The sequence below is a fragment of the Hippoglossus stenolepis genome, chromosome 3, assembly GCF_022539355.2.
Source record: "Hippoglossus stenolepis isolate QCI-W04-F060 chromosome 3, HSTE1.2, whole genome shotgun sequence".
NCBI lineage: Eukaryota > Metazoa > Chordata > Actinopteri > Pleuronectiformes > Pleuronectidae > Hippoglossus > Hippoglossus stenolepis.
This window is the reverse complement of record NC_061485.1, coordinates 14,238,896-14,467,163: the sequence shown is the minus strand read 5'-3', so window position 1 is coordinate 14,467,163 and position 228,268 is coordinate 14,238,896. Positions and strand designations below refer to the sequence as shown.

Sequence of the window (228,268 nt, the reverse complement as noted above, 5' to 3'; positions counted from 1 at the left end):
GGGACTTTTTAGTGATCATGTGCAATATATGGAAAGCATTTGAGTGCATTAGTTTATGTTGTGTTAGTACACTGGTCTTTGTCATGTATTCTGTTGACTATGCATCACTGATGCACAATTTGCTTCAGGCACATATATACATAAACAAGTCATGTATTCAAAATTGTAAATATGCAAGTAAAAGTATATAAGTATATCTATAGCACCAATAGTAAAAGCACTCATGGCGTCACTCATGGCGTCACTCGTCACTTATTAGCCTCTTAACACTGGCTCCCAGTATGTTTTAGGGCTGATTTTAAGATTTTATTGATTACTTATAAACCTCTTCATGGCTTTTATCTCCCTCTTATATATCTGACCTTTTAGAACCCTAATCACTGGCTCATACATTGACATCCTCGGGCAGAGGCCTGCTATCTGTCCCAGACTCCCAGCTGAAAACTGACAGTGACAGAGTCTTTTTGCGGTCCAGGCGCCGAGGCTCTGGAACGATCTGCCTGAGGAAATCAGGTCAGGTGACTCAGTAATTTCTTTCAAGTCTCTTCTTAAGGCCTTAATTGCTATTTACGGTTTTAATTTAATTAAAATTTAGTTTGGACGGTCTTTTAAATTTATAGCCAATCTATTCCCTTTAATTATAATTATTTTACGAGTTATTTGTTTTAGTTGTTGCCTTGTGAAGCACTTTGTAATTTGAATTAACAAAAGTGATAAAAATAAAGATTATTTTTAATGTTATAAAGGTGGGACTTTAGCACACTATATTTACTACATTGTAGAGGAATCTTCCATATTCATTAAATATCAGAAAATATTGTGATGTGTGGAGCTGTGTTCTGCTAATATTTGCAAAGACAAGTGATACTGTGGGCTAAGCCTCTTTGTCCTTATATGCTGTGTGTTCTGTCTGTTTCTCGCTCCATAACTACTCTTGCACATCTAATCCAGTTAATTCTTATTGGCTGAGAGGAAACAGAATTACCCCAACACTGCTGGCATGAAATCGCATCAAGTGAGCAGGAGTAGATGATTTAGGAGCTCGTGGCACGAAACAGTTGACCTGCATATTCCACAGTTAACTGTTGTCAGCCATGATGAGCAGAATCTCTTTGTATGTCGGGTTTATTTCAGATGAGTGTTGGGATTAAGGATAAACAAAAGACAAATTTTGGAAAATGCACTTGTTTGCTCTCTTGCTGAGAGTTCGATGAGTTGATCGATACCACCCTAAGGACTGCAGGAGGAATATGAAACGAGCAAGTTTTATGTACCACACTGTTTCTTAGCTGGGCGAAGTTACTTCCTGGCGTGTCAGATGTTGCTTAGAAACCCCACAATGATGAACAGACTCCAGGAAGTAACTTCACCCATGCAGCCAAGAAATAGTATGGCACATTAGCTCCTGTGAAATTACAATGTTCCATTTTTACACTTTGGGTTTTCCATGGGTTAAACAAATATATAGAATAATATATTAATGGGTTTAGATGGTTAGATATGTTGCTTAGTAACCTTGCGATGATGAAAAGACTCATGGCAGTAACTTCATATACCCTAGAGATGTGAGAGTGGTTTGAACAAAGCGCACAAGCATATTTCCAAAACCGTCCTCCAACCTGTAGGACTTCAGAACAGTCTCTGGTCTTAAATCAAACAGTCTGGTGTCAGGTACTCAACCCACAAAGCAGCAACACATAGTGGAGTCTTTTATAAAAAATGACTCCTCTCCAGAAGTGTATTCAGGCTGCCAGCTCTACAAATAAGATTAGCCTGAGGGAAAGCAGGGATCCAGAGAACAGGTCTGACAGAGGAACTTCTGTTGCAGCATGAATCAATCTAATGTGACGACATCACACGCTGTGACTTCACCATGAGGTGAGTGCGTCCTTCAGAGATGTTCAAACACACAGGCCCTGCAGGCTTCTCTGAAACAGAACAACGTCCCCCTGGCTCCTGTCTCCCTTCTCTCCTCTCTCTGCCTTCAGCCTTTTGGAATTACAGGGACTTTCCTCTGTTTTTTTTTTGGGGGGGGGGGCTTTGCGAAAAACTGACGCTTAGTGCATTTGACAGGGCCCAAAGGAGAGGAATCAGCATTTCTGTGCACACAGACTATCTCTGTCCCCCTCTTTCTTTCTGTCTCATCCACACATACAAGGTGAACAGGGGTGGGGGGGAATGGCTACAATTAGAAGCTCTTCTGATTTATACCTCTGTGTCCATTAGATCCCAGGAACCTGCAGGCTGTGATAGATTTTGACCTGTAAAATGGTTCTGTGTGACCGTGCACACTTGTTGTCAAAGTCAAAATGCTGCCCGTCTCTTCTGATTTGTCCGAATCAACCTCTGAATGAATACAAATTATGTTTTAAGGGAGAGGAAAGTCTACGCTACGAAATCAGAAAAAAATCTGAATTCAAAACCATTGTTCGGCTCGGCATCACTGTTAGTGCACGCAAACAAACATCCTACACTATATCATGTTCTGCACCACAAATTTTCCTTTAGAACAACAAATTGAAAGAAATTTCAACAGGGTCCCTGCACTGATTGGTGCTCGGGCACAAAATATTTTTTTAAGAAGGAAACATTTGATATATGTCATATCTACAATGCATCCAATGGTAAATGGACTGTATTTCTACATACGATTTTTCCAGTTTTCAAGTAACATGCAACCATTCATGCATACATTCATACAGCGCTGCTATATACATACATTTCCCTATTTCCATGGGTAGCAGTAGGTCAACTCTGACAATTTATTATTTTATTAGTGTTGAAATGTCCATCACTCCTCTCAGCTCCTATATGTGAATTGGTTTTTCACAGTTAACTGATTGTAATCATTGTGCTGTTAATATGGCTGCTGCAGCAAGCTGATGAGTTGGCTCACCTCAGAGTGAGTTTTGATTTTTAACAAAGAAACTCTCCAGTAACTCAGTTCTACAAACACTGACTGCTGGGTTATAATCCAAGCTCATAACTCAGCCTATAGCTGCTGTAGTTCACCAGCTATACGGGCACCATTCAGCTCCCATAAATCAAACAAGAGGATAAGTTAGTTTCTGTGTCTGAGTGCTGTTTACTCACAGCAGCAGCCTCGAGTTGGCGAAAATCACATCAATGTTGATGCTTGATTTAACAGCAGCAAAGTGTATGAATCCGGAGGCAGTTTATGACAAAACATCATCACTAAAATAAAAGTGGCTTTATGAGACAGATGTAACATGAAATGTAAGAAACGCCATTTAATAAAGATAAAACATTAAATGAATATACAGAAATAATAACATTTTCATCTGCAGACCTTGCAGGGGTGAAGAAGCTTTCAATTTCCTATATGAGCATGAGAGGATAAGAAAAAATAAGAAGAAGTTAAATCCTGTTTGAAACCTTCCACTTCCCAAGTTAATGAGAAAGCACAAACTCTCCTCTGACGCCCAGAGAATAGGGTTATTTTTCTTTTTCCGAGACACTACAGTCATTTCAGCTGAGTGATCTTTAGGTGAGACAGACGCGGTCCACAAACAAACCTTTCAGAAAGCGTAAAGGCCTGGAAGAAGGATGGTTTCATTATTAAAGGCTTGTGTATTGATCATGCAGCCTGTGTAGGACTTGCGAGCAAACAGATTAAGACTGTGAGTGACAGGTGAGGGAGGAGAACCTAAGCAGCCACTTTCCCCCCTCAGTCCATTCATTTGTCATTTGACTCAGCAGCCTGATGGATGTCAACTGATGGAGGCTGTGGGTGTGCTTTCTGCTGACCTCTGGTGGTGAGGTTAAACACAACAGAGTCGTGTTAATCTTTCCAGCCTTTGAACTACTTTTCCACATCAGAGAAATCAGTGAGTCAGTTCACTTCTGGTCATGTGCGAAAAAGCAGTCTGACGGTAGCAATGACAAATTTAATAATTTATAGGATGAGTGCTCCTTCCTTCTGGTCATTCTCCGCTGCCTCACGTCCTCCACCTCTCTCTTCCCGTCTCCTGAGGATGAGTCACAAACTGCTTCTCTGAGGTCATTGCCGAGAAAAAATAAACCTCAGGCCCAGGCTCCCATTATGCCTTTCAGAAAATAGATGAATGACAGAACCCCAATCACATTTGAATGACTTAGCTTCATACCCTTAAAGGGATAGTTCACCCAAAAATGAAAATGATAATTATCTACTCACCACTATGCCGATGGAGGGGTGGGTGAAGTGTTTGAGTCCACAAAACACTTTTGGAGTTTCAGGGGGATAACAGCGTTGCAGACAAATCCAATACAATTGAAGTAAATGGTGACCGATTCTTCAAACTTAAAGAAGTGTTTTCCATTTACTTCAATTGTATTGGATTTGGCTGCAAAGCTGGTTTCCCCCTGAAACTCCAAAAGTGTTTTGTGGACTCAAACACTTCACCCACCCCTACATCGATGTAGTGGTGAGTAGATAATGAGTGAATTTCCATTTTTGGGTGAACTATCCTTTTAATGTAAGGAACGTAAAATAATAACAACTCATAAATCAACCTGATGAATACAAGCGTCCACCTGCTCTGCAGTGGCGGACAAGAGGAGAAGCCTCTATGACCAACAGCAAAAGGATAAAAATGTCTATTAATTACTATAGAGTATGAGTAGGGGCATCAGTTTTATATGTATCATTATAATGTTAAATGTGCTCCGCCAGACGAGCCTGGAGTTAAAAAGATTGGACACCAGGGCTGTGGAGTTGGCTGCTGTGTTGGCCGAGCAGTAATAAATCTTTGTTAGAGTAAAGACGGAGCACTTAAGACTTCACGACCCTCTCACTGACGGGTCACATCAGTTAATGGAAACAGTTTCGTGATGTTTTAACCTTTGTGGAGTTATGATTCGTTCGGCTTCATGAAGACAGTTATGACACGAAGCAGATGTATGAATTGTTCTCTCAAGAAGGACTTAACTCACTTCAGATTCTGGATTAGCATCAGTGACACAGCAAACTGGTTGTATCACAAAAAGCTATTTTCTTTGTTTACCATCACCCCCAACTCAACTCGTCTTCCATAATGAATTTGATTGTCTGTCAGCCAATCCGCTTCCAGAGATGTTTAATGCAGTCTGAGATGCATTCTATTCTTTTATTTTAGTTTTATTCCTATTCAACCAAATAGATGGGAACACACACACAAACGTGTCACCATGTCTTCAGAGGACATTACACTTACTATAACCATATAATTACTACTTGCCTAACCTTTAAGCCAAACCTAACTTTAACTTCAACTTAAAATATGTCTTCAATTTAAGATTTTTGATCAACATTATGGCGACTTGATTTTTGTCTTGATTCTTTAAAGTGTAATCACATTTAGGTCACTATAACATAAATAATACCTGCACCACACACACACACACACACGTTTGTACTTCTATCTTAGTGAGGGCATTGACATAATGCATCCCCTAGCTCCTAACCTTAACCATCCAAACTAAATGCCTAACCCCAGACCTAACCCTAAGCCTAAGCCTAACCTAAACCTCATTCTAACCCTAGCCCTAAAACCAAGTCTCAACCCACAGCCCATTCAAAAAGTGAGGACCAGTCAAATGTCCTCACTTTCCAAAAATGCCATTACTCTGTACCATCTAAGTTTAATGGTCCTCACAAGGTATACGTACAGGAACACACACACACACTCACACACACACACACCACACACACACACACACACACACACACACACACACACACACACACACACACACACACACACACACACACACACACACACACACACACACACACACACATCTCCATTTCTTCCTCCCACTACTGTAACTGATTCTAACTGTGACAGTAACAATGTTATGTGTAACACTACATGTTCAATAGAAAATTGGCTTTTTTCAAGTCAATGTTTTTTTATTTACTCAAATTTAAAACTTTATGTGGTCCACCTTGCTTTCAGTTCTGTACCTAACCAGATGGGGGCAGTCAGGATCTTCTGCTGGGATCATTGATGCATAACTATTGTGGGAAAGGGGAGCAGCTGCTCAATGGCTCAGGATTTCTTTGTAACCTGACGGCCCATTCAACTTTGTTACGCTAGAGGAGTTCTTCACTGTGCTCATAAAAGCACAACAACAACACAACAGTCTGCTGGTCAGTTAGGACCAGAGCTGCACTGCAGAGTCAGTCCACCACAAGATCTCTTCAAAAAAGAAGTGGTAAGTCAATGGATCCTGGAGATTTTGACGATAAGCAAAGACAAAATAGACTGACGCACAAAACTGACTTGAGGAAAAAGCATATCTGTATACACAATAAAACAAAAGTGCCTGGGTCAACATAGAAGCTGAGTCAGTTCCTCAGGTCCTGACTCAGCAGTCATGTGGCACACATCTTAGATTGGTCGAAGAGAATACAACAATCTCAACCTTCATTTAAACTTTTACGCAGGCCACAAAGTAAAGCCGTCACGACACTTCAACTAGGACACACACTACACTACAAAACCTGACCACATCCAATGGCAAAAGTCTTCATACCTGTTCTTGAACGACAAGACGTGATAGCTGCACGTTAAAACAAAACTGTGTTTATAAATTGGAGATGCAATGAATAACAAATGGTGTGGTGCTACACTGAAAGGGGCCCTTCATTGATTTTACACATCAAAGTCTGGAGAGTACGACTGCACATGTCTATAAAGTCTTCAGAGGCTCCAGAGGGTGATGAGTCAAGTCGGATGAATTGCCGCAAACGATGTCACTGGAGTCAGCGTTGGTTGGGGCTGAAGACCACAAGGTAGAGTTCTTCCTTTAGAGGTTTTAGGAAAAACACAGGAATAAAAAGATATGTCTGGTTCTAGATCAGTGAAACACCGTTTTAAAGACATTTGTGTTTTGTCGCATGGTTGTAGACATGAAATTTGAGGATAGTGTGTGAAGAATGAAAAAAGAGTAGCGCTTTTCTAGTCTTGATGACCACTGTCTGTCTGAGTGTTTTTCCATTCACCCATTCACCCATTCGCACACACACACTCACCCAGGGCATCTATCTGCACCACTTTCTCCATGATACATCACTCACACACTGCCAGCACAGCCGTCAGGGGGAATTTGGTGATCAGTATTTTGCCCAAGGACACTTCGGCACGTGGAACGGGTGAGACTGAACCGGCAACCTTCTGGTTAGTGGACAACCCACTCTACCTCCTGAGTCACAGCTGCCCCCCCAATTGCAGAAAGGACCTGTTCGGAGAGGACTGTAAACCTGTGTGGATCATTGAATCCTGGGTTTTCCCACCAGTTGAAGCCTACCTGGATAAAGCATCTGTAAGATTCATCACTTTGTTATTTCGTATTCACTGACTTTGGGCTTTTCTCTTCTGTCAGATGAAGTTAAGCTGTATTTATAAAAATGTGGCAGCAGATAAATACTAAATAGCATTAAGAATTTTGAAAATAGAGAGATAAAGGGATCTTATATTTTCTAAACCTGACACACACATACACACCTCACACTCACACCTCCATCTCTCCCTAAGCATTGGCAAAACACACTCCTCTCACTGTTCCTGCCTCCGTACCACCCACGCTGGGATAAGTCATCGCCGCTTCAGCGCGTAAAGCCAGGTTTTATCTGAACAGCCGTGTTGCCTTCAAGGCCTTATTCTTGATCTCTCCTTTGTCTGCGGCAAAGCTACTACACTGCGATCGTTCCGATCAGCATTGCAAAGCAAATAGGTGACACACACATTCAAAAAGACAATCACCGCAATATATTCATTTTCTTTTTATTCTTTTCTCTGTTTGGAAATTGCAGGGTCAATATTTTTCATTAATCACATTACTTGACATGATGCACCAAAATTTACTCTGTTTACAGGAATACACTGAATAGAACACAAGGTTTCACAATGGATACACGACTGACATTTTGCCCATTGCACTTACAACAGTGAATGACATTTTCCAGATTTTTTTTTTTGTGTCTTTTTTTGCCAGCTTCTTCCCATGATCCTCATCACCTCGCAGATCACACCCATCAAATCAAAGACCTCCTTATAGTCTGACAAAGGCATTGTACTCTGCAGATGCCATGGAGGTTTTCTTTTTTGTCTTGTTTTACAATACACATTATGTATAGAAACTCTACACAGACCGGATGTTTCGGAATACGTGTTTTTGTTCCACTGTTGTAAACAGTCAATATGAGTCAGCCACATACACTATGCTTATGCAATAATAGTAATAATCATCATCATTAGCTTTATCATCATCATCATTATCGTGGTAATAAATATTATTTTTATACACAAAAGTTGGCAGCAAATACGGCATGGGGATGCACATGACGGCCGTACTCAGAACTCAAAAGCTGTACAGTAGAATGAGTTTGTATTTACAGTAAGAATGTGTGTCTGTCTGCCTTTCTGACAATCCGGACGGCTGCACTAAAGGATGTTTTGTCTCGTGCACCTCATATCGACCAGCTAGCACCTTCACCTCTCGTTCTGACGCAGTTCTCACACTGTTCAGCTGGAGGCACTGTTACGCAAACAAACCTCCATATTTATGGGTTTTTGTCGAGAAGCAAGTGCCACCAGTCAGGCCTGTGCTTTCCAAATGGCATGCCCTGATTTGTGAAAGGCTGGCTGAACATTTTACTCATCAATATTCTCTTTGTTGGCCCGTGAAAGTCAAGGTTTAAAAAACCTTAGTGAAATCATGCCTTACCTTTTTTTTCTCTTTTTTTTTTATTCAGGTACAAATTCCAAGCATATAAGATCAAATCATGCACCTTTCCAATGGCTTGGCTGCTTCTGAGTGTTTTAATCAAGAAAGAGATATCTGATAGTAGCATTCCATTGACCCCACAGGTTATACTGACACCCATTATGTACATTGACACGTATTAATGAGAAGTGCTGACCATCTGAATCACAGGTTTACAGCCGCATGGACAGTCACTGCAAGCCAAACACTGAGGAGCCCGGGTCAGCCAAAACGCACAAGAACTGAATGAGGGCTTACGAACAGCCAGACAAAGCCAAGCAAACCCATGCTTCAAAGCAACATGATGATGGACATTCAAAACCAACAGTCTACACAGTTTACCCTTTGGCAACAAGTCCCCAGTGTGGGGTGTGAGGGGTGAGTATACATGCCACAAAAATAAAAACAATTCTAGTTCAATATTCAAATTCATACAGACAAGTTGCTAAGTAAAAACATTTTCATGACTTTTTTTTTTTTTTTTTTACTGTTTTAGCTCATAATTTTGTTGTTTTCTTGTGAATACAATGATGATAATAAACTGTTTTCGGCTGATTCACTTCCAGGTTCAAAATGAGTCATTGCATAGAACATTTAAATTGATAATTGCTTTCATCCTCTTCTTTATCTGTATGTATTTGTGTGTCAGTGTGTGTGCATGTGTATGTGTGTGTACGCGTGTCTTTGCACAAATGGAGGCAGTGGGCCCAGCTTGTTAGTGAGATCATCTCGTTGGTGAATTGGTAACCACATCGATCTGCAGGAGGTTAACAGGTCTGTTCGGTGGAGAACTCGATTAACCTTGGCTTTGAGGTGTAACTATAGGATGCAAAGACCGTAACGTGTACAGTATGTGTGTGTGTGTGTGTGTGTGTGTGAGAGTGTGTGAGTGTGTGTGTGCATATGTGTTTGCAAGAGACACAGAGAGAGAGAGAGAGTCTGTGTGATCGTACCTGTCTTGCATGCTCTAATGCATCTGCACAAAACATGCATGTCTGGACATGGTACTGTGGTTGTAAACCCTCTGACAAATTGTATTACGGCTATTTATCGACACAAGTGTTTGATAAGTTCCCTTCGCTAATTGAAACAATATTTATACCATTGTGCTATATACCATTTTCTGCATGCTATTGCTTTTAAAAACAAACAAGCAAATAATTTGATGCAAGAAAACAGATTCAAACAAATCAAAAGTGAAAAATATAAAGTTTTACCAAAAAAAAAACACAGAACAGCAAAAAAAAAGAAAGAAAAGAAAGTCACTAGAAAGTGATTCCATAAATACACAAAGGACAAATTTACATCGTTAGATCTTTGATTTGTTTTATGTACATACAATATACAATTGTGTAAAAAGAAATGCATGGTGATATGGACAATTTAAAACATATGAGGTATACAGGTAAAAAGATGTACCGAATAAGGCTCTTCCATTCAATAAATATCAGGCAAAAATGAAAAACAAAAAGATGAGACAAACAATAAAACGGATAAAGTCCCAGAAGTCTCCGGGGCTGACGGTAACGATGGCTTTGCGATGGCTAATAAAGAGCCGTGGCCACTCTTTCATTTGGTCCTCTCATCTGTGTGAATCTCACACATTTGTGGGCACACTGGTAGTAAATCCCTTCCCCTAAAACTAAAGCTAATGACTAGTGGCATCTCATAGGTGGTGAAAAAAAATGGGCTTCTTCTTTTTTTTTTTTTAGTTTTTCAAATATTTGTGCGTGCATTCTGGTGTCCACATTTACACAACGCATTCTGTAGACATCAAAAACGAAAAGAGGACAAAATAAAAACACATTCAAAGAAAGGGTAAAATTCCCTATACTGGAATGTACTGCAGAGACCAGAGAAAACCAAACATTCAAGGGTTGTAGTGGAGTCATAAGGTTGGTTGTTGTTGCCGTGATACACATTGTCTTCTTCAGGTATGCGACATTCCTGTGGGTTAAGATTGGTATTTTTGGTGCAAGCAAAACCTATGGAAAATCTTCTTTCTTTTTATATATTTTTTGTATGAAAAGGCTCTGAGGGGATCAACGTAGAATCAAACATCCTCGCCAGGAGTCCTCAAACATGAGCTGTGTTCCATCGAAATCCCTGTAGAGGGCACTGCAAGGCTTCCTATGTTGAGTTGATTTAAAGAGGGGCATGCACAGCAGAGCAGAATTTCTTCTATGATATCCAGGTGCCTCTCTCATCAGGCCTTTTACTGTCATATAGATCCCAGGAGACTTTTTTCTAGAAGAGGAGGGGGAAGCAAATTCAAGTCCTCCTCCCCCCACTCTCCTCCGCTTCACTGCATCCTCATTATCGACCGTTGTTGTCCTCCTGTAATACAAACAGTGAAGATGTGAATGTTGGCAGAATAAAATGAATTGTTAATGCATGATATCAAATTTACAAGTCCTAATGCAAATACAAGATATAATGCTGCAACATAGACTAAACCAATACAAAATATATTTTTAAATGATCTGGGCCTCTACTGCAGGGATTGTTACACAGCACATTGACACAGGCCAACGCCTTCATCTGCGTGCATGTTACAGCTCCTCCAGCCTACTCACAGCCTCCCTGCTATCGGCAGTAATCCACTAGGCTGAGCAGGATGGCCTGCTGCTCAAAGAAGCATTGAGTCGGGTTTATGTCCACATTCCCCCCCAGAATCCTCAGACTGGTCAGGACACATAGAAGACTGACGCGGCTACTGATATTTATCCAAGTGTCAACTTAGACATAACAGTAGAATGAAATTCCTTCATTCAAATGTGCCATTACTTCGTCCTGTGCAAGGCACAACATGTGTGTTTTGTCAGAAGCTAAACAAAGTGAAATCTGCTTTATTTTCGCTTCTGTAGTTCTGCTCCATTGAGCAGAATTAGTTGATTAGTTCATTCTTCCATGTAACGAGCGAGTCTTACCATGAGTCATGTTTCTGTGTGCCTGCATGTGCTCTTGTCCCTGTGTGTCTGTGCGTGAGCGACATTAAAGCCAAGCCTCAGTTAGCCATCTCAGGCTAATTATAGCCCAGTGTGCTTGGCCCAGATTATTACAAGTGTGTGGAGTCAGAGGGTAAAGCGTACTAGTGCTGACCTCCCATATTCTTGGCTTTGGCCTCTCACCTCTCCAACACAGAGTTCAGGCTGCCTGTTGCCCGGCACAGCGATCAACCAATGATAGAAAAGGATGAAGAAAAAAAACAAAAAAAACAACAAATAAGAAACAGATGATATAATGTTCAGTTACTTACCACTGAAGCATCGAGAAGTCTCCACGGTAATCATTCTGGGACTATTGTCATGCAAAGGCATCCATTTACTTCCAGGCGTCCTGCAGGCCTCCGCTCATGTCTTGTAACATCGTGCTGACGAAGCGATTGCCCTCATTTAATTCAACTCAATCGTGTGCTCATGTCTGGGGATTCAGTGCTGACAAGGCATCCTTTGTTTCCAGCTCTGTTCAGTAATTTGGGGTAAGGGAAAGGTACAGAGGATCAGTCCAAATATACCCTCAGAGCATTAAAAGAGTCATCCCTTCACTTGAGTCTTCTCTTTATGCAAACATGGCCTATGCTAATCTATGTAAATATCCAGCTGATATAACATTTAATCAATTAATCAAAGTGTGACAGCATTCTATGTTTACAGCTTGGAGTCTTGAGTCTTGGAGTTCATGAAATAATGAGGTAACATGGCAAGTATCATCAGCTATCAACAGCTCAACAAGTCACTGCATTGTATCATAGGGAACAAGTGTTGCAGAAGGGAATAAACACATTCTTTAAATTAAATTGTAAATATAAAATGAAGACAAGTTATAGAGATACTCACTGATGCACTCAGATTTCTCCTCTATTTCCTGTTATGTGAAATGTATTTAATGCAGTGTCATAGGTTTTTCAAGAGCAAATGTACCAATCCATCTAATTTCATCTCGGCATACCCTGAAAAAACCACAAATGATTCAAAGATTATCAAGTGATAGGAAAAAATTCTTAACTTCTGATGATAAGCAGACTGCCAAGATTGAAAATCTAAATCAGATCGAGTTGCTAAAGCCTTTAACTTTCATTAAAAAGTTGAATTAACTTACCCTCCACTAATCACTTCACCACAATGAAGTGAACTTCTTTCCAAGTCCAGACAAAGCTGTGAGTGACAAAGATAGGCAATTAGAGAAATTAGCCAACAACCTGATCAAAAAAGTGAATTTCACATTCAAACAATTCCAGTATCTTAATTTTATCTTCATATACAGATTCTACTTCGAAAACTAAGACATTAAACATTTGCTATGCTAAATTATAAACTGTAAGGAAAGTTCTTAAACATTTATTTATATATGAACACACCATCTCCAAGTTTTCCCGCCTGCTCTGCGGCACCTCCCTGCAGTATTTTGGTCAGAACATTTTCCCCCTCAGCAGGTGGCTGTCCTGGTGCAGCGATGCCTATACCTGCGGGTTTGCTACCAATCCCAACAGGCGTGGCCTTGGAGCCTGCAAAAAACAAAAAAAATGTAATCCTCACATATGTCATAATTTTCCTGGGGTCATTGTGTGGTGTATGGCAGAGCTGGCACTTACCAATGCCCGTCAGAGGAGGTGTAGCTATTTTTGTAGGCTGAGGTGCTGTTGGAACTCCTGCTGTAGGTTTCATTCCAGTAGCTGCAGGTGCAGGTGCAGGTGCAGGTGTAGTATCCATCTTTGCCTGCAGAAAGATCAGCACAAAGATTTCTTTAATCTAACATCAAATTATATACTTTGTTTATTTCAGTGTTATTCTTTATTTACCCTCCCTACTTTTGACTGTGTGCCGTATAGTGTATATAATGCCAACATTGACTCTAAGTAAACTAATAAGATTGTTCTTTGACTCTATAAACCAAACGCATTGAACAAACAATTGTGTCATCTGTTTAAGATGGTTCAATAAGGCAAAAATAATGGCATCAGATTAGAAAATACCACAACACAAGATTTCCAAATATCACCTCATTGAAAACATAATGTTGTTATTGCTCATATAGATAACTTAAACTAGGCTTAATGTCACTCACTGCTGTGGTAGCTGGCGGCCCAGTTGCAGACCCGACTCCGGGCTGGCGTCCCTGAGGTAGGGTTTGGCCAGATTTAGGCTGCTGTTGTGCTGGTCCAGCTCCTGCAGCAGTTGTGTTGGGCTGGCTGGTCGGAGCGGTCTGGTTGTGTTGCAGTGGTGGTTGTTGCTGTTGTTGTTGTTGTTGTTGTTGTTGTTGTTGTTGTTGTGCACCCTGTTGTTGTGCACCCTGTTGTTGTGGACCCTGTTGCTGGGCTGGTTGGGTGCCATTAAGTGGTTCAGAGCCTGGATGTTTCCCAGACTGACCCTGACCGCCTGACCGTTGCTGACCAGCATGGCCCGGAGCGGGCTGCTGCTGTGGTTTAAACCCTGCTGCAGAGGGATCCTGCCTCTTGGAGGTTGTGCGATCTCCTTGCGGTCTCTGGCTCCTTCCTCCAGTACCGTGGTGATGTCCAGAGGCTGTATCACGAGAGAAGTCACCTGAATTCCGGGGGCTTCCCTGGGCAGAACGGGAGTCTGGACCACTCCTCCTTTGTGCAGACGAAGAGCCTCTGCCGTCAGTGCGAACAGAAGGGTCTTTGGGGTGTGTCCTAGAAGAGCGGGAGGACCTTGGGTCCTCCGCGGAGTGGCGAGAAGAGTTATGTCTGCCAGAGCTGCTGCCGTGGTGACGGTTGTCCCGTGACGACGTGGAGGTGGAGTGGCGCTGTTGACTGTAGTCATCCTGAGGACAGTATTCCTCTGGAGGTTCATCATAATCATGGTAGGTGTGTTTACTACGCCTACCTGTGGATGAGTGACTTCCACCTCCGTGATGTCTTGAGCGATCAGAACGGGCCTCCCGTGGCTTCTCAAACCAGTCAGTTTCTTCTTGGCCCAGGTGATAGGCTTTTTAAAACCAAAACAAACATCATCAGTCAACTGTTTCACATGTTGCGAGGAGAAGCATGCAGAGCGAAGCCATGCAAAATAACTTGGAATACATGCTCCACATTCCAGAGCCATGCACATATTTGAGGTATCCAGCAACGAAAAAAAGAAAAAAACAGAGGACATCACAACACTGAAAAAATATTTATGCAAAACATGAATGAAAAACAGGCATATTTGGCTCCATGTATGAAACGAAACAGTCCATAAAAAAAGAAGCACAAAAAATAATGGCGCTCTTCTCAAACTTCCACACTCAGCATGCAGGCTCTTAATGGATAGAAAAAAATAATTCAATACAAGTTATTCAGCACCAGTTACCTTCACTGTCAGAAACAGCACAGTGCATGTCATCTACAAGGTAAGGGTCATCTGGTTTATAGACATGACTCCTGGGCAGGTCCTTCTTGTGGTGGTCCTGAACGTCTGGCAATGAATGGCTGGAGCCATACTGATTCCTCACATCGTGGGCTTCCGGTATGTCAGCGGTTCTTTCCATGCCTACAGGCTTCCCAACAGGACTGAGTGGGCTCTCCTCTTCGGAATTTTGGTTGCGCATCGGAGGCCTTCCACTGCGACTGCCTCTCTGAGACCGCTCCATGGCATCTCTTTCGTAAGATTTACTCCTGTGGCCTGTGGCATCTCTGGAGGAAATCTTGTCCATGCCATATCCAGTAGACCTGGACCTTCCAGAGCTATACATGCGGTCCTCTTCCTCAAGACCCTCACGACTGGTGCCATAATATTTCTGCTGGTCATATGTGTTTTTCTTCATCCCGTAGGTCATATCGTCCTGAAGCTTCTTGGATCTGGATACAACCGTACAACTGCCTCCTGTTGATGTTGTCATTGTGTAAGAGGCAAGGTCAGACTCAACATCCCGTGCTTCCTCAATTGGGGAGAATTTAGAGATCTTCTGCTCCATGCCCTGCTTCCTGTGCTTACTGCGTTTAGAGGAGACTACAGCTGGGGCAAGATTCTTGGGTGTAAGTTTGTGGCTACTGGGGGTGCTCCGTGATGAGTGCTTATAATCATCATAGTAATATGAAGAGCCTCCACTCACTGTGGTGGTGGTACGACTGTCTACTGTGCTTTGGTAACCTGTTGATCCTGTAGGTCTGCCATAAACATCCACAGGCTCATCTTCAGGCCTACCATAGGAACTCCCACGGGCAGGGCCGTTCTCAGTGCGATACCGCCCTCCAACAGGATGACCTAAAGCATCAGTGGGCTGGATAGTGTTCTCTTTTGTCAACTCACTGATGTCGTCAATCATGACATAGTTCCTTGGAATATTCTGCTCCAGGTTTGAGGCGTAGAGACCATCTGAAGCATAAGCAGAGGTGGGACTCTCTGCAGAGTGAGTCAAGCCAGGCTCAGGGGGGCGGTACTGTCCATAGGCATTGTTGTAGACTGCATTGGCAAAGTTGCTATCTGGAGCTGATGTTGCCACTGACACTGCTGGGTTGCTAATGACCTCATAGTTGGTTGGGAGTTTTTGCTCAAGGTCTGCCAAAGATGTTTGCCTTGGTCTTTGATGTACTGTAAGGATCTCTGCCTGGGGCTGGTAGGGGAGGCCAGGTTGGTAAGAGCTGTGGCTGGGGTAGGGAAGACTCTGGCCTGGCATGGGTTGACCAGGCTGATGGAAGGCCTGGTGACCATGCTGCTGCATGCCAAGGTCTGTCTGGTAGGAGGACTGGGCATACATGCGGGAGGGATATGTTCCCTGATTCTGGTAGCCAGGGCCTGGAGGGGGGTGGGGCTGGAAGGTTCCTGGCTGAGGTGCAGAGGATGAAGGGTACTGGGGAGGTTGAAAGCCGATCTGTTGGTAAGCTGCACTTGGCGGCTGTGTTGATGGTTGACTTTGTGGGTATGAATAAGACATATAAGATGAGGTTGAGGGATACTGAGGGGCTGCATTGAGGTCATTAGGAAACTGACTCAGTGGTGCAGTGCTGGGCCTTGTCAGCAATCCATTAGCATCAAAGGTTGCTGATGCAGCTGCCATCCTGAGATTATTGAGCTCACTATCTGACATGTAGTCACGAGCATCACCCATACATCTCAGGTAAGCCAGGTCTCTCCTCTCTCTCTCCTTCACCATGGTCTCCTTACGTTGGGTGATGCCTAGCTCCAAGTAACGCAGCTTGGCATCAATCTCTTTCTCTTCTTCCTCCAGTTCGGCCTGTTGCTTTCGCAGCTTTGATGACTCTTGTTCCACAGCTTTCAGTTCACTCAGCAAGCCGGCCTTGGTGACTCCCTGAGAGGGTCTGGGTAGGACCCTCTGGGGCATGCCAGGAGAGCTGTACATTTGTGCTGGAGTAACGATGGGGAGCGGAGCTTCCTCTGGAGGGGGGCTGGGGAGAGTCCTCTTTATTTTCCTCATCAGAGAGTTCTGCTGCTGCTGCAGGGAGACCATCTGCTAGAAGAAACAGATATACATCAGCAAACACTGAGCTATAAACAGAATGTGTTTATGTAAATTAGACTCATTACTGTATAGTGGGTACTCTCACAGGGTCTGCAAATTTAGTTATCCCGAGACCTAAGTAAACAGCTATGCAGCCTGATATGTTGTCAAACTACTTATTGCTAATTGACCTATGTACTATGGGAGCATCAGCTCCATCACTAGTTAAATTAACACTGATTGATTTAAATTTTATTGTATCAATTAAAATGTTGTTTAAATGAAACCAAAGACACTAAGGGACCTTTTTTGATTTTATGCCTGATTAACAACGTTATGGGAAATGTTTCAAATGGAAGTGGCAGTCAGTGTAGTCAACATAAAGAACCTCTATTATCTAATAATACTGCAAGGGAAAACACTAAGGGGTAGAATTCAATCACTTTACATGTTATAATTTTTATAATGTTCATAATGTTGTGACTGCAGTAAATTAAATATTAGTCAAATATGTCTCTACTAGTATCAATAGGTTTGTTTTACCTGGCAACATTTGCTGAATGTAGGATTCATAAATGTCAGAATAATTTCAAATTGAAATAAAACAAAGAAAAATAATAATAGACATCAGAGTTTAATGAAACAATTGTGTTTTGAGTCTTTTAATTGCCTTCAATTTATTTTCAGGCATTTATTAGTTTTCCCAGTGCTCCTCTGATCAAAAACCCACAGTATCTGTCTTCTTTATTAATACTAAGAAATGTTTACATGCCATGCGGGTAAGAACAGTCAAACATTACAAACTACAACACATCTATGCTAGTCTGCTACTTACAAAATAGTTGTGTTGAGTAGATCCATTGAGATTGTGTTAAGTATCCACAAGAGAACCATGTAATAAGTGCTACCACTAAAGATTTGAGGTGCAAATGTGGAAAAATCTGAAATCCGACTTCTATGTTTCCTACTCAAGACTAATTTTGGTCTGAGTGCAGAGCAATAATAATTTATTTTGACCAGCTGCTAACAATCAGTAAGAGAGCAAAGCACCATCAGGGTTGCTCCACATTGCATCTCCCCCTGGCAACTCTTTAGGCTTGGCCAAATATAGAAGACAGTGAGAGAGAGAGAGGGACTGAAAGAATGGAAAGGTAGAAGATTAGGGAGGCGATACAGGAGAAGAGGATGATGGGAAAATCTTTTCTGGCAAGAACAGCTGCTCTCATGAGAGCATGCTGTCACTTTGTTGATGCCAGATCCTGTCCACATGAAGCATCCTGCATGTACATATATTTGTTTTATAATTTGTTCTTTCTGCCATCAAACATATTACTTCTACATTACTATATATTGTAAATTATCAGCAAATACATATATGTTGTACAAAAGGGGAAAAGTCTCCATGGGAGACCGAGGACATTATCCCAGATTTGAGGATTTTAAGATGTAATTTATGCAATATGCACTGTATTTTTTTTTTTGAAGAAACCACTATATATTTTCTCAGGTGGTTGCATTTCTAAAACATAGATATTTCTTCTGAATATATTGTTGGTAAGCATTCATACAAGTGGTACATTTTCCTAATGAAAAAGTTATGGTTTCATACCTGGCTGTTGGATACAGCTTGCTGATGATATGGTGAAAACCTGTTCTTGGCAGGATCCTCTGATGTTGGGCTGAGAGGCTTGGGATCTGACATGGAGCGCTGCACACTTTTTATGGGTCTTGGTAGAGTCTGGTGGCGTTGAGGTGATTCAGCAGTGAAGGCCTTCTGCTGGGGTGTAACATGGGCCTTGTTGAGTTTCTCCTGGGAGGCAAACGTTGTCTCTAACATACGATGAGGAGACAATGGAGATACAGGCGAGTATAGCACCTGGGGAGATTTTGGGGGGTGGCGAGATGGAGACTCATTTTGTTGCTGCTGATAGCCAATTTCCAGGGGGTCTGGTTTCCTCCTCTCAAACTTAGCAACTCCTTGGAGTCTAGGAGAGGTTTGATCTGATGTGTTTGCACCTACGATATGCAGACTGGTGGAGTATGGACTGATTGTTGTAGGGACACTCAGTTGAGGGGTGACCACACCCTGAGAATGAGACTCTGGTTCTGTCTGGCAGGCCAGACTCTCTCCTTTGTGGGTTCTTTCAGGGGCGGCTATATAATGTAACAGGTCAACCTTTGAGGTTTCTGCCATTGTTATGTGGATTGCAGGTGAAACTCTGCCTAGCTGGTCTGACTCTGTCTGGCAAGAGGAATCATTTGTGGTCTGGATAGCTATACTTGCAGAAGCCACTTTAGATAACCCTTCTGATTTAGTCTCACCACTGGATTCAGAGTGTTTGGATACACGTGATCGCCTGCGCCTCACTGGTTGCTGCTCCCATTCTCCCTGGTCCTCCTCATCAGTCTGCACACTACAGTCCGCAATACGCCTTGTTCTCCTACGCCTGTTCATGAATCTGTCCTCCCCATCTTCGTCATCTGTTTGCACACAGCTGTCTGTAATCCTCCTCACTGAGTCCTCCTCTGAGCCATCCCTCAGCCGAGGCATTGAATTCTGCTTTTTCATAATCTTGGAATCAGCCTGTTTGTCGCTGCTCCTCAAAGACATTTCAGAGGCTGAACTATGAATAGGGCGAGCGGCCATCACGGCTTGGACGACATGTCCATCCTGCCAAAATTGAACACTCTGTCCTTCTTGTTGAATAACTCTTCCACTCTGATCACATATAATGAAGCCTTGAGGGGCCCCTCCTCCAACAACTACCCCTTGAATAGCACCCTGGGCAGATGTAGCTGCTACTGCCGCTGCTGATGCTGCCGCTGCCTCTACTGCTGCAGCAGCAGCTGCTGTCTCCACTGCTGCCGTCTTTTGCCTTTTCTGCTCCTCCAGTTGCTGCTGGAGCTGCTGCTGCAGAGACTGAATTTGTTCAAGTTGCATTCTTTGTTGGGCTAGTTGTTCTCTTTGCATAATAAGTTGTGTCTCCCGCTCTGCTTGTTGTTGGTGTAGTACTTGCTGTTTGATTGTCTGCAGTTCTTGAATCTCACGCTGAACAATTAATTGTTCTTTTTCTCTGTGGCGCTGGAGCTCCATGCGATCTCTTTCAAGCTCCTCGTGTAGGCGCAGCTGCCGTACTTTTTCCAGTTCAACTCTCTCTCGCTCTAGCTGCAGCACATGCTCTTGTTGCTGACTAAGTTTCTCATCTTCCTTACTTTTCTGTGCATCTATGGGAGGAGAAAGTTTGGACTTCTGTGTAAGGGCAGTACCTTGGGGTGTCACTTGTTGGCCCTGAGGCAGAACTAATGGTGGCTGTTGACTGATGGCTTGAACTTGAGGTTGGGTTTGAGTCAAAGATAAAGGTTCAGTTTGAGCAGGTAACTGCTGTGGCTGCATTTGAGCCTGAACTGGCTGGACAGATGGATGTTGGCCTTGAGCATGAGAAAGAGCTGCAGCACATTGATTGTGGTCTATCTGCTGATCTGCTATGGTTTGCAAACCATGTGCTGGTAGATTTTGTGCTCCTAAGTGGGCTGCTGGTTGGCTTGGTGGCATGGGTGCAGCAGTTTGCGGTGCAACTGTAGTTAAAGGCTTTCCAAGGTACATTGGACTTTCCTGGTGTGAGCTGCTTGCAGCAGTCACACTTCCTGATGGTGAAACTGAAGTAGAATACTGGCTCGGAGTAGGGTAAGAATATGGTCCCTCTGTGGACAGAGGCATTCTAGGAGTCACTTGAGGCAACCTGGTAAGACTAGCCAATGGTACAGCTGTAACACCTGTAGGGTATGGTCTATAAATTCCTCTAGGCATGGGTAGCAGAACAGAGGAAGGCTGTGTGGTAATTGGCAAGGTAGAGGCGATAGGAGTGTTTATTGTGGAATATATCATACCATCACCTCCCCTCATAGCAGCAGGGTACAAGGCGCGGATACTTGCTTGTCTAGCATTTATTAAGTTTGTTAGGGTTTGGCCATTTGCCGTTGGTCTTCCATCGGGGCCATACAGTAGGTTTGCTCTTATTGACGCTAAGCTTTGCTGAAGATTAAGCCTAGCTAAAGGTCCACCCCTTCCAGCCCCATATGCTACCACTTCAGGGTTATTTCCATACCTGCTGCCAAAGTGGTCCACTGAGTTCAGAGCTGCACACATTCGACTAATTTCCCTAGCAGTGGTTGCACTGTAATGAGCCAGATTGGAGTCCTGCGATCCTGATAGGTCACGTGAAGTGTAGGCATAATCCGAATTAATATTTGACATGGAGCCGTATCGGCGAAGGGGTAATGAAGGGGCAGTAAAATCCCCTTGGTGACGCAAGTCTGTGTAAGAACCATACTGAGCTCCAATGCCAATATATCCATCATAAGCCTGATTCATGCTACTTAGATCTACTGCAAGACCTCCCTGGACGTTGCTTGGATAGTGACCAGCATCAGGCATGGAAGGGAGATTATTGTCAGACATTGAGGGTTGTATTCTTCCCAAGGGGAGCAAAGGTGGTTGATATGGTTTATGTTCCTCTGTCACTCCTTGTGTAGCTTGAGGTGGCTGGTGTTTTTGTTGGCTGTAGTGTGATGGAAGGGGAGGGTGGGCTGCTTGAGAGGTTTCAGTGGTGGGGGTTTTATCGGAGGATACCGTTGTTGGCCTCTGAGAGAATGACCCTGAACAGGATCCAGCAAAGGGCAATTTGTAAACAACATCACAACAAGCCACTTGGTTTTCTGGTTTAATCTGGCCCGTGAGATCCAAGACCTGAGGAGGGGGAGGAGGTTCCTCATGTTTTACCAGCTGAGTCACTGTACTGCCCTGTGATGTGTTACTCTCATCAATTTGCACCATCATAACATGGGGTTTGCCTGTGGACAAGTTCATTACTGTAGGCTTATTTTTGAGCTCTAAGGCAACTCCACCATACATTTCATGGGGAGCATTAGAAGCAGTAGCCCCAGACACTGAAGGGGGAGCTGGGGGGGATACTCTAGGTATGGCACTCGTAGTCACTACAGACTGGTTATTGCTTGTCTGGCTTACTACAAGGTCTTTTTTCATTAGTAGTGGCTGGACCTGATTAGCTAAATTGTAACGAGCAAAGGAGGATTGTTGATGGTGCTGCTGGAGCTGCTGCTCAAGAAGTTGTTGCTGCTGCAGGAGCTTCTGCTGCTGTAATTGCAATTGTTGCTGTTGTATGCCTAGGTTCTCCAGGCAGGCATCGATTTTGGGAATAGATGGGTCAGTAATCTGAGGCTTATTCTGGGTTAAACAAACAGCTGATCCAACCCCCTGCCCCAGATCCACTCGATTTTGCAAAGGATCTCCATACACCACTGGCTGCTTTGATGGGGACATGAATGCTGAACCTGCAACTGTGACACTAACTGTGGTCGGTGTAGATACAGAGACATACGGTTGCTCTTGGGCATTTAGGTTCATAATAAGAGGCTGCACTGCTGTGTGTCGACTAGATGGCTGCTCTGCTCCTAAAGAGTATCTTCTTGTGTCAGTGGCAAGGGATGTTAGGTCCATCCCCTGGTCTGTCATTATAATTGGGGCAGGCCTCACTGGGGCTCTCAAATCCACTACATTACTGCTTGGATGTGTTTGGCCCTGACCCACAACATTTTCCATAGATCCACGACCATGTGAACTTGCGGTCACTGTGCTAATACCAACATTTACTTTTTCAAAACTTTGAACCATCTGTGAAGAATGTTTAGGAGACTGCTGCAATGGATACATTTGTGGTGATGTTGGAGAACTTGTTGAAGAAGGCTGGGAGCTATACAATGTTTTACAACTGATCTGTGTTGGTGATGACAAAGGGGAAGTGGACGAATTTACAGTTAGTGGCTTTGCTGGACTAGTTGTTTCAGACCCTAGGGTTATTACCATCACTGGTGAATCTTGAGAGGAACGCTGTCGTGCAAGGCGTGGGGAAATTGCTCTTTGAGGTACCTGAGCTCCTTGGGAGGCTGTAGCTGATGTAGGACCACCAGGCAAGGTAGGCAGCTGCCTACCACTACTACCAGTGGGTCGCACAGATGGCATATGTGTTGGACTTTGTGCTGGAGAAGTGGTGGGGGAAACTGGGGGACTGGGACCTTTGAAAAGGGAAAAGACTTTGGAGGTTAGGGAGGATGTGCCAGAGTCAGCTGATGCCTGTGTTGGCCTCTGAGTGCCTGCTCTGCTGCCGGCAGGCACTGTGCTACCTGTTTGTCGAGTTGTGGCAGTCTGACTGACTTGGGTTTTGGTTGTGGCAACTCCAACAACACCTTCAATTTTGGCACTCTGTGTCATCATCCTATTTTGTGTTTCTTTCGATAGATGCTGTGCTGCATGAATTCCTGGGATTCTTGGATCACATCCTGATGTCGAAAAGGACATTGGTGCAGTTACTTGTGTTGGACTTGAGCCAGGGGTTAGGACAGCTCCTGCTTCAAGGTGATGTTTACCATCAGGCTGAGAGGCACCTTTCTGCTGATTAACTGTTTGTCCTTGCCTCTGCATAAGCTGGGCTTTCTTCATCATCTCCTCATAAACCTCCTCTGCACTTTTTAGTGTTTTATCAGATGGTGAAATTGCTGATGTCTTTTCTGTAGGAGAGTAGAGTGAAGTGAAGGTTGGGAGGTTATATTCATTTCCTGTTTTGTAAAGCTTTCCACCAATCATCTCAAAGCCCTCTGCCTCAGAGTCCATAGATGGTGAGTATTCAGAACAAGATGATCTGTGAAGCTCCTCCATCTCTGCAGCCTGTCTCAGTTCTTCTGTTGGCGATGCATCCTCAATGGGTGAAAGATTACTGGGGGGAGTTTTGGATCTTTCTCTGCGTCTCTGTGCCCGTAGCTCCTCTTTATCCCTTTTTGTTTTTCGAGCAGTACTTCTGATCCTCTGTTGCTCTAGATCTCTCATCTGCTCCTGTTCTCTAAGTAGTTCTTCCTCCTCTCTGAGCTCATCCTCCTCAGATGAGTCCTCTATTGTGGGCAGCAGTGGCCCATGAGAACGATGTCGAGCTTTTCTCTGTTGCTTTGCCTCTTCTAGTCTTGCCCTGCGACTAGGGCTACTGTCACTGTCGTCCTCCATGGATGATACAGATGTGGGGGATGTTCCAGAGGTGTAGCTGGGAGTGGTGGCAGGCAGAGTTGATGAATATTCCCCCTTGGACCGCTCCTCTGGAGAACCAGTCAGACTCTCCATCTCTAGCTCTGGTTCTCGTAGGTCATGTTCGGTACTGAGTTCCATGTCTCGGTTGGTGTTATTCAGCTCAATAGTCTTAAAGCGTCGAAGACCTCCGGCCATTACAACATCTTCCTCTTCATTGGCATTGTATGCGCCCTCTGATCCCTTGGTGTCATCCTCAAAACTATTAGAATGGTGGGAGAGCCGTCGTCTCTCTTTGCTTCCATCCCCACTGGTTCGATGTGCCTTTTTAGTCTTCTGGTTTCCATATTCCTCCAACTCTTCTTCATCAGCACTCATCTCCATAATTTGCCTCCTCATGAACTCCTCATCCGTTATTTCTTTATGTGACTTCTTTTGTCTTACTGGCAATGGCGAGAGACCACTTTCACTGCTGTCCTCCACATAATCATGGCGAAGCTTACAACTGAGGTCATCCTCTGATTCATCCCTTGCTGCATCATCATCAGGACTGTAGTCCCGGCCCTGTCCAACTGACAGTGAATGTGGCCTGAGCTTATGATCTGAGGTGGTCTTTGACCCTAGCAGAGGCTTCATTGAGCTTTCTAGCTTGGTGATTTCTGAGGGGATGGAAGCACCTCTTTCACTCAGCTTGATTCCTTCTTCTCGGATCTGACCTATAATTTCCCCTTGAGAGCTGGAGATTCCATCTGAAGAGTATCCAGTGTCACTTAAACTCTGCATACTTGATTTGTTGGAATCCTAAAGAAGAAGAGAAAGAGAGATGTAAGATTAAAAAAAGGCATTTTTTTTCTCACAAATCACCTCATGGCAAGGTCTATTACATGCCTGCATGTAACTACACACACATCATCAGTGATATATTTACGAGCATTTTCAGATAATAGGGGCGTAAAATGTATTTAATGGGCCTAATACAGATGAAATAGTCGCTAATACTAACATATTAGATAATAATTACATTGCAAAGAACAAACACTTATTCAAAAATACACATTTAGTAACACTGTAGACTAAAATCAACCCAAATATGTACATTGTTTTGTACTTTGGTATCAGAAATAAGGCAAATTAGATAACAGATACCACAGCAACATTTTCATTCATGTACATTTGTCATCCTGAAAAGAAAGCTAAATAAATCTCAAACTTTAAGTTATATATATATATATATAAACAACATTCACAGCAGGTTAATTAGTGTGAATCCTAAATGAAGAATTATTTCGGCCTGTTTTAAGAATTTAAACTAAAGATTTATTATATTGATTTGGGTTGAGTTTGCCTTTAAATGTTTTGTACACACAGATGAATAAATACAAACTGACACACAGTGAATATAACAGACAGCTGAAGATACAAACACCTACAGACAAATGTCATTTGGTTACATGCTTGATTGCCATTTCTGATGCATTCTCCATTGCATTCTTCGAACCATTGAAGAATAACGAACATGCTTAGAATGCTTAAAATATCATCACAACGTGTCACATTTAAAAAAAAAACTTGCATTTGATACAGGTAAAATAAAAGTGTACAAGGTTGAAGACAATGATGATGGTGAAGAAAATTACCCTGAAAGGAAGTCATTTCAATAAAGGCACGTTTATGTTATGATGAAGTACTAATATGTAATAACTGCTATTACATTATAAGGAATACAAGCTGATGATAAATACTACTATCTAAATTTGGTATTGCTGAGGGTAAACAATAAGATAAAAATGTTGATGGTATAATGATTTGGTGATTATGAAAAAGTAAAATAGGAAGAACAATATTGCTAATAATAACACTGAATGAAACATGATAACTTCAAAAAATCATAATCAAGAAAGAATAAAACAAGAAAGATCACAACATGGTTAAAATAATAAGGCTTTTATGATGATAATGGTGGTGGCAATGTTTTAGATGATGATGCTGTCAATGAGGATGATACGGTTGATGATGGTGAGAATGATGGTTACAAAAAATTAAAAAGGCGAATCAAGAGTAACAGGTGAAGGCGAAGATGTTGCAGGTAGCTCACTTCATGGTGTCTTGACTTCTGTGCATCTTCAGCTATCTTCATGTCCTTGGCTGAAGGGGCCGTCTCTGACAATGCCTTCTTCTGTGAGGGCTTGACGTCTTCTTTGACAGATTTAGATGCAACTTTATTCTTCTCCTGGCTCTGCAGCTGTTTGCGGGCCTGGTTGTTACCTGTGGGTTTAGACTGAGTGGGTGCTGTTTTTGAAAGGGATGGAGAAGCCTTAGCATGGTTGGGTGTGGCTTTACCAGGGGTGGATGAAACCTTGGCACCAACAGGATGAGAAGGGCCCTTTGCCTGAGCTGAGGGCTGAGCAGGTCCCTTTGTATGGGTCGGCCCTTTGGCCTGGCTCGGGCCCTTTACTTGGTTTGCAGACTGAACAGGCCCTTTGCTTTGCGCATGTGACTGATTAGGACCTTTCATTTGAGGACCCTTACTCTGAGCTGTGGGTTGTGTTGTGCCCTTAGTTTGGGAAGCTGACTGAGTTGAACCTTTGTTTTGAAGAACAGGTTGGGCAGAACCCTTGGTTTGAGGGGAAGCTTGGGTAAGCCCCTTTGCTTGTGGGGCAGGCCCTGCCTGTTTCACAGGAGAGAGGGGGCCACTTACTTGGGGACCCGCTGGTTTCTGCAGTTGTTGCCTAGGCCCTGAGAGTTGATTGGGCCCTTTCTGCTGAGAGGGTTGTTGATTAGCTGTTGCAGGTGGTCGGGGAGATCCAACGGGTTGTGCAGCAGGAGCTGGGATATCTCCCAAGCTTCCTGACAAGGCCCTCTGCGTCTGGCAGTTCAAGCACAGCCATTCTTTCTTCTGGAAAACAATCACAGAGAGAGCACATATCAGCAATTCTGAAATGAAGTAATCAGAATAATCTGACAAACTATCAGCAAAATAAAACTTTTTCTTTAGAGTTATCTATATTCCACCTGGTGCCAACAATACGAAAACAAAATGGTTAACTGTTTAAACAGCAGCAATCTGGTGAAGTACTTGTATGCTCAACATTTGTGTTTACTTTGATATTGGCACTGTGATAACACATTTATGATAATTGATAGGTAAGGAAATATAAATGTTTCTGTGAGGGTTAAATTAATAGGGCCAGAGAGTCGTTGCTTTATAAACAGTCATGGGGTGCCAAGGACTCCGTATGATGAGTCAGAACAACTGAATATTTGATGGCCTGTCCAAACAAGGGCTTTCATCTCTTCTAGGAGACTTAATCATTCGACAGCATTAAGCTCTCTCGAACAGAGTACGCAGAGGAAGAGTGTGGTGTGAATACAAATTGACACATCTGCTATAAGAACATAGCATCGTGAGACTCGTTACTGAGTCTAAAGCAAATCTTTTATCTGCAACAGCAGCATTCATTCCTCACAATCACTGAGCTGTATGTTTGGAGGTAGTTATATGTCCTGAAACAAAACAAAAAAAGTCAAGCACAAAAGCCATTGGAAGCCCAGACATTAACATAAGCAGATTCAATTTCAGGTCAATGCAGAAGATCAATGACGCTGCTCAATGAAAAGAACCAGATATACTGTATTGGAGGTAAAGGAAAGCTGAAGACAGAGGTGGCTGCACCATGTTTGTAATGCAGCCCTCCATATCTACGATAATTATCTGTGCCTCGGGCGTGAAGCGGGAGCGTTCGTGTGTCGCCGACTCATACAACAAAACAAATTACCTCATAAACACCTTTATTACTGATTACCATCTGCCCATTAAATCACTTCTTTTATTGGTGTCACACTTCAAAAGAATAAATACAGAAGATGGAATTCAACAACATGCCCAGGAGTGGCTACTAAATATAAACAATGCAGGTGTTCAGTGACTGTATCAGTGGGCGACTTAACTGCAGTTCAAACAGTCAAGATGCCAGAGAGGGCTGCAAATAAATATTATTATAAATAATTATTTATGACGGACATACGTCTTCATCATGTTGCAACTTTTAAATGGATCGAGTACTTTGTGAAGTTATTAGGCTTGTGTTACTTCTGTCAAATCTCTGACACAGGCGGTGTCCTAAAGAAGACTTATCTGCCTGGATGATATAAATAATTGAGAAAAGACAACAGCGCAAGTAAGACAAAGAGAGGGAGAGACAGAGTGACAACGTGTCCTGATAGGACCCTGCGAGCTAAATGTTAGGAACCTTATTGTAGAGACCCCAGAGACCAGCATCTGGCAGATACACTTATGTCTCCAGATAAGATCTGAGTAGGACACAGTTTGTCTCTGTTTTCACTTTGTGCTAAACCTGTGTAGAGAAACGGATCAGGCTAGTGACCTCACTGAAAGGTGGATGTGGACGTCACAGAATATTTCTACTATATGTCCAGTAACTGATTTCTGTAGTAATCAATAATAGAATAAAATAAAATCTATACACAAGGGTCTGACACCTGCTGAAGTGGGGGGTGAGAAACAAAGCTCCAGCAAAGAATTTACAAGAAAAGGGATGAGAAGGAGGATGGAGAAAGAAAGAGGATGAAGATGGTGAAGATGGTGAAGATAATGGCCACAATAAATAATATGTACTATATGTGCTCCTTAATTTATTAATTTGTGAATATCTTTCACAGGCTATTGATAGGGGGCTGCTATTGCATGTCTGTCTCATTGAGAAACAAAACAGAGAATCACAAATATCTCATAATCATTTCTAAAGTGTAACCACTGCAGAAAGTATACATTGTATGTAGAATGAAAACGCTCATATATCAGGTATGAAAACCAACTCAGTCACACAGACCTGACATATTATGACCTTATTAAGTTTTCATGTTGGCCAACAGTAACCAAAGTACACACCCGGCAGACAGAGAGCAACATTATCACCACACTGGAGTTGTGTTTCTGGCCCCCTGTCAAATTTCAGCCCCATAATCAGTGGATTTTAGCCGTGGGTTGGTCATCAACAAATAAAGAAGAAACTATCAGGTTATTTAGCCTGTTCGATGATTCTTCAGCAGCCAGCTAACCTTGTCTGCTGTTTGGTGCTGAGCAGGTACAATGTTCAGACAGTAGGTTTATTTAAGACAGCTTTACCAAAAAACTGCTGACTGCTGCTCACTAAAAGTGTTGAAGACAAAGTTTTTTGGAAACGTCGCTATGGATATATAGTTTCTCTAAAAGTTGCACATGCCATAAGCTGAACAAAGCCTGGTTAAATCACACCTAGAGCATCATACACTACAGAGCAGTGCCACCGATGGCTACAACACAACATGCAAAGAACCTTATGATACCTCAATTAGAGCCATTATGCAACAAGAGTGTTGAATTATGCAACAAGCCGCTCTGTTAGAGATGATGCAATCTGATTCATGAATACTGCGAAAATATGCTATTGACCATGAATAATGCTGCAGCAACGTTAAGATTAGTGCTGGCAGCAACAACATTTTTCAGCATAAAAGCAGATTAAATAAGAGCCTGTTTGCCAGTTTAACAACCTTTCAAGGACGTTAAAAACTCATAGCGGCTGTTAGAGCTGTGCTATAACTTCACCCACTTAGTTTGACAAAGTGACATTCCTAAATACAACAAGCTGCCAAAACCAAACATAATATAACTCAGTGAAGACAGATATGGTTGCTACATTGGAAATTGTTGTTGTCATTGATGCTATTTTTCCGCTGAAGATACAAACACTTTCTACAAATCCTACAGGAATCAGTTGTCTCAACTGAGACCACGGAATGTGGACGGAGCCATTGGCACAGCAAACAGACAGGCTTGCTTTGTTTTGATCTCTCTCAAGTGCTCTACTGACAGGCTATATATAAACAGGTGCAGGACTTTTTTGAAATAACCATCTGTGTTGGTTCTTTCAAAAATAAAAAAAAGTGAGACAGAAAACTACGGCAGCTTTGCAACAATATAAACACTGAAATGCAGTGCACACATATGATCACATTACCACCCCTTCTAAAAACTCTACTTCTACCTTCCTCAAAGCCACATCCAATAAACTTTGAAAAGGTTTTCAGGATGGGCCATAAATGTAAAATCTAATTAGATATTTAAATTAGATACTAATATAGATATTAAGATATATTTAGATATTTTTCATCCATGGAGCGGCTTTCTTCCTGCCATGTTGGCACTGCCAAACTCCCCTCTTTGCTCCTGAATCAGCATAACATCACTGCGTGGGTGAAAGGGAGAGAGGAGCAAGGCCAAACCGGAGCTGGGAGTAGCAAATTATTCATGTAGAGTGCTTTAGCATGTACAGCAGTGAGCAGAAAGGGCTGTGCTTCCCACATCTACCCACACTGTGTGGAGAAAATCAGGTCCGTATAGAGGACTGAGCCTCCGAGAGAGGCCTTAAACGCACCCTGAACACTGCACACTGAATACTTCAAGCGCTCAATACATCAAAATTGAACAGCAGCTATAACTACAAAAAAAAAAAATTGTTTGAATTCTAAAACTTAAAAGTGACCTGGACCTCTCACTTTTTGTGTTTTAGGGAATTCACTGTTGGTGCGTTTGTGTGTGTGTGTGTGTGTGTGTGTGTGTGTGTGTGTGTGTGTGTGTGTGTGTGTGTGTGTGTGTCACATGGCAGCAGCAGGCTCAGTTTGTTACTGAGCTCATGTCGTTAGTGAATTGGTAAACTCATTAAATGGCAGGAGGTTAACTTGTCTGCTCGGTGGAGAGTGTACTTAACCTTGGCTCCGAACTGCAACTCAGCGGCCGCTGACAAGACTACATACTGACTGTAATCTGTCAATCGTATTTGAAGCATTTAGTGTCTGTTCTTATTCACTGCAACATTTAATGAGTCAAACTAAGTGTTCAGCATCTCGTTTGACTAAAAATGTGACAGAACATACAGTTTTTGATGGAAAGCCTCCCTCTAATAGTCTTTCCTGCAGTACAGCTAGGGCATTGATGGGTCTATTGCATATCCAATCAAATTGTCAATATGCCAAATTTAACAGGAAAATGTTTGACTTGAGCTTCAGTAAATTGCTTCAGCTACTGGCCTGTCTGCCGGCCTGTCCTTATTCAATCCATCTATTCTGTGCCGGAAGAAAACTGTAATTCTGTGGTGGCCCCGAGAGCTCAATGCACTGCACAATGCACCTCACATGCACACTTTAATGATTAAAAAACAAAAAAATGTTACATGTTTGTTAATAGTTATGATGTTATATTATTAATAATAATGTTACTGGTAAAGATGTCTATGGGGTGTAATATTGTAGCAAATGTGTACATGAATCTGTAAAAGTTTTCTTTGACATTTACGAATCTAAGGACAAGGACGAGCACAGATTGAGATTCTTGTTTTAAAATTCTTCAAACACATTTCGGAAATTTGAATCCATGTGGTTTCTCTGTTTGCACGTGCTTTCTGCAGCAGCAGCGCATTCAGCTCATGGGGAATCCAAAACCTTGAAACACACTCCAACTGTCTTTTCCACAGCTGTAGACACTGTATCTGCAGTAAAATGAGCTGTAGTTAAGCTCAATAATGGTGCGGCAAGGTTTGAATTGTTAGGTCAAAACAAAATTGTTTTCTGTTGCGTTCGGTGAAATAACAAATGTTTTTTGGGGGATTTCTACATGCAGTTTGCTACATTGCCAAGAGTCCATCTGCCATAACAGACAAGAGTGGATAGTGTGAACCGCAGCAGTGTAGTGTTGCTCCATCCAGTCAGCTGACAGCCGGAAAAGCTGCCCTTTCACTGTGGAAATAATGAGAGATTGAACACTGCAGGTTACCACAAGGAAAAGGTCAGAGAGATTGATCCCTTTCTCATAGATTGATCGCATTCTCAGAGGAGTTTGCTGAGACATTACAGCCCTGATTACTCACACAATGTGTATGCGTGTGTGTGTGTGTGTGTGTGTGTGTGTGTGTGTGTGTGTGTGTGTGTGTGTGTGTGTGTGTGTGTGTGTGTGTGTGAGAGAGAGTGCACGTACTATACTGTATGCAAGTGTGTGCAACCTTGAGTGCATTAGTGCACAAGCGTCAGTCCAGTGTCTATTTGATTGTGGTTGGATTCAGATTTAACAAATTATGGAATGAATCACACCAAGAAAAGAATGAAGAAAACAGTTTGTTAATTATCCAGGCAGCAAACCCCTAATGACACCACAGCTAAAAGCAGGTCTGTGAATGACAAATGAAAAGAACATCTTTGTGGCTCATTTGATTAAGAAATGTTCCACCCTGAATTAAAATCCCACCTTGTTTACCATCTCTCTCGGTTTGGAATGATCCCATAAAGGCCTATGATGCTCAAACGTAATGGAGCAAGACGACCAAGTACTCCACAGCAGGAGATGAACTTCAGGCTATAAAAAGGTGTTCCTGGAGCTGTTAAAAACAACAGCTATGAAGTACAAAAAGTAGCTGACTTACTTCAGGCAAACTTTTCAGAAAAAGGAAAAAATGAACTACAAACTACTGCAGGGTGTCTTTTAAAAGAGGATTTCAAGCACCCGTGATTGTTTGATTTCTGTAGTTACCGAGATACTTCCAAATGTACAAGATAAAAAAAATAAGATATCACAATCATACAAACATTAGGGCTCCAACTAATTAGTTTCGTTATTGTTTAATGTGGTGATTCTCTTCTAAATTATTCACATATTGAACAGTCTGAACTGTCAATATAAGTCTCTAAGAGTCTGAGGTTATAAATCAAATTCTCTTGTTTTGTGTGACCAACAGTCAAAACCACAAAATATTCATTTTACAATAATATAAAACCGAGACAAGCAGGAGAGGCTTGAAATGCTGAAATCTGCATTTTTCACATTTTTGAAAGGAAAACAAAACACTGAATTAAAGTGGTTCCCATTATTTTTCTGTTAATCTGCAAACTGTTTAGGTTAAATAAAAATAAACAATATTCAATTAATTTCATTATTTAAACCTTGGTACACTCAAGCACCAAACTTAAACCTGTAATGTACAAAATTGAGGAAAAGAAAGACTGAGGGAAAGCTTTAACATTTCCTGCCCATGGAGGGAGCCAGAGAGTGCAGATATTCATGGAGTCCCGTGGGAGCACACACACCCACACATCAACATGAATGCACACAAAAGAGGACACTGCACTTACAAAAGCAGATTCAAGCCTCCTGCTAAATATTGCACTTGGTGTAGGCTACATATTCAACACCAACCATTGAAAACAATTTTAGCTCTTATACCGTGCGCCAGTGGCAGTCACACCCCTCTGCCCCACTTTTCCTCATGCATATTTACATATATATATATATATATATATATATATATATATATATATATATATATACACATACATACACACACACGGATATTTTTGAAATGCTGGCCGGAAAATTGTGGAAACATGTGCAGGCTGACGTACTGCTTGTAACCTACACAACCTCAGTATTCCTGACAACTGTCAGTCATGTCACAGTGAGAGTCTGTCCCCTGCATGGCTCCTCTGCCAGGAACCAGACCACAAACTGTGAGTAGGAAATGTCAGCTGTCATTAAATGCAGTCAGGATACCTCACTCAGATACAGAATATATACACAGTAAGTGTTCATTACCAGGAAAGAGAGGACGCTCATTTCCCACGTTTCAGGTTGTCTTTAAGAAAACACAGGTTCTACAGATCTGAATGGTCGTTGTGGCAGGTGCGTAGGTGGGAGCAGACACATGCAGAAGAAGAGACACCCACACACTTCTTCACTGGCTCAGTAAAGAACCAGAGTAATGTGCAGGAGTCTTTCCCTCTTCAGAAAGCGAAAGTTCAACATTTCAATGGTAGATGGCTAAAGTATCAGCGAAAGACTTGAATGTAATACTTTTTCATGCCACAATGAAAAACATGATTGTAAGAGAAATGTTAAGCCATGTAACAAAAGACAGATAATAACGTTCTGCAGGGAAACACAACTAGAAACACAGTGTGTGACGGCTGTGGTTGTGGAGTTACAGCGGGTCGTCCACTAACAGAAAGGTTTTAGTTTCGATCCCAGTATCCCCCATTCTGCATGCCAAAATGTCCCTGGGCAAGGTACTGAATCCCAAATTGTACCGATAATGCGCGAGTGATGTATGATAGAGAAAGTGTTGCACATAGATGTATGAATATGTGTGTTAATGGCAAAACTGTACTGCAAAGCATTTTGAGTGGACATCAAGACTAGAAAAGTACAATGTAAATATATACCGGCCATTTACCATGTTTAATCCCCCAAAGAACTTCCTCTTAATTCAACAACAGCTTTCATATTTTTCCCCATCAACACAATCTCAGTCATCACTTTAATATAACTTATTTTAACCAATGCACAACAGAAGGGACGGACTATGATCAAGATAGCAAAAAGAAGTCAAACAAAGAGGATAAGTTCGATAACAACAAAAGACAGAAGTGGTCGTAATAATCCTTCAAGTTCTGCGTGTTACAGAGATTAATGAGGCGTTCGACAGAGGTGGTCATAATCAATTTGTATCAAGTGAAGGTCAGGGAAGCAGAGGGTCAGTGTGAATTATTAACCACCTTGTGCACATAGGGGCGTGCTGCCAAGCAGGTGTGAATGGGGTGAGCTTAAGGTGAGTGGGGAAATATGTCACCTGGAACATGCATAGATAGAAAGAAGAAGAGCTCGAGCCCCCGCTGCTCTCCCTCCTGGAGAGGTAGTGCCCTTCTTCTGGGGTGTTTTCACTAAATATATAAATAAATAAATTGCCTTTTATGCCCTTATGATAACTAAATGGTAAATGGAGTAGAAGTGCACAGAGTGGTACATGTATTTCAATATTTCTTTAGAATTGAAAAAATACTCATACAGGCACAGGCCTATAATGTATATATGTATATTTATATACCTATTCAATTATATACCTATTTATATACCTATTCAATTATCTGCCACTATAGCAACTGTACATTACTATATGTCACAAAACGTGTGGTGCCCAGACATGAAGTCACACACTTTGAATAACAGCAAAGAAGCTCAAGAACATCTACGCACACGTTAAGTTTGAATACTGCGACACTAGTAATGTTTACTATTAAGTCACTCTATACATCACCATACCAGGTCAATCCTGTTTTCAGTGAAGTGAAATTCAAAAAGAAAATCCATCTATTCAAGTCCTGTCCGGTCCCTTTATCAGTGGTATCCATTTCCATTGGGGACAGTCTGAATGAGCAGTGGTTTAAGAGGCTGGGCAAAGCATGAGTGAGCACATGTCACAGTAGAGTGCCATGCTGTGCCAGGCTGCGCCGCGCCACGCCACACCACGGCTGTGACAGGTCAGTAAGAGTCAGCAGGTATATAGGTCAATCCCCTGGGACTCCTTCGATGGAGACACGTGGTCAGGACTGTGGATTAGAGAGGAAATGAAGGATCATCCAGGCAGCAAGGGGGCCTCAACTACAGTCACAGCCTCTCCAATACAGTGTTAACACAGTGCATTACAGGTGAATACACAAAACACTGTATTACGATCATCAGACAGTACTTGCACTGTACTGTTGTGACTGAACACTCCCTCCTCTACATCATGGTCACTGAACTTACTTATTTAAACTATGGATTTGCCTCCTGATCTGCACCACAATGTATCGTGATCTTTCCTGACCCATATTACATTGAGGAAGTTTTGAGGAAATCTGTAGAGTTGTTATTCTGTAAGATTGCTTACAAACAAATAAAGAGAGAGATGGATGCGCCATATCTCTCCATGTTAAGGAAACAACAAAGCAGAGGTAATAATTGTACAATATAGAATAAAAATGTGCAATACAGAATGTTCAAATTAAATATTAACCCATCAATATATTGTTCAAATTGAAAGTTTATAAAAACCACAAAGAGTAAAAGAGTACATTTATTCAAAATGCACTAATTAATTCATAAATAATTGATTTAAATAATCTATTTAAAATCTGTAGTCAAAAAATAAATAATAGAACTTACAAATTGAATTACGGACACAGATTTTAATCATGAATTTAAAAGGGCAATTTCCTTTCCAATGTGCATTTCCATTTCCTGCTTTTCCTTTTCCCATTAGCCATAAGATTTGCTGAGTCATTTTGATTCACCCTTTAGCTATACTCCATTTAGCCTTTCTCTGGCACTTTGGACCTTGTGCTGGTGAGCTAACACAGTGCGAGTCAGGTGGTCTGGGGGTGTGTGTGTGTGTGTGTGTGTGTGTGTGTGTGTGTGTGTGTGTGTGTGTGTGTGTGTGTGTGTGTGTCAGCTGTTTCAATGGGAGCGCAACAGTTGCCCTCTTTTTTACCCAGCATACACTGGGGCTAACCAGACTGGTGAGACTGTCATGCCCCATTTGGGGGCAATCGATGTTCAACTATGACACTGTATGAAACACAAAGAGGTTTTCTATATTGATTCAGACATAGTTGGATTGTGAATGATATTTTTATTTGGGCTGATTTCCATTATGAGAAAGACCTAGGGTGCCTTTAAAGCACAGTGTTTGTTATTCTCTATCATCATTAATGAAAAGATGGTCGCAAAACAGTACAATTTGAGATTTGTATGAAACTTTCATTTAGCCAACATTGATATTCAAGAATGTCCCGGACAAGGACGACTTCACATACGGGACTTGTACGACAGCATTCAAAGAAACACTTCAAGCTTTTTCTAAAGCCAAAGTTTTTTTTAGGACCGTTTCCTTAGTCTTCTTCCCTTTTGTTAAGCCTTTCAGCCCAGCTCTGCTAATTTGCTCTGAGAATATTCAAGATGAATTGCAATGTTTATCCCTCTGCAATCTTGCTTAAAAGCAGCCAGAGCAGCACACGGCTCAGCTTAGTTTAGTGAATGCACTTCTCTGTGTGGTCAAACTGTCAAATGCAGTCAGTATAATGAGAAATATTTCATTTGTCTTATGTTCGTCTTTCCACACTCCCCACCTCCTTGATTGTGCAGTCACATTTTCTGGTTCTGCACCTCTGTGTGTTTTAACCAGTGTGCATGCTTAGTGTCAGTGAGATAATAAGACCCAGCATTCCAGCTTGACCGAGCATTTTGCAAAAACTCCTCCAAGACAAAAACACAATAAAGGCAGTGGCAAAAACAAAAGTCAGACCTCTAAGCATAAATCTGTTTTCCAAAATGTTAATCAAGCCGCAGCCAAACAAACCTATTTTACACTGTGGTTGGCAGCAAAACCCAAACAAGATGAGTCTTGTCGCATATGTCTGTCCCCAGGACAAGTTAATCAGGCTGTCTCCTCGGCCCTGTTTTATTTTAGATGACTTTCTTCAATGCCTGCCAGGCAAATCTACAGCTAGCAGCCAAGCAAACACAATTCATGTATCGCACATTAGTCTCTTCGACAAGTTACTCAAGCTGTAACGTATCACCAGCATCTTGTCAGATGACAACTTCACTGGAACAACTGCAGAAAAAATATATACTAGTGCAGTGCCTGTTTAAAATGGGCCTGTTGATAGAGGCTGGTTTCTTAGCCTGTGTCAAACCATCTTGCAGCTTTCTTGAATAGAGCATCATCCCAACAACTTCACAGTCGACACTACACCTCCGTACAACCTGGACAAATCACGAAAATCTAAATTTTGTCAGGGTTTATGGTCCCAGAGTGATGTCAGCTTTCAGTGACGCAATTTTGGACACAGTTGTGAAGACATTGACCCCTCTGTCAGTTGGATGGTTGGGTTCATGCTGTTTTTATAGAATATTTTGTCTTTATTTTTTTTATTTTATAGTTGATGCCATATTAATGTCATGAATGAGTGGGCAGAAGCGACGGAACTCTTGTGTTCTTACTGTTCATGTGAAATGGACTGGCATGGCTTTAGGCCAGCTAAATTTGGGCACAATTCAAAAACGGCTCAAGTAGCCTATAGCACTTGATTCCCTATGTTCTTCTTAGCCTTTTTATATTTACTAATGGCAAGACACTGATTGAGAAAACAGTTTGGAAGGGCCTTTAAAGAAAATAAATAAAAACACACATTCATTTTGTGAAAAGGACTGCCACAGCCACTGTGGTTTGGTTGAATGTTTGTGTTAAAGCCACTTTTTGATGTCTCCAGATAGAATCTTGTTCATGCAAAAGGGTTTTACTTAAATCACCAAGGGCAACATTAACTCCTATGGTGGCTATTTAAGCCATTTAGGAGACAGGTCCATATGAAATATGTTTCATTTTACTTCTTTGTACTGTGGTCATTTGATCCATTAGAGCTGTTAATGGAGGCGTGAGAGGGTTGGAACACACTGTGGTGAGTTGTGAGTGGTTTTAAGGAAACAAAAGGAAAACAGACAGATCAGACATGTCTGCTGCAGATTCAACTGCATTTCATTAACTGGTACAAAAGCCACAGCACACCAATTCAGGCAAGTTCAACCAAATACTGGAAAGAAAACAGCTGTATTAGTGTTTAGCTGGGAAATAAGATGTTAATTAGAATGCAGGTAAACGACAGTGACTGAGTGAACCCATTAGGAGCCATTTCCTTCCTATATCTGTTGTCTCACGCCCCCGGGAGCAAATTGCACAGGCAGTGGCTTCAGGAATGGAGGCAGTGGGAGGACCATGTCTCCGGCTGAGCGTTATGGTCCTCATGCTGCTTCATCTACTGTTGTTGATGTCAGGCCACTGCTCGGAGCAGCAGCCCAGACCCTCGCTTACTGGGGGTTAGTGAGGGTCAACACCACTACTGCCTGACAGCTGCAGCACTGAGAAGATTAGCAAGGGGTTAAATGTAATATCTGAGCGATCTGTGAGCTTTATCTCTTTCATTTTGTCTCTCAATCTCAAGCTCCCTTTCATTATAGCTCCCTGTCTGGGTGTGTTTTTTTTTTGTTCCCCTGACATACAACCACACATCTCTGTTCTGTAATCTCAATTTGTGTCGCCAGCCTTTTAGTATTTGCAGCCCCTAAGCATACACACTCAACTAACCCCCTCCTTCGTTTCTAATGCCAGCATTAGGGAGTAGTTGCATGCCTGAGGTGCTGCGAAGAAGAGAGAGCGTGAGCACCGATGAGGCTGGTGAAGTGATGTGTTGAGACAGGAGGGCCCAGAAGCAAGGGTGGGAGGACTGCACCGGCCCACCTCTGTGGCTCTGACAGCAAGGATAGACACAGCACTGCCAGGAGCCCCCCGGAGCATCACTAAAGCTTGTTAGCATAGCCACCAGGCCTTGAAGATGATGAGTTCTGAAGAGGTGATTAAGCCAAGGCTGAGGTCCCTTGTAGGCTTCATTCACTGGATCGAGAAAGGAGGGGCACTTGAAGATAGCACTGCAGGAAAGGACTGGAGGGGTAATTCAAGTTCAATACGGTCACTGTGCTCCTCGGATAGTCATTCATCAAATGAGCTGATATTGCTCCTGGTGCAGGCACAGCTTGGAACAGGTTGAGGTTGACCTCAAAGACATGTGGAGAAAAATGAACACGCACAGGAGCTTCACAGAATAAGGAGGACTGAATTCAACCGCTGTGTCAAAAGGTGCAAATCACTGTAGATTTCTCTCAGGGCTAGAAACAGAAAATAGCACTTGTGGACCTAAAAGTAGCAAAGCAACATCAATAATAATCACAATATAATTTTCATCAATAGCAATATAACAAAGGTATGACATGTATTGATATATTGCTTATCTATTGTGCAAGCACAGGGAGGAGGTATAACACAGAATTGAACTTCCACAGATTGGTAAAGTGTTTTGCTGTTTATCAAGTGTTTGTCATTCTCTGCTCCTAAAGATGAGGTTGACGCCCGAGCCTTCACTCAGGAGCGAAAATCTGTCTTTGAAACAATAATGTGATATTTATCAATATAATAAAAGTTATCAAATTATATTTTTATCTTGATATCATTTTTGGACACATCGTCCAGGGAGCATCACCGTCTGATCTCTCTTTAGACGAAGGGTAAACGCGACTCCAGCTCAGTCTGAGCCCAGAGCCTGCTGCCGCCAAACGCAAAGGTCTCAGAGATGAGAGCGAGTGGCATATAAGCCTCCAAACCAGCGAGCCATCTGTGCTGGGTGCCACATAATCTCAACAGGAAGCAGTCATCTTCCTGTCACAGTCACACAGTGATTTTCACCAGTGAGTTTCCTGTGTCGCGAGGATTCGGGGGGGTAAACCTGACTCATGTAAATCAAAATCAAACATGTGCCGCCCCGTTAGAAACACAGGATTTAGGGGGAAAACACTTGTTTCACCATTACAGCCTCTTTGACGCGAATATATTTATCAGACAAACTTAAAATGGTATTGTCTATCTAGTTTAATCATCCAACGAGGCTTACTATCCTCAGGTGGCACGTATTTGTGTGGGTGGATCATTACAGTGATGTGTTGGGTTAAGCACCGTACTCAAGGGGATCACTAGACTCCGTCAACACGGATTAGAAACACGCTCGACTATTAGCTCCTTTCACAAGACTCTCTCTCACACACACACACACACACACACACACACACACACACACACACACACACACACACACACACACACACACACACACACACACACACACACACACACACACACACACACACACACACACACACACACACACACAATGTCTCTGTTTCAGTTTGTTGCTGTATCACCTTTTATACTCTTTCTTATTATGCGCACAGGCTTTTAAAATGCTCGCCCCACTGTTGCCGATAAATCAACAGGGCGCAGACTGATTCGAGAGGGCTAACTAGCCTTGTTGCGATGTCAACCGCGAGTGATTCAACCAGAAGTAATTGCCAATTCAATCAATGTGTCAAAAAGCAAGCAGCCTCCAACTAAGGCATGTAGACAGGAGGACGAGGAATGCAAACGGAGGGAGAGGAGCAGTGCAACGTGCAAAAGAGGAGGAGGAGGATGCATGTGTAGATCCATCCTGAGAACAAGTGAAAGACGAGAAGAGGACAAAACAACCACGCTGTCACATTAAAGAATGACGAGTCAAGGGGAACTGTTTATGTGTCTGGCATGTGACCTGATTCTGTATAATGTTTAAACAACTGAGGAAAAAATGAAATAAAATAAGCTATACAAGCCAGAGATGAAATATTTCATGAGAATCTATTCCTGCTTTTGGCACCGCAAGTCAGGATCACACTGTTCAGCCACTTAGTACATTTAAAATAATAACAGGAAGGTGAATACATGCAATGTGTGTGGGCGTCCATGTTGTGCGTATGTGGGTGTTTGCAGAGCTAGAACATTTCCTTTTAGATGCTTTCATTTTAAAATCAACACAATCCGTCAAACGATCCAATATATGTTGGAAATGAAACCATAAGAAGTTACAGGTAGTGATGTCAGTGATGTGTGTAACTCTATTCATACAATTATATTATTGTTGATAGTCTTTATCTTCCGTCCATCCATCCAGTTTCTTTACCGCTTATCATTGGAGGGTCGCAGGGGGACCTGAGCCAATCCCAACTTTAGTGAGAGGGGGGTACACCCTGGCTTCATCACTAGCATATCACAGCGCCAAAGTACAGAATCAAACAACCATTCACTCTCACATTCACACCTACGGTCAATTTCGAGTCTCCTGGTAACCAAACCCCAATCTGCATGTCTCTGGAGAAGAAAACCCACACAGACATGGGGAGAACATGTAAACTCCACACAGAAAGACCCCAACAGAACCCAGGATCTGAAACGGGACCACATATGCAGGCAGTACACAGTGTGTATACTAAGATGGACAACTTGTCTCCACTTCGTCCCACTATCCAGAAATGAAGCCAAAATTAGCAAGATACTAATACTGCCATCTTGCATATTTGGAGCCAGAGTCTGCACCGTCGCTCTCAGCGGTGCTCACATGCTCAACCGAATGCTATTCAGTCTCAGCTGTCAATCATGACGTCTCACCCCGTTGTTAGAGCATCACATAATTAAAACCTGACTTAGCAGAATAATTACCACTTGAACACGCATCAGTGTGATACCAAAAATGGCAGAAATAATTAACTGATGTGTATTTTGACATTTTAGATTGGCCCAGGTCCAATCAGCTAACGTACATGGAGACGGGGTTTATGATCAAGCCACCAGGGGGCGATCAAGACACTTTGCCTTTACTTTTGAGGAGCTGTCACTTTGTTCATCTTTACACAGTCTACGTGTTTATCCCACTGATTATATAGAAATAAGGTGCAGCCACATTGCATCTGGTTTACCTTGATAGTGCTGTGTGTTCTGTAAGAGCTGCAGCCAGCCACCAGGTGGCGATCATGATGCTTTGGCTTCACTTTTGGGTACAGTAATGTCGTCAATCTTTATAAACAGTCTATGGTGTGAACACATGCACAGTGGCATGTTCAGCATGTGTAAGATGCACGTGGGCGTGTGAATCTGAAACCTTGTGACTCTGAACAGTCGTACGTGTCCTGACCTGAATAAGTGCGTGCATTTCAGAGGAGCATGGAAATATTACAAGGTGGCAAGCAGCTGATTGAGTTTCGTAGGGTGTTCTGAGTCTGTGATGGCGCACCATCGTCATATTGGGAGCAGCCAGGTTGAGCACGGCAGGCTTGGATGCATGAAGCCGGCAGCCATCTGGCTTTGGATGGGACTCCTAAGGGAGACACAGACTGGTGCCAACCTTCAGAAAACACTTCCAGCATGTTTGAGAATGAGGATAACATGATGTTCATCTATACTGCAGCTCTGTGTGAGAGAGCGGCCACTGTGTTCCTGCAGAGAAAAATGTGACACGCTCACAAATACTGCAGGTTCTCCATAGGTTCACTGCATGTGCTGGTGTGTCTTCAAGGGCACTGCAGCCTCTAACAATGTGGGGAGTCAAGAGTTTCTATAATTCCAGATATGGAATTGTAAAGGGTTAAATTTGTGCCACACTGTGCGGTGCCTCCAATCTCCAATTTCTGATCATCAAAATCTCATCAGGTGCTAATTTCATAGTTTACCGCATTGAGTGTGCAACGCACATAAAACTGAGCCAATATAAGGTAACTGCACACTGGGACTGTGTAAAGGTCTTTCTTTGCACAGTCTCTCATTGTAATTGCTTTCTCAGAGCTGAGCATATTACAGAATGAGACCATGAGATTTTGTGTGCACCAATCAGTCACAACATTAAAACCAGTCGCCTGTTTTAATGTTGTAACAAATCGGCGTCTATACATTTTTTCTGTGGGTACATATGGCTTTATTGTATACACAGCACAATGACTGCTGGTCAGTAAAGATGACATAATCAGTATATGAGTAGAGAGAGAATGTAAAATGAGTCATTTGTCGTTAAACATGGCAAGGTGGAAAAAGTTATTTAAACTGTACTGTTTCTGGCAGCAGGGACCAGAACCAGGACAGACCCCAGCTGAACTTTACTCTGCTGACACCAGGATGTGCTAATATTAAACTCAAGTATGCCTGATCCACATTTAATATTCTGGGAGATGAGACATTTGCGTTCTCGTTCTCATTTCGTACATGAAACGGCGAGTTTAGGCCGAACAGGAAAATGTGATGGAGGGAATTAATCTAGTTTTGAGCTTCCAGAGAAATTCGAGTTTGCTTTAGGAAGTCTGAAGAATATGTCGGTTATGAAAGACCAAACATATTTCCTGAAAAAGTAACTGCATGTTTTGAAAGTTTTAATCATATGTGATCTTAACATGTCCTGCTCCTATAAGCACAACCTCATACAACGGACACCTGTAACTAAAACTACCTTCCATGTGCATGTATATATTTTTCCTCTCATGCACATAGACACCGGCATCAACACATACTGACCTTATGTGACATGAGGAATCAAATACAGCTCTCCTGCCGCTTCACATTGCATTAACTATTTATAACGCTCAGCCTCCGTCTATGTTTTCTGTTTCTCCACAGTTCTGTGAGGAATTCAGCCCTTTCACTAATGATGCACACAACGTTTCCATCTCATCATAAACAGTGGACACGTCCCTATATCATGGTAACAGAGTTAAGATCAGAACCACTGACCCAAACCGGCGGTGGAGACATTTTATTATAGTGACCCTGCTGTGGACGGAGACCTAATGCATTGTGTCAGACAGGCACCTCTACCTTTATTTACAGTGAAGAAAGAGCTTGGGCATGGCTGCATCTGCTTCAATAGGCTGGAGTAACCTGGGACACAAATGTAGACTGATTCAGGGAATGAGGATTGACATGCAGTGTACTGTATAAATTAAACTCTCCAGGGAGAACTTTCCGTGTTCTATTTACGACCGAACTCTGGGGAGTCGACGATGACACAAGGTTGGTTTTAATCTCCTTGAGAAGCATAATGGGCGAGGAGACGGTCCCAAAACAAGGACATCTTATTTACTCAGAGCCACACATGACTTTCAGCACTAATTGATGTGAAATATTCCACAACGTTACAAACAGTTGGTTTCCTCTCACTCATTATCTCTGGTTCTCACTCTCTCCCTCTCTCCTCCTCCTTCTCAATCTATCACCTCTTCCCTCTCTCTCCTCCTCCGTTCTTCCCCCCCGCTCTCACACAGACGCTGGCGTTCATCGTCTCATCCCAGATTCAAAAAGGGGACGAATATTTTCCCTCACATGATGCAGCTCAGCCTAATTTGCTCTGAATGAATTATGCATTGTGTCACTTATAGGGCGACAGAAAATGTATTTTCATGAATATTTCCGACATCTTCACAAGCTGCACATCATTATTAAAAGTCGTTGCTAAAAATTTCATCACAGGATTCTTATTACAACTGAAACTTAAATGTAGGAACATAAAGATAACCAGTTATTTTGTATTTTATAATTCAGCTTTTTGCTTTTTCATCTATTTCTCAGTGGGGAAAAAAAGATTTATATCATAAAGTTATGATTTTATATGGTCAATAAACAAAACCTGTCCAAAAAGACTAAAGGTGGCCACATACCTGTTAAGAAACTGTACTTAAACTATTTATATTTTTGTTTAATGCTTCAATTACTTTGAGACATAATCAGGAGCACATTTATGTCGTTCCTTTTTTTCCAGATTTGCACCATCACTTTTCCCTGAGCCATGAACATCACAGGACTTTGAAGACTTTGTTTACGGTTTGTTTTTCCCAGTGAAAATAAGCATCTGGGTAAAAAAAGTGATTTCTTACTGCGGCCTTGAGGGATTTTCTTTTCAAATGGCACAAATATTCAGTTGGACTCAAGGATGAACTGATTTGAATTGAGTGGTCAAAAAGCTAAGGTCACTTTGATGTGTTTGTGTTTGTGTTTGTGTGTGTGTGTGTGTGTGTGTGTGTGTGTGTGTGTGTTGTGTGTGTGTGTGTGTGTGTGTGTGTGTGTGTGTGTCCTTAACTAAAATATCCACTCATCAATTACGACAAAAAGATAAAATGTTGAAGTGATGACATCTTATAAGTTCAAATCGGTCAAAGGCAAACACTCTAAAGTCATAACATATGGCAAATACATTAAATACCTTTCATCAAATTCCTCCAAAGTCTGACTACATACTGTAGACGAGTCTGGAGAGAAATTGAAGTAAACTGCAAGCTGACTGGTTGGTAGAGGCAGTAATTCTAGGTTTATTGTCCATTAAAATACCAATTCCACTCTCCCATAGTGGAGTCTGTGAAGCCAAAGCCTCATATAGCTTCTATAGCTTCCCATAGATTTGCGATAGACCTCCGTTGGTGCCCAGAAACTACTCAAAATGCATGAATTACCATGTTCTTCTTTCATTATGAAGAACATGGTCCCTTATTAAAATCTTTTGTTGATCCCACGCACACTGCTGTAAATACTGCACCAACTCTGTGAGCGGAACGAGCAACAGCAAATAATCATGCCTATATTACTGATTCATTTTGTAATTGACATTTTCAGTAAATGTCAATTAAAACATTAAATGGGCTGAAAACCCCACACAGGATACAGTAGGTGCTTCAGAAAGTATTGAGATATGATGTGTTGTTGAATTTGGTGTTTTCATAAACTTAGTTGACAATAATAAATCAACAAAGTCAATTAAATCAAATGATCAATTATCATCATTAATTATCGTCAATTAAGTCAAAATCAACTCAGTTCTTTGGGCCTGTGAGATGAAACATAAAGGACTTTCCATTCTATCATCCTAATCAAGAATATGAAGAAATGATGCACATGCATTCTCTATGTGAAAAGGGAGCGATGATCATGATTCTGTCTGCAATAAGCAGGAGAAGAAAAAGCAGACGCAGAGAGACAAGAAAAGTTTGAGGACATCAGGAGAGGATGAGGAGGATGAATGTGCCAAACAGGCTGTGGAAATCAAGCTGAAAAACCTGGATACAAAGTACAAAGCCTCACACCATGTCCAAAGGGTTCTCACCAATCCTGAAGCGACCCACCTGACAGCTCTCATGGAAAGACAACAAAAACTGTTCACAGGTTTGGAATGAATGCATCTCATGCTGGATTGAGCTGCCGACCTGTGGCCAGCAGAGCAGAAACACATCACACCTAATAATAATACCCGAGATTCTCGTGACCACAGAGCAACACAGCAGTCTTAAAAGTTGTTGTGGACTCTCAGCACCTCAGCAGCCAAACATGAGAGGGACATCTGCCAAACGAATTATCTCTCTGTTTCCATAGCGATCTATGAACGGCCTGTGCTAGCGCCTGTGACAACCAGATGCCAGGGAAGACGAGGCGTGTGCATAAAAAGCCAGCGCTCTGAAGAAAGCCTGTTATTACTGCTATCATTCAATTGGACTTGATTTGCATAATTAAACTGTGTTATTGCTGGGCTCTGGAAGTCACTGCAAGTCTCTGTTCTTACTAACCGGATTCCCACCATGACAATGGAGCACTTAAGGGAGGAATATACCCTCAGCCGACCCCTGGATGTGACAAATCAATACTAAGATTATCCATTAAATTGAACTTGATTAGGCTCCATTTCCTGTAGATTGGTTATATATTTGGACGCAGCTCCAGGGTGGAGTGCACATGGATGAGGTGAGTCACAGCCTGGACTTGGCTACATGAAAGACCCTGACAGAGCAGAGCAGACCCTGACTAAGAAACAGAGAGAGAAGAAAGACAAGTTTCCCACAGGCTTATAGAAAGCTGTATGTGTGTGTGAACAGGCTTCACCCAGAACCTGCTGGGCCATCTTTTGAGCACTTCTTTGAATTAAATATTTTGGAAAAACTGCGTTAATCCCTCTGAGAAATGACGGGACGTTTCTTAAAAGACCCAAGCAAACAATAGAACCACCGCAGACATACAACAAGAGGATCATAAAGAACCTCAGAGACGGAGCACACAGAGGCAAATGTTGGCCCCTGAAGTCAAATACTTGATTTATGCACATAAGAAATCTCTGTAAAATGCACTTATTCACTCCAAGACCAGGCAGCCACAAATGGATAATAACAAAACCCACTGAACTGCACAGTGACACAGCATTTTTCACAGAAACACATCAATGAATCATTTCATTTAGGAAATCCATGGTCTCCAGGCTGTTGCAGACCAAATGAAGCTTTATTACACCCAACTGAAAGCCAGACAGATCAAATCAAAGTCTTACCTCGACTAGGTGGGGAGTGGGATTGAATCCACACAGGTTGCACACTTGGGAGTGGCACTGTGTGCAGGTGTTGTAGTTGGGTTGGTCTGCTGTGTTGCCTATGTTGAGGTTTGTCTTGCAGAGAGGACAACAAGCTTTGGGCTTGGAGGCTTGTGGAGCAGGATGCTGTTGTTGCTGCTGAGCAGGGGCACGAGGCCCTTGTTGTGCAGCCTGAGGTCCTGAGGGTTTATTTGCCCCAGGACCAGGACCAGGACCAGGACCAGGACCAGGACCAGGACCAGGACCAGGGCCAGGAGGTCCTCCTGGTTTGGGGGATGGTTTTGGGGGTTGTTGTTGGGGTTGAGTAGTCTCAGATATGAGAGTGCTGGCTTGGTTAAGGAGAGATGCACCAAAGCCAAACAACTTCCCAAAAGTCTGCTCTGGAGGTGGGGGCTGTCGCGAAGGAGAGCTCCCCGCACTGCGAGTCTGGTCCTGGCGTGGGTGCTGTGGATGGTGGGCAGGAGAGTTGCGGGACAGATCAGGCTGGGATGGGGCCTTTGCCATGCCGGGAAGAGGGACTGCGCCTGGAGGGAGCTTAACTTGATGCTGACTCGGGCCAGCTGGACCAGTCTGTTTGATAGGGCCAGGCACTGGGTGAGCCTGTGCTGGAGGCTGTAAATGAGGAGGGGCCTGTGTCGGGGTTGCAGGCTGACTCGAAGCTACGGGTTTGAGTTCTGGTTTGGCTGGATGAGAAGGAGAGTGTATATGTTGCTGACTCTTGGAGCGTGGTGTGGTCATGTCCATCCCCAACGCCCTCTGCATCTGACAGTTCAGACAGAGCCACTCTTGCACCTGTGAAGAAAAAAGACAAAAAATGACGATAAGCCACACACAGCTATTATTCGCAATGTATTTAGGACAATTAGAGAGTGGGATTTAAAGGAATAGTTCAAAATATTGGAGATAAACTTATGTATTTAGTGTTTATTGTAACGCCGTTTTCAGACATGAACTCCACAGAAATAGTTTCCAGACATTTCCCGGAATTTGCCTTTCAGAAATGAAGAATGCACCAGGAGATTGTCTTGGTCAGGCTCGTTCACAACTAGAAGAAAATGTTCAGTGTTCAGACGAGAGTGGAGTCTGGATAGAGGCAGTACACAGGGGGGCTAGCAGGAAAGATTCCAACTCTTAGATTTGTGTTCTCACATGCAGCCCCTACTGACAATTTCAGGAAAATATCCGGCGTTCAGTGAGCGTTTAAAAGCTAAACCTAACCCTTAAGATTTGGGGGCTTTGTTATCTTTGGACAGAGCCAGGTAGGTTAGCGGTTAGCTGTCTCTTGTTTTCTGTCTATTCTGTGTGCTACTAAACTAAGCTAACCGGGCGCTCATATTTTCTATGCAAACACAAGATTGGTATCAGTCATCTAGTATAACTCCTGGCAAAAAAGCAATTAAGCATATTTCCCAAAATGAAAAATTATTCTGGTGGCAGAAATGCTTCACTGATGAACTGCTGAACTCATTTAACTGACAGGGCTCTTGTAAATGAGAATAAGTATTCATATGATGAATCACATACAGTGCCTTGATTGTGGACTTTTCCTTTCATTCTCTTTGGTTTCTGCCGGATGTTCCACTTCCTTTACACTGTCCAATGAGATCTTAGTGAGATTAACTAAAGACCTTTAAATTGCCTATGTGTGAAAATAAGCATGTTGGTCTGTTTATGTGACAGACTGGCAGCCTTCCCTTACCCCCCCTTCATCCAATGCATGCTGGGATAGCCTCCAGCCTGATCTGAATAGGAAAAATTGGGTTTGGAAAATGATTGAATCAAACGACAATAGTGAATGATGTTAAATATCTCATTGAGGAGGGATTTAAGCATCCTTATGCCGCATTATTGGTAAACATAATTTACCCACGAACAAACATGCAGAAAATGAAACAGATGGGAAGAACTTGAGACTTCTTCGATAAGTAGTGGCCGCCCATGGTTTTGTAATCTTCCCTCACATCTTCTGTGTGTGCCCATTTTGGTTCGCTCTTACTCTCCCTCTCATTACACAACACGCTCCCTTCCTCGCGAAATCCTCCCACCATTCTCCTCTTGATTCTCCTGCTGCTCTGTCTCCATTTTCTGATCCACATTGTCACATAGGAAGGCTGAAAGTAAGACGGAGGCCCTGGTTACGGCACATGGCTATAAGTGGCCACATGCTCCTTATATTATCTGTAGAATACATTGTAATCAAAGCATTTTATACAAGCATACCTGCTGCCACTTCACAGTTTAGAGTCTACACTGTGCTGTAACTTTTAATCAAAGAACAAAGCCTGTTTAAACAGAAACTTAACCCGAATCTGTGGCTTGATAATCGGACTGTAGAGTCACTTTGTCACACTTCATTATTCATCAATAATTATTTGCCATTTGAACCGCTCAAATAAATTCATATTCAGTGGGTAATGATGCAGAGGTCAAGCACCCAGCTAATTTCTCTGGCCTCCAGTGGCGGAAGTCCTTGATGCAGTGGTGTAAAAATGTACTGTGTGTTGATCATATCCTGTCAGCACATATCAGACTGCGCTGGTTCAGTCAGAGGCACAGTGACCTGGTTCCAAACGTCACAGTCACTGCCTACAGAACTGAACTGCATTTGCAGTAGGTCTGGCTTCGTGCTCACTGGCGATTGCGTCCTCTTGACCAATCATCATGCAGATTAGAGACTTCCTCTTGCCAAGACAGCTGACTTCCTGTGCTATATGCTATTGGATGGTTGCTTAGTGTGTTCAAGAGTAAATTCACACTCCCTAAATATTTCAATCATTCTTGCACGGTTGAATGGACAATATACATTTATATAGTGCTTTTCTAGTCTTCACGACCGCTTTACAGTACAGATTTTGCCATTCACCCATCCACAAGACAGTTTCTCTACCTACAAAATACACTACCGGCACAGCCATCAGGGGCAATTTGATTTTCAGTATATGCCTGTAGCCCAAGTACACTTTGGCACACATAATGGGATTGAACAGCAGACCTTGTGGTTAGTGGACGACCCACTCTACCTCCTGAGCCACAGCCACAGTAATGTGACATCATTACTATTTAAAGGTTACACCTACAGTAAGCATATCCCGGGTGGAGGTGTATGTGTTCAGAAATTTAAATTTCTACGGTGACATATTTCAATTTTCAACCACACAGGACAGTGGAGCAGTGTCTTTCAGCCTTTTTAATAGAGCCTGAACCAACGCTGATACCGATAGCGAATCGTCATCTAAACCCAAATGAATGTAATCGAGGCTTGGTGTTATAAAGTTTAACCATAAACTTTGATATGAATAACATTAAATAAAAAGAAAAAACTAATACAACGAAATATATAGAAGTTGAGTAGAAGAATCAAACATGTTTTTTGTTACGTAAAATCGAAACAAAAATGTCTGCATTATTTTGTAAATAAAACCCAAAACACATCTTAAATAAAGGTTATTACAATGAGTTCCATCTCTCGTGCATGTGTCTTAATGCCTTCATTCAAAATGTCACTGGGCGCTGCTGTGAAATGCTCAGAAACAACTCCCCCTGCCTGACAGTGTGTCTCAGTCATTCAGTAAGTCAGTGGTGACAGCGTATGGCAAAGGCTCAGCAGCATTTTAGCCCAGTGCCTGGCCCCCTGCCAGTATAAGGAGTGATGACTTCATCATTCTCACTGTCAATCAGGGGAAACTGAGACGCCGAGGGCAGAGGTGAACCCTGGGGACAGTCTGAGTAACGTGGACGGTGAAATGAGCCAGCACTCACGCGACTCAGCACCAGAACAGCGCTTATTCAATCAGAGACTCATAAGTGGGAACTCCTCTTTCAATCATTGTTATTGTCCTTGATATTTTTTTCTTTCCAAATTACAGTTGGGATAATCATATCAACACCTCTGGGGGAAAGAAATAAGCAGAAAAACAAAGAAATCAGCTGCAGGGAGGGCAAGCAGCTATTTATCAATTCCATCATGTCTCTGCTTTCCTCTGCCTCATCTCATTCCTCTCTGCTCCCCCCTTGTTATGAGGCAATCATGTGGTTCTCTATGAAATCTGATCTGTATCAGCAAAAAACAAGTGCACTGCACGCTCGCCGTCTCCTGCCCTCATTCTCCATCAGTTCTTCGTTGCAACCCTCCATCTTGTTCTTCTTCATCTCATCTTCATTTGCGCTTCTTATCTGCATCTCTCACATCACATCACTCCTCAAGCTCACTCTCCATCTCCTCTCCATCTATACATTTTTGATCATCCTGCCTTTGCTTTGGATGAGTGATCTTTGATGAGATATATGTGTGTATATATCTATCTATATATATATAGATAGATATATACACGCAAATATATACACGTGTGTGCACATGTGTAAACAATGGTATGATGCACATCAAAGGTCATGAGCTGGGACCAGATCCCACAGTCATGTGAGAACTCAGCATTTGCCAACAGGATGCTCGAGCGCTGAGGATCCAAGAAGAACGACTCGGTGCCAAAAATAGAATCTTTTAGAAGCAAGAACCCACAGAGACTTGGATATGGATCAAGTAATGAGAGCAACGCATCCTTTCAAACACATACATACATTTGGATTATATGCTGATTCTAAACTAAGATAAGATTATTTATAATTATCAGTGAATGTGCTGATCGTTTTATCGATTAATCCATTGATTGTTTGGTCTTTAAATGTCAGATAATGCAATCCATTGCACTCACAGCTTCCTAAAGCCTAAGCTGAGGTCTCCAAATGTCTTGTTTTTATCATTTTAGTTTTTTGCTTACACCATCACGTTCTAAAATCCCCCAAATAGTCATTAGACATTTGAGAAGCTTTAACAAGATAACACTTTATGCATTTTTGCATAAATGACAGTCAACAAATCGATTAATCAACTAGTAATCTAGTTTCTCTTTTGGCCCATCATGTTTGAGCAGGCTTTGGTAGCCCGTAGGTAAACAGTCCATGTGGAGAGCAACAGAGCCAGAACATATTGACCGAAAGGCATCAGACATTGGCCCTTTAATTTACCTGAATTCATATGCAGACAGAGATTAGCCAAAATGAAATCAAGACCTAAAACACAGACACAAGGTTTCACAGATTGTGTTCAGTGAGGAGAAACATTTACATTGGACTGTAATTTGTGTACGGTGTCTACTGTCTACACCAGAGGCCCCAACACCAACGAAACATCATAAATAAAATGCTTGTAGAAATGATGCCCCTCTCTTAACTCCGGATCACAACTCACAATTTTAAAGCGTAAAAGGAAAAAAATGACAGCTAAGGAGACACACACACACACACACACACACACACACACACACACACACACACACACACACACACACACACACACACACACACAGACAGACGCACTCTCACACACGATAGAAGATGTAACACTGTACACATCACACAGGTGCACAGAGTGTTCCTCCTCTTCTTCTGCAGTGTGCACTTTTTGACAGGTGTGAGACATCATGCGGTCCATCATTCCCAGGAAAGCTGGGTGAGGAACACAGAGTCAAACTTCAGCCGAACACGAGAGCAGACTAAGAGAGGAGCTCTGTCTCGGAGATCACAATGCAGTATCATCATGCAGTACGCACAGCAGCTGAGCACTGCAGTTTGGGGATCGGGATGCTTGGAATGCAACGGTTTATCAATTTCTTACAAATAGAGCCAAACAGACATCGAAATTCCTCTCGGTACCTCTCTTTTTCTCTGTCTGTCAATTACTCTCTCTCTGCCTCTCCTCAACTCAAACACCGTGAGCTTCACACACACCACTACACAATATAACACATCTGTTTTACTCCGAAATGTTGCCAAGCATGGAAGCACAGAGGTTCATCAGAACCAAGTAAGACAAACAGAGTTTTGGGGGAAGATTATTTGGGAGATTCACGCTGCTTTGTGATTGTCTCTCACCAGGTGTGCTGCTGCAGTGTGAGGCACAGCAGGGGGTCGTGGCGTCACTAAAGATGCTGGAAATTAGTACAGAGGGGTAGTGCATGATATCAGATCCCTGTCAAATGTTATGTTTCAGGCTTAATTTTGTGCTGTTTTTCTAAGCTGTGCCTCAAATTCAATTCACAGCTGCCCAACTAGTCTGTCCTATTTTGAAGGCTCCTTCAAATGCGGCCAACATATGCGTCCTTTCATTCCTGAGAAACAAAGGCTCCAACGGATGGATCCTTCCCTGCCCAGCCTATCCCAGGAATCATTGCGCCCTGGTGACGAACCGTTATGGTAATGGCGCCGGCAAGCGACAAGACATCCAATGCTTGAGTATCACGCATCACTTCAACAGAATGGCTTAAAAACCCTTTTTTTTAAAAAAAGGGTCTGTCTTGTTCCTGTTCAGCCTCCGTGGACCAACAACGTATTTTCAAATGTGAGAAATAGTAGCCAGTGAAAGGCAAAGTCATTTCCATGTTGGATGACAAAGGATGCACATACAAGAAACTAAAATGTACATTTTTCATGTCAGCTCAGAAAAGCAGCCAGTAGATGTTATATCATCATTTCTGGTGAGTGCACAGTGGCCTTGTTTGAGTTGGTACAACCCTCCTCTGTCTGAAATTATTTTGTGACAGGCGACAACAGTAGTGAGTTTACTGACTTATGCAATTTGAGACAATGCCAGAGTGTAATAATGATGCTGACAAACAATGTGAGCTATATACAGTTAGGTTAACTTGACTTGCATACAAAATAAATGTCAAAATCACCATATTGTTGCAGTGTGAGCTTTTAATGTCTGTCTTGCAGAAGCTAAGTTAGATAAATGGAGTAAAGATGAACATGTGGGCCTATAGTTTGGCAGAGACAAAATGTGATGATTCTTACGATTCTTTGCAGGAGAGCTCAGCCCTCTATAGTGAGCTGAGACTTTAAATGCGGTGATTTATGGGGCAATAATTAAACCGGTGTCCCAGATTTAGTTTCTGGCAGTCCTCACTGCAAAAATATTTTGGTATATGCAACATTCAGCCGTAGTGTCTCAGCTGGATTTCTGACCCAGTTCAGACTGTTTGTCCTTAAAGTCCCTGTGTGTGAATACAGTTTAGTGCACTGTGTAAAACACTGTCAGCCACACACTGGTATCTTTCATACCGAGTCCGATCATCTCCAAATCATTAGGTGTCATCTAAGAAGTCAGACCTCTGGCATTGACAAGACTGTGCGTGTGCATGTTTTCAGAGTTTAAATTATCAAATCTTTTACCCTTCTACTCTAAATTCTATAATATAGATATAAATACATATATCTATGTCATACCAACAGGAGATCACAATCATATAACAATTATTTACAATAGGTACAATATTGTATCTTATAAGGCATTACGTCTTCAGTGGAACAGCCTCAGTTGCGAACTCACCAAATGTGGTTGATGAGCAGCCAAGGAACTATGGCTCCCTTTGTCCTTACGGAAACTTAAGCTGCCTTTTCTCTAAACCCCGTCACTTGGTCTCAAAAACAAAATAAGGATAAGTTTTTAATTTATTCATTTTCTTCACAGTATTCCAGTACCCACTAGACAGACAAACACCTCAGCCTCTAAAGAGCAGATCCAATTCAGTTTTCTAAAAATATCTGAAAACAAAAGTTGAGAGGAAAAGTTAGCATGACTTTCCCAAATTTTCCACCTCAAGGGGTCTGAACTAGAATGTGAAATATTAAAGAAAACGTTCACTCCCTCAACACGAGGGAGAAATCACGAAATCACATCCTGACTCACTACTTAAAGTTTTACAAGATCGCCCGTGTTGGATGGACGTCATTCTCTGCTCACGTGGACCTTCGCATGGAGCACACGACGCTAAAGTCAGTATGAGAGAGGGATCCATAAAAAAATAAAACACTGTCACTTCCCAGGATCTGAATGCCACTGAATCTCTTGAGCCAAATGTTGCAAAGTTAGACGGGGATTAGGGATGTGTGATGCTAAATATTTGAATTAATTTGAGAGGATTAGGAAGTAGGCTCTGGCTTCCCTTGAGGTATAATGGACTTATCCCTCACTAATATGGTTGCAACAGTTTGGCTTATATTTTATTTATTTTTTATTTAGCTAATATTTATCCTTCAGATAAAAAAAAAAACAGACATATAATATGAATATGGGAAGAAATCAAGGAGCTCTCAGTGTCAGTAAACCGCTGAAGATCACATGTTAAAGTCCAAACCCCATCATTAGTGTAGCCTACATGAGACATTCACAACCTACAAAGCTGCCTTTAAATGCACTTCGACAAAGTGACAGAACGTTTCCACACCTGACACCGTGGACAGCTTGTTCTCCCAGGTTATTGTTATTGTAGCAGCTTGGGCCTTGGGATTAGAAAACAGTAAAGCCCCAATATGGAGGATGGTGTTTTACCATAACTGTGTATTCCACAGCTGTGCATGTGCAGTTTCTACACGAGGAGGGGGCTGATACATTATTCAACTGACTGGACATCAGAGTGACTCATTCCAGCTACTAGTCACAGAAGAAAGTACCAGTAGGTGGAAAACTATTTCTGGAAGTTACACTCAAAGTTCTACATTTATCCTTAAAGGGGGAACAAATTGACCAAAATGCATCGAAACGTTCAACTCGTGTTGTCTTGGCTCGGATATCTGCTGTCTACACCTGATGTAACGTATGCAATGCAGTTTTTGCCCCCATTTTATTTTGAAATGACCTAAATTATGTGTCTGTTACTTTACTTCCTTCCTCTGTCTCCTGCCATTGTGGTCGCCTGCCCTGCACCAATCATCCTTGCCTTCCTTGTGTAGTTAGTCTCTGTGATCCCCTCACATGAAAGATGGTAAAATACCTTGTAAAGCTGAGAGGAACTGTGAGATGAGTGACAATACAACTATCAGAGGTGGCAACTTTCATCTATTTCTAATAAAACTATAAATAAAAGTATCCACACTAATGAAACACTATTTTGTCAAATCTCAGCTGTAAATTTCCAAATGTAAAATGATGCAAAAATAGATATCGCTGTTCTTGGTTTGTTTGCTAAATCTATCTAGTGCACTTGTCAGCTGTGGCCACCTACTTGATTTATTTTGGATGGGTAGGAGGAGATTAATGGAGTGCTTCTTCACAGTCTTTTGTGTGGGAGCCATCTGTTAAAAGTGCTCCTCAGTTTTCCTAAGCTTGTGGGATTGTTGGTTAAAGGTTATATAAAAGAGATTTCAAATATTGATATAGCAGCCAACAACTATTTTCTACATCTAAAAGATGTAGTGGAGTAAATGGCGCCCTGGGCAGACGAGGTCACACTCCCTGTGTGTTTGTCCGTGATCTGAGCTTCTCTGTTCTTTGTATTGGAGGCCAGGTGGACAAGCTAATATCTGCCCCTTTTCTGCAGTGTGACATTTTTCAGAGCACACACCCTGTTTAAACACACCTATCAACTTAAACCAGAGACAGCACCTTATTTATATATAGTCCATGGGTTACACACATAGACTGCATTAAGATGGATGATGTAACAGCTCCCCCACAGTGTAGCTAAAGCATCTTGATCGCCTCCTGGTAGCTAGGTCGTACACCCCACCTCCTCGATGTTACTGGATGGGATTTGATGCTGTAAAAACTGTGTGAAACATCATGATTGACAGAAACAGAAACTGGCTCGTGATTGGTTTAGCAAATGTATCGGCATGATCTTTGCTACCGCGGCTACTGCGCAGCGTCTGGCTCAACATCACGTCCTCGGCGCAACATGGCAGTGTTCATATCCGAGATATTCTGACTTCATTTCTTCACGCTTTAGAAACACACATTAACCAAGCAAAGCAGCTCACTCAGAGGATCAGACACTTACAGAAAAAACAGTAAGACGTGAGTAAGACGTGAGTAAGACGTGACACATCTGTTTAACCATTCTTCACAGCAGCTAGCGTGACTATTGTTTTTTTTTGTTTTGTTTAGTTTTTTGCGCTCCTGTTCACATGGTTCATGGTTTCATGGTTATGCGTTTAGCTGCTGCTTTCACTGGGCTTCGCAAAACATCCAGAGACTGTATAAGTGACCTGCAGCCTGCGGAGGCCAGATGTATGAGCAACGAAGCGTTTTTTTGGGGTCCGATATCTAGAGGAAATATATTGAATATCATCTACATAACCTTTAAAAGAAATAATTCCAAAGAACTCAAAAGCAATAAAAAGTAATCATTTTACAACTTCCTCAAAGAACATTTTAAACCCATCTCCTGAGTGTTTTGGCTGATGCCTTCATTACGGGAGAAGCGCACCGAGCCGCATGTGTACTGCGGCCCTGAATCAATGCAGTGTTGCAGAGCGTCAGAGTGAACACTCTCACTATCATGGTTAATTTATGATGATGCTTTTTTTCTCTGCTCCTCTCTACTTTTTTCTGTCTCCCCCTGCAACCACACATCTCCTTCTCCTCCCTCTCTTTCTTTCTCTCGCTTAGCTGTGGCTCCTCAGGACCGGGCCATCACTGCAGACAGAAGGAGGGTAGGATCTATAAATAGAAATTGGACCAATTATAAAGCAGATGTTCCAATGTATGATGGTGGGAGAAGTGTCGGAGGGGGCATAGATGTGGCGGTGTCTGTGTTTTAGTCTCCGTCTTCCCCTCTGTCTCGTTTCTCTGACTCTTGTCATCACAACATTTTTAAATCAAACACATCCTTTATTGCTTCTTATCCAAACACCAAGCGGTACTTTCTTATCTTGGTTTTACAAACGTCACAACTAGGGATGTCACGATATGAAACTTTGCTGCCACCGTTATTGTCAGAGGAAAGATCACGGTTTCACGGTTTTCATGATTATCGATACTACAGAAGCAAAAAGGATTCCTCCTCTCGCTGTGAACTCCTCCGATGGAGTTTTATGGTCAGCGTTGGTGGAAATAAGGCTGTTACGTCAGTTCCCTCTTCTCAACTAACGTTTCAGTTAAGTGTCTCTCGCACACAAACAAGCGCACACACAAGACGTGACTCACAAGAGGGAATTTCACGATACAGCGCACATTCAAATTACGTGACTCGCGAGATGCAGGACACCATAGTTAGATATCGTCGTTTCTACAATTATTACGGTTATGAAACCGTGACATTTTGAATGTGCGCACATGTATAATTGCCTCAAACACGTCTCTATTCTTAACCTGCATCTCGGAATAATCCTCGTCTTCTCCGCTTGATTGACAGCCCTGTAACAGACTGTGGCATTCAACTCCCATTTGCTGCTCGCTGTTTACATCTCTCTAAATTGCTGTCCCATCACCAGATTGTTTGACACAAAAATGTATCATCTCTCAAACAATCCTACATGAGCAGTAGTTTTCTTAATGAGAAATTTAACTATTAATATTATTTTTTTGTTAAAGAAAAAAAACTACTATTGCAGTGCCTGTTCTAATGCTGCGTTCCAGACAACTCGGATGTTGGCATTTTCCCACTTTCTACTTTAAGAAGTGCAATGGAACGCCCCTCAAGTTCCGACTTGTGAACTCTGAGAAATTGCTATCTAACCCGACATCACAGAGAAGCAGTTGTCTGACATCACACCACAAGGGCGACATCATGGAGACAAAGAACTTGTAGCACTGAGGCCCGTCTACCCTCTGTTGGAATATTGTTTACTTCTTTCTAAAATTGAGTGATGGTGCGTGTGTTCTCTCCCTCTTATTGTAAAATGTGTGTCCAAGTATAAAAGTGCTGTAAAATAAAATGTATAATGGTGTTTGTTGGCTTATGCGTCGTTTCCTCTTCTCTGCTTTGTTTATGTATGAACGAAGGCTGCACTGGTCACAGTCACGAGCCAAATAAACATCAGCTTCTCACGGTCAGCCATGTTTGTTTACGTTTGACGTCGCGCCATCACCCTGCATTGGAACGCTTGGAAGTCGGAACTCGGAAATTTAAAGTCGGACTATCCGACATCCGAGCTGACTGGAATGCACCTGCCTGTTTGGAATGGGCTGTTCATTTGGCCTGTGGAGATGCTGGTGGCAGCTTTTCTTCCTGAAACTGTAAAAGTGACCTGCAGTAATTGAGACGCAGCAAGTAAAGACCGACTGCAGTCCACAGAACCCTGAAGCCACCGCTGCTGCACAAAGAGCTGGTCACTTGTTTATTCAAAGTCGGGTGAAGCACAACTCAGTACGCAGAACCTCGAATGGCAGAATCAGTTGCCGTGGCCGTTGTTGCCCGTCGGTTACGTTGATGAATCCCAACCGCCGCTGCTAAAGAGCACTGGTCGCCTGTTTATTCAAATTTTATAAATATTGAATGTGTCACATTTCCAAATCCCACCAAATTCAACACTGCACTTCCAGTGGCTCTTAACAGTGCAAATACCAACTGTGAGGCCAATACGATAAAGAGTTCTTAAGATATGTGAGAATTATTCAGAGATTTCTGTAATTAGAAGATGGATCAAAATATGGATTCGCTCCCGGTTATAAACACTTTCATCAGCACTGACTTGTCTCTGTAATTTGTGTGGAAATCCTCTTCAATAACAGGTTTTGCTCATATTATCCCTGTAATCTGGGTCAGATCAATCAGTGTGTGTAAATGAATTGTAAACAGAGAGGAACACTGGAACTGCAATGAATCAGAGACTGTCCCTATGAGAAAAAATACAATAACTAGCACAATTACAACAATCACAATCCTGTATTCCAGTAAGTCTGTGACCACCTCAATATAAAATATTAAAAACATATTTTTTGTAATTAGATGAAAGACTAAGATCTTGGTTTAAACTTATATATCTTTAAATCATCACCCCGGTTTCCACTTGGGAGAAACTTTCCATTTCAACTTTCTTGCCACAGCTGTCTGTCTTTCCTGCTCCGTCCTCGCCATCACTGTAATCGGAATTCCAGTCATCATCGGCGTTATCATCACCTTGATCTGCAACAGCGTGGTCATCATCAATTTCAGAGGGAGTGATAAGGCTGCGTTAGATACGCTGCAGTGAGGCAGAAGGCCCAATCCATGCTAAGTAGGTTAGGGGGGTAAATCTTCAGGTCTCCAGAGGCTGAGCGTTTTTTCCCTCCGTGTCTCCGTCTCTCTCTCCCTGTCAACATCTGACAAGCTCACCAAGGCTGAGCTAAAATATACCCACAACATCCTCCTCCACTGTTCTTTTTACTGCCAAGTTCTCCTTCGCTCGCTGCCATGATCTGTTCTTTACTCTGTTTCCACACTTTTCCTTCTAGTCCTTCCATTTCCTAAAGCTTCCTCTTTCCAACTCGCTGTGCCTCTCCTGCATTCATGAACACAGGTGCACAAGCTTATGCAAACTCATTAGTCTATCTTTGCATCTAGGTAAGAAACCAAGCACGTACCCCTACATACTTGAGTTTGCCCGGGCCTGCAGTTACTCTGATAACCTGTAGGTCAGCTGGGATCCCATCTTGGTTGCACTTTGCAACATGACTCACTGGAGTTGATGTGAAACTTTATGACGGATGACACAGCCACACTTGACTCACAGTAACAGTGAAGCATAGCCTAATTCAAATTAGGCATGTGATTTATTTTAGGATGAATAGCAATAGGCTTCCTCAGCTACCTGTTAACAGTAATGAGTGTTTAGATTGTGAATGATGTGGAGATGTGTTGCGGTGTTATAAAAAGCTTTTGTTTGGGAGCAGCAGTTCTGGCCGGTTGTTCCCGTCAGAGAGGAGGGACATACAGTGATTCCTCACTGTGCTGCTATAAAGGAACAGCACCAGCTCTAGATAAGGGGCCTGAGATTCATGACAGCAAACAGGAAGTGACCAATACATTAGCGAGCACTTCGGCAAAGAATAAGAGTGATAACCAGGTCTTTGGGGATGAAAGATCATTAAACACTCCCATCAGTCCGGGTGAACAAAAGGCGAAAACTAGAAGTTCACAACTCTCGACATGCATGCGACTAATTCACATCCTGAGAGTGACTGGCTCTGAGGCAGTTCAGCCTGAGAGCCAGTCCCAGCCAAGGCAGAAATAATAGTCATCACCAGCATTACTCAAAAATGTCAATGAGAAATATTAACCTCAGTGCAAATGTAGCACCTGAATCACCCACTTTGATTAAAAACTTAAAAATGCACACTCACTGTAGGAGTCTGTGAATTCCTGTTAACATATTCCATTAAAGCTCTGCAGATGTTAAGTCCTGTATTCACTGATATCGTGTTTTTCTTTTACCTGCTCTGGATGCTGTGGGCCGAGCTGTGACACAGCTGGCAGGAAAGCAAATGCATATCTTGTAAATTGAAAGGCTGTCACAATTCAACATCAGTCTGCGTGACGCACCAGACATGACTCATATATGTTTATGTTTAGAGCTGCACACTGGGGAAATACGTGTTACATCAAACAAAGCCTGGAGGCTCAAAGATCCCTGTTCCTGTTTGTCAGTCTGATTGACATCACAGGGACTTTGAAAGATATCCTGGTTGTCTACAGACAGCTATGTAAATTATTTACATTTTAATATTATTATTTCGTTTAGGAAAACACGTGCTTGATTACACAAGCACCACCCTATCACTTCTATTCTCTTCAGCCTTTGGCCACTTTGTAAAAACATATGCCTGAGTTCCTTCTGAGCCTGTTTGTGCGGTCGATCGCACAACAGATATTTTTCACAGGGTTTTAGATGTTTTTGTTTTCCATCTGAATGCATCATGGCAGATAGTAAGTGTTCATAACTCAAAGATTCTGCTTATATGGATCAGAGATTCAGACCAATCTTTTTTGGTTGGTGTTTGAGTAAAATACTATGAGACTAGAGCTAAAGTAAAACCACCAACCATAACTCAGAACTGAGACTTAAAAGAGTTTACGTAATGGAAGAAACGAGTGTCAGTTTACAAATGAAAATGGACATTTTTAGCCACAAAGGTGAATTGTGTTCATTATTATACATTTTCTAGGAAGGCGGTCCTATATCAAGGAATCTCTGTAAAAATGTGAAAACTAAATAAAGAGTTCCACGGGAAGTTGAGCAGCACCACCTACCTCTGTGAGGTGAGGGTTGGGGTTGAAGCCACACTGGTTGCACACCATGGAGCGGCACTGTGTGCAGGTGTTGACGTTGTCGTCCCCGGCGCCCGTCAGGTCGGTTGTTTTGCAGACGGGGCACAGTTTGCTGCTGGGCATGGGCGCAATCTGAGGCACAGAGTAAGGAGAGGTGGGGACGCTGCCTCGGTCTGGGGACACAGAAGGGGACCTCCCAGTCCTGCTGCCGCCCACGTCCACCTGCAGATTCCTCCTGGCCACATGACCCTGGCCCTGCTCTGATGGATGTCCGGCATTCTGAGGGGTGTCGTGGGAGGCTAGCCTGTCCCCTGTCCCGTGACCACTCTGGACTCCTGCTTTAGGTCCTGGGTCTGATGGCGGTGGTCTAACAGAGATGATAAAGACAACACACTAGGTGGTTAATACAAGACCTTGGCCTACAAGACAGCTCGTAAGACGTTTGACTGTTTTAAAATATATATATTTTTTAAATACAGTTAATTTGACTATGATATAGTATCATAACTGATCTCATCTTAAGCTCCACTTATAAAATTTTACATAGGTTTAGAATTTCTTGTTCTGTCATCTTTAGGCTTTTTAGCTCAGTTCTCCACACTAAATTCGACATGTGTGAGACAAAGAAAACTTTTAAAATCCTTGAACCTTCTTAATTCTTATACAAACAAATTTTACAAAATGTCTGACGCCAAATGACGCCAATGCCCTCAGCCCACAGTGGTTCCTACATTGAAACAATCCGATCTATGAGTCAAGAGCTTGTCAGGTTTTGTGCTTTGAGGACCCAAAAAGCAGAACAAATGGCAATGCAGGTATAATGCGTGAAATTAATATTCAGCTACCCTGTGGCAGGAGAACCAAACATCCAAACACAAAAGCTCCAAAAAGCAAATTAACAAAACAGCAAACAACAGGAGGCAACACACAACAGGAGGCAACACACGACCACAGAGGAGGGAAACTGGACAAAGACAGGGAGTAAAGCAAGAGGGAGATGCACAAGGAAAGAAGCTAAAAAGTAAAACGGGAGCTAATAAACTCAAAGTGCATAAAACTGAGATTTAAATCGAAACGCAAGTAAATAAAAAGGCTAAAATCTATAAATACTAAACAAGTCTAAACATCCAATTATACAAAAAGTCAATTAAGTCTATATAAATTAACACAAAGTCCCACTAAGACAAATTAAAAGCCCCTCAAAAGTTCACCACAGGGGCAGAATCCTGAAAAATGTAAAGCTTACTATATTCTATATATACTAAACTATATTTCATAGAAATAACATAATTCATATTTGCTCAATATTAGTGAGGGAGCTGATAAGAGAAGAATGTTGGCGTATAACAGTGAGCAAGGGAAAGGTGGAGTTAGTGACTGAGGAAGACAATTTATGTGGCACAGGCACAGAGCTTTGTTTGTTATTGAAGCAGCCTAGTTTATAGATCTTGTAACATTTTAGTGATGCGAATAAATTTAAAATGTGGCTTATTTCTTTTTAAGTATATATTCTAAATTAGCTGCATTTAATGATTTTTACGTTGTTTTTTTTAATACCAGTAACTTTGTCTGGAGAAGCAGCAGTACTTCTTCTCGAGTGGTATATTTTGGAATCGTTCAGCTGTAAGATCCACACACCATTAAAATATTTTATTGTTGTTCACGATGGGAAATATCAGACTACTCAAACATTGGCCAACAGAGAGGCCGATGCTAAATATTTTATACAGCCTCTCTAACGTTCTGTGAAGTGCTCCTTGTGGCTTGTTTTCACTCTGAAGCTGTTCTGGCATCAGACAACAGTACAGTCAACTTTTGGTTTCCCTACTCATCACGATGGCTCTCAGACATTATTGTCAATAGTTAAAGCGGAATGTTGGATTTCCACCGTCATAACAACTTAGATCTTGTAATTGCCGTTGCCATCATCCTCAGACCTGCATCCGCACTGAGAGAGAGATGGAAATAAAGGAATTAAAACAGAGCATGTGAGCAACTGTGAGTCACTGCTGATGACTTGAGCTGCTGCACAACTCTAACCTCAGTGCACACAAGTTCAGCACACTGGAGTCCTGTGAGCACGGAGGTGAGCCCATCAGGAAAATCCTGTACTTTTCAAACCATCGCTGCACGGCTCCACTTGGAATTCAACACAACTCTGACGCCGGGCTAGCCACCGCTCTCACTTTGTTTGAGGCTTAACTGGACTTTTCAGGACACCAATAAAGCCACAGACCATTGACAAAGTGGGCAGACAACTTAAGGCTAAGTGTATTCACTATCCTCACGAGATAGAGAGTTGTCTCACTTAACAATTATCACTTCAAAATCAAAGCCAAGTTTACCAATTTCTCTCTTCAGGCGATGCTGCGCCCAGATGATGCCTTAACTGAAAACGCCAATTCTGAGTGGATGAAAGTAATAGCTGGTATAAAGTGATTTTTAGAGGCTTTGCTGAACAATAAAATGTTTTGCAAATAAATAAGTAACAAACAATAAACTGTCACTTTACAAATACATTGTGTAAATTCTTCTGATTAAAGTTAAAGATAAAGTTAACGCAGCAGAATACTGACACCATCAACATTTATGTTGGTTCTCCAGAAGTCTCACTTTCACCATTCTGTCTGCAACTGGTTATGAATGTTCCTTGGTGTAGGGGAAAAGATCTGATAGACATGTGCTTAATTTTAGCCAGGTATACAGTATATCATGTCAGTATCAGTATCCCTATAATGGAGATACTACATGTTTCTTATTGATTTATACCTCTGTCCATTGGAAATGAAACTGGGAAACTGAGGGAAAATCTATCTGGTGGTGACCCTTTAGTAATATTTAAAGGTCAAAGCAGGAAACTAGAAGATGCATCAGACTTACACATGTTCAAATGTACAGCTTTGGGCCAAATACATTTTATAGGCATCAGGTGGCGTAAATCAAAAAAATCCATACAATGCATTTTTGGTAAAATGCTGAAAAGAAGGTTTTTTGAAGAAGAAGAAACACTTTTGACTTAAATTGCTCGACTTCAGGACAGATTTATTTTTTCATGCTGTGTCCTGCCGGGCATCTGTTTGTGAATCACGAGCTTTGCTCCCTTTACCAGGGTTATAGAGGAGTATTGTAGATTTGATGTACGTCATTTTTGTCAAAACTGGTGACAAATGCATGATTGCTAGATTTCAGAAATCCAGCAGAACACTACTCTGTGCTGCGATCATGCAAAAGGAAAAGGGATCATACAGAGCTCAAATTTCCAAAAGTGTAATAATTATGCTTTTCATAAGCTTTGTTGTTTGATACATTTTAAACTGAAGTGTAGCTTCTGTGTTTGGACATCTGGACAACAATGCTTCACTGCCAGTTTCTCAGAAATAGACATTAATTCCCTGTGTCGTGCAGCTGTCATAGTGTCATGAACACTGAGAACAGCGTATGCTATATTTGTATGAGCTGTGATTTGGTTTATGTAGCCTACATATTGTACAATGCTTTCATTGCTGAGGTGAATTAATTATGAAGCCTACTGTCTGTACACTTAGTCTAAAACCATTACTACATCCATTATTTTTCATTGGTTTTTAAATGGACCATAGTTTTTTGATTTACATGACTTGACGTAACATCAGTGCCATGTGTTCCAGACACTGAATGCAGCATCTCTATGAGCATTCGATAAAATACGATATTGCCTGATGGAGCAAGTACTGGTAGTCACAAACTCATTTGCTAAACAGAAAACTATAGGCCGACAATATTGTTGTGTTGTTGCCTTCTGGCTGCTCCCATGAGGGGGTCACCTCAGCGGATCACCTTCCACTTGTTTGATTTGGCGTCAGTTGTTTATGCCAGACGCCCTTCCTGACACAACCTGGGTTTGTGGGGGTCAAACCGCCAACCCGGGGAATAGCAGCCAACCTGCTCTACCACTTGAGCCATGGCTCATCTTAATGAGCACATTGTTGTAAACATAGGAAATATCTGTGGCTTGTTTTGTTTTTTTCAACACAAGGCAGTGTTTCATAAAATGCTGCATGATTACAGTAAAAGAAGAATAGGGTGACTCCCTTAGCTTAAAGGTCTTCTATGGTCTTGGATTGCAATGAATACAATATTAAATGATCTTAAATTTAGCTAAACGCATATATGGACGTCAATTCTGCATGAGGTTTTATACATGTAGCATATTATGCCCCATTCATATTAATAGGCAAACTCATAAAACGCTGCAGCTCAGTCTAATTAAGATGAAAGTCTCCTATCTTCAGTCTCGCACCCAGCCACCGTTTCATTTGTTCTTCACACTCTCACAGGTTCTTTTTCCGTGAATGGGAAACGTCCAGACTGAACGTGCCATGATCTGAAGAACGACACTTCAATCAGCCACATGATATACTCTCTCGCTCCCTGCCATCTCTCACTGTGTCTCTCGGCACATTCGGCTCTCACAGTCACATTTATGAGGCACCTTAATATACCAGAGAGAAATCAAGACATAAAAGAATCATGAGGTTACGTGGGAGCTACGGCCCTTTAAACCTGCCCGACAGCGGAAATACATAATAAAGAGCAAGGGCTTTTTTTTCCCAAACAGAAACCTGGACAGGGTTAAACATTATTAGAAGCATGTGGTGGACTCTGCATCCACGTAGCTCACTGTTACACCTCCCAATCACTTACATAATCAAGCAATCTGTCTGTGATGAACAACATATGAAGGGATCTATGGATCTACATAGGATGACAGTTACAAATGCACACAGAGAGAAACTGTGAGCAGCTGCAGCGAATCCAAGATGCAGCTGTTGCCTCCGCATGTGCCTATTCAGGTCTACAACTGTTGAACTGTGTAATTAAGGCAATATCAGATCTTGTTGGAGGGGTAATCCCTTTCACACACCCACACAGAAAATACAGACCTACAGGCTACTATGCAGTTACGCACACGTATCCCGAGCTGCTTCATGGGGGGGGGAAGGCAAATCTTTTATCAGCCTACATTGTCTGATATAAGCCAACAATGGCGATGTTTTGCATATATGTAAGTGCCATAAAAATGTGTGTAGCGTTGTTGGGAGTGTCTGGGTTCAGGCTGGATTTCTTCTAGAGACATGCAACACCACTCCTCCAGAAGGAACGAGCCTCGTCTGTGCTGCTGGCGGTAGTGAAAAACAATTTCCATGTTGATATGAATGGAGATCTGATAAATGAGGCACATATTGCGTTACGGTCCTGTGCTCACAATGACGCCTGATGGCAGCCCTGTCACCCTACACACCGCTGTCATCAGTCTATACAGACGTCTGCTCAAAGGTGATTTCTCACAATGAGTCTGTGTATTTACTGGTTTCCACGTCGAGGCATGTTCAGGGAGTCGTTCCTGCGATGGAAGCCACTGGATCTCTCAGCGTCAGATCCAGTGCACATGTATGCATTTCTAATTTATTTATCACCTGCAGCTATAAGGGACATTTGTATCTATAAGATCTATTTGTAAGGATTACTACGAACTTGCCTTAATACGATCTTTCATGAACTACGGATGCGTGAAAACGGGCGTAGAAATCCCCATTGAATCGTCTGGATATATATATGCAGAAACACAGCATATCTACGTTGTCTCATCTACATCGAAAGCTTTTTCACATTTGACTTGGACCCAAACTCACTAACAGGGCGGTGCTGCCGGTCACAGAGGAGAACGGGTCTGGGGGAAAAAAGGGGGCTGGTGGTGAATTGTGTTGACAAGGATATAGAAATAAATAATTAAGCGCCCATTCAGGTCTACCTCCACGCACTCGGCTGCTCCTATATCTGCACAGATGCACGGAAGCCCCCCTACACGCCGTGTGTCCGCCCTGATTTCCGCCCCGCAGCACTCCTAGCTATCGCGGCTACCTGTTAATCCCCGGGCCGGGTCCAGCCCCGCTTCCTCCGGCGGGCGCTCCATTGCTGGGCTTGATGAGCTGTCCAGAGTCCGCTGGTGCTGAAATGGAAGCCGGAGCCCCCGCCGCGGGGACGCCGGGGCCGGCCTGTCCCGCCTGTCCCTCCCCTTCCATGCTGGCCTCGTTCCCCATCGCCTCGGGAGCGGGGTGTCGACGCGGAGAGACGGTGTCGAAGGTGCTGCTACAGCTGTGGTGGAAACTCGGATGGAACTCAGCGCTGCTCCTCTTCCGCCATCATCACCTACAATTCAGCATCCTGCACGGAGCACGCGCGCTGACGGAGGGAAGGGAGCGCGCTGACGCAATGGGTGGGAACTCGAGAGGCCGGTGCGTGCGCGCTCTCGCTGCTCTCCTTATATCGAGTCACTACCACGCACACACACACCTCATGACTGGGGACCTTTGGGACTGGGACGCCCCCCCCACACCCTTGTGACATGAACACTGACTCCTTCCAGAGACACAAAGGAACATTCATGTTACATGTTTAACCTGACATGGTTGATTAAAGATTCAGTGGGTAAGATTTGGGTGAAAGGGATCTTTATTAATTATTATTTGATCTATTCTAAGTAATGTCTTTTTTAAACTACAGTGCCCAGCTATTCAAGGACTTCAGTGGAACTGTATTTGTGATAATATTTAAAGATTTACCTTTATGAGTAGGGTGTTAATGTCTGAAAAGTGTTGGATTTCACGTCATCTTTTGGACAATTTTTTGACATATCCTATAATAGACTATTATAAAATAAAAGATTGTCTAAAAATAATAGGCAGATCAATAGAAAAATCTCATATTATCTTGATAATATTCATCATTTTACTTCAATAAGATCAAATGAACATCACATTATTGTACAGTGGAAACAGTTTATTTTGATCACAGATATAATGATCAACAGTTTATATGGATCAAAGAATTGTTGCTATACAAATGCTGTCAAAATAATTTGTTTATAGTGATCAATTACTCCGCTTACAGTGTTCTTGGGTCTTTTCATACCTTATAACAGTTTTTACAGTTTACCGGCTCTGTCAGACATTTACTGCTATTATTGTCCTAACAGACTATAATAGTTTTTCTCATCAGAAATAGTAATCTATGGATGTTACTAAAATGTCACCTCTTGCCTACAATAGCAGTTAAATCATTGATGAATCACGATAGAGCTGAAACGATTAGTCAATTCATTGATTGATGAATCACTCACTATTCTGAAAATCCATTAAGCTGTTACTGTCAAAGCTAAGATGACACACATGTATTGGCTTCAGCTTCTCAGCTGCATTTTATTTTTGACTCATGGGAATGAAAGTGGACAAGTTTGGGGTTTAAAAGTAAGAAATGTGACAATGTTAGCTTGGGTTCATCATGATGAAGCCAGCCAAACAAATTACAGGAAAACAGTGGTGACATAACAGTACAGAATGGATTTATTTAACTCAAACATCTGCTCCGCTGAAGATGTGTGGCTGAGGGGTGTTTTCTTTTAGCTCCGACTCCCACACAGGCCACTGTGAATACTTTACTGCTCTGCCAGAGAGAAAGTGTGATTATTATAAAATCATCATGCCAATACTCAGACACATCTAAAAGGTAAGACTGATAGTGTGCAATGAAAAAGAAAGAAAACTCAAAATCCAGATGGGATCAAAAGAACAGTTTAAGAGTGATGGTTTTGTCAAAAAGGTGAGAATATCCAGGAGTAAATTGTGTTGCAAAAGACTGTTTACTTCAACTTCTAACAAAAAGTGGATTTTTAAGTTAAGCATCAAAACTTTAACTGAACAGTATTTGCTACAAATCAAATTTAAAAAGAAAAACTGATGAAAACTGAGAATGTTCTGAAACAGAACATAAATTGGAAAAAAAAACGTATGCATCTGTATATACATGTGCACCAAAGTCATGGTGACACAAAACAATACTACTGTAGCAAACCCATGGTTCATTTTATTGTGAATGGTATTTCCTCACAGCTTTGTCCGAGAGACGGATCTGAAGTGACCCCCTTCCTCTTTGAATGATTGCTCACCCTAGTGTACACCAACGGTCACTACAATGAAATGTATTTTAACAAATGTACATTTTCATAAGCCTAATCTAATAAATATTAATTTGATCACCAACATTTGTAAGCCAATCGCTGAAAACTTACAATCATATCATCATGGATCCACCGCTACAGTCAGGGGACTTTTGCAAAAAACCCAAACACACTTATTATAGCGAGGTATTTTCACTGACTTTATTTATAATATGAATTGGCAAGCACAAAGAATGACTGAACTCATTGTACAAGTGAGCCATTAACAGATACATATGTACAAAACACACAACTGCACACGACCAATTTTATATTCACTCACTCTGAGATCCAGTTCAGGTAGAAAAATAACACAAGAGCTTGATTTTCATTCGCAGGACCTCGAGAGAAATACATACAGACTCTCAGTGGACTGGACATTCCAATGAAAAGAAAAAATAAACCTGATGCATCATGACTTCTTCTTGATATTAAAAGCACCTATGAAGAATGTGATTAAAATAGGCTTTCTTTCATGTTATACAGTGAATTACCTACACTAAGTCAAGTGAGGCTGAAATGCTGTGGATGAATAAAATGTGACCTTTTCCGTCAAAACATTCAATACTTCATTGGCACCGTGAAATCACCAGAGATGGACACAGCTGAAGAGATTCTGACTAATGGTCACCAAAGTGTGTGATTTACAGAGGTGTTTAAGAGAAATCCACTGTATTGTATTGACCACATGACTCTAGGGAAGAAGTTTCAATAAAAAGCATCCAGGTGCATTGTTGGGGACATGCCATTTTTTCATATTTACAAACTGTAGATAGCATTGGCACGGGAAGAAAATTTACAATGAGTCTAAAATGGAGGTACATATTTACACATGGGATAAAAGAACTGATCAAATACATGGTGGATGTCATGAACAAGACGAGGCTGAGAGTAAAATGCAACAGTAATCCGTCTGAATGAGAACTTCAGGAGTGCAGCAGCTTATTTTTCTCTGTTACTGACAGGCGTTATGATTGTTTGTGATTACTGGCGTTTGGCTTTGTAAGGTCGAGAGCGTTTCCTGCGATCCGGCTTCCTCTGTTTGTGCAAGCGGCCAATACTTACTCCCTGGCGACGGCGCACGGAAATATTTTGCTCGACAAGGCTCGCCAACATTCCTGTAAGACGATACCGAATGAAGGAATGAGTTAATCATGAAATAAAAATGTAAAAAAACAACACATTTTTAGCAAATTACTAGGTATTTGTTCAGCATAATTTTCTTCCTTCTTCTCTTGAATGATGGTTAGGTAATGAAAGTATGTGCAGTAATGTCATAACTGCTGTGTTTTGTTAAGGTGGAAAAGCAGAAATGTGTTTCTATGTATTCCTACTTGAAAGGATATATTTAACTGTATAAATGTTAACTGGTTCCTTAATTGTCTGTGTGTAACATATTCTCCTTCAGGGAGCAGTAAGGCTAATTATTTTCTCTTTTCTTCCCCATATTGTCAAGAATCTCAGACCCCATTCAGACCTGGTATTCACATCAGTCTTGACTGATCCAAACACAAATGGTCTAAACGCACCTAAATGTGTCCTCAATGCATTCTGAGACCCGATCACTCAGACCACATTCTTTTTGATGTGTGAACGCAAATGCATCATTGGCCACTTATAAAGGACCAACTACTCAGCTGACGTCCTCTGAACCACTGCGTTCTCACATTATTTATTTACGTTGATTTATTTGTGGCGAAAACATCAACACTGACCACCACATGATTGATACTTGTTTCAAATGGGTGATATTCTTATTCATAGTAGATTTGTGTGTAGCTCATTGATCCACTCCGCCCTCCTAACTCCCCTTGTTCGTTATCTATTTCTCTTACTCAGGCTGACATACCGACACGCACACAATCATCTGTATCAACAAACTGGGTAAAACTACATCATTTGGTCTTTGCAAACATAAATGACCTGCGTTTTTATTTAAATACAGAGCAGGGATGTGAGATCCAATCCCAAGTGGTCACAGGAGACAAATTCAGGTCACGTTTTAATGCCAGGTGTGATGAGATTAATATGAAGCAGACCACGTGTGGTCGGATCTCTCAGGACAGATGTTATAACTAGATCTGAACAGGTCCTTAAGTGACTCCATGGTTTCGTTCAGGGTTTTATTCTAATACTATCCAAGAATATGGTCTGATGTGAATAAAGAGAAGTTAAAACATTTGGAAACAAATTATCCACAACTGGGAACCAGGAATTTAAATGCAACTTCTAAAGAGGTTTAATTTAATTCTGATGGAATTGGGAAAGATAACACAAAATATATTCATTAGACACGTAGATAAAGCGGTGATTCGATTTACCTTCTTGGGCCAGCATTGAAATAAAGGTGCAGATGAACTCATCATAATTGTGTGTCCTCCTCTGATCGTCTATCTGAAGAAATGAAAACAAACCATTCCGATTAAAAACAATTACAACATCACACCGAGGATATTGGACTGATAACAGGTAAACAAAACCTACTTTGTATTTCTTTCTCTTTTCCACTTCTTCCTTTAGATACACCTCATAATTTGCGATATCAGCTTCTACACACTTAAGCAGTGCAAGCAGCTCCTGCAAGAGACACAATAAGATGAACTGCTGTGTGTTTGTTTGCTGCATATTTTTAGGACACAGCTTCAGAAATGAGCTCCCTAATTGGCAGAACAAGCAAGAAAAGTGAGGGTAGAGTGACACAAAAAGAAATTGAGGCAGGCTGATGAGTATTTGAGGGTACATATAACAGTACATTATAACACAGTGGATTTTTCTGGACTTACTTTTGGTGAATACTTATCCCCAGCGGGCTTGCTGCCTGCAGCAGTATCCGTAGCAGGGAGTTTTTCATTGCTGGGTTTCACCTCTGCTCCATCTTTGCTCTCCTCTTCTTTCACCTTCACAGATGGTCCCTGCTTCTCTCCCTCCTTCTCTCCTGCTACCACTCCTGCTTGCTCTTCCTCTTTTATCTTCTCAGGCTGCTTTGTACCCTCAGCAGCACAATCTACTGTACAGATGGGGAAAAAAAGCAACAATCCACTATTAAAAGTAGTGTACGCTATGCTCATTATGGGCCAGTCCAAACCGTTTAACTCTACTGTCTTGATTAAAATGCTTTGAGTGTAATATCATGTGATCAAATGCTTACTTCAGCAGAGGCACTGACATGGACGACAGTAACAATTATATGTACTCACCAGATGGAGGCAGAGTATAGATGATTCCATCCTCCTGAAGGTGTAACATGGCTACGCTGACAGAGGGACCCAGTTCTCTCACAGCACGGTTATGTCTAGAGTCCAGCCTGAGCATTTCATCTTCCCCAAACAGCACACGGGACAGATGGGATGCAACCGGACTGGACGGCCGCGTCGCAGCCTGGGAGCGTGCAGGCGAGCGCAGCGGGGAGTTGAAGGCACTGCCGATCTCGGAGGCTGTGTCGGTGCTTTCGTTGCTGGGTGTGGGGGAGGGCTGTGAAGCAGATGTGATACAAATGCCCCCCGTGCGGCCCTCTGTGCGTACGGAGAGAGGTGTATTTAGGGCATCTTTCTTCTGGGCCTCTTTCTTCAGTTTCTCAGCCAAGACAGTCAAAGCAATCTGGCTTTCCATTCCAGCCACAGCCCGTCCTGGTCGTGAACGCAGACTTGCTTTCCGCCTAAACCTACACAAAATCAAACATTAGGATATATCATAGAAAGGTGTATGAACTAGACGTTTAAAAACAAGTGAAGCAAGTCTTTGTCAGATCACAATAGTTAACATGATGAAATTACACCTATACACACATCTCACCACTAACCTGTTTGAAGTGCTTGCAGAACCAGTTACTTCTTCCTCATCATCCTCATAGTCATCTTCATCATCGGAGTATGGTGGTTTGGGAGGCCCCAATATCCGAGAGCGACCCACTCCAACAGCGAGATCCTCCTCCTCCTGTCAATTAGAAACTTCAATAAAACTCCACAAAATCATTTTATATTGGGCTGACTCTAAAGACAGGAACTGAGAAGAAAAAGAAAATCTTACAGTAGAAAGTGAGAGTATTTAGTAATGTTTAACTTCCTGTCTTACAAAGATCAAATGTATTTCTTCTGAAACAAATAAAATAAATGTTTTAAAAGTGCTACTATAGGTCCTGAGCACATTTTATAACTTATAAAACATCGAAAATCTTTCTGTAAGCAAAAACACTTACCTGCATCGGAGGCTTGGCGTAGTTGTGGTTGTCCAGGAAAGCAGGCAGACGTTGAACAATTGGGTTGGAACTGGTGACATGCGGAGTACCTCCTCCAGAGGGGACTGTTGGTTTGCCCATGACCTTAGTTTTTCCTGAAGGGCTCGGAGCGCTCTTAGACTGATCCACTGAATCATCCACAAAAGTCCATGTGTTTATATGCATTAGATCTACACAGTTTACAGGATAAAATTCAAAGAAACACAGTGGGAAGAAATCCAAACACAATACCTGGAGATGCCTTATCAGCCCCCTTGGATGTAACTGGCTCCACAGCTGTCTCTTTCTTGATCAGTGTGGTGCTGTCATCAGGTGAGGAGGAGTCCTGCTGCTTCTTGTCATGTACCAGCTCCGGCTGGGTGAGCCGGATCATCTGAAATCATGACAAAGTCTTTTAATTGCCCCTTCAAATTAGAATTACCACCTCACATTTATATGCCTCTGCCAACCGATCAAGTTACAGGTAATATGGTCACACACCCCCCCTGCTACTAAATTAGGGTGTTAACTAAAAGTCACAACTCACCTTAATCATTTTATCCTGAACATTTCTCAGAATTGGCTTTTTAATTTGCATTTTGTGACTTTACAATGAGCTTGACCAAAATCTATTTAATTCATTCTTGAGTGTTTTGGCCAAATTTGAAGACACTGATGGTTTTCTGTGATATGACGTTCATGAGATAGACACACAGGCGGACAGACGACAACCCAAAAATATAATTCTTTCAAGCCATGACTTTCAGAGGTGGGGAGACATAAAAACATACTGAAGATATTCCACACTACTATATCTATAACAGTTTTTATGACGAAGGAGATTTCCACTTAGTCACACAACATAAAAATTGTATATGCTCATATGATTATTATGAGTATTAGAAATGAGGATTTTTATTATAAAAGAAATTAACTTTGCTCTGTCATCTTAACACCTTAACATCTCTGAAACTTTGCCCCCTATTCTGCCACCAAGAACCATGGAATATTTAGATTTGCCTGTGATGAAGCCTCTGGCACTTCGTTACCTTCTGTAGACCCTCGAGAACAGTCTGTCGATTCCTCTTCAGAATCTCCAGTTTGGACTCATACTTAACTCTGCGGTCAGGCACCACCGCCATCAGGTTGAAGCGGATATCATGGTAGGGCTCACTGTAAAATAGCAGAGCAGCAGCATTAGAACAGAGCGTTGAGGGTGTGTGTAGAAGGTGAACTGAGCCAACTGGTTGAGGACTTACCCAGCAGTGGCCAGTCCAATCCTCTCCATGATAACTCGCCGAGCTTTATCAGTCCATTCCTCCTCCTCTCCCCAAGGCCCTACAATATAATGTATTTAAGTGGCAACTTTGTACAGATGCATTGATTGAACAGCACCGTGTCACAGACAGACGAAACCAGGACATAACACAGTGTTTATATGTCATTATGAGTCATACCATGGTCAATGGGGTAAGCCTTGAGTCCATCGAGCTCAAAGAGACGGTCTTTGATGGGCACATAGCTAACAAAATGGAATGCTTCCATGGTTCGCACTGCACTGATTCCATTCTGTTTCTCCGGCAGGTGCCTGGGCTCCGGTCTCCATAGAAACAAGGAAAGAAAGCTTAGAAAACTGATGAATGTACAAAGCCTGCCACCTCGCTTTTTTTTTTAACCCCACAGGATCAGAGAGAACGAGTACATTTAAAAACTGAACCACTCGTTGTATCATACCTGGCATGGCTGTTGTGTGCTCTGGCAAGCTCTGGGGCATTTCCTATTGCGTAACCTTTACTCTGAAAGTAACATTAAAACATGAGAGTGAGGAAAAATGGAGAGAGAGAGTAAAAGAGAAAGGGAAAGATGGCATTTAAAGTGAGCAGCTGAGACCAAGAAGGGGATGGTTGATGATGAAATGAAGAAATATCCTGACTTTAAATTATGGTCGAGGTCCAATATGTGTTTGAATAAGCCCGGGAAGCTCTGCAGGATTTTTTAAAATTTTTTGGGTAATTTACTATTGGTTATTGGCATGAGAACCTTACATTTCAATTATCTAAATTCTCATTTCCACCAAGAGTGTCATTATTATTTTTCTCAACTTTCTGAATACGTTACAAGATAAATAAAATAAAATAAAATAACAGAACTTTGTGAACAAGTACAACAAACAACTCACCTCTGGACTAAAGCCTTTAGTGAAAGCCTTCATGCGACTCAGAGTGGTGCCAAGCTCGACACCACTGCAGTTCAGAAGCACACTCAACAAGGCGTGGGTGGCACATGAATTCGGTATCAGCTAGATACAAAAATTACAGCACAGAAACCAAAAAAGTCAAATTTAGAGTTCGTTAATTAAACTTTTTTTGCATTATTGTAAGACATGAACACACAGGTAAGGACACTGGAGGGCTAGAATAAGCAATTTCTTATTGTTACAGTAATGATATGTTCTTACATTACCAACCAATGGTGTTGAATATATATATATTTATTTTACCATCAACCACTTCATCTGACGAATGACATTTTCACATGGCAGCTAATAAAAAATCTACTACGGATTTTATAACTGTGATAAAAAATAATTTGTTCTATAATTGCCAACCACCAAAACAAATTATCATGGCAATAACGACAATGATTATTGACTACTACGATCAGAACACTTACCTGATGAGCAAAGAACATATCATTTACAATTTCCTCATCGATGACAGAGGTCTCATCCACCAGAGTGTTGACTTTCCTCCTGGATCGACGTTCCTCGATCCACTTGAACAGGAAGATGAACCCATACACAGGACTGAAAAATAAAGTTATGACAAAGATTTTATATTGTTGCTAAAATAAGTAAGCAAGATGTGAGAAAGAGGGAGTTGTTTAATCACAGACATGAGCTTGAATGTCAACTGACTTGATTCATGCGTTATCGCCAAGAGACTTTACTACACATTACGGTCATCCTGTGTCAAATCATCACACTTTTGGGTCACATCGTTACAGATATTATTAATATTTGATGTGCTGGTTTGGTCATATGAGAAAACTATGGAACCAAAATTTTGTATCACTGAGATTGTGCAACTGAGGGAGATATGGGCTAACGAAGTTTGAACTTTTGGAGGGGGAATTTGACTAACCATATCTCCCTTAATATAGGTCAGAGATGAAATGCTTCTTATATCAACTTAACAGTCTTTTCACTATCTAAACAGTAAGCTATCCCCAATATAAATATAACGGCATTATGAGTGATTAAGACAGAAATTTTATTAAAATTTTATAAAAAATTTTAATCTGTCAGATTTTCACCAAAGTTAGCTTACAATGTCATAAAGACTTGCAGACAGTTTGGTCTTTGCTTTTTGATTTGTTGCTGGAACATCATTATTAATCTGAAGTGGCATCACTTCACTAATTCCTTACCAGGTTGTTGAGCAGCATTTTGTGATCAGGTACGTGCAAAATAACAATTCAGCACTTTGTTGATGAGCTCCCAAAAACTGCAGTGTGTTGATTTGATACAGAACGACCCATTACTGGCACAAAGTAACATACCTTGGACATTTGCTTTGAAGATCATAGATTTCCTCTACCTGGACACCTTTCACACCTACAAAATATATACACATGCAAAGAAACACTTAGTTTTATTCATCCACATACTCAAAATCTGTGTGTCGGCTTTTTACACTGCAGCATAGCAAGAGGTTTAGCTGCTGTGAATGAGCTACTTACCAAAATCTTCCACCAGCAGAGTGAACAGCCCTGAAAGTATACAGCATTTTATTTAGGACACAATAAACAACATAAAACTCACTGAAAGAAATTACAGACCATTGTATTATTGTACAGAGCTAATTTTACTCCTCATAATTCGCCCTTTGTATACTACTATCAACTTGTACAACACAATACACGTTGACATTCTTTTTATACATGTTTTAATCTCATAGTGGACTAAACTTGCTTTCCGGGTGTAATAAATCAAAGTGCTAAAGAAGCTTAGCTGTCCCTCTGTGTGCTTTGATGTGTAAGCTAACGTTAGTTAGCTCTGTGTTGTGTGTATGTGTCGACATTTCTCACCCGGGTCGCTCTCGAGCTCCAGCCAGCCTTTGTTCATGTTTGCATGTGAGCACAGATGATCGCTATTTAAGAGGTTTTCCAGTCCATGTCGTCAGGAGAGATAACAAACTTTAACCGTGACGCTGCGTCCATTCACAAGAAAACTGTGCAGAGCTCAACATAAACACAATAGACAGAACTGGCCGCGTTCAAAGCGGCGTCATCAAGACGCGACGAGCGTCCGGCTCATTAGCTGTAACTTCCGGTTGTCAGAACACGGCTAATAAAAACACACCGCTAAACAGGAAGAAATGATTCAATTAATTAATTGATACACATTTTGTTCATTGGGTGTAAAAACGTAAATGTAAATTAATACAAAGGATTTTTTTTCCAAATAAAACAATGAATGATAACCAGGTAAAGTGTTACGTTATGTAAACAAGTGAGCGAAACTTTATTCATATTGCAAATATCATGGACAGTGAGAGCTATCATACAAGCTGCTGCCAGAAAAATGTGTGTATAATGTAAAGATGAAACATTAGACATAAATATACAGAATAAAAACTAACACACACACACACAGGACTTTTGTTGAGTGTTAAGAGAATAAAATGATCTGAAACCTTTAAAATTCATAGCATATGATTTCAAATTATGAAAAATGTAATTGCCTGATTTCCTAATTGCTCTAAAACAGCGCCACAGTTTTATTTCCTGAAGATACTGTGTACTGCATGTAACTGCATATTTACTGCTTAGCTGTTCAAACTACTACATCAACATTAGCCTATCATATTCTTATGAAAGCCAATGACAATGATTATCACCTGTTTTAACTCAGTTGATGGTCATGTTCAGGATTAAAGGGAATACTGAATATGAAGCAAAGGGGTTTGAGGGTGAATCTTGTTTAACACAAGGGTTTGGTTTTATCACATTTATCCAAAGATTCAAAAGAGAAAAAAAGAGAGATACAAGACTAATTCAACACATCGTGGAACATGTAGCATAAGAAGAACAAAGACAACACAGAATAAAGTCAAAACACCTTATTTCCACTGCTACTTAACTGCACATTTGACATTCAGATAAATTTGCACGTACAGTGTATTACATATAGTGTACAGTTTATATTTTGCATAGTATGGCTCTATTTTTGAGAGACAACATCCATATATTGAATGTACATTTTGCAATCAATAATTTCTGACCACATTGGCTATCGATACAATTTTTTACACAATTATAAAAACGGTGATGGATTAGAGTTGTGTTATTATCATCAGATATTATCGGTAATTTAATTCTGTAAGTAATCATCTGTATGCGATTCTTTTATTAGTATTTTTTATTTTATTCTATTTCTTGAAGTTTTCTTGGTTGACGGGCTTTTTCATCCCCGGAACCTTACTTGAAGAAACCTCGGGGACGCTATTTATGGTCACGCTGGAAAAAAAAAAAAAGAAAAAGAAAGAATAATTGGAAATTAGCAACGTTTATCAGATCATTTGCATAAACACACGGTGGATATGAACTGACTGGTCGTTGTTCGAGGTAAAAAAAAAACCCGGGTCCGTTGAAGAGAAACAGCGCATCGTACACGGTGAGCTGCAGCCACACACCGGTGTTTGTGTTGAACGCGTCCGAGCTAGCCCTCATTTCGGCTAGCGTTAGCAAAGTGCTCGCTACACTTCCACAGTATTGGGGTTGTTATCTCGCTGCGAGCGTCGACTGAACCACCGCTTCGTGGGCGGAAAGCGGCTTTTTCCCCCCCTCACCGCCTCAGTTGCAACCAGCTCGCCCTGTTTTACTGCCACTGATGGACACAGGCGCGTACGTGGTTTTGGACGTTTGAAATTGCGTTTATTGTGTAAGTAGCTAGCATATTTGGTGCGCTGACTCAGCTTTGGAAAACAATAGTATTCATATGCATCCAGTCAGGAAGCCCGGTAACTGACGACTGCTGCTTGTGGTTCGTGCTCACTTACAATAACAACAACACAAGCCACTGGCTGCAGAGGGAGCTTTGTGCTGCTTGCTAGCTGCCTCCATCCTCGGCCATTGGGGGGGGGGAATTATTCCCAGGGGTCGTATTATTTGCAATTTTTAAAGCATCCACCTCTGGTCGATACTTACGTCCTTCATCCGTGCGCATATATGTCTGGTAATCAGTGGGGGATACACACTAATGTAAACAGTGTGAGTCTAATAATAATAACCTAATGTGGATGGAACCACCAAACGATCCAGTGAGTTAAAACACAACGTACAGTATGTCCTCAAACTCTTAAAACCAGCTTTAGGTTGGGGTTAGAAACACGAACTCGCATTAAAGTTACGATGAAACTTTCAACCAATGTAGAAATAGATCTCAATGCTGTTACTATGATATTTAGAAACTTTTTCTGCCTAGAAGGTTTGTTTTTCACCCCTGTCCATTTGTTTGTTTGTTAGATTTTACACAGAATGCAAAAACTGCTGGACAGATTACTACGAAACTTGGTGAAAGAATATGGGTCAGGGAAGAGCAAGTACCCCATTAGACTTTGGTGTGGATCCAGAAATGTCTTTTATCACCTTCTTTAACACTGCGAGAGTGGATTGAATTTAAGGGAACTGTTGGCCCTTGATGGAGATATATGCTCGAATGAGTACCATTCTTGCCTTGGTTATTGAAATGCTGTCCACATTTTATGAAGTGCCAAAAGAAAACCAGGCTCTCCATTGAGCAAACATCTCCTCTGACTACCTGTTTTTTAAAGGTTTACTTCAATGATTTGGATCAAAATAAACTGTATATTTGACATTCTTTGAGTGTAACAGCCCAAGAGATTTTCCAGGTCATTGATCAGTTTTCCCCTTTAAATTTAAAAAGTACGTGCAAAATCCAGCCATAGAACTTGATGTTTTAGTTTTGTTCCCCCTCACTTATCATTGATAGATTTGTGTTTATGTATTTAGTTTTTTTTGTATTAGGGGGTAGATTGTTTCTTATTGTATCACATTGTTATGCTATTAGTGCTTTTTCCTGTGTGAGACTGTGCTCGCCAACTAAAACATAACTTGAACTGGGTCTAACATGATAGACTAGTAGCTAAATAATTAGTCTGTTAATCATTTAGTGGATAGAAAATACATTTTTGACAACAGTCATGATAATTTAATAGTGAAACAGTATCATAAAAAATATCATTGTAGTTATAGCAAGTAGTTATACCACTGTAAATTAAAGATGTGATGTGTTTTGTCACGTTAGGGCTCCTGATGAAGGTGTGTAGGTAATACTTTAAGAGCCCTGCAAGACGCCATGTCTGAAGAGGCAAATTCGGAAAGTGACCTGGAGCCCAGCCTTAACAGTGAAGAGGAGTATTTGGATGATGATGAGGAGGAAGAAGAGGAAGACGTGGATGATGATGAGGATGACAATGATGGAGACGATGAAGATGACAGTGTTGGTGAGTGATAAATGAAATTCTTTTTTTGTGCCTTTTATCACTCTAATGAAAAGCTGAAAACAGAGGGAAGAAGTGTTGTCTAATTGATAATATGTTTGTAGAGTATGTATTAGCAGTTGGTGCTTGATAAGTTGTCTTTTAAGACTTCAAGTGAAATGCTGTCTCTTCTTTCTTAAGATCGGCCCACCAGTGCCCAGGATGGCAGGGACTCCGCCTCAGCTACCTCCGGAGAGCCTTCCTCTGAGCCTCCATCTCGGCCTGCATCGCACCCGTCCTCCGGGGCGCCCTCCAGATCTCCGTCAAGACCTCCCTCCGGCTCTCAGCCTCCAAACAGCCCCAAAAGCGCAAAGAGCAAATCACCTTCCAGCAAAACCAAGAAACAAAAAGCCTCTAAATTAACCAAATCCTCCAAGTCTTCAAAAGGCTCGAAAACCTCCAAGCCATTAAAACCTGTACACATGAGGAAAAATATCAGGTACATTGATCTTTCCCATTAGGTCAAATTAATAAGAAACTTCTATGCCTATCAAATATTACACTATACTGTAACATGACCTTTTTTCTCCTGTGCTTACAGAAAGCTGCTAAAAGAGGATCAGCTGGAGGCTGGGACCAAGGCTGCTCAACAGGAAGAGATGGAGAGGCTGAAACGTCTGGAGCAGCAGAGGAAGGACTTTCCCACACCAGCCCCAGTTGTCCCAGACTCTCAACTAGGTGACTGTCTTTTGCTCAGTGAACCCTGGATGTTTTTGCATCCAGTCATATTTCTGTTAGACAATCATTTCTGTATTAAATGTCCCCACTCCCCTCCCATCTTTCCAACAGTGGACACTGCTTCGATTTTAGGAGAAGTATCCCACCTGGTCCCGGCTCACCTGATCAAGCAGGACGTGATCTGTCTGGACAGCAGCGGTGATGAAGATGAAACAATGGAGCCCGACTTGCCTGCACTTGCCATCAGAGATGGTAAGAGAGGGGAATTTCCAAATCATTCAACATTTTGAGAATCAAGCAAGTTCTCACATAGTGTTTATTTCACCAATCATCACCCAGATATAATTGAGCTCAGCTCTGGGGATGAGGATGCCCTGCAGATAAGCAGCGAGTCGGCTGATGAGGACGCTGATGGCACCACCGGCTCAGAAGAGAGTAGTGGGGCGCATATCAACGATGCTCTGAACCTGCCTGACGCCCAGGGTCAAGTGCTGGTTAACATCAATCACCCTGCAGAGGAGAAAGACATTTATCTTGCTCCACAGCTGGCCAAGGCTGTCAAACCCCACCAGGTAAACACAGCATTCTCATTCTCTCTTGTACTCTCGAAATATAAACTCTGTTACAGACACCCAGAGTCAAGCTTGTTTTCTTACAAATACTCTCCTTTTCATCTCGTAGGTCGGGGGGATCCGGTTTCTCTATGATAACCTCATTGAGTCTTTGGAGCGTTATAAGACCAGCAGTGGATTTGGCTGCATCCTTGCTCACAGCATGGGGTTGGGCAAGACACTGCAGGTCATTTCCTTCATTGACATCCTACTGAGGAACACTGAGGCTCACACTGTGCTGACCATTGTCCCAGTGAGTACATGAAGTGTGAACTGTGTTAAAAAGAAAGCAATGTAGTCAATAGAGTATTCATTCATTTACCCTCAAGTATAAACTTTATTTAGTTTAAACTAACAACCAAAATGTTTGTTTCCTCCGCACAAGGTGAACACACTTCAGAACTGGCTGACAGAGTTTAACCTTTGGCTTCCACCTCAAGAAGCCCTCTCCCCTGACACTGACCCTACGCTTCTCGCTGGCCGCATATTCAAAGTTCACATTCTCAACGATGAGCACAAGTATGTAACATGCAACGTTGTGTGTTTGTGTGCAAAGTTTGGTCTTTGTTGTTAAACTGAGCTTCTAATCATTCTGACCGTGTGACCTGCAGAACAACACCGGCTAGGGCCAAGGTTGTGGAGGACTGGTCTAGAGATGGAGGCGTGTTGCTCATGGGTTATGAGATGTACCGTCTGCTGTCCATGAAGAAGAGTTTTGTTATGGGCAAGAAGAGGAAATCAAAGAAGCCCGTAGGACCAATCATCATTGACCTGGATGAAGAGGACAGACAGCAGGAACTCATGAAAGGTCATTTAAAAGTTTAAGAGAAGCAGTGAAGTTGTCTATGCACCATAAACATTTATATAAGGATATGAGATACAAGCAAACTTAAATTTATTCTGTGATATATATATATATTTACAGTCTCACTTCACACAGTCTTCACTCATTTCTTTGTCTTTTCAGGAATTGAACAGTCCATTGCGCGGCCTGGTCCAGATGTGGTGATCTGTGATGAGGGTCACCGCATTAAGAACTACCATGCCAGCACATCACAGGCGCTGAAGAACATCCGCTCCCGGCGTCGAGTAGTTCTGACAGGATACCCATTGCAGAACAACCTCATTGAGTACTGGTGCATGGTGGACTTCGTCAGACCTGACTTTTTAGGAACAAGGCAGGAGTTCAGCAATATGTTTGAGCGGCCTATTCTGAACGGGCAGTGCGTGGACAGCACACCTCAAGATGTCCGCCTCATGCGCTACCGCAGCCATGTGCTGCACAGCTTGCTGGAGGGTTTTGTGCAGAGGTGAGTTCTCTGTTGGAAGTTAGAACATAAGACTCCCATGGACAGTACTTAATTTTTGGTGATTTTCTGGTTTACAGACGGGGTCATGATGTGCTGCAGGACCAGCTTCCCTCCAAACAGGAGCATGTCATCTTAGTACGACTTTCTCCCGTTCAGAGGGCACTGTACACTGAGTTTATGAAACGCTTCAGAGAAGCAGGAAACAATGGCTGGCTCGGTCTTAACCCACTCAAAGCCTTCTGTGTGTGCTGCAAGGTGAGACTGCTTTTTTGTTTTTTATCTTAAAATCTTGTTGTCATTTTTGGGTTGCTAATTCCACACCTTTCTTCATTCCTCCAGATCTGGAATCACCCTGACGTCCTATACGAATCCCTGCAGAAGGAGACTCAGGCCAATGAGCAGGACCTAGACCTGGATGACATCACTTCGCGCTGCCCTGCACCCGGTGCTGGCCTCAAAGCCAAAGTAGCCGACTCAAGCAACAGCAAAGTTAACATCACCCTGCCACCACTCAACCATTCACAAGAAAAGGCCAATCAAGTCATTACATATGAATGGGTATGTCAGGACACCATTATAACTCCAGTAAACTAAATATCCACTTTTAATGCATACGATTTTTTACAACTAACTTTATTTAACTGCTGTTTTTCCATTTATTTGTTTCAGGCTAAGAACATAATGGCAAACTACCAAACAGGAGTTCTCCAAAACTCTGCCAAGATGGCTCTGCTCTTTCATTTGATTGATGAGAGTGTGAGAAAAGGAGATAAGATGTTGGTGTTTAGGTAAGATCTCTTTCCAGCGTACATCTCATTATACACAAATCCAACAATTAAGCAGCTTAGAGAGCAGGTAGAATGACCAGGCCGTTTGGCGGATGAATCAGACTTTTGGAGTTTTCAGAGCTTTTAATAGACTGTTTGAAAAAAAAAAAATTGTAATCCTCCTATAGCTTATTTTCCTTTTTATAAACAGGAATATTACACTTTACCACAATTATGGCGTTTAGTAAAACAATATTGATGGTTGTTTGCAGTCTGTGACTATTAAACACATCGGTTTATTGGATTTCACAATTATTTCTTTAATACTAAAACATACTTACTTACTTTTCTTACCCGTTCTTATCTGTGTCTGTTGTGTTGCCACTAGTCAAAGCTTGTCCACGCTGTCTGTCATTGAGGACTTCTTATCAAAGAGACCGGTGCCAACAGACGTCACCTCCTCAGCCACCCAAAACCAAAACTGGATTCGCAACCTCAATTACTACAGTGAGTCATCCAATCTGTTCTCGCCTCTGTGGGTTTCAACTCTGAAACCTCACAGCTCTGGTTGTCAGCACGTTGGCTCTGTGCTCTGGAAACGAGCATAATCAGGAGCAATGTAATTGCAATTCGACAAATATGATTTACTCTGCATATTATATATACTCCATTTAAATCGTTTTATATGAACTGGGTTCGTTCAGATTGTTTGCAATGTAGTCAGCTACTAAATTTAAATTAAAAGACTTTTTAATCCCTTACATAATACATTGGACTAAAAATTACCAATAATTTAATGTTATCTGGTAATCTAATAGACTTAAAAATCAAACATTTAAAATTGGGATTCCTATAAAAGTTATTTTATTCCTCTTGAAAACATCTTAAAACATTTTCTGTGCAAATTAAAAAAAGCATTTTGCATATTCAGCAAAAGTGAGCTGATATGCTCTGCATTGAAAATGGTTGCAACAACATTAAAAAGAAAACACAAGCTAAACCTATCCAACATTTTTATGCCTCCGCACCAGTGACTTCCAGTGGCCCGAGGCATTATGTTTTCAGGTTGCCTGTCCATCCGTCCCAATCCCGTGAACGCGATATCTCAAGAATGCCTTGAGGGAATTTCCTCTAATTTGATTCAAACATTCACTTGGACTCAAGGATGAACTGATTAGATTTTGGTGCTCAAAGGTCAAACGTCCTCGGCCCAAAAAGATGTATTTTCTCCTCATGACATTTTCAGTTGAAACGTTAGGAACACTGGCAAACTTGTCAATGTCACTTTTCTATCACTGACCAGTCAAAAGCAAGAAGGGAGTGAGACACTGTCAACAATGGCGGAGGAGAAATTGATCCCAGCTGTCACTGACTAGTTTATTCACAATCTAACATTGAAGGGATGTACAAGCGCTAGAGGACGGTTTCTGTTACCTAGCAACAACGAGCGTTTGAGAGACGCACTCTGAAAATGAAGTCCAGTGCACAATCTCTTATCTTTGCTATTCAGTGAAAAATATCACCCTGATTCACTCTATTTCATTTTGCTCTAATGTAAAGTGTATTCAAATGTTGTGTTGTGAAGAGCTGATGCATGTCTGTGTCTGCAGGACTGGATGGCAGTACGTCTGCCACAGAAAGAGAACGACTGATCAATCAGTTCAATGACCCAGAGAACATCGCAGCATGGCTCTTCCTCCTCTCCACCAGGTCTGTGTCTCTACTCTATTCTTTTATCGTTTCTCACACATCCTCCACACACTGGTGGGAAGTTTGTCTTTGGTTTTCTGTGTTCCTTCCAGAGCTGGCTGCTTGGGAGTAAATCTAATCGGGGCCAACCGCGTTGTTGTGTTCGATGCCTCCTGGAACCCTTGTCATGACGCCCAGGCAGTGTGTAGAGTGTACCGGTATGGTCAAAGGAAACCATGCCACATTTACCGCCTTGTTTGTGATTACACCCTGGAGAAGAAAATCTATGACAGACAGGTCTCCAAACAGGGCATGTCTGGTAAGAAAGTAAAATACTTAATTTTTTATCTTAAAACTCTGTAAAGTCCAGTAAGGCCTGAGTCACTCTAGATCCCTGTAAACTGTAAACCCTCACCCAGTCTCTTTTAACACATGTGTAACCTGATCTTATGTCGCTGATTACTAATACTTATATGAATGTATCTTGTCTGTGTGTGTAAATATAGACCGTGTAGTTGATGACCTGAACCCAGTGCTGAACTTTACTCGTAAGGAAGTGGAGTCATTGCTGCACTTTGTAGAGGAAGAGCATGGTGCCGATAAAAACCCTCTGGGATCCTCGGACGACTTTGAGGAAGTGATATACCAAGCCTGTCAGCGGTACCCACACTTCATCACCAAGGTACAGTTACCAGGACTCTGAAAGAAAGGACGTTAATGGCTCAGCAGGGATCAAACTGCATCTTGCTTGGAATAATTTTCACTTTTTCCACATATAGCAACCTTTCCATCACGAGTCTCTGCTGACGGACCGGAAGGAGTCGAAACTGACCAAAGCGGAGAAAAGAGCGGCCAAGAAGAGCTACGAGGATGAGAAACGAGCTTCTGTGCCGTACTCTCGCCCTTCGTATGCAACCTATTATCCAACCAGTGATCAGGTGCTCGCGAACATACCAGCATTTAACCAACGGGGCTGGTGAGTTTCAGACTCAATATTTTATCTTGCCCTCCTTTCATTTAGTCGTTAACTAACAGTTTAGCTCTGTTCTTTACCAACTCATATCCTCAACTACAATCTTGCTTTTAGAGTTTGCCTGATTAAAACATTAATTAAACATCTAAATCACCCTGGACTCAGCCTTGCATTATCAAAAGTCACAATCCCCTTAAAAATCTAGAAATTACTCTGCCTTGCTTACTGGCAAACACTGAAAACTAAATATACAATTCATTTGATTGTTTGATTGAGGTTCTAGCTGTACATATTTGTTGCTGCTGCTTGAGTATATGTGTGTGTGAGAGTTCATCTCATGAGTTCAGGGCTCATATTTCCAGGCGTCCCATGGCAAGGCCAGATGACAAGCCTGTAGCAAGTGTCAGGCCCATCCAGTCAACCCCAATACCCATGATGCCTCGCCAGGTCGGCATGGGCATGGCCGGCTCTAGCTCAGCCGGCAGCCTGCCTGTCAACTTCCTGCAGAAAGCTGGAGTCTACGTGCAGAGGATTGTAACCACAACCGGTAATGTGCAGTATTTTTTAAATCTTGTATCACTGAAAATACCAAATAAAACCCATTATGTTATAGTTTAATTCGCCTGAACCATTTCATCTTTCAACAGAAGCAAAGTGAATTTTGTCTTGTGAAATGTAATGACCAGACATTAACATCAGCCCTTTTGTTTGGATCTACAGATATAGTAATCCCAGGAGCCAACAGCACAACGGATGTTCAAGCTCGCATTAGTGCAGGAGAGAGCATCCATGTCATCAGAGGATCTAAAGGTATTTGCAGCAACACAACAATTTGTCTCTGCTTATGAATCATTTTAGTAAATGCTTCTCACACTTCATGTTTCCTCCAACACAGGCACCTACATCAGGACAAATGATGGAAGGATTTTTGCTATTCGTTCAGGAAAGATCAGTAGACCAGCGGTTGGAGGCTCTGCTGCTTCAAGAGGTACAAATTCATATATTAAAGCTTCCTCCTCCATAGTTTTGCCTTACAGCCATCGAAACAGCTCCTGTAACTTTGTAGGTGGAGTTTTTGTATCTCTGAACCTTTCATGACTGTATTTTTCTGTCCCCTCCACAGATACCCAAGGTTCCCTGATCCATTCAGTGAGTAACGGCTGTTCATCCCCTTTTGATCAGCAGCAGCGCTCCCCCAATGGGGAACAGTGTTCCTCCCCTCTGAGCGCTGAGATTCTCAGAGAACTCAGCCGCTACACTTCATCTACAGGCGACGAAGCCACCGGCATGGGGAACGAATTGCCGTCGCCCCCAGATGTGTCGGCCGTACCAGCAGGGGATGGTGACGATTCTCAAAACAGTCCGACTGGTGATCTCGGCAGGCAGCGCAGTGACAACCTCATGAGCTCGGCATTAGAGTTGCGTGGCACCAAACGCAAAAGTACTGAAAGCCCGGGAAGCACACAATTAGGAGGCAAACGCACCTCTTCTGCAGCTCGTTTCCCTGGACTGTCCATGGGCTCCAGTGGGCTCAGTTTTCCTCCCATGGGTTTGAACTCTTCCTCCCTTCTGGGTAACCTAGGGCACATGAGTCACCCACTTCTAATGGGTGGCAGCGGTGGATCATCATTCCTTCAGACACCAGGACAAACACTGGCCGACCTACAGACTATGTTCCCCTCTGCAGGCTCAGACCTCTTGAGACAGTCTGCCCCAGGGAATGGACACCTGCCCACCCCCTCCTCTTCCTCCCTGTCCACTGTTTACTCCTCTGCTTCCACCACCATCCCCATGTCATCGACACCCTCAGCAGCAACTTCTTCCTCCATGGCATCAGGTTCTCTGCCCCCATACTTGATGAACCCCAGCATGGCTGGCCTGCTTTCATCAGGCTTCCCCCTCGACTACAGTCAGTCGCTGCTGTCCGAGCAGAGGATGTTCCCCAACTCTCTTCTTTCTGGGTCAGGGGGGTACCCTGTGCCTAACTCCAGTTCTTCTACGTCCAGCTTCCTCTCTCATTACAATCCCACCTCCAGCCTGTTGGGGGCAGCTCTGACCCAACCGGACAGACACCAGATCACAGAGAATGGCGGCAGTAGTTCGGATGACGATGTTATAGAGGTGATGGGACAGTAGCGACCTGTGAAGTCACGGAGAGGCAGTTTCACACACAATCTTGTTAAGTACATACGGGATGGGAATAATTACATGTTTACATAACTAAATTAATTATTTCACAGTATCTACCCTAACTCATGAACTGGTTAATGATGGCCAGAGGTATTGTTATATTTTGAATGTTTGAGCAAATCAAAATGAAAGTGAGAAAAAAAAAAAAGTAAAAGTGAATGAAAATAATTATCAGTAGTGAAATTTGACAACGCATAAATCACCTTATTGTCAAGGAAATAAAATTCCCATTTCTATGGTCTCATTGAACTTCTCTCACACACACATGGACTTTTACCTGAGAGAGAATCAACGTGAACCTTCGTGACTTTACAAAGTCACAGTAACAAATCCTAATGCTGAATATCCCAGACTTCACCTGGAGCATCAGAGCAGTGGGAACAGACGTTCTGTCAATTGGGGACCAGCTGAAGCTTTGGGTGTCTTTCTAAGCACAGCCCCTCCTTCTACATTTGTAAGCAAGGCCTCGCTGTGCCGTTAGTTTTATTTCTTCTGAATTCAGATGGAATAACGTTATTTAACACTGTTGGATTTTCTCATCATATATTTTGCTGGGAAACAAGTACTTTCAGATTTGTCAGCCAAACTCACCTGCTGAACACTGATTTACTTATTTCAGTTTTTTAAGTAAAAGAAAAGTGGGAAAGCTGTAAAATAAATGGGTCACAGAGGCTAAAGACCATGGTGTTATTATCTGTGAAAATCCAGTTAATATATCAAGAGAAAATCCTTCAGAATTTACCTTTGACACAGAAACTATAGGCTTTCAGAGCATATTTTAGTCTTTAGCAATTTGATAGACATTGTGGCATCCCCTGTCGAAATGATGTTATGTGTGAAACAATAACTGAACATGTGGATACTTTGTAAATATCAGTCATTATCATTGTTTATATTGCAAGTCGATACTGTGCAGTGTGTAGATTTTGGTCATAGGGAGAAGGCTTATTATTACGACTATCATGATGATAAACACGCCTTCACACAAGTGCTGGGCAAACAAATTTATGTTCAACTTTGTAATTTTCTTCTTTTTTATTTTTACCAAAATGAATGTACCTTCATATCAGCCTTTGATAACACAGGGGCTGGGACATGGATTCAGACTGTGTTCTTTCATTTTTAGCCTTAAATAACACAAAGGGGTCTTTAGCATCACAGAGGAAGATCTACTGAGCATTTAGACAAGTCGGTGACAAACTCAAAACACAATTCTGTGGCAGATTCAGCATTATGACTAAAAGCACCAAGTGTGGAAGCCAAAAGGAGCACAAACCAACCCAGTGTGTCCTCGGTATAAGATGATTATCGCTGAGTCAACCTACATGCTACGTGTATTTTTCACAATGACTTTTACCACAGATCACTTTAACAAACTCTTGAGAACACGTTACCTAAACTGTAGAAACTGTTGCATTTGTACAGCCTGAGTGTATAAAACCTTAAATCAATGTATCCACCAACCATCGAATCCATCATAAATAAGATTTCATCACAACCACCAGTGACGTTGTAAGAACGGTGTTGGGTGGTGTGGCGGCCTTACCAAACTGACATTGCCATTGATTTGGTAGCGTTTCGCCTAAATGCAGTGCAGTGTACGTAGCGTCAGTAGTTTCGGTCAGTGTTGATCTGCGGTGCTTTAGGGAGTCTAAGTCTTTGCTGTTCTCTGTAGCCTTGTTTCTGTGTTGTGATGACACCTTGAGGTATTTAGATGTAGGAAGGTCCCTCTCCTCCGTTAATTAAATAGGTTAGATGCAGTGTGGAAGCCTTTAGAAAACACTGGATAACCTGAGACAACAGATTATTCCCTACGAAGGCTCATGTTTGTAGAGACGTTTTCTCGTGGGGCCCCTCTGCCTCCACAGTCTGAGTACTGTTCACCTTTAGTTTTACTTCGTACCGGCTCCTTCCCTTCCGTCATGGATGCTTCATTTCTTATCATCAGACGTCTCCACTTTTCTTCAACATGTCTTAGAAACTTGTGATTTGCTTTGTTTCAAATGTGAAGGTGGAGCTGGCACTTTGAAAAAAGGATCATTTCTGGTACATTATACTGACCTTTATTTTCAGTCTTCTCTATCTGTTGGAAACACTACACATATGGATCATAGAAATTATCAGTACGTAAAAGAAATCCCCTTCTTACCCCATTCTTGTCAATTGTGTGCATTTTTCATGTTTCAAGGGAACATTTCATTTTTTAAAAACTGTTTTTTATAACTTTAATTATCGGTGTTCGTTCACCTGACAGTTGTCTCCTGTATTTCGGTGTAAGTCTGAAGTTTATTTATTTATGTAAAATATACTGGGTTTGTTTTTGTTTTGCTATTACTTTTTTAAACATTTGTTCACTTTGACCCATTGACGGTTGATCCAGTAAGAATTTCGTACATGCAGCCTAGATCGAAAGCAGAAAAAGACTGTGTTATCAATGTTATTTTAACAATAAAACACATACTGCAGTGTGAATCATTGACATGTGCTTTTAATGTGGATATACCTTTGGTATGACATCATCAGACATGGCCAAGTCAGTAACCAGGAGGACGGATAATACGCAACACAAGATACAAAATTTCAACCTGAGATCAACAAATATTCAAGGACATTCAAGGCAGTATTTAATGAGGTCATGACTCAAAAAACACTGGGTTTTCTGACGACCTACAAAAAGTTTTGGTGATGTCTTATAATCTTGTGTCAAAACCAACCTCACACTGTTCAGTCTGAAGAGAACATTGAAACCATTTTTTATTTCACTAACTGACTTCTTTTGCTCAAACCTGTCACATTTGAAGCTTTTAAGTTTAAAAACGATATTGAGTCTACAGCAACGCTAGCAGCTCTGAGAATGTAGAGGAAACAATGCTTTGCAAAATGCTATTGCTAGAATACTGGTGTTTAGCAGGTAATGTTACGGGACATCATTTTGCAGGTATTTGGTCATAATCATACACTGTTTATAAAGATAGCCACCTAGTTACTGGCTGCAGTATAGTTCATAAATTCTGCCTCCATGTTAGTAAATGTGACATGGGACAAACTAAATTTTGTGGTTCAGCCTTCATATCCAGGATGTATTGGCTTCTTGTCTGGATAGTGGGAGGAAGTGGAGAAGCTTCCTCCATCTTTATATACAGTCCATGGTTATAGTTAAAGCTAGTATGGCTTAAAACATCAGAAGCTACAAACAAACCAAAGAAGCTCAACATGGGTGCGTAACTGTCAAATGAAAACTCCTCAGGTCATTGAGCCGTTCCTAAAAACCCAAAATACAGAGACGCGTAGACTCAGTGTCCTCTATTTCAGCCACAGGCAATGAAATGAATAAAAGAAAATGATTTCATTATCCACACATATTTCTTGTGAGAATAACGAGTCTGTAGCTGCAGAAATCATAGTAGTAGTACGAGACTGAAAGAAAGGAAGTCTCTGGTAAACATTGCACAGGTTTTAAGCGACAGTGTTGTTAAAGTCCGATAACGTCTCCTCTGTCAGGACTGCAGACGTTTCTTGGCCATGTACGCACTGGTGACTTGGTTCATTATCATGAGAGCGCTGACGGCCGGGCACAGTGCTGACAGGTACCAGGTGTATTCGTTGACAGAGGCGGTGAACCAGGCCGAGCAGAGGCCGAGCAGCAGACTCATGCTGCCGAGCAGGTACGTGATGAGCCCGGACGCCGCGTGATAGCGCTTGAGTTTGGCCAGGGACCAGCCTTTGGCCAGGGAATGGTAGATGAGAGGCAAAGCCACCAAAGACTGCAGCCCGACCACGCACACCGTGAGCAGGCCCAGCAGACCGTGCCATGAGGTGAAGTGGGGTTTACTGTTCAGGTGTTTGTTGTAAAAGATGGCTGCCACACCCAGGACCGCACAGGACACGCACAGGCACTGCAGGATCCAGTGAACACGACCTTTGATCTTGTGTGGGAAACCTTTGATGGGGGAGCCGTGGGGGGAGAAGATGAGTATGGCTTCTGTCATGAAGAAGGAGAACTGAAGGGGGGAAAAAAGAAAATATGTCAACTGATGATTACATTTGATCATCACTTAAAAATTACTTCATGTGAAATAACTGCCAAGAAGTTTTCTATTGATCAACCAATTTAGAGCTGCAACATGTGTTTGATTAATAAATCAGTTGATCGCATAAAATTGTGGACATCTTTCTGTTTCAAAATACAAATCTACATTTTTTTTTTACATTTTAATGCAACTAATATATTTTAATCATGTTTTTAACTGATTTTGCAAAAATTATTTACCAATTCTATAGTGCAATAATTATTTGCTCGTTCAATTTCATATATGTGATCCTGTTTACAGCTGTTTCCTCATGTTTATATAGTATCTTTACTTATGTCTTACTTTTAGTTATGTGTCTATTATTACTACCCCCTATAGTGCTGTAACACAGCATGTTTCCCCATATTGGGACAAAATAAATCTTATTTTCACGAGACTTTTTTAAAACTAATTTTCAAGCAAAAATAACAAAAAATATCTGTTTCCAGCGCCTAAAATGATATGAGTGTGTACCTTCAGTGTCATATGTGACAATAAGTTTTGGACAGTTATGTTGCAGCCCTGAACCAATCCATCCACAAAGTCTTTATATGCATTGATTTTTTTCACGTGATTACAGCTGAGTACATTCATTTTAGAAAGCTCCAACTTACAGCCAGTGTCATGAGGAAAGGATGCCAGGAAAACAAACCTGGAATAACATGAAGGAAGTCAAATTAAGTCAAATGCAGTCAAATGAACACAGGGACGAAACAAGATGAACGTGTGTGTGTGTGTGTGTGTGTGTGTGTGTGTGTGTGTGTGTGTGTGTGTGTGTGTGATTAGCATCACTTACTGGAGCCAGGTCGGGACATCAGAGCGATGAAGAGGCTGAAAACGATGCAGATGACGTGGGTCAACACAGCTGAAGCTCTCCTGGTAAACCCGTAGATCCGGAGCTCAGACTCGGTCTCTATGTTGTTTACAGCCATGTTTAGGTAAATACGTGTTTTATAAAGATATAAATATGGACGCTGCTAACCCGCGGTCACTGTGCTGTTACCCAACGTGAACTCTGCTACAGTCAAACGCGGAACTGATGCTGGATGTAAAGTGTGAACTCCTCCGGCCCGAGTCCGGCTTCATTCACACGCCGAAGCTTAAATTAGAAAATGATCTTTCATAACCAACCTGCTGTCACATAAGCGTGTCTTAAAGAATCAGGATTATATCTTCTCAAAAGTTCAGTCCCTCATGTGCTGTTTTGAATAGAAAAAGAAGCCACACTTCCGCTTTGATTTTTCAGTGTAAAGCGTTGTATCAATCTACCACCTCTCCAGAATACAACTATACCATATATAGGTTACTGTGAGGAAAATATGTACATTTCTTACACTGAATGGTCCATTTAAATTCAAATGAATGCTCTATGTAGAGTTTGTACATGCAGCACACATCCTTCTCACGCCTTTATTGTGAAACTGCGATTTCCGGAAGTCTTCTAGTTTGTTTTATTATTATCGTGGAATTTGACGAACCTTGTCCAGGCTGACGTGGAAAGTTTCTGGAGAAATGGTCAATATGGTTCAGTCATAACTGGAGCTGGAGCTGCACAGTTAGTGTAAATACACGTAACTCTCAAAGAAGAAAAACAACTTGTTTCAATTGTTGAATGTTTTATTATGAATAATAATAATTATAGTTCACAATCATATTCCCATGCAGGCAAACTGAGGATATTTATGTATGTATGTATGTATGTGAGTAGGTTAGTATGAATGTATGTATGTATGTGAGTGTGTGCGTGTGTGAGTGTGTGTGTGTGTGTGTGTGTGTGTGTGTGTGTGTGTGTGTGTGTGTGTGTGTGTGTGTGTGTGTATGTATGCATGTGTGTGTGTGTTTTTGTGCTGTGTTTGTGTGTGTGTGTGATTCTTAGGCTAACACCACTCATTTCATAACTGAATACTCACTGTCAGCTGTCAACTGGTTATTGTGCTCCAATTACTCTCTAACAATCTTGTGACTCTGCATGGTCACCACACATTGGCTACACAGAAAACAAACATGCTCATTCAGGACGTCTCTCTCTCTCTCTCTATCTTTTCCTCCCATCATTGCATCCACTGCCATTGTTAGATTCTTCATTCATTTCCTGTGTTCACGGGGACATATAATATAGTCCTAAAGTAGGAAAATACATATGTGCATTATTCCCAGACAATTTTTAAAAAGTGTTGACAAATGTCCTACAATGCATTGTTAAATAAAGCGGGGGGTCCTGAAGTAATGTGTATTTGTATCAAAATGCAATGGGTTCTTCCCAGGTCCAGGCCCCTTCTCATCACCAGGTTTGGTCGAATTTGGTTGAATAGTTTTTGCGTAATTGTGTTTTCAAACAAACCAACAAACACACAGGGCGACCACATAACCTCCCTGGCAAAGATCAGTTCAAGAATTCAGAAACCAGTGTGCAGTGGTGAAGGAAGTAGGGAAGTACTAAATAATAAAAGTAAGTATGTACTTTCTTTTAAATGAAGTTCGAACAATATATTTAAACTAGCCAAGACACTATTGAACACTAAGAACACTAATGCAACAGTCTGCTAGGTCATCATAGCCGAGGTTTGGTCTCCTCTGGATCCATTTCAGATTATTTCTTATTCACTAGTGATGCTGCTGCAGGAGGCGGGGTCTATTGTTACCTATCTGCTCTGATTGGATCATTGAAACAACCCTCCTCAAATTATTGATTACTTTTAAAACTAAACTAAAAAATCAATGTGAACATGTAACACACTGTATGTGGAGTAGAAAGTACAGATAAAGTGATAAATGTACTTAAGTAAAGTACAGATACATAAAAAATGTGCTTAACTACAACAACTAACTAAATGTACTTTGTTACATCCCACCACTGTGTGTATGCACATGCATGTGAGTATGTATGTGGTAACATGTCCGTGTGCATGTAGTGAGGTTTGTCCCTTGTGGCTCCTCATAGTGTCCTCCTGTCGGGACGGGTTAATGCGCACACGGGATTAGACGGTAATCCGCACTCATGCGCAAACACAAGTGCGTGAGGCTGGAGAGAGGTTCTGCTCTAATTCTGCGACTACCACAGATTTCCTCTGAGCTCATGATGGAGAAGTGAAAGAGGTAAGATCGTTTATTTAACGCTTCATTGTGTCATGTGTGTCGCTGTCAGATGAGACTGTTGCTCCGTTTCAGACCTCAGCGTGAAACCGGGCTGTCCCGGGACAGACTGCAAATGCTTCTTGCAACAAATGGCAGATGAAATACCAAGTTTGTTTTTTTACCATACGAGCATAGTTTCACATGTCATTAACAGAAGCAGCAGAATGATCCCGGTCACAGTGTATTCTTGTTGGCCTGTGGGAATAGTGCACCGTGTACTGCTGCTGCTGGTGGTGGAGGTGGTGGTGACCCACTTGGCAGAAACATCCCGGGTTGTTCACATTCTAGTCACAATATGCAGCTCCACAGTGAAACGAGTCACACTAACTTAAACATGCACCTGTCTGCGAACTTGTTAAACAGGCCAGCTCTGTTTTTATCTGCAGGAGGTGATAGCGTGTGATTCCCTGTCTGTGATTATTCTGTCACCAGCGGTGGGAACAAGATTTTACTTCACTCTGTAATAGCTAAATACTTTATTACAAAATCTAGGACACACTAACTTTCTCAAGTGGAGGTATCAGCAAAAAGGATTATTCAGTTGAATCAATGACACCTGTCATTGTCATGGCTACTTATATAAATTGGTGAACATTTAAAGAGCATTAAATGGCCTCTGGGTTAATTAGTTTAAAATTATTTTAAGTGGATAAGATAGTCACATGTTTATATTTATAACCTTTATCTGAAAAACGATTGCATAGCTATGAAATTGGCTATAATGGAGCCCAATCAGTACAGATTTTTGCAGGCCGATGCCGGTACCCATATTTAGGAGTCAAAAAATCTGATACGGAAATATTGGCCAATATATTTTTAAAAAAGAGTTGATTTCTTTTGAATAAATAACTATAAATAAAAAGAATAAACGGTATAGTATGTTGATATTTGAAATGTTACATTTTAGGTTTGTCCTGTGCTGAATTTAATGAAAGAAATGATATTGATCAGTTAGGTTTTGTTTCACTGTCAGGTGCAGAAAAACAGGATGTGTTGTCCCAGGGTTGCACAGGATTATACTCGACATCCTGTCCCATATTTGAACATAATCATATGAATCATGGCATCAGATAACAGAGGTTAATCTTTTTTTCCCAATGTTAAATCCTATAGCATAATGCAGCATCATTCATGTGTATTGCATGGTTTTTGTATGTTACACTAAGCCATGCATGTATTAAAAGTGTCATCTGTCTTGCAGATCCTAAGGATTTGACAGCTGATTGTTCTACACAACAAACTAAGCTGGAAGTGGATGGAACAAACTGACGTGGTGCTTGTGTACACTTCACCACTCACAGCATCCACCACGTCTTCAATACAGATGTACAAGTGCTCATATTGATGCTGTCTCCTCTCAGAGCCGTATGCCACTGACATGTCAGTGTCTGTATCGAGGACAGGATGTCTAAATGTGAGCTGATCGAGCTGCAGGACCTCAGTCTGAATGATCCTATCGAGCTGGCTGCTCCTGCGGCCCGCGCCACCCCATCGGGTCAGCCCTGCTCCTTCAGCGTTGTCCGACTGGTTGGAGACAGCGTCAGCATCGAGGCACCCGGGCGTCGGACAGGAGAGATGGGTCATGACTTCCAGATCTACAGTCACGCTCACCTCACCTGGTGTGACCTGTGTGGAGAATTCATCTGGGGGCTCTACAAGCAGGGTTTATGCTGCACCAGTGAGTAACTTCTGTACATGAATCTAATTTAATGTGTTGAAAGGATAAGAGATCCTTGAGATTTTATAGTTTAGGTGATATTATATATTAATCCTATTGTCAACAAATACCATGAAAAGACCAAAACAATAGACTGTAAAGTATTTTCTTTATAGTCCAAGTCTGATGTAGATCATTAATCTGTGCCGTACAGCTCCATCACCATCCAAAACTATTAAAAACACACCAGTGACACCATCACTGTGGCCTGCAATGACCTTCACTGGTAGATATATAACTTATTATTTAGTCAGACCAACAAACACTGTCCTGCTGCAGCAAATTATAACTTGCACACAAAATCTACAGCGGAATAGTCCCCAACATTTACAACATTTACCCAGAGAGTAACATTTGTGGCTGTAATTATATTGACCGATTTTTTATTTGTGTTCTTTTTAATAAATGTATGCTGCATATTGGATAAACATTTTTTAAAGACTTGTCTTAAATGGAGTTGGTGTTTTGAGCCACAATTGGTCTGAAAAAAGCCAGAGAAAGACTAACACATTGAAGGCGTTTGCCCCTTTTTTCCATGTCAAGAAGAAAAATATGGTATAAAACCAGCTTAATGGTTGGTGTTTACAAGCAAAACATGTTTTTGACTGTAGGCATTGACCTACAAAAACAGGCAACCAGCCACTAAATCTGCATGTCAGGCTGTTCCTGCCAATAGGATTAATAATAGACATTGTGAACCATTGCTTCCTTTCTAAAGAAAATCAGTATTAAACTTAATGATAAACTTCTCTGTAATTTAACCTTACTGTAAAAAATGGCTAAAAATCTTAACATTAAAGAGTGAATCAACTGTGTCACTCCATGTTCATCTATTCATAAAATCCTCCCTTTCCAGCTTCCAGTATCACCAGATGCAGGATGCTCATGTTGTGTTTTCCAAGTCATGAGAATCTTTATCAGGGTTTGTCCCGATCTGGTAGGAATGGTCTGGTACACATCATGTTTTAACTGGATGTTGGTTCGGACACTACCTGGGAATGTCTTTGTTTCTCCGTATCGTTTGACTTCAGGCGTTTCTGAGACATGTTGAGAGCCCAGTTCAACAAAAGATAAGAAGCGATGTAGCAATTAGAAAAAACTAGAATAGAGCACATACCTCCACCGAGGCCCAACTGTCAACATTTACTAAATCAAGCTGCACCAAAATCAAGCTGCACCAAACTGCACACAGGATCACAAGATCTCTGCATTATTATATTATAAAGTTAAAGAAAGCAAAAACTAAAATCCTGGCTTAGCCTCCCTGATCGAATCAACACCAAAAGTTGATGGGTTCTTCCTTGGCCTAAACCCTATCCACCTAAAAAAAACAATTCTGTATGTTTTGCATAATCCTACTAAAAGTCAGACAAACTGCAATGAAAATAGGCTCTAAATATCTAACATTAGCTATTTTTTATTTTGTATATACAAAACCATTGGTATATTGCTTATGTAACATAGATTATATATCTAGGTTAGTGTGATTTTGGGTGATTCTTTTCAGCACAAACACGAGTTGACGAGTCGCCAAAGCATAGCTGAGACCGTGCCCCCTTTAATGCTCTCTCTCTCTCTCTCTCTCTCTTCTCTCTCTCTCTCTCTCTCTCTCTCTCTCTCTCTCTCTCTCTCTCTCTCTCTCTCTCTCAGAATGCAGTTACACTTGTCACTACCGCTGTCGACCATTCATCCAGCTGGACTGCAGCATAGATGGAAGTTTGTTAACAGACCAGGGAGATTTGTCTGTCGATGCCATCGAGACAGACACTAATGTGGTGAGGAATGAAGCTGCAGTTACACACTTGTACAGAAAGCATTGTGGTCCTATAGGGATTGATTTAATCAATTTTCAAAGATAGAAAATGATTGAAATAAGAAACCAAGCCGAAATGATTGTTTTAGAATTTAAAACATGTTGTGTGGGTGGGCAGGTCAAAGCAGATGGAGTCAACCAGATTGCCCACTGCTGTCTGCTTTGTTTTATTGTGCCACATGTCCTCAAAGATACTGGATTTATTACCTCTTCTTTGTTGAGGCTTCTATACAGAAAGTAATTGAGGAGAGAGCTGAGGAGAGGGGACAACATAACAACTTACAAATAAGACAGATGTCCTTATTACAGAACCGCAAAATATTAGCACTACTGTGATCAACAAACCACCACTTACCAGATTTAAAGTCGTTTTTTTACTATGTATCAACCCAAACTGAGTGTGCTTTGGCTCGAGTTGTGATTATTTTGTCATCAATATTTAATATTTTTGTCTTATCATGCACGGATCAACCTCACAGCTGTCATTTTCATAAACTAACTACTTTGCTGCAGTATTTCACTGATTTTAAACACATCAAAAATCAGGGAGAATCTCAGTGTAAAAATTGAAAAGCCAGTCAGACAAAAGATCACACTTTTTTGTTTTTGTTTTACTGATATTATTTTAAAAAGCACAAAAACTGGATAAAATGTCCAGAAGCCTCTTTTCGTAAGTCTATTAGTAAATGTGTCTTTAGTTTGAAGGTCTAAATACTTACATTCCTGCTCAGCCCTCAGGGAAGCTACAGCTGATATGGACAATAATGAGCATTGGGCAAACCTTTCCTATCCTTAATGTATTATAAAGCATTTTTACACTCTTTTCACACACATGAACAATAACATGAGGAAAATATTTTTACCTCGGGGTCATTTTAGCAGATCTTAGTGGGAGTGGTCCGGCCCCTTTTAGATATCTTTGTGAAGTTTTATTGTCAGGGAGGAGCTGATGTGAAAGCTGGGGTTGTGGAGCTGTTAGTGGGACCAGTTTTCTCCAGACAGACAAAGGACAGCAGAGACATTTTGGATGCACAGATCTGGAGATAATTTAAGATAGTGTGGATGACAGAAATACTAAATCATCCAAAGTCCCGCTCATCTGAACCTTGGAGAAAATTGAACCTTGGAGAAAATGACCCGAGGAAATACTGCAGAGGACAGTGGCTCGGAGCCGGAGCTATATTTTACTGCATATACATCTTTCTTTCAAAAGGTCAGAGGGTCAATGGGGATGCGGTGGAAAAGCTGATTATTCCTGAGGCACAAAGCAGGTTTCACTTTCTGTTTTTAGTGATATTCATTCATGCATTGCTTCATTTGAGATGATAGAGTAAAAGCTTATTTATTTTACTGTTACTTCTGCTTCATCACTTTCTCTTCATCCTTAAAGCTCATGTGTGAAGTCAAGCTTTCTGCTGACGCCATGTGTTTTCTGCTCTTTACAATTCAGGATGAAAAGATCGATTTGGGTAAACAGGGTTTAAGTGTCGGGGAGATTCAGCAGAAGGTTAAGGAGTATAACGCTCAGATCAACAGTAACCTCTCCATGATGGTGGTGAGTGACACATTAACCTGTTTTCTGAACTTACAGTATATACTGAAACAATTTCACTCCCCATCTAATCCTGTCCATCTGTCCACCTCGCAGAATAAAGACGGGTTCTACACTGGTTTCATCAAGGTCCACTTTCAGTTGCTTCGGCCGATCTCCCTCCCTCCTCCTCAGAGCCCGATGTGCTCGACAGAAGATGGAGATCAGCAGGACAGGCGGATGAAAAGGCGGACATCCTTCTACCTCCCCAAAGATACTGCGAAACACCTGCACATAAGCTCCCAAACACGGGTACGGGAAGTGATCGAGGCGCTGCTCAACAAGTTCACTGTGGTGGACAACCCGGCCAAGTTTGCCCTGTTCGAACGCACTGAGAGACAAAGTCAAGGTAGTGTTCTTAATATTGTGTGTTTAAGTAAAACAGAACTGTGTTATCAAGTATTACATTTTCTTAATTTTTTCCCCATTCTACTTAGTGTACACGCGTAAACTTTCTGATGATGTTTGTCCACTCTACCTACGCTTGGTTGCCGGACCCAGTGAGAAAATCCTGTGTCTGGTTTTGAAAGAAAATGAGACTGGGGAAGTCAATGTAAGTTTCCATTTGGTCATATGATGAGACGTCAAAATATCCTGACAGTTACCGTGTGATTTTACTGTGAACTTGCCCTCCTCCACAGTGGGATGCGTTCAGCTTTCCTGAGTTGTGCAACTTTCTGCGGATCCTGAAACGAGAAGAAGAAGAGCATGTCCGGCAGATTGTGAAGCGTTACGCTCTCGCGAGAGAAAGGACGAAGCAGGCGATGGCGAGGATTACTACTCCCGCTTGAAAAGAGCCTTCTGCTACCATCATGGATCAGTATCGGGGATCAATACGAATATTTCAAGCAATGGAAAAGTGAGGGGAAGACCTCCGACAATGACATTGTGTAGAAAAAGGGTTGTTTAAGAAGAAGGGATGCTGCTGTTACATTTAGTGAGAACCACCTAAAGACACTGCCACTGATTGTGCGAGTTTAACCACTGTTGTTAACTGTTTTTGAGACTATTTTTTAAATTTTGGCACTTTAATAAACCTGTGAAATGGATCTGGATAAGTTAAAAGTTTCAATTCTAATTATCAAATAAACTGATGATAGTAAATGATAGGTCAACTAATGTTGTTGTTGCAGTGATTTTAAATTGTACATGGTCATTTATATTTTGGGCCCCAGGATGTTAGGGACACACACCCAGGTCTGATCAGTATCTGCCTTAGAAGAGGGTGTCTACAGAGGTACACAACTCATAATAAGTCCCTAACGTTTGCTGGTGGTCACTAACATCTGCTGATGATCCCTGATATCTGCTGTCAGTTAGTGTAAGACTTTGAAACATTCAAGGGATCTTTTCCTATTTTCTAAAAATGTAATAACAGTGTGCACTCTTCAGAGCCGGCTTTTCCACAAGGTATTTGGAACCTGGCTGCAGTAATTTACTTTCAGATGGCCCCAGATTAAGTGTGATCAGCCTCTGGTGTTAGATGTTAAGGTCTGGTTTTACAGTGTGTGTTCAGACTCATCCTAAAGGTGGTAAAGCTAAGCTGAAGCTGGATATGGATTTAGCTTCGTGCCAGCTGTTTCTATGTATGCGGAAGCACCTTATTGTCTCGAAAGTCATTGCATGTTGCGGAATTAGGAGTTTCATTATTTGCAACTAATGCTAAACCCAAACTATGAATAACAGCCCCAGGTAGATAACAGTATTTGCTGGCCACATGATTTTAATAATATGAATAATAACTCTATTTATATAGCACAATTCAAAACAGCTGTTACAAAGTTACAAAGAGGAAAAATAAAAACAAGAGTACTGTGAGTTTGGCTTTGTCTATTTCTTGAAAAATGCACACGGTAGAGTCCTCGTGGACTGTGGGGTTTCAACAAAACTCAGAAGTCCGGCTGAAATGTTAACTGTAAAAATGTCTTCTTCAAATACAAAACCGTGCATAGGAACATAAACATGGTCAAGGAGTAGTTGTATTAAACCATTTAACCAATCAGAAGCCAGGGCTGACAATTAAGCATTTTGTTGCCATGTAACTAGGGAAGTGCTTCTCCTTTGCAAATCAGACCTGTCAAAAAATACATTTATAACTTTTTTTTTTTTAAATGTCTTTTACAAATAAAAAACATCACAGCCGTATATAGTTTAAAATGTATTGTACGTGTAGTTTCTTCTTCATTGGTGGGGTTATGTGGATATCGCACATGTGCCATGAACAGACGACAGGAGGTTTCTTCTTCTCTGTCCCTCCCGTCCACGCCGCGGCGACACCTGCTCGCGTCCCTTCTGCAGTCGACAGTAAAAAGAAGCCAGGAAGAACAACGTGTTACGTTAGCATAAACAGCTAGTTCAGCCGTGTGTGTGAGTGTATGTGTGTGTGTGTGTGTGTTATAAGCTCCGAGCTTGTGCAGCTGTATCATCCCACAAGCGACCCTCTCCCCAGCGAACGGGCCGCTTTAGGTACGTTTTCAGCTCAACGGAAGCGACAGACGCCGGTTAGCAACGCAGCTAATGGTAGCGTTTGGCATTTCGTCAGTGAACGTTGCCCTACAAGAGCAGATGGGAACATGTCGACCTGGCTAATGCTAGCAACGGGGAGCTAATTGCCTTTCTCTGAAGCTAACGTTAGCAGCCAGGGCGTAAAGTGACATGACAGCGAGTAACACACGTGTAGGGGCTGATACGGCATGTTGTTGCTTCGGGTTAGCAACGTTAGCTTTCCCTCTCCAGGTAGCCGAATGTTAACGAGCCCTCTGGACACGAGCACAGCTGACCTATGTGTTCTGGGCTTTTCTAAATGTCCGACATGGATTCACACATCATGACACAGTGCGGTGGTCCTCCGTGTGTCTGTGGCAGGGCTGTGTTCATGTGAGATTGTACTGTCATGTCACCGGCCTGCTACATTCAGACCCTCAGGACATGTGAATTAGAAACCAGCTGGACTCGTCAACAGACTTGGCTTTGTTTCCGGTGTCTCTTCTGTTATGTCAGCCACAAGAAAAGTAAACTTAGCCGAACATTGATGTGTAATCACTGCATCTACTGTAGGTTTTGCATTGGCTGTAGGTGCTGTGCATTTGTTTTCTTATGGTACCATTAATACTGGCCTCACAAAACCAGGATCTCCAACTTGGGGTTTTTCTTATTTTTTTAATATAAAAATAATTTTGCCTGTTTTCATAATATATTGGAAGAAATGAACCTTTCATGTGTTCTTTTCCTGTGTTTTATCCTGAAGGTCACCTCTCATCTGATACAGTGACGCTGTAGCACCACTGCCAGTTCTGTGACCCAAGAAAATAATGTGCTGCAGCTGAAGATGGGTGGCAGCGGCTCCAGATCCAAAGGATTTTGGCCTTTTTCTGGCTCAGTTAGTGTGGAAGACCCAACCAAAGATGGAAATGAGCAGCCCCTGGCCAGAGTTCGAAGTTTCCGAGGCGCAACGCCTTGGGTGTTTACGAGACGAAGGTAATTAGCGGCCTCGGGATCACGTGGGACCATCGAACATATCACAACGATTATAGCGGACTGTTAAAACGTGATGTTCTTATTATCACGATGCCTCACAAGATGAATGCTTATATTGACATTTCTACAAAGTGAAAACAGTATTAGGTTACTAATTTTGAGTGTTATCATTTTGAGATTAGTTTGTAGCCTCCTGTCCCCTTAGCGTCCAAAATATTCCAGAGAAAACTCGTTAAATTTTGACGTGATAGCATTGTTTGGTTCCTGCAGACGTGGTGTTGCAGTAGTGGTCTTAGCTCTCCCCTCATACACCTCTGTTAACCAAGGGGTATTTCCACACTCATAGCTGACCTGTTAGCTTACCGTTCACCCTGACCTTTCAAAAAACAGCACTTTACCCACAAGAAAACAGCTGACAGTCCAACAGAGCTGAGGCTTCAGCAAACTAAGCAGCTGGTTGTTGTTTTTTTCTTTGCTCATGGGTTTGTGGGCTTGACATCCAAACACCACATTTTATTTTTGTTGTGGTTGTGCATACTGGCTCTCGCGTTGAGAGCAAATGCAGAATGTGCACAAATGTTTTTTTCCGATTATGTAAAATGATTCGGTCTTGTTGTATTGCCAAGCCTTGGCTGTGCAGAGTTTTGAATTCACTCGGGCACATTATTTAGATGTATAATAATGTTTTCTTCTCTGCTGCAGCTCTTTGTTCTTTGATGAAGACGGCGACTTGGCCCACGAGTTCTATGAAGAAACAATTGTGACGAAAAATGGACGAAAAAGGGCCAAACTGAAAAGGATTCAAAAAAATCTAACACCTCAGGTAAGGGAATTAGGAATCTAAACTAGGACTGTATTCACCAGTTCTTTGTATTATTAGTCCAGATAATTTGAATCTCTTGTTTTGTTTCAGGGAATTATAAAGCTGGACCACCCATGCATCCATGTAGATTTCCCAGTTGTCCTCTGTGAAGCATGACAATGTCTGAGGATTGTCTCAGACGAGCCACTGTGTCAACTCCGTCCCGTGGTTTTCCCTTCAGCTGGAAGCCTGAACCACCTTTTAAAAAACACATGATCTCTTGATATATTTGATGCTCTTATGTGGACAGGCAGATGCAATGTTGCTGAGCCTCTGCATGTGATCTTTTGGCTTGTGTTCAGACACAGAATAGGTCACCGGTGGGGACGTTGAAGGGTGCCAAGTTGGCAAAACCTACTCAGTTTACAGATCATGGTTTGTGTGCATGTATGTGTGAATGTGTGTGCAGACACAGGTAATCGTGACAGTCCTGGAGTTGTCGCTGCAGATAGTTTTTCTGGTATGATTCACTGAACTCTAGGAGTTCAAGGAGAATGTAACCAGTTCTCTCTCCTGTCACAGTATATATAGAGCAGGAACTTTTAGCTGCACACTTTAGATTATTGACACCCTCATGACTCGATTTATCATGCATGGAACAGGATCAGCTTATCGGTAACATCCGAGGGAGTTGACAATCAGCTGCCCAAGAAATCTGAAGTGGATTAACGTCATGGATGGACTGGCTTCAGTGACCTCCGAGCCTCACATGTACACAGCAGCAGCAAGAGATCCTGTCGTTTTCTTTGCTGCTTCCGCATATTATGTTTCACTTTTAATTTATTATAACTTTTTTAATTACAATTTAAAATGCTGAATTGTGTCATGGTCCTTTTTTTTTTATATCCATACATTATCACTGAACAGCAGTAGAGTGCATTTAGTTTGCAAATCATCAAGATCAGGGGGATAAAATCTAAGGATGTACTTTACATATTAATGGCCTATAATGACTTTATTTGTACCGGTGCAGATTATAGTTACTACACACGTCTGGCTGTAAATGCCTCAGGACACAAAGGTCGTGGGAATTTTCAAGGGAATTAGAGCATTATAAGCAACCAGCAGAGAGTTCACATACCACAACTGAAACAAGTACAAATTCAATTGGCAGATTTCAGCAAATATACACACTTGTTTGACAAATTTTTCCAGGCTCTCTTTCATCATATACATATAGTGCATCAACACCATTCATCATTTGACTAAAGCCTCTTCCTTGTATTGAAGGATTTAGGTGTGAAAGATAGATAAACTAGTAAGTTACTTTTAAACGACTGGAGACCACTATTTGTAAAATATAAATCATATTTTACTGTTTAATAATTATTATGTAAAATAATTGTATTTATTTAATCACATCAGGACTATTCAAATACTTTTTATTCTGTAGGCTGTAATGAATAAACAACCTCCCATCTTCAGTTTTGTTCAAGTGACAGCAAGTCATTTTTAATACTAAGTGAAATGCAGGGAGTGTGAGGAAACCGATTCATCAGAATTTAATGTGGTTAGTCTTTGTATCAGAATTATTTAATATGGCTATAAGAGTCTTTTGTAATGGCAGATAATTCAGCTTTTTGTCAGACGTTGTAAACACTAAAATGAACTGACGCCAATGTTGTGGAAATAATGCTCCCGACCTCCACCTGCGATGACATTAACCACCTGCAGAGGAAATTGCGAAGGCGAAACACTGATTGGCAATGTGCGTGTATTTGTGTGTGCTAATGAAGAATGGATGAGGTGGAGAGAAGTGAAGGCCATCAATTTCCATGTCTCCATGAGAAAGTGGTTTCTGTAAAGCCGTCTCTGATATTGTTCTCCTCAGAGGATAAACAGGACTGTGCCAAAATCCACTCCACTTTATTGCTTCCATGATATTAATTTACTCTGCACAAGTCCTCTGGCTGAATTCTTCTATCAGTTGTGTCTGGGGGAGACATGGCGATACAATTACTTTTTGTTGTTTACTTTCACAAAACTGTAATATTATGCAAGGCCATGAGGTGAATTGTGGCATTAGGGTTAAATGAAAAGATCTGACTCAGCAAACTGCCCATGGTTTGGCTTTTCTGACTAAAGTCTGGGCAGGTTTTGAGATACTCACAAAGACCACTGTAATCTTTTATCTTACTAGCAAGAATGTGTTTATTATTTTAAATTCTTTGTAGAAACCTGCCATGTCTAAACAACAGCAGTGAAATCAAGAGGAACTGTTGATATACCAACATAGTCTTCAGCAGAGAAATCCACAAATTAATCATGGGTTAGGGTTAGTAATCATGTAATTTAAGAAATGGTTTTAAAATATATGATTTGTCAATAAAAGTAATTAAATGTGTTTTATTTGTCATATGTTCAAACAGAGATCTCACAAAATGTCTTTTCAAAGTCATTCATTAACTCACAAAGGATTGATGATCCCATTTAGTTTAACTTACGTTTATAAATAAGCTATATTTAATTTCTCAGCTCTTGAAAACTGTATATTTGTGATTGCATGAGTCATAACCAATTATCTAAGAATTACGTAACTTCACATAGGTTTCAATTAAACCTGTGTTTAGACCCAGTGTGCAATAGGAATAAAGCAGCATTGACGTGTGTTGCTGTCACAGTAAGAAAAAGTTATGATACCAAGCAAAATTTAACTTTTAAATACATTAATTATTTGAATTCTAAAACAATTCTCGTGTATTCGATGCCAGATTTCCTGTATCTTACATGATTTTAAGTTTGTGGTTTCAGTCATAAAATATCATGAACTATTTACTGTGCTGTCTTTGGTGCTTCCACAGTCTTAATCTGAAATAACTAATAAACTGCAAAAAAGCCTTGAAATACAAATACTTTGGTTTTGTGTGCCCTGTTAGTTACATTAAAGCAATCTACTTTAAACAGTATATGTTTTAAATATTTCTGATGATGTCAGAGAAGCAACAGCCACTCTCTCTGTTGAAAATGAGAGGTTTGTAAAGTCGAGTTCAAACAGAGGTGGAGTCTGCTGGATATTTAAAGCACTGGTCAGTGGTGGATTTCAACACAGCACGAACAACTCTGTTGCTCTCCTCTGATGAACAGATACGATAATGTAGCAGAAGAAAAAGCTTTACCTGACCACATCCTGATCTCGATCAACTGGAACAGCCCAATTCATCGGATTTCACCCGGAGAGAGGAGAGCACGAGGTTGCTGGTAAGATACATTATTTGGGAACATCAGATTTAAAAGGAAAGTCACATTATTAGGAATTATACTGTTGACTCATGAAACGCATTGTTAACTCTTACTCAAGCTCAAATAAAAATGCTGCAAGCAACTTGCAAGACGAAGTGACTCTCCTCTTTTTAAATACTCCTATTATGAGCTTCCTCAAAAAAAGAAAGATGTAGGTGATCTGGAGATTCTCTGTTTCTGTAACAAATGTTTTCTTGAGATATGGATAGATTTATACAGATTTTTCAGTATTGAATCGTTAAAATTGGAACTGCCTGGACCAACTACAGTAAAATCTTACTTACACATGAGATTCAAACAATCCAAATTCAATCCCTTATGTAATTGTGTTGTCTTTTATGTGGACCCTGAGTCTTAAAAATAAATGTCATATCATATCATTCACCCTCATAATGTAAAGTCTAGTGCTCTATTCATTCTTTTATATGATCTTTTTACATTAAGACTTTATCAATCAAACGTTATAAGTTATATAACCACCTTTCATATAAATCAAAAGCAATTCAAAGGGCTTTTCAGGTGTTTGACAAAACATAGGGTGTTGACAATGAATTAAAATGAGTAAAAATGTCAGTAACTAGAAACTAATACATACAAAAGCGATCGATATTAGAACAAACAACAATAAAGGAACGTTAAGATGATACAAATATATAAAAAAATTAGAAAACAAGCAGTAAAAACAACAAATAAAGAAAAAAATACAAAGTATGACATAAAATAAATTAAACTAAGACATCAAAAATTCGCATGGTTAAATGAGTGGGGACCAGACCAGAATAAGTGATGGACATCTTCTGCAACCACAAAAAGAGCAAAACACATCAACGTCCTACTTATATCTGTAGAAAAAGTTTGCTGGATTAAAAACAGGAAGTCACTTTAAAAACCGCAGCTCTGGTTACATGCGTGACGTAACAGGAGTGTGTGTGTGTGCGGAACAGTCTACTTTGGCCTTTATTTGAGGGGGGGGTCGAGTTGCACTATTTACCCCCCCACACACATTTCAAGATAGAAAGACTACATTTAAAAATGGGGTTGTGATATCTTAACTATCTAAATTGTGTGAATGTTACAGATAACCTCGATTTATGTTTTTTTTTTTTAAAAGCCCCAAAACAAGTAAGTGATGTGTGTCGTCACGGTGACTGAGTGGGTGACTGAGCCTTTGTTGCTCAACCCTCCGTGGGTCTGCTCAGTGTGATCCTCGATGTCAGCTCCGTCTGTCAGCTCCGTCTCCCACCGACATGGATTCGAGCTGAACCGCGGCCGGTACCTTTCACATGGCAGGGCCGTGGAAAAGTCAACGATCCGACGGTTACATGCGCGGAAGTGGAACTAGCACGCGTCGCCCTCCTCATCGGAACAGGTCAGACTGGAGCAGGAAGCAGAGGCGAGCCGCTAGCTAACGCAGACCGTTCACTTTCAATGAATCTGTTAACAGCCAACGTGACCAAGTTAGTTTCACACAGTCTGGAAGAAAAGCAGTCTGCAGCGAAGAGCTTGCTGTTTTTATTTGACCCTCTTTCCGCTTTCATTTCCGCTATTTCTCGAATCAACAGTTACTTCCCCAAACTGATTCCAGAAGCAAAATGAATTATTGAACTTGTGTCAAACAGGAAGCTGATGACTAAAGCATACGTGGTAATACTGGTAACGATCAGCTCTTATCATCTTTTCAATGATTAGTGCATTTTATTATTTTATCTCAACAGACAAAATCCTCACCAATGTTTGTCACAAGGACCTGGTGAAGAAATAAAAAACAATCAAGGAAGACCATAAACATAAAAACATAAACATGAGTAATATATATATTAATGTGGCTATATATATATATATATATATATAATAAAAACTGTTGCATTTAATGTCAAGAAGTTTAAACTGAAATAACAGGAGACCTTTAAAAAAATACATCTCACAAGTGGATGCATATCAGATAATTATTTCATATAATTAAGGGTTATAATAGAAAAGGTCAGTCTGGGTCCAATTGGCGAGTGGTGAACTTAAGTTAGTAAATGTGGAGGGATCCCCCCAAATATATAGACCGGGGGAGAAAGGGGATACTTGAGTTAATAATCTTTTTTTTTTTCTGCAAACCAAAACTCCTCGACCTTGGGGGATCTCCAGACCACAGCAGGGCCTGGCTCAAATTGTGGATGTGGTTCTATGCAACTTCGATGGTGTCTAGTAGTCTCTGTATTTGATTTAAGAGTTCTTAGTCATACTATAGGTTTACACAGTAATGATATCCCAACAATATGTATTAAGTACCCTATCAATTCCCCCATTGTTGAAATACTTTGCCTGAAAGTCAGTAAATATTACCTGAACGTCCACCTACAGATGTTATGTTTCATATATTTAACAATTGTGACATCATTAGAAAAAGTGCTGTATCCCTGCATCATCTGTAAATATATTTGGAACAATTTGTGGTTTTTAATTTAGGCTGAATTTAACAAAACTGCCTTCTTTTTCTAGAGAAAGACTAGAGAAGGAGAGAAGTCACCATGGAGGCTGTATTCCACTCTCCCTTCGCTGCAGCTGGCCAACTGCCTTGGCTGCTTCTGACTCTGTTTGCATTATGGACAGTCTTATGTTCAGCCGACGTGAAGCAGACAAGATGGCCATTATATTCCCACAAGCCATTTCTTCTTGCCTGGAATGCCCCAACACAGGAGTGTGCTCCGCGACATCGTGTAACTCTGTCTCTGGAGCAGTTCGACATTGTGGCGTCTCCCAATGAGGGCTTTGTCCGGCAGAATCTCACAATCTTCTACAAGGAGCGCCTCGGCTTGTATCCTTATTACAAGCGCGATGGCACTGCAGTGAATGGAGGTCTTCCACAGCTCGCCAGCCTCGCTCAGCACTACGAAAAGATGCCCGGAGGTGTGCAGAAGTACATCCGTGAGCCAGATGCAAAAGGCTTGGCTGTTATTGACTGGGAGGAGTGGCGCCCACTGTGGATCCGAAATTGGGATATTAAAGACATTTATCGAAGTAAATCTCGTGAAATGCTGGCCAAAAAGAATCCTGAGTGGACCCCAGATCAAGTGGCTAAAGTCGCACAGCAGGAATTTGAGTCGTCAGCTCGTAAGTTCATGCTGGAGACTTTAAAGTTTGCCAAGAATCTGAGGCCCAATCAACTGTGGGGCTTCTACCTGTTTCCAGACTGTTACAACCATGATTACAGGATTGGACTGAAAAACTACACAGGCCGCTGCCCCTCAGTGGAGATGGCACGCAATAATCAACTGAACTGGTTGTGGATGGAATGTACTGCATTCTTCCCGTCCATATATATGGGCTCGGTACTACGCTCTTCAAACTACGGGCGTCTGTTTGTCCGGAACAGAGTGAAGGAGGCGATGCGGCTGGCATCTGTTGGGGATGGATTAGCAAATCCTGTGTTTGTTTATACCCGACCTACGTATATGAATCAGATGACACTTCTAAGTGAGGTTAGTTCACCAAGGCAATAATTAATCAAGCACACAAGGCTTCATAATCTGTTGTTGTGTTCTTTTGTGCTCATTGTATGAGTCACCACTGAACTGTGTCTGTAAATGTTTTGTAGATGGATCTGGTCTCCACCATCGGTGAGAGCGTTGCACTTGGAGCCGCAGGTATAATCTTCTGGGGGGAAAGCTCCTATGCAAGCAGTGAGGTAAGTGAACCCTCTCTATTCGTTTTTATACTTAATTAAAGCTTTCAGACATTGAACCCCGTATCATTTACTGGCATTATCTGCAGGGGCTCTGTGAGAACGCAAATGTCAGAGTGAGACGAATTTGTCTGGCCAGCGCCCTAGTAAACACTCTGGAGAATGTCCACACGCGCCCTTGTGAGAACGCAGCAGGAGATCCTCTGCAGCAAAACAAAAACATGTGATCCCGCAGCGGGATTTATAAGTTACATCCTGCTTCCTGCATGCTGGGCCACCACTCATTTCAACACTCCAGAGATTTCTGTGTTGAAATGTGTCTAAGGAAAACTCTGGAGAAAGCCCTAACCCAATTGTTCGGAGTTCATGTCTGAAAACAGCTTTATATATTCATTAATTTAAAATGCACAGTGTGCAGCTCAAACATAAATGCATTTGATGCACTATACCCAATTATATCTGCATTTGTTTGATGCTGAGCAGTTTAGTGATTAGAGGTTTGGGTGTATCTTTTTTTTATTTATCCTCCAGGAGAGCTGCTCCATCCTAAATAAGTATCTTCAGGGACTCCTGGGCCAGTACCTGCTCAATGTGTCCACAGCAGCAGAGCACTGCAGCCAGGTCATGTGTAAATCCCACGGTCGCTGTCTTCGCAGAGTACCAGACAGAGACGTGTACCTCCACCTCAGCCCCTTAACACACAGCATCACCAGTCAGGGTGGCCAGTTAAAGGTTACAGGAGCACCTGGCCAAGCCGAGCTTACACTTTACCACACACACTTCCAGTGCCAGTGCTACCGTGGGTACAGGGGTGAGGCTTGTGCTCTGAAAGAAAAAGGGCAGAATAGAGCCTCCTCTGTCTTCGGGACCTGGCCCCTTTGCCTTTTACTCCCACTAGGATTCCTCACTCTGCTACACTGAGGAAACACAGGAGCCCAAACCCCTAACCTGCGTCTGTCAGCTCTGAAAAGAACTCAAACTTCGTGATGTAGAGGTGTCAGGTTACCCTGCACAAGTGACGGTTAAATCCCGTCATCACTCGTCTCGCACTATGGCAGGATCTTTTCATCCCAGCACACAGGCCATCTAAAAGTAATATTTCTGTCTAACACGCTGCACTGGGAGATCTCCAGTCTTGGTTCACCTCCTCGAAATTATGTCCTTCAATCCGTTTTGCAGCTGATGAACTTGCATCGAATTATGTCACAAACCAAATCCAAATATTAAGGCTTTTGCCAAGCTCCATGCTGGCCTTGACCTCCAGATTGGACAGTCCCTGCAGAAACAATTACAGCTTAACTTTTTTTAATCCACCTGTACTTTCCTATGATGAACACAACAACATGATGCCTAACCAAATGTGTGGAAACAAATCATCATACAGTATTTATTAGTTGTTGGTGCAACAAAATGGTACTTTTAGGTATTTTGCCTTTTCACATTGCTGCCCAATAGTTTGTATCCGTTGATGAATCAAGTGCTGTGACCTATAGCCTAAAGATGGACGTATTAATAGTACATTATGATGGTGATAAATTGTGGCAAATGTAGTCTTAAATCTCTTGATTATCTTTGGCTCATTGAAACAACATGGCTGGACCTGCCTGTTTCAGTTTTCAGAGATGTGCCTTAACCGGGCTCCAAATGCTCTTTTACTTTTGTTTACATGCTGTGATCAATGAGGGTTGTGAATTAGTGCGGTGATGTTCATCTCAGCCCCCTTTGGGCACAATGCTATGCTAATATAATTAATATCAATATCCATATTGCGTACTAGGTTTTTTTATTAATAAGCAAAATGTGCATAAAAAAGGGAGGCTGGACATTAAATACAAACAAATGTTGATATTTGTTTGAAGAAAATGGTAACCCTGACGGTTACTGTGAAAAAGCTCAGCATCCAGGTAGTGTAACATTTGCCTTATTATTATAATTTTTTAAATATTTTTGTGGCATTTCATTTCTTGAGGACCGACTGGAGGTCTATCAAATACGACAAGTATCATGTTAACGCATCCAGTATAAATGCAAGAATATGTTAATTCTCCAGTAGTTTGTCTTGGCCTCAACACTTTAGCAAGGAAATACAAGAAGAATAGTGTGTTTATGCTGAAAAGAATATTGGCTAACGTGTGGTTATCAGATATAATATCAGCTTCAGTATTGATAGGAGTCAGTGCACAATAACCAGTTTTACTGCGTGTAGTGTGTAGCTTGACTTGCTTGCATTGCAGCTTGTGTCTGGGTTGCTGCCAGTGACGCTGTGTGGATGGAAACTACTGTCGGTACATCTTCATCTTCTACTAGACTTAAACTAGCAGAGCAGTTTCATATTTATACAGTAGCTGTTTGTATTTATTCTGCTTGGCAGTGCTCAAAGAAGTATAAAGGTACCTAAATTTGTGAGGAGGTGGGAAATAACTAATATGTTTTACTGTTAAAATAAACTGGAAAATGGAGAAACACAGAACCAGTATTGCAATACAACAGTTTATGTATGCTGGACTTTTGAAATTCTGCACTTTAACTGATTCTAATGCATTAGGTGAAAATATGTATGTATGTTTTGCTGCAAGCAGGACATCACAGTATATAAAGATGTTTTTTCCATTTAATGTTTCATGTATTGGCTGTGAATCTTAACCGTTGTTTGTCTTTAACTCTGTTGTGTGAAAATAATCTAATAATTAATTTGTCATTATCTTTAAATATGACGTGTAAGATCATTAACACATTAACTCTGTTTTATGGTAAAAAGATAGAAGAAATTTGTCACCCATGTGCAATGCTGATGATGTTGCCCAGCAATTCTAGACTGAAATGCCATGGATACCTCTTTACATTTTAATATCAGGCTATGAGGGTAAAGGAAGAAGTGCATTAAGCATCCACACTTTATTGTGCTCTTTAGCCTTTTCACTATTAGTACATTAAACATATAGTGCCAGCCATTTGACTGGGATAGTGTTTCAAACTTTGAATTTGAAATAGTATTCTCCTCTACCTACTACCTATATAATGCATACATTTAAATGCACTCCAGTCAGAAGTAATATAACATTTGTTGAGTAAGTGACTTAAAACGGAAAAAAATGGAATGGGCCTTTTGGAGACATGTTTATAAATATCTTTTTATAATGTTCTTCTTGATTATTTTATTTTGAAAGGACAGCCTTTCAGAGTAACCTTTAAGTATCAGAACACTCCAGTGTCTACAGACTCAGGAGAAGGTCACTGGTATCTGGGAATTGCACCGCTCAGCCTCCCCTGAAAAGTCTATTCCAAGGTCCTTGAAGAGAGGCTCAGACCAATTGACCTCAGATTTAGCAGGGGCAATGCAAATTTGGATCATCTACTCCTCATGTGTATTGTGGACTTGACAGAAGGCATGTGACTGTGTCCCCTGAGGGACCCTGTGGGTGCAGTGCTGGTTGCTAAACTTGCTGCATGACACAAATCCTGTCTTTGATATCAATGGTCAGGATTTAAGGACACAGCAGGGAGGAGAGTGTCCAGTTTGCGATTCTCAGAATTATGTCACTGCTCTCTTTCTCCTGGGCACCTTTTGTTCGTCTTGTTTTTTTTTTGTTCGTTTGTTTGTTTCCAAATGGGAGGAGACCCTGAATTTGCTGCAGGGATTAATATCCCATTCAACCTGGGACCAGATCTTGATCCTGTACCATCCACCTCTCCATTCTAGAAGCAGCTTTGTCTCATTGTTAGCAAGGAAATGACCTTAAAAGCCTTATTTTGCCAAAGTGCAATGATGTTATTGTTTGAAACCAAACTGGAGCCCAATCAAAGGGTTTTGTACTTACAAGCAATTAATAATATCCTTTTTACAACAAAGAATTTCAATATTAAAATGGGTTTTAAAAAAAAGAAAAAGTATTGTCCTGTCTTTCTTTTATTCCTGTGAACAGCATGGAACAGCTCATTAAAAAAATCGTTATAGACCGTGGTGACATGACACAATTACACTAGACAATGCAGTGCAGAGTATTTAACGTGCATGTTCATTGTGGTTGTTGCAGAGAGTTCAGGGACCTTATGGCTGTGGAGGGAAAAACGTTTTTTGTTTCTTGTGGTATGAATGTTATTTTTAGCAGAAACAAAAGATGTATAAAATCCTGCATTATGTCCAACAGTAGATAGCACAAATTTACAATTGTAATCAACATACTTATTTTTGAGGACGATTAATCAAGATGCAGTGCAAGACTAGTTTGTACTGAGATATAAAAAAAAATTGACTATATAAAAAAATCATGCATTTTGGTAAATGGTCTAGATGGTCTGTATTTATATTGCATTGTTCTAGTCCTGATGACCACTTAGTGCTTTACAATACAGATTTACATTCACACACACATTCATACAGTGCATCTACGTGCAACACTTTATTATTATTGTATTATTATAGATAGGGGGGGGGATTCTTGTGTAACAGTAAAGGTAAAATATTTGTTTTAAAGTATTATATATATATATATATAGAGAGAGAGAGAGCAACATGGTATAACAACATCACAATTATTATTACTGTTTACCATTATTGTTGTGCTTCTTATTATCAGTATGTTACTGTTGTTGTTGCATCGCAGCTTTAGAAGGAAATGACGTACGCTGCTTGTGGTGGTGTGCAGCTTGAAAAGTGCTCCGACGGGAAACAGAGGGTTTAGACGGTGGCAGATTAAACACTGAGCCGACACACTCAACAGATTCCTCGGTTCTCTCGTGTGTCACTTCATCTAGGGTGTTTACATCCCCGCAGTCTCGCTGCCTGAGGAACACCGGATGTACGGGCGCTGTTGTTATCTTGAGCAGTCGCACGTGTAGCTCGCTCCGGGCACCAGTGTTGTGTGTCTGTGTCGCTTTGGGGAGCTAGCGACCAGCAGCGTCGACCCTTCCTGCAACACTTCCCACCAGTGGCGAGCAGCGGTGCAGAAGAGGATGAAGCAGACAGCCTCGTCCCGCTTCCACTGATCGAGTCCGCCTGTCTCCAGTGTGTCGGTATGTTTCCCTCCAACACACCCAGCGGGTCTCACTGTGCTCCTCTTGGACTCAGCCTTTATTGAATACACCTGAAACCAGCGTTTACTGATCACAGTTTGTCGTGTAATTCACCTTCATCAGGATCTTAACACTAATAGTGTTATTCAGAGCTGATCTTTATCTATAAACCCAATCCATTGTTCCTGTTATCTATTAAACTTATTTAACTCCTAAACATAAGTCATCTTTTCTATCACTAACATTTCCTGTACTATATCTAATCCCTGTGTATTCTTGCATGTTTTGACTACATGACATTCATCAGTTGACTTTTTTCGACACTGCAAGGTCACTTATTTTTCATCCTTTGAGCTTAACTTTCCTTTAAATCATTCCAGTTTGGGCCCTTTTCTAGATTCTTTGTGTTTTCCTGCACGTTTAAACTATTAATTATCATCAACCTTTTAATGTTATAGTGCACTGGCACTGTAGCTGCTGGGGTTTAGGTGCCTTTTCAAACCTGGTTTACCAAAGGCTGTACTGCCCAGTGAAGCCTTCACCTGTTAATATTTCTCTCTTTCAGAAAGATGCTGTTCACCTAATGAACCACCACTTAGTTTTATGTGTGATACGTCTTTACCCATCAAGTCCATCACTGACATCTGGATCTGGTGATCTATCGATGTCATAGGTCTATAAAATGGCTTAAAACTCAAATTTCGTATGTATTTCTCAGTCGCTGCTGTTTTCCGTTTCTTCTAGGAGGTTACTCTCGACAAAATGAACTTCCTGCGTAATCGTCTCGTTGTTCTGGGACTGGTGCTGTTGGCCACGTTACTGCTGTACCTGCTGCTGCCGTCCATTCGCCAGGGCAGCATGGAGCCGTCTCTGGAAGCCCAAAGAATGGGGCTGATGGCCACCTCTCCTCCTCCCGTTCCAACCATCAACGTGTCCGTTCGCACCGGCCAGCTGCCCGGGGACCCTCCGCTGTTCTTCAGAGAGGCTTTGCCTGTCGATAGCGCTGGACGACAGATATTACCGAGGTGAGCTGACAGCAGCAGAGACCTGCTTGGCTGATAACGTGCTTTGTCCTTTTAATTATTACCTCCAACCAATTGTATAAGAGAGAAAACACCATTCATGATAATCACTCACTGCTTTGACACGAGTGCATATAAACACAGGCACTGCCTCTTACCTGCAGCTCTGACATGCCAACTGCTTGTTGTTGTTAAGAAGGGATGTTGTTTCTTTGTGTAGGCTGCAAGTCGTCCTCCTGCACGGCCAGGCCTTCACTTCCAAAACCTGGGAGGAGCTCGGCACAATGGCTCTGCTGGCAACGCATGGATATCAGGCCCTGGCGATGGACCTGCCAGGTAGAACCGTAACATTTTAAACACATAATCAACATTAATCCTAATGACTGCAACCATATTACTATAAAACTGGATTGTTAATAAGTTATAAATGGGGCTGCACGATATTAGAAAAACATGCGATAACGTTGTTGAATATTCCACCTTGCTACGGACTCAAGGACCACGGACAGCTCCACAGCCTGAGGGAATTGATCTAAACTACAGATATTTAAGATATTTAATACAGAGAATAACATTGATAAAGACAGGTGTGTTGTTAGCAGACTGCTTGGCGAGTGCATTGATTTGGTTGTAAACAAAAGAAGCATATACCTGCAAAATCTCAATGCAGTGTTTCTTGATGGATGAGGACTGGTACACAACTTTGAGTTGACATATCACCATTTGTCTTGAAATCTGGGCACTCATGGTTTGTAGTCATATTTATTTGAAAATAATTATCTCTGCCCATAAGGGATGTCTTTAGGACTCTGTTATTCCTGTTGTCACTAATCCTGATGAAAAATCAATAAAAAATGTTTTTGAAAAAGAAAAGAAAATAATTGACAAATTCTTCCTCCTCTTGAAGGATATGGAAAATCCCCGGACTCAGAGGCTCTGAAGACTGACCAGAGTCGAGTGGACCTTCTTTCAAGGTTCATGGAGTCGTTGGGTGTCAGGGCGGCTGTGCTTTTGAGCCCCTCCATGAGTGGACGTTACTCCATTCCCTTCTTCATGAAGAACAGCGCTCAGCTACATGGCTTCATCCCCATATCCCCAGTTGGCACTCGAAGTTACACTCCGCAGCAGTACCAAAGTATTGAGGTGAGAAAAGAATACATCATGTGGTGATTTTTATATATATATATATATAAATAAACAGGAATAAGGAAAGCTTTCCAATAGCTTTTTTTATTTGAGTAAACAGATTTTACAGCTGTTTCTCATGACACCATGATATATCTCAACTGTGTTTTAAATGGGGAATCCATACCACTCAGTTATGACCTGATCGACCCACTAGGGGGCTCTAGAACATGAATTAGCTGTGAGGCCTTATTGAATGTCCATCTTTATATCAAGTCTATGGTTGAACCACTGGTCTCTCTAATCTTTCTGCCTTGTGTGTGCAACATACCCATTAGATACAATCAAAATCAATCGTCAAATCAAAATCAAAGTCTTTAGCACTGAAATTACAGCGCGTAAGAAGACACCAACTAAGATGTCAAGAGACTTTTTGGTGATATAGAGTCGACACCGCTGTTGATTTAATGTACGTCCCGCCTCTACATGTTGCGCCTCCCCTCGCCTGAACGCTTCAGAGATTTCTGTGCTGCGGAAAATCTCCTGCTGAGTTGTTCATATATAAAAGGCAACCTCTGAAGAAAGTTCAGATCCAATTCTGCGGACCTCCTCTGGAGTTCTTGTTTAAAAATGGTGATTCTATCGCATAAAACAATCAGAAAGCAGAAAAGCCTCATATATGGGAACCTGCAATGATGCAATGTTTACTTTTTTGATAGAAAAAAATCATTTTTGTAAAATCATGTCAATTTAAAATATTTTACCATAAATCTGTATCTAATGTCAGTATAAGTAGCTTTTATGCTAGTGCTATACAAGAGACAACAACAATTTGTCCAGGGGTAATGAAAAGGGTGTGCATCTTCAGAAAGCTGTATACAAGTCAATGTTTATGTGAAGACTTCTCAGTCCTGTGTGCTTCTCCTTCCAGACTCCCACTCTGATCGTGTTTGGAGCCCTGGACACAAATCTGGGGGCCCAGTCCCACAAGAACCTCATACAACTTCCAAATCACTTTGTGCTCAAGCTAGAAGGAGCTCGTCATGCCTGCTACATGGACAAACCCAGAGAATTTCACCAGGGATTGATCGAATTCCTCAGCAAACTGAAACGAGAGGAACCACAGAGGAAGATGGGGTAGAAAGATGGAAACAAAAGGGAAAATTAGAAAGAGGAACACTAATGGGTGGTTTAATGTGGTACAAGTTTTGCTAAAAATGACTTAAAAACGAGCATCATTGTCATATTATCATCAACTGAAGACATTTAGCATGGGCATAGGTTTTTCATACTTGGAATTTGGCATGTAAAATCATGTAGTGAACACTAACAGTCCAACATTTTCATTATGAAACTATTTGTTTTTCAGTTTTCCATAGAGTGTCAACCAAGACATTTGATGAGTTCAGCCCAACTTGTTTTAAAAATGCCATCAGACTTGTATAGTTGGTTGTATAGTGAGTTTTTAGTTTCATGTGTTTCATGTGTCTCTTTGCATGTAAAAACATGGAATGTGTTTGCTTCAGTTACCATTTTTGTAGGTGACATGTAGGTTATTGTAAATATGCAAAGAGGCATGTAATATATTTGCAATAAGTCTGGACAATCATGCAGAAAACAAACCTGAAGTAATAGCTTAAAATAAAAACAAAAAAAATGTGTGTTTTGTATGTTTTCGTATTTTGTAATTTTCTATTTGGAGGGTTATTACACTGCTGGACCACATTCACATTTTTACAGTCGCCCGCTATTTTCTTTTCTCTTTTACATACAAAAATTAGACCAGCTCATTAAATGTGTATTCTTGTTAAACAACTAATATGCAGTAGTACTATATTTTTACCTATATTTCCCTATATGAAGTGTTTTTACATTGCGTTATTTCTACATTTATTTGAGTACTTGATCTGTATATTTCCTCCCCCACTGACTCAGCAGTTGATAAAGAACTTAAAGGAGGACATCAAGCACAACTCTTGCACTGCTGACATCAGCTGTTGTTATGGGCAGAGAAACGGTGTAAGAGTTAAAAGATCAAGAGTTGTGAATAATTTATAAATAATGAGAAACCATAGGCTGTATATAAATATTACATAGCTTGTGTCCATTATTATGTTCAGTGTCTGAGCCAGGTGTAAAGGTGTAAATAATTCACTAGTGTTTATGTTAAATTCTGTTCAACTTGGGACTGCATCACAGTTTTAGTGTATTGGTTTTATTTTGAAAACCCACAGCGGAAGTTTGTGATGTCTTAAGTGTGGCGCACTTCGATTATGTCACAGAAAACAAACGCTCCCGCTGTGCGTAGGTTGTCGCTCTGTTCGAGGAGTGTTTAGCTAGTTGCTAATGGTTGAATGTAGTGTATGTAACACTTATGTATTAATATGAAACTCTTTTTTAGTTCGAGCGGAGATTAATACCTGTTGTGTGTTCTGCAATATTTGCAGTTTTGCAGAATAAAGTCCAACTGCTCCATATAAACCTGACTCGAGTGAAGTTCATGCTAAAAGCAGCGGACCATGATAGAGAACGTCACACAGGCATAACAAGGTACTGTAAACATGTCTGATATTGAGTATGGTTGAAGTCATAGTTGTCTTGAAGACAGAGATAGCAGCCATTGCTTGGAATTATCGGGCAATGTCTTTTTACAGCCCCTCAAATATCAAAGACAAGATTCTTTTAAGCTACAATGTTCTGACTTTTACTTTTAATTTATGTAGTAAAAATGATTGCTGATCATTTGCAAGAATGAAGAACGGAGAGAAACAGCATGTAGGATGAAGGAGGTGGGGAAGTGACAAGTGCAATGCCGAGTGGAGAAGGGAAGCAGGTGGAATAAGGGAGTGATTTGGGCAATACCAGTTGAGGTGTCCATAGATGAAATGAGAGCCAATCTGAAAGGTGGGAAATTGAAGGATGCACAGAGGTTACAGGCCTCCAGAGAAGGAGTGAAGAGGGATAGTGAAAGCATATTGCTGGAATTTGGGGAAGAGACTCTTCCAGAGAGAGTAGTGCTGGGATACAGGACATACACAGTGAGGGAATATATACCAAAACCAACAAGATGCTTTAAGTGTCAAAGATTTGGTCACATTGCTATGACATGTAAAGGAAAAAGAAGATGTGCTAGATGTGGTGAGGATCATGAGTATGAGCAGTGTGGGAAAGGGGATACAACCAGAATGTTGTAACTGTGGAGGGAACCATAGTGTAGCATATGGAGGGTGTGAGGTAATGAAGAGGGAGGTGGAGATTCAACAGGTCAGGGTACAAAACAAAATCACATGTGGAGATGCTGTCAAGATGGTGACCCAGAGGAGAGGTAGAGAGTCAAGACACACGAATGAGGTGGAAGAGTTAAACCTGAAGAATTTGTTTAATATTGGAGAAGGACTTTTTTTTAAAGAAACTGGGTTGGATTTTAAAATTGTATTTATTTGATGTTTTTTTGTTTTGTTTTTAAATGCATGTATTTCAGCAGACCAAACAATCTGACCCACACTCCAGCATAGTAGGTGGCGGTAATGCACCTTTAACGTTAGTGGTCACCCGCCATTAAACAAGAAGAAGAAGAAGAGTGTCCATTGACGCTACATTTGCCAAAGTCCTCGCTCATCCTTTACCTTAAAGGCCTGAATACGCGCGCACTCCAAATTGAGGTGCGGCTGGTTCGAACCCCGGAGACTCAGATTCCTCCGTCACCTGACACTTCCACACGAGGTGAGTACCGTTAGGAGTAACTGCGGCTGAAATAAATCAGGTAAAGCTGCTGTTTGTTGTGTGTTCGCTCCCTGTAGCTAACACTGCTCCGTTAGCTGTAGCTTGTAGAGGAGCTAACGACAGAAAGACGTAGTCACAGATAGAAACCGCTAGCTTACTGGTGTAGCCTGACGCGGTTCCCCAGGAGCTGGATTTACCGTTGAACACCTGAAAAGATTTTTAATATTTTTATTTCAACGACGCTATAACAACAAAAGCAACGGTTTTAAAAGACAACACGTTATTGTGTATTTGTCACAATGTCCCGCTGGTGTTAGTGTGTTTGACTGTTTTATTTATAACGGCGCAGTGTGTTGTTTTTCTGAACACCTTTGTCCCCCCTGGTCCTCAGAGGAACGGATAAACCACACCATGCTGCCTGACAAAGATGGTCCGGGTATCGGAGGAGGAGGACGGAGGTCCCCCGGGGGAGAGGACCCTTCTGTGGGTCTGTTCAGAGACTACCTCCGCCTCAAAACTGTGCACCCACAGCCCGACTATGGTGAGACACACGTCCGACAGTAAAATGGATGTTTGGGTCACTGAGATTTAAATGTCTGCGTCCATGTGCGGATTTAGAAAATTCAACTTGATGTGATTAAGATAAAGATTAAGATTAAGAAATCCTTTATTAGTCCCGCAATGGGGGAATTTGCAATGTTACAGCAGCAGAAGACATCACATAAGTAGCATGCAGTACTTGGGTGAAGGAATATATAGAAACATAAATTAATACAAAATACTGTGTTTTAGGGCAGGGTAATTAAACAATATCAAAAATGATCGCAGTATATTTGCCAGTAATAGCAATACAGCAAAAGTTCAGTATATATGTTTCTGATGCATTTTGCAAACACATAATTGTTCCACCTCAGCAAAAAAATAAACGTACTAAATACAATACTGTGACATTTATCCTGCTTATCTTTTATTGCTATTGACTGACGTGAAATATTTTATTTTGATATAACTTTTGGTTATAGGATCGGGCAACAAATAAAAACACTGTCTTACAAGGAGAAGGTTCGGTACACAGGGATTGGTACACAACAGGCAGAGGTATCAAAATCCACAGGCAAAAAGGCACATTTTGGGGATATTACTGGTCAAATGCGGAGACACTAGACTGACAAATGCTGACACACAAAGTAACAAGACAAACTGGCAAACTAAGCAGGGAAAAACAGGAAGTTTGGGTTTTATCGCCCAGTCCTTCTTGTGTTGCTGTTACTTTACATGAATTGTTCTGTTCTATCATATTTACACACCCCTGCAGTAAAAATGTAATGTGCAGAGAAGTTTCAAACAAATCTTAAAAGCTATAGACCTTTTGCACAGCAGCCATTCTGACATGAAATAGTTTTGTTTATCATTAATTTGTTTATCATTAATAATAAATAAATACAAATAATACTAAACCCTGTGTTTACTATATCATGTTAAAATGGCTGCTGTGACAAAGATCTGTTTCATCATTCATTATCTTAACATTAAACAAAGTCCAGCCTCTTATCTGCATCAGTTACACATTAAGTGCTTCCCGTTTATGCGCCAGGTCTGTGATCTGAGGAAAGAAAGTCAAACTGCTGAGCAAGACCTTGTGGCCCTTTGACCCTCGCCGGTGGTCGTAAACGTTACTGGCAGAAAGAACTAGTCTGCAGAAAGTGGTGGTTGAGGTGAGGGTTTTGTCAGCAGAAAGGCAGCCCTCACTCAGGATGACCTCCGAGGACCCCAGCCATAGTGATTTAAGGCTTCCTCTCTGGATGACCGCTTTTTTTCCTCTGCCAAGGAGGCTACGTTTTCATTGCAACCTGTCTGTCATTCAGTCCATTAAAGTTTGTGGAGGGGTGGGACATGACCTGAGGAAGAATCCATTAAATTTAGGCATAGATCCAGGATTTCCTTTTTAACTTGAGATTGAACGATAACCTTGGCAGAGGTATGTGCTCTTAGAGTTGTGCCTACATGATGATCAGCTTGGGAGGGACCCTGCAGTAGCCCCATGGAAATGTTGGGGGCACATCCCCAAGTTGATATGGGAACAATAGGAAGAGTGACTGAGAAAAGGACATTTAAGATATTCTGTCGACATAATCCACACAGTGACTGAAATAAGAGGCTGAAAAATGGATGGAGACACTTTGATTCCTTGGTTTTCTATCCTTGTTTGGTGAGTCCGGTAACATCACAACGAAGAACAACTTGGGTTATCACTATCTAATAATCTGAGATGTTTTACTCTGTACCTGGTTTTTAAACAGACTGTTTTTTAATCTGTGTCTTCATTGATAGATGCTGCTCTTCGTTTCCTGGACAGAATAGCGGATGAGCTCGAGCTACCCATGAAAAAGATTGAGGTGTGTGTCACTGATGGTACTTTAACCCATGAAGCAAACAGATGTTCAAGTACAGAGCGGAAATGTTGAATTCGTCTTATGAAAGGAAAAGGAAATAAGTGTTCCATCTGTGTCCCTTTTAGATTTTTCCAGGCAGAGTCGTGAGCATCATGACATGGGAAGGGACAAACCCGAGCTTGAAATCCATCTTGCTGAATTCCCACACGGATGTTGTACCTGTTTTCCAGGTATTAAATCCATCTCTGCTAATGGCGTTGAAATCCTGTTGTCACCTGTAATAGACATGCAAAAAATAGATTTGATATCAATCTCTTCTCCAGGAACATTGGAAATACGATGCTTTCAGTGCTTTCAGAGATGCAGAGGGCAACATTTATGCCCGGGGATCACAGGACATGAAATGTGTAACTATACAGTGGGTATTAACTGCCTTGATAACTTGTTTTAGTAAACAGGATTTGTGCTCTAGTGTGTTTTGTGATCTTCACTTGAAATAATGTTGAATGTGAATCACCAGTTTTTACATGCACTCACCCGACCTGCACAATGTTACTTCAGACTTCACATCTCTTTTTTTTAAATCTTTGTTACAACTCTGCTGTGTCTGCTTCTGCTCTCTGTAGATACATCCAGGCAGTCAGAAGACTGAAGGCAGAGGGACGCAAACTGATGCGAACTGTCCACTTAATGTTTGTTCCTGGTAAGATATTAGATATTTTGTCCTCCTTCGGTTGATAAATAAAAGAATTGTGCAGCTTCTGTATAATAGTCCCACATCTTGGGAAAGGTAATGCTGCACACAGAGGTGAAACAAATATATTTATTCCAATTTAGACTTTTATCAGCGGACAAGCTGCTGGTGAACTCCATTGTACCCACTGGAGTTGGTGGGAAAACCCACTTTAAGCACTGTGCCAGTTTGGTGTAACTGTATCATTGAGTTCAGTGACTTTACATTATTGCCAGGAAAGCTCTACTGCACTGCCCCACTATGCTTAAGAAGATCTTCAAAAGTTCACACTTGTTCAGTTATAGAAATATTACATTGTCAAATAAAATGTGTTTTTTAGATGAAGAAGTTGGAGGTCACAAGGGAATGGAAACATTCGTGAAGCATCCTGAGTTCAAGAAATTGAACATTGGCTTTGCCCTCGATGAAGGTAAATAAGTAACTGCAACATTTTTCAAAAGTAACTAATTAAAAACCTGAACAATGAAAGTCAATCAGTCATTTAGTAAGTTGAATCTGGTGTCAGTTAACCACAGGTAACCACAGCAACAACACTTGTACTTTATGCTACATAACCAGCTAAGTGACCACAAATAAACTTTTCAAAGCATGTATTCCCTTGCTTCCCTTTTGTGTCTTGGTAAGTGACCCTGATACAGGGAAGTGCAGGTGAAATTTATAATTATTTCACGTCATATTGTGGCTTCCTTTGCCACAATTTCACTGTCGTATAAACTTTCAGTGCAAATTTGTTGCTAAATTCAAGCTTTTGTTTTTTAGGTTCACGATCACTGATCTGGTTTTGTTGTAAATCATACATTATGAAAATCGTTCATTTTCCTCGCACTTTGTGCTTTTAGAGTTCTCTTCAAGTGTGTTTTGTTAATGTGCATGTGTTCTGTAGGTCTGGCTAATCCTGGCGAGGCGTTCACTGTGTTTTATGGCGAAAGAAACCCCTGGTGTGAGTATAAAATCTACACAATGCAAGACATCCAGTACACATCTGATCAAACTCAAGGATTTGACATGTATACCTAGTTCTGGTTTAAACTGTGAAGGATGATGAAGTCCGTTTTTCTTTCCAGGGATCACAGTCCACTGCCCAGGTAGTCCAGGCCATGGGTCCAGGTTTGTGGAGAACACAGCAGCTGAGAAGCTGGTAAGTGTCAGGATCATGTCACCAATTCAAACAACATTATGCAGTTATTTAACCCTTAAAATAATAATTTGAACATTCTAGCTGATCACATTTATCACGTAGGGTAATAGGAGATACAGTAGGTGGCGATAATGCACCTTGACGTTGTTTGCCACCCGCCAATAAGCCGAACTAAGAAGCAGAAGAACTTTAACATTATTTTGATGGTACACTGACCTTTAATGGGGAGTTTGTTACTCCCACTCAGTGCCCTGAACCCCTGTTCTTGCACTATGTAACTTCAGTGAGTGGGTATTTGCTGTGAGAAGTGCTTAACTGACTGACAGTCATTGGCTTAAACTGCTGGAATCAGGCCCAGCCAGTTCAAGAGTAATGCCAAACTATAGATCACTGCAAAAGACTTAAAACCGTTTACCCACTAACATTTGGAGCCCAACAGAATGAATTACTACAAGTGGCTGCAGGGGGCGCTGCTGCTCAGCAGAAGTTATACAGTGCTGCTTTACTTAAAATCCCTTGAATCGTTGTTGTCAAAGTGTGAGGAGAACTGTGCCAATGTCCACGCGTCTTTGTCTTTGTAGCGACAAGTGATAAACTCCTTCCTGGACTTCAGAGAGAAAGAGAAACAAAGGTGAGTAAACAGTACATATACACCATATACAGTGTTATACATTGTAATATGGATGACTTTACATCTTGTATATGGCATGATAGATTTTCTCACCATGACCATGCTTTTGAGTTTAATTTCTTCCCTCATATGCAGCTTTATCAGTTGCCTCAGTATGAATGGTCCCTCTCTGCGTCTATTCATATAGTGGTTATAGTTAATATGCAGTTCACAAGGGCTGTAAATCTGAGTTTTGACTGACTAAAGCAGAGCGAGAGGTGATTTCAAAGGTTTTTGAGTCTGTTTATTGTCGGGTTCCTCCTGCAGTAATGCTTTCATGAGACAATTTTGCAATAAGGTTCCTCAGCTATAAATGTGTGAACCTAAGAAGCCCTGATTTATGGAATACCCTGTTGGAGCATTAATCTGTCACCTACGCTCATTTACTGTGAAAATTACTCTAATAATGAAGTGAAACATTACATTTATGTAGGTTTGTGTTACACAGTTTTAATAATATACAATATACAAAGTTATTAGTTTTTGGTTAATAACAGCATCAGACTTTGTGGAAATGTTTGAGGTTCTATGTAAAGTGCCTTGAGATAATGTATGTTATGATTTGGTGCTAAATGTAATGTAATTGAAGTGGTTATAAGTTGGTAAGTTTGTGACTACTTTGTGTGTGAAATTCAGGCTGAATACCAGTGAATGTTTCACACTCGGTGACGTCACCACGGTTAATATGACCATGGTCAAAGGAGGCGTGGCCTACAATGTCATCCCAGCTGAAATGGACGTCAGCTTTGACCTAAGGATACCCCCCACAGTAAATCTACAGGTGTGTACGTGCAGATTGACCTTGTGTTGCTCATAACGTCACACAGCCCGAGGTGATGGTTTTAAATGTCCTCCAGCTCAGTGTCTAAACCAACTTCTGATATATTATTCTCCTGTCAGGAGTTTGAAGGACAAATCAAACAGTGGTGCAAGGAAGCAGGAGAAGATGTCACTTACAAGTTTGCTCAGGTTGGTGCACATGGTCTGAGACTGTTGTTTTAACTTCTGTTGTTTTGTTCCTGCTGTCAAATAAACTAAATGAGCAGCCTTTCTTTGCAGAAACATATGAACCAGAATCTCACATCCACAAAGGAGAATGATCCTTGGTGGAGCACATTCAGTGCTACCTGCAAGGCCATGTGAGTACACTGTGCACTCAACTCATACGCTGCTTCTGTTTTCACCCTTTCCCTTTTCATGTCATGGATGCAGATTCAGATGCAATACCTTTCTGTTTACAGAGTCCATTAAAAAGAGAAAGCTTCAGAATATTGTGTTAACTTTAACCTTGACCTTTGCCCCATTTCCATCTACCACTGCATCAGAAGGTGTGTGTGTGTGTCCATGTAGTGTGTTTCTCTTGGGGAGGGCCTCACCTGAGCACTACATCAGAAAAGCACTGTGTGTGGGTTTTGTTTCCATGACAACAATATCTTGACAACATATGACCACCATCTTTATATTATAGACTTGCATAGTCCATTTGCTCTTTTTATCACTGTTCATCTCACCAGAAGCACCGACCGAGGGATGTTGGCCCTCATACTTACATACTACTAGCTCACTTGATGGTACATACCTTGATACCTGCATACGGACGCTTGAGTCTTACTGGAGCGGCCGCAGGTTATGTTCTGACCCGGCACCTTGCTGCAGGTCCTCCCCACCCTCTCTCCCCATTTCAAACTTGCACTGTCCTGTCAATAAAGGTTAAATGCCCCAAAAATATATATAAAAAAAGATGAGCTCATCACTGCACTAACGGCCATGGAGGAGTTGTATTGTTGTGTTGATGCTTTTAAAGAGTACACTGATAAAAGAACAGCACTCACCGGCAACATTCAGTGGCAGATCTGCTCCTATGAATGGGCTTTTCTCTCTCGCATAGACAGCTCGAGAAAAAAAACACATGGCCAGAAAGGACCAGAACACGCTTTTCCTTCATTTTCTTGGTTACCAGGGTGACAGGTCCCTCCCCATTTAATTAGATGCATGAAAATAGGCAAAGGTGACGACACTAGCATTTTTTTTTTTAAAGTTCCTATTTTCAGCTAGTACTTAGAGCAGTTTCTTAGATTAGACGGAATGTTTTATGCAGCCACATACGCTCTTTCCTCATCTGAAATAACTGCAAACATGGTGCTCAGGAAGAAAATTCTACATGGACACACCTTAATTTAATTAATTTTTAGCCCTATATAGTAATTTTGTCATGAGACCAACAAAACTTGGACATCTGTTTAGAGTAGATGTGCTCAGATTTCTGAAGAATATCATTTTCATGTGTTTCATCAAAGATTTATATATTTTTTGTACCCTCTATTTTTGCCCACACATCCTTTTTGATATATTCACTCCATGAGTCTTCACACCTTAGCTGCAAATGTTCACACAGCTCTCAGAATCTTCTTCTCTTATTCAGAAAGAGCTTTTTTATCCACTGTGGTTACAATTAGTGGTCTCAGCATCTGAGGAAAAGCAAATTTTTCCTCTATCATCTATGTTTCCTGCTGTAAATGTGTAGGTCTCTCTGTTCATACAGTATCTTACACACATGTATGTTGTAGCAATTTAAGGATATTTTTTGGAAAGGTTTAACCAGATAGCTGCAGATGATAAAATCATAACTTACTATTTGTCTGCAGTGAGTCTGTCCTGGTTTTTAGTTAAGTCTCATGTTCATATCTCCTCTGTAGGAACATGACTCTGGAAAAAGAGATATTTCCAGCTGCCACAGATAGCAGATTCATCCGAGCGGTGAGTTTAAGGACTGGATGAGTTAAAAGCAGGAACAATGAGAGTGCACCTTCTGCAATTGTCAATTAATTTGCTTTTTCATTAATCTGTTTATCACGACATCTACCTCTGTTGTTTGAATCTAGGTGGGTATCCCTGCTATCGGCTTTTCCCCCATGAACCGGACGCCAATCCTGCTGCACGATCACAACGAGTATCTGAACGAGCAGGTCTTCCTGAAAGGCATCAGCATTTACGAGAAGCTCATCCCAACTCTCGCCAGCGTCCCCGCATTCCCTGACGAGGCTTAGACGAGACCTCGTCCGTTAATCTTCTCTCAAACACATTTCACTCATGATCTGAATATTTAACTTGAAGAATCTGCAGAGATTACCAAAGAATAATATCCTTAAGCCACACTGAGCACTTAGCCTTTGGTACTGTTGTTTTAATTATGATTTTTTGTTTTTTTTTGTTTCTCAGGATTTTTTATCAACATTATTGGACAGGGTTGTTGATTGAGTGTACCTGTGTGAATGCAGTCTTAAAGATATATCACAGGTCGATTGAACCATATTTTCCATTAGAAAGCATCAGCTGACTAAATGTGAAGATAACTTCGATTGATACACTCTTGGAATAAAGGTTGGTTAACTGCCACGTTTTAAATTTAGCTTGATTTTAAAATGATGACAACAGAGATAGAATTTTATTTAATAAATATATTTGTTCGTCACTCTTGTTGTCATATTCTCTTTATTGTGATATGTATGACTCAGGCTGATGTGTGATGAGGATTAGAGCTGTGGAGGAACATTACACCAAAGACATTTTAGCCTCGAACCAAACATCTGCTCCAAACACATGTAATGAAATCTACCAAAACTACATCAGTAAAAATATCCTCAACATTTAAAACACATTACCCATCTCTGTGGCCTTCAATTTATCATTAAGTGCACCTCATCTGGTTCCCATTGTCCCGCCTACACACCACAGTGAGTTTTATTATGAACTCAACTCAGCTGTTAACAGTGACCTAGATGGAATTAAAGATAATATTGTACACAGTGTCCCAAAGGAACCAATGAGGCTAAATACAAAATGTTTTTTTGCCACACACTGCTCATTCACAGTCAATCAGTCCATCACTTTGTTCCAGACTGAAATATATCAACAGCAATGGGAGGCATTGTCGTTATATTCATACAGATAATATACATGATCCCTGAGGATGAATCTTTGTTGCTTTGAGGATCCCCTGACTTTCCTTTAGCGCCACCATGAGGCTGATGTTTGTGGTTTAGTAAAATATTAGTGTCAAACGACTGAATGGCTTGTCATCATAGACATTGTCTTATAATAATAAATTCTATTTATATATATTGCTTTTCAAAATAAAGTTACAAAAATGCTTAACAAAACAGAATAAATAAAAGCAATTAAAAAAAAAGGTTTAAATGTCAAGTGAACATTTATGACAAGATGCAAAAATAAATTAAAAGAATCAAATAAAATAGGGGTTACAAGAATGCCATTGTATAAAGAACAAAAGATAAGTTCAGACCACAAACCCATTGGAAGAGTTTCTAAAACTGAAGTGAGATCTTGAATTGTAACCACTGTGGTTGTCCTCTGACCTTTCATCTCTCACCATCATCATTGTATATATACCTCAAAACTCTGCTAAGTTAGCATCGTCATTGTGAGCAGTCGACATTACCATTTACTTTGCACAAATCATCAAGCAAAAGTGCAATTTCACAGAGCTGGTAGCATATCTGTGTTTTATCGTCTTACAGTATATGTAGCATTTCAGCATATATATCATTTTAAAACCCATCAGAACAAGGCAAAGAAAAAAATCTGCTCAGCTAAAATTGTGTTTTCATAGAAAATCCCCTAAACAACAAGTTACATTTATTCATGAGAACTCGCCTTAACTTATAAAGAAAATGGAGAATATTCCCTGAACACGGATGTTGTGAAATGAAGGAGCAATGAGAGAAATAAACAACTTCTTATGATTCGTAATGCTGTTTACACGAGGTAAAGGTCGGCCTCATCCACAGTTCAGCTCCCTCTGGATTTGTCGTCCAATTAACAGTGTATGGCTCTCCGAGGGGGACTGGCAGGAAGACTGAGCAGTCAGTAATTAGTCTTCTCTCTCCGCAGGACATGACAGCAGTATTAGCACATGGGGCCGTCAGAGAGGCGACTAAAAGCAGAACCCACATCCTTCCTCCCAGAGGGGGCAGGGATAGGTGCAGTCATCCTGTCGGGTCAGCTGTCGAGCATCTGAGCGCCTGGGTGCAGAAACACACACTGTTGGTGCTGTAAAAGATTTTTGTGCGAGAAAAGATCCCTCTTCCACTATTTCGGGAAAGCTTGACATGACAGCAACGCGCCTTCACTGGAACACTGCAGCCAAGTCTTTCTGCATTGAGGGCAGTCATTTATTGGCATGTTATTTATTAGGAAATAAAAAAGCCTCGACAGTCGCTCCCTCAGACGCTGTCTCCCTTGCTCAGAGGTCAGGATCAGATGCAGGGACAGAATGTAGACAGGGTGAGGTGGGGATACGAGTGTCAGTCAAAGACACCTATGGTGGGGGGTGGGCCCATGCAGGGACAGTTAACCTGATTCCTGCAGTCACCCCACACACCCTGCTGTCATCTCCAGGATGACTATTATTATCATAATACAGTGCACAAAGTTACAGCTCATATATTGACATGTTGCAATTAGTGGATTGAGTTGTGCCTCTTATACTTGTGAGCTATTAATCTCTTATCAGTTCTGTGGTTTTCATGCTTTTATGGACTTGAACTGTTAATATCCCCTGATGCTGCAGTGTATGATGAATTGGTGATTGGAGCCACAACTTCCTGTAACTTTCACATGATTCTTGTTTAAGTGGAAATTAATTGTAGTCTGTCCAACATTACTGTTCAATGATCACAGTATTGTTTATTTTTGATTGTATCTACAAACTAGAGTGGCACTCAGAGAACACAAACCGCCGCCAAAGCCCAACGGTCCCCCGACAAGACTTCATTTAAATTCACTAGATCCAGATTTTTATTTGGATCTGCATCAAGTTGCTCAAACTCAATAAATATCAGTCCCTTTAATGTGCATGATTTTATTATTTTTTTTATCATCAAGAGCCGTTCATTATCTGCAGTCAACGTTACTGTTGAAAAAACTCCTGGATCAACCCCCTGATCTGGATCCGCACAAAAGCTTAATGGGTTATTCCGTGACCCATACCCCACCCTTCCACCAAGTTTTGTATCAATCTGTCTGCAAGTTTTTGCATAATCGTACTAACAGACAGAAAGACAAATGCAAATTAACTTTAGTTGAGGTCATAACCTGAAAATTTAAAGCTGTAAAAGTCTCATGTTTGTCATAGACAGTTCCTGTTGATTAAAGTCTGTTGTTGGTGATGGAGATTTCTTCTATTATTGTCATCATATGTAAATATTTTATCTTTAACAATCCAATCTGGGAAGTTTTCTGTTGTTTGACCGACAATGACTTAAGTTATCAGGGTGCAGAGCTGGTTGTAAAGCCCCATGCGTGACTTATTTAAAAATAAAACACATATGTGACTTCTTATCTCTGTAAATTATGTAAATCTCTTTAAATGATTTAACCCAAACTATATTTACGGTGCACATCCCTTTCCTTATTTAGACCAGGTGCAGGGTAATCAGCACCCACACGCTCCAAACACCAAACAGCCTATGCTGTGTCCCAAATCCACTAATGGGAACAATGTGTGCAACATCAGATGTGATGTAGACCAATCTCACTGCAATTAAATTTACCAAGGATAATTATAATGAGTGTCTTATGATTTTATTTTTTGTTGTCCTTTCTGGAGGTCTCTCACAACCACTCAATTTAATTTGTATTTTCCCATTTGAGTGCAGCTTCTTTTATTTGTGCTTTTGCGTCCCGGTAGAATGGTTTTCATCGAAAGCAAACTCAAAATGGATGCATGCTGTCTACTTTATACTGTTTTACTACGTATACTCTACTCTGTGACTTTTCCACTGTGATCACGTTATTCATTTGTTAATAGAATTAATGCACAGGTACGCCAACTGCATTCTAGTGGTGCGAATTACATCAAATTCACCAAACCAACCAAAAGGTCCATTGCAAGCTGGATAAGTAGAACAGAAAGTTTTAAGGAAACTCATATTTTATTGACCTCTGTGACTTTCAAATAACGATCATTAATAGTCACTTAAAACAAGGGCCCTAACAAAGGGCCCTGTTGATCCCTTGGGCCCCTGGGCCTGTGCTGAACCTCATAGGCATCTATCTTTCCTCAGAGGCTTTTGAAATGTGAGCAGGGGCACCAACTTCAAGCAGATATCAATCCGCAAAGATAAGAAAAGGGAACTACTGGATTGTTCTTTAACAAAATAACATTCTAGATATAATTATACATTATATTAGAACTATCACCTTATGCATTTTGTTGTTGTTTTGGATATTGCTTAATATGAATAAAGCTGCTGTTTTGTGTAAGACTCTTTGTCCCTGTGCTGCTGCCTTCTTGGGATTAGGGAGACTGGGGGCCTTTTACATGTCATGTCCAGGTTTCCCCAAAAGAGTTGTATTTCATAAGCTTATCATTTTCAAATTATGAGCAACATGATTAAATATCCAAACCCAGGTGAAACATGGGACCTGTAGAGCCCCTGTGTGTTGGGGCCTGGGTGGTGATGCAGCCTTGGGGGAAGAGAAGTTGTTGTTTAACAGTTTCTTAATTTAGCTGCGTTCAACCCATGTTTTTAGCCTAAATGCCGTCTGTTATCCTCCTGCAGAGCTGCATTCATGCGTGGATCACAGCGGACATTTAGGCTAATACCTGGTGTAAATTACCTTATTTCGAGTTCGAATTTGAACATTTGGCTTACGAACACTTGGATGACACCACTGGAACAGTATGGAGGCATTTGTGTTTTTTTCTGTTGTTTTTTTAACGTTTGAAGAATCGTTCACCATTTACTTCAATTTAATTAGATTTGGCTGCAACGCTTTTTACCCCTGAAACTCCCAAAGTATCTTGTGGACTCGAACCCTTCACCCACCCCTCCATCGGCAGAGTGGTGAGCAGTTAATGAGTGCATTTTAATTTTTGGGTGAACTATCCCTTTAATTAAAAATTCAAATGTATGCGGATGACAAATCCCACGTGGCTCTGCAGAGATAAATAAAAACCAAACTAGATTCTTCTGCTGCTCCTCTGTTGCCTGGCGAGCGTGAGCGCGCCTGGAATCATCCGCGGGCTGCTGGTGAAGAGAGAGAGAGAGAGAGAGAGAGAGAGAGAGAGAGAGAGAGAGAGAGAGAGCTGTCGGGGACGCGCCGGCCTGTGAGCTGGTGTTGTGGTGTACTTGGTGTTGTGGTGTTCTTGGTGCATGTGGGAGCAGGAGCAGAGACTCCGCAGTGTCTTGGCAGCTGCATTCGAGCATCTCCCACCGTCCGCGATGCCTCCCATGCCTGAATCCTCCTCTTCATCCTCCTCCTCCTCCTCTTCTTCCTCCTCCTCCTCCGCGTCCACTTGACAAAAGACAAGCGACATGAACTCGAGAGGAAACTGAGCCCGAACCTTCAACAGCACCACCCTCCCTCCGCAGCTCCCCCCGGTGACAGCCTCATCCACGCATCGGAAGAAAGACAACAAAAAAAACAAAAAAAAAAACACCCGCAACGAGATTTTTCTTTAATGGAAAATGGCGATAGGCACAAGGTGTTGCAGCATCGCCTGCTTGGTATCTGTCCACATCCTCCTGGCGGGATTCAGCGCATCGTGGCCTGGAGCGGAGGCTCTCACGTTCCCACAGCAGTACACGTAAGTAACCGTCCCCCTGGTTGGAAACGTGTAGTGACAGGATGTGGATGGGAGACAACTTCGGGCTCGTCCACACTGAGACACTTCAGACCCCCTCCCCTTCCACCCCCTGCTTTATTCTCTCTGTTATATAATTTGACAGTGTTGGCGATTGCATCGATGTAAAGGCAGGGTGTTAAAAGCTGTGCGAGGTGTTGTCCACACTGGGACTGCATGATATATGTATGCATGCATATATCTTCAGATCATTGCAGGGATAAATGAGAAATCGCATGTTATTGCTTCAGTCAACCAGAACACCTAGTTCATGTTTAGTTGCCAAGTTTGAATTAATAGCAGATACGATTACTCATATTCCATGTAAGTTCATTTCTAATTTCCGGTAATTAATTTCCAGTATAATTTAGATCTGGTGGATATCCGCCTGCACTTAATTTAAGATTACACCCCTTGTTGCCTTTGATGTTAGATCATTAGTTTGAAAAAGAATGTGGTTGATGCTAAGCTGGGATGTGAAGTGAGACTTTGACTAAATTAATTCCAGTTAAGTTATAGCTGAGGTTGTCTATAGCTTTAAATAGTCCTGAGCACCATCAAAACATCAAGGTACCATTTGCTGTTCTCATGCAGCAGGCAACAACATCTTTCCACGCAGGCTTTCAAGTGAATAGTGAAAATACTTCTTTAATTTTTGTGAAAGGCAGATTTGACGATAATCCTATCTTAAGCTAGCAACCTTTAGAGTCCACCGACAATACTGTAGCAGCTCTCAACTGTAGAAGCACTGCATGCTCAGTGTTACATGGAGGAATGAAGGTGTGGTTCCTGTTCCTGCTCAGTTCCTGCAATGGAATGAACAGTTTCTCTTTCTTTTTTCTAAATTAATCATGTTCTTGGTTCTTCATTCTTAACCTTTAACCCGCTGCTGTTAAGTACAGCTGATGCTTAACTTGAGACCACAGTCATCTGGGCCCACCTCCAGGCTCTGCAATCAGGCTGCTCTGGAGGGAGAAACATGGCCAGATGGTCCACTCATCTTCAGGGCACACAGCGGGGGGATTTCTGGCCAATCGCAACGGCGGATCCGAGCTGTATTTACCAATTAGGAATGGGGGTCTATAAATCTGGGCGGCGTATATGTGCGTGTGTATGTGTGAATTTTATGATGAATTGGGTTATTTCAAGTAGGGTATAGCTTCTGCGTTCTCCTCCTCCTCCTCCTCCTCCTCCTCCTCCTCCTTCGTCTCTCCCCCGATTTTTCTGCTGAGTGCTCTGAAACAACTACATAGCCCTCTGCCCTAGGTCTCTTCATGTAAGATAAATGAAGCAGAATCACTACGCTGAAGAACAGCATCTCATTCCAATTAAGAATTAATACTGCAGCAGTGAGGATTTATTCCCCCTCTCCCTCTCTCTCTCTTCACCCTTTTCACTCCCACCCTTTCTGTCTTGACTCTGTCTGTCTCCGTCTGCAATTAGATAGATAGATAGATAGATAGATAGATAGATAGATAGATAGATAGATAGATAGATAGATAGATAGATAGATCCAGTGGTTTTAAAAGTGTTGGACCATCAGTAGAAAAATGTGAAATGGGCATTAAGCTGGATGAATTGGACTCCTATGGGAACAATAAACATACAAGAGTGTTCTGATGCTTGAAAGACGTTTAGTATTAGCATTTACAGTATTCTACAAAAAATATTTTATTAAATGCAGCATGGGTGGAGGTCGATCAGAGAAAGTAAGAACAACGGGTGATGCTCACCATCATGCAGAATGCAGATCAGTTGAATCTAAAATCTGAGCCTGTCGCGCTCTCAAGTTCAATTTCTGTGTAGCAGGAGATGCTGTAAGTGAATTTAATTCAACACCTGGTTAACACACACATGCTGAGTCCAGCACATCTGTTTGTGTTGTGGACTGTTGCCAGCTATTTAGTAAAAACACTAAGGGCCCTTTGTAACACCCAGTGCAAAGTGGCACCAAGCGTGACCTTTGCTTGTTTCAGAATGACATAGTCATACTTTTTCCATCAAGCACCTATTGTGTAAAAAGCAATAGCACCCATCTGTATCAAGATAGACATGACGACCTTCATAGGCAGGTGCACAACGAGTGTACAGTCTGCTTTTTGCACAAATAGGTGTTCTGCTTGTGTGCAAAGTGAAACATTTTGTTTGCAGAAGCAAAACCACCCTTGTAATAGCAATCCATCAAGTGCAGCTGGCCTTCAAAGGGAATGCAAGATGGTACCCTGATTGGTTTATTGCCCAAAATTCATTGAAAGATATAAGCCTAGGACTCACATACGTAAACATTGAAGTGGCGAGGAGGTAGAAATGTTAGCTTCCTGTGGTAAAGCATGGCTTCACATGGAGTTCAACTTTGGTTGTCTTTGGCCAGCACTGTCTCAACTGATCCACCACACAACAACGTTTGTGTGGTCGACCCCTCTTGGCTGTCTTTAACCATAGTTTTGAAAGTGAGCCAAGATGGAGGAGACCCTGATAATAGCTGTGTCGCCCCAGCCGGTACTTTATGATGTCTGAACTGGCAAACTGCTCGTCCAAGAACCACTACCTAATCACAACCTCAAACGGACTAAGACAACACAACTGATTTCCGTGTGCGTCACAATGCTAACACGTTTATGTTAAGCAGGTAAAATGTTTACCATGTTAACCATGTTAGTTTAGTGCTAACATTTACCAGTTAGCACTTCATATAAAGTACAACTTGTAGCACAAAAAGTACTTAGGACTAAATAGTCTTACCAATTCATCCTGGGAGAGACATGAATGTATGCGGGTCAATGACGTATAAGGATTTTCAACAGGCCAATTTTAAAATACAAAAAAAAAGAATATCTATTGTAATTATTCAAACATTAGGAATGTTGTGTACACATAAAATCATATACAAATTTCAAATTATTTGATTTTAGTGTTTTTTCATCTAGATGAATTGTCCGTGGCCTTAAAAAATGTCATGTGGTGCGACCGTAATTTATCTTAAAATGAATTAATTTCCTTAATATGCTTACATTTTTTTTTACAATTTCTCAATAATATAAAGTCATTAGTAACAAAAATCACTAGTCACTAAATAAAGTACTTTATGTATATAAATCATTAATTGAATTTAAAAAAGCCCCAAAACTCCCGATCTAGGACATATATCTATCATGTAAAACACTCTGCAATGGTCGCACCACATTTGGTCGCACCACATGATGTTTTTCTAGTTCAGTCAAAATTTACAGCCACAGAATTGGCCACCTAAAGAAAACAAACTAGGTCAGCACAAAAGGTCACTATGAAATTTATAATCAAAATATATATTTTTAGAAATAACTATAATAGTTTTTTTGAGGTCATACCACACGATATCCAAATGTGGCAACTACATACCAGCTGTGAAAAAGGTAATTTTTTTCCAAATTTGAGAGAGAGTTACAAACCTGTTGCTGCTTCCATGGGTCATTGGCAAAATGGTTTATGATGCAACTTCCTGTCTTTGAATGGATTTCAACATCAAAGTCCCAAATTGGTCCTTTCTTGGTGGTCGCACCACATGATATTTCATAAAATGGACATCATCGGACAAAGTTTGTTTGTATACTATGATGGAAATATAAATGCAAATGCTTTGCAATTTTGTACAGGATTACAAAAGACTTTGGAAATCATGCCAAATATGGCAGAAAATAAATTTGAATAGATTTTGAGTAATTTCAAAGAAGTTTTCACAACAGCAGTCATGGCCGGACGTTGCACCACATGATATTTTGACAGAAACATTTAAATAACTAATGGTTTTTGAAAATTTAAAGTGTGTAAATATACGGGACAGGTACTACATATATATGGTATTTCTTTATGTATTTAAACCTTTTTTTAACAGAAGAAAATGCAGTCGGACAGAAAATATAGGTGTCACGTCAATGACCCATGCAACAATTCTTGAAATTCTTCCCACAGTTTTCATTTAAAACCTCTTTAAAGGAAAAATCCAAGGGATCACCACAATAAAATTTTTCTTCTGAGGACCCTGAATGGCCGCCCCAAAACTTCGTGGCAATCCGTCCAGTAGCTGTTGAAATATTCTAGTGTGTACCAAGGACCATCACTCTCCCTAACCATGCCACTTACTTAGTTTTAGGAGGATGTTGTGGAAACATGCATATGTAGATAGATAGATACATACATAGAGAGACATAACACACACACATTTATCCAAATGCATAAAGCTGTATATGTCTCCTCTATCTGCCTCTTATACTCCACCTAGCGCTCTGCTGCTCCACCTCTCGCTCTTGCTGCTGCAAGTAAATATGGGTCACATCATGTAGAGCTTCTCTCACTCTCGTCCCAGGAGTGTATGAGTAGAGCGGGTAACAGTGAGGAAGTAACCTGTGTTATTCAGCCACTGCATCGCACCGCAATGATACAGAGTTCTCAGATGTCCCACAGGGCTGGAGAGGCGAGCGGATGAAGCGCAGAGTTCACTTAAAGCCATCGCACTTACATGGCTAAAAGCATTATGTCTCCTGTAAACTGTTTTGAATGAAGACAATGGTAATAGACGAAGAGAAAGACATGGAGTCCATTGCATTTATCTTTTTGGTCGCCATATTGACAGCTGCTGCTCTTTTTCAGAGAATCCTTCACTGTTGCTGCTTCAAGCTGAAAATAATTTCACTTTTCCATAGCGCTGTGCCTGTTGAAGACACTTTGTCAAGCATCACATCCTGAACGAGCATTTAGAGTGATCGTCTTGAGGTGTTTATCTTAGTGGTTGTTTCTTTCCAGAAATCCAGAAATAAATGTCCTCTTGAAAAAAAGGAGTGTGACAAGTCTAGCACTGTACTAAAGGCTTTTTATTCATCATTAGATCTGAGAGTATTTAACTTCACATGCTTCAGCTCACAGTAGCAGCATCAACAGAGGAGAAGAAAGCTTGGCTCTTTCCAAAAAAGGTTTTGTCTTGTCTGTGGATGTGGACAGTTGAGTGGGGATTTGTGGCTTGTCCGATAAACAAGCCAGACAAGACTTTAATCTGTGATGTTGCCTCGTAACTCTGCCGGGAGCTGTTTGACTGATGATGGATCGACTCTCTCGGCACTTACAAGATCCTTGGCGATTTTCAGCGAATTAAGATTTATTTCCTCGCTCGCACTGATTTCGTTAAAAAGGTCAACTAGATGTTTCACCTCTAAAACGTCGTCTTTGAGTAATTCGGTCAGACTGAACTGCAGGATTGCATGTTCAGCCAATGAATGGAGGTTGATGCAGTGAAGGGATTCAGGTGAACAGGGGGAGTTATGAATCTTAAGTGATCCTCAGGGTGTCTTGAGGATAAGGTGAGCACACAAGGAGTCTGTACAATAAACACTGTGGTATTTATTATAATCTCTATTGATTGGTTTGCACCTTAAGCTCTTCTTCTCCTTTTGGCTTCAACATGGCGTTATCCAAATATGGGAGAAATGAGTTGTGATAATGCAGAATGCTGCTTGTGTTTAGGATTGTGTGCTGCTTTAATATTGCAGATTGGGACATTTTGATTATTTTCTTGATACTGGCAAGAAAACAGTTGGCCTCCCAAGATAAGAGTTACTTCATGTTCTAAATGCGCAGATATATATACTTACAGCCCAATGTTATAGTGGCAAAGAATGCAGTAGCCCATAATTGGTGTGTGCTCTGGGAGGGCTTTCGCTGCAGGAACCACATCTGATGGTACAGTGTTGGTGGATGAGATTTATGTTGTTTGATTTGACTTCTCACAAAGAGATTAGCAGGAGCACTGATCCTATTGGAATCTCATTAGTTGAATATCCGCATGCAACACGACCACAGTGTTTGACGAAACCCACTCTGGGGATTTTCTCCAACTTTCTCTCTCTCTCTCTCATCTCAATTTGCACAACATAAACAAAATGAGTAGAATGAGAAGCAGGCAAGGATGGATAAAACTGAACGACGTCCAATCATCCATCTTGCGGTCCACAGTAGCTGGGTGAAGACTAGGCTACATTAGCATTTTTCTGTGCTCCACTGGAAAATAGAGAGATTGAAAGTTGAGTTTTATTCTAATTATCCAAGACGGTGTTAAATATCATGCAAATATTTCTCCCACAGCGACAAAAAATAACCTGACCTTGAATTGGGGTCATAAACAAGCCAGCCTCCCATTCGCGCCCCACGGAGCATGTGCACATTTAAAGCCAGCTCTCATTTAAAGCTCAGTTCTGCAGATGTGTGATGAGTCCACTAGGGTTTGGCCGTAATGTGGCTGTAATTAGAGGGTATGAAATCTTCAAAGCCAGTTGTGGGTGGATTAAATCGGGGGTCAAAGTCACACCTTTAGGTTCACAACTGAAAACACACCGAAACAGAAACAACCTTTAACCGGTAGCTCATTTTATGAAGAGTGGCTTAACAACGCAAGGTCGTCATATAAGCTCGGAGGATTATTCCTCCGGTTTCTATCAGACAGACTGTTGCTGCTTTTTTCTACATATATTTAACCATCTTTAACATTGTCAGCTTTAAGAGTTAATGCCTGGAGATGATTTAATTGTCTATACCTCTTCCTCTCCTGTTATCGCTCCTCTTACCATTCTCATCACAGGGGATGGTTTGTTTATTCTGGCTCGTTCATTGCTCTGTTGTGGAGGCCATTGGAGGAATTCCAATTGCACCAAGTGATCACGGCCGTCAAAGTAGATTTTAAAAGCTGTTTACACACGTAATTATGATATAGCAGAGTGGTTATTTTTCTTTGCTTTGGAGGTATTCTCTCGCAGAATTATGATGTCGAGTCAACAAAGCTGATTAGCTAGCTTATGATTAAAATTACAGGGCTTAATTTAGAGATGGATGCTACAGCTGTTTAAGCTTCTATTGTTTGTCTTTCTTGTCATTCAACAAAGAACTGGTGTAAACAGTGGTATTAAGTTCCATTTTTGTTGCATGAAACTGATTTTCAATGGTAAAAGCTATTTTGGGTAAAATATTGCTGCTTAGTTCTGTGAAATACACACCCACCCACACACCCACCCTCACACCCACCCACCCACACACAGACACACACACACACACACACACACACACACACACACACACACACACACACACACACAACACACACACACACACACAACACACACACACACGTATCTCTCCTCTGGTTGTGTGACAGTTGTGATGTGATGTTTATCCACAGGATAATGCACTGGGCCAGGCGCGTGGAGCAGGAGATTGACAGAGTCTTTCAACAAATCACCGGAGCTCAGCAGTTGAAAGGGGTGAGTGTGTCGCTCTCTCTTTTTTATAGGATACAGTTCCTACTCATGGTCGTGTTGCATAAACACAACTATCAAATATACCATTAAGATGTAGTAGATGTAAGGCGTAATGGCTTCATAGAACAAGACAATAGTTACAGTTGTTTTTCTCATGATTTTTTGGGACACCCTACAGAGCAATGAAGCGCCACGAACACAACACTTTTGTTTTCCCAGGTCAGACATAAACTCTCTATAATAGCTTCCATATTCAACAGTTTTCAGAACGTGTGCTTACATTTTTTTTAAATATCGTATAGCCACATTTTGCTGGTATTACTGTTTTCAGTAATGATCAATGCCCGAGCACATGCCTGCAGCAGTTAGACTTATACTATTTGTATAGCCCATATTCACAAATCACAGTTTGTCTCATAGGAATTAACAAGGTGTTACATCTTCTGTCCTTAACCCTCAACAAGAGTAAGGAAAAACTACCAAAACAAACACTATTAACAGGGGGAATAAATGCACAAACCTCAGAGAACTACATGTGAGGGATCCCTCTCCCAGGACGGACAGAAGTACATTAGATGCTGTGTAGATGAGCACATCAACAAAAATACAATATGTACAACATTGATTAGCAGAAACATAATGGAAATGGGTGTCAAAGTATTTGTACATAAGAAAATGTCTGATAGAGATGAAGGGAGCAGCAGTGACAAATAAAATGGAGGAGTTATTGCCAGAAATGGTAGAATATGTGAGTAGGCATATTGTATACCTTGTTGTAATCTTAGTCTATGATCAGCTGCCACCATGATCACAATCCACCATCACGATCCACCACCACTTAGAATATATAGTATTATGCTTCATTAAGTCGTTAGTTTCATAAGCTGATCACATAACGTCAGTTGTATGTGTTAATAGTGAAACAGGTCATTTGTCTCTGTTTTCATACACACGACAAAGCTCTCAATTAAATAAATGATTACATGTTCTCATCTGGTGCATTTTTACATTACGTTTTACATTATATATGCATTAAGGTAATATGATTACCGGAGCTCGGCAGTATCCTGAATTCTAAACTGTCATATATCCATTAATGATAAATCTGTTTTATCAAAGGGTAATGGATTCTATTTTAAACACGTTTTTGATTTATTACAGGATATTGTTTCTAGAAAGAGACTTTATTTTGAAGGATAAGGCTGCTGACATTCTACATTTTTTATAGTGTTGACAAACCTCATTAAAAAACTGAAAAGTTAGTGTCTTACTTCTTCAACACACCTCGGCTCTCATGAATTCAAATCACTTACTTTGTATTGGAGAAATCTTTTCCCAAACGCTGGACACATAAAAGTGAGAAAATATGTTTTCTGATGGCGGTCACCCTGTATGAGAAGATAAAGGAGTTTGAATATGATTCAGTTAGTTAAATCAGTAATATGTGTATTTGGCCTTGTGTGCACTTAACCTGGTTTCTAAATGCTTGAGCTATTGACTTGGGAAAAAGTTGTCAATTATCATTATGTCTTTATCTATTATGATGTCAATTGATGGAAAAGTGTTTGGAAATTATTTGGCTTTTTTGTTAACATATTAATAGTTTGAGATATTTTTCAACAAAAAATATCTAACATTTGATCCTTCAGGTTTCTCTAATGTGAAGATTAAATAGTTGTCTATCGCTTTTATACACAACTTAATAGCTTTGAGTTTTTGTGTCTCGTCTGAAAAAACAAGCGATTTGAATTCCTCACCTTGAGCTATGGGAAACTATTGAGTAACTGGCAGATTGATAGATAATGAAAATAACAAGTTTGAAAAGATGAACCATGAAATTAGGTTTCCACCCAATGTGCTGAAAACAAGGGTTTTAGATTCATTCGGTGTAATGCATTTATAGAACAAGTTTCTAGTTATTATCACAGTAATCTGGTCCTTTGTTTGCATGTTCTCATTATTGGGAAGACATTTCTTACCCAAATCCATTAGAATATCACCATTTCTCTGTCCTATTCCATAAGTTATAAGGTTACTTTATATCCGCACTGTTAACAGGTGGATGGGAGGAAGGGGTTATCCCTGAAAAGGCAAATGCCCAAAAAATGGTCCGAAGATCATCTGCAGGGGGCAATCGTGCGCTGCGATGGGAAGATGTGTGGGGGCGTTCCCCCAGCAGAGAGCGGCGGCACGTGTCCTCTCTGTTTGTGTCACAGCAGAGCAGATGGTCAGTCCGCTGTCTGCAGTAATGCCTCGATGAGAGATTCGCTTGTTCATTCAATCCTCATTAATCCGCCCGTGCTCCTGAAACACTCTGGTTCGCTGGTTCTGTTAAGAGATTGTGCCCGGAACGATTGGTGCTGTCTTCTCTGGGCGAGGAAAGGCCTGTGATTTAAATTAAATGTCATCGTCTATTCCTCAACCAACAAAAAGCCATGATTTTACATTTGCGGATCATTTTGATGGACTCTGTACGACTGCTCAGTGATGGGTTTTTTCCTCTGGAGCAGAAAGATAATGGTGCAGCCGGACCATTCTCTGGAGCTGACACAACATCATCCCACCAAACATGAAAACTGATTTACTCATCACTCTGTCTTTAGAGCCTTGTTGTGTGTTAATTCTCACAATCTTCCACACTGTTACTAACTTTAGAAAACAAAGAGACTTTAGTGGAAGAAATAAGCGCCATGTTTCAAGTTGGAAGCTCAGGGGTGGTGAAGTTGAAGTCATGCGATCATAGTTTATTTATAGAATAACGTTTGCTTTTTACATCTGGGAGCCAGAGTCTGTGCAGTATGAATTAGATTTGGAGCTGCAGTGTCGAGGTTTCACTGATCAACCAATTGTGAGTCGGTGTCAATTAAATATTAAAACCAAACATACACCATCTTTGAAAAAATATTTTAAGTGTACAGACTTATTTAGGCTCATGTCCCATCTGCTTACGGCCAGCCACCAGGGGGCGATCGTGATATTTGGGGCAACTCTCATGTCGGCTCTCTTTATATTGAGCTGACAAAATAGTGTCAGGGTTTGTTTGTTTTGCTGCAACATTTGCGCATTGGGAGGCGATCACTTCACGAAAGGCCACAAAAAAAAGTTTGTCGACTTTGTAGATGCACTTTCCAAATGTCCATAAAACATGTGTTTGTGGGTTGCTTGGAGGAAGCTGTTGCTTTATGTACCCACAGTCTACATCCATGCTTTAAGCTAAATGCTAACATGCTAACACAACAAGGTTTTGCCATTTCTACCAAGTTATTATTGCCTAGCATGCTTAGTTCTTCACGTATTTGGCCATAAACCAAATAATTTGACAAATTTTGATGTGATGATTGTGCTAGCAGAAAATTTGAGTGTTCACAAAAGATATTACAATCCATTCTGTGAGGGACAGAGGGACCACAGTTTATGGCGAACCATCTGACAGTTGAGATAGGTCTGGACCAAAGTGGTGGACAGACAGATCAACAGCCACGCTGCATGGCTAGTAAAAATCCATCCATCCATTATGAGGACATTTTCTGCTTCTACTGGTTCTACTGCTACCATTCTCTGTTTTAAAGGCTACAGACTACAGTTTTGTCGATGTCATTTCCATCCTCACTGGAACATCTCGATCCTGAATATAACACAGGATGTAGCTCACAGACAGACATTTCACAGCAAACACCCTGTTCATTACTGCATGTTCCCATCTGTGCGGCGTGGGCTCGTAAAGCATCTGGTCAGTGCACAACTTGAGGGATGTCTGTAAGTTCAATTCGTGAAGTCCATTTATAGGTTGAGTGCTGTCACATGGTGTGCATGTACCGTAGCTTTGCCAAATTGATTCATCAAGGTCACTGTCTCCGCTCCTGTCTCGTCCTTATCTTCTCCCTGACATCTGTCATCATGGGGTTGAGAGTGTGATGCCTTTAAACCCACAAGATACCAAGCTGAGGCTGAGCGGCTGCAAGTATCAGCTCATATCCTACCCTGTGTATGTGAGGATGGTGAACCCTCTGAACTCCGAGTCACCATGGTTTCTCTGTGGAGTAATAATGAAGATTTGTGGCTTTGTTTTTTTAGATTCTGGAGCACACAGGGTTAAAATGAATAATTTCTTGAAGATAAAACATGTTCTGATACGGAAAACATGCATGTGCTGCACTATTTGCTCTGGTTCCTTTGGAGCCAATAACAAACATTTCATCATGTGAACCTCTGCTGTGTTTGCAAGATTTTAAATGTTGTCTCAATTGGATCTTAAAATGTGGACGGTTAAATATCAGACCACTGAGTGTGAGAAAACATCAGAGCTGCTTGATATATAGTGTTATAATAAAAATGGCATATATGAAATTATCATGATATTGTAAGTAAAAGAGGGAAACAGTCGCTATGATGTCTTTTCATTTAAATCAGTGCAATTTCTGTCTGTATTTTATGGTCCGACTGAATGATTCCTTAAGTCATTTTCTGTTTTAAATTTTCCTCAGAATCACTGCGAAAATTTGGAAAAACAATAAAGTACATAAAGAGTTTTGAAAGGAAACTCTAAAACTTTACAATATGTCTGTGAGAAAGAAATATTGGAGGAGTTTTTCTCCAATCAGGTTTATCTGCTGTCGTTCGCAGATGTTGTCTGACGACCCATAAAGCTCTGCAGCGCAACAAATCATAAGGGAAACTTGGCGGTGATGTCGAGAGGCCATATTTCAGGTCCCCTGAAGTTCACTGTGATGTGTTGCCATGTGTGGTCTAATTTAAGTCCAGGCCCTCAGGAGAAAAAGCATTAACATCATCTGGGTGAATCGCGTTCTCTCAGTTTAGCAGCAAGTTTCAGACTCAAGTAAGAGTGTGTAGTCGGCCGTGGCTCAGGAGGTAGAGAGGGTCGTCCATGAGAAGGCCAGTGGTTTGATCCCCGGCTCCTCCACTCTGCATTCTGAAGTGTCCTTGGGCAAAATACTGAAGCTGAGTGTGAATGTGGTATAGAAACAGCGCTGCGGATAGAAGTGCTGCATGAATGGGTGAATGTGACTACTATAAAAGCTTTGAATGGTCAGTAAGTCTGGATTATTACTATATAAATACAGTTAATTTACCATTTCCCCATTGTCCTGGAGTGTATCATATTTTTTAATTTACATATTCACAAAATGTTTGTCAAAAAAACTAAAAGTTGTCATCAGTTTTTTATTTTGATTAGATCATAAATGAAACCTCAATCTAAGGTGGAATCAGTTTCTCATATGATACAGTTTCAGACGCTGCTTTAGAAAACTTTATTAGCACATTTATCCGACCAGCTCAGCAGGATTTTCAAAGTGCTCCAAACCTCATTATTATCTGGTCATCTCACTACGACTTAATGTTGTTCTTCCAGATCACAGAAAACATGTTACCTCATTAAATGAGTGTGTTCATTTGACCTGATAATCAGTAAAACATGTCGCAGTCGGGGCGGCACGGTCAAAGAACAAGCGTTATAGATAATGGATGTATGGATGCAGCAGCCACAAATGAATGTGTCCTTGATTTGAAAATGCTGTTTCAGAGAAAATTCACGTTTTGATCTTGCAATGACATCTGAAACATTTTACCTGAGGAAATCAGACAGTTTTTGAATCATCCCTTGACACGTTTTTACCGAATGGCTTTTACTTCATTGTTTTTTTGCTATTACTTCTTTTATCCTTTTCTTTTGCCAAAACTTTTTAATATTTTACCCACTGTCCTTGATTTCCGATTTTGTGTAAGCTGTTTTTTAATTAAATGACATTGTATTTTTTTTACGTCTTTGATGTTTCCTATTCGTGTTTTTATTCGTCCTTTTTGTGAAGCCCTTTGCAACGGCTGTTTTGAAAAGTGCTATATAATAGTTGTTGTTGTTATTATTATTATTATTATATCTTCTTTTTGTTCAAAGTATTGAAGTAAATAACATTGTTATGAGGCAGACTCTCTAAAAGAGCATCTGCAATGTGGTGTGAGACTGACTAACAAAGAAAACTCTGATTCCTCAGTGGAAACAAATACAACAGACTTGTGGAGAGATTACAGGACAGGGGCCATTTTTAGATTTGGGCTGAATACACAAACACAACAACTGACTGTTCCCCTGTGTCAGTGTTTAAATATGAGCAAAGGATTTTCTTTTGCAAATTCATGAGCTTTGAATTGTGAGACTGTTTCTTCTTTCAGGAATGCTCTGAGGTGTTGAGATTTAAGTTCTTGTTTCTTTTAATCTGTTTTTTAAAATGTTTGTTTCATTAGTTTTACAAAATACGCTCTTGAAAATAAAGAGTAGTAGTTTCACATATGAAATAACACTACAGAGATACTGCACATAACAATCAGCTACATTAACGTAAATGGAGATTTGTGCCGAGTCAGCGTGGACAATAAAATCTAAAGGTACAAATCGTCAATAGAAAGACATTAGCTCAGCAGAAACAGACTTGACAGAGTGATTGTGCTGCTGTTATGGTCTCTGAGGTGTTTTTACATTGTCCATTAAACATTTACAGATATACAATGAAGAAAGACGACGATTCAGTCTGGTGAAGAATCAGCCGCGGAAGATTGTGGAGAAGGTGGCCTCGGACATTGAGAAGCTCCTGGCTAAGAAGCGCAAAGCACTTGATGTAAGTTTATCTTATTTCTGAAAAAATATAATTAAACACCTAATTGATGCCACTGACTGTGCTTCTCTGTGAGTATTTCATCTTATAGTTCATAATAATATTTTCAACTATTAACTGCGCAGTATTAAATGTAATGTTTAAAGTTAGATATTAATATATCTATTGTGCATTATTAATAATATAAAATTGCATTCATAATTTAAAAAAAAATCAAATATATGAGCTGCTCTGACAACTCCACTCCATTCCCAGCCCCCAATCATTACACTATAGAATCTAAATCTAAAATATATCTATTTTTTAAAATAATACATATGATATATATCTAAATAATGATAAAAAAACAATCTAAAAGGTTTGTATGACATCTTTTCTTTTATTGTCAGAACAGAAAAAGAACAAACACGCGGCTCTATCCGAGGAACCATTAGTGTTCTTCTGTACAGAGACAAGTCGTATCAATAAACTTCCTCCTCTAATGTTTGTCTGTCTCCGACATTTAGAGGTTGGCCAGGGAAGCAGAGCGACTCCAGCGAGAGCATCCCTGGCAGGATGGAATCAAGGTAAAACTCTTCATCACTTTATTTAAATGTTAACTGTGCTGAGGGCCACTGAGATACAGAGCAGTCAGATCCTTATCCTTGAATTCGGATCTGATAACCATCACTGAGTCCAGACAATTAAGGGCTTTTTGTTGCAGCGTTTTTCTGTCAGTTCGGTTTATTTGTTGTGTCTGTGGCACTATTTTGAGGATTTATTGTGAAGAGGTTTCCTTAAAATTCCCTTTCTTGTTCATCATAATATTTCAATTTACAGTCAATGATGCATATACTGTGGATATACAACAGTATCCTGGGTTTGTACTAATATTAAAAAACAATTTGAGCAGGCACAATCATTTTTATTAATTATTTTAGATGTATTTCTTTACCAAAGTGCATCTTGATTAAAGATTTAGGTTATATTATTTATTGTTTTGTCAGTCAAAACAATAAAGCTGAACACATTTCCTCCCATAATGGAAATTATTCGGCGGTCACATTTAACCGCTGATGTAAACTCATACCAGATGGGCTTCTCGAGCGCCGTGACTCTAAATGGGACGACCTAAGAACGAGGGAACATTTACACCAGTGAGCTGAGTGGATCCCTCAGCACTCAGCTGCTGAAACAGATGACTGAGTGCACTCAGCTGTGTGCGGCTCTGTTTGAGTCCTACACACTGTGGCGTTCCACTTTTCCACTCGGTCTGCTTCATTTGCCCGACAAAATGAGACGGGGTTAACCTCATCCTCTCACACGGCCTCTCACGTCTGTCTCTGAGGCACAGAATCCTCCTGTTGTTTTGAAAGACGCCACTGGTGGTTTTGCATGTTTCATCCCTTTCATTAAAACTGTGTGAACCTCACGACACTGTCGACCAAAGACTGAAGCTTTTAGGCTGATTTCCTGCCTTCCAGTAATCTGCTGTTTTCCGTTATTTCTCTATGATATGGTTATTAATCTAAAGGTTTGGGGGAATTTGTCTCTTTTAGGTAATGGTCCTCATTTATGTGGCTCTTTTCTAGTCTTAACAACCACTCAATGCACTGATGTTGTGCTTTTCAATCTGACCAAACAGCCGTCAGGAGCAATTTAGGGTTAGTGTCTTGCCCAAAGACACTTTAGGATGTGGACTGGAGGAGCCGGGGATCAAACCAACGACCTCCATGACCTGCTCTACCTCCTGAGACTAACATTACGAGATGAATTTTTTGTTTTAACATTTTAAAGGATCTTGATGGAAAAAATCAGGCATATTTCGATATCTATGACGTTTTGTAGCAGTTTGATTAAATGTTTGGACTCTAGTTCACTACACAATATTTTAGTATTTTAGATTTAAAGTCCACTTACCAGCCTTTCAAAATACAGTATTACAATGTAAAAAACATTGACAAAACAATCTCACCACAGAGTCTATTCAGTAGCTGTTCTGCAGCTTAAGTTTTCCAGTTGTCATGGTTACCTCAATGATTTTTCTGTCCATGTTGCCTTAGAGGTTGAGTTGGAAGAACTGAGGGTAAAATGGAAAATAACATCTACGATTCTATGAAAACTGCAGCAAAATCCATCGTCTGAGGACGATTGTGTGATACGATTAAAAGGTTGATTGATTGATTTGTCTCCAAGGCCAAGAATGACTCCATCCTAACCTTCCTTACAGAAAAGAAACAATTAATCTCATCATATTAAGCAGGTGAAAGATTTAGGGGATGCACAACTCACAGGCTCAGATCTAAAGCAGCAGAGCCCTTAGGAGAAGTGGACATGAAGGAGGAAATATGTGTCTTCCTCAGACTGACTCATGCAGAGCACAAGCTGATAATGTCTGGAAGTTACAGAGCTGCTCTCCGCTGCCAACAGGAGAGCTGCGTCAGTAACAGCGAACAGCAGATGGACGTAAACTTGTGTGTAGTTGAAATGTAAAATTGGCTAAGGCTCTAATTGGAGATTAGATTTGTTAATCAGACAATAAAAAAACGTATCCATCTTCAAATCGATGTCACGCTTATTTTCAATCTCAATTCTAGCAGTCGGCCATGCTCTGCCCAGACCTTCCAACCTGTCCACGGATTCATAACGTGACAGAACTGGCGAGAGAACAAGAGCAAACATTTGTGCTGCTCCTCTGTTTTGCATCATGATGTTTTTATGTCCTGCAGCCGGAGATTACTGTCTGTGATCAGGCAACTGTCTGTGTCATAGTATAAAGCTCATACCTACACCACATGTATAGAGCTGATGCTCTGTTTAGATTTTGCAGCCCCTTTTAATATTGAGCACGTTGAGGTGGTGAGACAGATTTCCCAGGAGTTTTGCTGGAACTCTTCAGGTTCACAGTGATAACAGATGTGAAGTAGCCTATACAATAACAAACATGTTGGTGTAAAAGATATTTGCATATTCATTAGCTGCTTCACCCAATTAGAATAAAAACAATTTAAATAATACAATAAACACAATAACGCTGGCTGCTCACACCACCGGTAACTGATGGTATGATTAGACCTTAGTGTGTCTGGCTGCATACATTTGTATAAATAAGCAATAAAAGTTATTACTATTCTTGATGACAAAACAATGTTTCATTACATATCTTGTAGTTTTAGGTCATGATGCGTGGGCATGGTTACATTCCACATGCATTTTTATTTTGTAATCATTTTATATACTGTAGACTAAACTCATCTGTACAGCCACTCTATTGAAATGGAGGAATAGGCTGTAGAGTTTGTTATCACTATTTCCCTTAAACCAATATAAAGTCAGGAAGGTTAGGGACATGATTTAACTTGAGTATAAGTTGACTAATGGTTTGTTAGTTTCACTGCAACAACACTTCAACACGTAGAGGTGATGGTCTGTCCTCATATCTGTTTTCCTCTAGGAGCTGGATATGGCTTACTACGATTCCAAGGCTGAGCTGGATTATGTGAGTAACAGACAAATGACCAGACTCGTTTTAAATGTATTATATATTCATATATAAGACAAAAGGCAATATAAGGTGATGGGATACACGTGTTTTTCTTGTTGTCATAGTATTCGATGGATGGAGAAGGAGAGGTGGAAAACCCCTCCCACATCAAGCTGGAGTTTGTCTATGATCCCAACTTCAAAAACAATGTCAACTATTCCTACACGGCTGTTCAGATCCCCACAGATATTTATAAAGGAGGCAAGTGAATCGATTATGTATTTTTCTTTTCCACTGCAGCTTCTAATAATATCAGACTCACTCTTCTCCCATCAGCTCCAGTCATTCTGAATGAGTTGAACTGGACGCAGGCGCTGGAGAAAGTCTTCATGGAGAACAGTCGGGAGGATCCGTCGTTGCTGTGGCAGGCGTTTGGGAGCGCGACGGGAGTCACACGCTACTATCCAGGTATGTGTGGAATGTGAAGGGGGAATTTTGTGAGTCATTTTAAACGGATTGAGCCATATACAAAGTTATGTGAACAGCCTGAAGGAAAAAAAATCTTTTCACTTTTACAGCAACACCTTGGAAAGCCCCTGATAAGATCGACCTGTACGATGTCAGGAGGAGGCCCTGGTACAGTCGGCTGTTTTTACATATTGGTCTTTTACATGTGGATTAGATTTAGAGGTTTGACATTTTGCAAACTCTCTTCATTACAGGTACATCCAGGGAGCCTCATCCCCAAAAGATATGGTCATTCTTGTTGATGTGTAAGTAATTAAAAATGTTTCAGAAAGTCACGTTGTTGTATTCGCTTGGGTTTAGTAATTAGCTTGGGTTTGAGAATAACATTGATATACTGTCTAAAGTAGAGTAGATGGGGGAAGTTTTCATTGCTGTTTAAGTCCCTATGAACCAGAAACATGCAAAACTTTCTCTTTGGTTGCAGTTTTAAATAATTAACTGCTGTTGAATCTATTGTCGTGGGTAAACACTGCACCTGACACTGACTGTGCACAAAAATGAGCTGAAAGCAGCTCGTACTGCTCATCATGTGCAAACAGCCTTTAAAGTTTAAGTTAAAGAGGATTTAAACATAAAGGTCATGTGTGTAAGATTTAGGTGTTAGGGACCTATTGGCAGAAATATAAAAGATCAGAATATAAAATAATCCAAGTGATGTTTTTACTAGTGTGTCTCATCTAAATTGTACATATTGCTTTTAGTTACCTTAGAATGGACTCTTTATGTTTAAATACTTTATATTTACTTCAGGAGTGGGTCCTCTCTACGAGGCTGCCATGTTTATTTTACAGTAATCACAAATGGTAATTTTTACAATCCACTTTTTGTATGGATTTAACATAGGAGATAACATGTTAATTAGGTGCTGGTCAGTGGATTTTGTTTCAGGTGCATAGAGTCAGTGTAGCCATTCCCCCAATTTCCTTATACTCATGCTAAGCAAGCCATTGGCTCACTGTAACCACATATTAACAACCATGTGAGCTGTATAATTTTTCCAGACCTATGAATATGAAATATCATCTCTTTGCTTATGCCTGAATGAATCCCTTTGTATGATGGATGATACTCGTGTGTTTTCTCAGGAGCGGCAGTGTCAGTGGACTCACGCTCAAACTGATCAAAGCGTCAGTGATGGAAATGCTGGACACTTTGTCTGATGATGACTATGTCAACGTAGCCAGGGTTTGTGTCTGCTAAACCAAATCTATGTCCTTCTACATCTCTGTCTCTAAATCTAAAATCTCAATCTTAGATTATTTCCTTCACTTTTCAGTCTTTCTATATTTGAACCTCTTCTTTGTCTTCTCCTGTCTGTGTCTCAGTTCAACGAGAAGGCCGAGGCTGTGGTTCCTTGTTTCAAACATCTAGTCCAGGCTAACGTGCGCAACAAAAAGATCTTCAAGGACGCGGTGCAGCAGATGCAGGCGAAAGGCACCACTGACTACAAGTCTGGATTTCATTTTGCCTTCAACCAGCTGTTAAACGTAAGGGAGGTATTGATTTAGATTATGCCAATACCGACATCTGCACACACTTCTTTACTGTATTCTACAAATGTCTTTTTTTACAGAAGACAAATGTCCCCAGGGCTAACTGCAATAAAATAATCATGCTGTTTACTGATGGAGGAGAAGACAGAGCTCAGGACGTCTTCATGCAATACAACTGGCCCAACAAAACAGTTGGTTTCCTCTGATAATTCCATCGTTCACTCACATACAGAATTTGAACAGGAACCGTTGTTTTTTCTTAATCTTAATGTGTTTCTTCATTTGTTGTCCCTCAGGTTCGAGTATTCACCTTTTCTGTGGGTCAGCACAACTATGATGTCACACCCTTACAATGGATTGCATGTACCAATAAAGGTGAGGTACTTCTACTGAGGGTTTTCTTCTCTCCTCGTTTGCCAACCAGTTGTTATGCACTCAGGTTGATGTGTATCTCACTGGTTGTGTATTTACTTAAGATCACTCATACTTTATTTCCTAATAATAATGTAGACAGCTACTATTTTCTCATTCAAATTTCAATAACTTAAATTGAGAAGATCTGTCGCCTCACAGCCATAAGGTTCCTGGTTCAGATTCCGGTTGAGCCGAGGTCTTTCTGTGTGTAGTTTGCATGTTCTCTCCGTATCTGGGTGGGTTTTCTCCAACTCCCCCCACAGTCCAGAGACATGCAGATTGGAGTTAAGTTAACCTTAGACTCTAAATTGACTTTAGGTCTGAGTGTGAATGTCTGTATGTTGGCCCTGCGACATGCTGGCAACCTGTCCAGGGTGTACTCTGCCTCTCGCCCAATGTCAGTTTGGATAAGCGGTATGGATAATGGATGTATGGATAATTAGTTGAGCCTTCCCCATCCCTCCTGGTAACTACTAAAGTTAGAGTTTTACTGGTGTAGATCTGATTTTGCAACTCTCATAGACATCGTTTCTATGAAGCAGACCCTGGTGAGTGATCAGCAGATCAAATGCAGGGACCTCAGTTTTAAAGCTCAGTGGTTTTCTTCTCTCAGCTTCCTATCTTTGGGATTTAAGAGGCTGAGTCACCAGTTTTGTAACATCTAGTAAAATCTGGAATATTTATGAACACCACTCCTGTGTTTTTTCCCAGTAGCATCACTCACACATGCTCTTGCTCTCTCTCTCTCTTTCTCTCTCTGTGCTTGTCTTTTTTTCTCTGCTGCTTGCCAGGCTACTATTTTGAGATCCGTTCCATCTGTGCTATAAGGATTAACACCCAGGTGGGTTTGTCTAGTGCCTCCGACACAGCTGATGCCCGTTCATTGGTTATGGTTCTCCTTGTGGCGCTTTGCAGAAACATCTACTTCCATTTATTTGCACATCCATTCTCCCCAGTGTTCTGATGTTGTTGGTTGTTTTGAAGCTGAAGCGGCTCACGTATATCTGTTTTGTTTTTTTGACAGGAGTACCTGGACGTGCTGGGACGCCCCATGGTTCTGGCAGGCAGCGAAGCCAAGCAGGTCCAGTGGACCAATGTGTATCAGGATGCATTGGTGAGAGCTTATGAAACCGTTACTTGTGTTCCATCAAATTTAGTAAAAGCATTAAAAATACTGTATAGACAGTGGGATGCTTTTGGTTTTTATGATTTGGGTTTTGTCTTTGGAATCTGCAGGGTCTTGGCATGGTAGTGACCGGGACTTTGCCTGTATTTAATCTCACCATGGATGGAAACTCACAGGTAACAAAATCAGGTCAAATGTTTTAAAACAACATATTACAGATTACAGTCACTGTTGAATTACATCACAGAATCTAATGACAACCATTAAAGGAATATTTCAATATTTTCCCAAATCTAATGAAAAGATTGATCATATATGTACAGAAAATATTAAGAACAGTCATTTATTTTAATTTGGTATTTACACAGGGTCCAAAGGTAATGCAATCCAAATACCAGTTTCTCTAAACCTCAGTTTATAATTTATATCTTAAAAACAAAAATCATAAATACAGTTTGAACATCATGGGGATTTTTTTGCTGGACTGTTATCAAAGCTAAATTAAGCTCAAAGGCACATTTGCGTTTGTTAAGGGGGCTCACTGAAGCCCCTATTGGCCATAGCCAAAAATGTACGTTGAAATATTATTTATATAATCTTACCAGTGTTTCCCAGTAATACTTTAATTACTCGTTGCTTCATAGTAGAACTGTGTGCAGCACTGCCTCGCTCTCCCGCTCCCTCTTCCCTATCTCCGTCTCATTCCCCACCTCCTTCTCTCTCCATCAGAAATCCTGCCACATCAGTGTACTGTCAAAACTTCCATAAAGTTTTTACCATCCTCGCAGGTAGCCAGACCTTGTCATAGCTTCAGCTGTAGGTGTGTGTGTGTTCCCATGACGAGCATGTAGTTCTCAGCAGGCAGGGAGGCTTCAGCCTTATCTGTCGCTCTGGCTCTGTGGCGCATGGGAGTGAACTGCGTGCTCCCATGCGTGTTTTGTCGGGCTTACTATCGCGTTTATGGAGATGGGCAAATTTGGTTTCTGGGTTAATTCTCTGAAAAATCCATCACTCTTTGGGATTATTAGTTAGAATTTGAAAATGCACCTGTTGGTCTCCTCAATTAACATGAATGTTTGTTTAAAGAAAGCTTCTGTTGTACACATTACAATGGCTTGCTCTATATTTAGAGATATGACAGTGGTATCTGTATGTTTCCTAAATGTTGAACTGTTCTTTTAAGTTTTTAAATGTATGTCTTCGTTTGTCTCAGCAGAATCAGCTGATATTAGGTGTCATGGGAGTTGACGTGCATCTTGACGAGATAAAGCGACTGACACCACGGTACAATGTATGTACATCTCATCAGCACCACTTTTAGTCACAATTCTCTTCCCTGGCACTTGCATTGGACAATACAGACAGACCCATCGTGTCACTTTTTGTGTCCTGAACAGCTTGGAGCCAATGGATACATATTTGCCATTGATCCAAATGGATATCTTCTCCTACATCCTAATCTCAAGCCAAAGGTGATTCATAGTTATTCAAGCTTAACACATTTACACTGTGGGGTTTTGTTTTAAGAAGCAGGGAGGAGTAGTCATTACAGGTCAATTTAAATGTTGGGTCTCGAGCACAGACATTGATAATCCGCATGCTGTTATACCTGTTTTAACTTTTGATGATGCTGTCTTTTAAATACCTTTTTCTCATATATCCTAAAATAATTTTCTCTCGTCTCAGCTCGTGAACCTCCCTGAACCTGTGACGCTGGACTTCCTGGATGCAGAGGTGGAGGACAGCAATAAAGAGGAGGTGAGCACTTAGCACCAAGTGCAACTGAAATGTTCCTGGTTTCAGGCTTTTTCTGTTCCTTGCTTTTTGTTAAGCTCGTGTTCAAAGTTATCATCAGAGAACAACATTCTCTGCCTCAGGATAATCTGCCCACTTGTGCAGGTAACTGAAGGCCCACGCAGCGTGTTTCTTTTACAACCTGTTGACTGATAATGCTGTCTTTCATGCTCTAGATCCGCAGACAAATGATTGATGGAAGACCAGGTGAAATGCAGGTCAAAACGCTTATCAAGTCCATTGACGAGGCAAGTAAATCTCAACATTTAATCTGTTTAATCTGACAGGAGCCATCATGTAGTTTACATTACATTCCATCTTCTTAATTGTATAGATTAAAGACCTGGAAACACCTCGTACTCAACCATTAACTTACAATGGTGTTTAAAGGGTCGATTAAACAAGCTGCTCAGTCACAATCCTCAATAATTTAATTATTGAAACTACCCATCAATAATGAGTATAAAAATGTTTAAATCAAAATTTAAGTCGCTGCAGAGCTAATTTATAACCATTTTAAATAACTTTGTGTTAAGTTAATAATGATAAAAATCCAAATCTCAGTTAACCTCCTGTTTTGATTATTTATCATTGTGTAGCTTTTGTGCTTTACTTGTTTGACTGAATCGTTTTGAACTATCTAATTTTTTTGTAGCAATACATTGATGATGTGTTCAGGAGTTACACCTGGACTCCTATCAACGGCACAGATTACAGGTGAGCAGCCTCAATCTTATATGTTATAATGTATTGCTACACACAGAGGTGGATTCAATCATGAGACCCTTCCTCTCTCTGTCTCTGCATTCTTTTGGGATGCCGCCACCTGCAGTCTGGGTTTGGTACTACCCACCTACAACGAGTATTACATCCAGGCGGACCTGAGTGATGTGATGCTGCAGCTCCAGTGTGAGTACCAGGGACACGGAGCTTTTTATCTTGGGGTTTCTTTACATTTCGAGAATACCTTTTTTTCAAATTTGGCATTAACATTAACCTGGACTCAAGGATGATCTGATTAGAATTTGGCACTCAGGGGTCAAAAGCCAAGGTTACTGTGACCTCACAAAACACAGGTTTGGCCATAGCTCAACAATTCATACTCAAATCATGCAAAAAATCACACATACATCTAATAAAAGGATTCATTTATTACATTTTATGTCAAAAATGATAAAGGTCAACTTCACTATGGCATAATCATTTAAAAACATTTACAACTACGACTGTAGTTGGTCAAATATATTTCAGATTTGGACAGATACAGAATTGGTGACCAGAATTGGTGAATTTTCAGTGTCCCTCTTGAAAATGTGGCGATTGTATAGATCTTCTGTGCAGCAGTATCTATATTTGAAGCATTGTCAGCTGTCATGGCTACAACTTTGTGTTTTATTGGAATCAGCAGTATTGGCCAAGCACATACAAGGAATATGACTCTTTTTCTCTCATTGTAATTTCACAAAACCAAAATTCAGTCAAATCATATTTATTCATATGCTTAAATCACAAATAAAAAGGCTGCAGTGGAAATTATTCACTCTACACAAATCATTAACTTAAATTAAACTTGAATTATACCAGGGTGAATTTTTTATTTATTTTATTGACTTTGATTAAGTTTTCTTTTAGTTTAATTTGTTGTAGTTTTATCCTCTTGTGTAAAGTGCTGTACAATTAAAGCTTATTATGTTATTATTGTAAGTCTTCACTACAGGTTTTGCATGAATCTTGAAAAATATGGATGTAAACTGCAACTTGACTGGCTGATGAAGGCGTACAACCATGATACAGTAATTCTGCTATAAAGAAGTAACACATACATTGGATGAGATTATAAAAAACATCCCCTCTTGTCTTTGTGTTACAGACATGCAGTCGCTGCTGCCCAGCTCCTTTGAATTATCAGGTCATGTGTTTCTGGCTCCGAGGTGATTTACATGTCTCAATCTTCATTACTCTCTTCCTCTGTCTCCCTATAGAGGGAATGTTATAATGTATCTGTGTTCTCTCTTTGCAGGGAATACTGCAAGCGTCTGCACATCTCTGACAACAACACCCAGTTTTTGCAGAACTTCCTTTCGCTCATGTTGGACATGTCTCCAGAATCTGATGAGTGTCAGTCCCACTTGTTTTGACAGTTTTTGGTAGTAGTTAATCTGCCACCCTCTGGAAACACCCGTGAGATGATCTGTTTGTCTTTTCATCTCAGGTGACCAAGGCCTCATCCACAACCTGATTCTGGATTCTAGGATTATCGGGCAGCTGGCTTCTCGTGTGTGGAAGAACAAGGACCTGAATTCGTGAGTCAGCTTCTACATCATCTGCTACGGCAAAAATACAAAAGAGACAATTAATGCAAAATCTAATTCTTACAGGTACGGCTTCCTGGCGGTGTTTGCGTCTACAGATGGAGGAATAACACGGGTTTTCCCCAACATGTGAGTGATATTGATGTCTGCACAGATATGCTTATTTAATTTTTCTTCATGAAACATTTAATGATTTTTGTTATGTTTGTGTAGAGCTGCTGAGATGTGGGAGGAGGATCCTGAACCTTTTAATTCCAATTACTACAGACGAAGCCTGGACAACAGAGGATACATGTTCAGAGCTCCACCGAGATCCTGTGAGTAACTGAGAAAATGTACCTGCAGAACATCATTTGAGATCGTGACTATACTGCAAATGCTGTTTCAAAGAATTACACTTTTTGGAAAATACTTATTATAAATATGAAGTTACAGCTAGCAGAGCTAGCAGCCAGTTACAATGTTGACACCGTGAGGTTAGCAGCCGGTTAGATTGTGAGGTTACCAGGTGGCCACCGCCTGGGTGCAGGAAGTCACTGCACCCAGCTGAGAAATATTTAAGCTCTGAGAAAAATTGACATTTTTATTCTTGGATATGATGTGTTAGTTAGTAGAGCTTTAATGGTGCTAGTAGTTGGCTCATTACAATTTTACAGAGGCAAGAAAGAAAGTAAAAATGCCAAAGTATTCAAAAACCTTTTTTTTAATATGTTATGGCTAAAATATATTTTTAAACAATTGCATTCTGTATTCTTGACATTGAGATGATTATATATTACAATTTGTATGATGTAGTTTTTACTCAAGCTCCACTTATTAGGTTTTTCACAGCTTTCAACCACATCTTGCCGTCTTCATTCACAAATAGAACCACACACACTAACTGACCTCGGTGTGGAAAGTCGTTCTTCATCTTTGAACTGAGGTCGGTCATTTGAATCTGCCCACACAAGATCCATTTGGTCATGTGGGCCAGTTCCATTTACTGATGAAGACAATGAGATGTGGTTGAAAGCTCTGATTAAAGTAGTGGACGCTGAGTTAGAGTATTTTGTCACACAACTGGTTCGTTTAAATTAAACATAAACTGATAAATTCAACACTTACACATGTGACGTCAGGCTGTATGTTAACATGATGTTTTGTTTATGAACAGCTGTGGACGACCCTCTAGGTGCAGAAAATAGTACGGTTGGAATCCTGGTTAGTTCAGCAGTAGAGGTGAATCTAGGGGGCAAACTGCTCAAGCCTGCAGGTAACAAAAATACAACCTCACTTGTTCTGGAATATTGTGCAATACCCTGCATTATCAGAAATATATTTCAGCGCTCCTTGCTCTTTCTTCCTGCTTCAGATTAAAACACTGCATCTTTTTCACTCCCTTTGTTCTGCTTCTGTGCATCTCAGTGGTTGGAGTGAAGCTGGACTTGGAAGCGTGGGTCGACAAGTTTAAGATCCTGGCCAGCAACGTGTCGGACAGTCGACAGGGTTCACACAAGGTCCAGCACAATGTCACTGCTCACTAATAATCACCAAAATAAAGCAGAATTTACAGAAACAAAGTGACATTGTTTTCTCATTCCACATTTTGTTCAACAGTGTGGACCATCCAGAAGTTGCGAGATGGACTGTGAAGTCAACACTGATGTAAGAGCTCTCATATTAACACAACTTCACCGCTACACAGTAAAGAATGTTTTGAATGTTTCATTTCAGAACAAATTAAAAACAAGAAACTACTTTTTTGCAGGGTATAATATTTATATGCTTTCCTGTTACTAAATATTTTGTAGCGTGTCTTAAGATACCGAGTTTTCAGTTTTTGTCAACCTTTAGTCTGTGATGTTCTGCTGCTGCTCAATGATATGACTAATGTCATGTGTGTAAACTGTTCTGTTGTCTGTAGGACCTCCTCTGTTATCTCCTTGATGATGGAGGGTTCCTGGTCATGTCCAATCAGAGAGATCACTGGAAAAAGGTACGAGTGTGTGCAGCAACGTGTTTACTCTGACATAAAGTCAAATGTAAAACGTATTTATGTGTTGATGCCAAACAAAGGTATCAGTGTTCAAAATCATGTTTTCAATGTGTCAAGCAACAGAGCATCAGTCATCAGACTGGACTCCTCTATGCCATTGAATCCTCATAGTCCAATCAGATCCAGTTGTGAGAACAGGGTTAACATTTGTTTTTGTAACTTAAATGTAACTTCCACCTCCAAATCCTATTGACTCTAATTTGAGCACATAAGTCATCAAGTTCCCAAGATCTCTCTTTCCATCACAGATCGGACTTTTCTTCGGCGACGTGGACCCTTATCTGATGCACGCGCTCTACAACAACTCAATCTTCTCCCGTCGTCAGTCTTTTCACTACCAGTCTGCGTGTGAACCAGTCAGCAGCAGCCACACCGGTGCAGCACCCAGAGGCATCTTTGTGGTAAGAGACGAGCTACAAGTTTTGGATTATGGGACAGTTAACGCTTGCTTTAATCTCTTAATACATTCTGTTTCTGCAGCCGTCCATTGCTGACATGCTCAGCCTGGCCTGGTGGACGTCCACTGTGGCATGGTGAGGCTTTGTTCACTGCAAATCAAATGACACCAGAAGCATGTGAGGTGCCCTTTAAAACAATCTTAACTGTGTCCAGACTTCTGCTCATGAAACAAAGAAGGCCATATTTTTCTCTCATGCTTGGCAGCTGCCCCCTGATGCTCGACTATTTTCATCTCAGTGTTACTGTAGCTGTGACATTTGTGGATTGTTATTCATGTACTTCCTTTCTTAACAAGATAAAATGTCACGACCTCTTTTCAGGTCTGTGCTCCAGCAGCTACTGTATGGACTGGCCTATAACAGCTGGCTCTATCAAGGTCAGGCATAATCTCAATGTGTGTGTGTGTGTGTAAGAGAGAGAGGGCGAGAGAAAGAGAGAGAGATTTTCTTTTACTAGGAAACAGCAACTTCTGTATGAATCTGTGCACAAATTTTGTGTAAAATCAAGTATAACCAAAGTACAACTACCACAACTGATGATACTGAGATTTAGGGATATTTTTAAAATGCCATGAAAAAACTGAATTTATGTTGTTTTGCCTTTTAGACAACATCCTCACTGAAGGCTTCGAGACCAGAGAAAGCAGCTGTGTCACCATCCAAAGCCAGTTTTACTTTACAAACACCACCAACTCCTACAACGTGCTGCAGGACTGTGGAAACTGCTCACGGTGGGTTTTCCTGCAGTGTCAGCAGAATATGTTCACGCCGTGTCTGTCCTGTACATATGGATTCATCTGAATATCCATCAATGTCTTTTACAGTCTGTTCCATGCAAAGCGGATAGAAAACACCAACCTGCTGTTTGTCGTCGCTGAGACTCTGCCCTGCAGCTCCTGCGAGATAGAGAGACTGACCCAGGTCAGGACAGAGTGTATCCTCCCTGTGCTCGCACACGCTGTGATGTTTTCATTTGTGCTAAATGAAGGAAGTTCAAGCATCTTGTTTTCAGTGTCACTGTGTTGCCCCCCCTTAACTGAAAGCCAACAGTTCAGGAGGAGAATCCGTGTGAAGTACTGAGTAATGCACGGTATCGTAAAGGCCCGGTTTCCTGCTTTGACTACAGTGCCTTAGTAAGTACATAAGGTCATATTCACTCAGGCCTACTACAACAGTCCTGCAATGAATCCTAATTTCATGAAGGTTATAATGTTCAGTTTGTGTTGTCGCTGTTTTGGATTGTGGTTGAGGGAGAAAATTGTTTTGCTGAATTTTATTGCATAAAAGATAGTTGGCTGATGTCACTCCAGCTCCACTGCCAAGATAATAAATCTTATTTTCATGACCTCCATATTAATGAGCTTAGCTTAGTTAGCAAATGATATTAGATAATTAGATTGGTCGTGCTTTATCCTAAACCCTGCTATTCTCTCTGTGCTGAAGAATAACATCTATAAATGTATGATATAATAATGTCTGTCCTTGAAATGAAAAACTCCATAGCATGCTGAGGACTGAGGCAAACAACCACCAGAATTTCCTTTACATATAAGTGATTTACATTTGCATTATTTGTGTAAAAAGAGGATTTATTGTTGAACTCTCTTTGCAGGAAAACACGTCAGAGTGTGGACGGGGTCATTCTCTGCAGTCCTCCATAGGAGTCCTTCTCTTTATTCAGCTTCTCCTGCCTCTCTTTCATCTCTGACACGTGCAAACACTCAGCCATCTTTCATCTCTTTGGGTTAAGGCTCAGATCTACTGAAGGTCCCATCAAACAGCAAGTGCAAAACTCTCATTTGATCTACGAACAGCACAGGGGTAAAAAGAAAAAAAACAACCTGGATCAGCTCTTTGTGTTTTTTTGCCTTATTGCTTATATGCATTTGTTGGTGTTTCAGGGCTTAAGTGCAAAATATAGGTAAAGAATGTGTTGAATGTGCATGCTACATAGGACTAGGACATGCATGACATTTTTTGGGACGCCAGCTCCGCCACATAAACTGTCTCACAAAAAGTCAGGGAGGCGGCAGAAATATACTTTTAACAGTTCAGTAAATAAAAAATAAACCAACCAGCAGGAACAGATGTTAAATGCAGCGATGGCTCTACAGAAGATCTAAAGACTTAGTAATGTGTTTTTACTTAAGTTTTTACTATATCGTAGGAACAACTCTAGTAAAGTGCAGTCTCATATTTACTCAAGAAGAAGTTTCAAGAATTGGCAACAAAATGAACTTGAATGATCAAACATATCATATGACAGCAGAATGCCCCCATCAGTGTTATATTATCTTGTTATTACTGCTGTATTAACATGTGCACAGCATGTTAGTGTTGTAACTCACTGATCAGTTTAACTAACAATCCACAGTATCATGGTTAAAACTGTAAAATGAGAAGTTGTAACTAGGATTAACTGACTATAACAGATTCATTCAGTGAAGTAAAAGGTGCAGTACTTTGTTTTTTTTTCAGCAGTTCGCTTGTAAACAAAGCTTCAGTTTGGATCACATCAAGGAGCCCCTTGTAAAAACATTGCTCAACAGCTCCACAAGTGGTCAAAAACTCCACAAGGAACCTTTAAGTGGCATCAAATTGAAATATTTAAAGGTAATTAAAAGCAACTGCAACACTATACCCAGATACAGATACAGTGTGTAGTTTGCATGTTCTCCCAGTGTCTGTGTGGGTTTTCTCCAGGTACTTCTGCTTCTTCTCACAGTCCAAAGACATGCAGATTGGGGCTATATTCATTGAAGACTCTAAATTTACCATATAGGTGTGAATGTGAGAGTGAGTGGTTCTTTCTCTCTGTGTGTCAGCCCTCTGACCTGTAGGGTGGACCTGGCCTCTCGCCCAATGTCACCTGGGATTGGCTCCAGCAGCCCCCCCCCCTCCAAAAAGAAAAAACGGTGTATCTATAATGGACGGATGGAAGGATCGATGGACAGAGTCTATTTTTAGAAACAACACTGCACAGGCATCTGCTTTCACTCAGAGATCTGTTATCGTGAAGCAACAACTTTGATCCATTATTAATCTGAGTTTTTAGATCTTTCATTGTTTATTGTGTTGAACCACGCTGACCTCACAGATTTTTTTTGTAGGTGTGGAGTTACAGTTTCCTGGGGGAAGTTAGCCTCGACATTTACACAACTTACAGTTTTACGCTGTGCACACTACACATTAATTAACAGCTATATCATGGTCATGTAAATACATATACAGAATCAGCTGCTGGTTGAGCTTCATGGTTCAAACTCACACCTGAAATTAGCTCAGACGCTGCTTATTGTAACTTTTGCTTTTGTGGTTTTAAAATTAATTTTCTTTCTTTTGCATGTTCGGTCCTGGTAAATGTCTTTTCTCGTGCACTTGTAGCGGTTACGTGTTAATAGATCTGGGCCTTAACCTCACATTCACTTCAGTGTCTTTCAGTCCTCCTCTGATCTTTGCCAAGACGGTCTCAGTATTTTAAATTGTATCATACATGACACAACCCAGAATGATTTCCTGCCGCCATCTCAAGTATGTTGAATCTTTAAATCCGTTATTAATAAATTATTTTCCTAGAGCACTTTGACTCATGAGACAACAGATGAGGAAAGCTAGCATGACGAGAAATACCAGTGTTAGACCTCCAGCAAGATTTTGTGACTTTTCATAACATATCAGTGATGAGACAGACGTGTCGTTTCATTGTGATACGAGGATTGTTCGAGTCACACTTTGTTTTGTTGAAATGCTTCCACAGATACTCGGTATGATCTTGAAGTGCTTCCAGTCAAACGAGATGTAAAATCAAACAACAGACGACCAAAAGAAAAAAAACCAAAATCATCAAACGTGTATTAATTTTGTTAAGTTGCGCATCTTCATTTGATTATTATATTTAGGAACACTGCACAGTGTTTAGTGCAATAAGGCTGTTGGACAAATGAATTTGGACATTTTATTCTATCAGTAGTATTTCGGTTCATGATGAAATGAAGAGTACTTTACATGCAGTGTTATCTGTGTAGTTCTACAGCACAGAATGTGCAGACAGTCTGTGTGTGGCCAACACGTTTTCAAACGTATTTCCTTCGTTTTTTGATTGATGGGAAGCTCTTTGTCTCCGTTTTTGTATCTTGTGTCAACACTATTCGTCAAATCTGAATTTATGCACTTATATATGCTTCTGTATGGGGAATGTAGCTTTCAGTGTTATCAGTATATTATTAGTGTGTGATGCTTTTTGACGCTCTGTTACGATTCCCCTGATGTCTCACTGAAGGTGAAGATTCTCTGTGGCAGAATATTTTCGTTTTATCGTGCGTACCTCGTCATGACATGACAGCGATATCTCATTCAACTTTTTATGAAATGATAAAGAAGCTCCAGAATTTGTTTGGTCACAGTGAGATGTCCTTCATATGTTACTTCTTGAGTTAGAGATGTTGCATCATGTACTAATGTACAATTGTTTAGGGTTAAAACTCTTTGTTATGACCCTATATAACCAGAATTCTTATTATTTCTATTATACCATACAAAAAATGTATATACACATATATAAATATGAATATATATTGCTCCAAACTTGTTGTGATGTCACAAATCATAGACGATTTTAAGTTTGATTTAAGAAGAAAAACATTTTCTCTCTTCAAAAGATGTTTGAAATGTAGAACGAAAGTGTCAAAGTGTCAAACGCTGCTAGAACATTACTCTTCACAGAGAAAATCAAACATCTGGGCGATGTAACAAAAAGCAAAATATATTTTTGAGCGTAGGAAAACTTTAAGTAACCTTAAAAGTGTCAACGAAGACTTTTTAACCTCACAGTGTGTCAGTGTTCGATTCACAATCTGCGTTACGCATGATAAAAACCTGAAAATACTTTCCCACAGCGACTTCACAGCCCCCGACTCTGGTTACTGACTTACTGCGTTATGGTAAAAAAAATACGCTTTTTTGACAATATTTGTACAATGCTGTTTTCCCCCCTGTCTGCCTGGTGTTCCACCCTGCAGTGCCTTGTTGCACTCGTTTTGGATGGGCAGGAGCATTTGGATCCATTGGCTGCGGACGTTCATCCTGCAGGACACGTGAAAGACACTTAGATTCCGAGGGTTGCAGGGATTCAACTCGAAACGCACTTGTCGGCCAGCGAACATACAGAGATGCTCTTCGTGAATTTGTGAAACACTTTGAAAGAGCAGAACTGAAGCGTGTTGAGCAGCTGGCCTCCCCTCTCCTGCCTTCTCATGGACAGAACAGACCCTGCAGCCCTACTGCTACGTTTCGTGTCGCTCTACATTGTGGTTCAGCCCCGAATCAAAGCACAGACACTGGCCATTTTCATAGATTTCTACTTTGTCCCATCTGCACACTGTATGTTCTCTATCTGAAGCCCGTGGGTTAACGTGTACTTTTCCACTTGGACTGACTGAAGCGAGTGAATGTTTATGTACAGTTCGCCTACTGTCGTGCATCCCAGCTGGACCCGAGCATGGCGGGGACCTGGAGAAGCAGAGTTAAAGCTCAACACTGTTGGGAGACCTCAGTAAACACAAAGCTTTTACTCCGAGACCTGCAGTCTTTACATCAGGTCATATTACATTGAAGGAAAGACAGTTTGCTGAACTCTTTGCAGCCTACACTGTATTGCTACTGTTGAGGTCAGTGTTGTAGTTTTGTTCTAAATTACCGGTATTTATTTGCATGATATTTTTGAGCAGATTTGTGTACATAGCCTGGTGGATATCCTGTCCTCATCCAGCTCTCCAGCACTGTGGATGGAGGAGCGACGGCGTCCTCTGTGGCGTTTCCGCGGCGCCGTTGAGGCCTCGGAAGGTCTTTGCCACTTGTAAACGAAAAAAGCTGAAAGTTTGACTTCAGTGAAGCCTACAATAACTGTCAGTGTTTGCAATTTAGGTGTTTTGCCAGAATTAAAAGCACAGAGACGTTCGGAGTTTAGAGCAACAAACTGCCTGATGAAACTTTTGTTGTTTATTTATGAGAAATGTCTATAAGTGACATACAAACGCTGATAAGGGTTTGTGCATTTAAAGGCTGTGTAAACGGCGGAGGCATGTGTGGGAATGCCCCTTTATTAATGAACTTTATGAAATAGATTTTAACTGTTGCTTATTTTATTTATTCATGTATTCTTTTATTTGTTGGCTTTGTTTTTTGGTGAATAATATTTGTATTTAACAGGAAGGAGCTGAATGTGACTGAAGCTTGCGTGGGCACAATAAGCAATTTACAAGGAAATCTGTAAAACAGAGAAAAATATCTATATTTACTGTACGTCTGTGTCCTTTTTCTTTACTCAGTATCAAAAGATAAGAATGTTAATGTTTTTCGCTGTAACTTTGCTTTTGGTTTTGCCGACGTCGTCATTTACTCGGGACAGTTTCCTCTCTTTGTGCCAGTCTCCAGCGCCACCTCATTTTTGTACAGACGATGTGAAGCAGTCAGCAGAAGATGGAGGTTAACTTTGTAATGATTTTGTCAGTCACATTACAAAATGGATATTTAAATGTTTATATCTTTGGTGATTAAATGCTATTGATATTTTTCACTTCAGTTTGGAATCATTATTGTTCTTCACTGATTTATGATGTTCTACAGCAATCATGTTATTACTTAAAGATACACAAAGCGGCTCTATGCAGTTTCTTGCATCTTCCAAACACCGTAACAGCCCTTACACATTTTATACACCTTTCACTTTACTCCAAATTAAATAGAGAGAATATGAAGAAATAAAAAAGTGACTCAGAACGATGAAAATAAAACGGTGACTAGCAGATACAAAGACTGACTGAAAATATTTTCACACAAAATAAATGAAATTTACTCACAACAGGAAAATCACCACATGGTGATTTAATTTCTCTTCAGGTAACAACAAAGAATTGGTCTGAAATTCATAAATGTTAGAAACATAAACCTTCTAAATCTAAAGCAGCAGCGATGGAACATGTAAATACTTCACTTACTAAAATAGTTTACTATGTAAGACAAAGAAAAGCAGGATATTGTCTAAATGAAGTTGTGCTGATGCTCTACGCTCAGGTCCTGTTTCTTTAAAGCTTTATTTGACCTTAAATGAATTAGGTTAGCTGGTGACCTGATAGCTGAATGGTTAGGATGCACATACTAAGGTCATATATGAGCTCTGGGCAGCAGGTCTTGGTTTTCCTAGCTGGTCCGACTGCTTCATGTCATTCCCATATGTTTCCTGTCTGTCTTCACTGTCTCTATTGAATAACTGCACAAAATATGTACCATAAGAATTTTAGTATAATAACTTTTAGGATCTTAAAGGTTCTGTATGTAGAATTTAGTGACATCTAGTGGTGAAGTTTTGTGTTGCAGCTGAATAGCCCTCACCTCACCCTCCCCTTTCAAACATGAACGAGAACCTGTGGAAACCTTCAGCTGTAATAAAAACTCAAAGGTGTTTAGTTGGGACTACTGTAAAAAAAACATGGCGGCCTCCGTAGAGAGGACCCACTCCCGATGTAAATATAAATTAATTCAATATAAAGTGTAAATCAAACTATTCATACAATTTAGATGAAACACACTAGTGGAAATGTTATTTTAAATTTCTGCCACTTCTCACCTAAATCTCACACATTGAACAACAGTGATCTTTGTGGAACAGGTTTCTCTTGATATCTAAAGGTAGATAGGTCAGATTCTCCAAGTTATGTCCTGCTTTATAGGCTTGTGGTGCAGTTTTCTGAAGTTAAGTGAAGCTCCTGCAGGTCTCATTACTCCCCAGTATTCCAGTTGGCGGTCCCACAATGCAGAGACACAGTCTGTCAGCTGTTGAGGATTAAAACATGAATTTTGGCAGCTTGCTGTGGACGAGAAAAGAAATTCAAGAGTCGAGAATCATGTGCATTTGCTCCCAATGTCAGTCAGTGAGGGTATCAAACGGTCTTCAGAGGAAAGACGATAGGTCGCCAGCTACTTCCACATTCAATAACAGTGCTGGACAGGGGTTGTGGGATATTTTGGCTTCTCTCATTGTATGAAGCAACAGCGCTGCAGGCCAGCTAATGTCAGAGGCCTTGTCTGGTAGCTTCTATCCAGCAGGCACGCTGCCTCGCTATGTGGCTTAAAGTCAAACACACCGTCTGATTTAGCCATGATATCAGAGCGTCAGAGTTTGGCAAAGTCTTAAAATTGTATTTTCCTGCATCATGTGAGGTATAACCAGCAGAGCTCAGAGGCTCGTCTCTCACTCGTTGAACCTGAGAGTCAGTGAACAGGTGAAGAGGAGAGGGCAAGCTGTGAGGAGAGACGAGGTTCGATCCTGCAGAATATCACCTCATCCCATTGGGTAAAACTGCTTCGGGTTAAATTTTACCTTCAGATAGTTGGAGTAGTGTCAGCATCAGGTGATGTGTATAAAACCGTTATGTGTGTGTTATTTGTTCTGAAAGCCTTTGATAAATAGTCATCAGTATTTTCTGATTGAAATATTTACTACATAATTATGCTCAAATTTAGTCTATACATAATTTACAGTCTATTATGTATAGAGCTAAATTATGTAAGCTGTTACACACACACATTTGATATATATATAATATAGGATCTATCCATCCATCCATCCATCCATCAAGACCTGGGACAAACAAGTGACTGGCTCCTGGTCTAAAGATGTGTGCACATTGTTCTGTATTTTAGGTTTTGTTCAGGCTTTAATATATGGATTAAACCAGAGCTGTGTATTTCACAGTGATACAAACTGAACATGGTACAATCCTATATAATCTGTCTAAAAAGCAAAGATCTCTGTGTGCTCAGCTCAGAGATCAGGTATTTCCCCTTTAACAAACTTGACGATACATTAATTTAGAGTAAGAGAAGTGGATCTGTCCAATGTGTTGTCTAAATGATGTAGATAATCAGTTCCATTTTAGTTTGTACTGTATCTATTATTGTGAAATGCGTAATGTTCTATTTTGTAAGATTAAAAAAAGATATAATTTTTGTAAATTTGAATGAAAAATGATGGATTGAGTGAATTTCTTTCTCTTTTTTCACATGTTTTGTATATATAATACCAGAAGAGGATGTATGTGTTTGTAAATTAAAGTGTGTCTTGTGAGAGGGGGTGGACCAAATGCATTGGCATGGCACAGAAAAAAAAAGTTGTGTGTCTATTTCATAGTGAAATAATAACGATAAACTTTAAATATACAGCACTTTTCAACAAACACGTTTACAAAGTGCTTTGCAGACTGCAAGTACCAGTTCAACAAGTTAATTCAAGACAATGGGGAAAATAAAGCAGTAAAACCAGGGAACACCTGGTTAAAAGCAACATAATGATAAAAACAATAGAAATCTAGCAATGAAACAAACAAAAGTTAGAAGAATAAGCATATGTATGTTTCGAGACTAATCTGTGACACTGGGATGGTAAACAGGTTAATGGCTGACAGGACTAATATGTAAATCAGACAACAAGGCACTTCCACGCGGGGGGCATTTGTTCGGGGGACAGTTATTTACTTTAACTGTCCAACTGTCTCTGTCTGTGTGTTCAGAGCAGAGTCCTCTAGTAGTAATTGCATGTCTCACTCACACGGTGCCAAAGATTCACGAGCAAACAGGTGCGATAAGTTTAGTGTTGGGCAGCTGTCATTTGTCACAGTTAAAGAAACAGCTCCCCGAAGAGGAAACGCGTAGCAGTGGTCGTCTGCTTCACCCAAGAGGATTGTGGGGTTTTATTTGTGTGTTTATCTGTCCCCCGCTGTCAGGAAGGACGTGATGTAACAAGCCAAACATGCTTCATCTTTACTCCCACAATATCGATTAATGTACTAAAAAAAAGACTGCCTCTCCCAGCAGCTGACCCGTGAGAGCTCTGACTGCCGAGTTGTCACTGATGTGTGGGACGAACGCTTCATCACAGGTTGACCTGCCCAGTGTTCCAGGGTAGAGAGGCACAATTTAACACAATGAAATCACTGGTTTTGCAATGAATGCAAAATAGAAAGGGAATAAATCTAGAAATCTAAATAATATCCAGCATTTGACATTTCTCAAGATGTCAAACGGTTCCTCTAAGGCCTCATTCCAATTCTAGTTCCATTCTGGTGACATTGCTTTAAATAACAAGAATAATAAGATAATAAGATGAAGGTTGACTTTTTAAAAGTTATTTATTTTGTATATGTATTAATTGAACAAGATGTGTCTAATTTAAACAAAACGTTCTCTATTCTGCAGCTTTTGCTCAATGTGGGGCTCAAATCTCTTTTTTTACTGTGCACTATAGATGTTTATGTCTTGTGATTGAAAGTTTTGGATGTAAAAATCTGATTAGGCTCAAATATTGAAAACACTTTTTGTCAAAAGACAGTCACACATACTGAAATTGTTCCCATGTGAATGTTTTGCACAGTGGCATTAGCTTTGAAATACAACCATGCAGTAGATATTGTGGAGAAAAATTGTCAAATAAACCTTCGACACAATGTCAGTGCTTTTTGTTTTCGTAGTGCAGAGACAAGATTCAACTGGCAACATGTTATATTGTAACATATTTATTCAACGTACACCTACAATATTTAGGGAGAGTATTTAAATGAGAAATCATATTTTATGATTCTCATTTGTTTCTCTCAAAGATGCTGCAGATTATTCTTCAGCTTCTTTTCCCTAAAATGGAAAGAAATAAAAATCATGAGTCATCCAAAGACTAAACATTATTTTTTCTTTTCTCATATGTACTATAGTTTTCAACATTTAGATTCAAATAAAAACAGTCACCAGTTAGACATTTGGAGCAGTCAAACGAAACAAATCACGTATGCTGCTTTGTTGCTCGTGATTTTTTGTCTTTCTTACTTTTCCAAGTTCCCGACTCTTGGCCCTCAGCTTGTTGACCTGAGACTCGGCGATGTCGGCTCGCTCCTGAGCCTCCTCCATCTCGTGCTGAACCTTCCTGTACCTGGACAGGTGAGTGTTGGCCTGCTCCTCCTAAACATAAATCAGTGTAATATTTAGTTTTGAGTTCTGTGTGTACTTCATGCAGCTTTTATTTGTGGTTTATTACATGTTTCTGACTCACAGATTCCTCAGCCTGCCTCTTGTAGGCCTTCACTTTGAGCTGCAGCTTGTCCACCAGATCCTGAAGTCTGCTGACGTTCTTCTTGTCCTCTTCGGTCTGCAGTAACATTGATTCATTCATAAAATGTATTCATATGCCTTGTATCCAAAAGATTTGCACCACTCAGTTAATAGAATGGGAAATACCTGATAGGTGAGCTCCTTCACTCTTCTCTCATATTTCCGAACACCCTTGATGGCCTCTGCTCCTCGTCTCTGCTCGGCGTCAACTTCAGCCTCAAGCTCACGCACCTGAAACATAAACCGTCTGTTATTAAAATATAATACGAAAAACAAAAGCTGAGGCATGTGTGCCGAGCAATTTCCCGTTTACCCTAGACTCCAGTTTCTGGAGCTGCTTCTTGCCGCCCTTCAGCGCCAGATTCTCAGCTTCATCCAGGCGGTGCTGCAGGTCCTTCACTGTCACCTCCATGTTCTTCTTCATCCTCTCCAAATGAGAGCTGGTGTCCTGCTCCTTCTTCAGTTCCTCTGCCATCATGGCCGCCTGAAATTTTGAGGAATTTCAGATTGTTTAAACTGTCCGAGAACTTCAATGTGAGAAATGGCTACTGTATAAACACATGTTAGGATATCTCACATCAGTGATGGCCTTCTTGGCCTTTTCTTCAGCATTTCTTGCTTCCTGAACAGAATCCTCCACTTCACCCTGGATTTGAATGAGGTCAGCCTCTAACTTCTTCTTGGTGTTGATGAGGCTGGTGTTCTATTACACAAGAAAAAAACAATGAAATTCCATGTGTTCAACTAGAGTTGAACAAAGTTTGGATCCATGCTTGTTTAGCCTTTGAGACTACCTGAGAGTGCAGCAGTCCCACGCGCTCGCTGGCATCAATCAGCTCCTGTTCAGCCACTTTGCGGCCTCTCTCCGTCTGCTCCAGTGCAGCTCTGAGCTCCTCGATCTCAGCCAGCATCAGGTTGTTCCTGCGCTCCACCATGGCCACCTGCTCCTTCATTTCCTCCTGACCTCTGATCGCTTCATCAAGGTGCAGTTGTGCATCCTAAATAAATCGTAAAAACACATTTACAATGCAGTAGAAATAAAGTGAGCTTCACTTACAGTTTTCTTTGACCCTCCACCATACCTTAAGATGCCCCTGCACGTTTCTCAGCTGTTTCTGGGATTCAGCTGCCTGTCGGTTGGCATGGCTCAGCTGAACCTCCATCTCGTTCAGGTCTCCCTCCATCTTCTTCTTGACCCTCATGGCATCGTTCCTGCTCCTGATCTCAGCGTCCAGCGTGCTCTGCATGGTCTCCATCACTCTCTGGCTGTTCCTCTTGATCTGCTCGATCTCCTCGTCCTTCTCAGCAAGTTTCCTGTCAATTTCACTCTTGACTTGGGTGAGCTCCAGCTGGACACGCAGGATCTTGGACTCCTCGTGCTCCAGCGTAGCCTGTGAACAAGTGTGACCTTCATCAGCTGCAGCGCTTGATTTACAGAAGCTGAGGCTACGTCAGTTGAGTTTCATGCAATAGTTTAGATATTTCCTGTTGGTCTAATCACCTCTGCTTGTACAATTACTGCATGTTTTTATGAATAAAAGCATTTGTAATAATTGGTATGATGATTCAGCTTTACCTCTGCCTCCTCCAGAGCAGTTTGGATCTCTGATTTCTCACATTCCACCGTTTTCTTTCCCTTCTCAAGCTCATGGATCGTCTTACCGGTCTCACCAAGCTGTTCAGTCAGGTCTGTGATCTCCTCTGTTGGACCAGGTTTATGTAAAATTAGCAGTGTAAAACATATCCAGTAATGTAGATACTTCAGATGAATTTAACTGGTGTTTCGCATCTATATCTGTTGGGGAAAACCGAATTAATTATCATACGTTGCAGGTTCTTGTTCTCCCTCTTCAGAGTCTCCAGGTGATCCAGAGCTTCTTCATATGAGTTTTTCATTTTAAACAGCTCAGTGCTCATTGACCGAGCCTCCTTCAGAGATCCCTCCAGCTCGGCCTGGCTCTCCTCATACTTCTGCTTCCACTCTGCAAGAACCTGACAGCAGAACAAACAGGTGAGTGTTTTTGTCACTGCATAAATTAAAGATGTTTACACACTGAAAACAGTCTAACCTTGTCAAAGTTCCTCTGCTTCTTGTCGAGGTTAGCAGCCAGAGCGTTGGCTCTCTCCACATCGATCATCAGGTCCTCCACTTCAGCCTGCAGTCTCTGTTTGGTCTTTTCCAGAGAGGCACATTTAGCATTCACAGCCTCGATGCATTCCTCTGCATCCTGAAGACGCTGGGCGAGCTTTTTCCTGTTAGAATAGATGGTAAATGGGTTCATGAAAACTTGTGGATACATGTGGAAACAAGTGTGACTTCAGGACTGTCCATTACTTGGCCTCCTCCAGCTCCTCAGTGCGCTGAATGGCATCAGTCTCGTATTTGCTTCTCCACTGAGCCACCTCGCTGTTGGCCTTGGACATCCCTCGCTGCAGCTCACACTTGGCCTCCTGCTCCTCTTCATACTGCTCTCTGAGCAGGTCGCAGTCATGACGGGATGACTGCACAGCATGAGCCAGGGCGTTCTTGGCCTAATAATCCACAGGGAAAACGGATGAATATTTGTTACGATCCTCCGGTGACCTTTTCCTCTGTGTTTTCAAAGACCATTACCTTAACTTCCTCCTCTATGTGTCTCTTCAGCTCCTCGATCTGCTGAGTAAAAGCCTGCTTGCCTCTTGTCAGCTGAGAAACAAGAGATTCTTTCTCCTCCAGCTGACGCACAATTTCACCTGATCAAAGATAGATAGTGTCACCAAGGAAGATGAATTTATTATGTAAACTTTGGGTTCACAGGATTTTTAAAGACAGATTAAGATTATTCTCTTTGTCCATCATGTTGAATAGAGGTATATTTTCCAAGTTTGGGGCTAATGTCTTCATGCTAACATTTTCAGTATGAAAGAAAATGCATAAAAGTCAAAAAGAGAGAAAGGGCAAATAAAAAGGGTTTTGGTTAAAGCTAGGGTTGGTAATACTGGAAAAGCTATAAGAGCAGGCTACACTTGTAACGTAAATGTAACGTAAAATAATTGGTCGTATTTATTGCAGTCCGGTGAGGGCCACAGACACTGGCTTTTTTTTCTAGACAACTTTATTTGTTGATGGCTATCGGGACGGGAAGAGGATTTCAATGAATAACAAAAAAAGTGTTTCAGAACCATCTTCATCCATCAACCCTACCTTTAAATTAAGTAAAGTCTGATTTGGGTATCTTCTGGACACATTCATTTGACATACTTTTGTCAATGCTGCAACAACTGATGAAGAATCTCAAATTTGATAATGGTCAAAGTTGCTAAATATCGACCAATAACATTGTTCAAAACAAGTTGATTTTTCTCTCAGAAAGAATACGCTATCATGATAAGTTATATCTAAGATTAGCAATTAAGAGAATAACAATTGGCACTGAGAAGATTTGAGTGTTTAAATATTGTGATCCTGCGTGTGATTCATACCGTTTTCAGTTTGAAGTCTTGCCTTCTGTACACTCAGGTCATTGAGCTGACGAACATTCTCATCATTCTTGGACTTGAGCTCACTCAGTTGATCTTCTAATGTCCTGCAGAGCTTTTCAAGATTTGCCTGATGAAAGAAAACATAGATTAGTATTAAATTATTGGACGTACTTTTTTTTATCCCTGAATGAAAATGCAGCACTCTTACCTTCGATTTGGCGACAGACTCCATGTTGCTGCTGAGGTCGTCGATCTCCATCTTGAATTCACTTTTCTCTTTCTCCAGCTTCTGTTTGACTCTCTGGAGGTTATCGATCTGCTCTCCCAGCTCCGCCGTGCTGTCAGCCTGCTTCTTGCGCAGAGCAGCAGCCGTGGCCTCGTGGTGCAGCGTGGCCTCTTCGAGATCACGACGCAGCTTCAGAAACTCGGCCTCGCGCTTCTTGTTCATCTCGATTTGAACAGATGTCGCTCCTCCGGCTTCTTCCAGCCTCTCGCTGATCTCTTCAAGTTCCCTGGAGAGATCAGACCTCTGCTTCTCCACCTTGGCCCGAGCAGCTCTCTCAGCCTCGATCTCCTCCTCCAGCTCCTCAATACGAGCCTGAAGCACACAAAGTTTGTGTGAAAGTCAACAACATTTCAAGGCTCTCTTGCTTTTGATTGACATTTGCTCAATAAAATACCTGATGTTCCTTTATCTTTTTCTGCATCTGGATCCCAAGAGACTGTTCATCCTCAATCTTACCCAGGAGCTGGCTTATCTCAAAGTCCTTCCTGGAGGAGGTGGACGAGATTTGGTGTATTATAGTTATGTTTGATTAGAAACTCTCATTGAATATTTTTTGTTAAAATAGATGAATTCTTATTCTTACTTCTTTATTTTCTCGTCAGCCTGCTGCTTGTCGTTCTCCAGATCCATTAAGGATTCCTGGGACAGCTTGAGATCTCCCTCAAGCTTTCTTTTGGCTCGTTCAAGGTCCATACGAAGCTTCTTTTCTTGCTCCAGAGAACCTTCGAGCTGTTTTAATCAAGAAGGGGTGTTAATTCTTATTTCTTTTTCACGAAGACTGAAATCACAGTTTGTTATTATTACTCACATCGTCCACTTGCTGCTCCAGCTTCACTTTAGCCTTCGTCAGAGTGTTGACTTTGTCTTCCTCTGCCTGCAGATCATCCAGGGTCTGCTGATGAGCCTCTTGGAGGGCTTTCTTCTCTTTAGACAGCTTTGCAATGGTCTCATCTTGAGAAGCCATTTCCTCCACCAGGTTTTTAACCTAAAGGGTTTTAATAAATTGTTAATATTTGATCAAAGTACACAGCATCTAAAATGTACATTGTTTAATAAACTGAAGTTATGACCATCACCTTGTTCTCAGTGGCATGTTTCTCCTTTTCCACCTTGGCCAGCGTGAGCTCCAAGTCGTCAATGTCTTTCTTCAGCTCGGAGCATTCGTCCTCCAGCTTCCTCTTCTTTGCAGTCAACTCACCATTGATTTCCTCCTCGTCCTCCAGTCTCTCCGACGTCTCTTTGACTTTGGCCTCAAGCTGGATCTTGGATTTAATGAGCCCCTCACACCTTTCCTCAGCATCTGTGAGGTTTTCACCTTCCTAAAAGTAAAATCAAGCAAGTAGGTGATTGTTGAGGATATTAATTAGAAACAGACACAAAGAGCATGGTGATCATACTTACAGACTGCACTTGAAGCAAGAGATCATTCTTCTCCTGCAGCAGAGAAACCATCTTCTCTTCCAGCTCCTTCTTCTTGGCCAGAGCCTTTGATAAATCCTCTTTGGTCTTTTCAAAGTTCTCTTTCATGTGGGCCATCTCTTTCTCAGTCTCTGCACTCTTCAGCAGAGGCTTGATCTTGAAGTACACCTTCATCCATGGCCAGGTTTTGACATTCATGAATGAGCGGATGTTGTACTGAATGGCATAAATTGCCTCCCTGGGGAAGATCAAAGGAGTATCAAAAAGATAACCAGATTGATTTAATATTTAGCAAACCAATATGTGTTTAAAGTTAAATGTCAAAAGTACCTGCGCTCCATCATCTTGACAAACTCTGTCCTCATGAGGTAAGCTCTGCAGAGAGCCTGAGTCATTGTGACCAGCTCTGCCAGTTTCTCATCTCTCATTTCCTCCAGAGTTCCCAGAAGACCAGCTTTGAAGAAAACCTGAAAGTCCACAATTGCGGTATTTAATTTTTTACATCTATTTGTCAGGTATTGATGATTGCCTTTTCAAAAATGTCTGATTCATACTCTACCTTGGTGTGGCCAAATTTATACTGTGAATGATCCACATCAATGGAGCCCAACAGTTTCTCTGAGGCCTTCTTGTTATCAATAAACTGACCCTCAGGGATGACACTGGCGTTCAGAACTTTGTATCTACAGAGATACATTTTATTAATTTAAAATGCATTGGTTTGAGGATGAAGACTTTTCAATGTCTGCAAAGATGATGTATCTGTTACCTCTGTTTGAAGTCAGCATATTGGATTCTGCTGGGGAAACCTTTCCTGCAGATCCTGATTCCTTCCAGCACACCGTTACACCTGAGCTGGTGGATGACCAGGAAGTTCTCCATAAGACCTGTGGTATTTTGTTAAATGTAATAATTTATTAAAACATAGTGACACAATGACACAGATAACTGTCAAAGCACATTATACATTTATTTTGACTCGGACATTGTCTTTGTGTCAGGTACCTGGAGTCTTTGACTCGTTGGGAATAAGACAGCGCACAAAATGAGGATGTGTGCACCTCAAATTGCTCATCAGCTTGCCCAAATTCTCCTGAGGAATTAAAGAATATCAATAACATTATTGAAAAAGGCACTGAATTAGACATAATTGCAATAAAGCACATTAGTTATTATTTCACATCTTACCCTGAACAAAGCAGACACAGTCTGGAAGGAGCCACCCTTCTTCTTGCCGGCTTTTTTACCACTACCTTCAGCTGTGACATGAAAATAGAATTTCAATTATAAACAAAAACTAATATTTTGACTTGGACTGTCTTAAGCCACCACCACCCCCAGCTGTCATTGGAGCAATATTTGTATTGAAATGGTTACATTAAACAGAGGTGATAGGTTTTCAATTTTAACAGAAGCAGAACAGCTTGTACCATCTGCTGCGGCGTGTGATGCATAGAGTAGAGCCAGCAGTTTGACTGAAGACTTCTGGTAGAGCTGAACCACTGAGTCGTTCAGGGGGTCTTTGTTCTTTTCCAACCAGCCAGTGACATTGTAATCAACATTGCCAGCATAGTGCCCCAGAGAGAAGTGGGCCTCAGCTTTGCCTTTGGCAGGTTTTGGTTTCTCAAAGGCTTTGCTTTTACCAAGATGCTGGTCGTACAGTTTGTTCTTGAAGGTCATGTCTGACGCCTTGGGGAACATGCACTCCTCTTCAAGGATGGAGAAGATGCCCATTGGCTGTAATGCAGAAATTATTATTTAAAACAAAAAACCTTCGAGTTATCAGACAGTTTTCTATATTTATGAACATAAAGTAAGTTTCTCACCTTCTCAATAAGCTCAATGCAGGCGGCCAGATCCATACCAAAGTCAATGAACTCCCATTCAATTCCCTCTTTCTTGTACTCTTCTTGCTCCAGGACAAACATGTGGTGGTTGAAAAACTGTTGCAGTTTTTCATTGGTGAAGTTGATGCACAGCTGCTCCAAGCTGTTGTACTAAAGAGATGAAAATGTCAAATTCTCATTCTCTTAGATTTGGTCTATCTCGACTTAAATATGAAAATGTTGATCAAAATGATTTAAATGAAGCTATGTATGATTTTGTCCCATCAGCCAAACAGACTTACATCAAAGATTTCAAACCCTGCAATATCCAGGACACCGATGAAATAGCTTCTTGCCTGCCTGGTGTCCAGCATCTCATTGATTCTGATGACCATCCACAAGAACATTTTCTCATAGACAGACTTGCAGAGAGCACTGACGGAATTGTTGACCTGATTTTACAAAAGAATTGTAAAACATTAAGAATTATACTGTTAAAATGAGCAATATTTGTGGTGTCTAAGTTAATTTTATCTCCTCTTTCCTCCTTTTTATCTCCACCTACCTGATTGACAGTTTGACCTTTGGTCACAAACTCGTTCCCAACCTTTACTCTGGGGTAGCAAAGAGCTTTGAGCAAATCAGCAGAGTTCAGGCCCATGAGGTAGGCGATTTTATCTGCCACTAAAAAACAGAACACCAAGTCATGGTTAAAATCCATAATACTGAGGTGACGTCATCAACGTACCTATTCATTAATTCACTAATCAAAACCTGTGCTACAACATAGAAGCTCATGGTATGTGGGTTTCTTACCCTCACTGCCGTCTGGCTCAGCCTGCTCTTCACGCTGCTTCTGCTTAAATTTCATGTTTCCGTGATGCATCACAGATCCAGTCAGCTTGTATATGCCGGCTTTCTCTTCTAAAGTGAAGCCCAGGATGTCGATGGCAGTCTGTGATAAAAAGAGAAGGTTTGAAACAAAAGCTTCTGTTGTTCTTTAGAATAAACACTCATTGCTGCCCCCTGCCTCCACAAATATTTAGCAATGATTTGTCAAAACTAACATCCAGGTACATGTAATCCCTTATAACACAAATCACATCTGGAGTTCCAAGGTGAAGACACTTACAGTTTTTCAAAATAAAGACATAGGTGGATTTATCATGTCTTTCTCCCACTAGCATCGGTAACAGCCTCAAAAATGACCTTATAATTGGATCAAACCCTCAATGACAAAAAGATAAACCCACCAAGCGTATTAAAAGTAGGATTCATTGCTGTAATGAATTGGTAACTTTGTGTCAGTAATAAAAACAGGAATTGTTTAAGTGATCATAAATCTGATTTGTTATAGGAGTAAATTTAAAAATCATAGTAAAGTCATCCTTACATCAGTGGCAATGAATTCTTCAATGTCATCGATACTCTTGACAGTGATTTCACCCTGACTGATCATCTGATAGTCATATGGATTTGTGGTGATCAGCAGAGCCTCTGCAGAAAAAGAAATAAAAAAGATAGATACAAAATAAATCAGAACACATACAATATCACTCTAGGAAGACAAAGAATACAAATTATGAACTGATTTCACACCTATGAGCTCAGGTTTGTGACCCGTCATGAGCTGGTAGAAGATGTGGTAGCTCCTCTCAGCAGACAGCTGGAACGTCACTCGAGACTTCTCCAGCAGATCTGTTCATCACACAGTTACACACCAGTCAGTTACGTTCAATGAACAGAGGGTACAAGAAAAAAACGGAGGTTTATCTGCGGTGCTATTTCCAGACTTACATGTTTCGATATCTGCAGAGGCCAATTTCCCCGTTGTTCCAAAATGGATTCTGATGAATTTACCCTATTTAAAAGAAAACTGTGAATAAGAATTAAGACATTTTGAAAACTGACGTTGATTGAAAACTCAAGTTAACTAAAACTTACAAAACGGGATGAGTTGTCGTTCCTGACAGTTTTGGCATTACCATAAGCCTCCAGCAGGGGGTTGGCTGCAATGATTTGATCCTCGAGTGACCCCTTCATTCAGAGAACAAGTCAGAAAACGAATAAATAGATTAACAATGTTCTATTCCTCCATCCAGGGTCAGATTCAATATATCTGTGTCAGCTTTGTTCACACTTTTTTTCTTTAACTGAGCATTTACCTGCATTTTTCCAGAAGTATGTGCATCCTTCTTTCCTCCAGCCACTGCGATTGTCGCAAAGTACTGGATGACACGTTTGGTGTTGACGGTCTTTCCTGCACCGGATTCTCCACTTGGAGCATAAAAACAGCTCAGTTAGCATCGCAGCCATCTTGTTATAGATTTAACTAAGCAATCTCAGAAAGAAAACCCAATTTAGGGGAATCATTTGTGAAACTTACGTAATAAGGATAGACTGATTTTCACGGTCTGTGGAAAAGAAAAGCATTTTTTAATTCCCATTTCAGTTCAAAGTATTTATAAACTTAACCATGGGTTTCTGTTACATACGATTTTGTGATTCTGGTTTTGCATTAAAAATATACAACACTTCAGCATACTAGTTACACACCAGTTAGCATGAACAGATAGGCGTTATCAGAGATGGAGAAGATGTGGGGTGGAGCCAAACACCCAAACATTATCGAAGATCTGAAAACAGTGTGCCATATTCAAAGGCTGGCTTATTCAGGACACAGAGGTGCTTAGAAAGGGATAAATACCTTGGAGCATGAACTGATAGGCGTTATCAGAGATGGAGAAGATGTGGGGTGGAGCCTCAATCCTCTTCTTTCCTCTGTATCCTGCTACAACCACTGAATCATACACTGGGAGCCACTTGTAGGGATTCACAGTGACGCAGAACAGCCCGGAGTAGGTCTGTGGAGACAGAGGGTATTCTTACTGACACATGTCTTCCCATCGTCATTGTATGTCCTACTCGTGTGTTTATCGGCGGAAACTCACGTAGATCATCCACGCTGCGTAACGCTCTTTGAGGTTATACAGCACAGAAGGCTCACTGAGGTGGGTCATCATGGCCATGTCCTCGATCTTATCATACTTGGGAGGGTTCATGGGGAAGATTTCAGTGTCTTTTACAGTGAGAGTCTGTTGGAGAGACAGAGAAGACACAGGACCTAAGTTTTAACAGTGGACACATGAGGTGATCACAACACATGTTTACTACAGTCCACAGGTTCAATTTTACGAAAAACCAAGATATGGGTCTTAATCTCGGAAATCTACCTAAAATCGGATTATGTTTTCGTTGCTGGGGTGATTGGACATAGACTTTAGATCAGAACAAAATAAAGCATACACTGAATTCATGCACTCTTATACAAATATTATACTCTACAGACACATCAGTCCTATATTCAACAGTTTATAAAACCACATTGGGATCAGTGCAAACATGCTTTGAGAAACATTTGTGCAAACTATATATAACTATATTTCCACTCTCACCTTCTTGCAGAGAGTCTCCACTGTGGCTTTCCCGCCATCCCTCTTGAGGAGTTTCCCCTTTAGGTACATCTCAGCCGGCTCGGTCACAAAGTACGCTGTTTTGGCATCAAACGGCGTGTTCTGAGCTTCAATCCGTTCTCTTTCTTTCTTCCGGAGGAAAACAGACGCCGGGCCAAAACACTCCATTTCCGCGTCGCCCATGGTGACGGTTTACTGCAAGTAAGTATAACAACCAGAAAGAAGTTATTTTAGTCACTCATTTCATCGCTGCTTCACAAGCACTACTACTAAAGTAAAAGGAGATGCTGTTATTGCAGTTGTGAATGTTACTAATTGAAGAATGCAGAAAATGTACCACTGCTTTTCTTTAGTTAAGTGTGTTAAAGGCCAAATTAACTAATGAACTATATTTACACTGCAAGATTGTTAGATTTTCAATTAACTTTTTGATCTTTGCTAATGTGATGAAATCTGACATGTCACAACTGTCTTGTTATGAAATATAACATATTGTCTAATAACAAAAAGAAAACATTAACAGAAATAATTTATTTTAACTTCTTTAAGAGTGTGAACAGTTAATGAGATGGAGATGCACTTAACTGACCGATAATTGTTAGGCACATTATGATATGTCAATGTAACTATGATTTAAAATGTCTTTAGACTAAATGAAATAATGATTAAAGCCAAAAACATACCTTGTTTCCTCCCTTAAGAAGAACAGATGAAGATGATGATGGTCTAATGAGGGTTCTGGAGAAGAAACAAATCATTTAAATTTTTTAAAATGCGGTCGCGGTATTTCATTTTAAAAATAAACCCATTGTAAGTCCTGGCATAGAGGAATCACAGTCCTGTATTCACTTTGTGGTTTCTGGCAATAAGTGATCGTGCCCTACATTGTTCGTTAAGCTGCTGGCTTTCCTCCTGCTAATAAAAGACTCACTCTCACCTTGACTGGTCGCCTGTCAGTCCTTGGGTGGGTCCAGCCTTCCTTCTTATATAGAGAGATCAGTGTACACTCAGTGGGAATGACTTGCTATATTTGGTCATGTAGTTTTACGCTATTTGCTCAAGTATTTTTTGCCATTAATCTGATCCATGTCATCTTCCATCGCTGATCAACAGGCTGTTTGTCACAGAATAAACCAGCCTCTGATTGACACTGTTTACAGGAGTATGTTTTAGACAATGGCAAGAATTTAAATTGGAAATAACAAAGGCTGTTCTTTCAATGAGAGAAATGATAATGGTCTATTAGTGTGTTTAAATGGTCCAAGCTCCTGACATTGCAGTATCATCACCAGATGTATTCCTATAAATAAAAATATATGAAATCAGAGTGTTGATGTGATTTATTCCCCAGTCATTCATACACAGGTTGTTCAGTATAATTTATTTATTCAAATAGAAACACTAGAACTAATAAACTCCTCAGTGGCTGCGGTGCATAGCGAGACAAAGCCCACAACACATTTGTCTCATCGTTAACTCTTTCACCAAATGCTGTTGGAATGGATCAGAATGTTAAAGTGTATGAATAGATACAACAAACAATGCGTAATTTCTTTAACCTTGTGTAAATATTGTGCTGGCAACGTATCGGTTACTGAAGATCAGACATTGTTTTGGTCTTTCCAGTAATCTCCTTAATGCACCGCTTGGCACTGCAGACGATCCGAGTTTAGCCGTGGAGAAGCTCTCATGTGTCACTGGTATTCTGAGAAGCCTTGCAAGTCTTTCCTGTGACAAAGGAACAAAATTGGCCCGAACAGTTGCTAATCTAAGAACCTGTGAGAATCATGATACCTCGTGATAGCAGAGACACTTGCTGAGGTCGGTGTTTTATGAAATTCCAAAGTTAATTAGATTTCTTCTGCAGGGAGGAAAGACAATAGAGAGAGAGTAGAACAATATCCATATTTATAGCACTTTAATTTCCTCTCTCTGGGAGGTTATTATGCATCTGCTAAAATATGACATGCAGTGTACATCCTGTGGAAAATAACTTGTCAGACAAATGGTGATGGCATTCGCTTTGAAGTTCTATTGATAAAGTCTATCACAAAGCACTAGGTCACCGTATATGTATATATATATATATATATATAGACACATACATATACTGTATGTTTGCACATACACACACACTATATATACACACATACATGTACATACACTTACATGAACTTATATTTACATAAACACACATATGTTTACACATACTTACATATATATACACACATACTGTATGTATACACATACATAAACATATATTTACATATACACAGACATATATGTATACTAATAATTACTTATACATATATATACACACACACACACTATATATGTATATATATAGTGGAAATCATTGAGCAGAGTCTATGTGATTAAATGTCATTATGTCACTTATACACACTTTATGGACACAGGGAAAAGCTTTGTGTGCTTTGTATCATTACATTACTGTCAGCATATAAACATTAATAAACTGTTTATAATGCTGTATGCATATATTATAACAATATTAATGTCAATGCAGGCTCATTATTGCCATTTTTCTCTTCTCTGACATATTTTCAGTGTTGTTTTAACCTTCCATTATAGAACAGAGTTTACCCACAGACTAGACTCCATGATTTTACCAGGTATTTAAATTGGTCTAAGAAAAGCACTCCTGTTATAGTTTCAATGAAATATCATCCCCAAGAATTTGTGCAATTACTGTGGAATAATTTTGGCTCTGGAGTGATCACAATGTACAAAGGATCAGATGGGTAATGTTTGCAGGGCTCCTCCCTCTATTCTTGTACATATTACTTCTTGTGAAGCATGTTGAACTTTCCTTGTATAAAAACTGCACCATGTGAATAAACTTCAACTTGTTCAACACAACTTCCATAAAGTGAAGGGACCCTGGGTTTTGTGTGTGTGTGTGTGTGTGAATTGAGTCATGTGATGGAAGGAGATATGTGAACGTGTCTATGAGTCAACACAGTAACTTTAAACAAACTTTAAACAAACTCTTCCAGATGTAAAAAATGTAAGTGTAGCATTAAACAAATCAATAATAAACTGATTATCAATGTATTAAGATAAAAGTTGAAAACATTAATATTCTCCAATATTAGCCTACATGAGTCCGAGTAAAGTTTTTAGGGGAAAAGCAGGAACAGATTTTGATTCATCTACATCCTTCAGTGTTCTCACATAGTCTGAGGTTTGATTTGATCTTTTTTGACCCACAGCTGAGTTCACACCACTCCAGTAGACCTAAACAATTCCAAATATCTCTAGGTTCAGAGTTTTGTTGTGGTTCATGATGGTGTGAGAATCCAAGAAATCAGACCGATGACAGACGTGTTCACTTTAACAGGGTCGTCTGGTCTGGTCGGGGTCTTTCCAGGGACTACGTCAGACCTCTGATACTGAATGTTGGGCTAACAGGACCACATCAGACAGAACTATTCAAATATATATATATTTGATATATTTCCTTGTAATTACTTGACATGAACGGTATATTTAAAAGCGGAATGGATTTCTTAACGGGTTTTACCAAAAACCTCATCATAACAGCATCTGAAAACTGATGTAGATGTTGTAATGTTTTGATTTTAGTTGGATTACTTTGACGGTTTTGTCACTATTTCTTTTGTCTTACTTTATCCTTCCCAATTTCCATCCCCATACATTTTAACAATTTTAAAAAAGATTCCTAGAATAATTCAAATAATCCCTTTCACTCTTGATATTTTCCAGCGTCAGGTTGCCTCTCCACTTCTCTAACAGTCAGGCCGTCGGGGTGCAGTCATTAGTCATCTCCCCTCTGTGCTGCTCAAAGTCAACGGTTGAATCCCAGACAGCTTCACAGAGGAGGTCGAGTTGAACCGCCGCCGTTGACAAGTCGACTGTCTGATGTCTTTGACCCCAGTAGCACCTTTATTTTAGTGGCGCTACAGACTCTGCCTGTATACGAAGGCCCGAACAAAAGTGTCTTGATTTATTTTGTGGAGGGGCGGTGGTGGGCGCAGTAAATTCTAAAACTGTCGGTTACAGCTTTATTGTCCAATGTGGAATCTGCAGCCAACAAGGGATTAGATTCGTGTCTCCAGGTTTTTTGAGAGGGGACACTTGTGTTGTCTCGGGGGTGCGCGTGTATTTTTAAACCCTTTCTTTAAATGGTCTTGTTGAACTGTATGTCCTGACAGATGAACTGAAGACAAGGCCAGGGTTGCAGCCTGACCTTCCCTTTAAGTCAAGTGTCTGTTCCCCATCCGCCGCAAGAAGGGGATCATGTTATATGATGTGTGGTAGTTTGCATTCTTTCCTTGGTGAAAGATGACACTGAACTGTCAAAGACGAGGAGAGGGCATCGGGAGCTAAGTAGCCGGGACTTTGCACGCAACAAAACAGGCCTATATATTCAATAAAATATTTGTTACTTGATCTCTGATGCTCCCAGCTGTGCTTATTTGGAAGAAATACAAATATAGCCGTCTCCTCAGCAATGAACTTAGAGCTCAGCCATTTGTCACTGCTTCAAGTCTTATTGTGGAACAACCTTTGATATGAAACACTGGCTCCCTTTGTGGTCTCAAGCCTCCTGTTTGACAAAAGGGCAAAGTTCCTCGCAGCTCTTAGATGTGAGTTCAGTATTCAAATATAATACAAACCAATTCATAAATAGATCTACTGATACATTTATCAATTTCATACCATTGTTTTCAGATTTGTTTGATACTGCTGTGAATATATGCCACATCAAATTAAAGTAATAATATAATGAAGAATAAAAATACAGAATGGGAATCAGGATGTATGATACAGTATTTAAAGCAGTAAATAGTCATTAAGTTGTTAACTGAACTTTTGAGTGGGGATTGGAATTAGGGATTAAGTTGTGTCACAGTTATCTTGTATATTACAGCATCAATAAACTGTATATTGTGATAGAAACCATTTTGTCAGCTGGGACTGGCTCCAGGAGGTTAGAGGTATAGTTAATGCATGGTTTGATAGATATACAGCTTAAAGACAATTGTTTTACTTCAATAACCAGACTGGAAATATTGTGGTTGGCTAATGAAGTTATTTTAATACCTGACGAATCTAGATACTGCATCACAGTCCTGCAAATGTCTTCTGACGCTCTGATGCTATAGAGTAGGCTGCTTGTTCATTGACTTGAAGAACCGACTAAAATATACCGATACCATATAAGATAATAAAGACGGAGCTTTTTAAGTACGAGAAGGATTTGGAGAAGTAAAAGAACTGTCCTATGGCGTTATGAGGGGGATCAGGGGGTGGTAACCAATCTAACGTCACACTAAATGAAACATATCGTCCGTTATAAAAGATGATAAGGTGGTTGGTTTTCTTAATTCAATTTAACTTGCAGCACAAAGAAAACATGACTTTTTTCACCCCAATTTTATCGCAGCTACTTTGTTTACTAACTAGTTGGTATAATTGGTCAGATATGACGTATTAATACTGATTATCATGATAATTAATCAAGAATTATCCAGAGAATGCCGCTTGACATTATTCCCCCAATGTTCAACCCAAAGTTTTGCCCCTGGAAGTCTACAACTAAAACTCTGCCTACTCTATTAAAATACATTGTATTAAAGGAACAAAATATAGTATACTGTACAAGTACTACACTGTACTATGGCTTCATCCCGCCTCTGAAGTATTGTGCCTGTGATTTACATGAAGTCAAATTTTAATTCGGAGTTTCAGTGAAACATACAGCTTGTACTTTGAATACTGGCTGTTCAGTGAAAACGCATATATTACATATTCTGAAAAGATCCAACAAACTAATTCATAAAGAATGTTAACTAACAGTGAAGTGACCTTGGTGATAACAATGCATGTGCTGAAGCACGCGCAGCATTATTAGTGTATGCCGTGATAGATCTATTTTCATCCCAACTTGACATAGTGTGAGGAGTGTGTGTGTGTGTGTGAGAAGCAGAAAGAAAAAGTGTCAAGTCACACGACTGTCGGTAACATTATCACCACACGCAAAGATTTGCACTTGTTGTAACCTGCAGGACTTTTACATGATAACAAGCAACAGTTGACTACGACATGACTTTGAGTGACAGAGCTGCACAGCCCACACGTAGACACAAGATACACTTGAGATCGCATCTGACCTCCACTGCTGCTATCAGATCTGAGATTTATGTTCTAATGACAAAAGATTTCTGATGATTTATATATTTAATATATGTGCATTAAAATTATTTATTTAGAATTTTGGCTTTGATTAACGTATCTCTGTAGGCAAATGTTGGACAATTAACATTGAAATAGAAAATTGTTATCTTCACCACATCATGTTTTCACCCCTGTCTGTCTGTTTGTTGTTTGTTTGTTTGTTTGTTTGTTTGTCCATTTGTTTGTTTGTTTGTTTGTTTGTCAGTTTGTTTGTTTGTTTGTTTGTGTCAATCTTGAGCCTTGGGCCTTGAGAGAGATATGAGCTCCACTTAGTGCCATTCTTGTTTTTTTATTGGATTATATTGTTTTAAATTATTCAGATTTTATTTCATTTATATTCACCATTGTTAAGAAACTACCTAACTTGCAAGATAATTAAGTAAAACTGTTTTAACAGTGCTGGATTGAGACCTCACTAAAAGTTTTGAGTCATAAGCTTGCTTATGTCTTCCCGCACACCCACGTCGCTTACAACAGCAAAAACAGTATTTTTGAATAAAATTGAGTAGACGTCAAAAATAGTCAATTGCTTGCTGGTTTATTTCTTGTAACACTCAACAAAAATCATATTGTATGATTCCTCGTGCTGAGTCTCATCAGGACAGATGCTCATTCTTCAGCCTCCTTTCCCTTTAAAATCAATACAAAGAGAGAATGAGAAGTTAGTGTTTAAGTATAAGTGTAATCACACCTAGAATGAATGGAATTAAAAACCACTTTACCCTGACGAGTTCCCGACTCTTGGCCCTCAGCTTGTTGACCTGAGACTCGGCGATGTCGGCTCGCTCCTGAGCCTCCTCCATCTCGTGCTGAACCTTCCTGTACCTGGACAGGTGGGTGTTGGCCTGCTCCTCCTAAAGACGACAAACATCAGGTTTAGTCACATCTTGAACTGTCTCGCCAGTTAAACAAGACAAAGAAACTGCTGCATCCTGTTGTCGGTGGTGCTTGTTTGTGTGAAACATTTCACACTCACAGATTCCTCAGACTGCCTCTTGTAGGATTTCACTTTGAGCTGCAGCTTGTCCACCAGATCCTGAAGGCGGGCAATGTTCTTCTTGTCCTCCTCAGCCTGTAGGAAGTACACAGCGTACACTTGAACCACTCACAGAGCACACAGTGTATTCCTATGCTTCTTCCACAGTGAAGTCATTTCAGAAAGAGTGACAGAAGCCCAACCACACATGCTCCAAACAATGATATAACTGAGTATTTTTACTTTCACTGCTTGTGAAGTTTCTTCCTTCAGTGCTGCTCTGTGAATGCACAGTCAATAGTTCCTCCTCCTTACAATGCTGTCATACTGAAAATGTGTCTCTGAATGTCCTGTGTGTAGCTTACAAATGGCAGCACACTACTGCATGTATGATGGTGTTTATTTTTAGCTGTGGTGTATTCTATATCAATGCAGGAGCGTCAAAAAGATGATGGTGATTCATGCCCTCTAGGGGTTTAAAATTTACATCCACTTTCTCCACTTCAGAGCAACAAATTAAAGAACCTCCACAAATTGTTTTTATTTTTTTACATGAACATAATGGATTACCTCTCAGTTTAATTAAATGTTCATGTACACTATAAAAGATGTATGTTTTGCCTTTACCTGGTAAGACAGCTCCTTCACTCTACGCTCATATTTGCGGAGGCCTTTCACTGCTTCAGCTCCACGCCTCTGCTCCGCCTCCACTTCAGACTCCAGCTCTCGCACCTTGAAAAACAAGATTTCCAGATTTCATCAGCATTCGAACAGAAATGTCATACAATGCAACTCTAATGAGCTTCTTATTAAAACATTCCGTTTTTGGAGATGTTCATATCCATGTAGAATAAACTTTATTCCTATGTATAAAAAGGGCAACATGTTACGGATCCTTCATCAGAGGTGAATATAAAGCACTTTTTATGTGGCACTTACTCTAGCCTCTAATTTCTGGAGCTGCTTCTTGCCGCCCTTCAGGGCCAGATTCTCGGCCTCGTCAAGACGGTGCTGCAGGTCCTTCACTGTCACCTCCAGGTTCTTCTTCATCCTCTCCAAATGAGAGCTGGTGTCCTGCTCCTTCTTCAACTCTTCAGCCATCATGGCCGCCTGATTGAGAAACGGCCAATGAGAAGAATGATCAGGGACAATGAGGCCTAATACAACGAATTCAGTGATATCAGCCTGTAAACTGTAGACACCATCTTCCTAAAAATGCCTGGTTGTACAGAAAGAAAAGGTTGTAGCAGCCTAATAACGATAAGTTCAAGCTCACTGCTTCTATGGTTTTGGGACCAATACCCACTGACCTCAGGTAGAATGTATGTATAATTTTCAGCACTGTTAGAATGAAAATATTATCGATGTGACGATGTGTCGATGTTTTCCACGACAAACCTTATACATTCTACTTAATTCAAAAAACAATGTTTTATTTAACTGTTCTTAATTCAGAACCTGCTGCACTACATTAACCACTTGAATGTCTGGAGCACATAACTTGTATAAATGTGCACCTGGGTTTTGAATGAATCAGTGAGTGAATATTAGAACAGAGCTCACATCAGTGATGGCCTTCTTGGCCTTTTCTTCAGCATTTCTTGCTTCCTGAACAGAATCCTCCACTTCACCCTGGATCTGGACCAGGTCGGCCTCCAGCTTCCTTTTAGTGTTAATGAGATTCGTGTTCTAAAAGGAAACATCCACAGAGGGGAGAGTTCAGTTTTCTTAACAAAACCAAAACATTTTAACGGTACCTGTGAAACACAATTATTTACCTGAGAGTGCAGCAGTCCCACGCGCTCGCTGGCATCAACCAGCTCCTGTTCAGCCACTTTGCGGCTCCTGTCCGTCTGCTCCAGTGCAACTCTGAGCTCCTCGATCTCAGCCAGCATCAGGATGTTCCTGCGCTCCACCATGGCCACCTGCTCCTTCATTTCCTCATGACCTCTGATCGCTTCATCAAGGTGCAGTTGTGCATCCTAAATAAATTATAAAAACACATTTACAATGCAGTAGAAATAAAGTGAGCTTCACTTACAGTTTTCTTTGACCCTCCACCATACCTTAAGCTGCCCCTGCACGTTTCTCAGCTGTTTCTGGGATTCAGCTGCCTGTCGGTTGGCATGGCTCAGCTGGACCTCCATCTCATTCAGGTCTCCCTCCATCTTCTTCTTGATTCTCATGGCATCGTTCCTGCTCCTGATCTCAGCGTCCAGCGTGCTCTGCATGGTCTCGATCACTCTCTGGCTGTTCCTCTTGATCTGCTCGATCTCCTCGTCCTTCTCAGCAAGTTTCCTGTCAATTTCATTTTTCATCTGGGTGAGCTCCAGCTGGACACGCATGATCTTGGATTCTTCGTGCTCCAGCGTAGCCTGTAGAGTAAAATGTGAGTATTCACAGGATTTAGGTTTTAAGTTTTGGCTGCATCTTGTTGATCATAAAGATTCTAAGTTACTTAGTTTTCTTCTCTGTGTTTTTTATGTCATGTTATTTACCTCTGCCTCCTCCAGAGCAGTTTGGATTTCTGCTTTTTCAGTCTCTGCTGACTTTTTACCCTTTTCCAGTTCATGAATTGTTTTTCCCGATTCACCGAGACATTCAGTCAAATCAGTGATTTCCTCTGTTGAAAAAAAAAAAAAGATCAGAAAAATCGATATAAAATATAACTATTAATTTGTCCATGAAGCTTAATGTTGAAATTTTAGTATTTTTTCAATTCTAAACCTCATGTTAACAAAATTATTTATCTTCCCTTAAATTCCCACTTACTACAATTTTTCCCTTACTATTTAAGATGTTTCAAGTTATAATTATTAATAATAATTTTTCACATTTTCAAACTATGTCATCAATGGTAAATGGTCTTTATTAATATAGCATTTATCTAGTTTTGATGCCCACTCAAAGCGCTTCACAGTACAGTTTTACCATTCACACATTACTCACACTCTGGGCACGACTAAAGTATGAAGGACACAGAATGGAGGAGCCGAGGAATCGAACCACAGACCTTCTGGTTTGTGGACGAGATGCTCTACCTTCCAATTACAAGCAGACAAAAATGATCATCTTACGTTGCAGGTTCTTGTTCTCCCTCTTCAGAGTCTCCAGGTGATCCAGAGCTTCTTCATATGAGTTTTTCATCTTGAATATCTCGGTGCTCAAAGAACGAGCCTCCTTCAGAGATCCCTCCAGCTCGGCCTGGCTCTCCTCATACTTCTGCTTCCACTCTGCAAGAACCTGACAGCAGAACAAACAGGTGAGTGTTTTTGTCACTGCCTAAATTAAAGATGTTTACACACTGAAAACAGTCTAACCTTGTCAAAGTTCCTCTGCTTCTTGTCGAGGTTAGCAGCCAGAGCGTTGGCTCTCTCCACATCGATCATCAGGTCCTCCACTTCAGCCTGCAGTCTCTGTTTTGTCTTTTCCAGAGAGGCACATTTAGCATTCACAGCCTCGATGCATTCCTCTGCATCCTGAAGACGCTGGGCGAGCTTTTTCCTGTTAGAATAGATGGTAAATGGGTTTATGAAAACTTGTGGATACATGTGGAAACAAGTGTGACTTCAGGACTGTCCATTACTTGGCCTCCTCCAGCTCCTCAGTGCGCTGAATGGCATCAGTCTCGTATTTGCTTCTCCACTGAGCCACCTCGCTGTTGGCCTTGGACATCCCTCGCTGCAGCTCCGCCTTGGCCTCCTGCTCCTCTTCATACTGCTCTCTGAGCAGGTCGCAGTCATGACGGGATGACTGCACCGCATGAGCCAGGGCGTTCTTGGCCTAATAATGACAAAACAAATTTACAGCATAGATCTTTACATTTCTCCTTTTTAAAAAATAAATCTGTGTCGTAGTCTGCAGTAGCTACCTTAACTTCCTCCTCAAGGTGCCTTTTGAGCTCCTCAATCTGATGAATATAAGCCTGTTTGCCTCTCGTAAGCTGAGAAACAAGAGACTCCTTTTCCTCCAACTGACGACCAACTTCACCTGATTGGAGTCAAGCAGAGTTCATTTATTCAGCGTCGTTAGTGATATGTGTTAAACTATGCTTTAGGGTTTTCTGAATCGTTGCGTGTCTGTTATTTAAATTTAATCCCAGCTGTTGCACTCACCGTTTTCAGTCAACAGCCGTGATTTCGTAACATTCACATCATTTAACTGACGCATGTGTTCTTCATCCCTGGTCTTTAATTCACTTAGTTGATCCTCAAGAGAACGGCACATTTTCTCCAGGTTGCCCTGCAGACACAAATCAACAATGCATGGTGAAGCCAACCGGAGTCACACTGATTCTACTGGTGATAAAACAGGATTTGCCCTGATTGTTTTTATCAAATCAAATCATAAAAAAATTGTAAATTTTACTTTTAATTTGGCAATCGATTCCATGTTGCTGCTGAGGTCGTCGATCTCCATCTTGAATTCACTTTTCTCTTTCTCCAGCTTCTGTTTGACTCTCTGGAGGTTATCGATCTGCTCTCCCAGCTCCGCCGTGCTGTCAGCCTGCTTCTTGCGCAGAGCAGCAGCCGTGGCCTCGTGGTGCAGCGTGGCCTCTTCGAGATCACGACGCAGCTTCAGAAACTCGGCCTCGCGCTTCTTGTTCATCTCAATTTGAACAGATGTCGCTCCTCCGGCCTCTTCCAGCCTCTCGCTGATCTCTTCAAGTTCCCTGGAGAGATCAGACCTCTGCTTCTCTACCTTGGCCCGAGCAGCTCTCTCGGCCTCGATCTCCTCCTCCAGCTCCTCAATACGAGCCTGCGATGCAAAAAGAACATAAAGTCATTGTTATATGTGCTGTACTCCAAACCCTACTACTTTAAATCTCAAGTATGTTGAGTATACCAACACATTTGACATGCTTTTTGGGGTCACTGCACATTTCTGATAATACAGAGTAATGAAACAGATTTTCTGCTCTGGCAGAAAACCACATGAGGGTCAAACCCCCAACTGAAGGTTAGGGTGATATTATTAGGAAAAAATACAATCCACAATTTTCACCAAACCTAAACCAAACAGTTCAGGGATTGTTACAATTTTAGAAAGAACTGTTCTGGATTTTCATCCTATTCATCCATCAGTCACCCTTTTAAAAGAAAAGTTAATACTTCGTTTATAATATTATAATACATATTTATAAATATATATATACACATCATAGATACCTGCAGCTCCTTGATTTTCTTGTGAAGCTGAACACTGAGTGCTTGCTCATCTTCTATCTTGCCGAGGACCTGGCTCATCTCAAAGTCTCTCCTTTAATAGCAAAACAAAAGAAATGTATTAGCTGCACTGTCATTGTAGTGATTGTATAAATTTAGCTCTCATTTTTACATACTTCTTTATTTTCTCGTCAGCCTGCTGCTTGTCGTTCTCCAGATCCATGACGGTTTCATGGGCCAGCTTGAGATCTCCCTCAAGCTTTCTTTTGGCTCGTTCAAGGTCCATACGAAGCTTCTTTTCTTGCTCCAGAGAACCTTCGAGCTGTTTTAATCGAGAAGGGGTGTTAATTCTTATTTGTTTTTCACAAAGACTGAAATCACAGTTTGTTATTATTACTCACATCGTCCACTTGCTGCTCCAGCTTCACTTTAGCCTTCGTCAGAGTGTTGACTTTGTCTTCCTCTGCCTGCAGATCATCCAGGGTCTGCTGATGAGCCTCTTGGAGGGCTTTCTTCTCTTTAGACAGCTTTGCAATGGTCTCATCTTGAGAAGTCATTTCCTCCACCAGGTTTTTAACCTGGAGAGTTTTGATAAATTGTTAATATTTGATCAAAGTACACAGCATCTAAAATGTACATTGTTTAATAAACTGAGGTTATGACCATCACCTTGTTCTCAGTGGCATGTTTCTCCTTTTCCACCTTGGCCAGCGTGAGCTCCAAGTCGTCAATGTCTTTCTTCAGCTCGGAGCATTCGTCCTCCAGCTTCCTCTTCTTTGCAGTCAACTCACCATTGATTTCCTCCTCGTCCTCCAGTCTCTCCGACGTCTCTTTGACTTTGGCCTCAAGCTGGATCTTTGCTTTAATGAGCCCCTCACACCTTTCCTCAGCATCTGTGAGGGTTTCACCTTCCTAGATTTACAGTGACATACAGCAAAATAATAAGTTAATTGTAAAAACAAAAATCTTAGAAGTAGGACCTTTCTTCTGTCTATTTAACGTACAGACTGAATTTGTAGCTGCAGATCATTCTTCTCCTGCAGCAGTGAAACCATCTTCTCTTCCAGCTCCTTCTTCTTGGCCAGAGCCTTCGCTAGCTCCTCTTTGGTCTTTTCAAAGTCCTCTTTCATTTGGACCATCTCTTTCTCAGACTCTGCACTCTTCAGCAGGGGCTTGATTCTGAAGTACAGCTTCATCCATGGCCAGGTTTTGACATTCATGAATGAGCGGATGTTGTACTGAATAGAGTAAATTGCCTCCCTGGGGATAAAAACAATAGAAAACAGGAAAAAAATCTTGAAAACAAATGAAAAGTACATGACACTTTGTTATTGCAGCAGTCACTCACTGTAAAAAACATGGACATTCCATAAAATACTTTTGAATGTTAAATTAAATATAAAAAATACTACTAATACCCCTTTTCTTTCTTAACGTGAGTATTTGGTTTGTATCTATTTTTTTAATATTATTTTTTGACAGTATGTGTTTAGCAACTCTTGCTGCTAGAGACTTTACTTTTATATAATTGTATATCTTGTCTGAGCTGAAAACCTGACCCTCACTCTCCATGGACACTTATTGAAGACAACTTTTGTGTTTTCGCAGTTTCTCACAGCTTCTCATACATCTGCCTGGGGGGTGCAGTGTATTTCAGCATCCAGCTATCTTTAGTGCAGCCAGAGATCTTTCTCCTGTGGAAGCCCAGTGCACACTGGCACACTTTCCTTTTTTAGTCCCTGTGCTGAAAACGCCAAGAATTTACTTGTAGCCTACATGCACTTTCCATGTAGCTGGATGAAACTCATCTTTTTGTTTTCCTAATAAGCATGATCAATTTAAAGTAAAGAAATTATCAAAATAAAAGATTTTAGTCAGAAAATGTGTCTAAATTATTAATTTTCTTCGTCGTTCTGCAGTTCTACTGGAGCAGACTCCTCCGTCTCCCTGGATCTCATTAGGATGTCAGACTTTTCCTCCACTGCTACAGCACAGACTCTTGTAAAGCAAAGTATGAAATATTTGCCAGGAGCGACCAACTTTCAAGCAGCCCTACATATCCCCAAATACCAGACTCTATAACAGCAAGCCTGTCCAGGAGTAACAGCATTCACAATTCCATTCACAGGAACATCAGCTGCACAATACAACCACACACAGTATCTTCATCACCCTTCATAGTCTCAAGGCCTTCACTCATTCAGGCCCTGCCACACGAAATGCAGATATTTTGCCAAACAAACCTCAGTATTCTGACCTCTCGTCCACATGCGAAAATTTAAACAGTCACTAAAACAGAGATTTTTACAAAAGTGCATTCTTTCAAAAATACCTGTGTCTACATGTAATCAGTATTTTAAATCTGTAGCTTTATGTAGGATTACTTATAAAAATAACTAACACGATATTGTTTGAGCGATAAAATAAATCTGTCCTGGTCACACACATTTTATCTCTAGACTGGACTTCAAATCCACCACGGTGACAGAAATTCACAACAGCGGCATGAAGTCAATGTGGACACAGTGAAGAATAAGCGTGAGTCAAAAGTAAAGTCATGAACCCACCTTCTCGCCATCATCTTGACAAACTCCCGTCTCATGAGGTAACCTCTGCAGAGAGCCTGAGTCATTGTGACCAGCTCCACCAGTTTCTCATCTCTCATCTCCTCCAGAGTTCCCAGCAGTCCAGCCTTGAAGAATACCTGTTTACATTTGTCAAGACATTGTCTTAACCAACACATTTTGTCTGGGATTAAAGCTACACAGTAATTCTACTATTTCATACTTGTGATGGAGTCATTTTATTCACCTTGGTATGACCAAATCTGTACTGGGATTGGTCCACGCTGATGGACGCCAGTAATTTCTCTGACGCCTTCTTGTTGTCAATGAACTGTCCCTCGGGGATGACACTAGCATTCAACACTTTGTATCTGTAATGGATTGAACTTGAATCAGATCAGGTAGAAAGCTGAATCATGTGGTCTGACACTACCAACGTAAACAACTACAGTACCTCTGCTTGAAGTCACCGTATTGGATTCTGCTGGGGAAACCTTTCCTGCAGATCCTGATTCCCTCCAGCACACCGTTACACCTGAGCTGGTGGATGACCAGGAAGTTCTCCATGAGACCTTAAACAGTAACAGGGACACGGACATGAAGTTACACTGGTGAGTGAGTAATCCTGGTTTAATGTGTCATCTGTCATCGCCCTGCTGCAGACAGAGGAGCTAATCGCACAGTAGGTGAAGAAATTGTGTTTATTGTGGAGACATCCTGTCTCATCTGAGCAGTTGTGAGACCTGAATGGTGTTCGTGAAGACTTTTGTTAGTCGTAGGACCTACCTGGTGTTTTTGATTCATTGGGGATCAAACAGCGCACAAAATGTGGGTGAGTGCTCCTTAAGTTGGTCATCAGCTTCCCCAAGTTCTCCTGGTGACGGACAGAACATTCATAGTTATGGTGCTGAACAAATGAGTTATACATTGACATTTCGATTTGCAAAGGCTTCGATTACAACATATATCTGAACTTACGTTTATCAAAATAGAAATATATATATTTTTTGTAAGGCTTGACATTACCATTAGAGGTTATTCATCATTTATATATATTTTAGAAATGTTTCATTGTGCCTGCTCCTCTCACAGTTTGTTCCATCCAGCGATGGAACCTAAAGCACCAATCTTATGTCAACCTAATCAATACAACACCATAAATGTCCTGTTACAATTATATATGTCTTTGGTGGAAACAAGTCACCAATGTACAAAAGTCATGTTTCTTGTGTAAATCTTAGAGTTAGGATATCTGATTATTAACAACCCTGTGAGGTGTTCCCACAATATTTATGCAAGTATTGAAACATTTTGTATAAAACACATATATATATAAATATGAGAACTTACCCTGAAGAGAGCTGACACTGTCTGGAAGGAGCCACCCTTCTTCTTGCCAGCCTTCTTTCCACCTTTAGCATCTGCAAAAAGCATTTCCAGTTATATTTTCATTTTGCACTTCCATCATTCTTTATCTATGACAAGTGAAATGCAGACATGATGTGTAATAACTTTAATATTAAAAAAAATTACACTACCGTCTCCTGAGGAGTGTGATAAGTAAAGTAGAGCCAGCAGTTTGACTGAAGACTTCTGGTAGAGCTGAACCACTGAGTCGTTCAGGGGGTCTTTGTTCTTGTCCAACCAGCCAGTGACATTGTAATCAACAGTGCCAGCATAGTGCATCAGAGAGAAGTGGGCCTCAGCTTTGCCTTTGGCAGGTTTTGGTTTCTGGAAGGGGGCACTTTTACCAAGATGCTGGTCGTACAGTTTGTTCTTGAAGGTTATGTCTGACGCCTTGGGGAACATGCACTCCTCTTCAAGGATGGAGAAGATGCCCATTGGCTGTAATGAAGAAATTAATATTTGAAACAAAAAACTTTCAAGTCAGCAGACAGTTTTCTATATTTGTGAATATACAGCAAGTTCCTCACCTTCTCAATAAGCTCAATGCAGGCGGCCAGATCCATACCAAAGTCAATGAACTCCCATTCAATTCCCTCTTTCTTGTACTCTTCTTGCTCCAGGACAAACATGTGGTGGTTGAAAAACTGTTGCAGTTTTTCATTGGTGAAGTTGATGCACAGCTGCTCCAAGCTGTTGTACTGGAAACGAGGGAGAAGAAACAGGACCAAACTTTCACACCGCTGGTTCACTCTGCATTGTAAAGTTCAATGTGGAGTTTTACTTACATCAAAGATCTCAAACCCTGCAATGTCCAGGACGCCGATGAAAGAGTTTCTTGGCTGCCTGGTGTCCAGCATCTCATTGATTCTGACGACCATCCACAAGAACATTTTCTCATAGACAGACTTGGAGAGAGCCATGACGGAATTATGCACCTAAAGAATGAAAGAGTTGGAGTTCTTGTTGTGCAAGACATGTGGTATTTTCATATTAATTAATACATTTATGTGTGATGCAAAAGTCAAAGATTTATATCTTTATATTAATTACCTGTGGCACAGTTTGACCTTTAACCACCATTTCATTGCCAACCTTGACTCTTGGGTAACACAAGGCCTTGAGCATTTCAGCAGAATTCAGGCCCATAAGGTAAGCGATTTTATCAGCCTCTGTTAAAAGCAGAAACCACAAAGAATAACCACATTACTAAGTAATGTGACAATCTGCAATATAAAAAAAAAAAGCACATCTTCATCCTGTACTGTACTGCTGGGCAGAGAGCTCAGCAGGGTATAGCTCAGATTGCTGACATTTTCAAATCCTCCAGCTGCTCCAGGAGAATCCAGCATCAATATACAATATAAATATATATACAATATAGAGGATATATATAAACAATGATTTAAGAGATTTAAACCATTATTTACCCTCATTGCCGTCAGGCTCAGCCTGCTCTTCACGTTGCTTCTGCTTGAATTTCATGTTCCCATGATGCATCACAGCTCCAGTCAGCTTGTATATGCCCAGCTTCTCCTCTGCAGTGAAGCCCAGAATGTCGATGGCAGTCTGCAGAAAAAGAAAAAAATGTTTGAGTGTAACTTTTAAGCTTTTGGATTCTCTGATTCTGATTTAATGCGTCCACTCACATCAGTGGCGATGAATTCTTCAATGTCATCGATGCTCTTCACAGTGATTTCACCCTGACTGACCATGGGGTAGTCAAATGGGTTGGTGGTGATGAGGAGACCCTCTGAAACACATTCATTGTATTTAAATATATCTGTATATATAACTGAATACCATTTAAAGCATATATTTATTCTATGAAATGATATAATATATGGTTAAGTTACTCACCTATGAGCTCAGGTTTGTGACCCGTCATGAGCTGGTAGAAGATGTGGTAGCTCCTCTCAGCAGACAGCTGGAACGTCACTCGAGACTTCTCCAGCAGATCTGAAGAGACGAGGCAACAAGATGGTTTAAAGTTTGTCCTTTAACCAAACCTTGGGGCTAACCATCGGCTGGAAACTTACATGTTTCAATATCAGCTGAAGCCAACTTTCCAGTTGTGCTAAAATGGATTCTGATGAATTTACCCTACAGAAGAATGAAGTCATTAGTGAGGGCGGAGAAGTGACACTGCTAAATGTTATGGGTTTGAATCCAGCAGGCTATATTCATGATGTTTATGTTCTATCTTCACATTCTTTTCAATCTCAAACTGTCTGAAAAACTACCTTAAAATACAACATCAGAAAGGTAAAGACTTTAAGAGCATTTTAAAAACAGACTCTTTTTTAAGGCAGCAGGATTCTGTAAAGTAAAACTTACAAAGCGGGATGAGTTGTCATTCCTCACAGTTTTGGCATTTCCATAAGCCTCCAGCAGGGGGTTCGCTGCAATGATTTGATCTTCCAGGGACCCCTAAGAATTTGGCATTTTTTAGTATTTTCTCGTATTAACTTTATACATCATTCACGTGTTCAGTATATCACTTCTTTACCTACCTTAATTTTTCCAGAAGTATGTGCATCCTTCTTTCCTCCAGCCACTGCGATTGTCGCAAAGTACTGGATGACACGTTTGGTGTTGACGGTCTTTCCTGCACCGGATTCTCCACTATAATATATTGAGTGAAAAAAATTATACAGCATGTATTATATCTGACGTATACAAACAAAGTACACGTCAGATATTAGCAAAACAGATACAAGCTCTCTTCAGTGTTGACTTACGTAATCAGGATAGACTGATTCTCACGATCTGTTGAGAGAATAAAACAGTGAGACTGTTATATTTTTAGATCACAGCAGTCCCCAGTTCTAATATACGACAAACTTAACTTTTACCAGTGACACCCAAACATTATCGGAGTGTGTATAATTGTCAAGGACACAGAGGTGCTTAGAAAGGGATACATACCTTGGAGCATGAACTGATAGGCGTTATCAGAGATGGAGAAGATGTGGGGTGGAGCCTCAATCCTCTTCTTTCCTCTGTATCCTGCTACAACCACTGAATCATACACTGGGAGCCACTTGTAGGGATTCACAGTGACGCAGAACAGCCCGGAGTAGGTCTGTTACAGTGTGAAAAGTAAAAAAATGATTCATTTGCAAAATAATCCTTATTTATATGCAAATGTTCGGGGTTGTTTTTTTGGGATGCAGGGGTAGAAGATGTCCCATTGTGCAGTGTTAATGCAAATGGAAGAGTCATCAGAAAACAAGATGACAGATGAGGTCTTTGGTTAAAATCACCACAATCACAGGACAAAAAGTTATTCTTTGATGTTCAAACTGCTCTTACGTAGATCATCCACGCTGCGTAACGCTCTTTGAGGTTATACAGCACAGAAGGCTCGCTGAGGTGGGTCATCATGGCCATGTCCTCAATCTTATCATACTTGGGAGGGTTCATGGGGAAGATGTCATCGTCCTTTACAGTGAGAGTCTGCACAGACACAGAGGGACTTTGGTACTGACAGTGTGCAGCATCATTATGAAATAAAGGGCGACACTATGGAGTCATTAGTTTAACTTGTATCCTGACGTCCACCTACCTTCCCACCCTTTATCTCCACTGTGGCTTTGCCTCCCTCCTTCTTCACCAGTTTCCCCTTCAAGTACATCTCAGCAGGCTCAGTCACGAAAAAAGCAGTTTTAGCATCGAAGGGAGTGTTCTGAGCCTCTACCCTCTCCCTTTCGGGTTTGCGGAGGTAAATGCACGCCGGCCCAAAACAGGACAGTTCCTGGTCCCCACTCATGGCGGCTCTGTAACATAAAGTTAAAAAAAGTGATGTTAAAAATGTATTTTTTTGTTTGCATTTAAAGATAAATCATTTAAAATTATATCATAAAAAATTGCTTCATTTTACCCTTAAATGGTCAAGGGCTGGTGTTGCTGGGTGGATATACTAAAAAAAATCACATTTAAATTAGCAATAGAAAAAGAACTACTTGATTTAAAGCAGAGATCGGTGATGAAGTGGGATAGACGACTCACCTTGTTTAACAGCCTATCAGTCCAGAGCTTCTGTGGAACCTGGGAGTGCCTCTTTTATACTGAAATCTCTGCCCACCCCAGAGGAGCAGCCCCTCCTGTTAAGGTCACTGAGCTTGTCGAAGAAGAGCAGTATCAGATGGCTCCCCAAACTCATCGTCACAACAGGTGCCATCTTATCCTACATCACACAAGAACGAAGATTAAATTAAAGCCCAGATTAAAATTTAAATTCCTGACCGAAAACCAGCCAGTGCGTTTTTCACTCTGCATTTTCACACATGCTGCTTTGTGCACAGCGGTTCAGCTCGGAGGAATAATATAAATACTGCATATCGAGATTCTATAGGAGATTTATATATTAAAAATAGGAATGAATGCACAGCAGAAAGTATTTTTACGGGACCACAATCTCCATCTGCTAAGACTCAGTTAAGTCAGTTATTCCATCAACCACATTTTTTCTCAAACATCTCTTGAGCAAAGCGGCCCGAGTGTTTAGTCGAAGCTAATTTAGGATCCATTATCGTCCATTATGCTGTTGTGCTTTCACCAAAGAAGGATGACGCCTGGGAAGTTTTCTCTTGTGGTGTGATTCAGTTACAATAAAAGGTGACATTCAATATGTCTGGCCTTTCTTTACAGTCTTATTAGGACTTAATACAAATATAGCCTCCAGCTCCCAAAGACCCACGCTCTGACTTTTGCAAATGTTTACAAATGCATCAAACGCCCGTGTTAATTACATGTCAGCTGTACGTCAGCATCCTGTTACTAAGAACCTCAGAAAAATATCCACACTGTGAAGCTGTGAATTCCTGTGACAGAATATCAGCATTGTGACTAAGTCATATCCTATCAAGTTCAATTTAGTTTTGTTTTGTGCAAAGTGGAGATCCACAGTGGTTTGTAGTTGGTTCTGTTCCACTCAGTTTGAGGAGTTTAATGTGCGAGCACCATGTATTGTTTGGTTCCTGCAGGGTTCTCTGACGCTACAAAACCTGGAAAACTATGCCACACAAATGAGGTACGTTCACCTGTGTGGTCCTTTCTGTGCAAAGTTTATATCAGAAGTATTGTTAGTTGCAGCGCCTGTGTGTTCCAATGTGACACCATGCTATATGATCAGATTCATTGTTTGCATATTTCAATCAAATCAAAAGCTTTTTCTTGTAAAAATACAAATGGTCATGATTTATAAGCAGCATTTGTTTCCATTTGTTGATAACATGTAAAGATATGAAATATGAAATCAAAACTAATTGAATACATGATAATTTCATTCCTCTTTTATGACCAGTTGTGTCATCGGTGTAGTTTTGTGGGATGGGCCATGTTGTGTTGTGTCAGCCAGTAATGTAGACGAAACAGTGTGCTGTTAATGTATTGTGACTTTGCTCTAAGCTAATTAAGATTAAATTGTAATTGAGGAAACATATCTAATAAAAAGCAGATTAGAAGTGAAACAATGTGGGAAGTTCACATGCCTGAGTCGTCTAAATAGTGCAGCTGCTCTAATTTGACATGAGCCACACATAGAAACAAAGCCTGTATAATTCAGTACAGTTTATGGGTTTATAACAGTATGATGTAAAAGTATGCTGCATATTCTGAACTGATTGGTTTTTAAGTCTTTGTTTTCATCTACTATTTTTTATTTCTTAGATATTTGATACATAATCAGTTTGTCAATGAAAACAGACGAACATCTGCTGGGTTTGAATAAACACGATCAAGCCTTCAGGGAGGTCAAGACATTTGTGACCTCAAATATTCCCAAGTGTGTGATAAATACGACATCTCTGTACAGGTGTTACGCAGCACACTGAGGATTGTGTGTGTGTGCGTGTGTGTGCGTGTGTGTGCGTGTGTGTGCGTGTGTGTGTGTGTGTGTGTGTGTGTGTGTGTGTGTGTGTGTGTGTGTGTGTGTGTGTGTGTGAGTGTGTGTGTGTGTGTTGCCACTTGGTCTTGAGTGAGACAGGATTTGAAGTAAGTGAAGACCGGGATGGAGCCGAGGAAAATAGAAATCTTTAAAGTGATTTCTTTTGTTGTTTTATTGAGTCGGCACCAAAAGAGAAACATTTATAACTGCAGTTATGAAAATGAAAGCTTCAAGTTCAGGTAAGTTAAATATCTAAAGTAATATATATATATTTATATGTTCAGAGTGTACAACTTAGAGTATTGTAGTAGTAACCTGTAAAGTTTAGACTTGACAACTGGTATGATTTAATTTATGAATTAATGGGAGATGCAAAGATGTTAATGACATGCAATTTTTATGTGATCTACTTTTTTAAGAATCATGAAAACATATACCACCAGTCTGCATCTCATTATGATTATTGCATTCATTTGTCTGTTCTGTTTTGTATTTTGACATTGCTCTATAAAATAAAGTTGATTTTAAGGATTTGTGATATGGCTGGCCGTAATGGTAATGCCATCTCTTATCATAACATCTATTGCATTTGAGATATTGTAAAATGACACCTAGTGACAATGCAGCCATTTGCTTGGACGTTTTTTTTAAAGTAGATATCACTGACATTCAACCTCTGCTCTTCAGTTTGTTAATGTGATATTCATCACATTTAACTGTATGTGCTACAGAACTATTCACAGCTCAATACCTCCATAGCTGAATGCAGAGGAGTAATTAGGATGGTTTACTGACAGTCACTTAACAGCATGTTTATGATACTGATACAATCAGTGTCAAATATCAAGTAGCTCTTGGCAGTCAAAGGTTGGCTGCTGGCAGATGATAACTCTTTGAAATACGTAATGCATTTCTAGATGTCTCCTGTCATACTGTATATCTTATCTTTTCACAAAGGGAAAATGTTTTATAATACTTTAATCAATTTAATAATAAATGGTTTCATAATATTTCATCATTGTATATTGTGTGGAGATGAGGTGAAGGCAGGAGGCCTGTTGGGGGTAAATGGACTGAATTCATTTTGTCATCGAGACTTTGACGTGCAGACAGGAGGAGCCAACTATCTAACCACCGACGGATGACCCACTCTACCCACTTGACCCCAGAAGTGTGATATTTAATGCTTGCTGCTTCTGTAAATACACTTGAATACACGTATGTAAATGTGAACACAGTCCGTATCTTCATTTAGACAAAACTAGTTTATTTGTATTCATTTGGCTGAACTGAGAATGAGGAATGCCAGTTTATCTCTGGTTGTTTCCAGCTCATTTTTGACTTTCCTGAACAAAGATGTGAATGTGGGAAGCTGTCAGTCACAGACTCCTCGTGAATTCTTTTGGTAAGTTTGATAATGCTGAAGCAATCCTCTGTTAAAGACTTGGGCATTTCAGAATAACTGCTAATATTTATGTTTAATAAATCACAAGTAAACAATAGTCTTTTGATGGAACTGGATCCCACATGGTGCATTGAGGTATTTGAGTTACAGGCCAAGTTATAGTGGATGCACCGTTGAGATTGTGGCAGTTGACCATGCCACGGGGCTCTCACCACAGCAACCAGAGACAACCATTCGGACTTCAGCATATTTTATTTAATCACCAACACACATGAACAAACATAAATAAACTTCAACTAAAGGCAACTAGCTTTACAGCTCCGTCGGTCTCTTCCAGAGTCTCTCCGTGTCCTGTGTGTTTCAGTCTCCCAGCTCTCACCTGTGCTGACTGATCCTCTGTGGTGGAGGTGAGGGGGCTGGGAGAGCGCCCTCACCTCCACAGAGATTAAAAAGAAAAAAAAGAATATTTAACTTTATTTACATTTGTGGGAATGGCCCTTTCATAAGAAACTATCGATTAGTTTTCATTGAATTTAATATTCAATTCTAATTCTAATTAAATTAAAATGTGCATTAGATATTCAGTATGTCCATGACAAAAAACAAGTTAGAAGTTATTACATGGTTATTCAATCCACAATATCTATTTGTATGTTTTATATTTATTGTTTAGATTTTTGAAAACAGTTTTAAAAGTATTGATTTACCTGCATTTTGCACGTGTCTAAGTTTTGTATTTAGTGATATTTTCATTCATATATTGACATGTTTCTAATTCTGATTATTTCTGTCTCCCTCAGGTTAGTGGTTCCAACACAGGCAGACAAACAGGTATCAAGTTCTTCACTTCATTTCTGTGCCTTTCCATTTCTTAATCATACACAAACTGCTTAATGATTTGTAAATTAAATAAACCTTGTGCAATTAAGGCTTTCTTGATTGTTTGTGTAGATTTTGAATATCATTTCCAGTAACAAATATAATCAGTATCATACCTGCAGCTCAGTTTAACATTTCTGTGATGTTTCCCTCAGATGATGTGGATTAGCAGATAGTCCTTTTCACTCAGGTCATCTTTCTTCTTCTTCCACTTCCTGTGTAGATGAGCAACAGCATTAGTTTGTTGTTTTAGTCCGTTTTTGTTATTGTTAATTGCTTTTATTGATGGAAGGGTGTGTTTTGTTTTTAAATCAGTTGTTTTATCTTCTACTTAGTCATTAGGGAAATGGTTTGTTTACAGAAACTCTCAATCTATTTTACACAAGGTTTGATAGAAGTTGGAATTTAGGAGGCAAGAAGATAATCTAATTGAAAAATGACATTGAGTTGCATGATGGGAAAACTACAATAGAACCATGCTGTAGAGTAAGTGGGGACATCTTGACATATATACACCTACTCAATATGCATCTAACCGTATCAGTTACCAGTTCATTGTGAACATAATGCATTTTCTCATTTGAGAATGCTGATGAGAAATCTGCTGAACCTGGTTAAACAGTTACCACCCATGAGTAACTGTAATAAGTCAAGCGAATGTGCCCACTTGAGGCAGTGTTTGTCAAAGTCATACCTGGCATACTATTGGTTGGGGAATTTTGACGGGGTCATTTCACTAAGACCTAAGAGCGAGAGTGGAAATCTGAGCGCGGAGGTTTTACAAGTTCACAGCAGCAGCTGGAGCACAAGACATTGTTCATGCAGCAACAGCATATCTGAGTGAAGGCAATCAGTTTCATTGTCTACTGTTTCTAATCAAGATAATGATAAAAAATTTTACGAACAGCATTACTGTCAATAAGACACATTGCAGTATTATTGACAAAGGATACATACGACACAGTAGTAAAGTAATGAATTACGGCCACAGTGAGTTTATACAGGAAATCAATTACCTAAATTTAATATTTCTAAGATCAATGTGCAATATCAGTGGTTAGTGAACTCACACTAAAATGAAAACAGACACAAACATGTCAACACCTGCAGCAAAAAGACCAGACAAAGTCACATATGTAATCAAACATTTAAACATAAAAAAATTGTGTGTAAATGTGTCATACCATATTTTAAGATGAACTGCGTCTTCTGTCCAATACATGGTCGGATTAAATCCAACAATTCCTCCGTGACCCTGAATAGGAACAAGCGTACCTTGTTGTAAACCAACCACATTCTATTTAATGCCCGTCATTGTGAGTAGATGGTGTATTATTAGGAGAGCAGAGGAGGATGATGATAGAGTAGCTGGTAATATAAGAAGCTTGTTTGCACCTTTGCAACTTGAGGCTCCCTCTGGTGTTTATAAGATGCGGTTGACCCCCCACCACCAACATCAGTAACACTCCTTACAACCAACAAACACTAAACCTCATCAAAAGCAAAATGTTATCTCTCTCCGAAGTGACAAGTGATACAGTTTAACGGGAGCACACATTAGAAGGTTGAAGGGCAGTGTGACAATTTACAACCTGACGCATGAACAGAGCATTTTCTATAAAGACGTAAAGGAGAAGCTCATCCCGGAGGTCAAGGAGTTAGTCAGTGTGACATTTGCATCATTCCAAACACATTGGCGCTGAAATGTTATAAATATTTCAATTCGCCGTTATATAATAACCATAACAACATGTCTAGATAGTGTGAATGACGCGACATATATTCAGTCTTGAGGAAAAGGTTTAAAGAGTCAGTCCATAGACGATCAGTGCTTACATGTAACTACTAGTGTGGGTTTCAAACCAGTGGGCAACACACAAACCTTCAAGCAGAAATTTTACCTTTGAAAAAAAACAATATATATAATACAAAACAACACGTTTCACAAATACAATAAAAATGTTTGTGTACTTACAAGGTTAAACATGGATGCTACTGTTAATGTGAAAGTATATCCATGGTGTTTGTGGCGAGCGAGTGGACGGGAATGTTACTCACCTTGGTTTGTTATCCTGAGCACAGTTGTTGCTGCTTGACAAATGAAGAAAGTGACACATGGAGATCAAAGGCCATAAAAACACAATAAGCCTCTTGAGCATGTGGCATTTGGCCCGAGGATCGGCACAAGCCTTGTGCTATATTTGAGTTTTGCCCTAATAAGACAGAAGATTTCCAAGCAGGAATCATGTAACCCACACGGTTGCTGGAGACAGAGGCTCATTTTATCATGTTGGTAACCACTTTAGAATGTATTCTTCTTATTGGATGCCCGTAAGAAGAGCCAATAGAAACAGAAGTTAATGGGGCTCTAACCTCACTGTTCAGGGTGAGGTGACTTTCTTGGCAAGAATGGTAAACTCGTCATCTTTGACATCTCCTCACACTATCTAATGAACAGTAAAGCTTCATAATGAATGTGACGATAAACATCCTCATATTTCATGTGCATAAAAGCAAATCTTCACGTAAAGGGTGAAGAGATTTCTGAAACATTGAGGAAGCGTAGCCGGGATCCATCACTCAGTCACTCTACATTTAGGGACGGTCCCCCTCTCCCTTGTGTATGCCTTCAGAGCAATAATAAGAACAGCTGTTGGCACTGTTGTGAGAAACAATCCCTTGGCAATCCCTCCTTTCTTTTTTTTTTTTTTAAAAGGTCACTGGCACTCATTTCATTTTTTTTAATAATTTCTGACTTGTAAGGACTGTGAAACACTATATCAGTGACTTTTTGAAGCTTCTCCAAGGCATAGCACAGGGTCACTGTTGCGCAAGAACAGCTGTGCAAAAAAGCTGCATTGGTCACACCTTTGGACTGTAGGCAATTACTGACTTAAGCTTCTGCAAGAACTGAACCGACCGCATACATGTACCTTATTTAAATGTATGGTATCCACAAGCAGAACCACCCTCTCATCAGTTTGTCTTTAATTCATAACAATAAAATATATGTATTATGACAAAAAGATGCTCTCATCCTCACATCAGACAACCGATGCTATAGACATCACAGCATCCTAATTGTCCAGGAATACTGGAATATTATACAATATTTCCAAAAACCCTAATTCCCAACAATTCTACCGTCACTCAACGACCTGGCGTGGAAACATCCAATAAACTGTGTTATGTTGCACCTAGAGGTAAGAAACTACTGCACAAGCACAATGCCAAGAAACATGACCAAATACAGCATGACACATGTGATAGGCTCCCATCACTCTATATAAACGGATCCACAAACCTCCACCGGGGACAGGCACCCAGTAAAGGTAAGTCTCACATAGTGAGTCAGCACATACAATACAATGCATGTTTCTTATCAAATATTTGGTTTAAATAGTAGAACTATTAGATAAACATGTAACTCTCGTGAGCAATAACCTTTGTGATCATTATTCTTTTTTTTCTTTTCAGTCTGCACTGAAGTCTGCCAGAAACCCCCCTGCTTACCTGGTGTGCTCCAAGGTAAACACACAGTTTACCTGAGCTACTGTCCAGGACACTAATAACTTAATAGTTTACTTTATTAACAGTGTACATGTACTAAACTCATAGTACCCTATCGACATCAATGTTGTTTGTACTTTGCCAAGCCTAGTAGGTACAGTAGCTGTCTTAAACCAGTTTTAGACCATTGGTAACAACAGTATTATTAGACACTGCATGCGGCACCAGTAGCGCATCTATCTATCTACTTCCCTAGAATTCAAAATAAATGACTATCGTCTTGTTTCATCACCTGCAGTAAAGGGTCATCATGAGTGGGGACCCGGAAATGGAGTGTTTTGGCCTGGCAGCCATTTACCTCCGGAAGCCAGAGAGAGAGAGGCTTGAGGCTCAGAACACGCCGTTTGATGCTAAATCAGCGTTCTTTGTGACCGAGCCGGCTGAGATGTACCTCAAAGGGAAACTCATCAAGAAGGAGGGCGGCAAAGTCACAGTGGAGACTTTCTGTGGAAAGGTAAGAATGAAAACACTTTAGTTTTGCTTTGCTTTACATGTTGTAGGTTCTGCACTATATTGATAGGGTGAAAAGATGTTTTGAAAAGTAAAAGATAAAAATGAATTAAAAATAATATGTCCAAATGAATTTCCAAAAATGAAAATTTATAATTTCTGATTAGAAGCGAAGACTTTAAAATCTGATGACAAATTAGACACGACAAAATGAACGCTTGTTGGTAACTCATTTTATTTCTGTGCCTCTTCTGTCTCTTTGGCAGACTCTCACTGTAAAAGACACTGAAATCTTCCCCATGAACCCTCCCAAGTATGATAAGATCGAGGACATGGCCATGATGACCCACCTCAGTGAGCCTTCTGTGCTGTATAACCTCAAAGAGCGTTACTCAGCGTGGATGATCTACGTGAGTTCTATGGAGAGAAGAGATTACTTTCATATCGTATCCATGCATGCAGAAGTTTCACCAACCTTTTGATAACCTTAAAAATTAGGATTCAAACACAGTTGCTGTCACAACTTTTGTGATTTTGACTGAAGAGCTCATCAGTCCACTGGACGTGTCTCCAAATGACTCTGGTGTATCCAGATGATGGCTTGCCTATTTTAAAGCAACACTATGCAACTTTTTCACTTCAAAATATCAGCTTTGAATTTTGTTGGATAGTTCACTGACTTAGAACAGGGAGAATGATGCTGCTTTCATTCCCCCTCTTCACCCTGAATGTTATTGCTCTATGTAACTTTGGTGAGTTCGTAGGCATGACTGACTGACTGACTGTAGAAGCTTCAATTGTCGGACCCAGCAGGTTCAAGAGTGATGATGAACTGTAGATCAGTTAAAAAGATGTAGAGGTCATTAAAAACCAATGAGGAAGAGCCACCTTTGAGTTTTGTTTTCACTTCAATGCAGTCAGAGCTTTCTCTCCACATGAAAACCACCTAATCGCTCGGAACACAGAGCCCCACAGATATAATCACCAATGTGGCTGCAGAGGGCGCTGTTACTCAGTTAGAGCTACATAGTGATGCTTTAAATATTTTTTTGTGATGTGGTCATAGGTAAGTTTTAGGGATGTTTTTCTCCTGAAGCATCAACTTCTAAAAAAAAATATATACAATGACGATGGGAAGACATGTGTCAGTAAGAATACCCTCTGTCTCCACAGACCTACTCCGGGCTGTTCTGCGTCACTGTGAATCCCTACAAGTGGCTCCCAGTGTATGATTCAGGGGTTGTAGCAGGATACAGAGGAAAGAAGAGGATTGAGGCTCCACCCCACATCTTCTCCATCTCTGATAACGCCTATCAGTTCATGCTCCAAGGTATTTATCAATTTTTAAATTACTATGTCTCCATAAAAGCTGCTGTACTTACAGTGGAGGAGTAAACTTGTATATTGTTTGAATATTTTACAGACAGAGAAAACCAGTCAATTCTGATTACGTAAGTGTGAATTGTTTTATATTATTCATAGGTCTTGGGAACAGTAGTAAAATAAATTATTAGAAGTGTTTTCTAATGATAATAAATTGATATTTATAATACTTTTTACACATCCTCAAACCCAGCGGAGAATCCGGTGCAGGAAAGACCGTCAACACCAAACGTGTCATCCAGTACTTTGCGACAATCGCAGTGGCTGGTGGAAAAAAAGTTGAACATACTTCTGGAAAAATGCAGGTAAGAGAAGTCAAACAATATTTATATGAAATCTAAAATCATGAAAAGCTGAGTAAAAAGCCGACCAAATTATTTTTATGTTTAGGGGTCACTGGAAGATCAAATCATTGCCGCAAACCCTCTGTTGGAAGCTTATGGCAATGCCAAGACTGTGAGGAATGACAATTCCTCTCGTTTTGTAAGTTTTTTTCTAATTTAACTTATTGTAGATTGTTTGCTGTTTTGTGACAAGGATCATTCAACATGACAGAATTTAGATTTTAATGTTAACCTGTTTCTGCGCAGGGAAAGTTCATCAGAATTCATTTTGGCTCAACTGGAAAGCTGGCTTCAGCTGATATTGAAACATGTAAGATGTTTTGTGAAAACTTATAGCGCAACATATTTTCATTGTGTTGTCAACTTCTTCAGGGGTGATGTTCCTTAATTGTTAATAACTTAAACCCACATAGATCTGCTGGAGAAGTCTCGAGTTACGTTCCAGTTGTCTGCTGAGAGGAGCTACCACATCTTCTACCAGCTCACAACCGGATACAGACCTGAGATCACAGGTAAGAAATGAGTGAATAATGTTGTATTTATTGTCTTCAAGAGAATGAACTGTATGTGCTCTGATTTATTTTGCATCTATCTTTTTTATTTATTTTTCTGCAGAGGCTCTGCTGATCACCACAAATCCATATGACTATCACATGATCAGTCAGGGTGAAATCACTGTCAAGAGTATCGATGACATTGAAGAATTCATTGCCACTGATGTAAGGATGACTTTACTATGATTTTTAAATTTACTCCTATAACAAATCAGATTTATGATCACTTAAACAATTCCTGTTTTTATTACTGACACAAAGTTACCAATTCATTACAGCAATGAATCCTACTTTTAATACGCTTGGTGGGTTTATCTTTTTGTCATTGAGGGTTTGATCCAATTATAAGGTCATTTTTGAGGCTGTTACCGATGCTAGTGGGAGAAAGACATGATAAATCCACCTATGTCTTTATTTTGAAAAACTGTAAGTGTCTTCACCTTGGAACTCCAGATGTGATTTGTGTTATAAGGGATTACATGTACCTGGATTTTAGTTTTGACAAAGCATTGCTAAATATTTGTGGAGGCAGGGGGCAGCAATGAGTGTTTATTCTAAAGAACAACAGAAGCTTTTGTTTCAAACCTTCTCTTTTTATCACAGACTGCCATCGACATCCTGGGCTTCACTTTAGAAGAGAAAAACGGCATATTCAAGCTGACTGGATCTGTGATGCATCACGGAAACATGAAATTTAAGCTGAAGCCGCGTGAAGAGCAGGCTGAGCCAGACGGCAGTGAGGGTAAGAAACCCACATACCATGAGCTTCTATGTTGTAGCACAGGTTTTGATTAGTGAATTAATGAATAGGTACGTTGATGACGTCACCTCAGTATTATGGATTTTAACCATGACTTGGTGTTCTGTTTTTTAGTGGCAGATAAAATCGCCTACCTCATGGGCCTGAACTCTGCTGATTTGCTCAAAGCTCTCTGCTACCCCAGAGTGAAGGTTGGGAACGAGTTTGTGACCAAAGGTCAAACTGTCAATCAGGTAGGTGGAGATAAAAAGGAGGAAAGAGGAGATAAAATTAACTTAGACACCACAAATATGTTTTTCAAGTATCTAGGTCCTCTTTTATGCTGATGATAGTCTTCTTAATTAATGTTGACAAAGCCTCTTATTAAAGTTCTCTAAGCGATATCCCTTGCTTTATCCCATAAATATAGAAGCATGTTTTGCTCATTTTAACAGTATAATTCTTAATGTTTTACAATTCTTTTGTAAAATCAGGTCAACAATTCCGTCAGTGCTCTCTCCAAGTCTATCTATGAGAAAATGTTCTTGTGGATGGTCATCAGAATCAATGAGATGCTGGACACCAGGCAGGCAAGAAGCTCTTTCATCGGTGTCCTGGATATTGCAGGGTTTGAAATCTTTGATGTAAGTCTGTTTGGCTGATGAGACAAAATCATACAAAGCTTCATTTAAATCATTTTGATCAACGTTTTCATATTTAAGTCGAGATAGACCAAATCTAAGAGAATGAGAATTTGACATTTTCATCTCTTTAGTACAACAGCTTGGAGCAGCTGTGCATCAACTTCACCAATGAAAAACTGCAACAGTTTTTCAACCACCACATGTTTGTCCTGGAGCAAGAAGAGTACAAGAAAGAGGGAATTGAATGGGTGTTCATTGACTTTGGTATGGATCTGGCCGCCTGCATTGAGCTTATTGAGAAGGTGAGAAACTTGCTTTATGTTCATGAATATAGAAAACTGTCTGATGACTCGAAGGTTTTTTGTTTTAAATAATAATTTCTTCATTACAGCCAATGGGCATCTTCTCCATCCTTGAAGAGGAGTGCATGTTCCCCAAGGCGTCAGACATGACCTTCAAGAACAAACTGTACGACCAGCATCTTGGTAAAAGCAAAGCCTTTGAGAAACCAAAACCTACCAAAGGCAAAGCTGAGGCCCACTTCTCTCTGGGGCACTATGCTGGCAATGTTGATTACAATGTCACTGGCTGGTTGGAAAAGAACAAAGACCCCCTGAACGACTCAGTGGTTCAGCTCTACCAGAAGTCTTCAGTCAAACTGCTGGCTCTACTCTATGCAACACACGCCGGAGCAGATGGTAAGGACCACGTCTATAAGAACAAATCTGGAGGTGTCCATTTGTCTACAGCTTAAGACAGTCCAAGTCAAAATACTTGTTGATGAATATTATTGAAATTCTATTTTCATGTAACAGCTGAAAGTAGTGGTAAAAAAGCCGGGAAGAAGAAGGGTGGGTCTTTTCAGACAGTATCTGCTATGTTCAGGGTAAGAACCACAATTAACACCCTAAAGACATAAGTGTACAGCAATATGTGAACCATTATATTCCTACATGCTACTAAAAAGGTTATTCTTCTTCTGTATTTCAGGAGAATTTGGGGAAGCTGATGACTAACCTGAGGAGCACTCATCCTCATTTTGTACGTTGTTTGATTCCAAATGAATCAAAGACTCCAGGTAATCCCACTATCAGGATTAATTTATGCATTTATAAAGACTACTGTCACATGTGACACAGAACTGGATTTCACATGTCTTTAAGGTCTTATGGAGAACTTCCTGGTCATCCACCAGCTCAGGTGTAACGGTGTGCTGGAAGGAATCAGGATCTGCAGGAAAGGTTTCCCCAGCAGAATCCAATATGGTGACTTCAAGCAGAGGTGACTACTAATGATGACAAATTGTTTTTAATTGATAGTCTCATACGAAACTATTAATTAATGATAAATTTCCCTCAAATCAGATACAAAGTATTGAATGCCAGTGTCATCCCTGAGGGACAGTTCATTGACAACAAGAAGGCTTCAGAGAAACTCTTGGGCTCTATTGATATCGACCATACTCAGTACAAGTTTGGACACACAAAGGTAATCCATTCATCCCTTAAGGTTTTTTTTATTTACAGCAATCCTGATTCTGTAGAAGAACATCATGTAAAGTAATACTATATTACAGGTATTCTTCAAAGCTGGTCTTCTGGGAGCTCTGGAGGAGATGAGAGATGAAAAACTTGCTATTCTGGTCACAATGACTCAGGCTCTCTGCAGGGGTTTCCTCATGAGGAGAGAGTTTGTCAAGATGCTAGAGCGCAGGTGCTGTTGACATTTTTACTTTTAACACGTAATTTTTAAGTCACATATTTGTTTGCTGAAGAATAAATGAATCTTTTTATTTTTTTGATACTCCTTTGATCATCCCCAGGGAGGCAGTTTACTCTATTCAGTACAACATCCGCTCATTCATGAATGTCAAAACCTGGCCATGGATGAAGCTGTACTTCAAGATCAAGCCCCTGCTGAAGAGTGCAGAGACTGAGAAAGAGATGGTCCAAATGAAAGAGGACTTTAAAAAGACCAAAGAGGAGCTAGCGAAGGCTCTGGCCAAGAAGAAGGAGCTGGAAGAGAAGATGGTTTCTCTGCTGCAGGAGAAGAATGATCTCTTGCTTCAAGTGCAGTCTGTAAGTATGATCACCATGCTCTTTGTGTCTGTTTCTAATTAATATCCTCAACAATCACCTACTTGCTTGATTTTACTTTTAGGAAGGTGAAAACCTCACAGATGCTGAGGAAAGGTGTGAGGGGCTCATTAAATCCAAGATCCAGCTTGAGGCCAAAGTCAAAGAGACGTCGGAGAGACTGGAGGACGAGGAGGAAATGAATGGTGAGTTGACTGCAAAGAAGAGGAAGCTGGAGGACGAATGCTCCGAGCTGAAGAAAGACATTGACGACTTGGAGCTCACGCTGGCCAAGGTGGAAAAGGAGAAACATGCCACTGAGAACAAGGTGATGGTCATAACTTCAGTTTATTAAACAATGTACATTTTGTGTACTTTGATCAAATATTAACAATTTATTAAAACCCTTTAGGTTAAAAACCTGGTGGAGGAAATGGCTTCTCAAGATGAGACCATTGCAAAGCTGTCTAAAGAGAAGAAAGCCCTCCAAGAGGCTCATCAGCAGACCCTGGATGATCTGCAGGCAGAGGAAGACAAAGTCAATACTCTGACGAAGGCTAAAGTGAAGCTGGAGCAGCAAGTGGACGATGTGAGTAATAATAACAAACTGTGATTTCAGTCTTCGTGAAAAAGAAATAAGAATTAACACCCCTTCTCGATTAAAACAGCTCGAAGGTTCTCTGGAGCAAGAAAAGAAGCTTCGTATGGACCTTGAACGAGCCAAAAGAAAGCTTGAGGGAGATCTCAAGCTGGCCCAGGAATCCTTAATGGATCTGGAGAACGACAAGCAGCAGGCTGACGAGAAAATAAAGAAGTGAGTGAAATAGCATTCATATAAACAGTGAAGTCGTGTTTGACCCAACTTGGTTTGTCTGGACGTACTGAAGCAATAGTAAAATTCTCCTTTCATCAAAGAGCACAAACTCAGAGTACTGTTTACATGCTCTTCTACAAATTTAAAGAATACTACTTCACTATCAAAACTGATTATATCAATGTTTTTACGATTACCGGACAGCAAATCATGATCAGAGTCAGTAGAAATCTCATTTCCATGTGTTACAATTTGTTTAACAATTCTTTCCCAATGTTTATGAAATGTTTATCTTCACAGGAAGGACTTTGAAACAAGCCAGCTTCTGAGCAAGATTGAGGATGAACAATCACTTTCTGTTCAGCTTCAGAAGAAGATTAAAGAACTTCAGGTTGGCGCAGTTTTTCAATAGCATCTAATACTGACTGCACCCCACTGACGTTGGATGGCCCAGATGTGCTTGACTTGTAGAAAGAATATAAGAATGTGGTTGTGTTCATCTGTGTTTTGGAAAATATTAGGCTCGTATTGAGGAGCTGGAGGAGGAGATCGAGGCTGAGAGAGCTGCTCGGGCCAAGGTGGAGAAGCAGAGGTCTGATCTCTCCAGGGAACTTGAAGAGATCAGCGAGAGGCTGGAAGAGGCCGGAGGAGCGACATCTGTTCAAATCGAGATGAACAAGAAGCGCGAGGCCGAGTTTCTGAAGCTGCGTCGTGATCTTGAAGAGTCCACCCTACAGCACGAGGCCACGGCTGCTGCTCTGCGCAAGAAGCAGGCTGACAGCTCGGCGGAGCTGGGAGAGCAGATCGATAACCTCCAGAGAGTCAAACAGAAGCTGGAGAAAGAGAAAAGTGAATTCAAGATGGAGATCGACGACCTCAGCAGCAACATGGAGGCTGTTGCCAAAGCAAAGGTAAAGTTAAAACCTTAAAAACCTCAGCTCTCTCAGAATTAGATGATGTTGCTTTACTTCATCAACACATTTTTTTGTTTATTTAAGGCCAATCTGGAGAAGATGTGTCGTACTCTTGAGGATCAATTGAGTGAGCTGAAGACCAGAAATGAAGAACATGTGCGACAATTGAATGATATTAGTGTTCAAAGGGCAAGACTGCAAACAGAGAATGGTAGGAAAAAAAAAATTAGTATTGTTTTCTAATGCCAATTAGTCTTATTTGTCATTCAATGGCAAAATTGCATTAGGATTACTTTTTAATTTGCTGTTGCGTCTTAGGTGAATTCAGTCGCCAAGTGGAGGAGAAAGAAGCCCTGGTCTCTCAGCTAACACGTAGCAAGCAAGCTTACACCCAGCAGATTGAAGAGCTCAAGAGACACGTTGAAGAGGAAGTTAAAGTATGTGCACATTAAAAACACAGACTCCAGACATATGCAGTGTGGCATGACTAAAGCAGTTCTTCGTTTGAAGTGAGACAGACAAAGAATCTCCTTAATAAAAATGGTTTTGTTTCGTTGTAAGGCCAAGAATGCCCTGGCTCATGCTGTGCAGTCATCCCGTCATGACTGCGACCTGCTCAGAGAGCAGTATGAAGAGGAGCAGGAGGCCAAGTGTGAGCTGCAGCGAGGGATGTCCAAGGCCAACAGCGAGGTGGCTCAGTGGAGAAGCAAATACGAGACTGATGCCATTCAGCGCACTGAGGAGCTGGAGGAGGCCAAGTAATGGACAGTCCTGAAGTCACACTTGTTTCCACATGTATCCACAAGTTTTCATAAACCCATTTATTATCTATTCTAACAGGAAAAAGCTCGCCCAGCGTCTTCAGGATGCAGAGGAATGCATCGAGGCTGTGAATGCTAAATGTGCCTCTCTGGAAAAGACCAAACAGAGACTGCACGCTGAAGTGGAGGACCTGATGATCGATGTGGAGAGAGCCAACGCTCTGGCTGCTAACCTCGACAAGAAGCAGAGGAACTTTGATAAGGTTAGACTGTTTTATTTCTTCTTAGTGCTTTATAATGAAGGACACTGAATTATGTATTGCTGAAAAAACATTGGTCTTCTTAATGTTTTCAGGTTCTTGCAGAGTGGAAGCAGAAGTATGAGGAGAGCCAGGCGGAGCTGGAGGGATCTCTGAAGGAGGCTCGTTCTTTGAGCACCGAGATGTTCAAGCTGAAAAATTCATATGAAGAAACTCTGGATCACCTGGAGACTCTGAAGAGGGAGAACAAGAACCTGCAACGTATGAAAAGTTTTTAGAATGCACTTTCCTTTCTACACTAAGGGTATCGAACTTCAGGAAAGCCATTTCAAATGCTTTGTATAAAAGGAAAGGTTATGAAGAGTGTGCCCCCCAGTGGGTCAACAGGCTTACTGTGTATGGTCTGTGACTTTATATTAACGTCATCTGTACAGCAGTATGTTACAGTTTTTGGAAGTGAACAAGTGCAGAGTACTGTTTATTTAAATAGATATATGTATTATATCATTAATATCACACTTTCTTAAACAACATATGCACTATGTTTCTTACAGACGAGATCTCTGATTTAACTGAGCAAATTGGTGAGAGTGGAAAAACCATTCATGAATTGGATAAAGCCAAAAAGACTGCAGAAATTGAGAAGTCTGAACTCCAAACTTCACTTGAAGAGGCAGAGGTACTGTCAAAATACCTCTTATTGAAATCAACTTTAATATTGCTGGACCTGTGCAACATAAATATGTTTTGTGTCCAAGGCTACCCTGGAGCATGAGGAGTCCAAGATCCTGCGTGTCCAGCTGGAGCTCACCCAAGTCAAGAGTGAAATTGACAGGAAACTTGCTGAGAAGGACGAGGAGATCGAGCAGATCAAGAGGAACAGCCAGAGAGTGATGGAGACCATGCAGAGCACGCTGGACGCTGAGATCAGGAGCAGGAACGATGCCCTGAGAATCAAGAAGAAGATGGAGGGAGACCTGAATGAGATGGAGGTTCAGCTGAGCCATGCCAACCGACAGGCAGCTGAATCCCAGAAACAGCTGAGAAACGTGCAGGGGCAGCTTAAGGTATGGTGGAGGGTCAAAGAAAACTGTAAGTAAAGCTCACTTTATTTCTACTGCATTGTAAATGTGTTTTTATGATTTATTTAGGATGCACAACTGCACCTTGATGAAGCGATCAGAGGTCATGAGGAAATGAAGGAGCAGGTGGCCATGGTGGAGCGCAGGAACATCCTGATGCTGGCTGAGATCGAGGAGCTCAGAGCTGCACTGGAGCAGACGGAGAGAGGCCGCAAAGTGGCTGAACAGGAGCTGATTGATGCCAGCGAGCGCGTGGGACTGCTGCACTCTCAGGTAAATAAAGGTTCAAGCAACATGAGACCCCTAGCAACCTAAAAATTACGATATACCATATAATGAAAAATGTTATTCCATCAGAACACCAGCCTCATCAACACCAAGAAGAAGTTAGAGGCTGACCTCATTCAGATCCAGGGTGAAGTGGAGGATTCTGTTCAGGAAGCAAGAAATGCTGAAGAAAAGGCCAAGAAGGCCATCACTGATGTGAGATATCCTAACATGTGTTTATACAGTAGCCATTTCTCACATTGAAGTTCTCTGACAGTTTAAACAATCGGAAATTCTTCAAAATTTCAGGCAGCCATGATGGCAGAGGAACTGAAGAAGGAGCAGGACACTAGCTCTCATTTGGAGAGGATGAAGAAGAACATGGAGGTGACAGTGAAGGACCTGCAGCACCGCCTGGATGAAGCTGAGAATCTGGCCATGAAGGGCGGCAAGAAGCAGCTCCAGAAACTGGAGGCTAGAGTAAGTGGCACAGAGACATACCAATTCATATTTACTATACAAGAGGATGACATTTTAACTTTTAAATCATTGAATTCTTCTTCATTCAAGGTTCGTGAACTGGAGGCTGAAGTAGATGCTGAACAGAGGCGTGGTGCTGATGCTATCAAGGGAGTGCGGAAATATGAGAGAAGAGTAAAGGAACTCAGTTATCAGGTCAACTACAATTTTATACAATAATAATGAAACTACTACAAATACCATAAATCTTAATAATCTGCAGTAATTAAGACAGTTTACTCATGGTTGTCATTTCTGATTCGCAACAGACTGAGGAGGACAAGAAGACCGTTTCCAGACTTCAGGATCTGGTGGACAAGCTGCAGCTCAAAGTGAAGGCCTACAAGAGGCAGGCTGAGGAATCTGTGAGTACACTCCTCATAATGACACGTGTCATGCAAATGTCAGTCTACACATTTTGACTTCAATGTGCCTTATACAACAGGAGGAGCAGGCCAACACTCACCTGTCCAGGTACAGGAAGGTTCAGCACGAGATGGAGGAGGCTCAGGAGCGAGCCGACATCGCCGAGTCTCAGGTCAACAAGCTGAGGGCCAAGAGTCGGGAAATCGTCAAGGTAAAAATCTGACATTAATTACTTTTGTACAAGTGCTCATTTCAGCAAATTTAGATTATCTGGTCAAATGTTTTATATTCCATTCCCCCCCTCTCATTACAGTCCAAGGATGCAGAGGAGTGAGGAGGAAGTCAATGTCACACAGTAACAAGAAGTCATAAAATATGAGAGTCTTGTTACTCGTTCACTTTGGCGTGTTAAGCATGCTGGCTGTGATATAAAAAAGCAATAAAAGATAGATGGAGTGTTGTTGCATCTTTTTTGTCCTTCTAATCATTTTTAAATGACTGATTTACTGTTTAAATATTAAGTTTTCAGGTAATTACACTATGAATCAGTGTGTAACCAAGGACACACAAATAAGTTACAAGGACATGGCACGATGTTATACAGACAATATCTGCTACAAACAATAGATATTTAGATTTTTCATTTTAAATAAACGTAAGAGGATTTTGAAATAACATTTTAAATGTTATTTCAAAATGTCTATATTGACACCAAGTAGAGAAAGTATATGTGGTGCCGCAATAGTTTTATTTCAATATTAGAACTAAGGTACTGTACTTGTCAATTTTGAACTGGCTTTTAGAAAAGGGTCTTTTTAAAGTGTTACTTAACTCTGAGCTCTTTAAAGGT

At 40.8% G+C, this 228,268-nt stretch overlaps 13 protein-coding genes and 2 long non-coding RNA genes across 24 annotated transcripts; 8 read left to right on the top strand and 7 right to left on the bottom strand.

Moving 5' to 3' along the window:
* Positions 1 to 7,753: 7,753 nt before the first annotated feature.
* On the bottom strand, positions 7,754 to 69,125 carry bsnb (bassoon (presynaptic cytomatrix protein) b). The gene is made up of 13 exons (XM_035153273.2): positions 68,827 to 69,125; positions 62,908 to 63,292; positions 47,864 to 48,694; positions 26,337 to 27,137; positions 18,761 to 25,042; positions 15,063 to 17,163; positions 13,819 to 14,699; positions 13,346 to 13,469; positions 13,112 to 13,258; positions 12,853 to 12,908; positions 12,591 to 12,703; positions 12,011 to 12,215; positions 7,754 to 11,088 (listed from the first exon to the last, which is right to left on the bottom strand). Exons 1-10 carry the CDS (start codon positions 69,003 to 69,005, stop codon positions 12,868 to 12,870), a joined length of 11,772 nt encoding a protein of 3,923 aa, XP_035009164.2. The 5' UTR covers positions 69,006 to 69,125; the 3' UTR covers positions 7,754 to 11,088; positions 12,011 to 12,215; positions 12,591 to 12,703; positions 12,853 to 12,867.
* A 1,969-nt stretch (positions 69,126 to 71,094) lies between these two features.
* Positions 71,095 to 79,478, bottom strand: bap1 (BRCA1 associated protein-1 (ubiquitin carboxy-terminal hydrolase)). 2 transcript variants are annotated; one of them, XM_035152812.1, is made up of 17 exons: positions 79,263 to 79,478; positions 78,915 to 78,944; positions 78,735 to 78,789; positions 77,847 to 77,979; positions 77,353 to 77,472; positions 76,908 to 76,969; positions 76,631 to 76,773; positions 76,433 to 76,511; positions 76,223 to 76,346; positions 75,426 to 75,567; positions 75,156 to 75,322; positions 74,760 to 74,893; positions 74,158 to 74,621; positions 73,744 to 73,967; positions 73,445 to 73,537; positions 73,282 to 73,354; positions 71,095 to 72,078 (listed from the first exon to the last, which is right to left on the bottom strand). In XM_035152812.1, exons 1-17 carry the CDS (start codon positions 79,297 to 79,299, stop codon positions 71,945 to 71,947), a joined length of 2,214 nt encoding a protein of 737 aa, XP_035008703.1. In that variant the 5' UTR covers positions 79,300 to 79,478; the 3' UTR covers positions 71,095 to 71,944. The 2 variants fall into 2 exon arrangements, with proteins under 2 accessions (XP_035008703.1, XP_035008704.1); XM_035152813.1 differs by having other exon boundaries at positions 73,744 to 73,964.
* Positions 79,479 to 80,652: 1,174 nt separating this feature from the next.
* On the top strand, positions 80,653 to 93,428 carry rad54l2 (RAD54 like 2). 2 transcript variants are annotated; one of them, XM_035148755.2, is made up of 22 exons: positions 80,653 to 80,850; positions 82,504 to 82,702; positions 82,880 to 83,177; positions 83,280 to 83,416; positions 83,528 to 83,668; positions 83,756 to 83,988; positions 84,098 to 84,280; positions 84,413 to 84,546; positions 84,639 to 84,835; positions 84,995 to 85,337; positions 85,415 to 85,592; positions 85,677 to 85,895; positions 86,007 to 86,125; positions 86,493 to 86,611; positions 87,715 to 87,814; positions 87,907 to 88,112; positions 88,300 to 88,475; positions 88,573 to 88,769; positions 89,129 to 89,313; positions 89,487 to 89,576; positions 89,662 to 89,754; positions 89,890 to 93,428. In XM_035148755.2, exons 2-22 carry the CDS (start codon positions 82,555 to 82,557, stop codon positions 90,900 to 90,902), a joined length of 4,509 nt encoding a protein of 1,502 aa, XP_035004646.1. In that variant the 5' UTR covers positions 80,653 to 80,850; positions 82,504 to 82,554; the 3' UTR covers positions 90,903 to 93,428. The 2 variants fall into 2 exon arrangements, with proteins under 2 accessions (XP_035004646.1, XP_035004652.1); XM_035148761.2 differs by lacking the exon at positions 80,653 to 80,850 and adding an exon at positions 80,867 to 81,117.
* On the bottom strand, positions 93,425 to 96,254 carry LOC118102561 (transmembrane reductase CYB561D2). The gene is made up of 3 exons (XM_035148840.1): positions 95,823 to 96,254; positions 95,641 to 95,678; positions 93,425 to 94,957 (listed from the first exon to the last, which is right to left on the bottom strand). The coding sequence occupies exons 1-3, from the start codon at positions 95,956 to 95,958 to the stop codon at positions 94,454 to 94,456; spliced, it is 678 nt and encodes a 225-aa protein (XP_035004731.1). The 5' UTR covers positions 95,959 to 96,254; the 3' UTR covers positions 93,425 to 94,453.
* On the top strand, positions 95,846 to 105,100 carry rassf1 (Ras association domain family member 1). 3 transcript variants are annotated; one of them, XM_035148821.2, is made up of 9 exons: positions 95,846 to 95,964; positions 97,968 to 98,122; positions 99,363 to 99,434; positions 99,523 to 99,839; positions 101,529 to 101,653; positions 103,142 to 103,246; positions 103,340 to 103,631; positions 103,720 to 103,835; positions 103,924 to 105,100. In XM_035148821.2, exons 4-9 carry the CDS (start codon positions 99,566 to 99,568, stop codon positions 104,071 to 104,073), a joined length of 1,062 nt encoding a protein of 353 aa, XP_035004712.2. In that variant the 5' UTR covers positions 95,846 to 95,964; positions 97,968 to 98,122; positions 99,363 to 99,434; positions 99,523 to 99,565; the 3' UTR covers positions 104,074 to 105,100. The 3 variants fall into 3 exon arrangements, with proteins under 3 accessions (XP_035004712.2, XP_035004706.2, XP_035004721.1); XM_035148815.2 differs by having other exon boundaries at positions 95,847 to 95,964; positions 99,363 to 99,839; XM_035148830.2 differs by lacking the exons at positions 95,846 to 95,964; positions 97,968 to 98,122; positions 99,363 to 99,434; positions 99,523 to 99,839; positions 101,529 to 101,653 and adding an exon at positions 101,676 to 102,962.
* A 24-nt stretch (positions 105,101 to 105,124) lies between these two features.
* LOC118102576 lies at positions 105,125 to 111,840 on the bottom strand. The gene is made up of 3 exons (XR_004694718.2): positions 111,637 to 111,840; positions 110,738 to 110,816; positions 105,125 to 105,574 (listed from the first exon to the last, which is right to left on the bottom strand). It is a non-coding gene; the product is annotated as an uncharacterized LOC118102576 (long non-coding RNA).
* tusc2b (tumor suppressor 2, mitochondrial calcium regulator b) lies at positions 105,592 to 109,965 on the top strand. The gene is made up of 4 exons (XM_035148852.2): positions 105,592 to 105,748; positions 106,530 to 106,759; positions 107,462 to 107,582; positions 107,673 to 109,965. Exons 2-4 carry the CDS (start codon positions 106,611 to 106,613, stop codon positions 107,736 to 107,738), a joined length of 336 nt encoding a protein of 111 aa, XP_035004743.1. The 5' UTR covers positions 105,592 to 105,748; positions 106,530 to 106,610; the 3' UTR covers positions 107,739 to 109,965.
* hyal2b (hyaluronidase 2b) lies at positions 110,608 to 118,422 on the top strand. 3 transcript variants are annotated; one of them, XM_035148790.2, is made up of 4 exons: positions 110,608 to 110,819; positions 113,352 to 114,331; positions 114,448 to 114,537; positions 115,066 to 118,422. In XM_035148790.2, exons 2-4 carry the CDS (start codon positions 113,381 to 113,383, stop codon positions 115,453 to 115,455), a joined length of 1,431 nt encoding a protein of 476 aa, XP_035004681.1. In that variant the 5' UTR covers positions 110,608 to 110,819; positions 113,352 to 113,380; the 3' UTR covers positions 115,456 to 118,422. The 3 variants fall into 3 exon arrangements, with proteins under 3 accessions (XP_035004681.1, XP_035004674.1, XP_035004688.1); XM_035148783.2 differs by lacking the exon at positions 110,608 to 110,819 and adding an exon at positions 112,091 to 112,230; XM_035148797.2 differs by lacking the exon at positions 110,608 to 110,819 and adding an exon at positions 112,179 to 112,318.
* A 756-nt stretch (positions 118,423 to 119,178) lies between these two features.
* Positions 119,179 to 123,355, top strand: abhd14a (abhydrolase domain containing 14A). The gene is made up of 5 exons (XM_035152078.2): positions 119,179 to 119,547; positions 120,292 to 120,572; positions 120,790 to 120,905; positions 121,477 to 121,712; positions 122,626 to 123,355. The coding sequence occupies exons 2-5, from the start codon at positions 120,310 to 120,312 to the stop codon at positions 122,833 to 122,835; spliced, it is 825 nt and encodes a 274-aa protein (XP_035007969.1). The 5' UTR covers positions 119,179 to 119,547; positions 120,292 to 120,309; the 3' UTR covers positions 122,836 to 123,355.
* Positions 123,356 to 123,933: 578 nt separating this feature from the next.
* LOC118104836 (aminoacylase-1) lies at positions 123,934 to 133,844 on the top strand. Of its 3 annotated transcripts, none has more exons than XM_035152072.2 (17): positions 123,934 to 124,055; positions 124,142 to 124,244; positions 125,179 to 125,417; positions 125,809 to 125,958; positions 127,749 to 127,813; positions 127,936 to 128,040; positions 128,134 to 128,228; positions 128,437 to 128,513; positions 128,884 to 128,973; positions 129,448 to 129,504; positions 129,629 to 129,702; positions 130,284 to 130,333; positions 131,009 to 131,153; positions 131,273 to 131,341; positions 131,432 to 131,511; positions 133,069 to 133,129; positions 133,255 to 133,844. In XM_035152072.2, the coding sequence occupies exons 4-17, from the start codon at positions 125,829 to 125,831 to the stop codon at positions 133,417 to 133,419; spliced, it is 1,263 nt and encodes a 420-aa protein (XP_035007963.1). In that variant the 5' UTR covers positions 123,934 to 124,055; positions 124,142 to 124,244; positions 125,179 to 125,417; positions 125,809 to 125,828; the 3' UTR covers positions 133,420 to 133,844. The 3 variants fall into 3 exon arrangements, with proteins under 3 accessions (XP_035007963.1, XP_035007962.1, XP_035007966.1); XM_035152071.2 differs by having other exon boundaries at positions 125,176 to 125,417; XM_035152075.2 differs by having other exon boundaries at positions 125,176 to 125,457.
* A 4,631-nt stretch (positions 133,845 to 138,475) lies between these two features.
* Positions 138,476 to 173,125, top strand: LOC118105519 (voltage-dependent calcium channel subunit alpha-2/delta-2). 2 transcript variants are annotated; one of them, XM_035153387.2, is made up of 38 exons: positions 138,476 to 138,983; positions 146,218 to 146,299; positions 152,812 to 152,928; positions 153,432 to 153,491; positions 156,359 to 156,403; positions 156,514 to 156,649; positions 156,725 to 156,856; positions 156,967 to 157,024; positions 157,111 to 157,161; positions 158,002 to 158,101; positions 158,242 to 158,403; positions 158,490 to 158,600; positions 158,706 to 158,784; positions 159,615 to 159,664; positions 159,848 to 159,937; positions 160,060 to 160,125; positions 161,166 to 161,240; positions 161,347 to 161,421; positions 161,636 to 161,707; positions 161,920 to 161,991; positions 162,399 to 162,460; positions 162,576 to 162,652; positions 163,614 to 163,674; positions 163,764 to 163,861; positions 163,956 to 164,046; positions 164,122 to 164,184; positions 164,269 to 164,372; positions 165,212 to 165,310; positions 165,463 to 165,554; positions 165,655 to 165,702; positions 165,962 to 166,033; positions 166,342 to 166,494; positions 166,574 to 166,626; positions 166,873 to 166,928; positions 167,159 to 167,282; positions 167,376 to 167,485; positions 167,602 to 167,684; positions 168,164 to 173,125. In XM_035153387.2, exons 1-38 carry the CDS (start codon positions 138,865 to 138,867, stop codon positions 168,257 to 168,259), a joined length of 3,294 nt encoding a protein of 1,097 aa, XP_035009278.1. In that variant the 5' UTR covers positions 138,476 to 138,864; the 3' UTR covers positions 168,260 to 173,125. The 2 variants fall into 2 exon arrangements, with proteins under 2 accessions (XP_035009278.1, XP_035009277.1); XM_035153386.2 differs by having other exon boundaries at positions 161,163 to 161,240.
* Positions 173,126 to 177,103: 3,978 nt separating this feature from the next.
* Positions 177,104 to 189,013, bottom strand: LOC118105518 (myosin heavy chain, fast skeletal muscle). Its single transcript, XM_035153385.2, has 40 exons — positions 188,855 to 189,013; positions 188,154 to 188,366; positions 187,650 to 187,793; positions 187,406 to 187,562; positions 187,085 to 187,112; positions 186,864 to 186,975; positions 186,643 to 186,735; positions 186,496 to 186,559; positions 186,298 to 186,396; positions 186,092 to 186,195; positions 185,515 to 185,653; positions 185,264 to 185,382; positions 185,001 to 185,150; positions 184,699 to 184,869; positions 184,303 to 184,609; positions 184,061 to 184,131; positions 183,878 to 183,965; positions 183,642 to 183,759; positions 183,432 to 183,555; positions 183,203 to 183,339; positions 182,855 to 183,110; positions 182,530 to 182,772; positions 182,262 to 182,438; positions 182,037 to 182,182; positions 181,848 to 181,938; positions 181,376 to 181,765; positions 181,168 to 181,294; positions 180,320 to 180,438; positions 180,041 to 180,237; positions 179,775 to 179,958; positions 179,532 to 179,697; positions 179,282 to 179,406; positions 178,788 to 179,096; positions 178,500 to 178,703; positions 178,283 to 178,408; positions 178,019 to 178,189; positions 177,832 to 177,936; positions 177,647 to 177,742; positions 177,424 to 177,555; positions 177,104 to 177,234 (listed from the first exon to the last, which is right to left on the bottom strand). The coding sequence occupies exons 2-40, from the start codon at positions 188,352 to 188,354 to the stop codon at positions 177,214 to 177,216; spliced, it is 5,811 nt and encodes a 1,936-aa protein (XP_035009276.1). The 5' UTR covers positions 188,355 to 188,366; positions 188,855 to 189,013; the 3' UTR covers positions 177,104 to 177,213.
* Positions 189,014 to 194,910: 5,897 nt separating this feature from the next.
* LOC118105517 (myosin heavy chain, fast skeletal muscle) lies at positions 194,911 to 208,582 on the bottom strand. The gene is made up of 41 exons (XM_035153384.2): positions 208,514 to 208,582; positions 208,386 to 208,424; positions 208,071 to 208,281; positions 207,818 to 207,961; positions 207,431 to 207,587; positions 207,244 to 207,271; positions 207,016 to 207,127; positions 206,840 to 206,932; positions 206,542 to 206,605; positions 206,363 to 206,461; positions 206,152 to 206,255; positions 205,933 to 206,071; positions 205,556 to 205,674; positions 205,291 to 205,440; positions 205,033 to 205,203; positions 204,637 to 204,943; positions 204,449 to 204,519; positions 203,885 to 203,972; positions 203,553 to 203,670; positions 203,346 to 203,469; positions 203,102 to 203,238; positions 201,539 to 201,794; positions 201,204 to 201,446; positions 200,936 to 201,112; positions 200,711 to 200,856; positions 200,538 to 200,628; positions 199,738 to 200,127; positions 199,485 to 199,611; positions 199,241 to 199,359; positions 198,956 to 199,152; positions 198,690 to 198,873; positions 198,447 to 198,612; positions 197,868 to 197,992; positions 197,436 to 197,744; positions 197,148 to 197,351; positions 196,933 to 197,058; positions 196,309 to 196,479; positions 195,997 to 196,101; positions 195,370 to 195,465; positions 195,116 to 195,247; positions 194,911 to 195,023 (listed from the first exon to the last, which is right to left on the bottom strand). Exons 3-41 carry the CDS (start codon positions 208,272 to 208,274, stop codon positions 195,003 to 195,005), a joined length of 5,814 nt encoding a protein of 1,937 aa, XP_035009275.1. The 5' UTR covers positions 208,275 to 208,281; positions 208,386 to 208,424; positions 208,514 to 208,582; the 3' UTR covers positions 194,911 to 195,002.
* A 3,448-nt stretch (positions 208,583 to 212,030) lies between these two features.
* Positions 212,031 to 214,884, bottom strand: LOC118105520. The gene is made up of 4 exons (XR_004695128.1): positions 214,735 to 214,884; positions 213,861 to 213,931; positions 212,793 to 212,891; positions 212,031 to 212,231 (listed from the first exon to the last, which is right to left on the bottom strand). It is a non-coding gene; the product is annotated as an uncharacterized LOC118105520 (long non-coding RNA).
* A 1,057-nt stretch (positions 214,885 to 215,941) lies between these two features.
* LOC118105516 (myosin heavy chain, fast skeletal muscle) lies at positions 215,942 to 227,874 on the top strand. Its single transcript, XM_035153383.2, has 41 exons — positions 215,942 to 216,008; positions 216,154 to 216,204; positions 216,485 to 216,700; positions 216,963 to 217,106; positions 217,870 to 218,026; positions 218,120 to 218,147; positions 218,273 to 218,384; positions 218,470 to 218,562; positions 218,670 to 218,733; positions 218,837 to 218,935; positions 219,039 to 219,142; positions 219,581 to 219,719; positions 219,852 to 219,970; positions 220,211 to 220,360; positions 220,492 to 220,662; positions 220,752 to 221,058; positions 221,176 to 221,246; positions 221,351 to 221,438; positions 221,524 to 221,641; positions 221,725 to 221,848; positions 221,937 to 222,073; positions 222,183 to 222,438; positions 222,521 to 222,763; positions 222,848 to 223,024; positions 223,104 to 223,249; positions 223,550 to 223,640; positions 223,771 to 224,160; positions 224,248 to 224,374; positions 224,482 to 224,600; positions 224,725 to 224,921; positions 225,004 to 225,187; positions 225,280 to 225,445; positions 225,739 to 225,863; positions 225,943 to 226,251; positions 226,336 to 226,539; positions 226,624 to 226,749; positions 226,843 to 227,013; positions 227,104 to 227,208; positions 227,322 to 227,417; positions 227,498 to 227,629; positions 227,732 to 227,874. Exons 3-41 carry the CDS (start codon positions 216,497 to 216,499, stop codon positions 227,750 to 227,752), a joined length of 5,814 nt encoding a protein of 1,937 aa, XP_035009274.1. The 5' UTR covers positions 215,942 to 216,008; positions 216,154 to 216,204; positions 216,485 to 216,496; the 3' UTR covers positions 227,753 to 227,874.
* Positions 227,875 to 228,268: the final 394 nt, after the last annotated feature.

Coding starts and splice junctions, on each gene's coding strand:
- bsnb (XM_035153273.2), bottom strand. CDS start 69,005: ATGGGGAACGAGGCCAGCATGGAAGGGGAGGGACAGGCGGGACAGGCC. Junction 17,164..18,760: donor AAGCTGTATCCAACAGCCAG/GTATGAAACCAT, acceptor TGTTTCTTCTAG/CAGATGGTCTCCCTGCAGCA. Junction 13,259..13,345: donor ACCTCCTCTGACGGGCATTG/GTAAGTGCCAGC, acceptor TGTTTTTTGCAG/GCTCCAAGGCCACGCCTGTT.
- bap1 (XM_035152812.1), bottom strand. CDS start 79,299: ATGAACAAAGGCTGGCTGGAGCTCGAGAGCGACCCGG. Junction 78,790..78,914: donor TCTGCTGGTGGAAGATTTTG/GTAAGTAGCTCA, acceptor TATATTTTGTAG/GTGTGAAAGGTGTCCAGGTA. Junction 73,355..73,444: donor AAAAGAGAAAGAAATACAAA/GTAGGTTTTGTT, acceptor TCATTTCTTCAG/ATAGACGATCAGAGGAGGAC.
- rad54l2 (XM_035148755.2), top strand. CDS start 82,555: ATGTCTGAAGAGGCAAATTCGGAAAGTGACCTGGAGCCCAGCCTTAAC. Junction 88,113..88,299: donor CTCCAAACAGGGCATGTCTG/GTAAGAAAGTAA, acceptor GTGTAAATATAG/ACCGTGTAGTTGATGACCTG. Junction 89,577..89,661: donor TGTCATCAGAGGATCTAAAG/GTATTTGCAGCA, acceptor CCTCCAACACAG/GCACCTACATCAGGACAAAT.
- LOC118102561 (XM_035148840.1), bottom strand. CDS start 95,958: ATGGCTGTAAACAACATAGAGACCGAGTCTGAGCTCCGGATCTACGGG. Junction 95,679..95,822: donor GATGTCCCGACCTGGCTCCA/GTAAGTGATGCT, acceptor ATGTTATTCCAG/GTTTGTTTTCCTGGCATCCT. Junction 94,958..95,640: donor CTTTCCTCATGACACTGGCT/GTAAGTTGGAGC, acceptor TCCCCCCTTCAG/TTCTCCTTCTTCATGACAGA.
- rassf1 (XM_035148821.2), top strand. CDS start 99,566: ATGTCTAAATGTGAGCTGATCGAGCTGCAGGACCTCAGTCTGAATGAT. Junction 103,247..103,339: donor GTAACCTCTCCATGATGGTG/GTGAGTGACACA, acceptor TCCACCTCGCAG/AATAAAGACGGGTTCTACAC. Junction 103,632..103,719: donor CACTGAGAGACAAAGTCAAG/GTAGTGTTCTTA, acceptor CATTCTACTTAG/TGTACACGCGTAAACTTTCT.
- tusc2b (XM_035148852.2), top strand. CDS start 106,611: ATGGGTGGCAGCGGCTCCAGATCCAAAGGATTTTGGCCTTTTTCTGGC. Junction 106,760..107,461: donor TGGGTGTTTACGAGACGAAG/GTAATTAGCGGC, acceptor TCTCTGCTGCAG/CTCTTTGTTCTTTGATGAAG. Junction 107,583..107,672: donor AAAAAAATCTAACACCTCAG/GTAAGGGAATTA, acceptor GTTTTGTTTCAG/GGAATTATAAAGCTGGACCA.
- hyal2b (XM_035148790.2), top strand. CDS start 113,381: ATGGAGGCTGTATTCCACTCTCCCTTCGCTGCAGCTGGCCAACTGCCT. Junction 114,332..114,447: donor AGATGACACTTCTAAGTGAG/GTTAGTTCACCA, acceptor AATGTTTTGTAG/ATGGATCTGGTCTCCACCAT. Junction 114,538..115,065: donor GCTCCTATGCAAGCAGTGAG/GTAAGTGAACCC, acceptor TTTATCCTCCAG/GAGAGCTGCTCCATCCTAAA.
- abhd14a (XM_035152078.2), top strand. CDS start 120,310: ATGAACTTCCTGCGTAATCGTCTCGTTGTTCTGGGACTGGTGCTGTTG. Junction 120,573..120,789: donor GGACGACAGATATTACCGAG/GTGAGCTGACAG, acceptor TTCTTTGTGTAG/GCTGCAAGTCGTCCTCCTGC. Junction 121,713..122,625: donor AGCAGTACCAAAGTATTGAG/GTGAGAAAAGAA, acceptor TTCTCCTTCCAG/ACTCCCACTCTGATCGTGTT.
- LOC118104836 (XM_035152072.2), top strand. CDS start 125,829: ATGCTGCCTGACAAAGATGGTCCGGGTATCGGAGGAGGAGGACGGAGG. Junction 128,041..128,133: donor ATGTTGTACCTGTTTTCCAG/GTATTAAATCCA, acceptor TCTCTTCTCCAG/GAACATTGGAAATACGATGC. Junction 128,514..128,883: donor CCACTTAATGTTTGTTCCTG/GTAAGATATTAG, acceptor TGTGTTTTTTAG/ATGAAGAAGTTGGAGGTCAC.
- LOC118105519 (XM_035153386.2), top strand. CDS start 138,865: ATGGCGATAGGCACAAGGTGTTGCAGCATCGCCTGCTTGGTATCTGTC. Junction 158,404..158,489: donor CCTTCAACCAGCTGTTAAAC/GTAAGGGAGGTA, acceptor CTTTTTTTACAG/AAGACAAATGTCCCCAGGGC. Junction 158,785..159,614: donor GATTGCATGTACCAATAAAG/GTGAGGTACTTC, acceptor GCTGCTTGCCAG/GCTACTATTTTGAGATCCGT.
- LOC118105518 (XM_035153385.2), bottom strand. CDS start 188,354: ATGGGCGACGCGGAAATGGAGTGTTTTGGCCCGGCGTCTGTTTTCCTC. Junction 186,736..186,863: donor ATACTTCTGGAAAAATGCAG/GTAAATGCTCAG, acceptor CTCTGAATGAAG/GGGTCACTCGAGGATCAAAT. Junction 181,295..181,375: donor AGTCTGTCGCCAAATCGAAG/GTAAGAGTGCTG, acceptor TTCTTTCATCAG/GCAAATCTTGAAAAGCTCTG.
- LOC118105517 (XM_035153384.2), bottom strand. CDS start 208,274: ATGAGTGGGGACCAGGAACTGTCCTGTTTTGGGCCGGCGTGCATTTAC. Junction 203,671..203,884: donor CAATGAATCAAAAACACCAG/GTAGGTCCTACG, acceptor TTACTGTTTAAG/GTCTCATGGAGAACTTCCTG. Junction 196,480..196,932: donor CCAAGAAGGCCATCACTGAT/GTGAGCTCTGTT, acceptor TTTCTCAATCAG/GCGGCCATGATGGCTGAAGA.
- LOC118105516 (XM_035153383.2), top strand. CDS start 216,497: ATGAGTGGGGACCCGGAAATGGAGTGTTTTGGCCTGGCAGCCATTTAC. Junction 218,385..218,469: donor ATACTTCTGGAAAAATGCAG/GTAAGAGAAGTC, acceptor TTTTATGTTTAG/GGGTCACTGGAAGATCAAAT. Junction 223,250..223,549: donor GCTGACGAGAAAATAAAGAA/GTGAGTGAAATA, acceptor TTATCTTCACAG/GAAGGACTTTGAAACAAGCC.